Below are 244,925 nucleotides of genomic sequence, written 5' to 3'. Positions count from 1 at the left end.
CCCCCAAATAATAATTCTGGGGGTTGGTGTTTGTGTAGGGTGCTGGGAATTGCAGTTCCCATGATTTCTTTGGCAGGGGAGAACTTTAAATGCATAGTGAGTATGCAGCCTGCATATGACCAAGGTGGGAGGATGGGGATGGGTGAGTGTGAAGGTGCATTATGGAAGTGTAGATTGGGGGCGGGGTATATGGACGTGTGTGAACAGGATGTCCATGGGGCATTGTTGTGTGCAGATGGGGTGTGACCCCCTGGAAGGGAGTGAGTTGGACAAGCAGCAGCTCAGTGCAATTTTTAATATATTCCTATTCAATGATGTTGAGTCTTGATTGGGGCAAAGAGAGATCTGAAATACTCTTGAGAATATTTCCGTGCCTGCCCAGATTTTCTGACTCACCATGAGTTGGTTCGGCTAAAAGCTTTCAGTGCAGTGTGAGTGACAGTCTAGACCAGTCTAGACCTTTTCAGCCGTGGGCCGGTCCATCGTCCCTCAGTGGTGGGCCGGACTATATTTTGGGGGGGAAATGAATGAATTCCAAACAGGACAGGAAAATTGGCTTCCAGGTGGAAAGATCAAAATTAGAAACAGAATTGTTAGAACCCAATACTAAGAATTTGTCAAGAATGTACAACTTGCTGTTGAAATGGAATTTTTATGTATGCTACAACAGCAGCAAGAGTTCTTTTAGCAAAGTATTGGAAGACACAAGAACTACCCACGCTGGAAGAGTGGCAGACGAAGGTGATTGACTATATGGGACTGGCTGAGATGACGGGCAGAATCCGTGACCAAGGAAAAGAGACGGTGGAAGAAGACTGGAAGAAATTCAAACTTTACCTTAAGAACTGTTGTAAAATTAATGAGTGCTAAAATGTCATGGGTAAGGTAAAACAGATTTGCAGTGGTAAATGATTGGGTAAGAGAAAAAGGACTAAAGAAAGTGAATTACAAGTAATTGAGATTAGGGGTTGCTGAAAAAGTTTAAAACAGGGATGCAGAAAAGGGAGGCATGGGGAAGTCGTTGAAATTGGGTTTAAGAAAAAGAGGTTATGAAATTATACGTGTTTATATGTTTGTTTGTCTATGTATTGTAAGTTGTAATGTGTTTAATTCATGTTGGAAAACCAATAAAAATTTATTAAAAAAAAAAAGGAAATGAATGAATTCCTATGCCCCACAAATAATCCAGAGATGCATTTTAAATAAAAGGACACATTCTACTCATGTAAAAACACCAGGCAGGCCCCACAAATAACCCAGAGGTACATTTTAAATAAAAGGACACATTCTACTCATGTCAAAACACGCTGATTCCCAGACCTTCCGTGCGCTGGTTTGAGAAGGCGATTGGGCTGCATCCGGCCCCCGGGACTTAGGTCTAGACCCATAACCCTGCAGCAAAAAGATTAAGTCACTACATGCAAATCTCAGCTTCAAATCAGCCTCAAACCTTTAAAAGTGTTGTGCAAATTAGCACCAAACTAATTGCAGCTGGTTCACATGGCCATTGCAGATAGGGGTACAGCTGAAACAATTTGTGCGGAGAGCATTCTCAAGCAAATTCCTGCATATATACATAAACTGGAGTTGCAACCTGGATATGTGCTCTGCAATGGGCTACTCACATGCAGAATACACACAATGTGTGTATTGTAATGCTAGAAGCCTCTGAGCCATTATGAGCAAGTCTGGGAGCCGGCAGCAGATTCAAGGTGGACCCTCTGGGTGCTATGGAGTGATCAGGTTGAAACTGCACATAGTTGCAGATCCCTCCAGAACAGCACATACATGGTGGGGAAGAGAAATTGTTCCATCTGGTAAACAGAAATTCTTCTGCTGATGGAAAGATCAACTTAGCAAAACATTGAATTCTACTCGCTTTCTTGAGACTCGCATTGGATGTAAACCCATGGTGTTACCATCAGCCAATTTTTTCTCTTGCATCCCCTTGCTTGGTTTACTAACTAGCTGGATGAAGAATTCTGGAGAACTAAAGAAAACCATGTGCTGTTTTATACTGCTGAACTATAGTCTGAGTAGATATACGAAGGGTGCAAGGAAGCAGCAATTCCTGTCCTATCCTGGGTTTATGGCAATCATCACTGTTTCCATTCAGCTACAGTTTGGCTTCTACCAAAACCTATGCTATCCATCTTGCTATCTGCTATGGCTGAAACATACATTGTGACATTATGTAATTAATTCCAGTGCAAGAGAATTGTCTAAAAGTTCTTTTTAAAAGGAATGTCACCTCTGAAGTCACTGGTAGAAAAACGACTAGATTTCTCCTAGCTTTTCTAGAAAACAACAACAGCAAGAGACTAGAGATTTATTGCACATTTCATCTCCTGATAAAGTTTTCAATTTTCTGGGCATATTACAAGCCCATGCTATTTTCCCTAATATAATGTGTTTTTATATGCTTCTTTAAGTTCTTTTCATGAGTGTCTTCATTTTTATGCACACTTACACATTTGTAAACATAGTTTGGAGAACTGAATCACAAAATACAGATAAATGCAAATTTTGAAAGATAGCAGTGTTTGGGTTCTCATATTACTTTGGAAAGTGTGGATTTGATAGATTTGTCTTGAAATGCCTGCCAAGTCACATTTCTCCTCCATCTCCTCCACATGACACACCACTGTGGAGAGGGAACTCTGCATCTTTGGGTATGCCAATATTTCATGTATGTTACACAAAGAATGACTGTTATTAGGCAGCTGCCAAATACAGTAATGAGTCCTGGAGGGTAATGGGCACTGCCAAGGCATGACTCCACTGAGCCTCATACAAACTTGTAACATGGACTCCTCTTTCTCTCTGTATTCTTCTCCTTTTCCTCTTTTGAAAGATTGATTCCATTGCCACCAGTGGAAATGGAGATCTGCTTTCCTGGGTATTCATGCTCTGAATGATCATTTAAACACTTGAATGCAGGAAAGCTATCCATCCTCGACAGAATGTTTTGCTCCACTAGGGGACAGCAGAAGCACAGCCAATGGCCAGAGACTGGTTCTAACCGAACTACCGTCATGAGGCAATGAGGTGCATCAAACCCAGGAATGCACTTATAGGGCTGCCACATTTCAAAAAGTTTTAAGGGAAACCCGGAAGTTGTTGAGCCAAAAATGCCCCCCAAATGTGATTTTTCAATTGACTTGCCTAAGATCCAGGACAAAGCGCGACACCTTTCGGAAATTCCCCCCAGGACGTCAATTCCTCTGAAATCTCGTTAATGTGCAGGAAGATCTGGACGTACGGCAGCCCTAACTTCACATATCTGGTTTGGTTATCTGAATAGCAACTGCAGAGGGGGCTGCTTTGGATTGGGACCATGACACAGGGGGAGGGAGGTGAATGCTTTCCCTTTGTACCTTGGCTCTGACATAGATCACCCCACTGCAAAGGAGGGGGGCATTCTTGAACATCTCTGTGGCCCTCTTGTCCCTTCTGAACCAGCAACACTGCACATTTCTCCATTACCACATTGGTATTGAAAGAAGACTCACAACTGAGCAAGTTGCAAGATGAGCTACACCTCAGTTGCCTCAGTTGAGGCCTGCAGGGGGCAGAAGAACTTCGAGGCAGCACCATAACTGGCAGCAGATTGTGCTCCAAGACCAATCTTGATGCCTAACAGCAATGCCTCTCAAACTGGACAAAGCAGACAGGAGATTGTCAGGCTTTATTCCCACAATAAGACAGATTTAAAGAGGTGCAGGCGGTTTCCCTGCACAGAGTGTCGCATGGAGAAGATCCATAACTGAGAAGATCCACTTGGGGGGCACCAAATTTTGGCCTCACACAGGGCACCATATTACAAAAGATTACCAACATCTACCCCTGATGAAAGGGATGCGTGTGGCGCTGTGGGTTAAACCACAGAGCCTAGGACTTGCCGATCAGAAGGTCGGCGGTTCGAATCCCCGTGATGGGGTGAGCTCCCGTTGCTTGGTCCCTGCTCCTGCCAACCTAGCAGTTCGAAAGCAAGTCAAAGTGCAAGTAGATAAATAGGTACCACTCCAGCGGGAAGGTAAACGGCGTTTCTGTGCGCTGCTCTGGTTCGCCAGAAGCGGCTTAGTCATGCTGGCCACATGACCCAGAAGCTGTACGCCGGCTCCCTCAGCCAATAAAGCGAGATGAGCGCCGCAACCCCAGAGTCGGTCACGACTGGACCTAATGGTCAGGGGTCCCTTTACCTTTACCTTTACCCCTGATGAGCCAGATCTATATTGGGTAAGAAATGTGCAAAACAAAAAGTACACTCACTACTGGTGTTTAACCCAACCGAACCAGAGTAATCTATGAGAAGGTGAGCATGAAATAGTGGCATGATACAAGCAAAAGCCCGTTGGCTGCAGATCAGAGTGGTGCTCTGTTCATTTAGATGAGGGACTGGGAATGTGTGGCTATCCAGTTGTTAGACTCCAACTCCCATCAGCCCGAGGAAGCAAAACCAACAGTCAAGGATGATGGGAGTTCAACAACATCTGGAGAGCCATAGGTCTTCATCCCTAATCAAAAATCTGAAAGGTAACTTAAAAAAAAAAGAACACCTTAATTTAAGTACTGCGTGAATGTACTCCAGACATTGGAGGGAGGTTTCTTGGTGCGAGGACTGAAAGTGTGCATAGAATTGTGCATTGCTGCCTAATTCTAAGATATAAGTTATAACCATCTTTTGTTGAGTAAAACTTCTGCATGCTAGGATTGTGCCCCAATAGGAAATGTGCCATTTTGCCACAAATTACCCTTTTAATATTAATTTTATAATAACACATAATACCAGGTGCTTGTTTATATCTCTTCTTACAATTTTAGGGTTGAAGCTTTCTTTGGAAGTGAGCAAGTTGCAGAAACAGCTTCAAATGAGCAAGGAAAGTAAATGTCTCTCCAAGATCCACTGGGAGCTTTTGGATCTAATTGTCTGGGGGACAGGAACAGAACTAAATTGGGGAGATCTCTTGAGTTTCCACTGCCAGAGGAGGGTGAGGAAAAGACTTAGCTCAGGGGCAGAATGCAGGCATTCTTTTTTAAAAATATTTTTATTACATCTCCAAAAATATTTCAAAACATTTATCATCATATACAAAAAAAAAATCCCCAACAAAAATTTCTTCCCACTCCTCCTTTCCTGATATTTGTTTTTTTAACTTCTTTTTATTAGCTATTTTACAATATATATGATTTTATTATCTAAACTTCACTACCATTAAATCTTTCAATAATCCACTGCTTATATTTCAAAGTAGTTAGTGTACGCTTGTGGACCCAATGTCCGAAGAAGTATCTGGCACGTTTTTAAAATAATTACGTCGATACTTGAGAGAATGCCTTCTTTTGAAAGGCAAAAGCTCCTCAATGAGGAAATCAAGGTCAGCCTTGATTCTGTCTTATCTGCCAATTCATAGCATTTGGGCTTGTGCTGCACAAATCAATTTCTTTGAGAAGATTTCAGGGAGGATGTTTTTCTTTAAACAGATATTTGAATTTGCCTATGGAATGATGAAAATCCAGAGGCTCTCCACCTCTGTGATTCTCAAACATCTTCCCCCACAGACCCCTTGAAAATTGCTGTGGGTCTTGGTGGACCACTTAAGGGGTTTTTTCTGCCTATTGTGGCAATTGTAAAGCACTCTGCTAGAAGCTATATGATTTTACTTGCTTATTTATTGCTCCTTTAATTTCTTATACTGTACTTAATTGTTTTACAATTTGCATAGAATTTGGGTTGTGTTTTTTGCTGGCCTGCCATGGGTCATATATATGAAGCTCAGACCAGCGTTTGGGAACCCCTGGAAGAGACGGCCAACGGCTCGCTGCTGATGCCAACAACATCCAGCTGTTTCACTTACATTCAGGGAGGTGGATACATTTCACAGTAGGTATGTGGTCCATGAGCAAGTATTTTGCACAAAGATTGTGCCATATACAATCTCATTCCCCCCACCCTGCCCACTTTACAACATTTTCTTGATTAATTAACCAGCCGCTCACCCTGGTATCTTTTGTGTCTCAGGCAGAAGACTTAAAGGTACATTACCTGCAGGTTTTGTCCACTAGTGCAAAAAGCACCTTTTGGGGGGAGCACCAATGGGAATGGCTTAAAGTTCCATCCCCAAGTGGTTTCCATCTGAATCAGCTCCCCCCTCACACCCCCAGGCAACTGAAAGAAACAGAGCCACAATCTTCTGTGCATTCAGAAGCCACTAGCAAGCTTGGGCAGGCAACATTTTAATTTGATCAATGGAGTAGCATTACCAATAGCGCAGGGCTGAAGATTTGTTATTGCTTTTTATCATTCTCCATAAACTGGGAAAAGAAATGGCAACAGAAAATTATCATAGGGGAGAGAAGATTTCAGTGAAATTTTCTATCCGTTGAGCACATGGTATTTGTTGCATTTATCTTATTTATTTATAATATTTATATATTTGTTGTTTAGTCGTGTCCAACTCTTCGTGATCCCATGGACCAGAGCACGCCAGACCCTCCTGTCTTCCACTGCCTCCCGCAGTTTGGTCAAACTCATGCTGGTAGCTTTGAGAACACTGTCCAACCATCTCATCCTCTGTCGTCCCCTTCTTCTTGTGCCCTCCATCTTTCCCAACATCAGGGTCTTTTCCAGGGAGTCTTCTCTTCTCATGAGGTGGCCAAAGTATTGGAGCCTCAGCTTCAGGATCCATCCTTCCAGTGAGCACTCAGGGCTGATTTCCTTAAGAATGGAGAGGTTGGATCTTCTTGCAGTCCATGGGACTCTCAAGAGTCTCCTCCAGCACCATAATTCAAAAGCATCAATTCTTTGGTGATCAGAATATCTATATATACTGCTATTCATAAAAAAAGCAGAGTGGTTTTACAACTATTATACATAAAACCATATAAAAAGTTAAATTCAGAAATTAGCTACTTATGGAAAGAGGTATACTGGACTTGGTCTCCTAGGGTAAACTAGCACTAAACTTTGGCATCAGTTTGTGTGATGGGGGATCCGGAATTCCAGGGTCACACATTAAGGAAGCTGTCAACCCATTCCCCTTCCATTCACTGCAGTGTTTCTCTCTTGCAAATCACCCATAATGCCACTTTGCAGCTGTTCAGCCAAGAGGGAGGATCCAGGAGTCTGTGCATGCCACCCACCACTTAGGTCTGGCCTCTGCTACAAGAACATTCAATATATTTGATATGCATCTGTCATGGAAGCTTTAGTTGAGATCCGGCCTTGCAGGGGGTTGGGCTAGTGACCCTCAAGGTCCCTTCCAACGCTCCAGTTCGCTAGTTCTGTGAATAGATGGACACAGTCTTCTTCTGGTTTGGGAGCTACCTTTGCCTCAGTCTTGTGAGAAGAGGCCACATCTGAATCTATAATCTCCTATTGCCCATTTTAGGCAGTTTCCTACACCTTTGTGCTTTGTGTAGCTGAAAACATACTACTTTAAACTTCATGAAACACATATACATAGTACAGCAATAAAGCAGCAGCAGCATGTTCTTTATAGGGTTGTAAAACTCCTCATTGTATGTTACTGGTATTTTCAGTAGCATAAAAAGTGTTTTTTTGACATTACAGATGGAAATGCAAACCTTTGCCTTGACCTTGCCTCCCAGCCTCTCTGCCCTCTCTCTCACATGACTGGTCTCAGGTGCCCTGAGTAGTGAAGCATTGTGATGTCACCCTGTTTGCTACGTGGTCACCCACTATCTGAGACCATCCATGTGTCATGCTTCACTCCTGGTCATGCTAGGGTGGCCCTGTGTGTCCCACTTTACAGAGGACAGCCCTCTACCTTGAAAGGCTGTCAGACAACTGTCGGAAAGAGCTGTCTGCTCAAAGTCAGCTGGAAGGAAAAATAATCCTAGGAAGGGAGAGCAAGAATTTGCCCACCAAAGTTAGCAGCAACTGGACTGTAGACGGAACAGACCCACTAATCACCAGGTGGTGAGATACTTTGTATTTATATTTAAACGACAGTATTTCTTTTAAAAATTGCATTCCCTTTTACACCTGCTTACATTGAATGGCAGCTCTTTGAAATCCTGTTTTTGGTTTTCAACTACCTTGAACTACAGTGGTACCTCGGGTTAAGTACTTAATCCGTTCCAGAGGTCCGTTCTTAACCTGAAACTGTTCTTAACCTGAAGCATCACTTTAGCTAATGGGGCCTCCCGCTGCCACGATTTCTGTTCTCATCCTGAAGCAAAGATCTTAACCCGAGGTACTATTTCCGGGTTAGCGGAGTCTGTAACCTGAAGCGTATGTAACCAGAGGTACCACTGTATTTGGGATCATCAGCAAACTTGGCTCCTTCATTGCTCACCCTTAACTCCAGGGGTTATGTCAGATCAATTGTGAGCTCGGGGGTATGCAAAGAGGCAGGCTGTGTGCACACTATACTTTTAAAGCACATTTGAAGCACATTATTTTACTCATATGGGCACTCTTAGTTTACCCCTCACAGAGTTACAGTTCCCATCAAGGCTTAACAAACTACAGTTCTCAGAATTCTTTAAGGGAAAGAATGTGCTTCAAATGTGCTTTACAATTATGGTGTGAAACATGCTTAACCCAATGTCATGTAGGAATAAATGTTTGGGGTTTTTTAAGTCTTATTTATTATTTAAAAAACCAGTCTTCATCATAGCTATCTCCTTCTAGTCTAGAAAACTGCTGTTTTTCAGCTTGTGTTATTAGTCCTGAATAAAATATTTTTCTCTGGTTATCTGCTGGCATCCTTTCAAGCAAGCATAGAGTTCCAGGTTCATTTCTCTCTTTTCTCCACCAACGTTCTCTCAAAGTAGCCCTGCCATTCATTCTACCCCGTCAATCAAGCACACACGTCAAATGCAGCCCTTTACAAAGGGGCTAATTGAACAGCTTCTATGTTTTTAGTTTTGTATTATGCATGTAATTACTATATTGGTATCAGGCTGCCTGATAATGTTCTCTGAGTGAGATACAAACAGTAAATAGTAAAATTCAACTTCATAAAATAACTTTTAACCTAAACTTTTCCAGCAGAGAGAATAAAACCAGGTGACTTTTTAAAAGGACACAGCACATAAACAGGAAAACTATCATATCGGATTGTCTTACATTAATTGCATTATTTTACAAAAACACAAATACAGGTTTTATTATACAGTCTCAGACCCAGTATCTTAGCTCTTGTAGTTTCATATACAAGTTAGGCTTCAACCCTGGGCACACTCGCCGCCGAGGAAGCGCCAGAAAGCACCGTGGAGCTTGCTTCTCTTTGGGAGGCATATATAAGATTGCCACCCCCACCCCACCCCCGCTTTCTAATGTACCCCCTTCTCTTAATGCCCTCCCAAATACAGTAATTACATAGCTAATGATTTCTAAAAGCAGGGCTTTTTTTCAGCTGGAGCTCACCAGAGCTCAGCTCCGGCACCTCTCAGGTGGGGGCCATTGCCATTCTAACAGAACAAGGGAGAAGTTCGTGGTGAGCTCCAGTACTTCTTTTTCTAGAAAAATAGCACTGGTTACAAGTATAAGAGTCTCCCAAATACTACTTTATAGAGTCCTCAGTTTCATTCAAAACTGATGCAATGGACATGTCTATTTCTAAGCTAAAGACAAAAAATATGTATGATTTCTTTGTTTACACCTTCTGGATACCATGCAGAAAGGCCTAATGGCCTGCTAGGCTCATCTCCCGAGTAGCAATTGCTCATTATTTAGCTTTTCTAATGCTCAAATAGTAAAGTCACAACGTGTGCATGTCTGCTGAGATGTTAGTCCCACCGAGGTTGGACTAAACTCCCAGACAAGCATGTGTCAGATTGCAACTTCAGTACCTTGTGGTGGTATTCCTCCCAAAAACTGCTTTTCTGATGTCTGGAGCTCCTGTCCTTGTTTTTAAATCTTACTCTTATGTTCCCCATTATTGCTTCGAGAGGTCTCCTTATTTCCCCTACATACCAGGGGTCACATGAAATAAACTCCACATGCTGAGTGGCAGGTGGAAAATGCCAGGCAGTGGAGGCCTAGGTGGGTTCACGCAGAACGAAGCTCTTGTATACTCAATGGAGCTTACTCATTTGCAGAAGTGTTTCGGATGGCAGCCTCAATTTTTATCCTGTGCTGGCTACAAGATTAGTAAATATGTCGCTTTGCAGGTTAATTGACAGTAGTACACACAATTCCTACATGAGAATTTGCCCTGGGGAGGAATTACTCCAGTCAATACTTGCTTTTATTTTCTCTGAAAGAAGGAGCATAATGGCCTAATGAAACCCTTCAGGTTCTGAGTTTTCTTTTCTTTTTTAAATTTTTTAATTAAATTTTATTTAACATAATTATTACAAAATACAAGCAAAATACATACAAATACATACATACACATTTTTTCAGATAAGCAGGTTTCTGATAGGCTGCCATGGATGTCTAATCAGAGGGCGAATGCTTACAAAATATGTCATTTTCACAGCACTGGTAACATTATCAAAAGGACAGCTATGTGTTGATCTCCTGAGAACTTTTCATCTGGTCTCTCAGTGCCAATAAATCCTTCTTCCTCTGATCGTCCTTTGCACGGCCCTCACTATAGTTCTTAGGTAGCCACTGAAAGTAAAGTTAACTTTGTCTCAGAATTAAAATCTGAGACGGTGGTACTATCACTATCCCATCCATGGGCGTAGCCAGGGGGCAGGGGGGCCGCTGCCCCCCGTCAATAAAAATCAATAAAAATACATAGCAAACTGAGGTTCTTCCCCCCCCCTCCAACAAAAATCCTGGCTACACCCACGATCCCATCCTAATATGTATCAACTGCCCATATGGTGAATTGTCTATAATCTTATCAGTGGGTTTTCTTTAAGCAGATGTTGTAAATCTCTCGTCTGCACTTTCCTGTATTATATTTAAACAAGTATTCCTGGGGATGAATGGGATGCGCAAGCACATAGGTAGACATTTGAATAATTTTATAGCACTGCAGTTTGACTGATTAATCAGAAATCTTTTGAACAATTAGAAAGATGCCTCTAAACAGGCAGCAGCATTTTATGGTTATTTATTTGTAAAGGAAGTACATAAAAAGAAGAGAATCTGAATGAACAACTTGGGGTGGGGGGGACAGAACACTTTGCCATTTGGTTCTAAGTTAAGACCTGAGAAAATGCTTTAAAAGTAGCACAGCACTGGTATTATTTGCCCAGTCAGTTTAAAAAAAAGTATTTATAATACTTCAATAATTTGTTGGTGGGAGTGTAATTTACTGCAAATGTGGTGGCCTGGCCCATATATTCTCTTTGGGGAATTTCCCCCCAAACTATCAAATCCTGATCCAAAATTGATCTCTTAGTCGTCTCCTGGGGGGGGGGGTAGAGTTAGTCAGGTGTGGAGGAAGGGTGCTTTGCAAAGGGGCTGGCAGGTAGGCAAAGCTGGCAAGCAGAGTGGACCAAAGCTGCAGCCCCTAGTATAAATAAATAAGTAATATTCCCAACTTTGACCTGGGGATGCTTATAATATATTATACAGTCGTGAAAACCAAACAGTTGCAATTCTAAAAAGTGCAAAACCTTCCAACTGGAACAGAACAGAATTGATTCAGTAGAAAGGTGTCTTCCACAAAACAAACACCTTAACTGTCAAGGGTAAAGAGGTGCATCTTGAGCATATATGAAAAAAGATACAATAAATATGTTGGACGCCCCTCTAGGGGGAGGGAGTTCCTTCCTGCCACAGCCTAGAAGTTCCACAATTTTAAGCAGGAGGGAGAGCTATTGTGGTTGCTGTGCACATTGCAGGATAGTTGTGCATGCATGTGGCTTCTTTCCCTACACAGAGATTATTTTAGGAGCAACACATTGTCTCAGGAAGCATCGTCTGCCAAAGTAATGAGTATCTATCTATTTACTACATTCATGCGCCACCTTTCCTCCAAGGCACTCAAATCAGTGTAAACGAATCTCTTCCTCCTCATTTTTATCCTCAGAACAACTTTGTGAGGTAGGTGAGGCTGAGAGGCAGCGACCAGTCCAAGGTCACCCAGCAAGTTCCATAGATGAACGCTGGCCTTCCAAGTGCTAGTCCAATGTTTTCACCACTGCACCACGAAGGAAAGGAAATAACTCTGTGTGCGATCAGGAGGCACAGCTCCAGGTACCAGAATTTCCCACCGTATTGTTTTCCTCCTAGTCATAAAAACAATACCCCCAGCTGTCAGAATATCAAAGCGAGAACAAAACTAGACTAATGGGCATGTGCCTTGTAGGGGGCAAGGGGGCAACCAGCCCCACTCAGCCAGGGGGCTCCCAGAGTGACCTTGGGCCAGGCACTGCATCTCAGCCTAACCTACTTTGCAGGGTTGTTGTGGGGTTAAAGGAGGAGGCAGAGAACCAGGTGCGCCACCTGGAGCTCCTTGGAGAAAAGGCTGGGATACAAATGCAATTAATACAATAAAATAATGGAACAGTCTTTACTTGTTTGAAACGGTCCCCGCTGAGGAGGATGGAAGCCTAGTCCTTAAACTGTGCCTGCTGATTCCAAACACACCGGGCAGCCGTAAAGGGAATATTTATCCCTGCTCTCCAAGGGACTTACTCCTAAGTAAGCGTCCACTGCTCTTCAGCCTGAAGCAGCAAGGGGCGGCTTTGAAGGACTGCCCTCCCTTCCTGATTCCTAGGAATGACAAGTAGCGCGGGGGGGGGCAGGTTCAAGTGGGTGGGGGTCGCCCATACATCCCTCCTGGCGCGCCCCTGGATGTGTCTGGAGTATTCACTTTCATTTCCACCCCCTTGCAAGCTTTAGACAATAGCGGGGGGACCCCCACCCCATCATCTTCCCCCTCCCCCTCCTCCCCCTCCTCCCTCTCCTCCTCTCCTTCGCAGCCGAAGGCAGAGCGGACGAGCAGAGAGGGAAACCAGCGCCGGAACCGGGTAGGTCTCGCGTTTGGCCGAGATCGAGAGCTTCGCGTCCGGGTGGGGGCTCCGAAATACGGAAAGCCGGGGGGGGCAGAAAGAGAGAGGATCTCCCGCGGTTTCGCCTCCAGGCCGTTCCTCGCTTCCCTCCCCCCCCCCCCGCCACTGGAGCGGTTCCTTGGAAATCCTTCCCTAAGAACGGGGCGAGGGTTCGAGTCGCGTCGCCGGCCTGCTCATTTAGAAGAGCGGTGGGGGGGATTGATCTGGCTTCCACCCCTAAACTAAGTCCTCACCCCCCCAGAGTGTGCACAGGCTCTGGGTCTCTCCCCGCCACCTCCCAAGAGGGACCCCTTCAATGATCGACGGGAAGTTTTCTTAAGGCTGGGCAGGGAGCCCTTTAGATTGCACCTTTCGTTGAAAGGGGATCCCGCTGAACCGTGCGCGCCTCCTCTCCTAGCGCAGGATCTCGGGGTGATCCAAAGCGGCTGACTGGCAAGAGGCTCCAGGCAGAGGAGCGCGCGCCGGCAGAGTTCGCTGTGGGACTCACCGCCACAAGGTCCGGCGACAGCCACGCACAAGCTCGGGTGGCTTTTAGAGGACTGATTCGCGGAGTATGAGGCGTCTCGTCGGCTGCTATTCAGCAGGGCTTATAGGCTGTCGCCAGGGTCAGAGGCCGCGCTCACTGAGTTGCAGGCGGGGCAGGGGGAGGCAGCAGCAGGAAGGGGCTTTTGCGCTGGGCTCTTGCCCGCGGTGAGCTGCCCAGAGGCGCCTGGTTGGGCTCTGCGACGCTGCGCTAGACGGACCTTTGGGCCTCTTCTTCTGTGCGGCGGTTATGGAGTTTGGGGCGTCCTATTTGGCAGGGTGGGCGCGGGGAGGCAGGGGAGAGTTGCAGCACAAGCCTAAGCACGCTTCCTCGGAAGGAAACCCTGCACTTTTCAGTGGGACTTTTTCTCGAGGAAGCGCGCCAAGGAACGCAACCTTCCCGACCTGTCCATTTAGCGAATTAGGCTCGCTTAGGCTTGGTTGGGATTTCACATTGTTTGCCTTCCATCCAGGTGAGCATCAATTTCCAAGCAAGGGGCACCATCTACCCCATAGCTTGACGCGTCCCAAGTCCCGTCGGTTTCAAGGGGTCGGGGAGGCGAGCGCTTCAGCCTCTCGTCTGGCAAAGCACGAGGACGTGGGAAATGGCTTCCCTTCGGGTGGATCGTGCCCCTGGTTTGGGCCGGAAAGGGGTCGGCTGGAATGGACTCAGCCTGCTGAGCGTCTGCTAAGCGTCGAGGGTGATTTGTGTGAGAAGCTGCGGGGAAGGAGGACTGAGTACCATCCGCATGAGGTCGAGACTACTTGGGGAATGAAATCGAGAGGGAGAGAGAGAGAGAAAGATGGGACTTGCTTTTCACTGCTTAGAGTCCTAGCGAAGGGCTCTCCTCCTCCTCACTTCCCAGACGCTTCTTGCCAGAGCAAAAACCGCGCTGCCTTGGGGTGGGGGGTCTATATACATACGATATATCATATATGTGACAAAGATCGGTATGTGACCGTCAGAGGAGCAACTGTGCATTGGCAGAAGTCTCTTTCAGTGAGTTTCTGTTTGCAACCGGGACAAATATTATTCCAGGGGCACGAATCGCAGACTTCTATTTATATCGCTGGATGCATTGATTTGTCCTAAAGTCATTCTCGCAAATAACGCAAGCATTTCGATATATAGTATACCGTTTGTTTGTTTGCTTGCTTGCTTGCTTGTTTGTTTGTTGTTGCGTGACTTGCTTGCGTGTCGCTACTGTTCTGACGGACCGGCTACTAAGCTGCCCGTGTCTTTAGGTAAGGAAGGTGAGACTTGGCGCTACGACCCTTCAGTCATCATCCAAAGCGTTCTGCTGGCGCAAGGGTGTGAGAGAGAAATCGGATATATTATAAACGATGAAAAATACCGTATAGCAGCGCGCGCACGTGTGTTTGCATACCTGTGCCCTATTTTCTATGGCAGGGCGCTTCTCCACGTTCCTTCGCTTCCTGGGTTGGTCGATCCCTGGATGCGCATCGGGACAAACAGGGAAGTTGCAGCGCGCCAGGCTCCTTGTCGGACGGGCTCCTGCGATGTCGGTTATAGTTCTTTTAACTTAGATTTGAGGCGCATGTTGAGGACCAGTCTGCATCCTCGTGTACTTAGTTCGGTTTATATCGCGCAGACAAACCCTGAACTCCTCGAGGTTGAGGACGCTGCGTGCGCTTCGACTTACGACTTCCTCGCTGCGTCGCCAAATAGGACCCTAGTAAAGTTATGTACCATGCAAAATACATACTGCTATGCCTTTATGACGCACCTTCTAGAGTGCTGGTAAAAACAAAATCAGGGCACGATCCAGCCAAATTTATGCCTGCTCCTAAGCATACTTGCCTCGGAGTAAGTCCCAGAGAACTCGGCGGTGCTTTTTTCGGCTTATGCACAGCCAGCTGCACGACCCGGAGGCATTTTAAAAATCTAAAAAATCTCCTTGAAATAACTGAGAATGGCCTGGCTATTATGATTTCATATTTGAAGAAGCATAGGCGGGTTCACATATATCACCTATTTTTCACACAGCGTCCGCGTCAACGGGCTTTCATAGCGTCCCAACATGCAAAAAGAAGGGTTCTCCTGCAGCGAGAAGCCTACGCTCGGCGCGCGTAAAAATTGGGTAGCTTCAATATGTGGATAAAAGTTTGCCACGATTTCCTAGTATTCTATAGGGAATGTTATTCCCTATAGCCCCATCGATATTGTCTCTGGAAGATACAGTGATCGAAAAGGAATTTATTTTCAAGAGACATCTCAATTCTAAACACATTGTTTTACTTGTAAGTAAACTCTAGCCAAGTGTGATTTTTAAAAGCCACCCACTCTTTCCGGCCTCCGCCCCTCCCTTGATAAACTTGTAGGCAGATTCCAGAACAATACATTGTGCGAGTCTGCTCTGGGGAGAACAATTCTGAAGACCTGCGCGGCGATCTGATACGTACTTACCTGCGAGTAAACCCCGAACCCAATGGGATTTACATCTGGTAAAACATGCAAATGCTTATCCTGTTAACCGTTTTGTTGTGTGATCTGAGTTCTGGAAGTCTTAAAGTCATCAGGCGGCTATTGAGATAAATGGAATTTACTTGCAACTAAATGTAAATGATCGGCTCGTTAGACTTATTAAAACTTAATAACCTCGGTGTTAGACGCAATTGAAATCCATCAGCCTTGTGCGAAATATATTTCGCATCCAGATGTATAGCAGCTTAAAGCAGTGCCGCCATTGATGCACAGCTGTCAACTTTTCCCTTTTTTTAAGGGAAATTCCCTTATTCCGAATAGGATTCCTCGCAAAAAAAGGGGGGAAAGTTGACAGCTATGCATTGATGCCTTTTGACTCCGCTGGGTTTAAAAATATACAATGGTTTTAGAGTGCATTGGTCAATTAATTTTGGCAAGCCGCTAGGAAAGTCGACAGGTTAAGGTTTTGAATGTGATCTTTGAATGAAAAGCGGTATATAAATTTAATAAACTGTTGTTATTGTTTTTCTTATTATTAATTTATTTGCTTGTTCTTGTATTTTGCATGAAGTTTTAATTTATTGTAATTATCTTTTGCTTGCTGTTGTGTTCTATATAAATGTTTGTAAAGTGAAATTTAGTTATTTGTATCTTACAAGAAACTCAAGGTTCTCCTTCCTCCATTTTATCCTCACGCGATCACATCAATCCTGTGAGATAGTTTAGGCGGAGAGATTGAGACTGTCCCAAAGTCACCCGCTGAGCTCCACGGCCCAATGGAGATTTGAACCCAGATCACACACCCCCGCACCCGCTTCAATGCACCACGCCAACCACTGCACTAAGCTATTTTATTCTTGCTTCCTCCACCTCTGGAGCCTTTGCCGAAAGGCGATTTTATAAATGTGAAAAATATGTATATATACAAAGGGGGGGGTCAGTATTTTCCTTTAGGTTCATTGTGGGCACGGACAGTTTGAAAACAACAACGTGCTTTATGTAGCGTAGACAGACCCACAAATGTATTAGTCTTTTAAGGTGCCACTTTAAGCATTATATTTTTCACAGCATGTCTTAAGTTAAGGTTGTCGAATCCGAACTGTTACTTTAAAAAAATAAACGAGAACCGTCAGCCCTTTCGAGGAAATACATAAAAATGTTGAAATGCCGCATCTCAAAATAATAACCTACAAAGTGTAACCCGCGTCGAAGCACAGGAGTAACTTTAAAAACCCAAAACAAACATCGGATTCAAAAAGTTGGTGCTTAACACAACGTATAAAGCGGGCTGGATAACTAATACAAAATGAAAAGGAACCTAGCGGCAATTTCCCCCTATTCATGACAGAAAATGCCCATCTAATTGAAATGTACGACGCAACCTGTCTAGTGTCAACGTCTACTCAGAAGTAAGACCCACTGTGTTCAGGAGAAGTTACTTTTAAAGTAAACGTGTATATATAAATATGACCTCCGCCTCAGAAAAACTGGAGAGGAGACGAGAGAGGAAACAGAGGAAAGCTTCTCGTTTTCCTAAAGACTCACAAACGCAACAATTAATGTTCAAGATCTCGCATCGCTTCCCTTTGGCCGAAGCGCCTGTTAGCGCAAAAGCCTTGGAACAGAATCCATTCTCTTCTCCAGCCGTCCTTTTGGGGAGCGAATAGAGCACAGAGTTGTTCCAGTTATTGTTGGTTGGGTTTGCTGGGGAGGGTGGAATTTCCCAAGCCCCTTTCCAAATAATATACACTTTAAAAACAGGCGGACCAAAGAGAGAGGGGGAGATTAAATTGCGCCCCAAAGTCGAGCATTGATGAGACCCGGGTAGCAGCGCCTCGGCCGCCGCCAGTCTCGGAATTCGACTCCTGGCCGCCTCGGAGGAGAGACGCTCGTGGAAACGCGGCTTCTCGCCCGGAGCGAGACATCTCTTCTGCTTGGTCCGGGCAGGCGCCGGGCCATCGCGGCGAGTCGGCGGAATGCAAGAGCCTTCCTTGGCCGTCCCACCCCCGCCCGCCTCCCCTTCTGGCTTCCTCCCTCTCGAAATGAAAAAAAGGAGTCAGGATCCGGACAGGTGGGCGGGGGCAGGCGGGGGTCCCACAGGTCGAAGCGGCAGGCGAGCGGCCCTAGATCACAGTTTCTTTCATCACGACAAAGGTACCTGCCTCGGACACCCGCCCCCACCCGCCCCGTTCTCTGTGTCCCAATCCGTTTTCCAACTCCTCCTCTGCCTGTTCCTTGGTCCCCACAGCTCTTGCTTCTTCCTGTCCAAAGCAGAGGAGGAGCAAAGTAGGATACCCTACCAGGTACTGAATGACAGGTAGAAGTAGCTGGTCAACAGAATCTGATGATATAAGTATATTTACTGAGAAGTAAACCCGCAGAGGATTATAGTCTGAGGGCACAATCCTAACCAGCCCTATTTGATAAAAAAGGCGGGAAAGGGTTTTGTTTTGTTTTAACTTGGACTGCAAATGGAGAGAGACCTTTTGTTCTTGTCTCCATGCAGTAGACTTAAAGTCGGGATGGAGAAACAGTGGCTGGCCAGATGTTTCTGGACTCCAGCACCCATCATCGCTGACCTTTGGTCCTGCTGGTGCAACAGCGTCTAAAGGGTCACAGGCTCCTGACCCCTCAGCTATAGGCTCCCATGTTGGCTGCTGCAATTAAGGCAGTCCCTACTTCTAGCATCTCTCTAAATTGGGGTGTTAAGAGCTACTAGTTGCACTCCTGAACTTTTCTCCCATTGGGCCTGCCAGTGATATCTATGCACACGGCTTAATTGCGGCAACATCTGGAGCCCCCACCCTGCCATGTTCCCCATGCCCTGCTCTTAGTCTTAGAGCAGGAATTTGCAGCTTGAGTGCTGGGATTAACTACTCCTGAGAGTAATGAGAATTAAGAACATCAGTGAGGAATAAGCTAATCAAATTAGGAGAAACTCCTGTAAGCAGCTCCACTCACAGAGAAGGCCGCCCCACGGTATCTCTGTCTGATTTACTGTTCAGGCCAGTCTCCTTCCAGTTAGGTTCTGTGGTCCTTTCCCTGCACCAGGTGTCACACAGGAACTTCCAATCATTCCCAGCACAGAGACCCAGGGGGTGTCCCTCATTTCTCAGAAGCTAGAGAACCTGATCTAGGGAAAGGAACCCCCCCCCCCTTTGGAAGGTTTGCCCTATGACCAGATCAGATGGTTGTGCTCTTATTTCCCGTCATCCATTCACATAGTCACAGCCTGGCACTCACAACATAGTGCATCTCCTGCTTCTGATGGAGACACCAGCAATCCTCACCTACAACTGCGGCCTGACGGGGCAGCTTCTCCTACAGCCTGATGGCTCACTTTGGCTTACCTTCATTTGTCATAGACGGAAGCAGTTTTGTCTTAGAGGCTTTGGTGTTGCCATGGGTGTCCAGACCTTAACCCTCAGATAGAATCCACTTTGAATGCCTTAAAACACTGAGCATGTGCTGAGTGTCACCTTCCCCTTACTGCTGATGGCTGACTAAATTCAGCTCCTTCACACGTGGGGTTAGGGGACTGACTTTCAGGCAGGCTGAAATCCCAGCAGCATTCCACTTTTAGAATAGCTTCATATTGTTATGTGCCACCCCAATTAGCATTTATTAATTTCTAGGGTTTAGCACGCCCCCTCCCCCACCTATAACAATATTTTCATTTTGGCAGCCCTTATTCCTGTGCCATTCGCTGTGGCTGACATTTTGAAGAGGCTGTAATGTTAGGAAGGGAAGAACAAGAGCATGGATAAAGAAGATATTGTGTAACGCTAAATTCATTTGCTAGGTCTGTTTTACTTCCTTGGTTTTACCTCAGAAAGCCTGATTTATGCCCTTATCTCTCATTTGCTTTTGCATCCCACTCTCAGTAATTCCCAAGGCTGTAAAGTAGGCCATTATAAGAATTAGGGTTCCCAACTTTTCAACTAGCTCCTGTAGCTATGTTTTTAACAGCAGCTCAGTCTGTGGAAATGAGCAGGTAATATGTTTCTCTTTGCTCTGAAAATCATCTCCAGCTAGTTCCTGCTGATCAAGCTGCTGTTGGCACACCTAAAAAGGTTGTCTGAAAAGTTGACAAATAATCTAATTATAACCTCATATTACCATTTATTGCACCAGACACACACCTTAGGCTAGGAGAAAGTAGCTTGCTTGGTAAAGGTAAAGGGACTATTAGGTCCAGTTGTGACCGACTCTGGGGTTGCGGCGCTCATCTCGCTTTATTGGCCAAGGGAGCCGGCGTACAGCTTCCGGGTCATGTGGCCAGCATGACTAAGCCGCTTCTGGCGAACCAGAGCAGTGCACGGAAATGCCATTTACCTCCCGCCGGAAGGTAAACTTGCACTTTGACGTGCTTTCGAACTGCTAGGTGGGCAGGAGCAGGGACTGAGCAATGGGAGCTCACCCCATCACGGGGATTCAAACCGCCGACCTTCTGATCGGCAAGTCCTAGGCTCTGTGGTTTAACCCACAGCGCCACCCAAGCCCCTAGCTTGCTTAAGACCATCTATTAAAGAAGGAAATTTTTCTGAGTTTGTGCAGAATGCCTTTCTCTTCCTAATGAAGAATCACAGTTAGCATTCACACATCTGGCATGAGCAGGAACCATTTCTAGGTTTGAACCCACAACACGTATTTAAGAAGCTAAAGACTGATATCAGGTCCCACAAGTCATGTAACTAGTCACAGGAAAGTTACAAGGACTATTGACGTATTTTTATTTGTTTGTATATTTCTGACCTTTCTATATTCCCCATCAACTAAGTCCTCTGGGTGGTTTACAAAATATTAAAAATAAGTTTTAAAAATACAGACTAAAAATAAAAAATAAACCAATATCTCTATATTGCCAGCATAAAACTAACACAAGCAGAATATAAACCAATACAGTGGTACCTTGGGTTACATACGCTTCAGGTTACATACGCTTCAGGTTACAGACTCCACTAACCCAGAAATAGTATCTCGGGTTAAGAACTTTGCTTCAGGATGAGAACAGAAATCGTGCAGCGGCGGCAGCAGGATGCCCCATTAGCTAAAGTGGTGCTTCAGGTTAAGAACAGTTTCAGGTTAAGAACGGACCTCCAGAACGAATTAAGTTCTTAACCTGAGGCACCACTGTATAAAACTAGTCTAAAAACCAGCAAGGGAAAAAATACTAACTGGCATATTAAAAGGCACGAGTGGGGGGCGGGGGAGCACCATAACGGAGGCACCAGGTGAGCCTTTCTGGGGAAGGCATTCTATAACTGGGGCACCGCTATGCAGTGGTACATCTGGAGCTGGACCTCTGGGCTGAAATCCAGAGCCCACAGTCCAGAGGGTGGCAAATGGCAGGGGGAGCGGCAGCAAACAGGCACGAAACCAGCATCCAAGCTGTCATGAGCATACCATGGCCCAGTGAGGCTGATTTTGGGGGCCATAGCATCTTTTTTTCTTTTCTTTTTTGTAAGCCAGAGATGGGGGGGGGGCTGACCAGGTATGTACATATATATATTTTTTAGTTTTACATATATTTTTTAGTTTTCCCCCATTAAGGATATCATTTTCTATAATAAAATGATGTATAAAGGTAAAGGTAAAGGTACCCCTGACCATTAGGTTCAGTTGCAGACGACTCTGGGGTTGCTGCGCTCATCTCACTTTACTGGCCGAGGGAGCTGACATACAGCTTCTGGGTCATGTGGCCAACATGACTAAGCCGCTTCTGGCGAACCAGAGCAGCACACAGAAACACCATTTACCTTCCCGCCGGAGCAGTACCTATTTATCTACTTGCACTTGATGTGCTTTGAAACTCCTAGGTGGGCAGGAGCTGGGACCAAACAACGGGAGCTCACCCCGTCATGGGGATTTGAACCGCCGACCTTCTGATCAGCAAGCCCTAGACTCTGTGGTTTAGACCACAGCGCCACCCGTGTCCCTAAAATGATGTATATTCCCAAGTAAATATGCACAACTCTAATTTATTCCTTTAGTCTAAAAGATGGTGCTGTTAAGTGAGTTTAAAATGGGAAACTGCATAAGCTCAGAGAGAATTCATTTTTCATCAGGGTTGGCAAATCATTGGGGAGGGGGTCTAATCATACCAGGAATATAGGAGCAGTTACAAAGCATGGGGTAACTGGGGGAAGGGAAAACAATAAATGTTAATTATGTACTGAAATAATACAAAGGAGGACCCCAGAAGTCCACGAAGCCTAGCATCTAAAACCATCAATTTGTGCATCAGTGCCACCACCCCAAAGGCCCTGTCCCCATGCCCACACACCACCAGGCAGGGGAACCTCAAGGAGGGCCTCTGGTGAAAGTCTTGAGTATGTATATGCAAGAGATAATCCTTCAGGTAACTTGTTTAGGGCTTCGTTTAAACGTTGGAGGGCTCAGAAAAGAACTGGAAGACAATGTAGATGATGAAGCCCGGGTGTGATCATATCTACCAACAGATGGAGTCGGGTGGGGGGCATAGCTGGTCTGCTCTTGTGCTTTTAAGGTGCAGAAGTCAGCAGGTGATGCTTTTCAGAGCACAGTGATTAATACTACCTACGGTTAATATTGATGGCTGATAGCACAGAAGCAGCAGCCACTGAAACAGTTGGCAACCCTATAGTGAGATGGCATACATGGGGAGCTGTAAACACTCTTGTGTGTCATCAGAGGCACAGATGTCCCACTGCCAGAAAAAAATAAAAATAGCAGCCCCACTCCCAAATCCAGAACAGTATCCAAGAAAATACACTGAGAGTACCTAGCCCTTTTTGGAGTTACTTTGTTGGCAAGCACTTGAGAAGGCAGAAGTTGGATTCCCAATTCTCCTTCATCCTGCTTGAGTCCAGCTGCTGCCTGCCAGCCTCCCTTGCCCTTATCTCTCTCTCTTTTTTATGACTAACTAAGTCTCTCCTCCTCCATGGCAGGACCATCCTATGCTTGCCAGACCTGGAGGATGAAGACGGAAGAGGCTCCATCTTGTCTCCAGCAGGCCACGCCCGTCTTGGGCTATGGTGAGTTTCTGATCTAGGGAAGCGTGTGTGCAGCTCCACAGGTGGGGGGCAAATGCCCCACAATCCAGTGGTCTTGGCTGAATGTCTGCAGTGATACTCAGGCTCCAAGTAAGTGCTAGACGGGCCCTAGTATAGCATCAGCTTCAGAAAATCTTTCTTGGTTCTCTAGACTCTGGTTAAGGGAAAAACAACAACCCGGACTAGGATGCCCTTTGCTAATCTAGAAGCAAACCTGCTACTTAATGTGAATTAAAGCTCACTGATGCAAAATGCAGAAAGGTTATTTTTGAAAAGCAACGTCAGGACAGTGAACTTGAGTATATGTAGCATTCTCCTTAGATGTACAGTATTATGCTGACTGTTTTGTGCAAACACACACACACACACACACACACACACACATTGTTTTATCGCACTTTTGAATTGTTTTCATGAAATTATTTTTCATTGCCTTGAGGAATATAGCACCTTATATATAGAGAATCTACTATTATAATTAATACTCAGCAAACACATGACCACAGTAGAAATACAATGCCTATAACAAATTCAAAAAAAGGAATGTCAAGAAATGAAATGTGTAACCTTAATGACGCTTTTAGACCCATAAGGACAATAAAATACCAGTGGTGAATGTAATTATGTTTATAATGGATAACAACACAGGCTGTTTATCACTGACATCCTGATATAACCTGCTCATTAACGTCTAAGTTTACATAAGCCAGGATTTTTTAAAGGCAATAGATGGGTTTTCTTATTTCAAATGGCGTAGTCCTACACAGTTTCCTAAGTTCCTGCTGGCACAACCAACACGTTTCAATGTTTTTCTCAATAATCATGATGGCTAAAAGTATTCTGAGGATGGGGAAACATCAGCATTCTGAAAACCATAGCTTGACTTTTGGAGCACTTCTAATTCCTTTGGAAAACAAAAGTGGTGCATTTACATTGATTTGTTGTTGTTTAGTTGTTTAGTCGTGTCCGACTCTTCGTGACCCCATGGACCAGAGCACAGTGGCGTAGCGTGGGTTGTCAGCACCCGGGGCAAGGCAAGTAATTTGCATCCCCTAACCCGTGGATTTGCGCCCCCTAACCCTAACCCCCAGATGTTGCGCCCGGTGTGGCCGGCCCCCCCTGCACCCCCCACGCTACGCCACTGCCAGAGCACGCCAGGCACTCCTGTCTTCCACTGCCTCCCGCAGTTTGGTCAAACTCATGCTGGTAGTTTCGAGAACACTGTCCAGCCATCTCGTCCTCTGCTGTCCCCTTCTCCTTGTGCCCTCCATCTTTCCCAGCATCAGGGTCTTCTCCAGGGAGTCTTCTCTTCTCATGAGGTGGCCAAAGTATTGGAGCCTCAGCTTCAGGATCTGTCCTTCCAGTGAGCACTCAGGGCTGATTTACTTCATAATGGAGAGGTTTGATCTTCTTGCAGTCCATGGGACTCTCAAGAGTCTCTTCCAGCACCATAATTCAAAAGCATCAATTCTTCGGCGATCAGCCTTCTTTATGGTCCAGCTCTCACTTCCATACATCACTACTGGGAAAACCATGGCTTTAACTATACAGACCTTTGTCGGCAAGGTGATGTCTCTGCTTTTTAAGATGCTGTCTAGGTTTGTCATTGCTTTTCTCCCAAGAAGCAGGCTATCGCCATCTGCAGTGATCATGGAACCCAAAAAAGTAAAATATCTCACTGCCTCCATTTCTTCCCCTTCTATTTGCCAGGAGGTGATGGGACCAGTGGCCATGATCTTAGTTTTTTTTATGTTGAACTGCAGAGCATATTTTGCGCTCTCCTCTTTCACCCTCATTAAGAGGTTATTTAACTCCTCCTCATTTTCTGCCATCAAGGTTGTGTCATCTGCATATCTGAGGTTGTTGATATTTCTTCCTGCAATCTTAATGATGAATTCTGCATAAAAGTCACCTAAATAAGCAGGGAGACAATATACAGCCTTGTCGTACTCCTTCCCCAATTTACATTGATATCAATTTAGACTGATATCTTGTGCTAAATAAGAAGGATCTCCTAGCACCTCTCCTGCCAGATACTGCTTCTGTTCTATATTGGATAACAAGGTCTTTTATAATGTTGAGGAGTTGTGGGGAAAATGCAATTCATGCATCCTTTATTATCCCCCATTCTTAACAGTACAGGAACGCTGACCTTTCCACTCTCATGTGCAAAATATACAGCAGAGGGCAACTACCCCCATGCAGCCTATGCATCTTTACTCTGAAGTGGGGCTTACTCCTGAGTAAGTGTGCACAGGACTCCAGCTCATATTGCAAGCTTGGCTTGCCTATGCAAGCACTGATGAAGTCTGGGGGAAAATATATCCCTCTCAGTAACTTTCATACAAACAAACTGAAGCAAATAATGCATGGAAGGGAGTACAGAGTCCTTTGAAATGGCATCTCTGGGACAATTATGCCAGAGAGTTTCCACTAAAGCAGCAAACCTCGGCATTTTGCTGTTAAATAAACTGGAATAATGCTGCATAAGAGAGGGTTGTTTTCTTGAGCTCAAACCAGCTCCATTTCTTTATGACTTTTAATTTCAGTATGATTATAGGCACGTGCAGGCGGAAGATGTGGGTGTAAAGGCAATGAGAAGAATGAGAACAAAAGTCCTTGCTCCCAGATATTACACTGGCCCCCTACCTGCCCTGATTGTGTGTGTGTGTGTGTTCAGCATGCCAATCCGAGGAAGAGAGATCTGCTGCAAGTGCTGCCCAAGTGAGCCTGCAAGGAATTGTAAAGGCCCTTTTAGTATAACTGGTGGTGATACTTGGCTTGTGGTGGAATCCCAAGCTCTTGATTCACTGCAACTTGAATTGTTTTATGAAATTGATGTGTGTGGAGAAATCAGAAGTCTAGAAATGGAGACGGGGACTGATATAATGCAAAGGAAAACAGTGCTCCCCACACTTTTAAGAGTTGCATAGAAGAGGGAATTTTGAAAGGTGCTCCCACTCGCCGCAATAAGATTATCAAGAGACTGCAATCAAACCAGAAAAAAATTAAGCTGAGCATTGCGATTCAGGACTTTGTCCTTTTGCTCCAAAAATTCATAGGATTATAACAGTCACCAATCTTTGGATAAATCTATCATATGTTCAGAGCAACTTATTTGTCATATTTTATGTATTCTGGTCCTATGTTAACCCTTAAACATCTTTCACAATTTCAGCAAATCACACGATACTGAGTGTGCCCTTCTTAGAAAACATGCACGTCTCAGTGTTTAAGCAGACCAAAACTGCAATCCTACAATCACTTACCTGAGAGTAAGTCCCATTCAGCTCAATGGAGCTAATGTCTGAGTAGACATGTGTAGAATTACATTGTTAAGTTTGCTTTTCTAGATAAAATAACCATGAAGTTTTCATCTGAATTTGAAATCCCCTCTTTTTAACCTGGTAAGGATTTTTTCAAGGCTTAATTTTTATTTTTTTAAAAAGATACATTTAAATTATAGCCTGGAAAAGAGGAGACTGAGAGTAGATGTGATAGCCATCTTCAAATATCTTAAGGGGTGTGACATGGGAGACAGAATATGCTTGTTTTCTCCTGCTCTGGAGGGTAGGACTTGAACTAATGGCTTCAAGCTACAAGAAAGGAGATTAAACATTTGGAAAAACGTCCTGGCAGAAGGAGCTGCTTGACCGAGGAATGGTCTCCCCTGGGAGGTTGTGGTCTCTCCTTCCTTGGAGGTTTTTAAGCAGAGGTTGGGTGGCTACCTGCCATGGATGCTTTAGCTGTGCTTCCTGCATTGCAGGGGGTTGGACCAGATGACCCCCAGGGTCCCTTCCAGCTCTGCAGTTCTATGATTCTATGAAGGGAGGGAGCAGATCCTATGCTGTTGGTGTGTTCTGGTCCCTCCTCACTTCCTCCATAAACTACATCTTATCTCCACCCTAATAACCATCCAGCTAGATTATTGCAACCTTCTGTCCCTTGAAGACAGTCAGGATGCTGCAGCTAGTATCAAACGTGGCTCTGTGGGCCATGTGACACCAACCCTTAGGGAGTTGCCCTGGCTGTCTATATGCTATGGTTTTGATTTTGGTCTACAAAGCCTTATACAGCACAGGACCCAAACACTTGAAAGAGCATCTTTCCCAGTACATCCCGCCTTGGGCCTTGAAAATGAGCCGGGGAGGCTCTGCTAGTAGCGCTGCAGGAGCATTGCCCAGCTGCTGATGACAAGGGACACAGACCTTCCCCACTGTGGTATCCAATTGTGGAACAAGAGACTAGGAATGTAAGGAGGCAGCCATTTCCATCCCGTCCTATGTTCACCACAATCAGCACTGCTTCTGTTCCACTGCAGTTCAGATTCCACTGAAATCTGTTATATGTCTTGCTATCCACTATGGCCAAAACTATCATCATTAATTACTCAATCAGCTTCAATACATTTCAGTGGAAAGGAAACATCAAAGACATCAACATATTGGAGGCTGTTTTCCACTGTCAGTTTATTTTCTTTTAATGTTATTTTTTTGTAACGCTTTAAAGGTTTTTTTGTAATTTTACTGTATCATTTTATATTATGTCATATACTGTGGTCTTCAGATGAACTGCAATTTAGAAGGGAATTAATGATAACAGTAACAACAGCAACTGCAGGTTAGGCAGAGTCTCTCTGGGGTTCCAGGCAGGCTTCTCTCCCAGCCCTCCTCCCAGCAGGTGCCACCTGTGTGCAAAGCCTTACTACAGAGCCATGGCTCCTCTCCAGCACCGAGATGGCAGCACACAGCATCAATCGAGTGCGAACACATGCACTCACACATACAAGCAGGGAAGCCCAAAAGGAAAGGAAGTGCGCCAACAAGACCCAGCAACCTCCGCACTGAAGATGATGACATGCACTTGGCAGCAGCTTAGACTCCCTCACTGCCTCAGCCCCAAGCCACGTCCAACACGCTGGAGAGGGTGTTTATGACCCACCTGCACTTACTTCCTTATCTGTTGCAGTCCATGCTAGGAAGTCTTTGAACGGCTGCCATAGATTGATGCACAGATAATCCTGATCAACTCAAGCAAGACATTTAAAAAGTTATCTCCTATTTGAAGTGAGGTATGTCCTGCTTAAGCCAAAGTATCCGGGGTGGTAGAGAGGGCTGGAAATTGACTGAATGGATGAAGCAGGGTCAAAGATGTGCAGTAGTGACTCTTACACAAGCAAGAGCATTGTAAAGAATGGAGTGTGGGGAATCTGAAAGGAAATTCTCTGAGCTTCAAGAAGCAGAAGGACATTTTTATTTATATTCTTGGGATTGGTTTTTAAAAAAGTTTTCTAAACTATGAAGGGATGTATGTTTTCAGGATAAGGTGAAACTTCTTAAAAATGATATTTGGGATTCAAAAAAATAATCAGATTGATTACTAATATAAGTAAAATTTTATAAATAGTGCAATGAGCTATGAGGGCAATTGGTATTATACCCATTTTACAGAAAGAAGAACTGTAGATGAAAAGCTTTCTTCATGTAGGACTATGGAATATTTCCCATTGTAGTGACAGCAGTATAAAACACATATTATATGGATAAAATATTTTAAATGCTCTGTTACCTGTTGAGTGCTTTTGGGATGAGGCAGGTTAAAAAAATTAATCATTAACGTTCAAATATTGTTTGTTTGCTAAATTTATATTCCTTGCTTCCTCCCAAAGGTGGCAAACATGTAAATAACAGAATACAGTACAATTAAAATGTCTAAAAACAGTTTTAAACAATATTCTAAAAACATATTAAACCTTTTAAAACAACACTTAAAAACTAAACAAAAACTGGGGTTTTTTGTTTTTTAAAACCACCTACTCTCACAGCTAATAATTTAAGAGTTGCCAGGAACAGATCTTTCAGCCTCCAATTGCCTGGGTAAAAATGAATATTTCTAGATTTTTCCTAAGTTAATGATGAGGGAGTTGGACCACCGTCCCTATGAAGGTCACTCCACAGTTGGGTTACCACTATTGAGAAGTATTGAATGTTCGAAACAACGGAATGACTTCAAAGTCACAGAATCCAAGTATGAACCAAACTGCAACATATAAGCTCCAACTATAGTGGGCGGGGGGGGGGGAGTACTATTATACAAGTTGCACCATTTGCATGCAGATTGTGGGTTCTTTTCAGCAATGAGTTCCTGGGACATGAACCACCCGAGTGTTCTGTTGCAAAAGCATCCCCAGGCAGGGTATCCCAGCAGGTCACGCCACAGACCCGCAACACACCAGGCCTCCCTGTTTCTTTGTAAACTGTTCTCATTGATGAGGAGGACCTTTGAGTTTTGCAATTCATTGTTGTTGTTGTTCCCTGCCATCAAGGCTCAGAGTCCAAAATGCGGGAGGTTTGTGCTGGCTGCAACACCCCGATCTCCGACCGCTTCCTCCTGAGGGTGAATGAGCGTTCGTGGCACGAAGGCTGCTTGAAGTGCACCGCTTGCCTGCAGGCTCTCTCCGGCACTTGCTACTGTCGCAACCGGCAGCTGTATTGCAAGCATGACTATGAAAAGTAAGTGCCTGGCACCTTTTGATTTCTACCCCTGTGGCTTGGCAGAGCAGGCTGAGGTGGGGAATGGTCAAGGGAAAGATGGGCCCAAATAACTTTGTTACCTGGGCGGTCATTTCTGTAGTCACTAGTTAGTTAAATATCCACCGTCATAGTGGAACTGGGCAGGCATTGTCGTCCTATTGGCTGCCATGAACATTGCTGTGATGTCACAGGTCAGAATAGTCCAGAGCTGGGCATCTAAGGGGGACGTGAAAGACCTCAGCGCTGGAATTCTAGAGCCAAGTAATATGTTTCATTGAATTGTTGGTGCAAATCAGTTTATTTATTGTGGAGAGCTTTTGTCAGCTATTTTATGGTGTGGTTAAAGTTTGTATCACATGTAGGCTCAGAGACGTAATCTTTTCTTATCCAGTGGCATGATCTTATTGCCATGTGATAGGTGAATTGACTGTGAACAGGTTGCTAAAATCCATTATGAGATCAGGATTAAAGAACAACTGTGTATTCAGCTGCAAAATAAATCTAAATTCTGCAAACAGAAAATAAGTCATACATGTTGAATATAATTGCTTTTTTAAAAACCTTATTTTTGGATAATTTATTCTGCTGCCTTGAACATGGTTTTTAAGGAACAGTTTGGCACACTGGGGAATAATGTGCATGTGGATGGCAGGAGGGCAAGGAGACACCCCCAGGCTTCACTGCCTGCCCAGGAGAGCCAGAAATACCCCCTTTCATTAACAAAAATGAAAAGGATAAAGTAGCATGATTCCATGTCAGACACACAGAGTCTGTGTTTGCACAGCAAACCCCTGGATTCATTAAATATATACAGGGTTGGTGATAGCTAGCTAAGCGGTAGCACTGCATAGGCAGGGTGAATTATTATTGCCAGGACACAATGCTGGAAGATGAGTCAGCACCAGAGTGAGGCCACTGCAACTCGGAGAAAGGCAGCAGCTGCGGTGCAACAGCTTAAGGTGCCCAGACTCCGGGTGGAGCAATCAGCAATCTTCATAGCAGGAGTCCTGGGGTTGTTTGTTTTTGCTTTATGGGAGGGAAGGAAGGCGGAGCACAAGGAGCACAAGGAGTCTATTATTATTATTATTATTATTATTATTATTATTATTATTATTATTAAAAGCTTTGTATATCAACTCTTCCCCTATATATATATTTCTCTCTGTGTGTGTGTTTTCTTTTTGTAAATCTACCAAAGAATAAAATAAAATATAATCAGGATTAAGGGGTTGTCTCAGGGCAGTGGAGGGTTATTGTATTTTTTATATTCTGTTGGGAGCCACCCAGAATGACTGAGGAAACCCAGCCAGATGGGTGGGGTATAAATAATAAATTATTATAATATGATGCTGCTGCTGCTGCTGATGCTGCTGTGTGTGCTGTGTCCTGCTGGTGCCGCGGTGGTGGCCCTTGCCCTTCTTCTGATAGGAAACGCTCTGCAGGAGAAGACCCCAAAAAGGGGGGGTACAGAAGGGCCAGTTGGCGGGGAGTGAGCAATGCCCCTATTTTCATCTGAGGAATGTTGGAGGCTGTACACCTTGTACATTTGAAAAAGGGTGTGAATTTGAGAACAAGCAATACTTGTGCTTCCCTAAACAGTCATACCTCAGGTTGAAGTTGCTTCACGTTGAGCGCTTTCGGGTTGTGCTCCGTGGAACGTGTTACTTCTGGGTTTTGTCGCTCGCACATGCACAGACAGTCAAAAAGACATCACGTGCATGTGCAGAAGTGGCAAATCGCGACCCGCGCACGCGCAGACACGGGTAGCGTTCGCTTCAGGATGCGAATGGGGCTCCGGAACGGATCCCATTTGTATCAAGAGGTACCACTGCATGACATTTCCTCTCAAGAATTACCAGGCCCATAATTCCTTGTGCACAGGCAGCAGGGCAGGAGCAACAAAACACTGTAATAAACAGGACCATTGATCTCAGGTACAGAGGAAGCTAGTGCTACTGGGAGGATGTACAGGCCCAACGTATATATGACTAAAACCCACCTCAAGGGGTCGTTGTGGGGACTGAATGAGGAAGGGGAGGACCCTTTGCCTTCCCTTCCTCTCCCTTTTTACATTGGCCTTCCCTTCTTCTCCCTTTTCTGGCCCCATTCTCACTATACATTTAACGCATATTCAATGCACATTTAAAGTACTTATTCCCCCCCCCCCAAAGCATTGTAGGAATTGTAGTTCACCCCCCACAGGGCTATTGCACCCTTAACAAACTACAGTTCCCAGGACTCTTGGGGAGAAGCCGTGTAGTTTAAATATGCATTGAATGTATGGTGTGAACATGATCTCTTCTCCCACCCTGAGTTTAGATTGAGTGCTGTTTGGAGAAAGGACCTCTCGTTTTCTTCCCCCTTCACATTATCTGTAAAGTGCAATGAGCATTTACAATCATTAAAGATTATTGATATTTCTTTCCCCTATTCCCTGCAGGAAGACCTTTGCCAACCAGTTAATAAAACCAACCCGTTTTGCAAACGGCCTTGCAAAAACTCTGTTTTTATGGATTCCTAATGGAGGACTTTTAGATAGCAACTTCAAAAACTAACAGGAAGCAGGGAGCTCCCCCTGCCCCGTTGCTTTTCCTTCAACACTTTAGCAATAGCGATAAGCTGGGGGAAGCCTGTGGTGATTGCTCACGCTTAGCATTTTTTGGAATGATTAACCAGCCCTCCAGACCCATTACCTTCTGCTGCTGGGCCAAGTGTCAGGCCTGAGCATACAAGGCTGGAGGATTAGAGGGGGAGGATTAGATCTCCCAACAACACCAAGCTTTGATCGCAGCTGCAGAAATCAGAAAGCAACCAAACCAAACAAAGCCTCTTGGTCCACCGAGCTCCACACTCCTGTCCATTACAGAGGAGTATCTCAGAGAGGGTACATACTTTGGGCTTTCTGCTTCAAGAGCTTCTCCAAAGCTTGCTCAGCAAGACCTGCCATGAACTCTCCCACCAAAACCTGAATTTTAGAACACAGGAAGTTGCCTTATACCGAGTCAGACCATCGTTCCATCTCCCTAGTTTACTGGCAACAAATCTCCAGCTCCAGCCGGAAATGTCTAGGGTTGAATCTGGGACGTTTTGTGCACAACCCCTGGTCTCTGCCAATGAGCTTAGGCCCTTCCCTTATTCAGTTACGTTGCTCTGCAGCTGCACCCATGAGAACTGAATGGAACAGGAGAGTAATATTAAGCGTCAGTGAGCTGAAATCATTTATAGACAGCTGCCCATCCAAGGATCCTAAACTCCTGTAGAAAATAAAGTTCCAACACTAAAGTGTTAAAAACAGACCAAATCAAGCAAATAGATACATAAAATCTAAATAAAATCAACAACAAACAATGATATTATCAGGGATGATAATAATAAATAAGGATACCACTGAGCAGCCGTTGCCAAAAGCAGCACAACAGCAAAAGGCACCAAATTAAAACACTGCTTCACTCCAGCCAAAGTGTCAGTGCCTGTCCGTCAATGGAATGAATAAATGGATTTTCCAATCATAGCCGTCGGAGCCGGATATGCTAGTTAGGTTTAGGGGTGCCAGACTCATATGGGTTGAAAGGAACATATTAAATAAAAGCAATGCATCCCAATGGCCGTTCTCTGCCATTTATTTTAATACATCCCTGGGCTGGAGAACTAAACTCCCTACCCAGCCAATGCTTGTTCCTTTCTTCTTCACAGTAAAAGGCCTCTCAGTTGACAGATCTCTCATGCCCGTCCCTGCCATTCCCAACACATGATGGAGGGGGAGGGTGCATAGCCTGTGCACACAGCAACAGATCATTCCACTTCAGCACAAACAAATCGCATGGAGAGTTTCTTGATTAACTGCACATTTACAGGCCATAGTGGGAGAGGAGGCTCATGCGGATAGAGATGCAAGCAGCCATTGGAGAGAGCTGACCTCTTTACCTCTCTATTAAGCACATTGGAAGAATGTTAAGTAGTAGCTTGCATCAAGTGTGACAGGGATGCCGTGATATGCACCGAGGACCCCTAGAAGGCCTGATAAACACTCACACATTGCTGTGCACCCCCTTTATGTTTGTTAGCTTTGTTTGAGGGTCTTTCCAGACTATTATTTTCATTATTTAACAGGAATATTTAACATTATTTAACAGGAAATTGGCAGCCCATCTTTGTCATTTCCCAGATGCAACCACGACCAGGGAGGGAGGGGTGAAACAATGGAGTATCATTGAAACAAATCTGGGAATCCAGTTCTGCCAGGGGTTGGCAGCCACAGCTTCTCCTGGTGATTTATGCCATCCACACTTCTGTTGACGGCTCCTTTGGCTGCTGTGAGAAGGGTGACTTCAGGGAAGCCTCACAATCAGGAGGCAGGGGAGACAGACTAAAAGGAGATGGGGGCAAGACTAATCCAGAGAAGCTGTGGCAGTTTGGTTTCTCTCTTCGATCCATTGATTATGTACAAACTAAAGAGCAAATATTCGAGCTCCAGCAGGTCAACCCTCATGAATCCTCTGCTCAAGGCTGGATGCCTCCTAGGTCTCCTTCCCCTTCTCTCTGCTATCATCCTATAAGGACTGGCTGGAGTATTCTGCAAACTACATGGTGTGGTTGGTATGTTGCTTAATGGGTCTGACAAGACCTCTTGAGCTGATAGGCAAAGTCTCTGGATTTCCATCTGACAGCCCCAAACAGATAACTATCAGTCATAGAGAAAGGGCTACTCACCTGCTTCCGAGGAATGCCTCTTCCATCTTCTCCTGGTGTCCCAGGAACTCATCCAAAGCACAGCAAGTGTGGGAAATTCATCTCCTTTACAGCGTAGAGCAGGGGTGAGGAACCTCTGGCCCGTAAGCCAATGGGAGGCAGTTTCCAAGCCTAGTCACCCTCTCGGGGGAATGTTTTGGAGGGGTGGGGCAGTTGTAGAAGGTGCACACTCTAGCTGAGTGCTATATGCAGGCTACCCAGGCAGATTGCCACCAGTAGACCTGAGAATGTCTCTGACCCTTTCAGCTGTGTTATGATGATGTCAGCACCTGTCCCCATGGCTACTGGTGATGCCACAAATGCGGCGTGGCCACATGGGCCCACAATTCAAGTACAGTGGTACCTCGGGTTACATACGCTTCAGGTTACAGACTCCGCTAACCCAGAAATAGTGCTTCAGGTTAAGAACTTTGCTTCAGGAAGAGAACAGAAATCGTGCTCTGGCAGCGCAGCGGCAACAGGAGGCCCCATTAGCTAAAGTGGTGCTTCAGGTTAAGAACAGTTTCAGGTTAAGAACGGACCTCTGGAATGAATTAAGTACTTAACCCGAGGTACCACTGTATTTAATTAAGCCAGCCCTCCAACATTCCTTAGATGAAAATAGAGACATTTCTCCCCCCACACACAACTGACCCTCCTTGACCTCCCATTTTTTGTCAGTCCCCACCCCCACCTGCAAGCATTTTCACCACCACTTCACCAACAGGACACAGCCGACCTGAAAACCTCTTAATCCCAATTTTATTGGGATTGGACTCCAGTGCTCACCTCCTTAGCCAGCCTGGCCAATGGTCAGGGATGTGGGAGTTGGAGTCCAACATGCCCATCCTGGGAAAAAGAGACGAGTGGGGTGCCACAGGGTTCTGTCCTGGGCCTGTTGTTGTTCAACATGTTTAAAAATGGCTTGGATGAAGGAATTGAGGGGGTCCTCATTGCATTTGCAGATGACACCAAACTGGGAGGGGTAGCTATTGATTGATTGATTGATTGATTGATTGATTGATTTTATGTGCCCTTCATCCAAGGATCATAGGGCAGTTTACAATATAAAAACACAAAAATACATAATATAGTTACAAAGAAAGACCCTCACTCCCCCGCCCCCAGTTTAAAAGGCCATGATTGTTTTATTAGCCAAAGGCCTGACAGAAGAGGAACGTCTTTGCCTGGCATCTAAAGATGTGTAGCAAAGGAGCCATTCCACAAGTGGGGAGCCACAGCACTAAGACCTGCTCTCATCTTGCTGCCTTCTGGACCTCTCACGGAAGAGGCATACAAAGAACAGTCTCATATGGTCAGTTCATATGGGGAGATTCAGTCCTTGAGGTACTGTGGTCCTGACCTGTTTAAGGCTGAAGAAACCAGGGGGTGTCCCCCTCCTGCTGTAACCAGCTCCCCTCCCCCCCAATCTCCCAGAACATGAAGAGGATGGAGCAAAGAGAGACAAGACAGAAAACCTGGGGGTGGAAGAGTTAGGGAACTGTGGGAAGGAGGAGACCTTCAGTCCTCACAATTGCATCATTGGGGCAAGACCTACTGTGGAGAGTTACTGGGCTCAATGGGCCTGAGCTGTTTTGTTTCTTTGAATAAGGAGTTAAATTTGCTGGCACCTTGTGAGTCATTACTTACCTGGCCCTGGCACCTGCCTCTGACAGAACCTCTCTATTCTGCCTTCGTCAGACCACACCTGGAATATTGAGAAGCTGGAATGTGTGCAGAGGATTGAGGTCTGGAAACCAAGCCTTACGAAGAATGGTTGAGGGCGCTGAGTATGTTTAGCCTGGATAAGAGGAGATAGAGAGGAGATATGAGAGCCATCTTCCAATATCTAAAGGGCTATCATGTGGAAGATGGAGCAAGCTTGTTTTCTGTTGCTTCAGAGGGTAGAACCCAAACCAATGGATTCAAGCTACAAGAAAGGAGATTCCAACTAAACATCAGGAATAATTTTCTGATCATAAGAGTGGTTCAACAGTGGAATGGATTCCCTTGGGATGTGGTGGACTCTCCTTCATTGGTGGTGTTTAAGCAGCAGTTGGATGGTCATCTGTCATGGATACTTTAGTTGAGGTTCCTGCATTGCAGGGGGTTAGACTAGATGACCCTTGGGGTACCTTCCAACTCCACAATATTATGAACTTCTGGAAGGCCACAGGCTCCCTACCCCCTGCTCCACAGCCTGTGTTTTGTGCAGTAATGACCTTGGAGTGCCATGAATGGCCGTGGTTTCACATATGAACACTCCATTGCAGGGAAGTTCCAACAAAACCACGGATTCAACCCATAGCATGTGCTCACTGAAGCTGAAAAGTGCAGAAGAGCCTTCTGAAGGGGGCAATAACAGTTGTTTTGAAAGGGGAAGAGCTGAGGTCCTCCTTTGGCAGCAGGCCCTGCTGGGAACGGAAATGTAGACATAGTACACACGAGACTTTGGGGAAGTTTTTGGGAAGACATCATGTAACATTATTCAGGAGAGCTTTCCGAGTCTTGGCAGTCTCCTTGAAAAGTTCCCCCTTAACGGTCCAAATCTTATCTCTTTCTTCTGAAGAGAGAGAAAGAGAGAACAACCTCCTCCCCAGCCACTGACGCAAAGCTTTGTCAGCAGAGCTGGACGGGAGTAATAAAAATACCAGCATTTGCCCATTTCCTAGTGATGCATTGCCAGAGGTCGAGAGAGAGAGAGAGAGAGAGACCTATAAGCAAGCAATGAACAGGGCTTGGGCTGCCTCCCTGTTTAAAGTAGCCTTTGCAGGAAAGGAGTTGGGAGTTGTAATGGGTCATAAATCGAACACAAGTCTGTGATGTTGATGAAAGAAAATGCAGGGGATGTTCTGGGGGTGTTTCATTCAAGCTCCAGACTGACTAGTGTCTTGGGCTGCACACTTTAAGAAAGATGTAGACAGATTGGGTGCGGAAGCAACAAAGGCGATAACAAGGTTTAGGCTGCTAAAGAGAGACTTTTGAAGGAACCTGGACCTGGATTTGCACATTAACTTTGTCTAGTATGGAATTGCCATTGCTGATCCCCCTAGGATTCATAGGTACCAGTAGTCTTTCCCAAGCTAATACGTGATTCTCTTGTCCCCTCCACTGATTCATACAACAACCTTAAAGAAATGTACTGCATTAAATTGAAGTTGGGTTTCTAGGAACATTCAGATTATTGAACTGATATTTCTCAGTGGTACGGCAAGTGACTGTAATGTGGCTCATTGCATTCTTAACAAAAATTGTTAGGGAAAATGTCCAGTGAGGACATGGTTAAGGAAGCAAAGGCAGTGCTGTTTTCTGGGGGGACTCAATGGTATGCTGTACCAGCACCTCCCCCCCCCCAAAAAAATATTACAAATGTGGCACTTACGGTAACAACTTCATGGTGAGTACTGGCACCTTTTTCCCCTCCAAGAAAAGCACTGGGCATAGGTTATGTTACCATATTCAACCAAGCAAATTTGATGTGCCAAAATCTACAGCAAAAGCCAATTTGCCTTGAGCCTTCTATGTTAGAAGGAGTTGTGTGAACTGGCCCTCAAACTGTGGGTTGTATCCTATACTTGTGCAACAGACTTCTGCTTGTGCAACAGAATTTTCCCTTCTTCTCCTCCACCTATGAATGCTGCTCTTTGTTCGTATTAAAGGTTGTGTTCTCTTTAGTGCATTTTGCTGTTAAAGGTAAAGGTACTCCTGACCGTTAGGTCCAGTCGCAAACGACTCTGGGGTTGTGGCGTTTATCTCACTTTACTGACTGAGGGAGCCAGTGTTTGTCCACAGAGAGTTTTTCCGGGTCATGTCGCCAGCATGACTAAGCCGCTTCTGGCAAACCAGAGCATCGCACAGAAATGCCGTTTACCTTCGCAGCAGAATGGTTCCTATTTATCTACTTGCACTTTGGTGTGCTTTCAAACTGCTAGGTTGGCAGTAATTTTGCTGTTAGGTCACCACATTTGGCTCACTTGTAGGTTTGGTTTTTGAAGACTTCCTCAGTTTCCCAGTGCAAATGCATTAGCGTGTGCCTGCAACAGTGTTAGGGGCAGTTTAAATGCTATATCCCTTGCGCTTATAGGTAGGTGGAGATATAGGATTGCAGCCTAAATGTACAATTACTTGCATTGCAAACATTCTACAATAATAGCATTCATTCACAGAAAACAGAAAGTGTTGCTGGGGCTTCAAAGGATTCTGACCGTGGCTGGTGAAGAGGGTCTCTGCCACTCTCACTTTGAGGAAATTGTTGGAATGAAAATTATGAGTGGCTGCTGGGGATGGGGAAGAAATTATATTCAGATCATGTTTAAAGGTGAACCTCCCTAATTCGCACTTTCTGAAACAAGACAAGAACCACAACGCAACAGTCCTTAGAAATTCTCACTTCTCTGAATATTGCAATGCAGTTCTCAAGCAAAGTAATGGGAACAAAAATCCATATGCTGAGGGAACGTGTGCATAGAAATGCAGAAATGCAAAAATAATATGCAGAAAGGCATTATGGGGGGAATTGCTTTGCAAAAATGTGCATTTTAGACAAAATTGCATAAAATTTGTTTATGAGGAGAAAGTTTTACAACTAGCAAAAATAAGAGACCAAAATATGAAATGTTTGTGGAAAAGTGGAGACCTATTTCATAGCCAAATGAAATCGCTTGGTGCTTCCCAGCCGTCTGTGCTTTGCCTTGCCACTGCCACCTTTCTGATGTTGCCTGGGGACCCTTTGGGCTGCAGGGAACCGGGTGCCACCTTCATCGTCCAAGTCTTGCGCAAGCAGATTCCTCTGGGGAGCCCACAACAGGACAGGAGGGCAAGAGCCCTCTTTCCAGAGGGCTCCAATCCTGGCGGGTGGCTGGCGTATCAGCACCATGACTAATAGCCCTCTCTCCTCAGTGAATTCGTCAAATTACCTTTGACACCATCTCTACCTAAACCGGTGGCTGTCACCCAGTAGCAGCCAGTGGGGAGGCACTGGTGTGGTTCTGTTGCTGTCCCACCTTCCCAATTTACCAAGAGGGAGGTTGGAGGTGCTGAGTGTGGTGGCAGAGGCCCTCCAGCTGCTACTGCTGTCATCAGGAGCCAGATATATGGAGAAACGTGACTCAAAGAAGTAGGAGGCCCAGGGTTCGCTCTGATTGTTTAGAAATACGCAATCGCTTTGAGGTCCTTTCCCCTAGCATGGAAGACGAAGAGCAGACTCCATTTGAGGATCTCTCCCTCATTACAGTCGATCAGGTATATGAAGACGAGCAGCAAAGGCAGTCTTCAGGGAATGTGCAGGCGACCTTGGAACGGACAGCTCACGGAAGAACCCCGACCAGACCTAAGAGGAGGCGTGTAGTGGTGATAGGGGATTCCCTACTGAGGGGAACAGAAGCAGTGATCTGTGGGCCTGACAAGATGTCTCGGGAAGTGTGCTGTCTCCCCGGGGCTAAGATCCAAGATGTAACTGAACGACTGCAAGGAATCATAAAACCCACTGACAAATACCCCTTCCTCTTGGTTCATGTGGGAACCAATGACACTGCAAGCAATAGCCTCCAGAAGATCAAAAGAGATTACGAGGCTCTGGGCAGGAAATTGAAGCAATTAAATGCACAAATTGTCATCTCATCTGTCCTCCCAGTTGAACGACGTGGCCCAGGGAGAGAGGGAAAAATAGTGGAAGTGAACAACTGGCTTCGCAAATGGTGTAAACAGGAACGGTTTGGATTCTTAGATCACGGAATGCAGTTTCTTGAAGATGGACTTCTGGCAAGCGATGGGCTGCACCTCACAACGGTTGGTAGGAATGTTTTTGCAAAAATCTCAGAAACCTCATCAGGAGGGCTTTAAACTGACTAATGTGGGGGAGGGAGACAGTGCTCCTGAAGGTAGGAGTCTATCAATTGATGAAGATGATCATCCAAATGTCATAGACCGAATGGAGCAAACAGCACGCAGACCTAGTGGTGGGAGGAAAAAATCCTTAAATAAGAGACACGGGGGAATGATTAATGGACTTCAATGTCTGTACACTAATGCGCAAAGTATGGGAAATAAACAAGATGAGCTTGAGCTCTTGGTACAGCAAACTAAATATGACATAATAGGCATCACTGAAACCTGGTGGGATAAGTCCCACGATTGGAATGTAATAATGGAGGGATACAATCTATTTCAGAGAAACAGACCAGACAAGAAAGGAGGAGGAGTGGCGTTATATGTCAGGGATGTGTATACCTGTGAAGAGATCCAAGATTTAGAACCTCAAAGCCAAAGTGAGAGCATTTGGGTCAAAATTAAGGGAGAGAAGAATAACAGTGACCTCATTGTGGGAGTTTACTATAGATCCCCAAGCCAAACGGAGGACATAGATGATGCCTTCCTGGAACAGATGGCCAAGCATGCAAAAGGAAGGGAGATAGTAGTAATGGGGGACTTCAATTACCCGGATATTTGTTGGATGTCAAACTCAGCCAAGAGCATAAGGTCAAACAGATTCCTCACTGGCCTTGCAGACAACTTCATTGTCCAGAAAGTGGGAGAAGCTACAAGAGGAACAGCCATTTTAGATCTGGTCCTAACCAATGTTGATGACCTGGTTAGTGGGGTAGAAGTGGAAGGATCATTAGGCGCGAGTGATCATGCTCTTCTGAAGTTTACTATACAGCGGAAAGGAGCAGCCAAGCATACTAGGACTCAATTTCTCGACTTTAAGAAAGCCGACTTCATAAAACTTAGGGAAGTGCTGGGTGAGATCCCATGGACAGTAATACTAAAAGGAAAGGGAGTTCATGATGGCTGGGAGTTTGTTAAGAGGGAGATAGTAAAAGCACAACTTCAGGCAATACCAATGAGACGGAAACATGGAAGGTGCCTAAAGAAGCCAGGGTGGCTATCTAAAGAACTTTTAACTGAGTTAAGATTAAAAAAGGATGTGTACAAAAAATGGAAAAGGGGGGAAACCACCAAAGAGGAATTCAAACAAATAGCCAGCACGTGTAGACACAAAGTCAGAAAAGCTAAAGCACAGAATGAACTCAGGCTTGCTAGAGAGGTTAAAAGCAACAAAAAAGGCTTTTATGGGTATGTTCGTAGCAAAAGGAAGAACAAAGAAACAGTGGGGTCACTCAGAGGAGAAGATGGTGAAATGCAAACAGGGGACACAGAAAGGGCTGAACTCCTCAATGCCTTCTTTGCCTCAGTCTTCTCCGATAAAGAAAACAATGCCCGACCTGAAGAATTTGGAGCAAATGATTCAGCAGAGGAAACACAGCCCAGAATAACTAAGGAGATAGTACAAGAATACTTGGCTAGTCTAGATGTATTCAAGTCTCCAGGGCCAGATGAACTGCATCCAAGAGTATTAAAAGAACTGGCAGATGTGATTTCAGAACCACTGGCAGTCATCTTTGAGAATTCCTGGAGAACAGGCGAAGTCCCGGCAGACTGGAGGAGGGCAAATGTTGTCCCTATTTTCAAAAAGGGGAAAAGAGAGGACCCAAATAATTACCGCCCAGTCAGTCTGACATCAATACCAGGGAAGATTCTGGAGCAGATCATTAAGCAAACAGTCTGTGAGCACCTGGAAAGGAATGCTGTGATCACCAATAGTCAGCATGGATTTCTGAAAAATAAGTCATGTCAGAGTAACCTGATCTCGTTTTTTGACAGAATTACAAGCCTGGTAGATGAAGGGAACGCAGTGGATGTAGCCTACCTTGATTTCAGCAAGGCATTTGACAAGGTGCCCCATGATATTCTTGTAAAGAAGCTGGTAAAATGCGGTCTTGACTATGCTACCACTCAGTGGATTTGTAACTGGCTGACTGACCGAACCCAAAGGGTGCTCATCAATGGTTCCTCTTCATCCTGGAGAAGAGTGACTAGTGGGGTGCCACAGGGTTCTGTCTTGGGCCCGGTCTTATTCAACATCTTTATCAACGACTTGGATGATGGACTCAAGGGCATCCTGATCAAATTTGCAGATGACACCAAACTGGGAGGGGTGGCTAACACCCCAGAGGACAGGAACACACTTCAAAACGACCTTGACAGATTAGAGAACTGGGCCAAAACAAACAAGATGAATTTTAACAGGGAGAAATGTAAAGTATTGCACTTGGGCAAAAAAAATGAGAGGCACAAATACAAGATGGGTGACACCTGGCTTGAGAGCAGTACATGTGAAAAGGATCTAGGAGTCTTGGTTGACCACAAACTTGACATGAGCCAACAGTGTGACGCGGCAGCTAAAAAAGCCAATGCAATTCTGGGCTGCATCAATAGGAGTATAGCATCTAGATCAAGGGAAGTAATAGTGCCACTGTATTCTGCTCTGGTCAGACCTCACCTGGAGTACTGTGTCCAGTTCTGGGCACCACAGTTCAAGAAGGACATTGACAAACTGGAACGTGTCCAGAGGAGGGCAACCAAAATGGTCAAAGGCCTGGAAACGATGCCTTATGAGGAACGGCTAAGGGAGCTGGGCATGTTTAGCCTGGAGAAGAGGAGGTTAAGGGGTGATATGATAGCCATGTTCAAATATATAAAAGGATGTCACATAGAGGAGGGAGAAAGGTTGTTTTCTGCTGCTCCAGAGAAGCGGACACGGAGCAATGGATCCAAACTACAAGAAAGAAGATTCCACCTAAACATTAGGAAGAACTTCCTGACAGTAAGAGCTGTTCGACAGTGGAATTTGCTGCCAAGGAGTGTGGTGGAGTCTCCTTCTTTGGAGGTCTTTAAGCAGAGGCTTGACAACCATATGTCAGGAGTGCTCTGATGGTGTTTCCTGCTTGGCAGGGGGTTGGACTCGATGGCCCTTGTGGTCTCTTCCAACTCTATGATTCTATGATTCTATGATTCTATGATTCTATGATTCTATCATCACATCTTGAGGCAGTGCGTTCCATGGTTTAAATATGTCCCCTGTAAAGAAGTGTTTCCCTTTGTCTGTCCTGGGTTTTCTGCCAACCAGCTGCATTGTATGGCTGGTGTTATGAGGGGGAAGAAGTTGCTGTCTGCTTTCCCTATGCTGTGCATAATTGTGCAGACCTCCGTCACATCCTCCCGTGACTTGCCATTTCCCTCAACTTATCATGCTGATCATCTGCTTGGGGGAGAACAAGAGGGATTTGGTGCACCTGCTCCCTCCTTCTGCCCCTGGAAGAGATTCCTAGTGCTCATGCCAATGACCAGAGCTGAGTATGCTATGGGACAAGGCATGTGCAGGATCAGGTACTGGGGCTCCAGTGTCTGTTTCCAGGAGAAAGCTTTTGTGTGCTATGCACTGCTAGATATGTCTCTCATAAAAACTTATTCTAGATATCATACCAATTGGGAGATGCCTATAGATTATTGGGGGGGGGTGGCCTTATGTTGCTTTTCTTGTGGATTGACTTGAATTTGGATACAAATTGTGAAGTGAAGAATATGTTGTGTGCGGTGCTGCTTTACTCCACGGGGGGAAACAATGATTCCATCATGTGGAAAATCCAGTCATTCTATAACTACTTTCTCCCTCTTGCTTGGTAAGTGGAATTGCAGAACTGTGTATGCTTGCATTTGCAAGCTGCTCTCTGGACTTTCAGGCCTAGAGATGTCTTTTTCCTCCATGTGCTCACTGGTCTTTCTAACTAGAGATATGCCTGGGCTCTTCTGCACTCAAAGCATGTGCTCTACCTCTGAGCTATTATAGTCTCTCACAGCTCTTGGCTTGGATACCAGTTTTTGGTGTGGGTGTGTGTGTGCGCGCACACACAAATATATTCATCCACAAGATGTTTCCCTGCGCTGCTCATGCGCTAGCCAGGATGAACCAGGTTCGAGCCAAGTTCACCCTGGATGAGCAAATCATCTCCACATGGGACAGGCGGGAAGGGAGGAGGCTCCTTGGCAGCAGAGGCCGCCATTCAGGTCCTTCCTGACAGCTCCTCAGCTTCCCCCGCCTCTGCCTGCCATGCCATGAAAACAGACTTCAAAGCCAAGCAAGGGCGTCCAGGATGGAGGAGCTGCAATCACTTTATCATGGGGCCAGGCAAGCACATTTCCTCCCCTTCTGAATCAGGATTTACGGAGCAGGTGCCCAGAGGCAGTGGCCAGGATTGTTGTGAGCAGAGCAGGGAGGCCGGGTGGACTTGAAGGCAGGGGGCAGGGCAGGGGGGGAGTCAGAGGCACCCAAAGCTTTGGAAGTGCAGGACTGGAGAACAACATCCATCTTCTTTCTTAACATTTCATCTCTGCAGCAACAGGCTTCTCCTTCCCCCGCAACCAGCTGCAGCTGTCAGCTTATCTCTCCCCCTAAAACATTTCCCTCGCCTTGCAAAGAAAGCCTTTTAAAAACAAATGGTTTGTGGAGCTGCACTCCTTTCATGAAGAGAGGCTGGTTAGGGAAGAGCTGTGGATCCATGACAGAGCACAGGCTTTTCACAGAGGAAGTCCCCAGTTCAGACCCCAGGTAGGGGGGCAAAGACACCTCTCCAAAACCCTGGGGAGCTCTTCCCCACAGTGCCACCGAGATCCAGCGCAAGGAACCTTTGGCCCTGCAGATGTTGCTGAACTACGGCTGCCGTCAGACCCAGCAAGCAGGCCAATGGCCAGGGATGGTGAGATATGTGGTCCAGCAGCATCTGAGAGGCCCAAGGCTCCCCACACCTGATCTAAATGGTCTGACTCAGCACCAGGCAGCTTCCTGTGTCCTTAACCAGGATAATGATAGGCAGAGGAGGACGGGGCCCTTGTCTTGGTGTTCTCATATGGGTGGGAAATACATCAAATTCCGTTTTCAGAAACATTATTACTCTAGCACAATAAGCTACATTGCACACAACTTTCTACTACATATGAAGAATATTGTGGCACCTTTAAGATTGGTGCATTTATTGTGGCAACTTTCTCCAACAGTGAAAGGGAGACTCCAGAGTGAAACAGCTAAACAGATAACACAGTTTGATGATGTTAGTTTTGAGCTTGTATAGGGAGCATGGTCTGGATTCAGCTTTGTAGTTCTATTAGCGGAAGCCAGCACAAGGACTCCTGCGAAGGCAGTGGCTCTTCCTCCGCCCACCTCCTGGTGTGTGCTTGCCTACATTGGGAGAGATCTAGCACAAGAGACTTCAAATCTACCTAACCATGCCAAGTGAGGATAGGACCATCTCCCTAGGCTTTTGTTCTACCTGAAGATGATTGTTTACTAAGCATTGACTCGCACCTGACATTCCTGGAGCCTGGGAACCCCATGGAAGGGGCCGCTGTCATGGCTGCAGGTGCAGGTGTGTGGGTCCACCTGAACAGGTATGTGCATTCCCAGCTGGGGGGGGGGAGAGAGGCAGTTTGAATTCAACCAGAGAAAGAAAAGAATTCTGGATGTTTTGAGCTGCCTGCCAAGCAGCAGCCTTGGAGAGGTTGGGGAAACTGCTGCTGGAGAGGGCAAATCTGTCCACATTGGTTTCTCTCAGTGTCTCATTTTTTCTGGCCATCAGTTCATTTCTCTTCATTTACATATCAGTAATCAGATTTTCTTTTTTTAAAATTCCTTGTAAAAAATCATCAGTATTTTAGAGTAAATTTATCCTAAAGCACACATTTCTGTATGTAATTTTGCCTAATTTAGACATTTTTGCAATGCAATATTATGCATTTTTGTAAATTATTTTCACCAGTGTATGCATTCTTATGCATGCTTTACCCCAGTATATGCATTTTGTACACATGGCCCAGCTGGAAAACCACTGCAAAATTTAGAGAAGTGCAGATTTCCAAAGCCAGCTGTATTTCAGTTCACTTACTGCTTCAGAAATTGTGAATTAAGCAGGTTCACCTTTGGAGGTTAACTGAATTCTCCCCCATCCCTACCTGCTGCCACCTTTGGGGACTATTTGAAGACTGTTTCTCCCTCTCTGGAGGAGCTTCGCTGCCTGCTCAACCTGCAAATAGCGCGCCTGCTCAACTCCCCCCTCCCCTTCCCTCGCCTTTCCTCAAAGGAAGGGAAGGCGCTACACATTCTTCTCCTTCCTATTTCATCCTCACAACAATCCTGTGAGGTAGGTTAGGCTGCAATCCTGGCCCAAGATCACCCAGCAAGCTTCATGGCTGAGTGGGGATTTGAACCCTGGACTCCCAAGTCCGAGTCCTACTCTCTCACCACTGCACCACACTGCCTCTCAGGCATTAGGAACCTTCCGTGACCACAATCCAATTCAGAAAGTTAAGCACACTTAAGCCCACTGAACTATTGGCGTTAATTGCCCTTAACTGCGCTGCATTGGGACCCATACAACTCCTGTACTCACAAAAAGCTGACCACAAAAAGCTGACCACAGACTTTCCTAATGCTTGGCGGGGAATGGAGAAGCATGAAGCGATACACTTTGTTAGCAAACACAAGGCACTGTTTGCCTCTTGGCTCAGTCAAAATGGGAGCAGAGGGGCATTTCGTGGCAACAGCATTCTTTTTAATTGTACTCTGGGCCCATCTGAATATTCTGTTTATTTTCTTTTATTTTTTGCCATGATTATGAAGTTTGTGTTTTAATGTTCTGGGCTGTGTCAGTTTGGGGAATGGTGTGAACAAAGAGAGAGATAAAGCTTGCCTAATTAACATCATTAATCATAAGCTGGGTGGAGGGGTGGGGGAGATGTATTTTCCCCCTCTTGTGTCAATGTGAAAGGAAGACAGTCTGAGACATGAGAAGATCTGGATTATTACTATCTGGTAAAGGGAGTTGGCAATAGGAGCAAATTCACTGGCTCAATGGGTCCCTTGTTAAAGTTAAAAGCAGCAGCAGCCACAACCAAGGAGTCCCCCACCCTGTGAAGCCACTGGTGCCTTGTTGTCAGAGCATCATAACACTTTCCCACTGCTGTCCAGAGCATAGCAAGTTAGTCCCAGCTCAAATCAGCTGTGCATGCATGAGTGGCCATAAGTTCCATGTTCCATGTCAGCTAATAATTGCACATTATAATGCAGCAAAGCAGCAAATGTCTCAAGTTCTCCGGAATCTGTATGGGGCTAAACAGAAGTCGCTCAAAGCCTCAGAAGTCATCACCAAAAGGCAGCCCAGCCCAGCCTCTGTACCCAAAGGTGCTAATTCCATGCATACAGCACTGCGCACATGCACTTGCACAAATCAAGATGTACAACTCGATCCCAGATCTGCACAGTGCAGCATGTCACAATGAGTGGCTCCACTGGTGCCATCATTTCACAGCTGACAATAGGGACACATTTATGTGCTGGTGTAGCACTGCATTTTGGTGAAAGGAGGTCAGGGAGTTACTGAGAAACATATTGTTGTGTAGCAAATGTATTCATGGAAAGGCACTGGCCAAGAAGGGAGGAAAAAACCCCTTTGCTGAGGGGCTGGATTCAGAAGGCTTGGCACACCTTGCTTATGTGTAAAATCAATGCAGTAGCATGTGTGCATCAGGGAAGGCAGAATCCTATTCAGGTATTTACAGACAAACTGGTGGCTGTTTATTCCTTACTGGGACAGAAAATGTACACCTTTTAGGGGGTGGGCCAGGTTCAAATCCTTGCTCATCTGAAAAGTTAACAGGCTGGTCTTGGTTCAGGTATTCTCTATTAGCCTAACCTACTATAGCACAAGGATGTTGTGAGGAAACAGGAGAAGACCGTATGTCCCACATTGAACTGTTGGGAGAAAGGGTGAGATTAAAAACACACACCATTGTTTTATTACAGTGGTACCTCGGGTTACATATGCTTCAGGTTACAGACTCCGCTAACACAGAAATAGTACCTCAGGTTAAGAACTTTGCTTCAGGATGAGAACAGAAATCGTGCTCCAGCGGCGCGGCAGCAGCAGGGGCCCCATTAGCTAAAGTGGTGCTTCAGGTTAAGAACAGCTTCAGTTAAGAACGGACCTCTGGAACGAATTAAGTACTTAACCCGAGGTACCACTGTAATTCACAACATTGCCTAGAGACAACCAGATCAGACCTGCTATGAAGCTGAGGTTCATTTTGCACATGCCCCATGGAGATTTAGAGAATTCAAATAATCTAGGAACTGTGAGACATTTGCAGATCAGACTTTGGGTGGATTGTCCCTACTTGTAGCCATGTCTGGAGCCCAGGAGGGCATCTGGGCCAAAACTTGGGTAGAGAAAACCTCTGGCTGTATCCCACAATTGAGGGCTCCTCCAGATGACTTGTTTATTGAGCATTCATCCTGCTTTGCTTTTACAAAGGTTCAATCACATCCAGTCTTTATTGAATGTTTGTTCTGATTTGTTTGTGGGGCACTTGCACAACAATCCTGATCTGCTTGCAAGATGTTTACAAGTCTTCCAGGTGGCCTTTCCTTCATCCCACACTTTCCCAGGCATCGCCCATCACTTTCCAAACCATAAAAAGTCCAATTCTTTTTCAGAGCTGATTTGTTGCACTGGGGCAACAGAGCCCTATTATTATTATTATTATTATTATTATTATTATTATTATTATTATTATTACCTCACCCATCTGGCTGGGTTTCCCCAGCCACTCTGGGCGGCTCCCAACAGAATATTAAAAACACAATAAAACATCAAACATTAAAAGCTTCCCTAAACAGGGCTGCCTTCAGAGGTCTTCTAAACATCAGATATTTGTTTATTTCCTTGGCATCTGATGGGAGGGCATTCCATAGGGTGGGCGCCACTACCGAGAAGACTCTCTGCCTGGTTCCCTTTAAAATTTCCCTTTAAAATACACAAACCTAAAGTTCTGTTAAGTAGATGAATCCCTCCCACAAAATGATGGCAGTCTGGAGACGCCCTGAGAGACTGAGAATGCAATCCTATATCCATCGACTCATAAATCAGACTTGTTGAGTTCAGTGGGTCTTCCTTCCGGGTTCTGATTTCAAGACTGGGATATACAATCTCTTAACTTCCCAGGTTCAGAAATTCAACTCTGTATAGGATTGCACCTTAAAGTGAGAAGTCATAAGGCAACCCCGTAAATATAACCAGCACTGTTGAACCCAGTTTGCTCCCCAAACTGGTGCTTGTCAAAGATGGGACCCGGGTTGTGCTCAGACCCAAAGGTTTTCCATCAAATGCAAGGTTTCTTCTTTTCTCCTGTCTGCTGCAATGCTGATTGTACTGTTCTGCTTTGGGCAAGGTGGAAGGCACCCCCTATCCATCACTGCCTTGTTGAAGCTGCTCGTTATCTCATTTGCTTGTTTTGCTCTGTGCAGTCACCTCTCATCAGTGTTTTCCCTAGACTGGAGTGGAGGACTTCCAATCTGCAGATCAGGAACTAAAAACTTAACTTTTGCACAATAATGGTAATAATAATCAGGTAGTAGGGTGTTAGGGAGGTGGAGTTTCAGACTGGATTTTTCATACTCTGTCCCTAAAATAAATCAGAAAGATATGCCAAGAGCATTTGCTTATGTATTTATTGTTTTAAAATATTCTACCCTACCTTTCTATTAAAATGCTCATGGCAGCTTACAAAACAAGTATGAAAATGCAAGGAGATATAATCAGTAGCTGGTGAAATACTTTAACATGCCAGGGAGATCAGAAATATATGTTCCAATACTGTGCTCAGAATAAAGCCCAACCATAAAGACTGTACAGTGGAACCTCGGGTTAAGTACTTAATTCATTCCTGAGGTCCGTTCTTAACCTGAATCTGTTCTTAACCTGAAGCACCACTTTAGCTAATGGGGCCTCCTGCTGCCACCACGCCACCGCTGCACAATTTCTGTTCTCATCCTGAAGCAAAGATCTTAACCTGAGGTACTATTTCTGGGTTAGTGGAGTCTGTAACCTGAAGCGTGTGTAACCTGAAGCATATGTAACCCGAGGTACCACTGTATGTGTATATTATGTAGTTTATTTTTGCATGAAGTTGAATAACAGGCCTCTAATTAAGGACTTACATTCAAGGTCCCCATGGGCAGTAGATTCACAGGGCTGAGGGCCCTGTTAACTGAGGGTTAAACTTTGTACGCTTAAGTTTGCAAATGGGGAGGGGGGGAGTATGCAAAATCTGTGGCCCATGTATATCTCAGAAACAAACAAGTGTCTTGTGGCATTTTAAAGACTAACACGTTTATTTATTGTGGTCCTAAGCTTTCATGGAATCAAGCCCACTATGTCAATTGTATGAAAAGAAAACTTACCGGTAGTTGGCAGGTATCGAAAGGAGGAAGGTGTCAGGTGGGAGTTGAAAGGCAACAGGATGCAAAAATTACAGTCAACAATTGTAGAACTTAAATATGTGTTAAATAGGCACACCTTTTACAGTAGCAGATTGGTGATAATTTACTCAGCATTGCTGGGCTAATAGTATTAACACCTGTAGAGAACCATTAACAAGAAACAATTATGCATGGCATAGATATTTGGCATCAGAAATGGCAAAAGCCATAAAACATTGGGAGAACATTTCAGCCATTCGCAACACATTCCTATTCATTCAGGCATTTCACTCTTAATTGATGTTCATTTTTAAGTTGGGTGGGGCAGGATGCATCCTCCTTATGTTATAACAACATGGGCACTTTTAGTTAATAGGGTTTTTTATATATATAAAAAATCTGATGAGCTGTACTGTGCATGTATCATGTCCCAGTCCGTAGACGCCTTGCCATGGTGACTCCAAGGCAAAGCTCTCCCTGCCCACTTGTGGGTCAGTAATAGTCTGCTTCAAGGAGCTTACATTGCCCCACTCTAAGGGGATGCAATTCTGAAGGAGAAGACTTGAAACTGAACTTGGACCTTGAAGTCAGAATCTCATACTACTCATGTGAGGAATTTGAATCTGCTGCTCTGACATGTTGTTCACAACCCAAGGCTTCTTACTCCCACATCAGCTCCTGGGTGAGATGATATGCCAGGAGACTCCCTGGCAATGCCACCTTTCCATGGTGGGTGATGACTCAAGACTTCGCAGGTCATCAGGGGAGAATCATTGCAAAAGACAGGGTTGGGTAACCTGTGACCTTCCAGTTGTTGCATCAGGCCAAGCCAACATGGCCTAAAGTTCAGAAAAGATGGGAGCTGGAGCCCAAGAACTTCTGGGGGGCAACAGGTTCCCCAACTTTGTCCTAAGAGTCCAGTTGGGCTCTGATGAATGTTGAAACAATATCTACTTTCCCTGGGAGCTTGCCAAGGTACTGAAGAGCCTGCCCCTGTCCTGCTATCTAGAACTCACTGCCACTCAAGCTCTGTTCCCTTCCAAGCCTTGTTGAGTACTATCTCATGTGTGCAGAGCTCCCTGCAAGGTACTTGGGATGAGGGCTCTGGTCTCCTCTTGACACCAAAGCAAGTCTAGCTTTGCTGCAGCTGAAATTTATGCATACAAATTTGTGCTGTACCAATGGCTGCACTCCTTTATCTCAGGTCAGGGACAGAGGGTGACGCTAAGGAAGGAGTTGTTGTTGCAGCACTCCTTGGTGTGTGGAGTTCCGCAGGGTGCAATCCTTTCCCCAATGCTTTTCAATATCTTTATGTACCCCCTTGCCCAGATTGTCTGGAGTTTTGGGCTGGGTTGTCATCGATATGCTGATGACACCCAGCTTTATCTGTTGATGCATGGCCATCCTGACTTGGCCCTGAACACACTGACCAGATGCTTGGAAGCTGTGACTGGGTGGCTGTGTGGGAGCCGGTTGAAGTTAAATCATTCAAAGACAGAGGTCCTCTGGCTGGGTCAGGATGACATGGGGTTGGGGGGCCAACTCCCATCTCTTGCAGGAGCTCAATTAGTGCCAGCGCCTTCTGTCAAGAGTTTGGGTGTAACCTTTGATGCCTCCCTTTCTATGGAGGCGCAGGTTGCAGCCACAGCAAAGGTGGCATTTTTCAATCTCTGCTGTATTAAGCAGTTGCTCCCTTACCTCTCTCGCCCTGATCTGGCCACTGTGATCCATGCGAATGTCACCTCCAGACTTGATTATTGTAACTTGCTCTACGCAGGGCTGCCCTTGAAGCTGACCCAGAAACTCCAGCGGGTGCAGAATGCCATGGCGAGGCTCCTTACGGGGTCCTTGCTGCGGGATCACATTCATCCAGTGCTTTACCAGCTGCACTGGCTCCCGGTGGAGTACAGGATCAGGTTTAAGGTGCTGGTTTTGACCTTTAAAGCCCTATGCGGCCTAGGACCCTCGTACCTACGGGACCGCCTCTCCTGGTATGCCCCACGGAGGACCTTAAGGTCCACAAATAACAACACTAAGGTCCTAAGCCTCAAGGAGGTTAGATTGGTTTCAACTAGGGCCAGGGCCTTTTCAGCACTGGCCCCGACATGGTGGAACGCTCTGTCACAAGAGACCAGGGCCCTGCAGGAGTTGACATCTTTCCACAGGGCCTGCAAGACGGAGCTGTTCTGCCTTGCCTCTGGCTTAGACTCACTCTGACCCCTTATATGGGATTTGGCATATCAATTTTTCCTTGGCTTTTTTGCTGGTCCATGTAGGACCAGCATGGATAGCTGGCTCTGCTGAATATCTGATGTTTCCTCCCTTTATGGTCTTGATCTATGGGCTACTACTAAAATGAGGCTGCATTTTAAGCTGTATTTTAATGAATTGTTTGTTTTTGTTGTTTTCTATTATGTTTTATTGTAATTCATATTTGGTGTTAGCCGCCCTGAGCCTGGCCCTGGCCGGGGAGGGCGGGATATAAATAAAAAATTTTTTATTATTATGGCTGAATATGAATTTTAAGCCATCATTGTTTCTAGAGCATCATTATTATTTCTACTACTAAGTATGCAAATTTCTTTGGAGAGTTTGCTTGTTTGTTTGTTGTTTGTTTGTTTGTTTGTATGCTTGCTTGCTTGCTTGCTTCTTTTGATCCTCTAAAGATCAAGGGGGAACTGGAAGCTGAATTTGCCTTAGGCTACCATCAGCCCCATGAGAAATAAGGATTTGAACCCAGAACACCCAATTCCACATTCAACTTTGTATCCAAAGTGGTGACTCTCTGGGGGGGAAACTAGCAGTTTTTCATCATTCAGAAGTCTCTTGGGAAATTTAAGAGCATTGATCAGTTTTGCTTAGTGCTTTTCCAGAAGTACAGACTATGGACACTTCAATGCGCCTTTCCCCAAAGTAGTATATCAAAACTTGTAAATGTTGGGTGATACCAAAAGAAGAGAAAAGGCAGATCCCAATAAAATGCACATGTGGTCTGTGCTCCCAGATGTTCCCCCACCAAATGAAGAAGTCAATGGGGTTAACCTCCAATTTCTGAGAGCTGTGTAAACAAGCACACAACTCCTGTAACATTTGAAATGTCAGGATTAACACACAGCCTGCCATGGATGCTCCTGTAAGGAAAATAAATATGAATGACCTGAGGAGCCATCAGAGATGTATGAATGGGCTATGCCTTTCCAGTCAAGAGAATCTAGTAGGAGTCATCTGCATTCTCTGGAGACCATGTAACTTGCAGAAATTTGTTAATGCCCCAAATACACACACACACATATCATAACTTTGAACAAGTACACAAATGCAAATGCTAGCTCTCTTAACCCTTCAGATTTTCAACTCTTGGATTAAGGTTACCAAATATCTCTTATTATTAGGGGGGAGATGCTCATCTTAAATCAGCCCCAGGCCCTCCCAGTACGTGGTGCAAACTAAGGATTGTCTGCGTCCGGCATTGTTCCAGGTGTATCCCTGCCCTCTTCATGAGAAGACATGCTCAGTGTGACTGCTGTGCAAAATATTGTTGTGGACAAACAATCCAGTAAATAGAGGAAAGGATTAAGAAAGGAATTATTGATAAGGCTACCACACTGCACCCCAGGAAGACTCATCCTCCCTCTTCTGCAGCCATGAGAGATAAGCTCTACAGCTTCTTCAGTTCCATTGCCCACCCTCCTCTTCTGCCTGCTGGGACAGCCCCCATTTGGTGATGGGCAGATAGAAGCCATGGCTGCACCCTTCTTTATTCTGACCCAGTTCATGTCATAACAAGCAGCAGCAGCCAGTGCCCATTGGGACTGGGAGGGTAGAAGGCAGGGAAGCCAGAACCAATGACAGCCTGAACAGACTAATTCTGGTTTTGCCCCCATCCTCTTTCCTGCTGAGTTTGACCGGAACAAAACTGAGATTGAGGAGGAGGAAGCTGGCAGCCAGGACCATCTTATGGGCTGGTTGTAAGTAAGGAGCCTGGGGAGCCGGTGGGTGCAGCTGTGCCCCATTTGCCCTGCATCCAGCTAGCCCAGCGATGGTATTCACTTCCCTGTTTGAAAGCAGGTGCCTCCCCACCTGCAGATGTTTTGGGGTTCCAGTTCCCATCATGGCTGGTCACTGGCCATGCTGGCCAATGGGAGTTGGACTCCAGCCACATCTGGGGATCCACAGGTTTGCCACATCTCTAGTTTTAAAGGATTATATTTTATATTTGAAGATTTATAAACATTCTGTATTTGTAATTAATCTGAGATTGTTCTAGGGAATTCAAAGTAGTCTGTGAATAATTCTAAAAGAAAAGCAAAAGCAAAATAGATAATTTGGTTAAAATAATAACAAAAATAAAAACCAAACAAAATACTGGAAGGCTAACAAAACAAAATAAAAATTAACCAAAAGGCTGCTGAAAAATAAAAGTTTGGCAGCCTTTTCTGAATCCTAACATAAACATAGGTTTTGCTTAAGAAGGAAGACCCAAGGTTTGGGGGATATTGCCAGAAAAGGCCTTGCTCTGCTCCTATACGACATGCAATTTTAAAGCATGCAATTCTATATTTATTAGAAATATAGAGAATTCCAGAAGTGCATCATGGAGAAAAAAAATGAGTACTGATTATTATACATGTATTTTTGGGATGTTGAAAACTAAGAACTTGGCAGAGGCACTCAGTGTCCTGGCAGTGCAATTCTGTACATGTCTATCAGAAGTGAGCCCTGTTGAGTCCAGTAGGACTTGCTGCTTGGTAAGAGGGTATAAGATTGCAGCCTAAGTTTCTTAAAAATTCTAGCCCTGCCCTGAGTCTGCCTTTGGAACCACCATTAATTATCTCCCCTTTGGGTGTTGTTGGACTGCAACTCCCATCGTTCCTGACCACAGCCATGCTATCTTGGGCTGATGGGAGCTGGAGTCCTGCAGGGCAGCATGTTCCCTGTGTGTAGAGACACTGCAAATGAGGCTTCCGTGCAGTGCGCGCTCCTCCAAAGCAAAGAGAAGCAAAGCGAGGACCTTTCCCATAGGAGCTCTGGGGCTCTGCCGCTCCTTCTGCTTCCTTGTTTGCAGGCTGAACATCCCCGGTTCCCTCAGCCTTTCTGCCACTCCAGATTCACCAGCAAAGGAGGACCTGCACAGGCTCCTTGGCAAGCTGGACTCTCCCTAGTTACCTTCTGACACTTTTGCAGCATTTAAAAAGGGGGGGGGGAACACTGTCAAAAAGAGAAGATGAAAAAGAGCATAGAGTTTAATTTAAACCCCTTTTCTCCCACTTGTTCTTTTCTCAATCAATATTGCTTTTTTTTTGCATCATATCTAATCTCTCTCTATTTTCCCCCCTTCTTCTCCCCTTCCAAAGCAAAATTTAATTAAATAATTCTAATGAATGTTTAATGATGTTCTTTTGTCATTATTAAATCTGTAATATAAAAAAGGAGAAGAAGCCGGAGTCTTGCCACCCCTTTCTTTGTATAATCTCCCCCTCTCACGCTGTCCTCTCTCTGACAAGGGCTGGCATTCAGGCCCACAAACAGGAAATGAGAAAAAGAGAAACAGGATATTGAGTTTGAATACTATCTGGATCAGTAATATCACCCCTAGCTACTAGGGGGAAGGAGGCTTTTCCCCATGCCGAGAATATTAATATAGCCCACCGCGGCTTGGCACAAAGCAGCAGAGAAATCAATAGGAATTGATTAGCTGAAACAGAAATTCTCATACCTTGGAGGACAATCCTAGGCTGGCTCTGACGACCCCATAGCCAAGAACTGGCAATTCATACATTTGGGTTGGGGGTTGGGGAGAAAATCAGCCTTGGAGGTTTCACTCAGTGAGATCAATTCTTTTCCCTCCCCCCTGTTGACTGGAGAGGGAAGTCTGATGGACAGCATTGCCTGAGAAGGAACAGATCTTTAAAACCATCATGGTTTGCAAGGAAGGTTACACCTCCAGCGTGGGAGCCAGTATGCTGGAAATCACAAGTGAGGAGAGTGCCGTTGCCTCAGGTCCCTCTTGCAGGCAACCCTCCCCCCGCCGGGTATCTGTTGGCGAGAATAGGATGCTGGACTAGATGGGGCCCCTTTGGCCCGACCCAGCTGCAGGGCTTTCCTTATGTCCTCATATTGCAAACTGGTTTCTCTTTCGATGCACAGCAAGGAAGGAAGGAAGTTGCTTTGTAGTTGGAAAATAATAGACATGTCACCCTAAGCTCCGGGTACAATTATTATTATTAATTAGATCTCTAGTTTGGTCTAAGCTCCAGACAAGCATGTTGATGTTCTTGACCTGGGTTCAAGACCTACCTCAAGGCCTGCTCACACATTATGCTTTTAGATGCACCTCTAACAACGTTGTAAAGAGTAAATGTGACACCAGCAAAACACATGTTTGTCACAGAGGTGCACTGCTCAGCAGCCAGGATTGGCTGAGATGATGGCAGAACACCATGGACTGGCTTCTCTCTCTCATCCATGTCTGTAAAATGGGAACAGTAGCAATCTTCCTCACAAAGTGGGAGGGGGGCAAGAAGATGAAAGCAGCAGAGCACTTTGCAGCTTAATGTTATGTTGAAAAATTCCCAGCCTCAACAGTGATGCTGCCCTTATCCAAGCATCTGATCCCAAAACACTTGCACACAAATACTCCCCCCCTGCTTCTTCCAAACACCTTTTCCCTAGAGTCACTGCCATTTAACAAAACAACAACAGAATCAAGACCCCCCTGAATCCCCTGCAGAATATTCTGACAGCCATTCTGAAATTTGCCTTCAAGGTTTACAGACCACACAAATAGTGGGTCTGCATTCTTCTAGCTGAACCATAGTTCAGCCTTTCCACACCACCTGCACTCTCCTACTTGGCACTAGGGCTCAAAAGGTCAGGCATGGGGGGTGATGCCAAGCCAAGTCCCAGACCAATGACCTCTAATCGATCCTCCCTGCTGCTCCCCCTTGACACTCAGGGGACCAGCAGGGAGGAAGAGTAGGAGCTCTTTCACTGGATTAGCGGGCAGCCTGCCTGGAGGAAGAGTTGCTTTCAGAAAGTTCACTGGACTCTGGGTGAGTGTGGTCTTTCTCTTACTGCTGAACAGTTAGGAAGGTTGGCGGCAATGCCAGTGTCTCTTGCTGTTAAAGTGAGGGGAACCACTGCGGTCTTGAATGCCCCCTACCTGGAGCCCTCTCACCCTGTACATTCTCTCTTTTAATCATTTTGCACCAAACTGTTGACATTCTGAAGGTGCAAAGGGGACCTGAAACAAAATATTACAGTGGAGGTGCTCCTGTTCATAATTCCAGCCAACCAGCCATGTTTTTTCACAGGATGCCCCATTTCCCACCCCACCCCTCAACCTCCAAATGTTCTGCATTCTAAGGCTGCTGCATATGCTCAGTCATCCTTGGGCTATTTGTAGGGGGGGGTCTCTCTTAAATATTTTGCTTCTGCTTCTGCAAACCTTGGAGTCCCGTCCCCCCCCACACACACTCCCAGCCTGCTGATGCCACCCTCCTGCTTCTCCATAGTCCCATTGGGGCAGCTTAGCCATCATGACTTAGCACCTGAGTTCATGATTGTGATACAGGATTTTAACACTTTCCTGCTTACCACCTTTAATCACACAAAGACAGGGTGAGGGGTATGATATGTTAATTGCAAAGTTTAAAGGATGTAAATATTAAAAACATAATGTTAAAGAAGGGACGCGGGTGGCACTGTGGGTAAAACCTCAGCGCCTAGGACTTGCCGATCGCATGGTCGGCGGTTCGAATCCCTGCGGCGGGGTGCGCTCCTGTCGTTCGGTCCCAGCGCCTGCCAACCTAGCAGTTCGAAAGCACCCCCGGGTGCAAGTAGATAAATAGGGACCGCTTACCAGCGGGAAGGTAAACGGCGTTCCGTGTGCTGCACTGGCTCGCCAGATGCAGCTTGTCACGCTGGCCACGTGACCCGGAAGTGTCTGCGGACAGCACTGGCCCCCGGCCTATAGAGTGAGATGAGCGCACAACCCTAGAGTCTGACAAGACTGGCCCGTACGGGCAGGGGTACCTTTACCTTTTACCTTAATGTTAAAGAGGGAATTTCAGCATGTGCAGTCAGGCCCTGGGGTTGCACAGCACAATGAAGAAGCACCTGCTGAAACTCCCTCTTCTACACAATGGTTACAAAGTGGAGTGTGTGTTTTAATGGTTCCCCTGAACCCTTAATCCCAAGAGCTCTTCTGGATCAGACCAAAGACTCATCTAGTCCAAAACACCTGGCAGACAGCAGGGCCCTATCCAGACTGGTGGTTTTCCTCAGGTGTATTCTGCTTTCTTCTCTGTAGCCAAGTAAGATTGTCTTCCATGAAAACTGCCTTAACAGTGAGTCTGTAAGGGGCTGTGGAGGCCAATTCTGGATCCACATGTCCTTCCACAGTGGGGACAGAGGTTTCCAGGTAGGAGTCAATCAAGGTGAGGGTTTGCCAAAAGTGCTTTCCTTTTAGCTCATTTCTCCCTTTTGCCCTGAGTTCATGCTTCTTCAAAGCCCATGAAGTAAAGGCTCACAGGCCAGCGTTTCCCAGTTATCAGTGTTTATGTTACATTCTTTTAGATTTGCCTTGAGAGCATCTTTAAACCTCTTTTGTTGTCCACTGGTATTTTACTTTCCATTCTTGAGTTGGGAATAGAGTAGTTGCTTTGGAAGACAATAATGAGGCATCCAGACAACATGACCAGTTCAGCGAAATTGATGTTGAAGAATCATTGCTTTGAGACTGGTGATCTTTGCTTCTTCCAGTACACTGGAATTTGTTTGCCTGACTTCCCAAGTGATGTGTAACATTTTTCGGAGACACCATTAAAGGAATCTTTTGAGGAGTTGGAGATGGCAGTTATAAGTGGTCTATGTTTCACAAGAATACAGTAAAGTTGATAGTACAATAGCTTTGTAAACAAGCATTTTGGTTTCTCTGCGAATGTCCCAGTCCTCAAACACTCTGCACTTCATTTGGGAGAAAGCTGCACTTGCAGAGCTCAGGCAATGGTGGATTTTGGCATCTATGTCAGCCCTTGTGGAAAGATAACTGCCCAGGTAGGGAAAGTGATTGACCCTTTACAACATTACACCATTAAGTTGGATTTGTGGTGCTGCAGAGAGGATGTTTTGTGATTGTTGGTGCAGCACTTTGGTTTTTTGGATGTTGAGCGAAGTTTTCCATAAGCTTCCGCAAAGATATTTAGAATGGTTTGGAAGTCATCCTCTGAGTGTGCACACACTACATTGTCATCAGCATACTGAAGCTCTACGAAGGAAGTTACAGTGACCTTACTCTTTGCTTTCAGCCTACTCAGATTAAAGGGCTTTCCGTCTGTTCAATAAATGATTTCTACCCCAGTTGGGAGTTTCCCTTCAATGATGTGTGGGATCATGGCAATGAAGATAATAAATAGAGTTGGGCGATAACACATCCCTGTTTAAAATGCCCAATTCTACTGTGAATGGTTCACTTTGAGAGCAATTGTTATCCGCGATTGTTGCCATAATGTTATCATGGAGGAGCCAAAGAATATTCACAAATATATCTGGGCAGCCGATTTTCAGGAGGACAGTCCACAGGGTATTACTATTTACAGTGTTGAAGGCCTTAGTCAGGTCAATAAATGCCATATACAGGAGTTGGTTTTGCTCTCAGCATTTTTCTGGAAGCTGTCAAGCAGTGAAAATCATATCCACTGTCTCCTAAAAGGTCAAAAACTATTTTGGGATTTGGGAAGGGTATCCTCGGATATAGTTAGGAGATGGTTTGCTAAGATCCTTACAATAATTTTGCCGGCCGCAGCTAAAATTTCCCCCAGGTTTATTCTGCAACATGCCATTGAAGCAGTGCATGGTGGATTTATACTGGACCATCCATGCATTGTTCCACTTCATCAGTTCTTCTGCAGTGCTTTCCCAGAGTTTCCCCATGGCTGATCTTTGGAGGGGCCCCTTGTCCTGCGACACAACAGAAGGACAAAAAAAAACCCCACCCCAGAATATTTGTGGTATAAAAAGGTTAGAGAATTTCAGCAGAAAGTTACAGAACATGCACAGATTAGAACTGCCCCCCTAAAAACATCATACATATATACATCACAGAAGGGAGGTGGTCTACAGCAGAAATACATCACAGGAGGCAGTCTACAGCAGAAATCAGATATCTGTTAATGGTCACTGATTGCTTTACCTGAGCAGCCTGACCATTCTTTTGTGATGGTAAATACTTTAATTCCCAAATCCAGGTCACAGGCTCACCCTTAAGACAGGTAAGCAAAAGACAATGGAGAGGCTTTCCCATTTCCTTCCTCCTTGCAGAGAAATATTTGAGGTCAATTTGGGAGAGTCAAAATGGCTTCAGGATTGCTCTCCTGTACTATTTCAGACACGTGGTTTATATACTTATGTGTGTGTTTGCCTTGTACGTTTATGAACATTTATTTTATATTTGGGACCTTAGAATTCTTATAACACATAAATGATACTTTGCACTCATGGGGGTATCAGAGTTGTTGTTGTTTAGTCATTTAGTCGTGTCCGCCTCTTCGTAACCCCCTGGACCACAGCACGCCCGGCACTCCTGTCTTCCACTGCCTCCTGCAGTTTGGTCAAACTCATGTTGGTAGCTTTGAGAACACTGTTCAACCACCTTGTCCTCTGACATCCCGTTCTCCTTGTGCCCCCAATCTTTCCCAACATCAAGGTCTTTTCCAGAGAGTCTTCTCTTCTCATGAGGTGGCCAAAGTATTGGAGCCTCAACTTCAGGATCTGTCTTTCCAGTGAGCACTCAGGGCTGATTTCCTTCAGAATGGATAGGTTTGATCTTCTTGCAGAACATGGGACTCTCAAGAGTCTCCTCCAGCACCAGAATTCAAAAGCATCAATTCTTCGGTCAATCAGCCTTCTTTATGGTCCAGCTCTCACTTCCATACATCACTACTGGGAAAACCATAGCTTTAACTATACGGACCTTTGTCGACAAGGTGGTGTTTCTGCTTTTTAAGATGCTGTCTAGGTTTGTCACCGCTTTTCTCCCAAGAAGCAGGCAGGTATCAGGGTAGTTAGACGCAATCTTGCTTCAGTGCTGTTTGCAGCTGCAGAGGTTCTGGGACAGACATGCCACTTCATTTCCTGGCTATCTGTTGAACTCCAGTCATTTTTCCTACCATAAATGTACCAGAGGGCAGGGGATGTTTGTGTTGTCCTCTTTTTGTCATACCAAAGTACTCGAGTATCCCTCCAAACGTGTAGAAATATTTGGGAAGCCTTGCAGAACAACTAATAAAGTGGAATGATGTTTGGATGGCCCAGTATAAATCCACCACTAATGCAGTACTGTTGTGTCAGGATGCACCCGCCAAAAAAATCCCCAGCCTGTAGGAGTCCTTCCTAGGAAGCAGCAGGGAGCAGATCTGTGAGCTGTGTCAACACTATGCCTTTAAAGCACATTCAAAGCACATTCTTCCCCTCAAAGAATTCTGGGCACTGCCCTTTTGGACATGCACATAAGGTGTGAAAACATCCAACTCTAGCATAATTCTCCACAGTTTGTCACTAGTGGCATGTGGCCCAGAATATTCTGAGCAGCCATTTTTCAGAATGCAGAGCAGATGGGGATGGAGGAGAAAGTTCTTGAGAGGCTCATCAAAACTTCTGTTGTCCTGCCACTTTCCCTGGGATAGGCCACTCTTTGTTGCTGAACTGGAGCAAATGTCAATCAGATTTTCCATGGATTGATGTCTTCTCCAATTCAGCTGTAAAGAGCGAGTTTTCCTGGGGAAAGCCATGGGGCAAACAGGCAACCACTCAGAGCTGTGTTCTCTGGGCCTGAGACAAGCAGATGTGTGGACAAGTCCTAGGTGTGTGACAATTGTGCCTACTCCTTTTAGAATAAACCCGGGCCCTGGACTACAGCTCAAATTCCCAGGCCAAAAACATTCTAATCCAACCCCTCTGCCTTCTTGCAGCCTGGGCAACTTTTCCTGACATGGATCACGTCTCTTGCAAGACCCAGAAAGAGAGGGAGGAAATGCACACCCACTTTCTCCCACCCCTGCTTTCTGTGTTTGATATGACAGGAACCCTATGCATTCTGGGAGATTTTAATAAAGAAGACAGGCCTGTGAAATTTAATAAAAGAGTTCATCAGATTATACTGCGATGGCTCCGTGCCACCGCACCGGCAATAATATCCACGCAGCAGGGGGGCTTTAACCCCTTGAGGGGCGGCATGGCGGCGCTGTATTAAATCTTTCGCCAGCGTTCAGCTCACGGTGCTTTAATATTTATGAATCTCATCAGCTTTGGGAACACAAGACCAGCAGTTTGTTTGTGTGCACGAGGGAAGGGTTCTTCTTGTTTTTCTTCTTCATCTTCTTCTTCCTCTTCACAAGTGTCAATTTTATCTCTGAGATGATGGGAAGACTCAGACCCCAGACACTCACTGGTGGTGTTTGCAAGAACTTGTCTCCTTTTTTGGCGGGGCTTCAGAAGTACTGTGTCTAAACTTTGCCTGAAGCAAGCCATAGTCTTGGAGGCCTTGACCCCTTCCCCACCCTAAATCTCAGATCCCTGGTTCCCGTCTGTGGTGAGCCAAAGGCAGTTTGTTGACTCCTGGTCTTCCAGGTCCTAGTCAGCCGCCATAAAAACCACCACATCACCTTGGCTTCCAGTTCCAATCCTGGTTCTATAGCCTGAGATCAGGTAGACAGGGTGACCTGGGGACCCCCTATTTCACAGGCATGAACTGTCAAAAGTCATGAGGGTGGTTAGGTGACGTAAGCAAAACTACAAGTGAGGCAATGTCCAGAAAAGGGAGTGTAAGTCATTCACATCACTTAGGAATATCTCCATAAGGTTAGTACCTGTTTTGGTTTTTTTTTAACAGTACTAACTCCAGCAAAGGATAACACAGAAGTCAACCACTGCTTGGGACAGGACAAGAGCTTCAGTGCAGACTATGCAAGCTACTAGTAGTATTTCCTGGGAAAGTTTGGGTAAAAATTTTGTTGCTGCAAAAATCATACAACTGGCCAGTCAGAAATCATTACTCTATATTTGCTTCCTCCTCCCTGCCTCTTGCCCTACACATCAAACCTCCTCAGGCTTCATCACACTCTTCCAGTATTGCCTCCTGCTGTATCCCTTGGTCTTAGTGCTATGGGGTAAGGCAAAGCTGACCAATGTGGTGCCCTCCCAGCACCCTCAGTCATTGGCCATGCTGGCTGGGGCTGATGGGAGTTGTTGTCCAACAACTTCTGGAGGGCATCACCTTGGAAGCCATTGCAGATGGTCAGACATGTCACATGACCTGGTCTTTTGCTCTTCTCTCAGTTGTGTTGCAGGCTGGTTTTCTGCTGGACATCTCTGGGGTCTTAGGTTGATGACTTGCTCAGGCTTCCCCTCCTAACCATGCTGAAAGAGAGCTTCACCTTACCAAGACTGAGCACTCTTAGAAAGGAGAGGTCATTGTCCTACTCCATAGTTCAAATTTCACCCAATCATAACTGGGGGGAACTCCTGGTGTTGGACCACGTTAGGTGGTCTCGCAGCAAAAGCCTTTTTCAGCATTGGTGCATTGGATTTACTTCAGCTGGATGCTTTCATCTGAACTACAGAATTGGCCCCACGGTCCAGATCCAGAATGATGGGTGGGTTTTCCCCTTCAGCGAGGTCTGAGGGGGTTGGCTGCTCACTGCTAGAAGTGGAGTCTATTACAAAGTCCAGTTTGGAAATCAGGCAAATCTTGTGGATCACAGGGACAGTGGTTGAGGTGAAAGTCTGAAAAAGCCATTTGCCAAGGGCCAGGGCATTACCTGGATGGGATGTTAACCCTATAAATGCTACTTAGAAGATCATTGGCAGAGCAGCAGGATAATAATAATTATTATGATGGTGATAATAGCAGCAGTAGTAAGACAAGGTCAAGGGGTGATCTGATGGAAACCCCTCTGAAGTTCTGCCCAGGAAGAGCATGTGAAATGTGAGAACATGTAACCAAATCTAGAAATGGGAACTGGTTGCTCACACATAACCCTCAACTGAATTGCCTCACCTACCTACAATTCCATTTTGTTTGCTCTTCCATAAACCTCTGATGGAATAAGGCAGAGTGGACAATCTGAAGCCCCAACATTACAGGGCACAACTCCTTGAAATGTCACTTCGAAGTTGGAACTCAGTCCTTGGCAGTGGAGTTTGGTGAAATTTTTCATAGGGGAACAGTTACGGCCAAAGGCGCCAGCTTACGAGGACAATGGGGGGACGGGGATGTTGTGCATGTTGCAATGTCCTGACGTCACATGTGTGAGCATTGTGCTTCCCTCCCTAAGCCAGGCAGAAGCTTCCCAGGCTTTGGGAAGGACGCACCAGGCTTTAATACTTGTAATACTCTCATTTACAGGGAATATTTAGGAGGCTAGCCTAATCCCCCTCGCCCACTGACCGCACGTCACTGGGTCTTTGGTTAGGCTGAGGGTTCATTCACACTTCCGATTGTCCAATGCCTAGAAAGCATGAGCCCAAGCGGTTTTCCACTTGACCCACACTTTCCAAATGGTTTTTGCCTTGCTCCACTCTTTTCCCAGGGAAAACCTGCTTTTTAGTGCTAAATCGGAGCAAACGTCAATCCAGAGAAACCCCAAATTGCTATTCCCTCCTGCTGAGTGCTCAATAGAGGTTTTCCCCCAGGGGAAAGAAGTGGATCAAGAGGAAGTGTGGATGAGCCCTGAGGTGGGTTTTAGATGTCATTGTAACAACGCCTGCTCTCCTCAGGAGCTCTCCCAGGTCCTGTAGTTTCTGAATGTAACCAGTTTTCTGTCACCATCTCTATTATTTGAGACCAGCCCCTTGCTTCCCTAGCCTGATGGTTGCTGAGGGTCAACTGGTGAAGGACTTCCTTGACTCCAGTGCTAAAAGGTGACAGATTAAGCTCTACTGGGTGCCAGTAGCTGACCTCCAAAAGGATCAATTTACAACAGTAAAAGGCAAAAGGTAGAAAAGGCTCTACTGGTAGATTTCTGGAGGATTTCTGGCTCCAATTGTTTAAACAATAGCAACTCCCCCCTCCCCAGTTTGGCCTCTCCAATGTAACTGTAAACTCAAGTTCTGGTACTGAAAACAAATTGCTGGGCTGGAATGCTATTTTTCTTAATTCTGTATGCACTCCTCTTTCTAAAGTTGCTATTTTGCACTTAGCTCCCACTGAGGACAGGGCATCATAATAATATGGTATAATAACTTATCTATGAGATATGGCATCAAATATTTCTTTATTTCATTTTCTTTTACAGAAGTAGATAGAACAATTAAAACTCCAAGAAGAAAAACGAATAAGAATAGCCAGGAACAATACAGTAAAAGAAAGAACACAGTAGTATAATTACTCAGTATTGTGTATGTCTTTGTCCATGGAGTTTTCTTGGCAGGGATACTGGCGAGGCTTGCTGGTTCCTGCTCCAGGTGGATCACATTTAGTCAAAACTCTCCACTATGACCTGTCTGTCTTGGGTGCCCCTGCACGGCATAGCTCATAGCTTCTCTGAGTTATTCAAGCCCCTTCACCACGACAAGGCATGGACATCCCCAGATGGGCAGCATCGAAATCAGATTGATTATATTCTCTGCAGCCAAAGTTGGAGAAGATCTATACAGTCAGCAAAAACAAGACCTGGAGCTGACTGTGGCTCAGATCATCAGCTTCTGGATACACAGTGGAAGTGAGGAACAGAATTAAGGATTTAGATTTGGTGGACAGAGTGCCTGAAGAACTATGGATGGAGGCTCATAATACAGGAAGCAGCAACAAAAACCATCCCAATGAAAAGGAGAAGAGGAGAAGATGGTGAAATGCAAACAGGGGACACAGAAAGGGCTGAACTCCTCAATGCCTTCTTTGCCTCAGTCTTCTCCGATAAAGAAAACAATGCCCGACCTGAAGAATTTGGAGCAAATGATTCAGCAGAGGAAACACAGCCCAGAATAACTAAGGAGATAGTACAAGAATACTTGGCTAGTCTAGATGTATTCAAGTCTCCAGGGCCAGATGAACTGCATCCAAGAGTATTAAAAGAACTGGCAGATGTGATTTCAGAACCACTGGCAGTCATCTTTGAGAATTCCTGGAGAACAGGCGAAGTCCCGGCAGACTGGAGGAGGGCAAATGTTGTCCCTATTTTCAAAAAGGGGAAAAGAGAGGACCCAAATAATTACCGCCCAGTCAGTCTGACATCAATACCAGGGAAGATTCTGGAGCAGATCATTAAGCAAACAGTCTGTGAGCACCTGGAAAGGAATGCTGTGATCACCAATAGTCAGCATGGATTTCTGAAAAATAAGTCATGTCAGAGTAACCTGATCTCGTTTTTTGACAGAATTACAAGCCTGGTAGATGAAGGGAACGCAGTGGATGTAGCCTACCTTGATTTCAGCAAGGCATTTGACAAGGTGCCCCATGATATTCTTGTAAAGAAGCTGGTAAAATGCGGTCTTGACTATGCTACCACTCAGTGGATTTGTAACTGGCTGACTGACCGAACCCAAAGGGTGCTCATCAATGGTTCCTCTTCATCCTGGAGAAGAGTGACTAGTGGGGTGCCACAGGGTTCTGTCTTGGGCCCGGTCTTATTCAACATCTTTATCAACGACTTGGATGATGGACTCAAGGGCATCCTGATCAAATTTGCAGATGACACCAAACTGGGAGGGGTGGCTAACACCCCAGAGGACAGGAACACACTTCAAAACGACCTTGACAGATTAGAGAACTGGGCCAAAACAAACAAGATGAATTTTAACAGGGAGAAATGTAAAGTATTGCACTTGGGCAAAAAAAATGAGAGGCACAAATACAAGATGGGTGACACCTGGCTTGAGAGCACTACATGTGAAAAGGATCTAGGAGTCTTGGTTGACCACAAACTTGACATGAGCCAACAGTGTGACGCGGCAGCTAAAAAAGCCAATGCAATTCTGGGCTGCATCAATAGGAGTATAGCATCTAGATCAAGGGAAGTAATAGTGCCACTGTATTCTGCTCTGGTCAGACCTCACCTGGAGTACTGTGTCCAGTTCTGGGCACCACAGTTCAAGAAGGACATTGACAAACTGGAACGTGTCCAGAGGAGGGCAACCAAAATGGTCAAAGGCCTGGAAACGATGCCTTATGAGGAACGGCTAAGGGAGCTGGGCATGTTTAGCCTGGAGAAGAGGAGGTTAAGGGGTGATATGATAGCCATGTTCAAATATATAAAAGGATGTCACATAGAGGAGGGAGAAAGGTTGTTTTCTGCTGCTCCAGAGAAGCGGACATGGAGCAATGGATCCAAACTACAAGAAAGAAGATTCCACCTAAACATTAGGAAGAACTTCCTGACAGTAAGAGCTGTTCGACAGTGGAATTTGCTGCCAAGGAGTGTGGTGGAGTCTCCTTCTTTGGAGGTCTTTAAGCAGAGGCTTGACAACCATATGTCAGGAGTGCTCTGATGGTGTTTCCTGCTTGGCAGGGGGTTGGACTCGATGGCCCTTGTGGTCTCTTCCAACTCTATGATTCTATGATTTCTATGATTTCTATGAAAAGGAAATGCAAGAAAACAAAGTGGCTGTCCGACGAGGCCTTACAAATAGTGGGGGAGAGAAGGCAAGCAAAATGCGAGGGAGATAGTGAAAGATACAGGAAATTGAATGCAGATTTCAAAAAAAAATAGCAAGGAGAGACAAGAAGGCCTTCTTAAACGAGCAATGCAAAGAAATAGAGAAAAACAACAGAATGGGAAAAACCAGAGATCTGTTCAAGAAAATTGGAGATATGAAAGGAACATTTTGTACAAAGATTACCATAATAAAGGACAAAAGTGGTAAGGACCTAACAGAAGCAGAAGACATCAAGAAGAGGTGGCAAGAATACACAGAGGAATTATACCAGAAAGATATGGATGGCTCGTACACCCCAGATTGTGTGGTTGCTGACCTTGAGCCAGACATCCTGGAAAGTGAAGTCAAATAGGCCTTAGAAAGCACTGCTAATAACAAGGCCAGTGGAAGTGATGATATTCCAGCTGAACTATTAAAATTTTTAAAAGATGATGCTGTTAAGGTGCTACACTCAGTATGTCAGCAAGTTTGGAAAACTCAGCAGTGGCCAGAGGATTAGAGAAGATCAGTCTACATCCCAATCCCATAGAAGGGCAGTGCCAAAGAATGCTCCAACTACAGCTCAACTGCACTCATTTCACACGCTAGCAAGGTTATGCTTAAAATTCTACAAGGAAGGCTCAAGCAGTATGTGGACCGAGAACTCCCAGAAGTGCAAGCTGGATTTAGAAGAGGCAGAGGAACCAGAGACCAAATTGCAAACATGCGCTGGATTATGAGGAACGGCTAAGGGAGCGGGGCATGTTTAGCCTGGAGAAGAGGAGGTTAAGGGGTGATATGATAGCCATGTTCAAATATGTAAAAGGATGTCACATAGAGGAGGGAGAAAGGTTGTTTTCTGCTGCTCCAGAGAAGCGGACACAGAGCAATGGATCCAAACTACAAGAAAGAAGATTCCACCTAAACATTAGGAAGAACTTCCTGACAGTAAGAGCTGTTCGACAGTGGAATTTGCTGCCAAGGAGTGTGGTGGAGTCTCCTTCTTTGGAGGTCTTTAAGCAGAGGCTTGACAACCATATGTCAGGAGTGCTCTGATGGTGTTTCCTGCTTGGCAGGGGGTTGGACTCGATGGCCCTTGTGGTCTCTTCCAACTCTATGATTCTATGATTCTATGATTATGGAGAAAGCTAGAGAGTTCCAGAAAGACATCTACTTCTCCTTCATTGACTACACAAAAGCCTTACACTGTGTCGACCACAGCAAACTATGGCAAGCTCTTAAAGAAATGGGAGTGCCTGATCACCTCATCTGTCTCCTGAGAAATCTCTATGTGGGACAAGAAGCTACAGTTAGAACTGGATATAGAACAACTGATTGGTTCAAAACTGGGAAAGGAGTACGACAAGGCTGCATATTGTCTCCCTGCTTATTTAACATATGCAGAATTCATCGTGCAAAAGGCTGGACTGGATGAATACCAAGTCGGAATTAAGATTGCTGGAAGAAATATCGTCTACCTCAGATACCTCAGATGACACAACCTTGATGGCAGAAAGTGAGGAGGAATTAAAGAACCTCTTAATGAGGGTGAAAGAGAAGAGCGCAAAATATGGTTTGAAGCTCAACATCAAAAAAACAAAGATCATGGCCACTGGTCCCATCACCTCCTGGCAAATAGAAGGGGAAGAAATGGAAGCAGTGAGAGATTTTTACTTTCTTGGGTTCCATGGTCACTGCAGATAGTGACAGCAGTCATGAAATTAAAGGACGCCTGCTTCTTGGGAGAACAGCAATGACAAACCTAGACAGCATCTTTAAAAGCAGAGACATCACCTTGCCAACAAAGGTCTGTATAGTTAAAGCTATGGTTTTCCAGTAGTGATGTATGGATGTGAAAGCTGGACCATAAAGAAGGCTGATCGCCGAAGAATTGATGCTTTTGAATTCTGGTGCTGGAGGAGACTCTTGAGAGTCCCATGGACTGCAAGAAGATCAAACCTATGCATTCTGAAGGAAATCAGCCCTGAGTGCTCACTGGAAGGATAGATTGTGAAGCGGAGGCTCCAATACTTTGGCCACCTCATGAGAAGAGCAGACTCCCTGGAAAAGACCCTGATGTTGGGAAAGATGGAGGGCACAAGGAGAAGGGGACGACAGAGGACGAGAGGGTTGGACAGTGCTGTAGAAGCTACTAAAATGAGTTTCACTAAACTGCGGGAAGCAGTGGAAGGCAGTGGCAGTGGGAGGCAGTGGAGTGCCTGGCATGCTCTGGTCCATGGGGTCACAAAGAGTCGGACACGATTAAACGACTAAACAACAATTGTGTATGTATACATTATGTATCGGGTACACTTGGCATCCTAGTGGTCATGGTCCCAAACAAAGGGCTCATCCGCACTTACCTTTTGCCTCGCACTTTCTAGGCATAGGTTCAAGCAGGTTTTGTTGGCCCGCCACTTTCCCCAGCAGAATCTGAACAAAAGGCAGTTTGGGTTACCATGGATTGCCATTTGCTCCAATTCAGCAGTAAAGAACGAGTTTTTGCTGGGAAAGTGCCAGGGCAAACAGAAACGTTTCAGAAGAAGAAGAAGAGGAGGAGGAGGAGGAGGAGGAGGAGGAGGAGGAGTTTGGATTTGATATCCTGCTTTATCACTACCCGAAGGAGTCTCAAAGTGGTTAACAATCTCCTTTCCCTTCCTCCCCCACAACAAACACTCTGTGAGGTGAGTGGGACTGAGAGACTTCAGAGAAGTGTCACCAGCCCAAGGTCACCCAGCAGCTGCATGTGGAGGAGCGGAGACGCGAACCCGGTTCACCAGATTATGAGTCCACCCCTCTTAACCACTACACCACACTGGCTCCGGACATGGAACTTTAAAGCATAAATCTGTGCCTAGAAATGCAGCACAAAAGGAGGTCTAGATGATCTCTGAATGCCTCCAAGAGTTGATTTGTGAGACAAGAGGTCAGTGTTTCTTGTCCATCCAACCAATACACACCAGATGAAGCCACCAATTGATTGATCAGTCAGCCTTCGTAAGACCCTTCCACCGGCAAAGTTGATGTGTTGGGCATCCCGTTCAGATGCCCATCTGTTCTGAGAGGCCCAAAGACACCTTGGAGCCCTGCCTTTCACCTCATGCTGAATCAGACCTGGAGCCACGGACGATTCAGACACAGCTTTTTAATCTCTGCTTCTCTGTGGCATTAAGGAAACAAGGCCAAGTTGGAGGAGGGAGGAAAGGCAGAGAGAAGGAGAGATTTCCCTCTTCAAACTTTGCTCATCACACTGCCATTGTTAGTAGGACTCAAATCAAAACTCCTAGTAATGAAAGGGGAGTATTGTTGTATTTCCAGGGTTCCTTCATCCCTTGCTCCTGGCTCTGGCCTGGCAATCTGGAAAGCAGCTTTAAACCTTCCACTTCAATATTTCAGGCAGCTAAGGATGGATTTTGGAGCTCAGCGCTGAGTAAACAGACCCGCTCTTAAGCCAGGGACCGCTTCATTTTGACTAAACCCTAACTAAACACAGCGGCTTCATGAAGCAGGGGACCCAGTCGCCTTTGAGGTGGCCTCAAGTCCTGCTTCATTAACACCTTTTAATCCCACTGGTACAGTTTTATATTCTCCAAATTAGCCTTCCCAGGCTCAGGTCAGGGCTCTCCATGCTGTTACCACAGGACTTCACAAGGCCTCTTACAGGCACTTGAGGAGAGTTTTCTCGTTTAGGCTCCTTGGATCCAGTTTTGATTCAAAATGCAGGGAATGCGGCTCAGCTCTCCTGATTGGATCATATCTGGGTACAGGAACACCCAGAAGTTACTGGATGGGGGGGATGAGAGAATTCAATAGGAAAGGGAGGGTGTTTGCAAACATTTTTGGTTGTCACTATGCATACATTTATTTTATTTTTTTATTTATTACATTTGTATACTGCCCCTCACCCAAAGATCACAGGGTGGTTCACAACATACATGAAGGGGGTTCAGTAATTGGACTGTGTGCCACAAACTCTAGTTTTCTGGCACAAAACATTATATCATTAAAAAAAAATTAAAGGCAACCTTTTGCAAAATTAGTCTGGATCAAGTTTCATGTAGTGATTGACAGAGGCGGAGTCAGGGGAGGGGGGGAATGAAGGCAACAAGCACCCGCATCTCAGAAAGGGGGCTGCCCCTCAACTCCCATATTTCTTGATCCTTGTGCTTTCTTAAAGGAAAGGCCCTTTTATACTGGGCATTAAAATACGGCTGCAATGTTAAGGATGTTCACTTGAACATTATCAAAAAAAGGTTGTCCTTATTTCAGAGGAAGGGTTTTGAGAACAACAGTGTTAATGTGAAATGTACTGTTATTTCTCATTCAGAAATCTAACCTGTGGGAAAAAGCTCTTCTGTGTCCCCAAATGCAGACTGCCCCTTCTGTGCCTTTCCCCCACAGAATTCACCCCATCCAGAGGTCACGATGGACCACTGGCTTGCCTCTTTGCTTTCATTATCAAGGGAAATTGCATCATTGCACCCTTGGACTCTGGCCACCAACACAGCTGGGCGCATAAGCACGGGCGCAAACGGTTCACAGAGCCTGTGCACAGTTCAGCCGTGGCCACCAGAGCCAAGCGGGGCTGCGTTGTGCCCCCGCCTGCCCATGCAGGGAGGAGCCTGGCCAGTAGAGCCAGTAGACTCTGGCAGGCAACTCCACCCCCACCCAAACACTGGCCAGGCAGCCATTCAGTGAGGGGGCCAGGAATGCGGCAGCAAGGCCAGGCTCAGGGACCCAGAGACCCCTGGTAGCAGGCAGGGTGGGATCCCCTGTGTGGGAATGCCTTGCTTGTGCCCCCTAAAAATGGTGCACCCGGGGCTGCCGCCCCTCTGCCCCCGCCACGCTATGCCCCTGCACCTTGCTGAGTTTTCCTTGCTAAGCAAAGCTAAAAAGTTGCTACTTCATGATCCCACCCAAGCTTCCCATTCATCAGCACGCCCTAAGTCTTTGATGGGAGCGGGCTTGGGTGTACTGGTGCACTGCAGCTGAGTGCTTAGAAGTGGAGCAAGCATTCGTTTCTTGCCCAGAGGAGTGAACAGACTAGCTATTGGCAGGGACAAGACAGCAGAGTAAGGAAGGGCAGATCACAAGGGAAGAATAGTTGCAAATGCCTTTACTTTCACATAGGCCTAGTTTCTGTAGGGCTCAGGACGCAGGGGTTGAGGCATGAGGGTGGCTTGAGACCTTTTGCTGTCTGAAATGAAAGACAAGGTGCTCCTCTCCCCTCCCCATTCAATGCAGAAAAGCTCACTGAACCGGGAGTCAAATCTCTCTTGAAAAACACTGGGGTGTGGCAGCACCTCCCCCCCCCCCCAAACTGAGGGCAGCTGGCTCCCTGAGAGGGTGGCAATCTAGTCTTTGGCCCTGTGGAATCTGCCTGTTTAAACACTGGCCTTTTTAAAATTCTGCCCTAGCCATTTCCTCTGGACTTACTGTCCTTTGCTCACTTCCTTCTTAGAGAGCATTCCGATGACAATGGCATTAGCCCTTTCCATTTCAATGTTTTTGGTGGTGTGCCCTCCCTTTCTTTTCTGACGTGATTTGTTGCAGTATTTATTTATTTTTGTAATAGAACATAGTTGCAGCCTTTGAGGCACCTCATGGCTCTTGTGCCTTTAATTAGACATTTCCTGTTTGCAGGTTTGTTTCAGCCTGATGAGTGATGGAGTGTCCCTTGAAAAGTCCTTGTTTTGTTCCAGTATCAGTTTCTGTTTCTATGGGGAAAGAAAAATACAATTGTTGTCTTTAATTACTTTCTTCTATTCCCCCCCCCCACAATTTTATAGAGAAATAGCATTATTTCACTATTACAAATGGAAAGGAGAAAATGATCTGAAATCAGTAGTTAAATCCTCCCCCACCCCCTTGTGGGAACCAAAACCAATATTGGGGGTAATCAGAGTGGCTATTCAAAGGACAAATGATAGGCTATTTATATTTAATCCCCCCACCAATGCTCATCAAGAATCAAAAAAGCAAACTTGAACCCACAAGGAAGAAGCGTTTGAGTAACATTGCTGGAAACCTTTGCTGAGCAGGACTTACTTGTGAGTAAACATTATAAGACCGTGGGGAAGGGGGCTGCTGGATAATATGGCGCTCCATTAAGTGCTTGTGTGGAATCTCTGTTTTAATCCTGCTGCCAGCTAATTGCAGGGAAATAATATCTGAGCTGCGCTGAAGTGCCCCAGTGTGAAAGCAACCCCTTTGTGCTGCCCCAAATTGCAGCTGTCCCATCTTACAGGTATCGCACAGACTCCCCCAGTTACCGTGTCTGTCAATCCGGCACCAATAATAAACTAGTTTTCAATCCACCAGTGGTTAACAGAGCTGCCTTCTGTTCCCATGGCAACCTAAACAATATTACCCAGGCTTAAACGGATTCGGACGATATTAAAAAAGCAGCCTCTTTAGGAATTCCTAGTGCTGAGAATTTTAATTTTGCGTAATGCGAGCTGACACCGTGTTTATGAGGCCTCGCTGCCTGTTTTCTTCAATTAGTGCAGAGAGGCGTGGATTTGTTTTCGGGGCTTAAGGGGGAGGCATTATTGAGTTATGGAGTGAGGAGGGGAGCCGATGAAGGCAGGTCACCCTGGCGTAGCCATCAATCCCCTAAGATGTAAATTCAGGGGGGATTTCTGGTAAATGCTGTGATTTTTAGACCTTGGAAGATAACAGCCTCCTCCTAAGAAGTGAGGACTAGCAATAGGCTGGTCTGTGTCTGTGTGAGCTGCCACGGTGAGCTCAAGGAACGCTTCACAACAGAGAAGGCAGCTCTGCACATGAGGAGAAGACACAGATTGGTGGCAAAACACAACTTGCTTCTCCTGTGTACCTCCCACCATGTCCTGGCCGCTTCTAGCCATCCGTGAGACCCCTAGGCATTATAAAAATTAAAATGGCAACACCTGCAAAACAAACTACGGCACAAAAATTAGAATTTGAATATCCGTGTGCGTGTTTAACAAATGCTTTCCTAGCCTTTTCTAAATGAGAGAATGTGTAACTTTTGCTCCACTCTGCATAAAAACAAGTTGTGAAACTGATCAAATGCCAAAAACTAAACTAGCGTCTAAACTTGAGGCCCCCTTTAATCTTGAGTCCCTGGGCCAAATGACGTTTCTGACACCACCACCACCCTGATCAGCCCAGACTTCCACAGCCTCTCCCTTTGTACTTCCAGACTGTCCCTAGCAGGTGGCAGGTGGTGGGTGGCGTATTCAACCACATACTGGCAAATCCATGCTGTGTAATTAGAGTTGGCTGGGAGATGACTTCCACAACAAACCCACTTCCGCTAAAGAGGAGACTTTTTGCATGAGCACCCCCGCGCCACTTTGTGAGGCTGGGATCGGACTGATTTCAAGCAGGGGCAAGGGCTGGGCTGGTACGACTGCAGCGGCCTCCCTGCCTCTGGTAGAAAAGGGCCAGTGGCATCACTGGCCTTGTGAAGTTTTCCTCCCAGCAGCTGGGCTTGGATACGGGAATCAAGCCCAGCTGGAAGAGAAAGCATCTGGGCAAAGAGGCTACAGGCAGAGGTGGACTTTCTTCTCTCAAATTTCAGTGGTGTCTTGTAGGATGCTAAAATTCAGTGCCCCCCCTGCCTCTCTTGCTCCGTTCTACGCCCATGTTGTGCTGCCCCCCTGTAGTGTGGCACTCAGTGTGGCCAAACCAGTTGCACCACCCTGACACCGCCTCTGCCACAGGAAGGTGAGCCTGGGAGGGGATTCTCACCTGAGCATCCAGTTTGCTCTTCATCTTAAACCCACACCCTCTGCTTTCTCTGTGACTATGGCACATCCATGTTTAAACATGCAGATATTGTCAAATTTTAGGCCTGAGATGGAAAAGTCATACTCTCCAAGTTCCCTAATTTTGCCAGGACAGTTGTGAAATTCCTGAAGCTGTCACGGCTTCTGACTTCATCATGGGACGTTCCAAATTCCCCCATGGAAGCAGCTCCTGGGGCGGCAGCAGCAGCAGCCTTGGAAAGGTGGCATGAGGGCTCCTTCGCAAAGCGCAGTTTGCCCTGTCAGAGCCCTCTCACCTCCTGCCCAAAGCTGTTGTTCTTAGGGTGGCCATATTTCAAAAAGTAAAATTCCTGACACCTGCAAAGTTGTTGAGCTTTCCTCCCCATGTGTGTGTGTATCTTCTCTGGAGAGAAGAGGCAGAGTGGAGATGCTGGAACTCTTCACATGTTGGCTTCGTGTTTCTGGGGACCCACAGGGGCGGTGCACTCTGCTTAGGTGGAAGGAGCTTCTCTCTGTGTGTCTTGGGGGGTGGCTGTGCGGCCAGCTGGGCATTGGGGTTGGCGGCTCCTCTCCTTTGTTTAGATTAGCGGGTTGGTTTTGCGGCGCTTCTCTCCCACCCATCTGCTGTTGAGATGACCAAGTGCAGCAGCCGGTCTGGGGAAGAGGCAGCACCAGAAAGACGAAATGTGAGTGAAATTGTCAGCTCTCCCACCCACCCAGAGGAAAACCTCCCTCCTGTCTGGTCATGGTCGCACCAGGCTGCTGAGCCTCTCCTCTCAGGTTGGTGCCACATGAGGGAGGTCTGTTTGGGTGCCTGGGTAGAAAAGGTGGCATATAAATGATATGGTGTGGGGACATACGGACACAGGCATCATAATACATCTATTTACTTACCTCTGCGTACTGTTTTGTCACTTCAGCTTTTTTACATTTTGTTTTAATCTCTGTGCATTACACACACACACACACACACACACACACACACACACACACCAGGTTTTGCCACACTGCTTGGTTTTTGTTTTTTAAATAATAATATTTCTTAATCAAGTTTCCAGTTTTAAATCACATGTACAACGACAACACAACACACCAACTGCCTACCCTCCAACATTCCTCGGATGCCAATGCCCCTATTTTCATCTGAGGAATTTTGGAGGGTGTGGAATATGGTGGAGTGGACTGCACCACTGCAGGCTGTAGGGGTTGGAGGTCACTTTTAAATGCTTCTCCGTGTAAACAATTCCCTGCAATGGAAAAGAAGAACAGCAGGGATGCAAGTTCCAATCCTGGTTCTTTGCTGTGCCAATACTTGCAGGGTGTTTTTGATGCACGGGAGCATCCCAAAATGTGATACACGCCACCCTTCCATCTTCTCTGGAGAGAAGAGGCAGAGTGGAGATGCTGGAACTCTTCACATGTTGGCTTGGTGTTTCTGGGTGGGGCACCCACTCTGCTTAGGTGGAAGGAGCTTCTCTCTGTGTGCTCTCTGCTCTGTCTGCAGTCTGAAGTGGCACAGTCCATTTCCCGACCTCCTTCTGCAACAACCTGTCTATAGACCAGACCTTAGTTGGGCTCTGGAGTTGGTCCCTTTCTCCTTGCCTCATGGTAGGGCTGTCTTGACAGAAGCAGTATGCCACAAATTCTTAACATCTGGGATTCCAGGCATGTCCTATGGCTGCCTGAGCTCCTGTGTGCCTCTGCTCATTTGCAAGCCATACTCTTCATCTAATCTTCATAAAGACACTGCCACCCTCCATCCCTCACCCGCCAAAGGAAAAGTGCCACCGCAAAGCCTGCTCTGACCATTTCACTCAGGAAAGAGAACAAACACATCCAGGCTTACCTTTTCTAAGCTGTCCATGTATCAGAGGCTTATTAAGGGCAGCAGGCCTGGAAGAGCAGTTGTGCTTGCTACCTAACAAAGCAAAGCACACTCAGGTACTGAATATTGCTGGAGAGAGATGGGACAATGGGAGGCAAGTGATTCTTGCCTGCAACTGCTGACGGAAAAGGAACAATGGGGAAGTGGGCATTGTACAAGGGCTTCTGCACTGACTCATCTCAGGGCAGCAGGAGCAGTCTCTCTGAAGAGTGGCAACTTGGGAATGCAGCAGGCACATCATCATCATCATCATCATCATTATTATTATTATTATTATTATTATTATTATTTATATCCCGGCCATCTGGCTGGGTTTCCCCAGCAACTCTGGGAGGCTTCCAACAAAAGATTAAAAATACATTAAAACATCAGTCATTAAAAACTTCCCTAAACAGGGCTGCCTTCAGATGTCCACAATGTACCTAATGACCCTGATTTGCCTTCCCCAACCCAGCACCTTCTGGAAGTTGTGAGACAGAAACTCCCAGCTGCCACAGCCAGTGATCAGAGATGCGGGCAGTAGGAGCCCAACAATGCCTGGAGTGCACCAGGCTGGAGACAGTGGCCCCTGGACTATTCCAGTCCCTCTTCACTGTGGAATGTCCAAGTTTCATTCTTGTTTTATATGTGTAACTTCTTTACCTGTTCCAATATCCTCAGGGGAAGGGAGGTTTGTACCCAGTACCCAGGAGGACATGGGTGGACCTTGCCTTAGACATAGTAATGGACGACAGATTCTGATCCTGGAAGCTGACTCTAGCTTGGAGGAACTTTGCCTCCCTAGCAGCCAATACGGTTAAGGGCCAGGCAGGACAACATACTTTTGGACAAAATCCAAGTAGGCGCTGGAAGTTCAGTAGGGAGGGGGCCTCTCTGACCTGAGCTAGAGGGGCAAGCCCAAACATTGGGCCCTGCTGGAGATGAGCCATGCATCTGAGCCATGGGGGAGCACTAGCCATGAATCCCCCAAAGACCTCAGTGATCTGGCAGGGATATAAAGAGCCAAGTGGTCCCAGGTATCCTGTACCCCAGTTGTAAATCATGCAAGAACCTTGAGCCTGGCCTGGCAGCAGGTGGGCAGCCATTGCAGGCTGTTGAGCACCAGAGCTATGAGCTGGTGATGGTCTGTCCCCATCAACAGTCCAGCCGCAGCCGCTTGCACCATCTGGAGCCTCTTGTCCAGGCCCAAGGGGAAACCCACACTGAGCACTTTGCAATAATCTACAACTATGTGTCTTTCAGAGTTTAAAGGAATGCCCTCTCAACATCCCAGGTCCCCTCAAAATGAGGGGCCATAGTGATCCAAATATTCTGCAGCAGCCGTCCGTATCTGACCAGCAGCAGTCAACACTTGCCAGCACTTGCAATATTATTTGGTCAAACCTCATTTCACCCATCATCAAAACTGTACAATTCTGATGATACATTTTTAAAATTCTGAATGTTAGGTTTTGAGATCAGTTTTGAAATTCCACCACAGGACTACCTGTCTTTTCCTCCCCGTATATGTGTTGCATCTATATCCTCCCCAGGAACTCACATGGTTCTCTCCCTCTCCCCTCCATTTTATTTGCACAACAACCCTGCCAAGTAGGTTAGGCCAACTGGCTCAAGGCCACCCAGCCTTCAGCTTCTGGCCTGATTGGGGATTTGAACCCAGGTCTCTTAGATTCCAGCCCAACACAATCTTCCCGCTACTCAGTGGCGTAGCGTGGGGGGTGCAGGGGGGGGCCGGCCGCACCGGGCGCAACATCTGGGGGTTAGGGTTAGGGGGCGCAAATCCACGGGTTAGGGGGAGCAAATTACTTGCCTTGCCCCGGGTGCTGACAACCCACGCTACGCCACTGCCGCTACTCCAGGGGTCAGCAAACTTTTTCAGCAGGGGACTGGTCCACTGTCCCTCAGACCTTGTGAGGGACCGGATTATATTTAGGGGGGGGGAGTCAACAAATTCCTATCCCCACAAATACCCCAGAGATGCATTTTAAATAAAAAGACACATTCTACTCATGTAAAAACACGCTGATTCCCGGACCGTCCGCGGGCCAGATTGAGAAGGCGACTGGGCTGGATCCGGCCCCCGGGCCTTAGGTTGCCTACCCATGCGCTTCTCCACCCACCCTGGCTTTCCATACATCCTTGCCTGCATTGTTTCTCTCTGGCGCTCAGGCTCTGCTTCTGTTTGTCTACATCTATATGCCTGCCTCGTTCTCAGCCCACAAGAAAGAAAAACGCGGGCAGGAATCCTGCCCAGCCTTGCCCTGCAATCAGAACAGCCCCAGCCCATTCAAGCAAAAGTGCAAATCCAGGCAGGGCGGCATTCGGAAGGGATGAGTGGCCCTCCCGGGTAAATCCTCTCCATCCCGCGCTCGGCAAGAGTTTGCTGGGAGGATTAACCCACGTCTTGTTCTCAATCCTGGTTTATGAGTTTCCCTGCTGGCTGGGAGGATCGTGTGTGTTTAAACAACAGCCTAATTAATCCTCATTTTATTACTTTCTCTTGTCAAGTGGCTAAAGAGAAGCTGTCAGCCCAGTGAGCCGCCCCACACACGTTTGCGTAGCTCCCAAATTACTTCATCAGAACCATCTGCTGCAAACGCCTTTGCTGGGCTTATTTATTCCTCCCTTCAAACGCCTCTCCTTCCAGGGGCAGAAGATGTTAAAGGAAGTCTGAGGGTCATGAATCCAGCGGCGGGGGGGGGGGGGCGGGGGGAATGAGTCTTCGGTGGAAGGAGTGGCTGTCAAATTGGCAGGTGATGCTACAGGTAGGGAAGAAAATGGGATCTGCAAAAAATTAGAAGAGACAGAGCTGGACAATTCAGGTAGATTTCACTTAAACTGAAGGATTCCTCTGACACAGCAAGGGAAAAATGCAATGGGAGATTTACAGTTTATCTGTGTTGACATCTGGAAAAAGACCTAAGCCCCTACTTCATTTGCAGTATGTAATGCTTGCAAATCGTTGAAACTGTTTTTATTTTATAAATTTCTATTCCACTTTTTCCAAAGCTCACTCTTCCTTAAAGCTGCAACATTTATTCAATCTGTTAGAACAGGTGATAAGGGATCTAGAATTAAGGGTGATACTGAACAACAACAACAAATACATACAGTATGTGAGCCCCAATTGATCAGACAGAAGATTATTATAATTTACGAAGCTGCAGGGGTCTCTTTTCCTGTGTGCAAGAGGTAAAAAAATGCATCTTCTGAGATGATGCTGGTGTGTGTCATTGCAGGCATTATCTCAAACCTAAGGAAGTATTCTTCTTTTTGTCTTTGAAAGTGTTTTTCTCGCATGCAGACTTGTGCAGATTTATTCCACCAGTTAACAGATCAAGTGACCAAAACTGATGGCTTTGGAGGAGTAAATAAACACTGGTTCAAGTTTTTTTGTAAGCCCTTGAGGGTGTTTTTTCTCTGCGTTTCTTCTGCTTGCTGTTTGTGGCCCACTCTGATCAGGATAATATCGCTTGATAGATGGATGATCTTGCCTCACAGCAGAAGGCTGAACAGTGGGGCGGGGGGGTGGAGGCCTTCCTGCCTCAGTCATTCTAAGCATAAGTCATGCCATTGCACTGGTGTTGGCTGGGGGGGGGGCATTTCCCAGTCTCCATTAGCATCCCTTGAAAATCCTGCTGCACTGGAAGGTGAAATGCAAGATTGCATTGTTCACCAATCTTCCATTGAGAATGGCATCCTCTCTGTGGCATTCTTCCTGTGCTGAATCATTTCACTCACCCCTTGACAATATCATTTTGGCTGGTTTATTACATGAATCTCCTGCCATTCCTTCCTCCTGAGCTCAACACAGCATGCTTGGTTCTCCCCTGTCTTCTCACAGCAATCCTGTGAGGTAGGATAAGTTCACCCACTGATCTTCATGACTGAGTGAGGAATTGAACGTGGATTTCATCAGTTTGGAGTGCAGTTCTCTACCCACGACACCTTACTGGCTCTCTCGTGTGTTGTATGTGGTTCTCCAACTCCTGCTTCTTTCTGTTAGAGGCCAGGATGTGGTCTGGCAGGGCAGAAACTTTCAGTATAGCATCATCACATTGCAGGGTACGTGAAACTCTGTGTCACAAATAATATGGCATGGGGGTGCGGTTTTCCATGGTAGCCTCTTGTTCTTTTACAATGTGTTGCTTCATGCTGATTTAACTGTAATAATAATTAGATGTCATTTATTTTAAATAATTTACACCCCACTTAAAAAAACTATTCCCCCCCAAGCAGTTTACAAGGGGGGGGGCATAGACATAACAACAAAACACACATTAAAAATAAATTGGCATTTCAAACCGGCATGGGGAGCTTGCCCCACCCCAGCCATTGCTGAACTACGACTCCCATCACCCTAATACTGATCATGCAGATGGGGGCTGATGGGGGCTGCAGTTTAGCAACACTTGTAGGGCCACAGGCTCCCCATCCCTGACTGAAAAATAATTTGCACATTTAAAATGTTGCTTTCCACACTGTGAAAGTACAAAATACTCAAGGAGTTCCTCTCACTGTTTCAAAGTGAGATCTTAGTGAGATGCTGCACCTAGCTGGAAGGTTAGAAAAAGGCTTCTGACTCTTAGGAGAGGAAATCTGAGCTCTGGTACTTTCCCATTTCTAACCTGTTCCATCAGAATTGGTGTGCCAGCTAGAGAGATCCATTCCTTGCCTTTTGTCCTCCCCACCACCGCATGATGATGCAAGTCATACCTAGGGTTGCCAGCTTTTTCTAAAGGCTCTGCTCCTGTGCCTGTAACAGCAGCCCAACCTCCAAAAATCCAAGAGGCCAACTGTTCCCATCCCTCTATTTGTTTCTCATCCCCTGCTGTTTGGGGTAATCTGCTGTGCCCCATTGCTGCTCTGAGTTTGCTTAGAATTCCTCAACATTCCTCCTTCTCTGCCCAGGGCTTGCCCTCCTGTTGGTCAGGGTGAAATGCCATAATGCCACCATCATTTTACGGAGGGCATTACACTGGTCAACAACAAATTTGTTGTCTGCGGTTTTTTTCAGTTGATTTAGGACGAATCTGATGCACTGAATCCAAAAATCACATTGGTATTGCTCAATCAGGTCAAGTTTTTTTACATTTTTGTTCACATGTACGCTTGTGTGGAACATTTTAGAAGAAGTTGGTGGGGGTAAAATGCCATGCTGAATAATTGTTTTGATTGGAAATGATTATTTTAATGACAAGAAGTATTCAGGTCCGATAGTTCTGGGTGATTATGTCAAAAAGGGATCAATTTGAAGTCATAAAACCTCGAAATCTTCCATAAATTGGTGCAGCTGGGATCAACAGAAAGAACCGGAGCAGCCTCAAGTATCCTGATCTTCATTCAGCACGTCGTCCTGTAACTCATTGTGATGAAATTCCAGTGCCTATCTTCGGAGAACTTCCTGACATTAGTGACAAAGATGCCTCCAGTGTTGAAGGACATGAAGAAGAAGAAGTGGTTCTTGAAGATGATGCTCCACATCCATTTTCCCAAAAGGAGTTGAATGATCTAGTTCGCGACCTCAGCTTGTCAAAGGACTCTGCCGAACTGTTGGCATCCAGATTGAAGGAAAAAGCCTCCTCTCTGACAGTGCTCACATCAGCTTCTTCCACAACAGGCATCAAGAGTACCTCCGTTTTTTCTCGGAAGAGAAGGACTTGGTGTACTGTGCAGATATTGCACAGCTTCTGCTCAAGCTTGGAGTGCCACAGTATGAACCCAAAGATTGGAGACTGTTCATTGACAGCAGCAAGCGATCACTGAAATGTGTTCTGCTACACATCGGCAACCAGTTTGCCTCTATACCCCTGGCTCACTCGAGTACACTGAAGGAGAACTATGAAGCGGTGAAGTATGTGCTGGAGAAAATTGGTTATGATCAGCATAAGTGGTTTATTTGTGTTGACCTGAAGATGGTGAACTTTTTGTTGGGACAACAGTCTGGCTTCACCAAGTACCCATGTTTTCTGTGCATGTGGGATAGTAGGGACCGTGCTCAGCATTACATGAAGAAGGACTGGCCTGTGTGGGAGGAATTGGTGCCTTGCAAAAAAAGGAACGTCATCAACGACCCTCTGGTGGACAGAGACAGAATACTCTTCCCACCGCTGCACATCAAGCTCGGCTTAATCAAGCAGTTCACCAAGGCTCTGGACAAGGATGGTGACGGCTTCACTTACTTGTGCCAGGCTTTTCCAGGATTGACCATGGAGAAGTTGAAAGCTGGCCTCTTTGACGGTCCTCAGATCTGTCAGCTCATCAGAGATCCAGAGTTCGGAAAGTCAATGAACGAAGTGGAACTGGAAGCGTGGAAGGCATTTGTTCTGGTAGTGAAGAACTTTCTTGGCAACAATAAGGCCAGAAACTACGCAGAACTTGTCAACAACATGCTGACTGCTTTCAGAAACCTGGGCTGCAACATGAGCGTCAAGATGCACTACCTATTTTCACATATGGACCGGTTTCCTGAGAACCTGGGTTCAATGAGTGACGAGCAGGGGGAGAGATTCCATCAGGACATGAAAGAGATGGAGACCAGGTATCAGGGTCACTGGGACACAGTCATGATGGCTGACTACTGTTGGACTCCGAAGAGAGACCTCCCTGCTGCTGAGCATTCCAGGAGTTCCAAGAAATGGAAATTCAAGCACTGAAGTTTGAAAAATGGTGAAGCAACATGCAATTTACGTGTACTTACCTTTATCAATGCCCACCATTCAGTTTACAGTAAACCTGACCTGATGGCGAGAAACGGATGCCATTTCCTGATTCAGCAGTGCAAAAATACCCTAAATCAGTTGTAGAAATCTAGACAACATTCAAAAAGTAAAAAATTGTTGCCCAGTGTTACACTTCACTTAAATTGGAGGAGCTAAACCCTTGCAAGGAGTTCCAAGCAGAGAACTTGCCCCATCATTTCCCTCATAATCGTCGATCAGGATTTGTTTTTGTTTATGTTTAGGAACCTCAGTAAGAAAATTATTATGTGTCCAGCAATCTGGATTTGACTAAATCAAAGCAAAAGCCAACAATAAAGAGTTAACTATTTATTATTTCTAAAAAATACAGATAAATCAAAGTAAAATAAAGGGAAAGCCATAGGCCTTGCCACCTTACAGTGAAGTAAAGATGGAACAAGAAGTTGCCTTGGCAAATGTATTTTCCCAAACCTGTGTTTGCTGAGATAACATATGTGAGTATGGATGAAGCATTTGCTCAAGAGAATCAGCTGGCAGGGAAGATGGTCAGCCCATTGCTTTCTTGCTGATTCTCCCCTACAAACCCATGGAAGTGGTACGAAGAGCCCTACGGGATCTAATCCAGCATCTTGTAGTCACAATGGATGAGAGATACTCTGGGGGAAAATATATATAAGCAGCTCTGAGCTTCTTAGACGAAGAGCAGGGCAGGTAAATCCTAGCTTGGGATTTGGATTTCTTTTTCTTTTTGGCTGAGGGCTTGCATAGCCTTGTTGTCCACCTGGGAGAACAGACCTGGCACGTCTGAATGAACCATGAAAACAAAATGGTTGGTATGTTTGCAGGCTCTGGGGGCAAAGCCACCCCAGCAGAGAGTGGTGGTGAAGCAGGAACTAGCTTTGCCTCTTGCCTTCCTGGTAGCTGGCCAGGCTGAGTTGACATCTATCACCCGAGATCCTTCCTTAACAAATGGCCAAGTCTGTCCGTCTGGCCTGAGGTAAGTCAGACTCACTCATGGCTGATCAGATAGGAAAATCTTCATAAATTGGAAAAGAGTTCCAGATTCCAGGCTGCTGATGTGCCACACCTTATTAACACACCCAGGAATGTATGTAGGTTCACCAAGCAAATGTAGCTGCACACAGGTAGGTACACCAAGCCTAGCAAAAATGGGCTAGTAGCTTAGGTGGACTTCTTTGCAAGGGTGGTCTCTTTCCACCATATTTGCTTTGCCTCAATGTCTGGCTCCCCTTTTTTTTCAGGCTCTTCCAGACTAAATGCAGTGGTTGCCTCAAAGCAGTGGCTCCCTCAGAGTTCATCATGCGGGTGCTGGAAAACGTCTATCATGTCCACTGTTTCTCCTGCTGTGAGTGCGAGAGGCGGCTGCAGCGTGGCGATGAGTTTGTCCTCAAAGAAGGGCAGCTGCTTTGCCGCAGTGACTATGAGAAGGAGAGAGACATGCTGAGCGCCATCAGCCCCGCTCCCACTGAGTCAGGTGAGAGGCAAGAGCAGTGAGACCTTCTTTGTAGGGATGGAGGCAAATGGGCAGAGTCACCACTCCAGAGTCCTATCACCAGCTCTCGGGCATCTGAGGCCACATAAGCACAGTCCTATGTAGGAAAATGTATACCATGCCCTCCCACTCTAGTTCCAAATTTGCCACCCACAAAGCCCCCATCTGCAATCCAAATCACACTTCTGTGGGGCGGGGCAGGGGAAACCCAACAAATTCAGGATGAATAGCCAGGCTTAAGAATGCAATGCACAAGTTCCTGTTTCAACCGGGAACAACAAGGCTTTGTGGCATCCTCCTGTGAAGCTGCTGACCTTAGATAAGGGGCTAGAATGAACAGGTGCAACCTTAAAAGACAGAGGGTTGTACCCAAAGCTACTCCTACTTAGAGCAGACCCACTGAAATGAATGAACCTATGTTCTAACATGCTCCTATCCGTGCAGCAGGAGCCTGAGGGGCACCCTCCTCCAATGTGTGCATGCCGTGTCTCCACTCGCACTCGGTCCAGGCCTCCTCCGCTGTGCCATCTCTGCACCCATCTCACTGCTTGCATGCAGCACTGGCTCACAGGAGAGGCAGGGGCCGTGGCATCCTCCCAGCGGAGGCAGTGCTCAGCTCCTCAGAATGGGGCAAGGGGGCTGTCACAGCTTGACCCTCCTATGAGCCAAGGTGAACCGACTGCCTCAGGCAGCAGAAGCCCACCAGGCAGTGTTCCCCCGGCACAAACACACCCGCCAGGGAAGCAGAACCAACAGTGGCAGCGGAGTTTGGTGAGATCTCACAAGAGTTCTCTAAAATCTCATGAGATCTTGTGCAGAGCATGGGATGTCGTGAGATTTTTGTGAGCTCTCACTAGAAGCAGGCACGGCTGTTTTGCAGTTGTTGCCACGCAACCCAGGCAAAGCAGGCTTCAGCGGGGGGGGGGGGCAGTTGCAGAGCTGCAGTGGGGCAGCATGTTCCCCTTTGGCCACAAGTAGCAAAATGCAACGTTGAGCCTCTGGTGGCAGCAGTTGGCTCAATGCCACCTCAGCCTGACATCTTCAGGAGAAGGCTCAGGAGTAAACCTGACACCAATCTAGAGGGGAGTCCCTTCCGGCAACTCCTGCCACCAAGCTGGTGCCAAATGTGTTGCTCTGCTTTCCTTTGGACCACCTCAGCAAGGCCAAGAGGGGGTCTTGTCATCTGGACAGTCCAAGACCTCCATCCACACTGCCCAGGCTTGTGCCCCAAAGAGGCCATGCTTGTTTGTTGCAGCAAAAGCAACAAATCTTGCAGCCCCTTAAAGATGAATCAGTTTTTTAATGCCATAAGCTTTTGCAGCATCTGATGGAATAGACTCTGGTCCACAAAGGCTGGTGGCATTTAAGGTGCCGCCTCAATTCTCATTTGTAAGGCTTCTCATTAAGATGAAAGAAATAGGAGACCTAGCCAGTATACGTGCTAGCAATGCTAATTTACCGGTATATTTTCCCTGGGGGGCTTCCAGATGTTGTTGGACTCCAACTCCCTTCATTCCCACCCAGCTTGGCCAACCGAAGGATAAGGGGAGACATATTTTGGCAACAACTGGGGAGCTGCACGTTCCCCACCCACAGCACAGATCCCTGAGGCAGGGGCTCCCATGGGAGAAGTGACCATGAGGAGCACCTGCGTTTCTTGAAGGGGACAGGGCAGAGAAGCTGTCTCCCACTGGGCACCCAATGGGGCTGGGATCCTGAGTCCGGTGTTTTCCTTTTCCCTTCATAGTGAAGAGCGAGGATGAGGATGGGAGCCACCCGCAGGGCAAAGGCAGCGAGGAAGCCAAGGACCACAAGCGCTCCAAGCGGCCACGGACCATCCTCACCACACAGCAGCGCCGTGCCTTCAAGGCCTCCTTCGAAGTCTCCTCCAAGCCCTGCCGGAAGGTCCAGTATCACGGAAGATCCCTTTGCATGGGGGAGGATAAGAGAGTTTCCCCGCCCTCTCCTCCAGTCCCCCCTCCCCATTGGCTGTTGGGGGTGGGAGAACCCCCAGAACACCCGGGGGGTCAGGGGAGAAGACGGCAGATTGTTGCCTTAGGCAAGCAGTAATGTTTGCACTGGCGGAAAAAGTGGCTTAGCAATATCCTGAATTCTTCCCATAGGATTGGGGAGAGATTAATTTTAGTTCACATTTTGATATCAACCTATCTTTTAATGCAAACCTCATTTTAATGCAAAATATTACATGAACTGGAATGCAGCTATTCATCAAAATTCATTCAGCTCTGATCCAGTTCTCCAACTAATGTGTCCAAAAATGCCTATATATATATAGTATTGTATACCACCCATCTGGCTGGGTTTCCCTAGCCACTCTGGGCAGCTTACAGCATACATAAAACATAGTAAAACATCAAACATTCAAAATGCATTTGTTGTCATCAATTTATTAATTGCCTTCTAAACCTCCATTCAAGGCAATAAGATAATTTTAAAAAGTTTTTTAAACAAAACACTTAAAGCAAGACGCAGGCCACAACAAGCCCACACTCAGTTCACAGAATCCTAGAATCTGAGAGCGGGAGAGACCAGCCAGTGTCATGTCATCCGACCCCCCCAATGCAGGCATCTCAATATGCAACCCCCCCATCCAATTTGAAACCAGACCAGACCCTGCTTAGCTTTGCAAATGTTAGGGAGGAATTGTTTATAAAAGTGTCTGTTAGGAGAAATGTCACTAAACTCTGACAAAATTTCATGGGAACTTTGTGCATTTTTAAACAAATCACAAGCTGGAAATGTGGAGAACTGAATTTAAGACTGGAAGATAAAAATAAAGGGTGAGAGACCAACATTAGTTTTGTCGATCCCTACCCACAGACAATGTTGTACGCCATGGGTAGGCAAACTAAGGATCGGGGGCCTGATCCAGCCCAATCACCTTTTAAATCCAGCCTGTGGACGATCCGGGAATCAGCGTGTTTTTACATGAGTAGAATGTGTGCTTTTACGTATTTAAAATGCATCTCTGGGTTATTTGTGGGGCATAGGAATGCATTCATTTTTCTTCTTCAAAATATAGTCCGGCCCCCCACAAGGTCTGAGGGACAGTGGACCGGCCCCTGCTGAAAAAGTTTGCTGACCCCTGTTGTAGGCTGAACAAGCCCCACTTTCAGCCCTGAGGAGTTGGAGGCGGGTAGATTGCTTTCTTTTAGCAATCAGGTGTGGGGAGAGGAGAACCTGCAAATCCTTTGGCAGCACATAGCATCTCTTAGCCCCAACCTGAGAGGGATGGAACTCTTTTTAACCAGACGCTTTTCCACTCTCCACGCTGGGCAGGTGAGGGAGACGTTGGCAGCTGAAACAGGCTTGACTGTTCGGGTGGTGCAAGTTTGGTTCCAGAATCAAAGGGCCAAGGTGAGTGACGGCCTCAGAGCTTTACATTTGAGTGGCAACCTATCTCTGACTAAACAGGAGGAAGGTGAAGGGGCATCTCTCTCTGCCAGAGTCAGGCAGGGGAAGGGGGTGCAGTGGGGACGGGCCGCCCCAGGTGTCACCACTGAAGGGGGTGACAAAATGTCGGGCGGCACTCACCGCGGGGCCTGCAGCGCACCCAAGCCATGCGTCTCTCCTGGGAGTGACACAGTGGCTTGGGCGCCCGCAGGCTCCACGCTACCCCAAACAGTCTGACGGCGCCTCCCCCACAGCTGTAGGGCGGCCGAGTGGGAGGAGGCAGGCAGACCCCTTGGAGGCCCCGCAGAGCATCCTGACCCAGCTCGCCCTGCCCCCGTGGGCAGCTGGTCCCGCCCCTGGGCACAGGACACGCACGCCTCCCAGGTGCCCAATCGGCTTGCTCCGCCACTGGCCAAAGTTATCCAGGGCTGTGAGGCTGGAACTCTCAGGCCTCTGAGCAACACACAATCCCTGACCATTATTAAGAGGAGGAACAACTTTGGCTGTCAAATTCTGGCTCTTATCCCAAATAGGCCCCTAAACGTTTAGAAAGGTGGGCTATAAATGCTGAAACAAACCAAGAGCGCACACTTTTGGCAATTGCAGCTGTGCTCTCTCCATTCCTAGAGCACAACTGCCTATGCTTTTGCCTTGGCAAGGGCTCCTGTGCCAGGCAGAAATTCACCAGGTCTTCCTCTCAGCATTCCTACTTATTCAAGCTGGGATTCCTGCACTTGTTGAATTTCTGCCTGTCATGAAGCTATTAAGGGCACAGGAACTGTACAAAAACCCAGCAAAAAAGAAGTGGCAACCCTTGCTGAGTCTGGTGTTTTAGAGTTGCTTTTAAATGTGGGTGCAATATGAATCAGTGCCAATTTTATTCACTGGCCCAGCAGCAATGACTTGAGCTGTGGTTTCTGGTCTGCAGGAAGTAGCCAGAGAACAATATTTATCTCCCTGTTGTGGAAAACCACATCTTTTGCTATTATCAAAGATAATTCATTATACTTCAGCCAAAGTTCTCTGAACAACTTTACAGAGCAGCATCATGCCTGCTGACTTCCTCAGCTTAAACCACAGTTAAAACTTAAGGAGTAGTCTATCTTAAGGGGCCGTCTTTCTGCCTTCCTTCCTTCCTTCCTTTTCTTCTTCTCAGCTGGCAACCTTAGTTGGTGCAGCAGTGTCGGGAGGGGAGGAGAGCATCCGATGCAAGGCAGGGGCAGGTGTGTGGCACTGGCCTCGGAAGGGGACAGACCCCCTCGCCCCAATTTAGGAGGGGGATTCTGTCCTCCCTTCCCCCTTTTGTTGCACCCCTGCCCAGGAGCATCCGTCCTCCTCCTTGCAGATGAAGAAGATCGCCCGCAGGCAGCAGCAGCAGCAGCAGCAGGAGCAGGAGCAGCTGGGCAATCCACGCCTGGGCACCGGAAGGGGGACCGGAAGGAGCAGCAGGCAAAGCAATGAAGACAGCGAAGGTGAGAATCTCTGGCGGAAACTCGAGGGCACCTGAGTCCCTTGGTGTCAGGAGCTGGAGTCAGGCGGAGGTCAGCAACAAAACAATAAAGCACCGATGTCAGTGAAGTTAACTCAAAGAAACAAAACATCTCAGGGCTAGTGGTCACAGCAACGCTTCCCAGCAGGTCTTGCCCCAAAGAAGCCATTGCAAGGACTGAAGGTCCCTGCCTTCCCACCACTCTCTGAGGCTCCTTCCCCAGCAGCCAAAGGCTCCGTTAGTAATTACTATAAACGAAAGAGAAATACAGTGCATCTCACCATGAGACCATGAACAGGTGAGTGCCTCTGTGTGCATCTGCTCAGTTACAGAACAGTAACCTTTGTTGCACATTCAGTGGGAGAGCAAACATACCATTTTTGTAACTTGCAGTCTATATTTGGCCCTGGTTTATGCCATCAAAATAGTGTATTGTAATTAAACAGCTCTGGGTCCCGTCCCGTCCCGTCCCGTCTGCCACCCCACCCCCACCCCAGGATTGGGTTACTGTAGAAGAATAGGAGTCTGTGCACAAAATAGAAATGGCTTTAACTCACCAGTTTACATTTGGGATTGTGGGTGTGGCGTTGTGAGGAAACTGGCGCCCCCGGAGAATCTGTGGCCCTTCAGATGTTGGTGGACTGCATCCCTGACTGCATCCCATCATCTTTCTGATGGCCCTGCTGGTGGCCGGTGCTGATGGAAGTTAGAGTCCCACAGCACCAGAGGGTCAGTGGTTCCACCCCCACCCTCTCTAACACTGGGGAGAGCTACAACCCCCAAGATTCCCTGGAGTGAAAGTAAAGTGTGGACAGGCACACAGAGCTCTGAAGTCCTATCAAAAGCTTCATTTGACTTCTGAGGAATCAGCAGTCTCCGCTCACACTCTGCAGCTGTGAGGGACAGAAACTTGCTTTAAAATAAATTAAAATGAAATACTGGTTATCAGGAGATGGCTATACATGGCCTTCCAAGTTGTCTATTCACAACAAAGATATGCCTGGAACAGCAATAATTGATCATAGCAGCAAACCTGCATTCCCCAATGTCTGTCTTTTCCCCAGGCTTGGCTGTTTTAAGTGCTGTTTCAGAGAGGATGTGAGAGCCAAGTATTTAAAAAATAAAACAGCTTTTGAGAGGACAGAGTAGTTTCAGTAACTTAGTTGTTACTTAAACACACACAGAGTGTTATTACTAAATCCAAAGTGTTCGCTGATAGGCTTCCCCCCTTCTTTGCTTCAACAGATGGTGCCAGTGTGCATGGAATCGAGGGTCTGATGGTGCCATACTCCAGGATTGCCCAACAGCAGCTGCTTCCCCTGGATCAGAACAGCTACAGCACAGACTTGTACCGGCAAGGACTCACCCCACCCCAGCTGCCAGGAGACCATCTCCACCCCTATGGTGAGCTTCTCCAGAGGAATCTGATATGAGCATGTGCTGTGCACCAGACCCCTCTGTCACACTTTTCCTACAGAGACATAATGCTCCTGCACAGTTTTTTCTGCCAGTGGGTGCATAGCAGAAGTAAAAATCTCCCTCCATGGATGTTGGTGGTAAGGAAAAGAATAGGCATAAAAGGAGAATTCCCTGGATGCCAAGATCCAAGTCTGGGGCAAGTACTCTTTGATGAGAGAACCTAGGCAGAAATTTAAAATCACAAAATATGCAGCAAAGCATGGGAATATAGACTGTTAGACCTTTAAAATAAGCCCTTAGAAGTTCCAAAGCTTCCTTTCTTCCCCTAGCATAGATTAAAAACCACACATTTGGTAAGTGAAAAATGGTTTACTTACAAACTCTCCAAAGTTTATATTCATGTTCTTTTCCATACAGCATTCAAAAAAAGTTGCACAGGCAGTAAAACTTAGTTTAGTTACAGTGGTAAAAGTTCCTAAATTATTGGGTATAGGAACTCAAGAGAGGCTTGTAAGAGCCATGTGGTCTGAGCTGCAACAACCAGCTCAAACCTCCTCACACACTGAGCTTCTTAGGTAGATGGAAGGGAACAAAGGCTTGACACTTAGTTCCTCCTAAGGTGAGCTAAGCCTGTCAGGACAGCTTACTCTATAGTCCTAACCCTTTCATGCATTAAACATGTTGGTTATATGAGGCTGGTTATCCCACAGGATGTTCATGACACAGGGTGTATGTGACCTGTGAAAGTTAAATAATTATTTTTACAGTGGCCCTCAAAATGAAAGACCGAAGACGGAAATGGCCCTGGCTGTGCCTGTTGCTGTTCCTCATCTTTCTTGCTTCCGAAGGCCACACCAGACATTTAAAACAGTATCATGCCACTTTAAACAGTCATGGCCTTCCCCAGAGAATTCTGGGAACTGTAGTTTGCCAAGAGTTGTTAGGAGACCCCTTTTCCCCTCACAGAGCTACAATTTCCAGAGTTCCCCTGGGAAGAGAGATTGATTTTTCAACCACTCTGAGAACTGTAGCTCTGTGAGGAGAAAAGGGGTCTCCTAACAACTCTTGGCAAACTCCAGTTCCCAGAATTCTTTGGGGAAGGCCATGTCTGTTTAAAGTGGCGTGATACTGCTTTAAAGGTATATTGCAGATGTGGCCTTTGGGGGAATCCATGACGGCTTAAAGTGGCATGGTGCCTCTTTAAAAGTGATGGGGCCAAAGTAAGATTCCCTGAGGGCCAAACTGAGTGTTGGCCTCTTGTTTGTACTTACCATTTTTGTGAGAATGTCGCCATTCACCGAATGATGTCCATGTGGCTTTCAAAATAACCAACACTCATTTTGTTTCAAGTTATATCCTGGTTCATTCCAGTGGTGGCGTTAAATGGGATCGATGGTGATGGTGTAAATGCCACTGTGCTTTGTTTGCCATTGGCGTTTGCCTGTGAAAGGGGAGCTGAGGAATAAATTAGCCAACAGGCAAAGCCATAATGGTTTAAGAGGAGCGAGAAGAGTGTACAGATAATCACAAGGCTTTTGACTGGACCTTTTGCTCATATTGCTTAGAAATGTTTTTAGATGTGCTTGGGTGTTTTGAAATGTTTTAGTTGGTCTTTAAAATATCTTTAAATATATATATTAAATTATATTGCTTTAACTTGCTGATGTTTGTCATCCTGCGCTCCTTTGGGAGGAAATGTGGGGTAGAAATTTAATCCTCCCCTCTCTGTGGGCTCAGTTGGTACCAGCAGGAAGAGGTGGTAGCAGCCCCACGACCATGGCCACTGTCAAAGGGGAGGGGGTCTCCTTCCCCCTTCTTTGCCCATAGATGGCTGGTTCGTTTACCATCTGACCCAGAGGCCCACTGGGGTGCAGGTCCCAAGGACACACCAAAATCCAGAATAGTTCCTGTTTTTGTGGCATCTTTTTCCCCCCAAAGGGAGAGGAGGCTGGCCTTCTGCCGCAAGCCCTCTGCCCGCTTCCTTGTGAAATGCTCGTAAGCAACTTTCCTTCTCTTTCCGCACCCCAGATTCAGAAGGCGTCTTCCATGACATGGACAGTGACACCATTGGCCATTTGGGTGACTGCCTGCTGTCAGCGGCTGAAGCCAACCTCCTGCAGACCCGAGTGGGCAACCCCATTGACCGGCTCTACTCCATGCAAAGCTCCTATTTCACCTCCTGACCGTGGGGACGTTCCTGGCTCTTCCACCTGATCTATGCCACTCTGGGCTTAGAAGTGTGGAACGGCACGGAGGAGCAAGCCCGTTGCATTTGGAAGGACTCTTTGGACCCTGCAAAGTGAAGGAGGCATGCAAGGCTGCCGGGCATTTGAGGGCCAAGCCTTAGGTGCTGAAGTTGAGTCTCAGAGGACTTTGCTGCACTGCCTCTCCCCTTGTCCTTCACCCAGTGTCCTAGAGATGGACAATTTCACATTGTGTAGCTTGTATTTCTAGCAGTGTGTTTTTGTGCTTAAACTGTGTAGGGCATTAAGGCTAATTTGATGCATCACCAGCAGGGACGGGAGACCTGGCTCATGCTGGGAACAAGGTTTCCAGGGCCACTGGGCTGCTTTTCATCCAGCTTGTTGTTCCTTGTTAATACTCTGCAACCTTGGCACAACTAAGAGCTTACTTTTCAGGAACATGAGGAGTCTGAGAGGTGCTTTAGAAACATTAGGTTAGTTTTATACTTTAACTATTATGCCACTCTAAAGAATTATGGGAAATGTAGTTTGCAGAAGGTCCTGAGAGTTCCCCACTAGAGCTACTTAAACCCCCCTCCAGAGAGGGGAAATGAATGTTAAACTAGATATGATTATAGTGAAAACATGCTCTTAGATTCAAATTGTTCCAAGCATCTCAAAGAGAGGGTCTAGAGCAGGGGTGGGGAATCTGTGGCCCTTCAGAGGCTGCCAGGCTGCAATTCTCATCAGCTCTTGCCAGCATGGCCCAATGATCAAGTATGATTGCAGCCAGAATCCAGCAATTGCCGGAGAGCCACTAGTTCCCCATCCTTGCTGCAGATGGAAGGCAATTTTGCTCTCTGTTCATCCTTCGACTCCCTTGCTCTTGAACACCTCCATCTTCTCTTTAAGCTCTGCCCCAAATACTTTCCATTGGCCACTTGATGCTTGCTGGAGATTTCACACAATATATTCCCTGCAGGATGGTTTCATTAGCCAAGGCAGCACAGCAGACCTCAGAACAGTTCCTTCCATCATCATAGCAGCAAAAAAATCTGGATCCTCTTGTCCTGTTTAAAAACCTCCAAAGAAGGAAAGTCTACCACCTCCCAAGGGAGACTGTCCCACTGTTGAACAGTTCTGACTGTCAGAAAGTTCTTCTTGATGTTTAGTAGAAATCTCCTTTCTTGTACCTTGAATCCAGAGCAGGAGAAAACAAGATTGCTCTTCTTCCCTGTGGCAGTCCTTTAGATATTTGAAGATGCCCCGTGTATCTCCTCTGTGATTCACGATGATCCATTGCAGGTTACAAAATCATTATATGGAGGGAAGCCCCTTTTGTTGCAGATGACCTGTGATGTGCCTGGGCAAAGCAAATATCTGGAATGTGCCAGGAGGCAAATGATCTTGTATAGAAATGTCCAGTACAAAACCAGACCTCTCTTCTAGACTGGCCACCAACATCAATGCTGCTTTATAAACAGCTCTATATATATAGTTCATATTTATCTGCAGATCAGTGTTACAACAAAGGTGAAAAGAGCATCATTAGACATGCAGAGGCCATTGAGATGATCTTCTGTCAAAGTCATCTGGTTGTTTTTTTAAGGCAGGTGCCCATTTAAATGCAAGTAATCAGCCCTGGTTTAAATACATTTTGATGAGGGGGGAGGGTTTTGGGAGAAGGAAGGTTCCCCAGTCTGAGTGACCTATGCGTGGGCATGTTGGAAGGGCTTCCACCCCCCCTGCCCACAACAGAAAGTGTGTGGTTGTTATGTGTGGGGTGGGAGGTAGGGGCACAACTTCACTCTCCCAGGCACCCCATGTCCTCTCAGTGAGTGAATCCTGTGCAGGTGTACTCCAGTGTATTACCCATTGAGCTAAATGGGCTTTCCTTCAGGTGTGTCCAGGACAGCAGATCAATCTGTAATGGTTCACTGTAGCCAAGATGTAGGATTGTGCTCCCAATGGACAGTGGGAAAAGCAATTTGGTTGTTGTGAGCTCTGAATATATCTACTTGTTGAACCACCACTTGTCACACATTACTCTAAGTTGAGCTTGAGAGGGAGACTACAGAGGAAGAGGGCTCCTAGCCTGTCCCTGGGCTGCCTGGGGAGCCTGGCTTCGCCACCAAGATGTGCATTTTGGCTCATCAAATGCCAGCTCAGCTGCCTGTTTTGACCATCTCCCAACGCTTCCAGCAGTCTGACCACATTCTTGGTGTTTTGTTTTAATTACTGCATCATGTATTTATACCTTCCATCATCATCTTGTTTGAAAAGTTGCAAAATCTGTTGCAAAAACTGCAAGTGCAAGCGGGGTTGTGAGATCGCACAGCAAGCTTCTGCTGCAAACTTCCAGAACATTTACCCCCAAAGCCTAACTGCAGAAACAACCAGCACATTTAGCATGAATGTGGCGACAGCACTTCCAGATGGGCCCTACTGCGCTCTACATATTCTGTTTTGTCTTTGGGCAGAGAGACCTTGTTCTGACAGTGCTTGAGCAAGGGCCTTTTAAAAACTGGAAGCCAGAGGTTCCTTGGAGTCCCCACCCCCTGCTCAGTTGAGTTCATGCGCTGCTTGATGTGCCCCCACCAACTGTGAGGCCCAGGACAATTAACCCCTCCAGAAAGGCTCTACCTGCAGCTGGGAGCCACAGGAGAGCTTCTCAGAACCTATTGCCTAACTGTGGTTCCAATCTGCAGCCCACAATCTAATTATTTCTGCTTGGACGTGTGCTAAGTTGCAATTTGCATCCTGTTACACACAGTGGTCTCCCTGTCTTCAATGGAAGTTGCAGGGTTGCAGCACACATGGTGTAACCAAAACAGAAAGCTTTCTTTCATGGGTCAGGAAGCTGTGGACCTCCAGGTGGACTACAACTCCCATTATCCCTGTCACCAATGGCCATGCTGGCTGGAGCTGATGAAAGTTGAGAGTCCAGCAACATTTGCAGGGCCACAATCCAGTGGGGCAGGAGGAGAGCCTTGCAAACCCCACCAGAATGAATGGTTGAAGGTCAACACAGAACACCCTGCTGAGTGAGTGGCACCCTCTCTGTAGTGTTCCCCTCCAGCAGAGGCATTTGCTCTAGATTTTGGGTCCAGAATGAGCTTTTGAAAGTTTCTATCCATCCAAAGCACACATTGGCCAGTGTACTCCATATACAAGGCCTGGTTGGGGAGGGATAGGGGAGACCCTTACATTTTCATACCCGTTGTAATCTAGTGTTGTGCTGTGCTGTGCGGGTGTCTTTGCATGTGCATTTGGAAATTAAACAAGAACAAAAACTCAAAGCCAAGCTTGCCTACATAAACTGTCTGCACTTTCAGCTCTTTTGAGATTCAAGCCAATTGGTGAAATCCCAGGGGTGTGTGTGTGTGTAAAAGAACAAATAATTGTGCTCTTCAACGACAGTACTTGTTGCGCTATCTCACTGGCATGGGCCAGCCTACTAAAACACAGAGATGATGCACCATCTAAGCTGGTGCTAGTTAGAAGAGAAACCCTCTTTCCCTCAGATCCCGCCTGCACAACCTGGGTCCCAGAAAGCCGACTGCAGCCCACCAGGCAACAATGGTTGCCCTCCAGGGACCTGCTTTTAAAAAGTGAGGCGGTACCACAGGGGAGTTGACAGGCCCTCAGCCAGCTGCATCATACGGCTGCACTTGCCTTGATGAGGCACAAGTTGTGCAGGATCCTCAGAGGCTAGGTAAGAGTGTGAAGCAGCCCACAACCCCCCGATAAATTTCATCCTCGGGGAACATCTTGAACTCCTGGCTTTGTTTCTTTGCTCTGTCCAGCTCCTCCGCTCTCCTACGCTCACACCCAAGAGCCTTGTCTTGCTTTCGGCTGGACGTCAGCCAGTCAAAACCAACGTGCATGGAATGCCGTTCCCCCAGCGTCCTGAGCCCGTCTCACAGAGAGGCATTCATCTCCCGCAAGGAGCCCGTCGACACCAAAGGCTGTGGTGCTGATTAATGGGCATGCTCAATAGCGAGCGAGAAGCGGGGTGTAAAATGAGGACATTTTTCTGGATGAGGAATTAAAGGCAGAGCTGGCCATGAACTTGCTCTGATCTGGGCTGCGTCCACATGCAAAGTTCCACTCAGGGAAGAGGTGACAACTGACAAAGCCGCTTGGTGCCAGGTTCTCATCCAGTCTGACTCCACAACTTTGGGGCAGAAGGGATGGGGGGCTGAAACTTTGGGGCAGAAGGGAGTGGGATTGACATACATGACTGCATATGCGAGTGCAAGAATCACACCACCGAGTTCTGTTTTTTTAAAAAACAAATTACCTTTCATTTCACTGCTCTGGGGGGAAAAAACTATTATTTATGTCACACAAAGGAGAAAACAGAGGCAAAACAACAACCCAAAGAGCTTTTGTAGCCCTTAGATCATTTCTGTATGGCTTCTTTCCAGAACTTTTGAACACTAAATGAAGCCAGTCCAGAGATGGTTTCTCGTGCCCCGTGGAAATCAACAGAACAGAACAAGCTAGTTATAAGTCAACATGAAGTTGCAATTTGTACAGCTAATTTCCTGTAGACTGAAGCAATTACCTCCAATGCAACCCAAGAGGAAATCATCTTAGACGAGGGTGCTTCAAAATGGAGGTTGGTATATTTTTAGCGTTCAACGTGCTGATGCCTGAAAGCTGCACAGGGACTCTGCTGATCTCAGTTCTTGATCATGGTAGGCTAGAAAGAATCAGGGTAAAAGCACAGTCCGATCAAGGAATTGTGGACCACTTACACACTGGACAAATCTCACCTTTGATGCAAATTGCCCCAATTTAGCACTACAGCACTAAGGTAGTCAGCAGACTATGCTGGTAATTTAAACATGCCAACTCCTATGTCTGTTGCCAGCTCTGGATTTTGGTCATTACATCCTCTTAAACAGAACTCGGAGTGGCCACCTGGAAGAAATGTTGCAAGCAAAATATGACTTAAGCACCTTGCACAATGCAACCACTTATGTGATCAGCAATATTATAGCCAGTCCCAGTTAGAAGTGGGAAAATAATTTGCTCAAAAGAAAATGGAAAAGTCAGCTTCCAGACCCTTAGGAAAGCAGTGTGGTCTTCCTAAAATGCTCAGAGAGCTGGGAGAATATCCTCGAAGCCCCTGCTCCCAGCCCCCTTCCTAGTAGGGGGAGAAGACTTTGGACCCTTCTATTGTTATTCTAAGCTTAGACTCTGATCCATTCCTCTGAAAACAAGTACACTTTCCTTTTATCACTTCCTGCTGCCCTACCCACATTTTGCCAACAAACAAACTTGCAACAGCATCAAGCAATGGCAGCACTCAAAATCTTTTAACCAGCACCCTTTAACCATAACTTAGTTCGTAGGGACACAGTCAACCTTTGTTTCAGCTGAACCACATCAGACTCTAGGCAAGGAAGGGAATGATTTCCCCTGCCACACCAGATTGTTCTGGTCAGGAAGTGCTTTTGTTTGCAATCTCGATGGTACACCCCCAGCACAGGTTTAGTGCCTCCAGGAGAAGCAAGCCATGCAATGCGTTTGACTAAAGAGGGGATTGTTTTCCTCTTGTTCCAGCCTGGTTATAGGTGCAGTGGGGATGCTAATCCATCCAGAAGGTGGTAGTTATTTCACATGAACCAAGATGGTTCTCCTGCTGAGATAGTGCCCTCTACTGGCTCTGGGCAAACACAATGCAAACATCTACCTCCTGTCCCCTGCTCAAGGAGAAATGACAATTTAGGCTGCATGGATTTTGCAGGGAAGATCCACAAGCAGAAAACCAGACTCCTTTCTGTTCCCATCCATGTATTTCCCTGCAAACTCCTGCTGATCACCTTGAAACTGGTTTAGGTTATGTGTAGGTAGACTTCATGCACCAGCTGCTAAACTGGACGATTAGACTGAAAGAACCACAAGAGACTGTTCTGGTCTTTGACTGCAGTTTATTGCACTGTGCCTGGATGAGCTCCAGGCTCAGGAAAGCACACACACTGGGCTCCAAGAGGCAGGGCTGGCTTTGCAGATGGAGCTGAGACTACCATGGTCATGCCTATGTGGTTCCCATGGTTTATTGATCAGAAGCTGCACTTCAATCTGCCACACTGAGATGGCATTGGCAGGCATGGCTGCAGAAATGGGCTTCCAGGACCGGGAAGCAATGCTTGTGACCTAGTAGATCTTGAGGATGACGTTGTTGCCATTCCTGGAACCAGGAACCTTTAATCCAGTCGACACACCAGAGTTAACACAGAGGAGATCACCTTTTTTGGTACTGAAGGAGAAGGAGAGAGGGACAAAGAACAAACACAGCACAAATGAAAGGCCTATCAAAACAGTACATCACAACAGGTGGAATTCAACGTAGTGCAAAATGGGGGATGTGTCCCTGGAAGGAGGTCCATTTGCACAATGAGACTTTTCCTCCCTCTCCTCTCCACCACATGCCCCCTAAACCGTTCTGGAGATCCCTCCAACCCTCCAGAGCAGATTTAATGGGTGTGGAGGAGGCTAACAAATGCATTGTGGAAGTGGAGCAAGTGTAAAAGGTAAAGGTAAAGGTACCCCCGCCCGTACGGGCCAGTCGTGTCCGACTCTAGGGTTGTGCGCCCATCTCACTTAAGAGGCCGGGGGCCAGCGCTGTCCGGAGACACTTCTGGGTCACGTGGCCAGCGTGACAAAGCTGCATCTGGCGAACCAGCGCAGCACACGGAAACGCCGTTTACCTTCCCGTCAGTAAGCGGTCCCTATTTATCTACTTGCACCCAGGGGTGCTTTCGAACTGCTAGGTTGGCAGGCGCTGGGACCGAGCAACGGGAGCGCACCCCACCGCAGGGATTCGAACCGCCGACCTTTCGATCAGCAAGTTCTAGGCACTGAGGCTTTTACCCACAGCGCCACCCGCGTCCCGGAGCAAGTGTAGTCCATCATAAAGTGGTTCATCTTTTACAGTGCCACAAGACTCCTTGGAAATAGAATGGCAGCAAACATCCTGGCTGCCTGTTTTCCAAATATGTGCCTAGAAGAGAAGATGGAGACAGCAGGGGAACAGGAGGCCTCAGGGGACTCTCTATTTTCGAGGCTGATGGAGGCTTGCACACTGTTACCAAGCCTAACTTAGGACAGGAGAGCTGTTTGGCAACCGAGAGGTGAGAAGAAGTCCCTGCCAGTGCAATTTTATCTGGTCCCTGGCAGGCCGACTAAGCAGTAATCAAGTGCTGCTTATAGGAGAGGAAGAACAAAGGCTCAAGTGAGAGATATATTTCCCCCTTTGGAATTGTCTGTAAAGAACAGCTATGTAAGTGTATTTTTGTAGTTCCAGGCTCGAGCATGCATGGCTTAAACAGAGAAGTGTTTACTCTAACAACGGCCACAACTGGATTAGTGGGTTAGCTTGTTTGGCAAAACACACTCCTGGATCACTGCTGGGGAAATAAGAGTGGCCTCCCAAGAATGACACATGCATGCACATGGAGAGCGGGGGCGCGTGCCCTCTTACATATCAGTTTGGGGAACCAACCTTATGTGGCCAGTTTCACCTGGTCAGCACAGAGCAGGAATTTCTGGACATGTTCAGTGCAGTTGACTACAGACGTCTGGTTCAGTTTAAGACACTGTTCGAATGCAGCAAATGGTTCAGCGCAATCGTGGCGGATTTTCTGTACAATTGGGCTGCAATGAAAGCCACACAGGTGGTTGTGTAAAAGGTGAGAAATTGACAGATACTCTTGTTTGAATGGTCAGAGAAAGATCTCACTTTGGCCTGGCACATACATCGCAGTAAGTTCAGCTGTGGCTTACCATTCATGAGCAAGTGTGCTAAAATCATGCCTTCCCCTCCTTCCCAAAGCTGAGAGAAAGCAAAGCACAGAATTAGCATTGGCAATTAGCAAGCAGCACTTGTGGCTTCTGCTCATGATTTGTTCAGAGAGAAGCAAACTATGACCATTGGGTCACACTAAGCCAGTGCTTGAGTTTGTTCCCTTCCAGCTTTGCAAAGAGAGGGACAGGCAGGCACCACTATAGCAGAATGCACCAGTATGCTTGTTCATTCATGGTGCACCTAGACTTAGCGTGTCACTCTGAGTGCTAGTGCATTGTAGTTGCTAAGAGAGTGAGCCAAAACATCTTCAATTCTCACTTGGCCCTGAACTTACTTAGTAGCCTTTGGCAAACCACTTTATCTCAGTCTTTGTCCCCACACCTGCAAAATGGGGATAATATAAATTATTATACTTATGGATTACTGGGATAATGAACACTGAGCACTTTGGACATTGTCATGGACCCAGATCCCCTCCACAAATGCCTCCTATCCATTCTGCCACTAGACATGTCTTCAATAATTTTCCCCAACTCCCATTATGGTTTCCCCTGAACTCATAGAGCTCTCCCAAGTTTCCTACGAGCTCATTTCCACTTATCTTCTTTAGCCCTTTGCCAACACTTTGGCCCCTTCTTGTAACTCAAAAGCACTCTGCCTGACCAGTACAAGTGCAGAAATAGCTCATCCATTCTAGAAGGCTTGCAAACAAAAGGTAGTCCTGAAATGCATGCTCCCTCATGGGGAACCTTCCAGGGGCTGCATGCAAGTAGTGGGCAGGGCCAGAAGCAAAAGTGGGTGGAGCTTACCCTTTCAACAAAGCCATAGGCTACTACATCCTCTGCAATATCACAGTTAAGAACACATTAAATCCAGGCAAAAGCAAATATGGCATAGACCAGGTCCAGTGGAGGGTGAGATCTGGAGGCCTGAGGTTCCCAGTCTCTACATTAGAACCACAGGAGGATTATAGGAGTAATTTAGATATCACTTCCTTTCTCTAGCTGGGGGCAGAGTACAGGATAGACATTCCCCAGACACAGGCCTAATTTATACACAATGCAGACCACAGAGAAATCGTTACCCGTGTAGGCTTCCAACATGCACTGGCCCCCTCACACAGTGGCTTGGAAGCAGTGCTATTTTTCTAGAAAAAGAGGTGCCAGAACTCGCCTCGTTCTCTTACAAAGGCAATGGTGCCCCCCTGGGAGGAGCCAGAACTAGAAAAAGCCCTGCTTAGAAGGCTACTAGTCACATCAGTTTAATGTGTGATTTAAGCACGGCATTCAAAGTCAGGCTTTCCTGGCGGTATGCATCCTGTATAAATCCAGCCATTCAGTCATTGCTTTGAAAGTAGATCCCCAAGCGGGAGGGGGGAAAACATGCACCAGAGGGTTGCCCCCCCCCAACAATGACGCATCAAAGTTTTATCGCACCAAGATGGGCTTGTGCTACGGAATGGTGCCCTGCTTGGAAACTTACTGGGATGACGTGCACTTGGCCATTTCAAGCTTGAGCTGGTGACAGTCCTGCTGCCAGGAGGAAGGGTTGGCAGCCACACACTGGCCATACTGCTCTGCTTCTTTTCGGCAATGCCGGGCGGTCACCTCCAGGGCCGCCTGCCTGTCGGGATGGAGGCACAACAGCATTCATTAGAGTCATCTGATCCAGCATGGATAGGATTCCAGTGCAGGTACATGGAGAGCCCTGTAATTTACAGAGTCTCTGCCCCCTCCTCAAAGATTAGCCATGCTCCCTAATTCCTGACATTTGTGGTTATCACTGGAGGCCCTCTGTGCATTCTCCCATGCACAGACTTTGCCATTATTCCACATGCTCCTGGCAAAATCACACCCAACACGTAGGAAGAACTGCTTTGGAGTGCATTGCTAACATCAGGATGTAAATGTAAAATTTCTAGATTTTTTTTGGAAAATGGGGAAAATGCAATGCTCTTTACAAGTCATTTTGTAACATTAGAAGCATGAAGTGCATAACTTGGTTTACCACAGAATTATAAACAGCTCAGGACCGCAATACCTCAAGGACTGCCCCATATGAGCCTACCTAGACCCTGAGATCATCCTCTGACCATCCTTCTTTGTGAGCCTCCTCTACGTGAGGCCTGGAGGGTGGCAGCAGGAGAACGGGGCCTTCTCTGCGCTGGCCCCCCCCATTGCGAAATGCTCTCCCCAGGGAGACTTGCCTGGCCCCTCCATTACACACCTTTAGGTGCCAGGCGAAAATATTCTTCTTCAACCAGACCTTTGGCTTGTTTAATGTCTTAATTGTGCATCCCGCTCTTTGTCCGTAGTCTCGGGGCATAAAAATGTCACAGCATAAAGATGCAAGATGCCTTTGTGTTGGAGCCCTGGGGGTCTCCCAAGCCAAGCGCCCTAACCATTAGGCCGCGCTCTCCCTCCCTCCCACCGCACTGGGCTTCCGCTCAGACGCCCCACTCACATGTCGCTCCTGCAGCGCCGAGGCCGGATCCCGTCCTCTGGCGCGCATGCTCCCTCCCGAGGGAGTGTCCCCATCTGCGCATGCGTGCCAGGCTCTCTCGGGCAGCCATGACACTGGAGGCCATGGCGGCGCCGGCGCGTAAGACGCGCTAAGGCCACGTTGTATCGCTGCCCCGCCACCGCCGCGGGAGGGGGCTGCGCATGCGCGGGGGCTGCGCGCCTGCCGGGCTCGCGGCGGGGCCGGCTGCCCCGGAAGCGGAAGCGGCGCGCGCGGAGCTGGCCGGTGGCGGCGCGGGGTCCCGGGAGAAGGATGGCGGCGGGTGCGGCGGGGGCCGGTCCGGGCCCCGGGGACGAGCTGGTGCAGGACGTGGTTCCGTACCGGCGCCGCTCTCGGCTGCTGTGGGGGACGGTGCTGCCCTTCTGCGTGCTCTACCCGCTCTGGCTGTGGTTCTGGGGGCGCAGCGCCCGCGACTGGGCCTGGGGCGCCGCCGCCGAGGCGCCCGAAGCCGCGCTGCTCTACCTGGCCGCCATCGGCGCCGCCCACCTGCTCACCGCCCTGGCCGGCCTCTGGAGCGTCCACGTCCACTGCCTGCTCTACTGCTGCGCGGTGAGTCGGGCCTCCTGAGGGCCCGGGAAGCCCTTGCGGAGGGACTGAGGAGACCTCGAGGCGGGAATGAAGGGCTGGCTTCCCGGGGGAGAGGGGCTGTTCATGTGACCAGTTGGAAGTCCTCTTCACGCACGTTTCATTTTACCAGAGCAGAATCTGTGTTTGGAGACTGCTGTAAATGTAAGCTAGGGCTGGCAGCTGTCTAATTTTTAAAGTGGTTGGTTGGTCTAAAAACCTGCCCTTTGTTATACTGCCATACATGGTGGATTGTGCTTATTCCAGGTCATCGTAGGGGTGTCTTGAAAGTAACAATTTCCTACATGAGTATCCCTGTTGCACAGAAAATTTGTAATCAAACCTGTTTTGCAGGAAAAATATTTGTGCTTGCAAAATTGGCTGCATGACAAAATAGACCATTAATTTAATTGGTGTGTGATTATTTGGACAGTCAAGGCCACTTTCAGTTTTTCACCATGACAAAAACTTCATGCATGATGAAATACATGTAACATGGTGATGTACATGTTACCAACATACATCTACCCTGCATGAAAGTTGGATCCACATGTGTTACTGTCACAGTTGAGGTACTCAGACAGCTGGAGCACAGGATGTTCCCTTATTTCAAAACTTGCAGTTTGATATGCAGGCTTTGGAGTGGCGTGTATTTCTCTGTTAATTGTTAAGTCTGGCTGATTTCAAAGGTGGGCAATAGCAAATAAGTAAATGGATAATGATCCACTCTGAATATTTTTGCTGCCCTGAAGTTTTTATGAAGTGGCCAGGCTTTCTCCTTGCAATGGCACACTGGTTTCTGGGCAGTGGTGACACTTCTAGGATTGCCCTGTGTCTGTCACCAGTAGGGCAAGCTGCATCAGGATATTCTGTATCCACTTCCTCAAGAATCAATGTTGGTTGGGACTTGCTTGATTTGAGTACCACAGACTGAGACCAACAACAGCCTCTGTCAGCCATACCAGTATGTCTCAGTTAGGATGCTGGTGACGAAGAAGAAAATCAAAATACTTATCCTTTTTTATTTCATATTTTTAAGCTGGGAGACAAAGCTGTAAATAACTTTTTGCTGCTTGTGGTATTGTTGGGCACAGCGTCAAAACTTTGTTGGAAGGGTGGTAATCTAGTGAACTTTGCTCAGTCGTCTCTTTCCAAGGCCTTGAAAGTGGCAGGCCGTCTGGTTCTCACAGCTACATTTAACCCCTGCTAAGTTTGCTTTCTTTAAACCACTGGGCTTCCTCATTTCTCTAAAATGCAAGAAAATGTTTTAGGGTTGTTGTTTTTTTTTGGTCTTTTTAGATTCCTAAACTTTAATTGCATAAGCTTCATTTCCTTTGCTCCATTTCAAGCAAGTAATAAGCATAGTTCAGGGGGAGCACATGATCTGCATGCAGAAGGTCCCAGGTTCAACTCCCAGTTAAAGGATTGCAGGTAGCAGTGCTAAGTGAGAGCTCTTCTGAAACTGTTGAGGGGTACTACTGCCAGTCAGAGTAGACAGTACTGTGGGCTAGATGGACCAGCGGTCTGACAGCAGTATAAGGAAGTTTCTTACATACAAAAATAATCTTCTCTTCCTGCTACACAAAAGGCAAGTGTATGTAAAATTTAGGGGCTGGACTATAAATCTAAGCTGCTGTCATAACTAAACTTACTGAAAAGTAAATCCCAATGTAGCTGGAGGATCTTTCTTACCTCTGAGCAAATATGGTTAGAACGTGGCAAGCAGTGGCTTGGATCCTAAGGTCAGGTGGGGAAGCTTGGGGAAGAAGAGTTTTCCATACCCTCTGCCCAGTTTTCGGTGATTTCATGCCCCATCTCTCCTGATTCTATGGAGAGACTCCCACAGAGAGAATCCAAGCCATTAGGTGTAGAATTCTTTATGACACTAAGCACAAGCCCTAATGTCAATACGGAAGACACTAGCTTGATTCAAGCTTTCTACTTCTGTGTTTAATCATTGCATGACAGGGAAGGGGGAAGCAAAGGTGTGTGTGTGTGTTTATCTTTGTTTTAGAGCAGCGGTTCTCAACCTGTGGGTCACGACCCCTTTGGGGGGTTGAACGACCCTTTCACAGGGGTCACCTAAGACCAGAGGTCAGCAAGCTTTTGGGGGGTGGGCTCCTCCGCTGATGACAGCCTCTGCATCTCGCAAGGGCAGGCACAGGAGCCGCGCTTAGCAGGGTGGCGGCGGCAGCACGAGCAGCGGCAGCAAACAGCTTGCTCAGATGAGGGACTGCTGGAAATGCGCTCGGCCAGCTCAGCCCAGCCCCCTTCCTCCTCTCAGCCACGCGCAGCCGCCGCTTGCCCATTGGCCAGGGCCTCAAACCTTGGCTGGCGATTTGCTACACTGGGAGGAGGGGGAGGTTCCACCGTGGTGAGGGAGAGGGGGGGGAAATGTCAGCGGGGAAAAGCGTAATAAATTCTGTCAATTTTGTAAAGGCGAGCACTTTAAACAGTCGACTGTTTTCGCAACTGTGCAACGAGTTGGATGTGCTGAACAATGCTCTGCTATTTCACACTGAAGTGAGATGGTTGTCTAGAGGAAAAGTTTTAAAATGTGTTTTTGAGTTTCGTGATGAACTCAAAACCTTTTTTAATCAGAAAGCAAGACCGCAGTTTGAAGCACTTTTCAGCAATAAAAGTGAACTGCAGAAAATAGCTTACTTGGTTGACATCTTTGCCATCTTGAATGGTTAAATTTATCACTGCAAGGGGACGCGGGTGGCGCTGTGGGTAAAACCACAGTGCCTAGGACTTGCCGATCACATGGTCGGCGGTTCGAATCCCTGTGGCGGGGTTAGCTCCCATCTTTCGGTCCCAGCTCCTGCCCACCTAGCAGTTCGAAAGCACCCCTAAGTGCAAGTAGATAAATAGGTACCGCCTTATAGCGGGAAGGTAAACGGCGCTTCCGTGTGCTGCACTGGTGCTGGCTCGCCAGAGCAGCTTCGTCACGCTGGCCACGTGACCCGGAAGTGTCTCCGGACAGCGCTGGCCCCCGGCCTCTTAAGTGAGATGGGTGCACAACCCTAGAGTCAGACATAACTGGCCCGTACGGGCAGGGGTACCTTTACCTTTTATCACTGCAAGGACCAAATGCAACATGCCTTGATTTGTCTGAAAAGATTTGATCATTCCAAATGAAACTTCAGCTTTGGCAAAAAAAATTGGATCAAAATACAGTGGTACCTCGGGTTAAGTACTTAATTCGTTCTGGAGGTCCGTACTTAACCTGAAACTGTTCTTAACCTGAAGCACCACTTTAGCTAATGGGGCCTCCTGCTGCCACCGCGCCGCCGGAACACGATTTCTATTCTCATCCTGAAGCAAAGTTCTTAACCTGAAGCACAATTTCTGGGTTAGCGGAGTCTGTAACCTGAAGCGTATGTAACTTGAAGCGTATGTAACCCGAGGTACCACTGTAAAATTTAGGTGTTGCCTACCTTATGTGCTTTCTTTGAGGAACATGACATTGAACCAGACAAAAGGATTGCGATTATAATTTCTGTGAAAGAACACTTGCACATGCTTGCAGACGAAATTTCATCATACTTTCCAAATCTACCTGACACCCCATATGCACTTGCCAGAAGCCCATTCACAGTCAAAGTTGAAGATGTTCCTGAGACAGCACAAGAGGAGTTCATTGAATTTATTAACAGTGATGCAGCGAGAACTGATTTCTCTACAAGGCCAGTTACAAAATTCTGGATCAAGTGTTTGCACTCATATCCTGTTCTGTCTGAGAATGTGTTGTGCCTTCTTCCATTTCCAACAACATATCTTTGTGAAACAGAGTTTTCCAGCTTGTTGGTTATCAAGTCTACAGAAGTAGACTTGTTGTAGAAGATTATCTTTGTTGTGCTCTTGCAAAGTCTGCCCCAAGAATTTCTGATCTGGTGAGAAAGAAGCAATCTCAACCTTCACACTGACTTTGGCTTTTTACGCATACTGTCGCAAAATAGAGCAATGTAATTTACAGTTGTTATATTAAGACTGTTACCCATGCTACACCATGCTTCATGACAAAATTTCATTTATTTGTAATTAGAAATAAATATTTTGCAATATATAATTACATATTGTTTTTGTGATTAATCACTATGCTTTAATTATGTTCAATTTGTAACAATGAAAATACATCCTGCCTATCAGATATTTACATTACGATTCATAAACAGTAGCAAAATTACAGTTATGAAGTAGCAGCAAAAATAGTTTTATGGTTGGGGGTCACCACAACATGAGGAACTATATTAAAGGGTCGTGGCATTAGGAAGGTTGAGAACCACTGTTTTAGACAATACAGTGGAAGGGCACAGACAATATTTATTTTAAAACTTACTTGTTAAAGCTCTTAATAGTGAATTAGTTTAAGTAACTGATAGTTATTTACCATCAGTTGTTAATGTTTTGCCACCTGTTAATCATACTCAAAATTAGCTGCTTGAGGCAGCCACTGTATTCTGTCTCATAGTAGGGTCAGTCCTGTGCAAAAGGTTCAAAGGAACAGAGGCTAGTTGTGTATCCATCTCAGATACTGACCTGGTTTGTACATAATGCTAAGCAGATGTGAATTTCCAGAGCAAAGATCACAACCGCAAGCCTTGGTTTACTACTCTTGGTTGATTTAGGAAAGACAAACCAAAAGCTCAGATTCAGATGTAATGCTATGCCGGCTCTTTTGATCCTAACTCTAAGACTGTTTTCTTCCCTAATTGTGTGTCTTTCAGGTGCGCAGTCCAAGGAAAGCCACATTGGCTAAAGTTGTGCCAACCCCCAATAACGGTTCTGCAGAATTGGTGCCCATCCATCGAGACCAGGTAAGAAATTCATGGCTGTGGTTCAAAGCAGCTCCCCCATGTGGAACCTTCTGTTATCCCATTTCTGTTTGCCAGCTGGATACAGACTACGCTAGTCATGACTTGACTTGTTGCTTCAGTGGGACTTTTGACTAAGTCTGGATCTGGCCTATTGATTTGGCACCTTGTAAAAAGCCACAGAAAAGCAGACTTGGCAGCCAAATAAAGGGAGGAAGCATGCAGGCAGCGCATGTTTGAGAGGGTGGGTTAAATTGATTTGTGTCTCTTGTCTACTTCAGACATTTTTTTGTATATTATGACTTTCAGCTTTGGAGGTGTCCTTTTATTGTGGTACTTTATTGATGCTTGGGTTTACTTTGCTCAGTTTGGAACACAGGAAGCTGCCTTATTCTGAGTTGGGCTACTGGTTCATTTAGCTCAGTATTGTTGATATTGATTGGCAGCTGCTCTCCGCGGTATCAGACAGGATCCTGTCCCAGCCCTACCTGGAGATGCCAGGGATAGGATCTGGGACCTTCTGCATGCCAAGCAACCGCTTTGCCACTGAGCTTCGGCCCTTCCCTGTTGGGGTGGAAGGGCTGGTGATTGTGCCTACCTTGCAGCAGGGAGTCCTTTTAAACATGACAGTGGAAGTGTCTAAAATCTTACTTGCTAAGCTGGCCTCTTGCATGTGGAAACCTGTTTGCTGTAGCTTTCTTTATTTCTTCTAGGGGGAGGATGGACAGGAGGTCCTTTCCTTCGAATTTCAGAAAATCAAATATTTCTACGAGCTAAATGAGAGGAAAAAATTCCTTCCTGTGCTATTCCCTGTGGAACATCCATTGCAATTTTATCAGAATGCACGTGGCTACCAGGAAGACAAGGAGATCAAAGCAGCAGAGAAGACCTATGGCACCAACAAGTAAGTGGGGCAAACTTGGATCCAGCTGCTTTGGGGTAACATTTATGGTGGGCATTTCCAGGAATTGGAGCACTCAGACTTTTGCCCACAGGATGCCTGAATTAATGACTAATTAACTTACAACTATTAGTTGGCAGTACTTTGAATCCAGCATGTGGGTAACATAGTATGAGTTAAGGGTTCTCTGGGGGATACTCTAGCAAAAAATAACCGCTGACAAAACATAGTGCTTAGTGTGATGCGCTGTGCTCAGTGTGGGTCAAGCCGCCTGTGGGTAGGTAGGTGTTGGCAGCATCCACCTGCCTTGAGAGACAATGGAGTGTGCATCTGGAGGTGAAGTCAAACTGCCGCATTACCAGTGCCGAAGTGGCCTCCCAGGGTGCGAGTCCTGGACTGCCCAGACCACAAGACACACACCTGCCTGCCTCCCTGGTGTGGTCCAAAGGAAAGCAGAGCAATGGATGGGTAGTACTATCAGGTTAATGAGTAACTATAAGAAGAATTTTACAGAAATAGTTTTTCGTTTCTGTGTAACTATTTTTTACAGTTTACTACCTGGTGATTCTGTCCTTCCACAGGCGAGCAATTTTATTCTGATTTGGCTCCTGAGTATGCAGTTGTATGCATCAATGGGGCTTACTTCTAAGTAGATATGGGTAGAGGAAAGCATAAATCTCCAGACCTTTTTGAATAAAAGTAGGGGTTCTTTGGTCATTGTTCTACAACTTTTGTGCCCGTGTTGCCTGCACATTGCTCATTAATGGAAGCTGAAAACTCATAGGGCACATCTAGAATATCCCCTACTAGATCTGTCCTGTGTCCTGGGCTGAGCACTGCAGTCTTTCCACATGCATTTAGGGGTAGGAATAGTAGAGCAAACAGCCCCTCCCTTTTTACAGTCATCACCTGAACTCAAGCCCTGGCCCTAATCTCTCTGGTACCTCTCTTAGCCCTTAACTGAAGGGCCTCCAGGATTGAGCCAGCAAGTGGAGGCAAGGAAGATTAACCTACTCAACACCTTCCTCTCTTCTTCACAGTTGAAATACAACTTCCTAGCTCTAATCCCTTGTTCTGGGTTCCCTTCCCAGAAGGTGCTGTCTGCAACAAGGAACACAATTAAGACTCAACACATGCATCAGATTGCACACATTTTTCATGGCCTCTCCTTTCACTCACATTCTAGCCATCACCTCCCCAGCTCCTATTTATTCTTGGGTAATTATGGTGGGGAGAGAATTCTTTTCTTCTCCCATCGTCCACCCACCTAAGCTTCTCAGTCTTAAACTCTTAGTGTTTTGAGGCAAAGTTATGTAGTCTTCAAAGTGATAGATCAACCACGAAAGATGCAGGCATCTACTGCAATTGTGTCTGAAGGAACAGAATACCCCCTTGAATAATGCAACTTTGTCTTAAAGGCCTGATAAAATTTTAGGGCCTGTAAGATGACAGCAGAACTATCAGGAAAGGTGGGCAACACAATGAAAACTCAAGTCAGTAGCTGCAGCTTCTCTAACAGTATCTGGAAGAACAAGCAAATGATGTAATAATCATGTCAACCAGTAAGAGAGAGTTTTCACTCTTCAGTTTTCAGCCAAATGTTAGAGGTTCACTTTCATAAAAATGGCAATGGCTGCAATGGTAATTCTTGTTTCTCTAGTTATTAAATATACACAGTTGAAGTAACTCTATGAAAGACAATGGAATACAAGATTTTGAAACCTTCCTCATAAGCCCTGTTTTATGAAGAGTTTTGTCTGAGGGATTGCTACCCGTCAACTTCTCAGAACAAGCACTTTTGCAATGTTTCCACTTGGAAACAGAGCCGGATGCTCTAAGACTTTGCAGAAGTGCTTCCAAGTGGAAACAGAGCAAGCAGAAAGATGGTGAGGTGTCTCATGTGGGGTTGGGGGGGGGTGTGTGTGTGTGCAGTGGCGTAGCGTGGGTTGTCAGCACCCGGGGCAAGGCAAGTCATTTGCGCCCCCTAACCCGTGGATTTTAGCACTCAAGTCTCGAGCGCGCGCCCCCCCCCGATGGTGCGGCCGGCCCCCCCTGCACCCCCCACACTACGCCACTATGTGTGTATGTGTGTAATCAAACCTCCAGGGTTTTAGGGGTTGCAAGCAGGACAGAATGTCACAACACAATGCCAAAATAAATCAGGGTTCTGTTTTTCACACAGGGCAGAGATGGTTGTGCCAGAATTCCTTGAACTCTTCAAAGAAAGAGCCACTGCCCCTTTCTTCGTCTTTCAGGTAATCAAAAAGGATATGCAGCATCAGCCTCTTTTTGAGTTTCTGTTCCTTAAACCCAGAATTCCACAGGCAAAATCTCTTACATATATTTAAAAATTGACACCTTCTATTGTACAGTGGTACCTCTGGTTAAGTACTTAATTCGTTCCGGAGGTCCATTCTTAACCTGAAACTGTTCTTAACCTGAAGCACCACTTTAGCTAATGGGGCCTCCTCCTCCTCCTGCTGCTGCTGCTGCTGCTGCTGCAGCTGCTGCGCCGCCGGAGCACAATTTCTGTTCTCATCCTGAAGCAAAGTTCTTAACCTGAGGTACTATTTCTGGGTTAGCGGAGTCTGTAACCTGAAGCGTATGTAACGTGAAGCGTATGTAACCCGAGGTACCACTGTACTTTGAATCACACACTCCTACCATACATATTTACCAGGCTGGTATGGACTTAGATGCTGCTCAGCCATCCTTGGCGCAGAAGCTAGGAACCTCAAAGCCAAAGTGAGAGCATTTGGGTCAAAATTAAGGGAGAGAAGAATAACAGCGACCTCATTCTGGGAGTTTACTATAGATCCCCAAGCCAAACGGAGGACATAGATGATGCCTTCCTGGAACAGATGGCCAAGCATGCAAAAGGAAGGAAGATAGTAGTAATGGGGGACTTCAATTACTCGGATATTTGTTGGATGTCAAACTCAGCCAAGAGCATAAGGTCAAACAGATTCTTCACTGGCCTTGCAGACAACTTCATTGTCCAGAAAGTGGGAGAAGCAACAAGAGGAACAGCCATTTTAGATCTGGTCCTAACCAATGTTGATGACCTGGTTAATAGGGTAGAAGTGGAAGGATCATTAGGCGCGAGTGATCATGCTCTTCTGAAGTTTACTATACAGCGGAAAGGAGCAGCCAAGCATACTAGGACTCAATTTCTTGACTTTAAGAAAGCCGACTTCATAAAACTTAGGGAAGTGCTGGGTGAGATCCCATGGACAGTAATACTAAAAGGAAAGGGAGTTCACGATGGCTGGGAGTTTGTTAAGAGGGAGATGGTAAAAGCACAACTTCAGGCAATACCAATGAGACGGAAACATGGAAGGTGCCTAAAGAAGCCAGGGTGGCTATCTAAAGAACTTTTAACTGAGTTAAGATTAAAAAAGGATGTGTACAAAAAATGGAAAAGGGGGGAAACCACCAAAGAGGAATTCAAACAAATAGCCAGCACGTGTAGACACAAAGTCAGAAAAGGTAAAGCACAGAATGAACTCAGGCTTGCTAGAGAGGTTAAAAGCAACAAAAAAGGCTTTTATGGGTATGTTCGTAGCAAAAGGAAGAACAAAGAAACAGTGGGGTCACTCAGAGGAGAAGATGGTGAAATGCAAACAGGGGACACAGAAAGGGCTGAACTCCTCAATGCCTTCTTTGCCTCAGTCTTCTCCGATAAAGAAAACAATGCCCGGCCTGAAGAATTTGGAGCAAATGATTCAGCAGAGGAAACACAGCCCAGAATAACTAAGGAGATAGTACAAGAATACTTGGCTAGTCTAGATGTATTCAAGTCTCCAGGGCCAGATGAACTGCATCCAAGAGTATTAAAAGAACTGGCAGATGTGATTTCAGAACCACTGGCAGTCATCTTTGAGAATTCCTGGAAAACAGGCGAAGTCCCGGCAGACTGGAGGAGGGCAAATGTTGTCCCTATTTTCAAAAAGGGGAAAAGAGAGGACCCAAATAATTACCGCCCAGTCAGTCTGACATCAATACCAGGGAAGATTCTGGAGCAGATCATTAAGCAAACAGTCTGTGAGCACCTAGAAAGGAATGCTGTGATCACCAATAGTCAGCATGGATTTCTGAAAAATAAGTCATGTCAGACTAACCTGATCTCGTTTTTTGACAGAATTACAAGCCTGGTAGATGAAAGGAACGCAGTGGATGTAGCCTACCTTGATTTCAGCAAGGCATTTGACAAGGTGCCCCATGATATTCTTGTAAAGAAGCTGGTAAAATGCGGTCTTGACTATGCTACCACTCAGTGGATTTGTAACTGGCTGACTGACCAAACCCAAAGGGTGCTCATCAATGGTTCCTCTTCATCCTGGAGAAGAGTGACTAGTGGGGTGCCACAGGGTTCTGTCTTGGGCCCGGTCTTATTCAACATCTTTATCAACGACTTGGATGATGGACTCAAGGGCATCCTGATCAAATTTGCAGATGACACCAAACTGGGAGGGGTGGCTAACACCCCAGAGGACAGGATCACACTTCAAAACGACCTTGACAGATTAGAGAACTGGGCCAAAACAAACAAGATGAATTTTAACAGGGAGAAATGTAAAGTATTGCACTTGGGCAAAAAAAATGAGAGGCACAAATACAAGATGGGTGACACCTGGCTTGAGAGCACTACATGTGAAAAGGATCTAGCCGTGTGACGCGGCAGCTAAAAAAACCAATGCAATTCTGGGCTGCATCAATAGGAGTATAGCATCTAGATCAAGGGAAGTAATAGTGCCACTGTATTCTGCTCTGGTCAGACCTCACCTGGAGTACTGTGTCCAGTTCTGGGCACCACAGTTCAAGAAGGACACTGACAAACTGGAACGTGTCCAGAGGAGGGCAACCAAAATGGTCAAAGGCCTGGAAACGATGCCTTATGAGGAACGGCTAAGGGAGCTGGACATGTTTAGCCTGGAGAAGAGGAGGTTAAGGGGTGATATGATAGCCATGTTCAAATATATAAAAGGATGTCACATAGAGGAGGGAGAAAGGTTGTTTTCTGCTGCTCCAGAGAAGCGGACACGGAGCAATGGATCCAAACTACAAGAAAGAAGATTCCACCTAAACATTAGGAAGAACTTCCTGACAGTAAGAGCTGTTCAACAGTGGAATTTGCTGCCAAGGAGTGTGGTGGAGTCTCCTTCTTTGGAGGTCTTTAAGCAGAGGCTTGACAACCATATGTCAGGAGTGCTCTGATGGTGTTTCCTGCTTGGCAGGGGGTTGGACTCGATGGCTCTTGTGGTCTCTTCCAACTCTATGATTCTATGAAAGGTTGCAGCGTTTGGGAATATTTTAGTTTACAGAAAAGGTGCTAAGAGTCGACATGATAGACATTTGTAAAATTATGCATGACATGGAGAAAGAGAAAAAATTTCCTGCCCTCATAATGCTAGAACTCGTGGACATCCAGTGAAACTGAATATTGGAAGATTCAGGACTTCTTCATGCTGCACATAGGTAAACTCTGGAACTTGCTCCCCTCAGAGGCAGTCACAGCCACCAGCTTAGCTGACTTTAGAAGCAGCTTAGACAAACCTCTTGTCCTCATCATGGAGGATAAGGATATCTGTGGTCGCCTGCTGTGGTTGCTATGCTCTGCCTCCACAGCTGGAAGCAGTTCTCTTCGGATTACCAGCCACTGAAACTGCAGCCAGAAAGAGGGCTTTCCCCCTACAGTCATCTGGCTGGCCACTATGAGAACAGGGCGCTGGACCAGATGGGGCATTGGCCTGATTCAGCTTACTGTTCTTAAGTTAAAATTAATGTTTTCTTAAAAGTTTTCAGTGTGTATAAAATATCATATGTTTATGCGAATAACAAAGTTTATACAGGCCCAGCCTCTACCCTCGTGTCCCACATGGACGTTCTTGGAGGGCCTGATGAGTCTAGTAACAAAAGGTTTGCGTTAGGCTGTTGCAGTTTTTGTCTTCTCTCTTTGGTCATTTAACACATACCCGTTTCAAAATGCTTTCAAACCACACAATAATTTGTGGTTCAAGAAAAACAAATCTAAAGTCCACTTGGGTGCCCAGAATTGGTTTCCATGGTTCTTTGGAGCTTGGCCACTATTTCAGCAACCATTGCAACAATCTTATAAGATGGTCCAGTATTATTTATCCCTCTGTTGCACACCAAGCACCAAGGCTAGAAGCTTGTCCAAGGCTACCTCATGCATTTGAGGCTGAGGTGAAACTTAAATGCTTTTAGCCACTGTGCTAACCAAGTCTTTGTCATAGGCCCAAATGGGATTGTTGCTCTGTACCAGTATTGGGAGTGCTTTGTGTCTGTTTCCTACATGTAGGTCTTCTGCGTGGGGTTGTGGTGCCTGGATGAATACTGGTATTACAGTGTCTTCACCCTTTCCATGCTGGTGGCTTTTGAAGCATCTCTCGTCCAGCAGCAAATGAGGAACATGTCAGAGATTCGAAAAATGGGCAACAAACCCTACATGATCCAGGTGAGCCAAGGCAGGAAGTGGTGAGCAATGCTGTGAGACACTGGTCCTTCCCACTTGGAGACAATCTGATGAGGCGCATGGATTCCGGAACGCTGAATCCCCGTTGCTCAGGGTGACCCTAGAGGGCTGATCACTGTGTAGAATGTAGAATGCAGAAGGGAACAGTAATGGCAGTTGCTGGAAGGAGAGCAGTCAGGAGAATAAAGCCAAGGTTGTTGGGGTGAACTTGGAGGTGCCGCCAGAGCCGCAGGGATTGCGCCAGCCCCAGATGGGAGTTAGGAGAATTATCTTGTCATTCAGCTGCTCCTCACCTGCCTAAAGGGTTTGTTATCAACAATACTCCCAAACCATGGCGATTCTTCTCTTGCACCAATCCCCATGGCTTCCCCATCTCCCCTGTTCATGCAAGGGCATTGGGAAGACAGTTGCCTGTATCATTCTGTCAGGTGGTGCTGTAGTTGATCAAGGGAGTGCAGGAGGCTCTTGACCTGACCAGGCCTGAGTTTCCAAAGTATTAGAACGGGGTTGCTGTTTAATAGATTAACCTGTGATGGATAATTGGTCCAACAGTCTCCATTCAGGAGTCCTTGAGCCCAAGCTGATATGAATTGTAGGTATGACGAGGTGAATTTGGGGAAGTTGGTTTGTGGACAGCTCCAGCTCCTCTTCCTCTAGCATCCTAAATGCCACCCTTCTGTGAACCACCCTGAGATCTGTGGATGAAGATTAAATTAATAAAGAACAATAGTACTAATAATATCTCTTCCTCTTGCAGGTTTACAGAAACAGGAAGTGGCGTCCAATTTCCAGCGATGAGATAATTCCAGGGGACATTGTGTCCATTGGTAAGATCAGTGTTGCGCTGATAAGAGCCCTGCCACCCACAGTCTTAATTAGCTCAACTATGTGTATAAATTAAAGGTAAAGGTAAAGGTACCCCTGCCCGTACGGGCCAGTCTTGCCAGACTCTAGGGTTGTGCGCCCATCTCACTCAAGAGGCCGGGGGCCAGCGCTGTCCGGAGACACTTCCGGGTCACGTGGCCAGCGTGACATCGCTGCTCTGGCGAGCCAGAGCCGCACACAGAAACGCCGTTTACCTTCCCGCTTGTAAGCGGTCCCTATTTATCTACTTGCACCCGGGGGTGCTTTCGAACTGCTAGGTTGGCAGGCGCTGGGACTGAACGACGGGAGCGCACCCCGCCACAGGGATTCGAACCGCCGACCTTTCGATCGGCAAGCCCTAGGCGCTGAGGCTTTTACCCACAGCGCCACCCGCGTCCCTGTGTATAAATTAGCATGTGCATATTTCATGCAACTTTGTGTCATGGGCCTGAAGCCTGAGTCTTTTCAATACCTGACACAGTCCCTCTCTCAAGAGTCCTGAGACCTTATGAGCAAAGGCCCCACCTTCCCCCCAGTCCTTCTGAGCATCCAACTCTCACTTCCAGGCCGCTCCCCCCATGAGAACCTTGTGCCGTGCGATGTGCTGCTGCTGCGGGGAAGGTGCATCGTAGATGAAGCCATGTTGACTGGAGAGTCAGTGCCTCAAATGAAGGTTTGCCTGATGATTTCTGCTAATTTAGTCACAATTTATTTAGTGTTAGCAGGATGCCTGGCAGTTATACAATCTGCAGAAGACAGTGCTGACCCAGGAAAACGGACACAGTGAATGTGAAATGGGGAAACGGGCCATATAGATGCTGCGGGGTGGGGCTGCATGAAAGTCGACATAGTGGAAGGGATCGAAAGGGGACACCTGGGGAGCAAGGAGTGAAAGTGAAGGAGAGAGGAGGTGTAGCTTTGAATAGTAAGGAAGAGAAACATGAAGCTGACAAGGGAAATGGCAGGGATGTGTTCGCTTATGCAGAGGGAGAGATTGCCATGGCAACAAGAGGCAAAGCCAAAATTTTGGAGGAGAGGTTTGGCAATTACTATGAGCGATATGGAACCTCCATGTTCAGAGGTGGCGTATTTTAGAGCCTCGGGTAGTGGGACCATCTCATTCTGCCTGCTTGTTGCCAGTGTCCTAGGAGTGGCCGTTGCTGGACGCAGGAGGCTGGACTAGATCAATATGGCCTGATCTGGCAAGGCAGCTTTTGTTTACTATACATCATCTGTGGGAAGTCATTGGCTTTAGGTAGCAGAGTGAACTCCAGCTGAGTTCAGGATTCACTGGTTTTGGTTAGTTAATGAATCTTAAAAAACAACAACCCCAAAACAAGGGCAGCTTGATGGATCCCTTGCCTTGGTGATGGGTGGTGCTCCCTCCCATGGTCCCCAGTGTGGAGTCCTCTGACTTACTGAACAAGAGAAGAAACAGGAAGTGGCTTGTTTTATGCCGGTGGTGCTTTTGTAGTTCCAAATTCAAATTGCAAATAGCACAATGCTTATATTTATTTAAAAACAAACAAACTGGCAAAGCAATCCAGTTATACAAAGCATCAAAGCGCAACAACACTTAGTTTTGTTTGTTGAATTTATTAGATGCATTTTTCTAAAAGAAGACTCAAGTTGTCTTGGAGCAGTTAAAATATACAAACATTTATATAAAATGAAACAATAGAAACAGTCACCATAAAATAATAAAACTGCACTACCCCAACAGTATAATGAAACATCATGGACGGCCAGTTACCAAAGGCTGATATAAAACTCATCCCATCAAATATCTGGGAGTAGAGGAATGTCAACTTCACACCGAAAAATACTGTTTTTTAGATGCTTTTTATTTTATTTTAAATTATATTAAGAACATAAGAATCACATACCTGATGTGCTCCCTCCAACAGTAGAAGCAGCTGCAGATTTCCAAAGTTGAGGAATGAGGGAGATTCTCAGTCCCTGGATTTTAGAGTCTTTTGTGTTAAAATATCACTACATATAGCTTGCTCCCTTGTGACCAAGAATGCAGGCAGGTGCAGAGCAGGTTGTTGATGTCTGTCTACATTTGTACCTGCCTAATGTAGGCGGAATAGTTGGGCCAGGCATTATTGAACATCTGTTATCAGTTCCCAAATGTGCTTTTTTTCTTCTTCTTTTATTGTAGGAGCCAATCGAAGAGTTAGACCCAGAATATGTCTTGGACATGAAGGCCGATTCCAGATTGCACATAATTTTTGGGGGAACGAAAGTTGTACAGCACATCCCACCGCAAAAAGCAAGCACAGGCCTGAAACGTATGTACATGCTTATCTAGCTTGAATCAATGGCAGGGAAGCTCTTAAAATGTCATTCCCTGAACAGTTTAGTTGCTGCTTGATTGCTGATATAATAAACCCGCTAACTTTAGCACTAAGGGTACCGTATATACTTGAGTATAAGCCGACCCAAATATAAGCCAAGGCACCTAATTTTAGCACAAAAAATGGGAAAACTTAATAATAATAATAATAATAATAATAATAATAATAATAATAATAATATTTATTTATACCCCGCACTCCTCAGCCAAGGCCGGGCTCAGGGTGGCTTACAAGCAATAATAAAAACAAGTTGAATGATTACAACTTAAAAACAAAATTAAAATACAACATTAAAATATTAAAATGTAGCCTCATCGCATTATTGACTCGAGTATAAGCCGGTTCACCACACCACAAACCTGGTGGTGGCGGCAGCGGCGGAGGAAGAACAAGCAGCCCAAAAGGGCTGCTTTTGGGCTGCTCGTTCCTCCTCCGCCGACAGTGGCAAAGGTGGAGGAAGAGGAAGTAGCAGCCCAAAAGGGCTCCTTTCGGGCCGCTCGTCCCTCCGCTGCTCGCAAGAGCAGGCATAGGAGCTGCGGTTGGGAGAGGTGCAGCGCCTCTCCCAACTGCGGCTCCTGTGCCTGCCCTTGCAAGAGGCAGGCGGCGGCGGTGGAACCAGCAGCGAGAAAGGGCTCCTTTTGGATTGCTCGTCCCTCCGCCGCGCTGCCCACCTCACTCAAGTATAAGCCGAAGGGGGCTTTTTCAGCGTAAAAAATGTGGTGAAAAAGTTGGCTTATACACGAGTATATACGGTAATCTCTTAGTAGGAAAGACCCGTGGAAACCTGTGCTTTCCCCTTTCTTCTCTGGCAGAATTTCCCTGGTGCAGAATTTAAAGTCATCACTTTTAGCTGTGAGATGAGGATATATACCTGTTCGGAAACTGAAACTTTGAGATCAAGTAGACATGCAGACATTGGTAGTGAATCAGCTAGTGCTAGAAAAAGCAAAAGGGTCCAGTTTCTCCAACAGAAGCTACCTGAGTGATTCACATGATAGAATTAAACTTGCATTATAAAAAAGTATACAGGCAAAAGAGCCAAGCTTGGATAAATTACACAATTAGGGGTAGCTCAAATACTCCTTAATTACAGAATTGTATATTATTTATTCCTTTTGAATAATATGCATTTCTGACAATAATAGGATTTCATTATAGTATGATGCAGATTGGGAAGGCATTTAAAAATATAGAATAAATAAAAAATTCTTTTAAAAAACACAATTTCAAAGGGAGAGAGAGGGGAAACGTTTGCTGAAAATGCTATAAGTCAGGTAAAGGTAAAGGGACTCCTGACCATTCGGTCCAGTCATGGCCGACTCTGGAGTTGCGGTGCTCATCTCGCTTTGTTGGCCGAGGGAGCCAGCGTACGGCTTCCGGGTCATGTGGCCAGCATGACTAAGCCACTTCTGGCGAACCAGAGCAGTGCACGGAAACGCCGTTTACCTTCCCGTCGGAGCGGTACCTATTTATCTACTTGCACTTGACGTGCTTTCGAACTGCTAGGTTGGCAGGAGCTAGGACCGAGCAACGGGAGCTCACCCCATCGCGGGGATTCGTACCACCAACCTTCTGATCGGCAAGTCCTAGGCTCTGTGGTTTAACCCACAGCGCCACCTGCGTCCCTATAAGTCAGATACAACTCCTTCAAAACATGATCCAAAAGAAACTGCCTGAGCCTGGAAGAGAGGGAGAGGCACTATGATTCACCACAGATCTACCAACACCTTTGCGTCTTCTGCGCTGTGTAAGCTTAGACTGGTTTCTGCATGTTGCAGCTTCCTTCCTTCGCTTTAGCTCTTCTGCATTTCTTGATGGTCTGTCCTGGTGCCATGTAGCAGCTGAAGCCAAAGTGTTCATGTCCGAAGGACTTCTTTGGAAGAACTGTACAACTTGACCTTGAACATCTGCTCATTTTTTCATACCAACGTGTTGCGTAATCCTTTTCCTTTATACCTCTTCACAGCGGTTGATAACGGGTGTGTGGCCTATGTTCTAAGGACAGGCTTCAATACATCTCAGGTAAGAAACGAGAGCCACTGGGCTTCCGCTTGCACAACTGTCACCCAAAATTGGTTTGGGGTTGGTGTCAGGAGAACCCTCAGAACAGCACTTCGAGGGAGGAGGGGACAGACCACTGTACTTAACATGAGATAGTAGAAACCTGTTTTCATGTTTATTTTACCCTTGGGAGAAATCCACCTGACTTGGCATGTAAAGAGACAAAGACTTGTCTGGATATTTAGCTCCACCTTCAGGAGCCCTTGATTATCAAGGGACTTCTGTTTGCCTTCCTGAAGCTTCTGATAACCCTTGAAGCTCTCCTAAGTAAACTGGGGATTGTGATGAGCTGAGGACTTAGGAGAGCTAATCTTGGAAGCAAGCCCTGGGAACCTTTTGCTACTGTTCTAAGAGCGGATGGCGCTTTCAGTCTTGCTACAACTGTTTTACCGTATTTTTTGTCCCATAGGACGCACCTAGTTTTTTTGGGGGGAAATAACCAGGTTGGGGAAACGGAACCAGGTCGAGGAACAGCGGGATGGCGCGCTGCGCCTCCCTGCTGTCCCCCGAGCTTGTGGGGCTGGCCGATGTCTGCCCGGCGTGCTGGGCGCTCTGCTTCAGGGTGCCCCGGGCGGCAGGCTGCTATTCGCAGCGTGGGGAGCCCTGCAGGGAACTCCTGCAGGGCTCCCCACGCTGCGGATGTCTGTCCGGCGCACGAGGCGCTCTGCTTCAGGGCGTCTCTCGCGCCGGGCGGCAGGCTGCTATCCGCAGCTTGGGGAGCCCTGCGGGGAACTCCTGCAGGGCTCCCCACGCTGCGGATGTCTGTCCGGCGCGAGGGGCGCTCTGCTTCAGGGTGTCCCTCGCGCCGGGCGGCAGGCTGCTATCCGCAGCTTGGGGAGCCCTGCGAGGAACTCCTGCAGGGCTCCCCACGCTGCGGATGTCTGTCCGGCGTGCGGGGCGCTCTGCTTCAGGGTGCCCCAGGCAGCAGGCTGCTATCCGCAGCGTGGGGAGCCCTGTGGGGAACTCCTGCAGGGCTCCCCACGCTGCGGATGTCTGCCCGGCGCGAGGGACGCTCTGCTTCAGGGCGCGACTCGCGCCGGGCGGCAGGCTGCTATCCGCAGCCTAGACAGCCCTGCGGGAACTCCCGCAGGGTTGCCTAGGCTGCGGATGTGTTCCCTAAGCGCCGGCGCTGCGGAAAGCAGGCTGCTATCCGCAGCCTAGACAGCTCTGCGGGACCTCCGCAGGGTTGCCTAGGCTGCGGATGCGTTACCAAAGCGCTGGTCGCTCTGCTTTCAGTGCGCCCGGCGCTCCGGGAAGCAGGCTGCTATCCACAGCCTAGACAGCCCTGCGGGAACTCCCGCAGGGCTGCCTAGGCTGCGGATGTCTTCCTGAAGCCTGGAGAGCGAGAGGGGTTGGTGCACACCGACCCCTCTCGCTCTCCAAGCTTCAGCGAAAGCCTGCATTCGCCGCATAGGACGCACCCAGATTTCCCCTTCATTTTTGGAGGGGGAAAAGTGCATCCTATAGGGCGAAAAATACGGTATATATCAGTCCGATTTTTCAGGGAGTAAACTGTTTAGCCAGCAGGGTCCTTCTTACTGAACTGCAGTGGGCAGGTGAATCTCAATAAGAAGTTCTTAAAAGTCTTGTTTTATTGCTCTCTCACTGCCCCTAGTCTCAAGTTAACTAAAAACATTTCCTGCCACTTCTCCTGAGGGAGGTTATTGCTGCCTCCCCCTGACAACTCTTCCTCCCTCCCAGGGGAAGCTTCTGCGTACCATCCTGTTTGGTGTGAAGCGGGTGACAGCCAACAACTTGGAGACCTTCATCTTCATCCTCTTCCTGCTCGTCTTTGCCATTGCAGCGGCAGCGTATGTGTGGGTTGAAGGTGATTTTTTATTTCTGGAACCTAGGTTTCTTACAGATCAGAAAATAGTATCAGTGAGGGCACAGGTTGGGGTTTCATAGAAGGAGCATACATTTGATATGGCTGCCTGAGTGTTGACGGGGATGCAGCCTCACCTAGAATGTGTTTTCCTTGATGGTGGGCTGTCCTGCTATGTATCCATTGCTCCCTAGAACAGTAAATCCTGTACACATGATTTGGCAGCCTTTTCTGTGGGTGGAGATGCTGAGATCACAAGAAACTTAACTCTTTTTTTAAAAAAAAAGAAATCATTTCTCCTGGCACACTAGCAGTTCTTTTTTTTAAAAAGATATTTATTGAGATTTTACAAAAACATAAGTTTACAAAATAGAAAAAAGTCATATAGAAAGAAAGAGATACAAAAAAGAAAACATAGAAAAATACATAAAAAAGAAAAAAGAAGAATAAAAGTACAAAATACAAAAAACAAATAGATAGAAAAGAATTAAAAACAAATCCGTTTTTTGTAACTTTAACCTCATTGGCTTGTTTCCTTGGCCTCCTCACACCTCCCCTTTTTGTATTCCCATTTAAATAATCAAATCAGCAAATCCTTACCCTCTTTCGTTTATCTTAACTCTATATCTTAACATATTATAACTCTGTATTTTCATCCATTATCAATTCATTTTTGCATATTCTTATTAACTTTGTTACTAATGGCACTTATTTTCAATCCAACATCATTTTAACATTCATTAATTTTACAGTGTTTCTGAAGATAGTCTTTAAATTTCTTCCAGTCTTCTTCCACCAACTCTTCTCCCAGGTCTCGGATTCTGCCAGTCATTTCCGCCAATTCCATATAGTCCATCACCTTCATCTGCCACTCTTCCAGGGTGGGTAACTCTTGTGTCTTCCAATACTTTGCAATAAGTATTCTTGCTGCTGTTGTTGCATACATAAAGAAAGTTCTATCCTTCTTTGGCACCAATTGGCCGACTATGCCCAGGAGAAAGGCCTCTGGTTTCTTCAGGAAGGTATATTTAAATACCTTTTTCATTTCATTATATATCATCTCCCAGAAAGCCTTAATCTTTGGGCACGTCCACCAAAGGTGAAAGAATGTACCTTCATTTTCTTTACATTTCCAACATTTATTATCGGGCAAATGATATATTTTTGCAAGCTTGACTGGTGTCATGTACCACCTGTAAATCATTTTCATAATATTCTCTCTTAAGGCATTACATGCCGTAAATTTCATACCGGTGGTCCACAACTGTTCCCAGTCAGCAAACATAATGTTGTGACCAATATCTTGTGCCCATTTGATCATAGCAGATTTAACCATTTCATCCTGCGTATTCCATTTTAACAGCAAGTTATACATTCTTGAAAGTATCTTAGTTTTGGGATCTAACAGTTCTGTTTCCAATTTTGATTTTTCCACCTGGAAGCCAATTTTTTTATCCAAATTATAGGCCTCTCTTATTTGATAATAATGAAGCCAGTCTCGCACTTTATCTTTTAATTTCTCAAAACTCTGCAATTTCAATTTGTCTCCTTCTTGTTCCAATATTTCCCAATATTTCAGCCATTTGGCCTCCATATTGAGCTTTTTCTGAGCCTTCGCTTCCATCGGTGACAACCACCTTGGGGTTTTATTTTCCAGTAAGTCTTTGTATCTTATCCAGACATTGAACAATGCTTTCCTGACAATATGGTTTTTAAATGCTTTATGTGCTTTAACCTTGTCGAACCACAAATATGCATGCCATCCAAAAACGTTGTTAAAACCTTCTAGGTCCAAAATGTCTGTGTTCTCAAGAAGCAGCCAGTCTTTCAACCAGCAGAATGCTGCTGATTCATAGTAAAGTTTAAGGTCTGGCAGGGCAAATCCACCTCTTTCCTTTGCGTCAGTTAATATTTTAAATTTTATTCTAGGCTTCTTGCCCTGCCAGACAAATCTGGAAATGTCTCTCTGCCACTTCTTGAAACAGTCCATCTTGTCCAAAATTTGCAATGATTGAAACAGAAATAACATTTTTGGCAATACATTCATCTTTATAGCTGCAATTCGACCCAACAAGGAAAGCTTCAAATTTGACCATATTTCTAGATCTTTTTTCACTTCTGTCCAACATTTCTCATAGTTATCTTTAAATAAGTTTAAGTTCTTAGCAGTCATATTAACCCCCAAATATTTAACTTTCTTAGCTAATGTTAAACCTGTCTCCTTCTGAAACCTCTCTTTCTCAATTGGTGTAAAATTTTTCTCAAGCACTTTAGTTTTTGACTTGTTCAACTTAAATCCTGCCACATGACCAAATTCTTGAATCAATTCTAATACTCTTTTCGTACTAGATTCTGGCTCCTGTAACGTCAAAACTAGGTCATCCGACCTCACCAACTTTGCCTGATTCTTCCTTCCCAGCAAAGCCCTTCCTGCCTGTTAATGTTACCAAATCATCGATACAATTAACACAGAAGAAGACCTTATCCGCACAAACTAAAATTACCGATTTCCTTATGGGTCCTCGTTCTACCCCCAAGAACCCATTAAACAACTCAAAGTGACAATTACCGGGACAGCACAAGGACCCGACATTATCAATACTTAGCTGGAACATTGCTGGTTGGAGAACCAAAAAATCAGACCCCGAATTCAGGAAGTACATAAATTCATTTAAAATCATTCTATTCCAAGAAACATGGGATGAGGAAGAGATTACCATAGACGGCTTTGATCTTCTAACACTTCCGGCCTCCCCTTCTTTGAAAGGTGGACGCCCCAAAGGGGGTCTTTTGATTGGGATCTCACTCCAACTTCGCGCCAAATTCACTCTGGTACGGGCTTCCCCGCCTTTTGCTCTATCTGGACTGATCACAGAAGGGAAGTCCTCATTACTAATTACTAATGTTTATCTCCCCCCCGAAGGCTCAGCGCCTGATCTTGATTGGAGATGGGAATCATTTGAAAATCACCTACTGTCATGTCATACCAAATGCCCTAACTCGTACTCCTTAATTGGGGGAGACTTTAATGCTCGTATTGCCACAAATTGGGACCTACTAACCAAGTCCAAATGGTGGACTCCCCCTTGTTTGGACAATTTTGACTTGGAACATGCCAGAATTAGAACTTCAAAGGACAACAGAGTAAACAAAGCAGGAGTGACCCTTTACCAAATGGCCATTCGCCTGAATCTAGTATTTTTGAACGGCACCTTCCCCCCCGATATACCGGGGGAGTTCACTCACCTGGGACTAACATCTAACAGTGTTATCGATTACTTCTTGATCTCCGCAAATCTGGCCGTTAATGTACTTTCCTTCCAAGTTGAAAACCAACATTTCAGTGATCACCTCCCAATAGTGACCACTTTGTCATTGTTCCGGTGCCAGAACGACAATAAACACTCAGTCCTTCTGGAAACCTCATCATCGATCAAAATAAGAGGGATCAAATGGTCGGAGGCTGTGGCCCAAAAATACCAGGTTTTTTTCCATAGGGAAATCACTGCCTACTTACCTCAAATAACTACTGATTTACAAGATTCCAATTCGGTTTTGAAACTTTTTAACCTTCTTATAACAAACCTTACCACTTTTTTTACATCACCTCCTCAAAAGGCGAAAGTGGCGTATTGCAGTGCTGGGGCCCCTTGGTTTAACACCTCTTGCAAACAAGCAAGATCCCTTCTTCGTTCCATCTATAATGAATACAAAAACTCTAATGCCCAGGCTCTACCATCCTCCTATTTACAAGCCAAAAGAGCATACAAACAGACTTTAAAGCTGGCCAAACGCGAGTGGCATCAAAAGCGTTGGCGAGCCTTGATTGCGGCCTCGAGATCCTGCAGACCACAGGAATTTTGGGCTCTGATAAACAAAAGAGGAAGGAAGTACCCACTGACGATTATCCCTGCGCCCACATGGGAACAATTCTTGAGTAAATATTTCTCCTTGGCAGAGGAATCCAACTCACCCACGGAATTCCGAGCCGACCATCTACCTTTGTGGCCCTCCACCGACCCAGACCTGATAATGGACTTGATATTAGATCTGAAAACGGGCAAAGCCCCCGGGCCGGATCTAGTCCCTGCTGAGGCTATTGTTGCGCAACCGAGGTGGTGGGCTGAAATTCTGGCCAAAGTCTTTGATGCAATTAATTCTACGGGGCTTATCCCTAGGTCATGGAAGGAGGCCGTGATCGTGCCAGTCCATAAAAAGGGTCCCCCTGCTGACCCGGAGAACTATCGGAACATCAGCCTTTTGTCTATCATCGGGAAAATCTATGCAAAATTTTTGCTGTCTAAGCTGTCCCATTGGGCAAACGACTCAAATTTGATTGGCTATGAGCAAGCGGGCTTTAGGAACAATTATTCGACCTCTGACCATATGGTAATCATGTATCATCTTGCCAGAAAATATTCTGCCCCGAGTCGGGGACGCCTATGTGTCGCTTTTATAGACCTAAAGGCTGCCTTCGACAGTATCCCAAGAAACTGCCTATGGAAGAAATTAGAGAGATGGGGCATAGATAGAAGGCTGTTATGGCTTATAACCCAATTACACCATGGGTCGTCGGCTAGAGTGAGACTCACACCGGCGGGAAACCTATCCAACGAGGTCCCAATAAATAGAGGTGTGCGCCAAGGCTGCATTTTGGCCCCACTCCTCTTCAACTTGTTTATTAGCGATATGAAGCTCTTTCTGAATGAGTCTCAAGCCAACATTCATGCCCCCCGCCTAGCTGATTTTCGCTGCCCTCTGCTCCTATATGCCGATGATGCAGCGATCCTTTCCTACTCTAGAGTTGGTTTATGCAGAGCTCTAAAGATTTTTGCGGCTTATTGCAAACTTAACCATCTGACAATTAATCATGGGAAATCTAAAGTCCTGGTCTTTTCCAGGTCTCGGAAAACTTACAGCTGGAAGTTAGATGGAGTCCAATTAGAACAGGTTTTCAAATTTAAATACCTGGGAGTCTTTTTTCATTACAATCTAAGCTGGAAGCCACAGATACAGTATTTACTAAACAAAGGGAAAACAATACTTTATACTCTACTCCAATTTTTTGCGGCCGACGGAGCCTCTCACATCCCTTCTGCATTGAAGGTATACCACGCAAAAGTGGTCTCCACCCTCTGTTATGCTGCCCCGCTCTGGGCCCCAGAGTCCAATTTAACATCGCTGGGGACATTGCAGAATCAGTTTCTCCGTCGCCTTCTGAAACTCCCCATGTGTGTGAGCAACGCAGCCATACGTCTGGAGTTAAGGATTGCATCATTGGAGACTGTCATCTGGAAGCGAGTCTTTGGCTATTGGCTGTCCAGCTGGCATAGGCTTCCCGACCATTACCTTTTTCAGTGCCTCTGGCGGGACGTCTTTGTCAACCCGTGGGTAGGAAAAATCCATGCCAAACTTCTGAGCATTGGAATTTCCCCAGCGGACTCCTTAAAGATGAACTTACGCTCAGCCAAAAGCCTTATTGAGCAAAGATTAGCGGACATTGAAAATCAACACAACCTCGCCAGGGGTGGGGGTGTCTGCTCCCCCAGGTATCACGGAATAACCCCACCACTTGGCCTTCCATCATACATGTCATCTCTTTCATCAGTACCACACCGACTTGCATTTATTCGGGCAAGGTTCAATGTCCTTCCATCGAACCAGCTGAGCCACAGATTTTCCAAGGGTTTGGTGTCTCCGCTATGCGTGTGTGACGGGGAAACTGTTGAATCTCTTTCACATATAATGTTCAACTGTCCCCTACATAGCATAGCCAGGACTAAATTCCTGGGTCCTGCTTTACTGCGCTTGGTTGGCAGGCCTGTTGAGTCACACGCCGCACTGCTTTTGCAGGATACAGATCCTTCTGTAACTCTGCAGGTGGCGAGATTCCTGAATGCGGTTATCTCACACTCAAAAACCACCAGAAAACAACAACAACATCAAAACTAATCGGACTGTTATGATGAGAGTGCATGTCGGATTTCGTCTTCAGTTTTCCTTTTTCTGTGATCCGTCCCTTGGAGCTCTCCTGGCCCCAAGCTGTCATTTGGCTCTGCTCAATGACCCACCCTTGCATCGTGGTGTTCACCTTCTGTTGTCGGATATATCGGTTTTTATGTCTCTGTGTTTTTATGTTTGTACATATTTTATGGGCTAATAGCCGTAAATAAATTAAAGTTGAAAGTCATCTGCAAAAGCTTTCAATTTATATTGTTTGGCTCTGACCTGAATACCTTTAATCAGACGGTCCCTTCTAATCATATTCAGCAAAACCTCCAGAACCGAAATAAAAAGCAATGGGGAAATTGGGCAGCCTTGTCGTGTCCCTTTCTCTATCTTAAATTCCTCTGTCATCACATTATTAACTATTAACTTAACCTTTTGTTCTGAGTAAATTGCACTTATACCATTTTCAAACCCTTGGCCCACCCCCATTCCCTGAAGATTTTTCTTCATAAAATTCCAAGAAATATTATCAAAAGCTTTTTCCGCATCTATAAAAATTAAAACTGCTTTGGTATTGATGTTCACTTGCAGCTTCTCCAAAATGTTAATTATATTCCTCGTATTGTCAGACAAATGTCTACCTGGGAGAAAGCTGGCTTGATCTTTATGTATCTCTTTTTTAATCTATTAGCCAAGATATCAGCAAAAATTTTGTAATCCACATTAAGCAGGGATATGGGGCGGTAGTTCTTAAGTTGTGTCTTTTCAGACTCTGTTTTCGGTATAAGTGTAATGTAAGCTTCCTTTCATGACTCTGGCGCCTTTTTCCCCTCCAAAATTTCATTACAGACCTCCTTTAGTGGCTGAATAAACCAGTCTTTCAAAGATCTATAGTATTTGGAGGTTAGGCCATCTGGCCCTGGAGATTTACCCAACTGCATGTTCTGAATGGCACCTTCAACCTCCTGTTCTGTAATTTTGTGATTCAACATTATCTTATTTTCTTGAAAGATTTTTTGTAATCCATTTGTTCTTAAAAATTGGTCTAAATCAGTCTCTTTCTGTGGCCCTTGTGTATATAGTTGTTTAAAATATCTCTGGAAGCACTTTCTAATCTCCAATGGATTCTGTATGTTCTTTCCTTCCACATCCAAATTTGTGATGGTGTTTAATTTTTGTCTTTTTTTCATCTGCCAGGCTAGCAGTTTCCCGCATTTATTAGCCGATTCAAATGTCTTTTGTCTCATCTGCTTAATTTTCCATTCTACTTCCTGATTTATCATTTTCATGTATTGTACTTGATATAGCTTTATTTCTCTCAGAATCTCTTGCGACTTTGGTTTCGCTCTTAATTTCTTCTCTCCTTTTATTTTTTCCAAGATTTTATCTTTTTTCTCATTTTGAATTCTCTTCTTTATTGCATTCTGTTGAATCAGAAACCCTCTCATGACCGCTTTGCTTGCGTCCCAGATTACTCTTTTTTCAACCGTGGTATTCAAATTTATCTCGAAATAATCTCTCAAGATTTTTTGGGCCTTCTTGGTAACCTCTTGATCTCTAAATAAGGTGTCATTCATCCTCCATCTGAAGGAACCGATTGGTGTTAGTTTCATCTCCATCTTCACCGCATTATGGTCGGAGCAAGTTTTTGGGCAAATTTCCACTTTTCGAGTCTTAGGTGCCAGTCCTCTAGTTATCCATATTTGGTCAATTCTTGTCCATGTCATTTTGGCTTCAGAGAAGAATGTTCCCTCTCTTCCAAGGGGGTTCTTAGTTCTCCAGATGTCAATCAAGTCCATATTGTCAGTCAGTTCAAAAAAGGTTTTTGGTAGTCTGCCATCTTTAGTTACAACCTGTCTCTGCGACTTATCCATATTTGTAGATACCACTCCATTCATATCTCCTATCATAATAATGTTATAGTCCATGTAGTCAAGCAATGTCTCATGCAATTTCTTGAAGAATTCAGATTTCCCCTCATTTGGTGCATAAACTCCTACAATCAGAAATTTTTCTCACTAGCAGTTCTCTTGTAGCTCATAGGCATTCCGCAGCATGTGGTTTGGGAAACATTGTTCTGATTGTATTGGTGGACTTTGTAAAATGGCATAAATATGTGTCTGCTCCCCTTCCCAAGGCACCAAGGACCCCAGCAGGAACCGTTACAAGCTCTTTCTGGAATGCACTTTAATCCTCACCTCAGTTGTCCCACCTGAACTCCCCATCGAGCTCTCTCTGGCCGTCAACACCTCACTCATTGCTCTCGCCAAATTGTGTAAGTACCAAGCCTCACCAAGAAATGAAGCTGCAGGCTTTGAAATTGCAGGGGGTGAAACTGCTGAGCTGATTGCATTTCTAGGAAGTGTCCCTGTTTTATTTATTTCACAGCTTGTTCTACCCTCAGGTTCTGAGCAGTTTGCTAACTTTATTTTTATTGCAGGATACTGTGTTCTACAATATTTGACTATTATGGCCTTATAAACAAAGCGCAACATAAGAAGTTGCTTATATAATAGTTGGCTAGATGTAGGGGTCTTGTCCAGCACTTATCCCCTCTCAGATTCCCATAGACTTCAGGTCCCATGAACAAGGGGCTTAATCTTTCCCTTCTCTCCCCCCTCCCCACCATAAGGTTTCATCCCCACGTCTTGATTTGGAATGCCTACCATCCTGTCTCGTGGACTTGAGTGTCCTCCTATGAGATGTCTGGGACCATTGGCCTGAGAGCAGAATCCCTGTTGCCATGGTGAAGCAGCCCATAGTTCTTAGAACCACTGGCTTTGTTGCCCTATTCCTCCTAGAAGTATGCATTTGTAAAAACTCATTACTAAAATAAACCCTTTCTCTTCCGTGGCCACTCAGTCCATGCCCAAACAGAACTGTTTCACGTTTACCATCTGAGAGGTGGGTATACCCTTTATCTTGTAATTGCATAGCAAATGAGCACAAGCAAGTTTGTCCTTTTGTTAAACTTACTGGGTAGTAGCCACAAAGACTTATGCTTGTGCAACAGAATTGCCCATCCCTCTCTTCCCCCCCATATGCCCCCCAGAACTGTTTTTGGGGTTTTCCCAAGCCTCCAGAAGAGGGGAAGTTCTGTTGCACTGGGTAATAATAATAATAATAATAATTATTATTATTATTATTTATTATTTGTACCCTGCCCATCTGGCTGGGTTTCCCCAGCCACTCTGGGCGGCTTCCAACAAAGATGAAAAATACACTAAAATGTCACATATTAAAAACTTCCCTGAACAGGGCTGCCTTCAGATGTCTTCTGAATGTCAGGTAGTTGTTTATCGCTTTGACATCTGATGGGAGGGCGTTCCACAGGGTGGGCGCCACCACCGAGAAGGCCCTCTGCCTGGTTCCCTGTAACTTGGCCTTTCGCAGTGAGGGAACCGCCAGAAGGCCCTCGGAGCTGGACCTCAGTGTCCGGGCAGAACGATGGGGGAGGAGACGCTCCTTCAGATATACTGGACCGAGGCCGTTTAGGGCTTTAAAGGTCAGCACCAACACTTTGAATTGTGCTCGGAAACGTACTGGGAGCCAATGTAGGTCTTTCAAGACCAGTGTTATATGGTCTCGGCAGCCGCTCCCAGTCACCAGTCTAGCTGCCGCGTTCTGGATTAGTTGTAGTTTCCAGGTCACCTTCAAAGGTAGCCCCACGTAGAGCGCATTGCAGTAGTCCAAGCGGGAGATAACCAGAGCATGCACCACTCTGGCGAGACAGTCTGCAGGCAGATAGGGTCTCAGCCTACATACCAGATGGAGCTGGTAAACAGCTGCCCTGGATACAGATTTGACCTGTGCCTCCATGGACAGCTGTGAGTCCAAAATGACTCCCAGGCTGCGCACCTGGTCCTTCAGGGGCACAGTTACCCCATTCAGGACCAGGGAATCCTCCACACCTGCCCGCCTCCTGTCCCCCCAAAACAGTACTTCTGTCTTGTCAGGATTCAACCTCAATCTGTTAGCCGCCATCCATCCTCCAACCGCCTCCAGACACTCACACAGGACCTTCACCGCCTTCACTGGTTCTGATTTAAAAGAGAGGTAGAGCTGGGTATCATCCGCATACTGATGAACACCCAGCCCAAACCTCCTGATGATCTCTCCCAGTGGCTGCATGTAAATGTTGAAAAGCATGGGGGAGAGGACAGAACCCTGAGGCACCCCACAAGTGAGAGCCCAGGGGTCTGAACACTCATCCCCCACCACCACTTTCTGAACACGGCCCAGGAGGAAGGAGCGGAACCACTGTATGACAGTGCCCCCAGCTCCCAGCCCCTCAAGACGGTCCAGAAGGATGTTATGGTCGATGGTATCAAACGCCGCTGAGAGATCCAGCAGAACTAGGAAACAGCTCTCACCTTTGTCCCTAGCTCGCCGGAGATCATCAACCAGTGCGACCAAGGCAGTTTCAGTCCCATGATGATGAGGCCTGAATCCCGACTGGAAGGGGGTACAGACCCCTGTGTCATTTCCCTCACTTGATTGTGTATGTGTGTGCAGGCGCGCGCACACATGCCTCCTCCTCCTCCTCTGCTTGGAGAGAGGGCAGTGATGGAGGAGGCCTTCACACAAAAAGGAAGGTATATTTTAAATTTTTGACCACCATGAGTGGGGCCCAGTAGAAAAAAAGGGGGGTAGTGATCGCTGACCTCTCCCTCTCTCTTTGTTTTCTTGAAGATGTTTACTGCACCGAGCCATTCCGCATCCCCTTTGCAGGGAAGGTCCAGATTTGCTGCTTTGATAAAACGGGCACCCTGACCAGTGACAGCCTAGTGGTGAGAGGTGTGGCTGGGCTCAGGTAGGTCCTTGGTGGGGTGAGCCAAAGGAGGCGGTTCAGAGCTATCATGGGCTCTCTTCACTTTTTAAATTATTACTATTATTTTATTTTATTTGTGAGTCACTTTATCTTGCCCAGGGCCACCCAAAGAGACTTACAAACAAACAAAAGCCTCACCTGTGTTCTCAGGCAATAATAGATATATCCAGCCAGGATATCTACCTTCGGCTTCGCTTCCAGGCCCCCTGACCATCGGTCATTCGGGCTTGGGCTGATGGGAGGGCCACAGCTTCCCCATCCCTGGCAGAGAAGATTGTAAAAGTAATGTTTGCATGTAGCCGCTAGCAAATTCTCATTTCCACATTGGTTATTGGAACTGCTATATGTTCACTGTAATAATAATCTGCATCCTTCTCAAGTCCTCTGTCATACTAATGTCAGTAGTTGTCCTTCAGCTGGAGTAATTGATCTCTGTGTAATCTCCACTATTGCAGAGATGGGAAAGAGGTGACCCCTGTGTCTGACATTCCTATTGAAACACATCGAGTCATCGCCACATGCCACTCCCTTATGCAGCTGGATGATGGGACTCTGGTGGGTGACCCTCTGGAGAAAGCCATGCTAACGGCTGTGGAATGGACTCTGACCAAAGGTAGGCTTGCTTCATTTCTGAGCTGCCTGCCTTTTTCCATAGCTCCCTTACCTTTCAATTCTACTAGAGTGAGTGAAGCTTGCTGCAACTTTCTTTCACAATATTTGGAACTAGGTGTGAATCAGCATCTGACTAGCCAGCCGGTCTGACTCTGAGGCTGCTTCAGTGCTTCCAGAAACCCCTTTTATGTTCCGTGACTGTGCGCTGGGGGAGCCAGGGCTTCCTTGTTCTGCTAAGGAATGCATCCTGTGGGCTCAGGGCCGCTTTGTCACTCCCAGGAGCCCAAGGGGAGGATTGCTGCTTGTGGTGCTGTTGAACCCTTTCAGGATTTCCCGATCTCTTTGTTTCCAGATGAGAAAGTTTTCTCCCGAAGTATTAAAACTCAGGGACTGAAAATTCACCAGCGCTTTCATTTTGCCAGTGCCCTGAAAAGAATGTCGGTCTTGGCTTCCTACGAGAAGGTCGGCTCCACTGATCTGTGTTACATTGCAACTGTGAAAGGGGCCCCGGAGACGCTGCACAAAATGGTGAGCAAAGGGAGATGGGTGTGACTTTATCTCTTGGTTTATTGTTATAGCCATGAAATGGGCTGGTGCCAAGGCAGGCAATGCTTAGGAACTGAGCAGGATTGGACACGGAGAAAAGCCTTGTGACTCACAGACTGGAAGACCTTCCCAAAAGAAGTACTTGAATCTTCCACACATTGGCCTAGTGGCAGATGAGCATTTTATGCCCTGGATTGTGGGGAGGCCAGATAACATGCTGAAGATAGGAGGGCGTGGCAGCAAGGCCCATGCAGCTAAGCGGGGTTGGGGGTGGGGAGCCAAATGGCCAGAGCTGAAAACGTGATACCCAGAGTGCCTTTGATTTCGTGAAGTGCTCTATTATCAAAACAATGTTTGGCAGCTTGACACTGCTGTTGTTAAACTTTAGTCGGGTTTTTTTTGCTAGAACATAAGAACCCTTCTGGATCAGACAAAAAGCCCATCTAGTCCAGCATTCTGTCTTCACCTTGGCAAACCAGATGCCTCTGGGAAGATGGCAAGCAGGGCAGGATGAGTGCAGCTGTGCTGTTCCCACTTAGGTTCCCCAGCAACTGATATGCTGAGCCACCATAACTAGCAGCCTTACCTGCATGTAGCTAAGCCTCTGTTGAAGCAATCTAAGTTGGCAGCCTCTACTACAGCTTGTGGGAATGAATGCAATGTACTTCCATTTGTCTCTCCTGGACCTGGTAACCTTCAGCTTCACCCTCCAAGGCTGCCAGAGCCTCTGCTGTTCTGGTGCTTTGTGGCTCACAAGGAGATGTGCTCAGGGCGGGGGGCTTCTTTCCCCTGCCTTCACATTCTTTTGTGACTGTCCCTCTTTGCCCCTCTCTTTTCTCGTGCAGTTCTCTCAGTGCCCCAGTAGCTACAACAGTATCCACACAGAGATCTCACGCGAGGGAGCCAGGGTCCTGGCACTCGGCTACAAGGAATTGGGACACCTCACGCATCAGCAGGTAGGCTTTGGCCTGCACAGGTGACACCTTCCACATGCTCTGTTGGGACCCTATTGCTGTGGGAGGTGCCGCTGTATGTGCCAGATTGTGGCCTCTCTTATGGGTAAAGTTAGTTGTGCTAGAGATAAACTGAAGGATAAAACCAGCCCACACTGGCCCCTTGCTCATGGTTGGCCTTGAACGCCTCTTCCTTCCTTTTGCGGGGTAGAGAGGAGCATTCACAGTTCTGACAAAGCACAAGAGGGTTGCTTTTCACATGGCAAGGTCAATCTGTGCAGCCTGGCTAGAAGTCTGCTTCTGAAGTGTGGCAGCTGCCACACTGTGCTGAGTGCACAAGTGACCTGGCCAAAGGGTTTACAGTCCAAAATAAATGCACAAGGCAGCCTAGAGGGAGAAGTTAGAAACTGACAGATGAGGATGAGTGGAAAGCAATGTCAATGTGGGTTTTTTAGCAAAGACACCCCCCAGCCCAGTAACTGCAATGTGGAAGGGAAAAGCCTTTATGACTTTAGAGGAAGGGGCATAGCTGGCCACCAGGGCAGAAGGCAGAGAGATGGGAGGGAACTCAGGGAGTTGGTGGGCAATGAATGAGTTTCTGTGTGTGGTGGAGAGAGTTGATGTGAGAGAAGATGACGATTGGACTGGAGAGTTTGTGGTCATGCAGAGTGAGAAGGGGTGAGCAAAAAGATTTGGGCGGAGTAAACTGATCAAGCCCAATGGAAAAGGAAGTCTGCTGACAAGTTGGCAAGTTGGTTGGCAAGTTGGTTGGAATGGGCTGCCCAGGGCAGGGGGACTGGATTTTCCATGACGCTCATCTGTGCCAGAGCAGGTGCTATTTAAGTGGGCGAGGATTTCTGACTTGGCACAAGCACGGGGGGAACTTAGTCAATGGTCTCCAGCACACCACCTTCGCAAAGCAGAATTCCAGGTGAGACCTGCATGCTCTTTGACATGTCAGATTGCCATGTGAGGCATGGACTAGGAAGTTTACCAAGCAATCCCAATGTTGTCTGCAGTCTGAGGGTTGCCCCTAGAATCAGGGTGTGAATTTCTATGGGAGATTCTTCATGTGGGGCATCTAAATATTCAGTTGGACAAAGTGCTGATCTTTGTTCTCCCTCTCATCTGAAGGCACGAGAGATGAAACGAGAGTTGCTTGAGTGTGACCTGCGATTCATGGGCTTCATCGTGGTCTCGTGCCCCCTTAAAGTGGACTCCAAGCCCGTCATCCGTGAAATCCTCAATGCCTCGCATCATGTGAGTGAAAAAGCATGCCTGCTGGCTGAGATGTAGTGGAAGACGGAGACATGGGAGTCCTAGGCAAGCTGAGGAACTGGCCTGCACAGTCCCACCTGCTTTCCTATTTCTGTCCCTGCTGCTCCTCCTCCTCCTCCCCCCACTTGTCCAGAGTCTTTGTTTCCCATTTGCTGCTGTTTTGAACAAAAGTCCTCTTGTCTCATTGTGATCAGCCCTTCCCCATGCACAGCAAATCCCAAGGCAAAGATTTGAGCATAATGCCAAGGTGTACAAGAATGGTGTTTCCCTCCTCCACACTCTTTAACAATCCTCTGCTTGGGAGATTGGAGATGTCCTATGCTTGCAGGGAAAAAAACTCTTCACACTCATGTTCACATAAGTTGATAAGCTAGGATGGTGGTCCAGAGAGGCACTGCTGCAGAAAAGATAAGAATCTGAAACATAATAAGAGCCCAGGTGGGTTAGATCAAAAGCCTGACTAGCCCAGCATCCTGTTTCACCTGAGCCTCTTAGATGCCTCTGGCACCCCTCTAGGCTGGCTGAGATGGCAGGAGACACCCCTGCCAGTTGCTCCCCAGCATCTAGTATTCCAAGACATCCTGGAAGGTTTCATTTAGTGCTTGTAGCTAAAGGACCATTCCAGGATGAGAGAGCTCCCCACTGTGTTTCGGGAGGGGGGGTAGGCTAGAGAGGAGAAGAAGCAGACTATCTTTCATGCAAATGAAGTATTCCCCACCCCCATCAGGTGGGAAGGTATACTGCACTTCTGGGAATGGAATAGAGATAATTATTGGGGCCGTGGGGGACAGTGGAGAGGTTTGAAAGATGGAGGGATGTGTCAAATGGCTCTTATTGTAACGGTTGTTGAGCTTGCGATATCGCTGGTGGTGGAAAGTTGGCCAAGACAAGGGAATGTGCTATGATCTTCCCTATTGTACAGAAAGAGGTTTCTTTCCTCCAGCAAAATATTTGTTTCCTCCATATTTTGCTGGAGGTTTCTTTCCTCCAGCAAAAGATGTTTCAGAAACCACACACGCACAGACATTTTAGAAGAGAACATGCTTTGAGGTACAATGTAACACTAATTTTGTGATATACAAAACAGTTTTTAAAAGCTTTTTCCAGCCCCTCTGATCCAGGTCTGTGTGGCACATGTGCATTGCATCTCCAGTCCCTGCTTAGGAAAATGTCCCTTGATGCTGCCATTTACTTCTTCTCAGGTAGTGATGATAACAGGCGACAACCCCTTGACTGCCTGCCATGTGGCCCAAGAGCTGCACTTCACCCAGAAGGAGCAGACGCTCATCCTGCAGCCGCCCTGTGACAAAGGTAGAGAGGCTGAGGGAGGCAGGTGGACGTGGTCAGGGTGGAGCAGATAATCATCCAGAGCCCCACAAGGCAGCAGCACATGGCTAGGATTCTGTGATGCTGCAAAAGCATAGGAATAGTACAGAACATGGTACACAGTGTATAATTCAGCTTTCTGAAGGTGCTGGTGAAAGGTCTTGCCCTGGTTAGCACAGGGGGGTCAGTTTACTACTACGAGCTATGAATGGTGTAGAAATGCGATGGAGACTCTGGAAGCAGCTGCAAATGGTTGATAGGTAGTGGAAGGGACGTGTGCGGGGGGGGGGGGAGGCTTGTTGAGTGTACATGGAGGGGGGAATTTGGGATGGTGGAGCCCAGGATAGCTCTCTTCCCTGGGCTGGTTCTGCAAAGCAGGCAGCTTTGCAGCTCCTCATGCTCCCCCTTAATCAAACCCATGCTTGCCTCCCCCTTAATAATCAAACCCTCTATTCCAGATTGCAGCTGGCAGTGGCAGTCCATCAGCGGCACCGTCACCCTCCCCATCGTCCCAGATTCCCTACAGGAGCTGACCAGGGACCACAACCTGTGTGTCACAGGAGAGGGACTCTCTCAGCTGCAGGCCACAGATGCCCAGCTGCTGCTTCGGCTCATTCCACATGTGCAGGTCTTCGCGCGAGTTGCACCCAAGCAGAAGGTGAGAGGTGCTTCCTCACCGCAACGTTCTTCAGGCCCTTGTGGCCAGCGAGCCCAAGGATCCAGGGGGGGCATGTTTCTCTCATCCACTAGTAGTAAAAGAGCAGCAGGTGTTTGGATTGTCCCTGGCTCAGTGGAACAAATGGACAGCCTACAACCTGGCATATAGCACCATCTTTGAAGAGTTTGCATCCTGTATCTGCCATTGTGCTCTTGGAGTGGCCTGGAGCCCAGTCACTGCCTCTTAGTCAAATCTACCTCAGAGGTGGAATGTTGCAGGAGTAGCAAGTGCCTTGGAGTCAAAATCCTGGGCACAGCTGTACAAATAAAAAATTAAATGGAAATAATATCCTTTTATCAGAGCAACTTCTGCTAGTATAAGAACATGGAGACTTTCACTAGCCTCTTTGGTCTAACTAGAAGTGGGCTGCCTCTTTTACCACAAGCACCAGATGTCCCTGTACTTGTTTTTTATCACTTGACTCTTGCCATCAAATGCATAAGCTTAGTGGAGTCATGGAAAGGATTTTGTCTGCTGCCAAATGGGCTCCCTTACCTTCCCATTGAATGAGGATGCTGACATGTAGTCAACTCACAAGAGTCTACATGTTTGGGTGAAGAGAAGCAATCTCTTTGATGGCATGGATTTGAGCAGAGGGTGGCAGGCCCTCTTCCTCACTCTGTTTTCTCATTGCAGGAGTTTGTTATCACAACACTGAAGGGGCTTGGCTATGTGACGCTGATGTGTGGGGATGGGACCAATGATGTGGGAGCTCTGAAGCATGCTGATGTGGGTGAGTGCCACTGTTCAAAAAGTGCCACTGATTAATTGAATTTCGGATTTTTAAGAATGAATATTTAATGGACAAGCTTACATAAGCCAGGCATGGATGGCAATCTTCAATTTATGAGGCATTTCTCCCACCTCTTACAAAAGAAAATGCCTCTTTAACAAGTTTTTCTGTACTCTGGCTACCTCTTCATCTTACAGCTTCTGTGTGCTTTGAGCAACATATACTCAGCCTATTGATCAATTTTGCAGGTGTCATAGTAAAACTTTTCTTGCTACCCTCTCCTCTAAAAAGCCTCTTTCTTATCCAGTTGGGATGTGGAGCAAGGGAACTGCCTAAACTTTTTTGTTCTGAAAGCAGCTTGCCAGACACCTCCCAATATCTTCTGTGATCTGACTTGTTCTTGCAGGAGTGGCTCTACTGGCCAATGCACCTGAACGAATTCCTGAGCGCAGGAAGAGGCCGCCCCGTGATGGCCCTGCTGACGGGAGACCTGCTTTGCCCCCCTCCCTGGTTGGGAGCAACATGAGGCCCACCTCCCGGGCTGCCAAGCACAGGGTTATGTTGCACAGAGAAGAGCAGCTTGCCATGCAGCGGGTAAGTTGCTGGGTTCTCCTTCCTCCCCCCATATTGGACTCCCTTGTGCTTCAGGACTTTTTCCTTTGTGAAATTCCAAGAGGTTACAGGGAGAGACACACTTGGCTCTGCCCCTGCACCCATTGTATGCTGGAAGAAAAGTCACTAGGGTGAATGGAAGCTGGCCTTGTCCTTAGTCTGACCTAGATTTAAAAAATAATAAAATTCCAATGACCATGAACCAAGCAACTCTGTCCTCTTCGTGTCCTCTTTCCTTTTCCTAGGGACTGGCTTTGTAAGGTTGGCATTTGGAATGTATCTCTGAGGATAGCTTTGCTGTGGATGAAACCGCATGTCTTCTGTCCCCACCCCCCCACCCCTTCTTCCTAACAGGAGAGAATTAGCCAGGTGCTGAAGGATCTGGAGGAGGAGCAAGTCCCCATTGTGAAGTTGGGTGATGCCAGCATTGCGGCTCCTTTCACCTCCAAGCTGTCCTCAATTCAGTGCAGTAAGTAGGGAGGGGAGAGAACTTGTTTTGGGCAAGGCAGTACTTGGACCAACTCTGAGGATGGGGACACCTCCAGGCATGTTTTGCATGTAAATGCAACCATTGAGCCTCTTTTTTTGCACTGTTTGTGTGCATGTGACTAACTTGGAATCTTTAAACTATGCACGTTTTATGTTTGCACTGTAAGAGGTGAAGTGCAATATTAGCCTGGCACTGTGTATGGGAAGGGGCTGGGAAAGCATGAAACAGCTCTTCTGAGTCCTTCCCCACCCAGTTTTTTAATTTGATTTCCAGTTTGTGGCCTCCAGAGCAACCCAAGCCAATCCACTAGAGAAGGTTTCATTGACTGAGTGCCCAGAGCAGGGCTGGAACTGGCCTTCTGCCAGCCTTTCTGGGCTTTTCCTTCACAGATACTCCAGCCGTGTAGATCTAAAGAGGGAAGGGCAACTAGTACATCTCATGCAAGCAAAGTGTTATTTCCTCCTCCAGTTTGCCATGTGATCAAGCAGGGCCGCTGCACTCTGGTCACCACGCTCCAGATGTTCAAGATCTTGGCTCTGAATGCACTAATCTTGGCCTACAGCCAGAGTGTCCTTTACTTGGAAGGGGTCAAGTTCAGTGATTTCCAGGCTACATTGCAGGGCCTGCTGCTGGCTGGCTGCTTCCTTTTCATCTCCCGGTCAAAGGTAAGAAAGGTGATGAGAAGGGAGGCGACCATCACTTCCTCTGCCCAGAAAAGGCCGTTTTACCCTGTTCATCATTTGCACTCTTTCCTTACAGCCCTTCCATGTTTTAAAGCAACTTTCAAAATTGGTCTGCCTTGCCTCATTGACATACTTTTTTCTTTCTTTGAGACCACTTTCCAAAACGGTTGGTGTGTGCAGGGTTCAACATGGACTGCTTCCCAAATATTTGCAAGAGAATGCAGCTGGCTCACAAACCCAGGACAGCTGCTGCTGCTAATAACATTTATTATTCGTACCCCACCCTTCTGATTGGGTTGCCCCAGCCGTTCGGGGCGGCTTGTGGCTGCCTTGTCCTGACCCCTTTTCTTCTTATTTCCAGCCTCTGAAGACCCTCTCCCGGGAGCGTCCACTCCCTAATATCTTCAACCTCTACACAGTTCTTACAGTGCTGCTGCAGTTCATGGTTCACTTTGTCAGCCTGGTTTATCTGTATCGAGGTGCACAGGCCCGCAGTGACCCCAAGTGAGTGCTGCTTGGATTTAAGCTTGGAACTATGAAAATGTGAAAGGATGTTGCTCACAGTGGAATTGGTATCGGCAGGCTGGAATATATGGGCCAGAAGGAATGTTGCTCCCTTAACATGAACACACTTCCCAGGGCAGGTGTGAATGCAAGAGACATCCATGAAACTGGGTTAACACGATCACTGTCCTAGGACAATCAGAGCTGTCCCCTTGCATCCATCCATGGTCCTTCCTCAGAGAAGCCCTGGAAAAGGGTCCTGTAAAGGAGGAGGAGAGATAGCCAAAGGGTTCCATCAGCCCCAGTCCTTCCACCTTGCACAACCGGCCCCTGGGAGAACACGAGGGTTAGGGGAGTGGCCAGATAGTTCTGGGACTTGTAGCATGCTTGTAGGTGTCTTACTACACAAAGCAGGTTTTTGTTTTCCTTGGGTTTTTTTAGGGGGGTGGGGGGTGGGATGCCAACTCATGAGCTTGTTTACCCCTCTGGTCTGAGTGGACAGATGTAGGGCTGAAGTCAACCAAAACTCCTTGATGAAGATAAACCTGGCACCTATCTCTGTGCGCCAGTAAGGATGACTGCGTTGTTGGGTGAACAGCTGTCAGGCTTAGGAACAGCCTTCTAGGTCTGGGCCCAACTGTTGCTCAACTCTTGAGCACTCTCGGAGGTGGGCCACAGCTGCACCCTCTGGCGGCAGGAGGTGCCAGTAAATAGTTCATCCACGATGGAGGTGTGTATTGTTGGCACACAGAAAATGGTTACAGAATAGCCACTCCCTCCCCAGACTTGCCACAAACCTCTCTGTGTATCAAGTGGTGATCAGAGTGGCGCTGTATAGGGACGCTCCCCTTCCCCAAGAGAGTCAGTGCCATAGCCACTGTCAGACAGGACATGTTTTAAAAATGGGGATGTGCTGCATGCCCATGCACCTGTTCTGCTGGGGAATTGGCAAAGGAGACTGCTGAGGAAGGCCTGGGAGCTGGTCTCTCTTTTATTTCTAACAAGTCTTTCCCATGAACAGCATCCAACACACCAGAGAGAGAAAGGACAGAATAGTTCCGTTTGGAGACGAAAACGGAATAGCAAGAAACCCAAGAGCTGACAAAATAAGAATGAAAAGCCAAGGAAATGAGAAGCAGAAGTGTAGAAATTCTGTGTCCCAAGTCAAGACAGGGAAGGAAATGGGAGGTGGAGGCTCAGTAGCCCGCTGGTGCTGCTATTTGGTTACCATGTGACCCTACACTTCCTAGGACAATAACTTGAATTTTAAGGAGTCAAATTGTCAAGAGCCTTTCTCTGTTTCTTTTAAGGAAAGATGATTTTGTAGATCTCTATAAAGAGTTTGAACCCAGTTTGGTGAACAGCACGGTTTACATCATGTCCATGGCCATGCAGATGGCAACATTTGCCATCAACTATAAGGTGAGGTGTGCTCAGTTTTTTTTAGCTCTCTAGGGTGTGCTGTAATTTATTTCCCTGCTTCACTTGGTACCTGTCGTGCTGGAGCCTAATTCTCCATTTGAAGGCCATTCTGCAAGATGCTGGTGGCCAGGGATCTCAAAGGGAGTGTGAAGCCATGTGGAACAAGGAGTGCTAGAAAGTTTTGCCAGGCCAAGTACTGAAACTCTTTGTCTGTGTAGATTAGTTTGAATAGTCTGCATGTTGCAAGCCGATTAGATGATCTGATGCTCTACTTTGAGTTCTTCAGGGTGCCCTACTATGAGAAGTACTAAATATTTTCATTTTATTGGTGGGGGCAGAAGAGAGGTTCAAAGAGAGCCAGACCTTTTTTGGCAATTGCTCATATGGTTGGGATAAGCTTGAGTACAAAGGAAACTACTTAAGCCAAAAATTTGCATTTAAGTCTTGTGAAATCCATTACTTGAGATCGACTGTGTGTTCCAATAAATACCAGCACTGCTTTCTGACATACACATATTTCCTGCAACCCTCTTGTCCCTGGAAATAAAAGTGGATGTACCAGGGGGAGGCAATGAATCCAAAGGATCTGTTGCCTTCCCAGTCTTCCAACATGCCCCTGGACCAAGAAATAAACTCAGCCCAGGAGCTGGCATTATTACCATTCATTTTCCTCCCTGAGAGGGAAATAGTTGTGGTTGCGGTTTTTTTAAAAAAAGAACAGGCGTGCAAGTGCTCTTCTACCCACCATCAGCAGGGCACTGGATTGAGCAGACCATGTCTTTGGTTCCAGTCCCACCACCACCCAGCCTAGGAGAGATTAAAATCAACTTCAACCTCACAAAAATCTTGCTAATGAAATAAATGGCTAGCTAATAGACATTGCTATTCTGGCCTGCAACATGCAACCAGTCTCCAGATGCATGTATGTTGAAGACAAAAAACGACTATTTGGGGTGATAGTATTTGGGTTGGCGATACCTGCAATCTGGTTCTTGACTGCCCTTTCCATCCTTGTCTTTGTTGCTCAAGGGCCATCCATTCATGGAAAGCCTGCGGGAAAACAAGCCTCTGCTGTGGAGCATCATTCTCTCTGGGCTGGCCATTGTAGCCCTTTTGACAGGCTCCTCTCCCGAGTTCAATGAACAGTTTGGACTGGTAGACATCCCAACAGAGGTGAGTAGGCAGGATCCTTCCTAGGTCTTTACTTGGGGAATGTGTTTGGGGGGGGGGGTTCTACTGGGGAGTTTCAGAAATGTGTGTTCAACTGGCAAGTAGCTAGCAGTTGCATCTTAACCAGGGAGAGCCTAGATCATCCTTCTCTGACCTGGTGCCCTCCGGATGTTTTGGCTGCAACTCTCATCATCCCTGAGTGACTCAAGGAAATACATATATCTTAAAATGTGATCTCTGATAACTGTACTCAAAAGGAATAACAACTAGAACTGAACATGTACCTTTTTTGTGCTGCCGCTCCCCCCCCCCCCCCGCAAAATAGTGATGTTGGCAGTGTTGTAGTTCAGCTATTGTGAGCTATTAAGTGGCAAACATGTACTTTGTACTTGGTCTCAATGCAATATTTCCAACCAGTCATGAATATGTTCACAAATCCAGCTTATTTAAGTTGCTTCCTTAGGTTACTGTGATAGTGGCACAATTTCAGTTCAGCTCAAGAAAATTATTTTTGGCGAGTCACCAAAAAGTGTAGTGGAATAAATGTTGCTATTGGGGAACATTCATGGTTTTTTATCCTTCTATTGCAGTTCAAGATGGTGATCACTCAAGTTCTTCTGGTAAACTTTGTCACTGCCCTACTTGTAGACAGAATCCTACAGTTTCTTCTTGGCAGCACAAAGCTCAGAGTGCCTTCTTGAGATGAACAGATCCCTGGCAAAAAAAGGAACAGCCACTGTACAGTTTTGCAAGAAGAATATTTATTCTTTGGACAGCCCTCTCTTACTCCAGTTTGGTACTGGCAGGCGACTTCCCCATTGTGCTGTTTTGGAAACCACAACAAAGGCGATGCCCCGGGGGCTACAGCAAGCTCCACCTGTTTCCCAGACATGACAGCACCTGCTGACTTTTATACTACCCCTACACTCCTCAAAAGGTGGTCATGGGATTTGGTAATTAAATGGCAATCAATGCATTTTGAAATATGGCTGGAGTTTTCTTTGTGGTAAAATCCTTTCCTATTGTGCCCAATTCAACATCCTGGGAGTTTGGGGCTGGAAGTCTTCTCATTTCACTTTCAGTTAAAATTAGTGTTGTATTTCTATGGAAGTCATACTTTCATTATATACGAGGCAGCCTACTCAGAAAGGCCATTAATATTTTTAAAGGTAAAGCTAAAATCTGCTCATAAAAGTAGTGCTTTGCATAGAAAGTAAAACATATACACTGTACAGAAGTTTGATACTTATCAGCAAGAAATACAGTACAGGGGGTAGCATTAGCTGCCATCAGGCAAGATTATATTTACAAACTTGAGCTGCTAAAGTAATGTACCTGCTAGTTATTTCTTTTTAAAGAACACCTATGTGGTGAATGGGCTAGGAGTCCGGATAGCAAAAAGGCACACTGTCAAACAAATTACTGATGCTAGGAGATGCTGGGGGGGAGTCTAGCAGCAGCAGTTCTTTCGACGACAAAGCCATAGTTGTACTGAAAGCAAAACAAAACAGCCTTTATAAATCATATCACATCACACAACTCTATCTAGAGTAGACAACACAGGAATGATAGTCTCAAAATTTCTCTTAAGGACAGCTTAAGTACATTGAAAAGCCTCAACTGCTGCTTACCTCTTTCTCAATATCGGCAAGAGATTTGATATGCAAGCTTTTAAACAGAGAATAGGCCTAGAAAATAAAGAGCAAACAAAGCAATTATTTTTGCCTCACCACATCTTAATTTCCCAAGACCTCACCTCAAAACCAATATTGGCACAACTAAAAACTCTTACCACCATTCCCTCTGGAAAACAAGTTCTGATTACCACCCCCATCTTCCCTTAAAGGCAGATCCTACAGTACTGACAACACACTTGGAATTGAGACTAATTCTTACATTTGTGCCCTTGGAGATGCTGCTCTCAAACTTGGGGTGCAGGGTGAAGGGCACTCCATCCATGGCTAAGAGGGAGAAAAAGAGTTAGGTTATTCATGTGACAGTGTAAAGGACAAGGAAACATTTGCCACCCCTCATCTACAGGACAAAATGCTCCACTCAATCACAATGCTGTTTTGCCATTTTCCTATGAAAGCAAGAGCAGCCCAAGAGTCTGTGCAAGACAGGTTCTGAAAAAGAAGCAATCTCTGCTCCTGAGCAAAGTAGTGAGAGAGCTCTCAAGGAAAAAGCAACTCACACAAAGCAAACTAAGTTTTAGTGCCTCAGCCCATACAATTCTGGATACCTACCTGAGATGCCATAGACGTTTGAAGTGTCATAGATAGATTCATTCCGCTTCAGGGTAGGTTGCCTTTTGGGACCGGGTGGAACCACAGGCTTTTCTGATGGAAGGACTACACTGCAGGATTAGATTAGAAAGTTGTTCACAGCAATCTTATAAAGACTCCTGATGAATTACAAGCCAGACTCTCTCAAGAGTGCCACACAATGGATTTCTCATCTTCTATGCTAGCTTTCTCTGTAGTATTTTTCCAATTTGTTTGGGGTTGCATGTTGTGAACAAATGCAGACAGCAAATAACTTTTTTTTTATTCTGGCAAGATTCACTCACTGAGCCTTGCAGTGACTCAGTATGATAGGATGTGCCCCCATCCACAGCTAATGAGACCATGGGTTGGTTCTTTGTCCTGCTGAGCCTTGGAGATACCTGCAGCTTCTTCAAAGCACAGCATGTCATAATCAAGGCTGCTGCTCACCATCCGGAAACGGGGGGGGGGGTGTCACCAGCTCTGACTGGCTAATACAACAAAAAGCTAAGGGTTGTAGCAAACTAACTTAAAAACTCAGCGTAAACCCAGTGAAATTAATGGATCTGATTTTTTGAGCTGAAGTAGCAATGGATACAACCATATACCTACAGAAGGCTCCAGGGAATGGGAAACAACTTCTTTGCCTTAACTTGGGGGTGCCGATGCAGTCAGCTTCCACCTAGTCATCTCAAATTTTCTGACTGCCATTACTATTGTTCCTTTATAAAAACCATCAATATTTTGAAATATTAAAATACAGTTAAAATGCAATATGGCAATCAGAGGAAATTGTTACACAGTGATAATGCAAACCTGCAAAAAATCAATTTGGAAATGAAACAGAGGGAATTGGTTCTTAGGCTGAGAGGTGTCCCAGAAGAAGGCAAACAGGGTTTAAGAGAATATTTAACTGAGGTGTTAGCAAAATGGCTACAAATTGAACAAGAATTCTTGGATGGTTCAATTGACAGGTGAATTCAAAATTTGCAGATTAAAAAATTGCCAGGAGATTGTCTGGTGACCTTTAACTCAAGATCTATTAAGGATAGAATAATACAAACCAATTATATGAACAGATTGCAAATTGGAGGTAAAAATATTATTATCCTGAAGGAAATTCCTGCATGCCTTCTTTAAAAACACTTTAATTATACATTTCTGACAGATGCCCTGAGAAACCACATAATACTGTATCGATGGAAATTTCCAGAAGGGATTTCCTTCACATACAAAAACAAGAAACGTAGATTCACTGACATAGAGGAGGCCCAGAAATTTTTGAGGACATAGCGAAAGGAGTTAGGAGAGACTAAACCGTTGACAGAACCAGAGGGAGTGGTAGGAGGTGAGGAAGAAAAGCATAGTATAGATAAGCAAGAAGAAAGAAAAGAAAAAACAAGGCGTTAATAATTGACAATTAAAATGGCTGGTAGGAAGATATTTGTTGACAAGAAGAGTCTTGATAAATAAAAGAATTGGAATGGAATTTATAACTTCAGACAAAACTAAGAAGTGAGGAGTGGTTTTATATAGTGATGCCTCTGGTTACGAACTTAATTCGTTCTGGAGGTCCGTTCTTAACCTGAGGTACCACTTTAGCTAATGGGGCCTCCTGCTGCTGCCGCGCTGCCAGCACATGATTTCTGTTCTCATCCTGGGGCAAAGTTCTCAACCCGAGGTACTACTTCCGGGTTAGCAGAGTCTGTAACCTGAAGTGTTTGTAACCAGAGGTGTTTGTAACCCGAGGTACCACTGTATTAAACCAAAATTATATTAAATGCACTATTAAATATCTCTGAGGAAGCCGATGCAATCAAATAAGCAAAGATAGGGAAGTCACCAGGACAGAATGGATTAACATCAAAATATTATATGCCATAAACAATCCTGTAATTTTTTATAATATTTTAATACTTTTGTTGAAAACTTAATAAAAATATTATAAAAAACAAAAACAAAGTAATAGTGCAAAATGAAACGGGGGTATAAATTTATAAGGGCAGAAGCTAAGTGCACCCAACTATTTTTAGTCAATAAGCTAAAGTGGGATGAAAAGCCAATGTTGGGAAACCCAGCCAGATGGGTTACATAAATATTATCACCATCAACATCATCATAGTCCTGCCTCTACCACCATAAATCAGCTCTAATTAAAAAAGGATTACAAAAAGCATTGGTCACTGGTCTGCCCCACTAATTCAGTGGTACCATGTACTTATTGGCAAAGATTCAGGACAGCTGTAATGGTAAGATGGGTAAATTAGGGGTTTCAATTTAGTTTACACACAAAACTAGATTAACAGCTACACCTCTCCTTCCAGAGATTATTTTTTGTTGTTAATAAAAGAAGCCATACATCCAGTTTTAGAAACATTAAGACAGTTGTTATGGTGCTGGTAAAATTTCCATCTGCTGCCCACCCTATGCAAATAAAGGGGACAGAGGTAACAGGCTCTCTGCCACAGTTCATGCTTATCCTCACCAGCAATTTGCCTCCCACAGAAGCCTGGAAGCTGGAACGCATGTGCCGAAAGCTCAAACACCCTGAACCAACAGGTGGCAATCTGGTCTGGCAACTTAGTTGATCTCTTTTTGTGAATGAACGTTAAAACTGAGAAAAGCAGGTGAGAACAATTGGCATTTGGGTGGTTCAAGAATCTGGCCTAGCGTTTTACTTTCTATAGGATAGAGCCTATCCCAGTGAAGATGGGAAATCATGGTGGCTCACATAACATCAAGAATGATGTGCTTGTGACAAAAGTTGGACATAATCTACAGCAAGTCCAAAACTTACCCATCTGGTTCTAATGAAAGGTGCTTCATTTCTAGGCTCACTTTCCGTGGCTTGGGAAGGGGCTTGGGCTTGAGAATGTGCTCCTTTTTACACCAAAGTGCTAATCCACTCATTTCCCTAGATGAGAAGAATATGGTTAGAACAAAAGCATGTCTCCCAAGAGCTACAACATGAGAACAATGACTATAGATTGAGTGCCTCACCCTATCCGCATATAATTTGGGATCACTTTATGTTTGCTACTCAGCAAGATGTCAAACACAGCTGTTTCAGCTGCAGTCAATGGAATCAGCTTGACGCACAGTCTCTTCTTCTTGGAGAGGGAGGTTTCTGCAGCAGGGAAGCAGGAAGAGGAGATTATACCCAAATGACATCAGAATAACACCAACACCTTGCCTTCCTTAGATGGGCTTATGCATCCAAAGGTGGAGGGGAAGGTAAAATAATATGCAAATGACATGTGTCCTTCCCCACACAGAGAGATTCAATTACGACTCAATTTTATTTGAACACTGTTCTTATGTGGAGCAGGTGTTTTTCCATATTTGTTCTCACAGTTAAGACAAGAGCCACAGATTCCAGGATCAGAAAAATCAGGCTCCGTTTGCTTTCTCGCAGAACAGTGCTTGGCTAGTTTTATGATGCATGAAATACCTGCTCACGGGTAAACATGCTGTAGTAATTTAATCTGCTGGAAATCGGTTACTTTCAATAATTACAAAATAAACTTAGAACAGATTCAGTCCTCAAACCTAACTTTTGATATATCTCAATTATGAGATGAACATTCTTCCTCCCTTTTCCTGTGTGTCTTCTTTTAGATTATTTAAAATAAATAAATAAATATGTCTTTATTAGGGTTTATAAAGAAATATACAAAGACTATGATCAAATATCTTTACAGCATCTTCTGCCTCAGCAGAAAGGTCAGCATCTTTAAGGGATACTTCAGGTATAGGAGCCACTTAGCCTAAGGAAACAGTATTCAAATATTGTTAAATAAATAATAGGTTCACAAATGCAGTAGTTTTGAGTTTGGGCAGCTACCGTATTTTTCGCACCATAGTGCGCACCGGACCATAGGGCGCACCTAGTTTTGGGAGGCGGAAAACAAGAAAAAATTATTCTGAACCCCAGAAGCCAGAACAGCAAGAGGGATCTGGCTTCTGGGATACCGTGTGGCTGTTCTGGCTTCTGGGGTAACCGCGCCAAGCCTCTTCAGGGCAGCGGGATGAAGGCTCCCCCTGCCCAAAGAGGCTGCGCAGGGCTAAAGCAGAAGCCAGGACAGACGCGTCGCTGAAGGGGCACTGCGCCTTCTCTCTCTCTGCGCAGCGCCCCTCCTTCACAGGAGAGGCGCTGCGCAGAGAGGGAGAAGGGGCAGCGCCCTTCAGCGAAGCTGGAGAAGGAACAGAAGAAGACCCTTCTGTTCCTCCTCGGGCTTCGCTGGACAGGCGCGTCGCTGCGAAGCAGGAGGAGGAACAGGAGACCCTTCTGTTCCTCCTCCAGCTTCCAGGACAGGCGCGTCGCGGTGAAGCCAAGGAGCCTGCATTCGCTCCATAGGACGCACACACATTTCCCCTTCATTTTTGGAGGGGGAAAAGTGCGTCCTATAGAGCGAAAAATATGGTATATATGAGTCAAAACTAAGCTGAACAAACTTGCACAGTTCTGCCTTGTCCCAGTCACAAGGCCATGTGGAACATGAGAAAATGATTTGGTTCCCATTTACATGTGTAAAGTTCATCTGTGCCCGAGGGCAAAAAAGAAAAATATCCTCAAGAAGTAGTTTATTGTTCCATTATCCATTATCATCATAACTAATTAAAAAATGAGAGGCAGTACAAAGTTCCCCCATGGAGGATCAAGAAAAGAACTAAATGACCAACCAAAGCTGTAACAGGAATGGACTTCCAAGGGAGGAATCATGGTGGATTGAAAGTCTTTCATTGGCTCCTTACCTATGGAGGTAGGTATTGCATGCACATTTGGCTGGCAGCTTTCCCTCCGAAAAGTTGAAATAAAGGGATTACCCTCTTGCTTTGAAAAGTTTTTCCTCTCTGCCAGAGGGTTGTTTTCCTTCCCTGTGGGTCAAGTGACTGGAAGCAGAGGACCATCATCTTGCCCAAACCACACTATAAAGCCACAAAAACGCCTCCCTTTCTTAATTTTCTTCAGAATGGGATAATTTACAACCTAAAAGAGTTTCTGTGTCTGTCAGTGAAAACTGACACCTGGTGAGTTAACTGCTTTTCATAATAAAGGAAAGAAAGCTACTGTTTAAGGCGTTGAGAAAAAATGACAAAAAGCAGGATTTATGGTGTGAAATGAGAAAGTTTTAAACAGACAAGGGGATCCTCTGTGAAGCTTTAAGTGGATTTTCCCCCCTTTGACAAGAATGTGTTTAAGAAATTAAAAGCTACGTTGCTAGCTGACACTGTATCCACAGGAATGGAATTTTGTTATCTTAAAGCTGTAAGCTGCAATACTGCTAAAGTGACCAAAGCTATTAAGAGACAGAAGTCTTAATAGCTTTAAAAAGAGATGTAGAAAAATAGCCTCAACAATCAGAAAGCCACTTAAACATTAAAAGCTTCCCTAAACAGGGCTGCCTTCTAAAAGTTTGGTAGTTGTTTTTCTCTTTGACATCTGGTGGGAGGGCGTTCCACAAGGCAGGTGCCACTACCGAGAAGGCCCTCTGCCTGGTTCCCTGTAACCTGGCTTCTTGCTGCGAAGGAACCGCCAGAAGGCCCTCGGAGCTGGACCTCAGTCTCCGGGCAGAACGATGGAGGTGGAGATGCTCCTTCAGGTATACTGGACCAAGGCCATTTAGGGCTTTAAAGGTCAGCACCAACACTTTGAAATGTGCTCAGAAACGTACTGGGAGCCAATGTAGGTCTTTCAAGACCGGTGTTATATGATCTCGGCAGCCACTCCCAGTCACCAGTCTAGCTGCCACATTCTGGATTAGTTGTAGTTTCTGGGTCACCTTCAAAAGTAGCCCCACATAGAACGCATTGCAGTAGTCCAAGCGGGAGATAACTAGAGCATGCACCACTCTGGCAAGACAGTTAGGGTTTCAGTCTGCGTACCAGATGGAGCTGGAAGACAACTGCCCTGGACACAGAATTGACCTGCGCCTCCGTGGACAGCTGTGAGTCCAGAATGACTCCCAGGCTACGCACCTGGTCCTTCAGGGGCACAGTTACCCCATTCAGGACCAGGGAGTCCTCCACACCAGCCTGCCTCCTGTCCCCGCAAAACAGTACTTCTGTCTTGTCAAGATTTAACCTCAATCTGTTAGCCGCCATCCATCCTCCAACCACCTTCAGGCACTCACACAGGACCTTCACCGCCTTCACTGGTTCCAATTTAAAAGAAAGGTAGAGCTGGGCATCATCCGCATATTGATGAACACCCAGCCCAAACCCCCTGATAATCTCTCCCAGCGGCTGCATGTAGATGCTAAAAAGCATGGGGGAGAGGACGGAACCCTGAGGCACCCCACAAGTGAGAGCCCAGGGGTCTGAACACTCATCCCCCACCACCACTTTCTGAACACGGCCCAGGAAGAAGGAGCGGAATCACTGTATAACAGTGCCCCCAGCACTGTTCTACATGGTCCAGAAGGATGTCATGGTCGATGGTATCAAAGGCCGCTCAGAAAACCAGAAGAACTAGGAAACAGCTTTCACCTTTGTCCCTGGCCTGCCAGAGATCGTCGACCAAGGCGGTTTCAGTCCCATGATGAGGCCTGAATCCGAACTGGAAGGGATCCAAATGGTCCACATCCTGCAGGTGTGCCTGGAGTTGTTCAGCAATCCCCTGCTCAATCACCTTGCCCAAGAATGGAAGATTTGAGACTGGGCAATAGTTGGCCATATTGGCCAGGTCCAAATATGTTGTTTAAAGCAGTTTAAATAACTGCCTTTCAGCAGGTCTGGGAAGGCTCCTTCACAGAGGGAAGCAACAAAGGTTTTGTTCTACACTGTTATAACAGCAACACACACTTATGTAATAAGTCATAGGCAGGCATAGGCAAACTCCAGCTCTCCAGATGTTTGGGACTACAATTCCCATCATCCCTAGCTAGCAGGACCAGTGGTCAGGGATGATGGGAATTGTAATCCCAAACATCTGGAGGGCCTGAGCTTGCCTATGCTGGGTCAAAGGGATACAAGCTAACCCTACAGGATAGCTGTTGTAGCCCAGGACCACAAAGTTTCTTAGATACATACATGGAAATGTAAGCTATTCTTGGTTAGTTTGTGCTGAAGACCTGTTGTTATAAACTGATTTATACCAAAACAGTATCAATGAATAGGCAGACTTACTGGGATCCAAAAATTCCTTAGCGTAAGTGTATCCGTAAGGCAGTGGGGTTTTCTCACTCAGGATTATGACATCATAAAGTACATCTCCTGTGGGGTTCTGAAAAGAAGCAGAATTCATAAAGTCCAGCAGCACTGAGTTACTTGTCAGGGAAGAGTTAGAAGTTTCCAGTTTCCCAGAGGGAGAATGTTTTCCCCAAGGGGGGGAGGAGAGCAGTGAATCTAACAGAAGAGAGCAAGAGGAACAACAGGGAGGGACCGGCTGTTCCCAGGAAAGGCAGGGGTTCAGTTCTAGCCCAGATTCGGAGGAGGGGAGATACAAGCCAGCTCTAGCCAGGAGGGTAGGAAAAAGAGTGGGAAATGAAAGGAAGGGCGCCTTCGCCATTTTGAGAGTGGCTAGTCACCAAGAAGCAGAGCTCAGAAGGTATCTGAAATAAGTGACTGAGGAAGAATAGTTAAAGATAAGGAGCGTTTAAAAGTTTGTTTGTTAATACACAATAAAAAGTTATAAAAGAACAAGAAGCGTTTGTGTGGTGATCGGAAGAGGACGACGACCAGTCCTGACATTACTGGCACCAAGCTTCTCTCCGCAACCCTGGCATCCTCCTTACCTCACTGTTTATAGCTGATGTAGAGCATAGGAAGTAACCAGATTTCTGTGCAAATCCCTTTCCAAAGTTTGCAGGTGCTCCTTCTACAGTGGATGTGATCTAGAGACAGCAGGAGAGATCAAAACATCTATGAAGCGACAGGCAAAAGGACTGTCTTGATCTATTTGCTTGAGAAAGGGTCACAGGGAGAAAATAGATATTGCAAGTTAATATCCACAGAGCCTTATAACAATAATAATAAATCCACAGAGCCTTAAAAAGCCATGTTTTAAAGAAATTGTGCCACAGGAACTCTCCTGCAGAACAGGTGCTGCTTATTAAATAGAACAATGACACAAGCAGGTGTGAAGGATGGACACAGTGGCGTGGGTGGGGCAGAAAGCAAACCAGTCCATGGTTTTGTAACCTTTGGACTACAGCTCAGAACACCAGGAAGCAAGAAGTTACTGGATGAACAAGCCAGGCCACACTGTAGCCAAACCAGTTTAATGTGCGTGGAGTGAAACGTCAACACTGCAACAATGATGAAGGGCGCATACATGTTGCTGACTAACTGAAACCAAGTCAAGAATCTGTTGCCAAACTGTCAGATGACCTTTAATTATCATCTGCTTAGCTTGGTTGACAGATGAGCTATGTTCACCTGGTCTTTGTATTCAGGGCTGCAAGATAGCCAGCAGACATGATGATAATAATAATAATAATAATAATAATAATAATAATGCAGAAGAGAACTATACATATGCTAGAAAGAGGGGCTATAATGTCCGAAAGTGGAGCCTCAGGTTCTTATTCAGTCTAAAATACCAGAGGACCTAGCAATTCATTGGTATAAAATACTATAGCAGCACTGTCACGTCTAAGTACGGCCTCTAGCAGCTGCCCACTCCAAAGCTCCATTCAGCCCTGGGCTCCTCAAGATGCCCCCAGCAGAACAATAATATTTTGAATTCCTGTTCAAAAGCACTTCGTATAGAATTAAATTATAAATGGTCCTCACAACAGCCCTGCAAAGCAGGCCACTATTATCTCTTCACTAAAGACGCAGAGCTTAATCTCTAAAACCAAGAGGGTTTGGGCTGTTCCCCGCCCCCACGCCTGGCTCCCTCGACGCCCAACAGACGGACGGCTCTCAATCTTCTGTAGCTCCTTCTGCATTTCCTCGGGGCGCTCTTCCTTGTCGCTCACCTGGTACTGAAAATTTGGGCGCGTCTCTAGCTAGAATTAACCAACCTCAAGATGGAGGTAAAAATAAAAGGCGCGTTAGGATGGTTTTCTCTCTCTCCCTCCCTCCCTCCTTCTGCTTAGACGTCCTTTCAGGACGCGCCGGGAAGGCGAAGGAAGGGGCCGCGCGACCCGGGGGCCCCTCGGAGGCAGCGACGGAGACGAGCCCCGAGGAAGCGCAGAGGGGGGACGGGGTCACCCGGGGCCGCCCTGGGGGGTCTCGTCCCTCACCGGAGTCCATCCCGCGGGGGCCGCGGCGGCGGCGGAGCTCCACCCCAGGCCGGTGAGCGGAGGGCTCATGGCGCCCGCGGTCTCACTCTTCCGCCCCGGAGGGCGAGACGGCGGCGGCGACCTTCGGTAGAACAGAAGAGAGGCGCGCCAACTCCCGCGCGGGCGTCCGCCGGAGAGAGCGAGCGAGCGCAGGGGCGTCGGTCTGTCCGTCCGTCCCGGGAGGCGCCTCTCGCTCTGCCCCCCCCCCCCCGATTCAAAAGAAAAAGCCGTTGGCTCGTCCGCCTGTTCGCTCACAGCGGGCCTCTTCCGATTGGACGCCTTGGCGCAGCCAATGGAAAGTTCGCTCTCCTCCGGACATTTCGGGAAAGGGGGATGAAGCGCATGCGCCCTGCCTCGTCGTCCTCCGTCCCGGGAGGAGGAGTCACGGCCAGCCAATGAGAGGCAGCTCCGCCCATCCCGGCGCGGATAACTTTTTTGTCAGCCGCTTGGAAGTAAGTTAGTTTGTTACAATCAAGCGGCACCTAAGTTTTATGAAATAACTAAATGAGCAAACTCCCAGAGCCAGAGCTGGGCAGAGGTGGGGAATGTGAGGTTTTCACATGCATGTGACTCGCTTCCATTTTTCAAACTATTAATAGTCACCTCATAGAGTTGGTTACATTTTTAAATAGCCGTACTTTAAAATAGAATATTGTGGTTTTAATGTATTTTTACACAGATAAAGTTACGTCATTCAAACTGTTAAGAATTGTTTTGAAGAGTCCAGGGTACTCCGTTGCAGCCTTGCTCATATATATATATAGTTGTAGGGTGGCCACTTAAACATCAACAATAAAAAGAAAAAACTGCATATGCTAATTGATATGTATAGATGCATTTATAAATTATGGCTGTAATCAGTGCTTTTTTTCAGGGGGTACTCAAAGCATGCAGCACCAGCATTCCACCCCCCACCCCCAAGAAAAGCGCTGGTTAAAATGTGGCAACTTCCTGTTAACAACTTCATGGTGAGTACTTAAACCTCTTTTTCTAGAAGAAAAGCACTGGCTATAATGCGAACAAATAAATGCAGTGGTGGGGGGAAGTTTGACCCATGTGCCTGCTCATTCTTCATGTGCCAAATATGCACAAGCCAGCTCAGGGCCTCTTCTCCCAGTTCTAAATCTGTAAGGTTTATTACTTAGTGTATCTATATCCTCTCAAGCTGGGATTCAAGGCAGCCTACAACATTTTAAAAGCATTTTAAAAGCATCATTCTAAAATACAAAGCAATAAAAACAAACTAGTTAAGAACAACAGCTAAAACACATTTAGAACCAGCAGTAAAATACTGATTGCTCCACATTGTCTTCACACAGTTTTCAAAGGCCTATCTGAATAGGAAGGTCTTAGTGGAAAGAGAAAAAGGAGGAAATTGCACAATATGGGAGCAGCCACCAAGAAAGCTCTCTTTTCTGTCACCACCAACCATGCCTCTGATGTTAAGACTAGGTCTGGGCAGCCCTTTAAACAGAGGACTGTCTTTTGTAAAGTAGGGCACATGGCCATCCTAGATCACTGGCGCATACCCAAGTCAGGCTGTGCGAGTCTATCAATTAAGCCATGGGTCAGTAAACTAAGGCCCGGGGGCTGGATCTGGCCCATGGACAGTCTGGGAATCGCCGTGTGGATCGCCAGTGCGCGTGTTCTTTCCCTCTCCCTCACACAGTGGCGGCAGCAGCGCCTCCTCCCTCTCTCCTGGCTTCTCCCCGCCCTGACTAGAGAAGGAAGGGGGCTGGGCTTGGTCAGTGCCAGCAGCAGCAGCAGCACTTGAGCGATCACCATTTGAAGCAGCCCCTCTCCGGAGCCCTGTTTTCCAATTAAGCAAACAAGGCTGTTTCTAGCACTTTAACAAAGGCCAGGATGCAACCCAGCTGAAAGCTTAACAACATCTGCAGAAAAAGAAAAAGAAAGTTAAATCTTTTTTCTTCTTTGACGATCACTTGTAGCCAAGTAAGATTTGTTTCCATGAACGTGGTCTTAACAGTGAATCCATGAGTGACTGTGGAGGCTAATTCTGGATCCACATATCCTTCCAGTGGGGAAATAGGTTTCTGGGCGGAAATTGATCCTGGTGAGTTTGCCAAGTGTACCTTCCTCTTAACACGTTTCTCTTTTTCGTCCTGTGTTTGAGCGTCTTCAATGTCCATGACACCTTTGGTAAAGGCTATTCTCCAACTGGAGCCCAGTAACATGCCAAAAGCTGCCTCTCAAATGGAGAGTACTCTGTGTTAGGCAGACGCACTCTTTTCCCTGTAGGTCCCTTTTGCTGCAAACTCCAAACAGCCCCTTCCTCATTTGCAGACACTTGTAACTCAAAAGGCTGTTCTTTGATGTAAGGTCCAAAAGGCATAGGTGCAGCTACAACAGATTCAGCCTCAGATAACACTTTTGGTTGCTGCTCCCCCCACCCAAACTGTGTTTTGTTTCTGATAACCTGATAGATTGGTCTCAGGATCTGGGCTAGAATGGGTTATGTGCTGCTTCCAAAAGCCCACTGGCCCCACTAACTGCTGAGCCTCCTCCTTAGAGGTGGGGGCTTGCAGCGTCCCAATTACATTCAACACTCCATGACCCTTCAGATTCATTATCTAGCAAATTCAAAACCTTCTGAACATTCAAAGGAATGGCCAGACTACCAGGAAAGGCAATCAGATAAGGCATTATTAGAAAACCTGGCAGACAGGAAAAACAACAACATTCAAATTTCTGTTGTAGACCGCCTTTTCTGTGTTGTAGGTATGTTTGTGGGGGGTAGTCTTGGGTTACACCCCTTCTGTGATGTATGTATGATGTATGGAGGGGTGGTCTTGAGCTCCAGGGCAGGGAATTAAAAATATCTATATAAAGGCAGGCACCCCTTTGTTCTGGGTCCTCCACCTTTCCTGCGTGTGAGGGGAGCACCCTGTTGCAACAGCTTTAATAAATATCAGACTTACTAGCTGCTTTGCTTCTCAATATTCTCTGGTTGGCCTCGTGTTATTTTCTCCTACCGATAGAGAACCCACTTAAGGACTCTATACAGGCTCTTGGATACCCCATAAGGGAAGTGTCAGGGAAGAGTTAGAAGTTTCCAGTTTCCCAGAGGGAGAATGTTTTCCCCAAGGGGGGAAGGAGAGCAGTGAATCTAACAGAAGAGAGCAACAGGAACAAGAGGGAGGGACCGGCTGTTCCCAGGAAAGGCCAGGGCTCAGTTCTAGCTCAGATTCGGAGGAGGGGAGATACAAGCCAGCTCTAGCCAGGAGGGGAGGAAAAAGAGCGGGAAAGCGAAGGAAAGGGCACCTTCGCCATTTTGAAGGTGGCTGGTCACGGAGAAGCAGAGCTCAGAAGGTATCTGAAATAAGTGACTCTGAGGAAGAATAGTTAAAGATAAGGAGCGTTTAAAAATTTGTTTGTTAATATACAATAAAAAGTTATAAACTAACAATAAGTGTTTGTGTGGTGATCTGAAGAGGACAACGACCAGTCCTGACAGGAAGAAGGGCAGATTTTGTTTACAACTGAAACAGAAGTCACCAGACCTTTATATGTAGTGAGAGGGTGGGGAGGGATATTACTCAGAAGGGTGGTGGGAATGAGTGATTGGCTAATAGGTGTGGTAAACCTGTTGACGACTGTTAACAACTGCAATTGGTCTTACAGGAAAAAAGCAAGGGATGAGATGGAGCTTGCAGGGCAGCAGTTTGATCCATCTTTTAGATTTAGGGGAGCTAGTCTCAAACGTTTGTTGGGGGAAACCTAGGTTTTTTGGGGGGGATTTATTTGTCCTGTCTTCACGCTTTTTATGATGGAGGACCGCTGTAGTCACCCCCAACGACACGTTCTCAAGATGGAGGGTGAGGGAACAGCTGCAGTCGCCTGTGGTTCCTGCGCAATGTTTGCCATCTTGCCAAAGGTTGCAGGCAGCTTTACCTGCAGCAATTGCATGTTAATTGCCCTCTTAAAAGACAAAGTCCAGCAACTGGAGGAACGTGTAGCTACGCTCCAAAGAATTAGAGAGCTGGAGCTCTTCTTGGAAGCAACAGAGCACACCGTCTCCACCAAGGAGGAGACAGGGGAGTCCCGAGAAGGAGGCTAGTTCACCAACACAGGAGCCAGATATATGGAGAAACGTGACTCAAAGAAGTAGGAGGCCCAGGGTTCGCTCTGATTGTTTAGAAATACACAATCGCTTTGAGGTCCTCTCCCCTAGCATGGAAGACGAAGAGCAGACTCCATTTGAGGATCTCTCCCTCATTACAGTCGATCAGGTATATGAAGACGAGCAGCAAAGGCAGTCCTCAGGGAATGTGCAGGCGACTTTGGAACGGACAGCTCACGGAAGAACCCCGACCAGACCTAAGAGGAGGCGTGTAGTGGTGATAGGGGATTCCCTACTGAGGGGAACAGAAGCAGTGATCTGTGGGCCTGACAAGATGTCTCGGGAAGTGTGCTGTCTCCCCGGGGCTAAGATCCAAGATGTAACTGAACGACTGCAAGGAATCATAAAACCCACTGACAAATACCCCTTCCTCTTGGTTCATGTGGGAACCAATGACACTGCAAGCAATAGCCTCCAGAAGATCAAAAGAGATTACGAGGCTCTGGGCAGGAAATTGAAGCAATTAAATGCACAAATTGTCATCTCATCTGTCCTCCCAGTTGAACGACGTGGCCCAGGGAGAGAGGGAAAAATAGTGGAAGTGAACAACTGGCTTCGCAAATGGTGTAAACAGGAACGGTTTGGATTCTTAGATCACGGAATGCAGTTTCTTGAAGATGGACTTCTGGCAAGCGATGGGCTGCACCTCACAACGGTTGGGAGGAATGTTTTTGCAAAAAATCTCAGAAACCTCATCAGGAGGGCTTTAAACTGACTAATGTGGGGGAGGGAGACAGTGCTCCTGAAGGTAGGAGTCTATCAATTGATGAAGATGATCATCCAAATGTCATAGACCGAATGGAGCAAACAGCACGCAGACCTAGTGGTGGGAGGAAAAAATCCTTAAATAAGAGACACGGGGGAATGATTAATGGACTTCAATGTCTGTACACTAATGCGCAAAGCATGGGAAATAAACAAGATGAGCTTGAGCTATTGGTACAGCAAACTAAATATGACATAATAGGAATCACTGAAACCTGGTGGGATAAGTCCCACGATTGGAATGTAATAATGGAGGGATACAATCTATTTCAGAGAAACAGACCAGACAAGAAAGGAGGAGGAGTGGCGTTATATGTCAGGGATGTGTATACCTGTGAAGAGATCCAAGATTTAGAACCTCAAAGCCAAAGTGAGAGCATTTGGGTCAAAATTAAGGGAGAGAAGAATAACAGGTTTACTATAGATCCCCAAGCCAAACGGAGGACATAGATGATGCCTTCCTGGAACAGATGGCCAAGCATGCAAAAGAAAGGGAGATAGTAGTAATGGGGGACTTCAATTACCCGGATATTTGTTGGATGTCAAACTCAGCCAAGAGCATAAGGTCAAACAGATTCCTCACTGGCCTTGCAGACAACTTCATTGTCCAGAAAGTGGGAGAAGCAACAAGAGGAACAGCCATTTTACATCTGGTCCTAACCAATGTTGATGACCTGGTTAGTGGGGTAGAAGTCGAAGGATCATTAGGCGCGAGTGATCATGCTCTTCTGAAGTTTACTATACAGCGGAAAGGAGCAGCCAAGCATACTAGGACTCAATTTCTTGACTTTAAGAAAGCCGACTTCATAAAACTTAGGGAAGTGCTGGGTGAGATCCCATGGACAGTAATACTAAAAGGAAAGGGAGTTCATGATGGCTGGGAGTTTGTTAAGAGGGAGATAGTAAAAGCACAACTTCAGGCAATACCAATGAGACGGAAACATGGAAGGTGCCTAAAGAAGCCAAGGTGGCTATCTAAAGAACTTTTAACTGAGTTAAGATTAAAAAAGGATGTGTACAAAAAATGGAAAAGGGGGGAAACCACCAAAGAGGAATTCAAACAAATAGCCAGCACGTGTAGACACAAAGTCAGAAAAGGTAAAGCACAGAATGAACTCAGGCTTGCTAGAGAGGTTAAAAGCAACAAAAAAGGCTTTTATGGGTATGTTCGTAGCAAAAGGAAGAACAAAGAAACAGTGGGGTCACTCAGAGGAGAAGATGGTGAAATGCGAACAGGGGACACAGAAAGGGCTGAACTCCTCAATGCCTTCTTTGCCTCAGTCTTCTCCAATAAAGAAAACAATGCCCGACCTGAAGAATTTGGAGCAAATGATTCAGCAGAGGAAACACAGCCCAGAATAACTAAGGAGATAGTACAAGAATACTTGGCTAGTCTAGATGTATTCAAGTCTCCAGGGCCAGATGAACTGCATCCAAGAGTATTAAAAGAACTGGCAGATGTGATCTCAGAACCACTGGCAGTCATCTTTGAGAATTCCTGGAGAACAGGCGAAGTCCCAGCAGACTGGAGGAGGGCAAATGTTGTCCCTATTTTCAAAAAGGGGAAAAGAGAGGACCCAAATAATTACCGCCCAGTCAGTCTGACATCAATACCAGGGAAGATTCTGGAGCAGATCATTAAGCAAACAGTCTGTGAGCACCTAGAAAGGAATGCTGTGATCACCAATAGTCAGCATGGATTTCTGAAAAATAAGTCATGTCAGACTAACCTGATCTCGTTTTTTGACAGAATTACAAGCCTGGTAGATGAAAGGAACGCAGTGGATGTAGCCTACCTTGATTTCAGCAAGGCATTTGACAAGGTGCCCCATGATATTCTTGTAAAGAAGCTGGTAAAATGCGGTCTTGACTATGCTACCACTCAGTGGATTTGTAACTGGCTGACTGACCAAACCCAAAGGGTGCTCATCAATGGTTCCTCTTCATCCTGGAGAAGAGTGACTAGTGGGGTGCCACAGGGTTCTGTCTTGGGCCCGGTCTTATTCAACATCTTTATCAACGACTTGGATGATGGACTCAAGGGCATCCAGATCAAATTTGCAGATGACACCAAACTGGGAGGGGTGGCTAACACCCCAGAGGACAGGATCACACTTCAAAACGACCTTGACAGATTAGAGAACTGGGCCAAAACAAACAAGATGAATTTTAACAGGGAGAAATGTAAAGTATTGCACTTGGGCAAAAAAAAATGAGAGGCACAAATACAAGATGGGCGACACCTGGCTTGAGAGCAGTACATGTGTAAAGGATCTAGGAGTCTTGGTTGACCACAAACTTGACATGAGCCAACAGTGTCACGCGGCAGCTAAAAAAGCCAATGCAATTCTGGGCTGCATCAATAGGAGTATAGCATCTAGATCAAGGGAAGTAATAATGCCACTGTATTCTGCTCTGGTCAGACTTCACCTGGAGTACTGTGTCCAGTTCTGGGCACCACAGTTCAAGAAGGACACTGACAAACTGGAACGTGTCCAGAGGAGGGCAACCAAAATGGTCAAAGGCCTGGAAACGATGCCTTATGAGGAACGGCTAAGGGAGCTGGGCATGTTTAGCCTGGAGAAGAGGAGGCTAAGGGGTGATAAGATAGCCATGTTCAAATATATAAAAGGATGTCACATAGAGGAGGGAGAAAGGTTGTTTTCTGCTGCTCCAGAGAAGCGGACACGGAGCAATGGATCCAAACTACAAGAAAGAAGATTCCACCTAAACATTAGGAAGAACTTCCTGACAGTAAGAGCTGTTCGACAGTGGAATTTGCTGCCAAGGAGTGTGGTGGAGTCTCCTTCTTTGGAGGTCTTTAAGCAGAGGCTTGACAACCATATGTCAGGAGTGCTCTGATGGTGTTTCCTGCTTGGCAGGGGGTTGGACTCGATGGCCCTTGTGGTCTCTTCCAACTCTATGATTCTATGATTCTATGGCCAAAAATAGCTTTATCATGTATAATGAAATAAGAATCTAATGTCTCTATTCAGACCAGGTCTCTCCATGGTTTTAAGTTTGGTAATAAGTTGTAATTCAGCAACTTCTTTCCAGTCTATTTCTGAAATTCTTTTGTAATATGACAGCTACTTTGAGGTCTTGTATAGAATGTCCTTGGAGATTGAAGTGTTCTCCTACTGGTTTCTCTATCTAGTGATTCCTGATGTCAGGTTTATGTCCATTTATCCTTGGCGTAGGGTTTGGTCTGTTTGTCTAATATAGAGAGCTGAAGGGCACTGCTGGCATTTGATAGCATACACATTGTTAGAAGATGAGCAATTAAATAGTCCAGAGATGGTATGTTTGATGTTGTTGGGTCCAGTGATGGTGTTTTTACAATGGATAGAGAAAGTAATAAAACATAGATAAGCAGAGCCAGGAAGAGATAGACAGTGATCTGACATGGTCAACTCCTCCTGTCTACTCAAAATTGTTCTGGAATAATTATCCCATACAGGATCATAGGAACATGCAAGCCCACTCACCACGACAAGGTGATGATCCAGTGAGTGAGCATTTTTAAATAGCAGCTAGAACACCAAACAAAATGCTTGAGACGGGGGGGGGGGGGCCGCTAGGGGCGCATTGGAAGGTGACCGACAATACCATCTCTCCAGCTCACACGAGGTAATTAAGAGGCTGATATGGGAGTATGCAGCCCCCCTTGTTACCCCAAGGGAATGGGGAACACTGCCTCGCCTGCGGTTGCCATAAATCACCCCCAAGTTCGAAAGAAGGGGGTGAGGGCACAAGGCGCACAGCACTCGTGTGGGCCGGCTCTCCCGGACGCTGTCTCTGATCGCGCGGCCTGGTTGCAGCTCAAAATAAACAATTAGAGAGAAGCAAATGCACATATTTCGAGTGAAGAACGAGAGTTAAGACTGCTAATTGAAGTGACCTCTGTGAAGTGGAGCGACGGGTTGGATTCAACAGGAAAACAAAGCAAGAAGACGACACATCAAATGGTTGGTGTGCTGGAACGGGTCGGAATGGGGGGGGGGACTTTTCTTTTTTTATCTTATGTGATTACCTAACAATTCCCCCCCCCCCCAGGAAGAATCGTTGCAATTAATAATTATAAGCGGGAGGATTAAGAACTGTGTGGAAATGAATTACTAATCAAAGACTTGGCTTGTGGAATATTTGGAAAGGAATGAAAGGCCTTTGGAATGACGCAGTTACAAAAAGAGACTCGTTAGGAAGCAGGCCTGGTGGCAGGATTTACAATCGAGGGGGAGGAGACCATGGCTTTGTTATTATAGCGGACTGTGAGTTTGACCTGGCAGAACCCCCTAAGAAGATCGAGGAGAGAGTGACAGGCCTGCGAGGATTAATGGGCAGACTTTAAGAATGTTTTGTACGGAAGTGCTGAAATGGCGTCTGAATATGACTCTTGGAGGAATGGAAAATTCACACAGGATATAACGACGTTTGTTTTTAACCCGCTTGTGGAGACTATCAGAGGTCACAAAGAAAGGAATATATGATAACAACAAGAAGATGAGGAAAATAATAAAGAGAAGATTGGACAGAACTATGAATACTATTTGGACAGAACTGTGAATATTAAAGCAGCAGCAAGAGAGATGTTTGGATCCCTTTCTGAGCTCGAAGTATGGGTACCCCCAACAAAAATTTAAAAAAATGGCTTTGTAATTTGGAATTAATATGATTTGATTGGTTTGTTAATAAAAATTATATTTAAAAAAATGCTTGAGACAAAAGAGCAACACTATAAAAGCATAGCTTCTAAGAGCTATGGATAGATCTGCAAAATATTTCATATTATCTTTGCACCAAAGGGTTTTGCTCCATTTTTAATTGTAATTGAGAAAACTGTTTATCAGTTTCATTCCTTTAAAAATAAACAAATAAAAGGAAATCATACTCTGCATGACAAGCCACTGACAATACTAGCAATTCAAGGATATACAGTCAGCCCGTTTACTTAAGTGCTAGAATAACTGGACAAGGCTGTAAAAGACCAGCTACCAGACAACAGCAAATCAATACCTCAAGAGAGTGGAATTAGACAAAGGTGCAAAAATGTTTACAAAGCATGGGAGCCAACTTGAGCCCCAAATGCAGAGAAAAGAAAGGTCCTATTGCCGCTGTGTGTTTGTTCTTCTCTTCTTTCCTATCACCAGTATCCACGGGAAGAGAAATTTTCCTGCAGTCCTCAGCAACTTATGACCTAGGACAAATTTTTAAGTTGGCGCTGGTCATCAGGGCCGTCTTAAGCATATCCGGCGCCATGGTCCCTCCGGCACACACATACACACACACCCGTTTCCCAGAGTTGTCCACCTTCTTTTAGGGAGGACGGCACTGCTGGAGGAGGCGGGCAGCGGCTGGAGGGCGGTTCCTCCAGTGGGGAAGAGGCGGAGGCTGGACACGGCGCCTCCTGGCTCAGCTGGCCGCTTCGTGCTGCGGTGGCTACAGCAGATGGAGGCTCTGGGTGCGGCGCTGCTTTGGCATGGCAGAAGCAGGCGAGGGCGGCGAGCTGATGCTGGGAGGTGCCGCGTCCAGCCTCCACCTCTTCCCTGGCGCCCTTCAGAACTTGGTGCCTTGGGCCCCGCGCCACTAGCCTCTATGGGTAAGACGCCCCTGCTGGTTATGGACTACATACATACTTGCAGCTGTGGATTTAAAAATTTGAATGAAGAGGGAAAGAGCATTGGACGGTTTTATCTGATTTTAGCTCTGTGACTAAAACCTTGGCATCATATTACACACACACACACACACACACACACACACACACACACACACAAAGCTGTGATCTGCAGCCATTACCAAGTGTTTCAAGCTAGACTCCTATTACCTATCAGGTCAAACCTGTGAGTTAGAAAAGAGAAAATAAAAGCCAGTACCATTTTACAGCTGCAGTTAGGATTGTGATTGGAAAATCCATTGTCATCTTCTTTTAAGTTTGTGGAACGATGAGTGTACTGTGCTTCAATGCAATTGGGGGTGGGGAGCATTTTCTTATTTGGTTGGAAAAATGGAAGTATTACTGTCCAGCAAGGATCTGTCCAATAGGATAGAACATTATTTTCATCTGCCCCATCCTTTTGCGCTGCAGGGCAAGAATGCCACCGTCCCTGAAGTGCAGATCAAACCCAAAGCCGGCCATAGTGCTGAGAAGTGGTCAGCTGCGGAGTTGCATCCCAAGCTTGCAAATGAAAGAAGAATGCAGCTCTACCCCTCTGGAGGCTGGATCACAGATGGGGTTGTTGGGGGAAGTCTGAGCAGTTTCCGGGCTGGTGAATTTTCTAAGTTCTGGAAAGTCCCTGATGCTGAAATTGAAACAAGAATCCTTAGTTGCCTCCAGATGCTTCTCATGGTTAGAATACAGCAAAAACAGAGACCATCAGATTGCACATTTATGGCAAATTATTTATTTGCAAGGCTTCATGTTTGTAAGAGGAATAGCTAGCTTTTTGACTAGCCTAAGTTGTGGGAACTGCCACATAGTCTCTGCGGATTAAGTCAAAATTCTCTCTCTCCTCAGCCCAATTATCTGTTTCTGTAAATTGGACAAATAATGTATTCAGTCTCTCCCAAATATAATTTGCCTTCTAGACTTCTATTTATCAGAGTCTGTAAACCACCTAATCATAAAAACCGCTAAAGTCAAAAATTAAAATCCAGCTTATCTAAAAATACAAAATAAAAATAGCAATTAAAATATACATTAAAAAATAATGGTCAAGGAGCATTACACCATTTCATGTGTAAGACAAATAGCTATCAGCTTTGAAAATTAAGGGATGTGTAAGCACATGGAAATTCGCAGTATAGGAAAGAACAGCCCAGGACTCTGCATTAGCACCTTAGGAAAATGAGAGACCTTTATTACATAAATCCAACAATCCTGGCAACTTCAAAAATATTAATTAGAGCAGACCTACAAGCCAGGGATATTTAAAAACCCCCAGTAATAAACAACTACAGGTAGGGCTGAAAAGATCAAATCTGAACTGAATTTGTAAGATGTGAGAACAAATGATCACTTTCAGTTTTCTACTTATCCAGGAATTGAGACAAAGTTCACATAGGATATGCAGTGTCTTCCAAATGCTGCAGATGTAGCAAAATACACCCTTGCACAACTCTCTAATGGAAGGGGGGTGCACCCCCATGCATCAGAAAAATGTCGAGTGAACATGCTCTTAATGGGGAGAAGAGGGGGTTTTTAAGGCACTATTTTACATTCGCTGGTTAAGCAGCCATAATCAATGCATGGCTAAAAATAAATGCTTACCAAGTTGCACTGATAGCTTCTGAAGATACCGTGTAACGTCTTCTATATAACTTTGACAAGCCTTCACCATCTGATGGACTTCATCCAGCTAAGGAAACAAACATTTTAAAGGTCAGAACCCAACAATGGGATCCCAAAAAAGGACAGACTTCCCCTTCAGTTTCATCTGGATATTCCTAGGATTTGCTTTTCAGAAGAACATCCAGATCTATTAAGCAACAGAAATCAGAAGCCACCTTTCCATGGCGAGTGGACCCTGTCACCTTCTGCTCCATTTAAACCTTAATTCTATCTGACTATGTTTTTAGCAGTTTTTACCTTTAAGCTGCCTTGAGCCCCATCAGGAAAAAAGGCGGGGTATAAATAAATATATATAATAAATATTATATATTTACAGCAATTATGGCTAGGAGCCACGGATAGCCTTATCCTCTGTGAATTCTGCTAATCCCCTTTGTGGCCATCACTACAGCTTGTGGTGAAAATTTCCATGATTTAACTGTGAACAAGGTCTTCCTTTTGTTTGCCCTGGATCTTCAAACATGACTCACCACTAGCTCCATGTAGTCAAAGACCTCTCCTTGAGAATCCAGTATTTTCTGGTAGTCTGGCTTGGCTTGAAGTACATGGGCCTGGGATGCCCCAGTATAGCTATAAGGCTCCTCTGGCACTTGCTTCAACTTGTACTCCTGTAGCTGCCTAAAAGTCAAGTTTCAGTGCTTAATAGCTGATGCCATCCAGCATACTAACATCAGGAAGCAAGTTTATAGGCTCATATCTGGGGGCAAGGCAATACAGGCAAGGCAAGACAATACAGCCCAATAGACTGATCTAGCATCCACATTTGTATTAGCACTGTGAGCATGCCAAGAAGTTCACATATATAAGTGTGTAACTGCCTTCTGGCAAACATGATGAGCCTGCTTTCATCATGGTAAGAATAGTCCATGCAATTGCATGATAATCCCTGCCCCTTCGCCGGCTTCACAGCTGAATTGCTTGGTCAGAGTGTTGCTGAGGCACTATAATTGTCCTGTACCTCCCCTGCCTCCCCACCACCTTTTTCTAGCTACAAACTTGGAACTAGGAAATGAAGCAAGGAGGCATAAGGTCAGGAACAACTAGAGAGTCAGGGCCGTGGCAACCACAAATTTTGACCTGGGTACCAAAGTCAGGCATATATTGTGGACCTCTGTCTGTATTTAGTTCTCTTTTTGCACACACACCCTTAAGCTTCTCAAGTTTCTTTTCACTGAGTTAATTTTACAGCCTCTGGGTTACTTGTGCTCTGCTCAAAGTTCAATTTAGTGACCACCTCTAGTTGCCTTGTCAAAGGGAAGATGGTCGCTCTAACCTGGATATATCCTCTGCATTTTTCTGGTAAGACAGAAGCAGTTCCTCCCAGGCTTGATCCTCTGCAGAGAACCTGGAGAATGAAGAGAAAAGACAACAGACTGTTTAATGCCAAGGCCTGAGCACAAGAGCCCTCCCCTCCCCTCCTGTGGTTTCCAGTAACTAATATTCAGAAGCACACTTCTTCCAACTGTGGAGGAAGAACATTGCCTCCAGTTCCTGAAGGCAGAACACAACCTCTTTCATAGATCTAATCCTCTTTCAAAGCCCTCTGAGTGAGTGGCCATCACTGCCTCCAGGGGAAGAGAGCTGCATATTTTAACTATGTGCCGTGTGAAGGACTTTCTTTTATTCAGCCTCTAGTACGCCCTACAAGCAGGGCAGGACTGAGTAGCTTTGCTCTGATGGGACAAGATTGCACATAAATTATACTCCTCCACAAGTTATTGAGAAGTTCCAAGATATATGAATAAAATATTCAAAATAAAATCATAGACCCCACCCTAGATAGGTCTTACCTGACTGTCGTCTCCTTTAAGGCAGCCACCATGGAATTCAGCACTGGATCTGCTAAGCCCCTAAAATAGAAAGACTTAAATGGTTATGAAGTATGGCAGAGGGACTCCTCGTAACTTCAGTGTAATTCTGCGGTGTTGTACTGTGGGCCCACAACTAACGCGAGGGTTACGTTCCGGGGATCGCACCTGAAGTCAAAATCATGTTTAGTCAAAACCATTGGGTTCAATGAAGGGTGGCATTGCCAAAGTCATTTTTCCTGGAAGCCTGCTCCCTTTCTATTTTTGTTGTTGTTTTTAATTACCATGTGCGTATTTTATTCACATGTTTTTATCTTATGCTGGTCTGCAACCTTCATAAGTTTGATGATTACCATGTGTGTAAAGCTGAATGCACACAAATTAAATGTGTGCAAATTGTGGGTTTACTGTATCTCGCTCTCCTGTTTAAAAAAGCAGTTTCTGGTGCTGCTCACAGGCCATTGCCTGAAGCTTAGCTGAGATTTTACTAGCCTGAGTGACAGCTTCATGTGATGAGGTGAAAACCAAGAAGGCAATCAACCCAGGATTGTGTTAAGTGCACGATTGGGATGAAGGGCAAGTAGCCATTACCCCTGGGAGTCCTCAAGGCATTTTTGCAGAGTTCCATCTAGTTTGAGTTTCTTTGTACAGTGGTTCAGATCTTCTGAAAGTAGGTTCACTGAAGGTAGAGATAAAGAGAAATCATAGTAAACAAAAATTCCATGTGAGGGGCCAACTTAATATGGGCTGAAACAGTTGTTTTTCATCTCTGTTCCAGGGAGCAAGTCAGCATTATTCTATGTTCTTTGTTCACATAATGTGACAGCAGGGTCAATAGCTCAATTTGAACCTCTGGCTCTCTCTCCTTGCATGACTACAACTCCTATCAGCCTTATATGGCCCTACTGGCTGAGGCTGACGGGTGTTGTAGTTCAGCAACTTACAGAGTGCTGAAGGCTCCCCACCCCTGGAGTAAACAGTACCAGGCAAACGGAACCATGGTCACCTAGCTTAAGTTCATTTCATATTCCTAGCTAGAGCATTGTGTGAACCAGATATGCACCCTGGAATATACCTCAGAATTCCCTGCAATGAACAGAGGTTCCAAGGCACACAGGAATACAGAAAGTTTCTGACATCTTTCCCCGTTGGGGATTGAGACTTAGACCTCCTGCATGCCAAGCAGGGCCTCTCCCTCGGAGTCAGGGCCTTTCTCTTGAGGCTTTTCTCCACAGACAAGTCAACATGGAAAAGTGTTCACTGAAGGTGAAGAGTAAGATAGCCAGTGCATTCTAAAGACTGACACGGGAGTACAGTAAGCCTGCAACAACATGGGGGTTAGGTTCCAGGGATCACACCTAAAGCCAAAATCATGTATAGTCAAAACTCAATGGGTTCAATGGCAGGTGGGTTGCCAAAGTCATTCTTCCCAGAAGCCTGCCCCCTTTTTTTCTTTTTTTGCCACAGAACTAAAGCTGAATGCACCCAAGCTAAACACACATAAGTTGTGGACTTACTGTATTGCACAGGATTTCCTATGCACCTATGGTAGATCCTTAACAGATGGTCCTAGCTTTCTCAATTACTTCACCAGAATTGAAGCTCAACAATTTAAAGCAATGGGGTTATAGGGAAAGCAAAGGTGTATAACAGCAACAGTGTACTACTGGCCTGCGTCTTTTGCAAAGCTACTTCAGTTCCGAGGCAGTCATGAATAATTTTTAGGCCCTCAATAAAACTGACTTCCATGCATCCTTCAGCTATGCCACACTTCTTCTTTGTTTAAGTCAACTGATGTTAAGACCCACCTTTCTGTTCAAAAGTTTCAGGATCAAAACCTTCAGTCTGCTTTAATGAGCACTCAAGTTTCCGGGCAGAGTACTAGGAGGGAGGGGAAAGAAAAATATTTGTAAGCGGGGGCATTTGCTTCCATAGTGTTCATAGCATTCAGACAGAGAACTACTAGAAGGGAACAAGGCAGATATCAAATAGCACAAGAAAAGAGGAGCCACAAGCAAAAAATCAATGCAGGCTTTTTCAGTATTGTGGCCAAGGCAGCGTCTTTACTCACAAATGCCCTTTTATTCTCTATACCAGGAATGAGCAACCTGTGATTCTCCAGATGGTGTTGCATGCTGATACTGTTGCAAACTGCTTAGAGTGTTTTTTTGTTAAGATAAAACATCAGTTGGGCCATGAGGACCCACATAAAATTGGTTTGGAGGCCCTCAAGCAAGTTAGCCTTCTTAGTCAATGCTAGGTAACAGCTCCTGTGTCTGGCACATCTCTCTCTGGGCTTCTGGCCCTGCCTCTACCTGCTGCTGGATTTCCACCAAGCCTCAGATGAAGACTGCTGGCTGAGGCACCACACTCAGCACATTACTGGGCAATTTTTAAAAAATATGAGACAGCAGACAAAAAGCTTTCAGATGCAAGGAATGCCAAGCTCTAAAGAGTTCACAGTGCCCAGGTTTGGGTGTAGAAACTCAGAAATAGTCAAGTGAAGTTGGGATCTGAGCCAGAGCTCCACAGGCATATGAAGTGACAGGTCAAAGAACTTTAAGAGGGCAGGTGGAGCCTCTAACTGCGGAGACCGAGGTTCTAAAGCTAATTTTAATACATTGCACCTGCCAGTTGGAAGAGGAAATCCACTCCAATGATGAGGGGAAAGCATGACAGAAATGGATAATTAGGACATCATCAGCAGCATACATGGCATTTACAGCAGTGGCAAAAAAGACAGGCACAACACAACAGCTACGTTTGTGTCCCAGGAATCTTACAATCTAAAATTTGGGAGTGGAGACCACAAGGTAGACTGAAAGACATTGAAAGGGGGTGGGGGCAAGGAATGAATAAGACCAGTGATTTTTTAGTTTACTGCTTTTCTTAAGTCATCCCACCAAAAATACAGAGCAGCTTACAACTGCAAACTTAAAATCCCTTATCTGGGAGAAAATCCACTAAATTAAATAGGACTCACTTCTGAGTAGATATGGTAAAAACGACACTGTAAAGCCACAATTAAAGCCTCATACACTAACATAAAAATGAATAAACAGTAATAAAGCCAATTTTATTCTATGCAAGTTGGGTCACCTAATTTTTTCTGTGACAGACAGTAAAACAAGCAAATTTAAAATCATGACTCAGCAAAACTATAAATAACTAAAAGCCAGCAATAGGTCAAATCCATCTGTAAAATAATAATAATAATTTAATTATAATTTATTATTTATACCCCGCCCTCTGGCTGGGTATAGATAGACAAGATGGAAACTAAAACCCAGGCATAAAAGCTGAAGAACTGCCAAACTACTCTTATTTTGCAGAGACAATAATAAAATAGTATCAGCAATGTTACGAGATCTTCACCTGGTGCCAAAAATACAGTAAAGTAGGTGTCAGGTTAGCCTCTCTAGGGAGAGCACTCCAGGTAATGTGTGTCGTAACAGTACGTGTGACTGCAGAATGCAGTTTCACACACGTTAGCTTGGTTTTAAGCTGGGGAAGCTACAGAAACACATTGCAGAATATAATAATGACATTTTTATTATATGTATCCTGCCTATCTAACTATATGAAGCCGCTGGGAGAGATCATCAGGGGGTTTGGGCTGGGTGTTCATCAATATGCGGATGATACCCAGCTCTCCCTCTCTTTTAAATCAGAACCAGTGAAGGCGGTGAATGTCCTGTGTGAGTGCCTGGAGGTGGTTGGAGGATGGATGGCGGCTAACAGATTGAGGATGAATCCTGACAAGACAGAAGTACTGTTTTGCGGGGACAGGGGACAGGCAGGTGTGGAGGACTTCCTGGTTCTGAATGGAGTAACTGTGCCCCTGAAGGACCAGGTGCGCAGCCTACGAGTCATTTTGGACTCAGTTATCCATGGAGGTGTGTGTTCAGGGCTGCTACTAGCTCCATCTGGTACACAGGCTGAGACCCTACCTCCCCGCAGACTGTCTTACCAGAGTGGAACATGCTCTGGTTATCTCCTGCTTGGACTACTGCAAGGTGCTCTACGTGGGGCTACCTCTGAAGGTGACCCAGAAACCACAACTAATCCAGAATGCGGCAGCTAGACTTGTTACTGTGAGTGGCCGCCGAGGCCACATAACACCGGTCCTGAAAGACTTTCATTGGCTCATAGTACGTTTCTGAGCACAATTCAAGTATTGGTACTGACCTTCAAAGCTCTAAACGGCTTCGGCCCAGTATACCTGAAGAAGCGTCTCCACTCCCATCGTTCAGCCCAGTACAGTGCTGAGGGCCTTCTGGCAGTCCCCTCACTACAAAATGTGAGGTTACAGGGAACCAGGCTGCACCCGACCTGTGAGATGCCCTCCCATCAGATGTCAAGGAAATAAACAACTATCTGACTTTCAGAAGACATATGAAGGCAGCCCTGTTTAGGGAAGTTTTTAATTTTTTTTTAATAAATATTTATTGAAATTTTCAAAAAATAAAGAAAAAACAAAAAACAATTAAAAACACATAAAATTTACATTCCTTACTGTCAATAACCAATTTCCTTGACTTCCCCACACCTCCCCTTCTTGTATTCCATTTCCAATTTTTAGCTCAGCAAGTTCTTGTCCCCAAACTTTACCTTATTTTCTTTAATTCATTTTAGTTAACCAATTTTAACTTATAAACCTCAGTCTTTATACATCAGTACTTATTCTTAAAAATCTTTTTCTAAGGTCGACCCCAATTCCCTTCCACGAATTCCCCATTTTTATATTAGTAGCAAAACAAAATTAAAAGAAACAGAGTATAATTGTACACCCTTTGGATTCCCAAAGCCCCACCCCCCCTTTCCCGGTTTCGAAAACCCAGCAAATGTCCATCAGTCTATCTGCTGTCAGCCTGGCGACCTCACGTCCGAGGCTCTTAATTCTCTCTCAATTCCTCTCTGCCGGTTTTTTTGATAGTCCTTTATATTGAACACCAAATCTCGAAGAAGCTCTGTCCCAATAAGGTCCATGTTTCTTCCAGCCAGGCCTCCATATTTAAAAGTGGAGCCAAAATCTTGTTTCTTGCTTCTCTTAAGTCCAAATGTCCCAAAAGCTCCAGTTTCGACTTTAGCCAGGTTTGTAATCCACAGGTCTTCAGATCTCCACATAAGGAGATCTCTCCATTCTCCATTCTTCAATTCAAACCAAATTTTCATCATCCTGATCTTATTTTCCTTTGTATCCATCTTAACCGGCCTCTGGCTCTCCTTAATCATCTGTGGCATTATAGCTCCTCCTTCCTTTTCCTTCAAATCATCATGTATCTCTTTCCTCACATTCTCAAATTTCTCAGATTTCTTTTCTTGTTCAGCTGCAGAGATTTTTAGTTCAGCTGCAAAACCTTTTTGTTCAGCTGCAAAGACTTGAGTCAAGTCCCTTCCAGGCTCAGTAGTTTTATTTACTGTTTCATTCAATATTATAACATTTGTAGCCAAAACATCACTTTGTTCTTGTAACTTTCCCAAGAGAAAAAAAGTCCTCTCCAGTTCAGCCAGTGTTTTTCCACTTACAGCCATTCTTGTAATGTCCTGAACCCCCTCTAGAGGGGTTCTGGTTTCTTAGTATCTTCCAGTTCCAACCCAAAAGTCAAATTAGCCTTTTCTTCTTTATTTTTAACAATTTATTACCAAATTGTAACAAATATAACCAGCAAAGACAACAGAAACAAAGTTCTCCTTTTTCCCCAACTTTGACAGCTAGTTTGACAGCTGTCAAAGTCTTCTATATCTCTTCAGCAGGCTCTCTCACCGATCGCTCCCGGGTCCTGGGGGAGGGGTGACAATTCCGCTCTCAATATTAACTCTTATCCTCCAGCACAATCACTTATATTGCCAAAACGTGGAGTTAATTGCTTTTATCCACAAAAGAGAAAGGTGTTCTCTCAACCTTAGTTATAAAATCCTTGCTTTAAGATGTTTACAAGGCGGGTAGGCGGACTTCCTCTTTGCACCTTACCCGGTCGTGCCTAATTCCCAAGAAAAATTTCCCTTTTTAAGTCCAATTTCCGTATTACTCACGGGTTGTTACTTTTAGTCCAAATGTTCAGAGAAAGAAGTCAGCGCTCTCCGTCCATGGCATGCGGCTTCACTCAGTAGGGGAAGCAGTCGACTCTCAGCACCGCACCGCTCTCCGTCCCCCGTTCCGAAGCCTTTAAAAAGGCTCCTTCGCGGGTCGGGGGGGCGCAAATGGTGCCCGCCGAGTCACCAGGTCCACAGGCTTCAGCGCCTGTGGTTTCTGAGGGTCCCCGCGTCGCCAGGACCCGACCCCTACTAAGTCGATTTCCGCCGGAGCTCGGAGGGAATCCGCCATTAGGCGATGGCGCTAACCCGGAAGTCTGTTTAGGGAAGTTTTTAATGTCTGATGTTTGATCGCTTATTATTATCATTATTATCATTATTATCATTATTATCATTATCATCATCAATTCTGTTGGGCTGGAGAAACCCAGCCAGATGGACGGGGTTTAAATAATAAATTATTATTATTAATACTTCCAACAAATATGAAAGCATAATAAACATTACACATTAAAAGGCTTCCCTATACAGGGCTGCCTTCGGTGTGGGTGCCACTACCGAGAAGGCCCTATGCCTGGTTCTCTGTAACTTCACTTCTCGCAGTGAGGAAACCACCAGAAGGCCCTCGGGAGATGGACCCCGGTGTCCGGGGTGGAGACACTCCTTCAGGTAACACAAGGCTGAGGCTGTTTAGGGCTTTAAAGGTCAGCAGCAAGAACTAATAAAGAGTAGAAAGGAGAGCATTTTTGTGAGACAGACAGCCTTACCCGGAAGCTGGAGTGGAGAAGTTCCACCATTCTGTCTGTCTCTGGCAAGTCCAGGCTGATTGCTTTACTCAGTTCTGAAAGTTAAGCACAATACCACTTAAAGTCCAATAACACTAGCCAAATAATTCAATTGTGCATTTTTAACATCTTTTCGGTACTGTACAGTACATTAAATAGTTGCGTAATCAAAGCATACCTGATTGCTAAGCTGTAACCATCCACCACAATTTTATCAGACGTGGATACAGATTGTTTCTTCACATCAATAACACTACTACAGATATCTCATCTGGCTCCCCATTATGCCCAGCATTTGTGACTGACCTGGCCTGCAATTCTACACACACTTGCCTGGGAGTAAGACCCACTAATCACAGGGATACTTACTTCCAGACACGTATAATAGCATTGCACCATTAAGAGTAACACATATGCCTTTCCTTAACACAAATTAGAGAAAGTGAATCATCTTCTGGACCCATGAGGAGGAGGCCTGAAAGAGATTTCCTACAATGGATTTCATCCGGCCATTAACACAAGTCTCTACTAGTCCATGCAGGAAGTGCACTTTTTGGACATCACAGTGCATCCATAACCACCACCTTATTGAGAAACAAGCCACTTCCAGCTACCATCCAGAACACACTACAAGTGATAACCGATTAATGCCTGTCCAAAAGACTCACAATCACGTGCAGCACTGAACCCGGAAGTGACCGTAAACATCACCAAAAATGTCATTAAAAGGGCGTAATGGGGCAGGGTAAGATGTATGTGTGTTCCACCAACGTGTGAGGTGACAGGGAACAGAATCCTCACGCGAAATGGTCATCAACTGCACACAATCCACTATCTTCAGTCAAAACCTACAAAATATTATTTTTTTCTCCTGTTTTTCGGGGGGGGGGCACACCTCCACAATATCATGGATTTTTAAGGAAAAACTACAATACTCATCTAGGAAGTAAATAAAGATCAACAATGGGCAGTGTGTCCCTATGAGTCACCTACAGTAGAAGCCCAAGTGCACCACTGCAAGCCAGATTTTCCTGAGATCAAATAAAACCATGATTTGAAGTGGTTGTGCCTTCTGGGGACCTGGTTTGTTAGGTATTGTTTGCAATAGCACACATGTAACATAAAACCATTATAAACACAAGGGAGGAGGAAGGGGAATCATTCCACAGAGGTCCGTGCTTCTGAGGTTGATTTCCAAATTGAAAATCATGGTTTGCAGAGAACAAGTGTTACATCTGTACCAGACCTGTGAGATGTCTATATGTACCCTGAGCACATTAATTTTATCCAGAGAACAGAAAGGCCCTTTTTATGGAAGTACTGAGTCCAGTCAATGCAGGGTTGCATCTGTTCAGGGATAATACATTTAGCTGCTGCTGTAAGTAATGAATATTTCTTCTATAGTTCCATAGCGATCACACTGGTTGATGATCTTCAGCGGGCTAGGAACAAAGGTGAAAGCTGTTTCCTAGTTCTGCTGGATCTCTCAGCGGCGGTTAACACCATCGACCATAACATCTTTCAGGACCATCTGGAGCTGGGGGAACTGTTATACAATGGTGTTATAGAATTATAGAATACAGCAGCTAGACTGGTGACTGGGTGCAGCAGCCGAGACCATATAACACCGGTCCTGAAAGACCTACATTGGCTCCCAGTACGTTTCCAAGCACAATTCAAAGCGTTGGTGCTGACCTTTGAAGCTCTAAACAGCCTTGGTCCAGTATACCTGAAGGAGCGTCTCCGCCTCCATCATTCTGCCCGGATGCTGAGGTCCAGCTCCGAGGGCCTTCTAGCGGTTCCCTCACTGTGAGAAGCAAAGCTACAGGGAACCAGGCAGAGGGCATTCTTGGTAATGGCGCCCACCCTGTGTGTCAGGGAACTGCCATCGAAGGAGCAGGAGGTGAAAGGGCTCACAGAGGGTGAGAGAGACCATTCAGCTGAGGAGGGAACCAGCAGGGGGAGAAGTGGAGTTCCAAGGGAAAGTGAGTCGGAGGGAGGGCTCAGAGACACTTCCAGCGAAAATAGTGGGGAGGTTTCAGGACCTCCCATAGGGACACCTACTCCTCGCCGGAAACTGTCACGCCGAGAGTCCAGAAGACGCGTTTCCGTTAAGGAGCTTTTATGCTGGAAGAAGTTCCGTAAACGCCCACTGTCCGATTCTACGAGCGACTGATGGAGCCATGCTTAAGGAGCTCCGTCACAGACAGAGGTTTGTGGACTTAGCCAAACTCTGAGGGACTAGGATTTTACGCACAAGCAGCTCACCATCCCATCACAGCAATCGGACAGTCCCTGAAAGCAGCTTGTGCAGAGAGGCATCATGAGCAACCCAGCCGGAGCCGGGGGAGCAGGAGGAGCTGGAGAGGGTCCAAGCCTGGAAGAAAGGTACAGGGTGTTGGAAGTCCATCTAGCGCTGCAAACGGCGAGGCTAGAGGAAAGGAGGGCGCAGGATGCAGAAAAGGCAAAAGGCGCTACACTAGCAAGAAAGATGCCAGGATTGGTGCAGAAGTTTGGGGGGGACCCCAGGGACTATCAAGCCTTTAGGACAGAGATGCAGTATGCTCTCGAGCTGCAGTTTGACGACTTTCCCGACGAGGCATCGCGAGTGGCGTTTGTGATTGGCCATCTCGAAGGGGGGGGCGAGAGACTGGGTTAGACCCCTGATGGCAGGGAATAGTGAAATGCTGAAGGACACGAGGAAGTTTTTTCGCGCCATGGATTTGATGTTTTCCAGCGAGATTGAACAGGGACTGGTGCGCAGACAATTGATGGCTTGTAAACAGGGTAGCCGATCGGTTCGTGAGTACTGGACTGAGTTTACAATGTTGATACATAAATTGGGGTGGGACCTATCGGCGGAACCCATTCAAATGCTTTTTGAAGAGGGGCTTTCTTCGGCGGTGAAAGACGAACTTTCCCGGGCGCCCAGGGCGGAGTCTATGGACCAGCTGACCAAATCAGCGCTGACCATTGGAGCGCGCCAGGAGGCAAGAGCCTTGGAGAAGCGGGAGGGGAAAGGAGAGCGTTGGAGGGATTTCCGCATTCCAGAGATTCCGGAGCCAAATTTCCCGCCAGGAGAGCCGATGGAAGTGGGAACAGCGCGCGCGCGCGCAGTTTCAAATCCCAGTGAAGGGAGGAAGAAGGAGGGAAAGAGCACCAAGAAATGTTATCTCTGCCAGCAGCCAGGTCACTTTGCCAGAGTCTGCCCGCAAAGAAAGGAATGGCAAGGGATGGCGGGAGCTGTTGGGGGGAAGGAGGAGGGAGTCCAGGAGCCAGTAAAAGCCAACGCCTGGCTGCCACCGTCAGGGCACTGCAGCCAGGCCAAGGAGCAGTAAAAGTGCCCACTCCGGAACCTCCAAGACCAGCCCTGGTAATAGAGGTGTTGCTAGAGCTGGCAAACGGATACCCACTAAAGACAAAGGCGCTGTTGGACTCAGGCAGCTCCTGTAATTTTATGAGTAAGGAGTTTGCAGCTGAACACCAGATACAGATACTCCCTTTAAGCAACCCCCTGCAGGTGACCACGATCGATGGGAGGGAGCTGTTGGGAGGAGAAGTTAGCCTACAGACCGTCCCAATGGTTATGAGGGTGGCCAGGCACACCGAAAGGATAGCGTTCAATGTGGCCACCCTGGGAGGGGCTCCCGTTATTTTGGGAATGAGCTGGCTAGCGTTGCATGATCCGCTAGTGGGCTGGCATCAGAGAGTGGTTTCCTTTGGGTCAGCACATTGCCTGGAACACTGCAGAGAGGGAAAGGTGCCAGAAGGGGCAAAAGCCTTTCTAGCAGGGACGGAAGTGGCGGACAAAGGGAAGGTGCCCAAACAATACGCTGACCTGAGCAAGGTCTTCAGCGAAAGGGAAGCAGATAAACTACCACCGCATAGAGCATTTGACTGCCAAATTAACCTGGTCCCTGGGGCCCAGCTCCCCGTGGGCAAGCTGTACGCCATGTCAGACAGGGAAATGCAGGAGTTAAGGGAGTTTATTGATAAGAACCTGAAGAGGGGCTTCATCAGAGAGTCCAGAGCGGTGGGGGGGAGCCCAGTGTTTTTTGTGGACAAAAAAAACACGGATAAACCCAGGCTTGTAGTGGACTTTAGAGCCTTAAATGCAGTGTCAGAACCAGTGGCTTTCCCCATGCCCAGAATTGATGACATTTTGACCAGGGTGAGGAAGGGAAAGATATTCACGAAACTGGACCTGAGAGGGGCATACAACCTGATACGAATAAGGAAAGGGGATGAATGGAAAACCACCATGTTCACCCCTTTGGGGGCTTTTGAATATTTAGTTATGCCATTCGGATTACAATCAGGCTCCGCATGTTTTCAATCGTTCATGAACCATGTCCTGGGACCTCTGCTCTACAAGAATTGCGTGGCCTTCCTCGATGACGTGCTGATATATTCAGAGAATGAGGAGCAGCATGTAAAGGATGTCAGGGAAGTGCTGAGCCAACTGCAAGCAAACCAGCTGTGGGTGAAATTGGAGAAGTGTCAGTTTCACACCAAGGAGGTGGAATTCCTGGGGTACCGCTTATCAGACAAGGGATTAGCCATGGATCCAGGCAAGGTCCAGGCGGTGCCGGAATGGAAGACACCGAAAACGAAAAAGGATGTGCAAAGGTTCTTAGGGTTTGGGAACTTTTACCGTAAATTCATCAAGAACTTTGCCCACTTAACGGCTCCCATCACGGACTGTCTAAGCAGCAAGAAGAAATTCGTTTGGACGGCGGAGGCGGAGCAAGCGTTTGAGGAATTGAAAAGGGCATTCGCTTCGGAAGAACAGCTCCTGCATGTGGATTTACAAAAACCCATGAGAGTGGAAACTGATGCCTCAGACCGGGCGGTGGGGGCGGTGCTGCTTCAGCCGGGGAGCAATAAGTCGGAATGGAGACCGTGTGCCTTCTTTTCGCGTAAGCTGAACAAATCCGAGAGGAACTACACCGTATATGACCGAGAACTACTCGCCATTCACGAAGCGTTCCGGAGATGGAGACATTTACTAATTGGGGCACAGCATAAGGTGCAAGTGTGTACGGACCACAAGAATTTGGAGTATTGGAGAACGGCACGAGTGCTCAACCAACGACAAGTGAGGTGGGCCCAGGAGTTCTCCAAATTCCATTTTGAAATTTGCTATGTGCCAGGTCCAGAAAACATCAGAGCGGAGGCTCTCTCACGCAAACCTGAATATTTGGAGGGGGAGGGAGCGCCTGAAGAGAGACATATTATCCCAGAGGACCGCTGGGTGTGTGGGGCGGCCTGGGTGGGGCAAAGGGAACTGGTAGAGGGAACGGTAAATGATGAATACGCCCAGAATAAGCTCAGAGGTTTAAGGAGAGAGGGAGAAGACCCCGGAGGTTTTGAAGAAAGAAACGGGGCATTGTATTACAAAGGGGCACTATATATACCCGAAGGGGAATTGAGGGGGAGAGTACTCAAACAGCTGCACGACAACCCCACAGCGGGGCATTTTGGGCAACACAAGACCATGTGGTTGGTGACCAGGGAGTTTTGGTGGCCCAAGGTGAGGGAGGATGTACGGGAGTATGTGAGAGGGTGTGACCAATGCCAGAGAGCCAAAGGAGAAAGGCGGGCGCCAGCGGGGTTATTAGAACCGTTACCCACACCAGAACGACCGTGGGAGGCGGTATCGATAGATTTTATGACTGATCTGCCTAAATCCCAGGGGGAAACCGCCATACTAGTCGTAGTAGACCTGTTAACTAAGATGGGTCACTTTGTAGCTTGCTCACATGCAGTCACGGCGGAAGAGACAGCGAAATTGTTTGTAGAACATATTTTTAGGCTGCATGGCGCCCCCTTGAGGGTGGTCTCCGACAGAGGGAAACAGTTCACGTCCAGATTCTGGAGGAAACTTATGAGCTTGTTGCACGTAGAGGTCAACTTTTCGACTGCCAGGCACCCTGAGACCAATGGGCAGGCGGAGAGGGCAAACGGTATCCTCCAACAATACCTGAGGTGTTATGTCAATGACAGAGAGAACGATTGGGTCGAAAAGTTGGCGCTAGCGGAATTTGCTTACAATAATGCGGAGAATGTGTCCACCGGGATGAGCCCCTTTTTGGCTAATTATGGGTGCCACCCCAGGGCGTTTCCAGGGGGAGGAGGGGAGAGATGGAGTGTCCCGGACGCCGAACATTTTGTAGAAGAAATGGAAGCGATCCATCGTCAACTCCAACTCAACTTAGAAAGGGCCAAAGAAGAATATAAGAGGCAGGCAGACAAGAGCAGAAGGGAAGGTGAAACCATTAGGGTGGGGAGTCAGGTCTGGCTATCAACCCAAGGGTTGCCGTTCAAGGGGGGTTGCAAGAAATTGAGACCCAAAAGATTGGGACCATTTGAGGTCATCCAACAGGTCAACCCAGTGGCTTTCAGACTCCGGTTACCGAACCACATGAAACTGCACCCAGTATTCCACAGGTCATTACTGTCACCATATAGGGGGGAAGGTGAAGGGGTATCCACACGGGGGCCAGTCTTAGAAGAAAGGGAAAGCAGCAACCATGTGGCGGAGATCATCGACTCCAGGTGGAAGGGTAATCAGGTGGAGTATTTGGTCGCGTGGGAAGGGGAACCGGAGTCGGAAAACACCTGGGTGACGGCAGAGGAGGTCCGTGACGAGATCTTGATCGAAACGTTCCACCAAAGGTTCCCCAGGAAACCTCAGCCAGTAGCGAGGTTCCGGAGGGAGTACTTTGGCACCACCGACGATGAGGAGGAACTGGAAGGATTCAGGGAATCGGAGTTGGAAGAAGGAACAGACTCCGATGAGGAGGAGTACTTGGAAACCGGAAACAGCAACAGGTGGAGGGAAGTGTTCGAAACTTCGGAAGATGAGGGAGGTTCTTTCAGGGGTTTTGCTCCCTCGCCTCCCGCAGAGGAGGGGAGGGAAGGGGGTGAAGGGGGCCCTGGAGGGGAGGTGGATGTCAGGGAACTGCCATCGAAGGAGCAGGAGGTGAAAGGGCTCACAGAGGGTGAGAGAGACCATTCAGCTGAGGAGGGAACCAGCAGGGGGAGAAGTGGAGTTCCAAGGGAAAGTGAGTCGGAGGGAGGGCTCAGAGACACTTCCAGCGAAAATAGTGGGGAGGTTTCAGGACCTCCCATAGGGACACCTACTCCTCGCCGGAAACTGTCACGCCGAGAGTCCAGAAGACGCGTTTCCGTTAAGGAGCTTTTATGCTGGAAGAAGTTCCGTAAACGCCCACTGTCCGATTCTACGAGCGACTGATGGAGCCATGCTTAAGGAGCTCCGTCACAGACAGAGGTTTGTGGACTTAGCCAAACTCTGAGGGACTAGGATTTTACGCACAAGCAGCTCACCATCCCATCACACTGTGCAACGCCCTCCCATCAGATGTCAAAGAGATAAACAACTACCTGACATTCAGAAGACATCTGAAGGCAGCCCTGTTTATGAGTGACATTTTAATGTATTTTTAATCTTTGTTGGAAGCCACCCAGAGTGACAGGGTGAGCCCAGCCAGATGGGTGGGGTACAAATAATATATTATTATTATTATTATTATTATTATTATTATTATTATTATTATTATTATTAACCTAGCCCCAGCTTAGTCGTGACATTATGCTGAAAACATACCAGAAACATCCATGTGAAGAGGAGGCAAAGACTTCCGGCGATTAGTGCCCAGCTTCAAACTGTAGCGATTCAAGGAATGACGCATGACTCGTGGGTTAGGGAGATGGCCAAAGGATTGGTTAAATGAAGTAGAAGCCTGTCCTGATCCAGGACCAAGATTCTGCAGAGGTCCTTTCTTAGGGCTGGGGCCGTGGGCATCCCCTTCGTTTGGACTGGGGCTTAGATTGCATTTTCTCTTGCCAATTTCTGCTAACACCTGAGTGTGACTGGCTCCTGGGTCACTCTGGATACCACAGCTGAATCTAATGTTATCTGGCTCAGAAGCACATCCTGCCTCCGTTTTCTCCTGACTGCACACATTTTCTAGAAAGAAGGGAAAAGAGGAAAAACTAAACAAAAAACTTGAAATACTATGAAGTGCAGATCCAAGTATACACAATGGCAACAAAGTATACAACAATGGCAGTTGACATTTAAATTAATGCATGAATTTATTTTGCATAACAAAGGGCTTGAAGGTGCCATAGGAATACACTGTGGATCCACCAGTTTGAATGATCAAGAGGGTGAAGAGGAGAACTTTGGCTACCTGAGAACAGCTTCTAAGCCAATCAGTGCCAAAGTTCATGTTGTAGCACCATGGCATGTAATGTGTAGGCACACTAGTTCTAGTTCCTTCTTCCACAGGCACATCAAATTTATTACTGCAAATATAACATGCCTTTCAACCTACCAGGGGCAGTGAAGGCAGCTCACAAGATAATACAATGCAAAGGCAACCCAATCAAAACTATGTATCAGATTTAAAAAGCCAAAACAACTTTTTCTAAAAATAGAATTGCAGGATCATCAGCAGCAATGGCTATGTAAAATGAACCTACAGTTGTAAATGTCTGGGAGTACAAAAAAGGGTTTGCCAAAGGACTCTATGGAATGGCCAGGTGGGCCTCCTCAGGAAGATGGGAGGTTGGAAAATAAAAATCACTAAATGGTATCCCTGCTTGCTTAATAGTAACCTGTCAGATTACCATCCTGACAGCATTGTTGTCTGGTTTAGTGCTTTTAATTCCAAAGCATCCCAGTTGAGGGAAGAGCCTCAACTGGGAAAGCAATGCTTATGAGCTGAAGCTGTACAAGTTTAAGGCAAACAATTTCAATCATCAATTTATTTGTTTTTATTTACTGATCTCCCCATTACCATCAGTGGAGTTTATTCCTAGGTTGCAGAGGACTGCAACCTAAACTGCAATTCAAGGGCAGTGAGATTCTAAGAAGTCCTGTGGTGTATACAGAGGATACAGATGGGAAGTATGAATTCGCTGCATAGATTCCAGCTTCTTACCTATTAGCAGAGTTTAGTTGGCATACTTTTGAGCTATCAAAATATTACATTTCCCCCTTCAATTGCAATTTTATTTTTTAATAACTGGAAATGAACTGTTCAGTTTCTCCTGCCTCGGCAACAGAGCATCCATGCATACAGTAACCATGTAAAACAATTCAAAAACTATCAATTCCTTTACCTAATGTTGCAACATTTTTTCTATCTTCAAAGCCAGGCTGATTTTCTTTAGAAGAGTTCTAAACAAAAAATGAATATTTCTCATTACACGTTATCAGACATTTTTTTCCTCCTCACAGGATTCTACAGGTTTTGCAATGATGTAATCTTGCAAGATTTATTATTTTCTTCCTAAATTTCAGCCCAACCTTCAATGCTCAATGTAATAACTTGTTAAATCATTTAAAGCCTAATCCTGCACACATTTTACATGGAAGCAGTCCCATCAAATTCAGTGTGTTGTATCCGATGACGTCCCATTAGTGCAAGGGCCTCCCTCCCTCTGAGCAACATGACTTCCTTTCTTTGCATGCCCACAGCTCCAAAATCTCCTCCGGGGCAGGGGCAAAACAGAATGGGAGGGTGGGGAGAGGAGAGAGAGGTAAGTCTCATTGTGTAAAATGAAGTCCTTATGGGACAAATTCACTGGATACAACCCAGTAAAATTTGCACAGGATTAAAGCCTCAGATTATGGTTTACAAATGTGAAGGCAAACCCAAAAGCAACAATGATCCATCCACTGAAAAAAGCAAAAACCAATAACACAAAGAGCAGCTAATAATCCATACCTATGGAAAAAATAACCAATGCCTGGAGATTTAGGCAGCCATTGTGACAAGAAACTAGAAAAGAAACACAGTGTTTCAAACCGTGTTTATATTCCAGTATGGTTATAAATGCATCACATTCCCATTAAACTACATTCCATATGTGATCCACATCTGGAGCAAAAAGTGAGCATTTTAAAATTACCTCAAATAATAGGAAATACCCACTATAAGTTAAAAAAGAAAAGTAAGGCTACCCTTGAAGAAAAGATTATAAATGCCTCCCTGCAACACTGTCCAAAATCAGTCGTGACCTCAAACATGATTAGTGCCCCAATTTCACATAATATACACATGTACCCAATTGCTCTAGAAGGTATTAGGACATGCTTTTTTCAAAAAAGGGAAATGCATAGCCAGACCTGTCACTTGTGTTACAGATATACTTCACACTAAACACTCCACTTTTCTGCTACAAAGAAATGGGCACAGTATTGTCTTTTTGTCATGTACAGATACTTATTTTATTAACTGGCTCTCACACATTGGCCTATTGTTATAGTAGAAATCGGACTGCCACCGTGTATGTTTTTAGCATAGCTTAATGTCTTTTAACAGCTGCAGCAACTGAACAGGTGCAGCATTCTCAAAAATGCTGTGCCTGTTGGGTTTCCAATTTTCTTGCAACTATTTAAACGAAGAATTCATCAGGAAAGCAAGGTAGCAACCCTAAGTATGGATTGCTTGGAATTTGTTATTGCGGCATTAAGTTTTATGCACTTTATAGCTGGTAAAGAACACTTGTGTTACCTGTTGGGTGATGCCCTTTGGAAGACTGTCTTCTGTACTGAAAAGTTCAACAACAACAAAAATTAAGCCTTGGGCTTCTACCCCATTGCTCCAATACCTCATGCACTGCACCTTGCATTTCTCCCACACCACATTCTGCTCCCACAACTAGGATCAATTCACCTTCCACTTAACTTTTGCAAAGCACCTACATGTTACACACCTGTGTTATTAGCATTTCCTGTAGTAAATTTTATTTATTTTTAATTATTCAACCCCATTCTTCCCCGCCAAAAGGATGGTCAACACCTTATAAAGCCAAGGAAACAAAAAACAGCAGCAATGCAACCCCTGAGGTTGGTTGGTCTCCAGGAGGGAGCGACCCTTTCCCGTGGCAAGCCCTGTCCTCTGCAATTCCTTACCAGTAGCAGTTCCGCAGGAATCATCCCCTTGAAAACTTTTTTTTGGTTAGACAGGTTTTTACAATATGGGTGGTTTTTGTTTTTCTTTTTTTAAAAAATCCAATCAGTATTTATTGATGCTTTTATTTTGCTTTTAAGGCTACTGCTGTTTTTATTATTTGTGTTGTAGCCCATCTTGCTATACAATATAGCTATGAAAGTGTAGGTTTTATCTACATTTGTAGATAAAATAACACAAACAGAATTAAATCGCAATCGAGGCCCAAGCAGCAACAGAAACAAACCCTTGCTTAAAATGGAACATTTTCCAAATAAAGAGGGTCATAACCAGCTTCACTCAGAACAGCAGCGGCAAGTACAGAATGGCGCCCCGCCCGTTTCTCTGCTTCGCCTGCCTACTTGTGCGCCTCCCTCTGCATCGCTCGGGGTTGGACTGGATGACCTTCTGGGATCCCCCCCCGCGAAAGGCGCGGCGGGCTTTGCCCTGAGGAGCCACGGCCTTCGCCGCCCGGGGACTGACTCCGTCGAACAGCGCCCCGCCCCCGCAAGACCGGGCGCGGAAGCTGCCCCCGGCCGGGCTCCCTCTCGCTGCCCTCCGTCACCTGCCGGGACGAGGCGCCGCCGCCGCCATTTCAACGTCGCCGCTGCCGCCAGAATCAAACTAGCCCGCCGCCACGCATGCGCGCCGGCGCCCCACCCGCCCTCGGCCCCAGAGCCTTCTGGGAAGGTGCTGTTGGCTTACCCCGACTCACGCGCGTCTTCCTCTTCCCCGCCCGCTCGGGCGCGGTTGGGAGCCGTAGAGCTAGAAAGGCGCGAGAAGCGGCGAGTCGAGAGGGAGGCGGGGCCCCCGCCAGAGAGGCAGCGGGGGGCGGGGCGGGGCGGGGCCTGAGCTCAAGTGGAATCAGTGCTCGAGCCCGGGCCCATCTAGCCCCCGCCCCCGACTGAGCTGCAGAGGAGGGAGAGGAGCCTCCGGGCGCCCCACGGCCACCCGGAGGCCAGGGCTGTGCAGCCCACGAGGCGCAGGTTGGCACGCCGCCTCTGGAAGTGTAGCAAAACACACAGACGCGCCCAGGGCAAAGGAACTTCCGGCAGCCGGGAGCCAGGTTTGCACCCGAAGTTTGACAGGTGGGCAAAGCCGCAGACCTGTCAATCAACTGACAGCAGGATGACTTTGGGTGACCTTTTTTCCCTTCTGCCCCACAAGTCAACACTTTGCCCAACAGAGGAAATAAAGAGCTCCCAACAGAAAATGAGAAATTGAGGGTCTCAGTGTAGTTGTCATGCACGTTGCCCTTCCTCCCCTGTCCCCACCCCCAGAAACAAAACATAGCAACAGACACAGAAGTGGCCAGAATTTAAGGGAAAGACAACAGCCTCGCAGTGCATTCCAACATGAACAGTACAGTGGTACCTCAGGTTACAAACACCTCAGGTTAGAGACTCCGCTAACCCGGAAATAGTACCTCGGGTTAAGAACTTTACCTCAGATGAGAACAGAAATCGTGCGGCGGCGGCACAGTGGCAGCGGGAGGCCCCATTAGCTAAAGTGGTGCCTCAAGTTAAGAACGGTTTCAGGTGAAGAACGGACCTCCAGAACAAATTAAGTTCGTAACCAGAGGTACCACTGTACAGGTTAGAGGAATGGTTGAGGCTCTCATATAAAACACACCTCAGGTTGATCTACTTACGCTTCCCTCTCAGCCTAAATCTGAACCATTCCAGTATTCTTTTATCAACTCCATCACACCCGAGCTCAACCAGAACAGAGCAGAAGGGACAGGGTGTCCATTTCGCCACCCGAGGTGAAAGGATACCACCCCCTCACTTACCTGGGTTGTGCAGCTTCCACTGCACCTTCCAGGTTCAGAGGAGATCTTGAGAGAGCCCTGATAAATCTCCCCAGAAATCTCTGTTCATCCATGGTAGCAGGACCCCCTTGGATTCCGCCACCTGAGGCAGCTGCCTCAGTTTGCCTCCTGGGTCCAGCCTGCCTATTTTGGTGCTATCCAAACCAGCCAAGTTCACCAGCCACACATCACTGGCCAGGACGGATGCAGTGAACCACAAAACCTCCACAAAAACCACATTCCAATACCTGTTCTGGGCCTAAAGGTTTTTCCGGGGGAAATGCCTGGAATGGCAACATCTAAGAAACCCAAACCAGGGTGCTATTCAACTAATGAATTATAACAGTGCAGCTTTCAGCTGCACAATGTAACTTCCCTGCCCTTTCCTCTCCCTGTGCGCCTGGAGGGGGATCCCCCCAACCCTCAGGGGGGACGCAGGGAGAGGGTGCGTAAATCACATTACGCAGGTAAAGGTCATTCAGTAGCATAACTTGTTAGCAGAATATCGCCCCAAATTCAAGTCGCATTGTTCTTTTGGCCAATTTTTCTGGATTCATCCTTTAACTACAATGGATAGCAAGCCTGGATTCTGTGAAAGTTTGGGATCTTACTGCACCAATCCCATCAGCTACAGTGGTACCTTGGTTCTCAGACTTAATCTGTTCCACAAGTCCGTTCCAAAACCAAGGCGTGCTTTCCCATAGAAAGTAATGCAAAATGGATTAACCAGTTCCAGACTTTTAAAAACAACTCCTAAAACAGCAATTTAACATGAATTTTACTATCTAATGAGACCACTGATCCATAAAATGAAAGCAATAATACATTGATTGTGTAATACAGTCACACAATCAATCAATCAGTAGTTGAACTGGGCTCCACAGTGTCACAAAAACAAAAAGAGCCGCAGAAATAAAAATGCAAAATAAATAGCAAAGACAGACAGACCTCAGCGCAACACTCAAAATGGAAGCATGGCACTCAGAAGCGTAACACTCAAACCAGAAGTGTGGCACTCAAAACGGAGCATGATTGGCTTCTGAAAAAAAGTTCGTAAACCAGAACACTTACAGTTTGCAGAGTTTGGGTTCCTCATTGTTTGAGCACCAAGGCGTTTGAGAACCGAGGGACCACTGTATTCTTGTCTGTCTTTGTATCCCACCGTTCCTGCAAGGAGCTCAAGATGGCTTAGAGTGTCCCCTCCCATTTCATCCTTGCAACAACTCTGTGAGGTAGGCGAGGCTAAGAGTGAGTGACCAGCCCAAGGTCACCCAGGGAGCTTCACGGCTGTGATGTCTCAAATGGGTTGGCAGGGTTAGCTCAGAAGTTGGGGTTGCAGCCATAATCAAAAAGTTTATTGTCTGGAATAGGTGCTTGAATGTGGATTCTGTTGAAGTTTTGCGGGATTTGCATCATTCCCATTTGCTCCAACATAAGAGTTAATTTAATGGCTTGTAAATTTGCATTCCAGGTCCCTTTCCTGAAATACACATTTTGCCTGGAAACAGAACATGGTTTCTGTAGATTTTGTGGCTTACTACATCACTCCCTTCTGGTCCAATGTGATTTCAATTGGGTTCATTTTGATAGCTTGGAAGTTAGCTTTCTGGGCCATTTTTCTGTAAATAATATAAATTTCCTGGAACATGGTTTATGTGAGTTATATCATTTAGTGCTTCAATCCAATCTAGTTTTGCATGGCTTGTGAATTTGGATGGTCTGGAAATCTCAGAAGTTGGTACTCCAGGCCATTTTCTGAAAGTGGTATCAGAACATAGACTCTGGACTTTCTACATAAATTTCATCTAGAAACATGTCACCAATATATTTTGTTGATTTGGATAGCTTTGAAGTTGTCCTGTTGTGTCGGGTGGTTTCTGGGTATAAAGGGGTTAATGCAATTATAATATTGGAATACTTTCAGTTCTAAAATATTGCTTGTCTGTCTCTATAAACAATGCCAAACACAGTGTTAAATAATACATCCTGGCTTTTACACAATTGAAAATCCACTTTCAGCTAGCTAAGAACCCCTCCTTGAAATTAAGGTGGCAGTTTCCAAGTATATCAGATCACACAGCTTACACTCATGCTTGATTTTAAAATAATTTCACAACTGCAATATGAGCTGTATTCACAGCTGTTCTTGGGCATCTTTTTAATCAATCATCAGTGCATTCTGTATTTTGAAGGATGTATTAAAAGAGCTCTTTATAATAAGAAACTAAATATGACTCAAAGAAAGAAACAGCTACCCTAAGAGTTTAAACTTATAGGACTCAGGGTCAGAAAACAATTAAGATTTCCTTCATCCAATTTTCATTTTTCTCATTAGCTTCTCATTAGAAGCTTATGCAGCAAAGAAACATTTTCATATCTCCATGTCCCAATAGCTATAGATTGGCATCAGTGACTAGATGCATCTAGTCTATATATCTGGTCCATGGGGCCTGTTGGAGGCTGTGTAGTTGCAACACATTCTATGGATGAAGGAATCTCTGCTGGTCTTAGCCTTGAAAGATGTAAGTCCATGTAATCCTAAAACGTAACCATGACCTGTATGACAACTATCACATACAAAGAAGAAGAAGAAGAAGAAGAAGAAGAAGAAGAAGAAGAAGAAGAAGAAGAAGAAGAAGAAGCAGCAGCAGCAGCAGCAGCAGCAGCAGCGGCGGCGGCTTGGCAGGGGGTTGGACTCGATGGCCCTTGTGGTCTCTTCCAACTCTATGATTCTATGATTCTAAGAAGAAGAAGAGGAGGAGGAGTTTGGATTTGATATCCCGCTTTATCACTACCCGAAGGAGTCTCAAAGCGGCTAACGTTCTCCTTTCCCTTCCTCCCCCACAACAAACACTCTGTGAGGTGAGTGGGGCTGAGAGACTTCAAAGAAGTGTGACTAGCCCAAGGTCACCCAGCAGCTGCAGGTGGAGGAGCAGAGACGCGAACCCAGTTCACCAGATTAGGAGTCTACTGCTCTTAACCACTACACCACACTGGCTGTAGAGGAGATCAAGATGCACAACATCAGAGAGTCCTGTAGAACAAATATGTTTTAACAAGATGAAAACACAGGCTTTCTGCCACACCCAGTTTTCAAGAAAATTTTAAGAGACGAAGATTCTAATTGAGCACGCAAACAAAAAGCCAATCCCTGAAAGAAAACATTTTGTTGCAATTGAAGTACAATCCCAATCAAACTTGTATCTTTTTTGTGCCCCTTAGAGGAAAGCTGAGATGACCCCTGGGTCCCTTGCAACTCTGCAATTCTATGATTCTGTGACCTGAATTCCATCTTGCCTCTGCTCCACCTTAAGCACCTCTGTGATTGACAACTGGTCCAGGTAGTTCAACTTCTGAGGCTGAGGACTATACATTTGCTGAGACTCAGCACCCTCCCATTTGCAGGGAGCTACTTCAGGGGTGGGGCAAGAGACATACGTTAACATCAGCCACTTCCTGATGGGGTTGCACTACCTTGAAAGAAAGATGTTCATGGACTTCCGGGTTAGCGCCATCGCCTAATGGCGGATTCCCTCCGAGCTCCGGAGGGAATCGGCTCAGTAGGGGTCGGGTCCTGCCGCCGCGGCGACGCGGGGACCCTCAGAAACCACAGGCGCTGAAGCCTGTGGACCTGGTGACTCGGCGGGCACCATTTGCGCCCCCCCGACCCGCGAAGGAGCCTTTTTAAAGGCTCCGGAACGGGGGACGGAGAGCAGTGCGGTGCTGTGAGTCGACTGCTTCCCCTGCTGAGTGAAGCCGCATGCCATGGACGGAGAGCGCTGACTTCTTTCTCTGAACATTTGGATTAAAAGTAACAACCCGTGAGTAATACGGAAATTGGACTTAAAAAGGGAAATTTTTCTTGGGAATTAGGCACGACCGGGTAAGGTGCAAAGAGGAAGTCCGCCTACCCGCCTTGTAAACATCTTAAAGCAAGGATTTTATAACTAAGGTTGTGAGAATACCTTTCTTTTTTGTGGATAAAAGCAATTAACTCCACGTTTTGGCAATTTAAGTGATTGTGCTGGAGGATAAGAGCTAACATTGAGAACGGAATTCAGCCCTCCCCCAAGACCCGGGAGCGATCGGTGAGAGAGCCTGCTGAAGAGATATAGAAGACTTTGACAGCTGTCAAACTAGCTGTCAAAGTTGGGAAAAAAGGAGAACTTTGTTTCTGTTGTCTTTGCTGGTTATATTCGTTACAATTGGGAACAAATTGTTAAAAATAAAGAAGAAAAGGCTAACTTGACTTTTGGGTTGGAACTGGAAGATACTAAGAAACTAGAACCCCTCTAGAGGGGGTTTAGGACATTACAAAAATGGCTGTAAGTGGAAAAACACTGGCTGAACTGGAGAGGACTTTTTTTCTCTTGGGAAAGTTGCAGGAACAGAGTGATGTTTTGGCTACAAATGTTACAATACTAAATGGAACAGTAAATAAAGCTACTGAGCCTGGGAGGGACTTGACTCAAGTTTTTGCAGCTGAACAGGAAAGTTTTGCAGTTGACTTAAAAAATTTTGCAGCTGAACAAGAAAAGAAATTTGAGAAATCTGAGAATGTGATGAAAGAGGAACATGATGATTTGAAGGAAAAAGAAGGAGGAGCTATAATGCCACAGATGATTGAGGAGAGCCAGAGGCCGGTTAAGATGGATATAAAGGAAAATAAGATCAGGATGATGAAAATTTGGTTTGAACTGAAGAATGGAGAATGGAGAGATCTCCCTATGTGGAGATCTGAAGACCTATGGAATACAAATTTGGCTAAAGTGGAAACTGGAGCTTTTGGGACATTTGGACTTAAGAGAAGTAAGAAACAAGATTTTGGCTCCATTTTTAAATATGGAGGCCTGGCTGGAAGAAACATGGACCTTATTGGGACAGAGCTTCTTCGAGATTTGGAGTTCAATATAAAGGACTATCAAAAAAACCGGCAGAGAGGAATTGAGAGAGAATTGAGAGCCTCGGACGTGAGGTCGCCAGGCTGACTGCAGATGGACTGATGGACTTTTGTTGGGGTTCGAAACCGGGAAAGGGGGTGGTGGGGCTTTGGGAATCCAAAGGGTGTACAACTATATTCTGTTTCATTTAATTTTGTTTTGCCACTAACATAAAAATGGGGATTTCGGGGAAAGGAATTGGGGCCGACCTTAGAAAAAGATTTTTAAGAATAAGTATTGACGTATAAAGATTGAGGTTTATAAGTTAAAATTGGTTAACTAAAATGAATTAGAGAAAATAAGGTAAAGTTTGGGGACAAGAACTTGCTGAGCTAAAAATTGGAACTGGAATACAAGAAGGGGAGGTGTGGGGAAGTCAAGGAAATTGGTCATTGACAGTAAGAATTGTAAATGTTATGTGTTTTTAATTGTTTTTTTATGTTTTTTCTTTATTTTTTGAAAATTCCAATAAATATTTATAAAAAAAAAAAGATGTTCATGGCTTGGGAGTTCTCCTAAATCCAACGTTGTCAACAAAGATACAGGCAGCTTCACAATGTAGAATGCATCCCACACGCTTCAGCTGGTGGTCCAGTTAGTCTCTTAAGGATAACTGGATTTCAGTGATCACTCTCTAGTAACTTCTACAATGCACCATGTCTGGAGCTGCCTCTGAAGAGTTCAGAAACCACAGCTAGTGCAGAATGCAGGGGCCAAATAGTATGATCATGTTACCCTGGCTCTGGTCCGGCTGCACTAGCTCTGCACGTTTCCAAGCCTAATTCAATGTGCTGATTTTAACTTGGGAGAAACTTGCATGGCTCAGGCCCTCCATGTTTGCTGGAGCACCTCTCCAGATATGATCCTACATGTAGCCTTGCAGTGGTCAGCCAAGAAAGAGCCTCTGAGTGTCCTAAGAGATGCTCACAGGGAGGTGACAAGGGAGAAGAGCTCTTTTGGTGGTGCACTCTATGGAACGCTTGCCATGGTGAGGCTGTCTGGCACCAGAGTTAACAACTTTTGGGTGCAGATACAAGACCTTTCTCTGGTCCCAGGCATTTGACGGAACATGACAGTATCTGTTGGCTTTTATGTGTTATCTTTCTGTTTGGCACTGTTGGCTGGCTGCTGTGCCGAGATATAGGCATTTATGGGATGGATGCTTTTTTACTATTACGTTGTTCCTTGTTTCTGCATTTTAAATTTTGCATTATTTTCTGCAAGCTGCCTTAGCATAAGGTGTTTTAAGAAACGCAATGAACAGTAACAATAAAACATCACATGAAGACATAACAATTTAGTCTCTCCCTGGTAGCATATGCTTCTTTTAAGACTGACTGGTCATAGGGTAAAAATGGGTGTCATATATAGTCTGCAGTCTGGACAATCATATCTCAGCTTAGTAAGTAGAGATATGAACAAGCCTTTTACCTGCAAACTGAGTGAGAGCCTTTGTATGACTCATGATTAAACCAGGAAGTTATCTAATTAACCACGTTTTCCCATTTTGGCCTAACTAGAAAGCCATGATTACTAGTTTTAGGCTCTTAATTTTTTTAATCATCGCAGAGATGTTTATCTAGGCTTTCATCACATTCATAAAACATCTCTTTATAAAGTTACATGCAGGATTCTGCTACAGATATAGGGGAGGCTTCTGGGTGCCAGCTAAACAGCACCATCCAGTGAGCTTTTGCTACAAGCGTTCAGAATCATTTCCCCACAAGCATCCCGAGAGCTCAGTTTCCAAAAGAAAGAGAGGTTTGAAGCAAACGCTCTACTGCTCTACCAAATGTTGCTTCTGTCTTCGCCCATATGTCACAGCACAGGAACAACTTCATCTGTCCAAGCACCTTCATAGGTAACTATATTTGTTTATAGGGCAAAATATTTCCTTCTTTTCTTCATCCACCTGCCAGGAAGCTGTTAGCTGACAAACATGAAGGAAGGCTTCGAAAGAGGCAGAAAGGAAAAAAAGGACTTTGGAAGTTTATTCTTTGATAAAATTTCAACTGAAAGTGGTGGACTTTGCTATTAACATTTTTCTAAATGCACAAAAATCTATTCACAAGGAAGTCTGTGTTTACTCTAAGACATTAAATTAGAACTACATGAGAGTGACACAGAAGATGAAATTTCTATTCGAGAGCAAAGTCCAACAATCATTTTGGTAAAGCAATGGCCTGTTCTGGTTAATGAGTTCAAAGAAAAAGCCTTCCTATACAAAATTACAATACAGAGAACGCATACAATTACAATACAAGAGGGGCTATTTGTTAGTAACTAGCATCTAGAACAGAATTTTTATAATAAAAACACATAGAAATTAAAATCAGTTGCTATTTTTTTAAATTGGAAAAATGGAGACAAATTCCAAAGTTCATTGGAGAAACACTTTCAGACTTGTAAGCATAAAAGTGATATTTCTTTTTAAAAAAGGAATTTGGTTTGGTAAATGAAGCCAGTTCCTTTAAAATCCAAAGGGCAGAAGCCAGAAGACTCAAGCACATCATGCCGAGAGGTAGAGAGGTGTCCATATATAATCACAATCTTCTATTGGTTTTCTTTTTTCTTTTTCTTTTTCTTTTGTCTGAGGTAATTAGCTGTGTGTGTCAAGTTGTAGAATCAAAAGTATTGGCAAAAAAAGAGCAACATTGACAAGTTACACTAACGACCTCTTTCCTCTCCTCAACAGGTCCTAAAAAATTTAATTAGACGCATCTGAATTAATGCTTCCGGGATCTCCGGCAGGTGAAGTGATTGATGAAGGGGTAGTAGCATCCTGCCAGCTGCCATTAGCCTGAAGAGGGAATAAATGCATTTTGTTGTTAAGTCCACAAGGTGTTACTTGCATCCTAAACCATTCTGATTCTGATTTCTCACATCACAGTGGGAGATCACTGTGCCATGTACAAGACACATACTTTGTTCCATAAGACTTAACCTCAGAACAGAAGTCTTGACACTGCAGTTCACTTTCTGGAGCACAGAAGGCAAAGTACTGTGTGAATGCTGCTTCCGCTGCATTTGTTTCACGGCTTTTCCTGTTCCCCAAATGGGATTCCTTTGCTCTTGCTCAACTTCTCCAGCTAACTTACCTAAATGGATAAAATTTTACTGCTTATGACTGTATTATCAAACAGAATTCAGAGCAAAGGTTGGAACATTATGTGCAGTGACAGCCACTCCCACATTTCCGTTCCCAGAAGCAGAAACAATCCATGGCCAAGGGTGGAGTTCACTGTCGCTTGCAGTCTCTTCCTCCAACTGACACCTCTCTCTTCCAATGGGAGGGGACGTGGGTCTTCTAATCCACTGGGCCAATCTGGCCTGGTAGGTAAGCCATCTTCTCTCTCTGACCATCCCCTAACCACTTGGGATCCTGGTCTTCACTGTACCATGAATGACACAGAAAAGGGATAAAATAAAAAAGGGGCAGGTCCCCCCCCCGATCCCCTGAATGACAAGGGCTGGACAAGGGCTGGAAGTAGGCTACCTGTTTCCCCTTCTCTTTGGAGCAGTGCTGCATTGTGGCAGGGTGTTAGCAACACCATGGCTAAGGTTTCAGCAAAGTACAGCATTATTTTAAATACACCTGCAGAGCTGGGCACATTACCCTTCGTTGCCCACTCAGACTTCTGAAGCTTAAGATATTCACTTTCAAAATCAGAAGTTCCTTACATCAATACGCTGCGATGAATATAGAGGGTTCCCCACAATGCTGTCATATCTTCCTGCCTGATGTATGACATGGTGTAAGGAATCCATCTGTAACAATACAACCAATTTGGCAAAAGAGATAAAATAGCTCAAACAGTTATGTAGATACTTCAGTCGCCACCTAAAGCACCACCATCCCAACGCCATTTATGTGGCCTCCAATGGAATGCTTGAAATGTTACCATATCCAGCTGGGGCAATGGCTGCAAGTTAAATCTCTGTTTCTAACTTTATTTGTGTCCACCTTCTGCAGCAGATGTCATCTCTCCAGCACTGTGACACAATCTTGTGCTATGCTCAGAGCACAGAGACTGCTTTCAGACTGGGCAGATAAAAAAAATGATGATGGATGAAACTCTGGGCCCGGGACTCAAGTCCTCCAGTGCCCCTGCTCTAGAAATGTATGACACAGCCTCACAAAGTACCTCATACTTGCATTACATGAGCGCTGCCTTTTAATCTCGAATCTAATTTATTAGGAGCTCTAAACCCAGGGTGTGTATAATTATAGTAATGAACTATCTGGAAGTACTGTTACTCTCCTGCCACACATGCTACCAGTGATGTTACAGAGTACCATCATTTCTTGGCAGTTGTTTGGCTTCACCTCTGTTCAGATACAATAGTCCCAAAGCAGGAATATGCTATATTCAAGTATTTTTCAACTCTGCTGCACAAAAAAAGTTATGCTCAAGTCTTTCTAAGCCTTACATGCAAGTCCTCCTGTACAAATGTGTGTGTGACTAGCCCTACCCTCTCATGCATGACATTCCTACATATACTATTGGCCAATCCCAACCCAACCCCTTCTGCCCCACTATCGGAGCTCATGTTGCCAACTCCATCTTAGAACAGAAGAAGCAAATCTTTCCTTGCCTTAGCAAAGACTGGAAAAAATAGACTTGGACCAAGGAGCAAAAAAATTTTTTATGAAATAATCTTTCTCCTATTAAGTCACTTCTACAGGTGACCATCTTATTGCAAAATTCCCAGGAGATCTTAAAATCCAGTAATTCATAAATGTGGTGCTTTGAGCACTTAGATGTAAGTGTCTGCCTGCTGAAGACCGCAGGGGATTTGTCACACAGTTTTCTCTGCACACCCACCTGTGACTGCACATTGGCTCCCACTGGCGAGTTCTGGTAGGAAGTGAGTGATTGCAGGTTTATAAAGGAATCTCCAGAATTTGTCATTTTAAATGACCCAGAGGAACCTGAAGAGGAAAAGAAGTTACCTAATGGTATGTCTGCACCTGCTCATTTTTGCGCAATTTTATCAAGACATTAGCACAAGGAGCTGCTGTGTTTTGCACCTGATCCCATGATTAACTTTCTGTAGTGCTCCACTTTGGGGGCTTAGTGAAAAGTTTCACAGTCCCATTTCCTTGTCCATCCCCATCCCCTTGTTAACTCTGAAGCAGTGGTTTCAAATGGTGTCCATGGGAATCCTGAGGTTCCTTGGAAGTTTTTCAGGGATTCGTGTGTGTTAAAAAAGATGCCTCCCCATAAGATCTCTCCTTCCAATGCACAGCTGCATGTGTGTGTTCTAGGATACAATCTCTTGTAGTGGTGAGGCTCTACAGGCCTGGCCACTACCTCCCATGAACCAAGCATACACCATGGAATATGCCCCAGCTTATCTCCTTGGTAGCCACTGCTCAAAGCATCCTTCTGTACTCACAATCATAGTAGTTAAAGGTGAGATCCCCAGGGATAGAAAAGGGTGACTGCACACATACAGATGGAAACAGTCCACCAAACACGCAAAACCCTGACTGGCAAAAACAAAGATCTCCCTACACAAACTGTGGTAGAGAACCCTCTCCCCATAAACTAACCTTGTTTGGACAAAGATATAGCAGGCAGCCCAAGCATCCTTTCCATTTCATATTGGAACCACAGAATGAAGGGAGGGAGAGTTCCCCCCGCACTGTTCTCCTAACAAATACCACACACCCACAATATGATTCATATATATGCTTGTGCTACTAACAATTTATGAACTTTACTATTAGATAGAAAATGTGACATGGTCTTGGACTTGGTGAACTGACACTTATATGTTTATGGTGGTTCTGAAGAAATAATTGCTTTCCCATTTAGTTCTTTGAAGGACCACCTAGAAATGTGGCTGTCTCATCCAGCAAGGTAGACTGGCTACAATTCAGGGGCAGGCATGGGAAAGACATGAAAATTAGTACTGGGATGATGAGGGACAAAACTGAAGTGAAATTAAATGTAATACAGAGCAATGTGCAGACAACAACTCAAACAACCCAGTGGGTGTACGAAGATTTCATGAAGCTATTCCAGTTCCCAAGATGCTTCAAACAAGTTGTTCTTCAGTGAGCAAAAATAACTCTAAAAATACATTGACTTGCCCTTTGACAAGCCTTATTGTGTCTAGATGGCAATCAAGCTTGTCAAAGAAGAAACAGAAATGCTTGTTAAGTCTTTTCTCTAGCGCTTTCTATTTGTAGCACAACCTGAAGAACAACTGGATCAAAACATTGGGAACTGGAAATGCTCCAGTCCATCTTGGTTCACTCAGAAGTTTACTGCTATTCAAGAAGTTGCACTTATATATAGCAACCAGAATGGCTCTTGGAAGGCAGGAAAAGGCAAAACTTGTGGGGGGAACAGAAGGATTTAGACATGCACTGCAGTTCTAAGCAACTTTCCAAACAAGGCCAATGAGGTCTATTCACGTTTCTGTAGCTTTTTTTACTTCAGAAAAGCACAGAAGAGGCTCTTCCAACTGCACACATGTTTCCCCAGCAGGTGTCCAGGGAAATCCTGTTCTAGAGGCAGGCTTTCTGCACTTACCAGAATTTGGGGTGGGTGGAGAACTTGTCTGGTTGCCCTGGGCCACCACATTGGTTGCATCCACCGCTGTCTTGGCTGCATAAATGTTAGCCTCCTCCTGGAACTTCCCCATGTTTTTCTTGTACCGGATTCTCTTGTTACCAAACCAGTTTGAGACCTGCAACAATAACTAAGTTAATGTGTGAACAAATTAGTGTATAGGCAGCTATCAACAGAAGAGAGGAGACAAAGATTGTTCCCAGAGTGTGCAAAATAAAGCCATAATTCCAGTCTCTGGGTGCACACACCAGCTGCTGACACTGGTCCATCTGCAGAATTGCAAATACTTTGGGACCAGCACGAATAGTGCTTTATACCAGTGTTTCCCAGCCTTGGATCTACAGCTGTTTTTGGACTACAATTCCCATCATCCCTGAGCACTCATCCTGCTAGCTAGGGATGATGGAAGTTGTAATCCAAAAACAGCTGGAGACCCAAGGTAGAGAAACACTGTTTTATACAATTCCTTTGTGGAATCGGATGCTAAAAGCTGAGGCGGCCAACCTCTTTGGCAAGTTTACTTATTTTATTTGATACATTTATATCTGGCAGGGAAGAGAAGATCTCTCAGGGTGGGAGGGTGGGAGAAGAAAGGAAAGCTCCCAGGTGAGAGCTGTGAGGGCTCACCTTTTTCTGGGTAGAACAACCTAAGAAGGAAGACTTTATATTATTATTTTCCTCTCTTTCTCTTTTGATTCTTTGTTTTTGTTTAGATTAGTTTGTTCTTTTATTGTAAAGTATTCTGAAAAGTCTTAATAAAATCTTTTAAGAAAAACTTTCCTACTAACCGAAATGACAAATGATTGGCATAGGTCACTCTGTAAGCCAACAGATTTTATTTCAATCTGTATAGGCTTCAAAAGTTGTTCTTAACCAAATACAGCTTAATTTTTGTGGCAGAAAATTTCGACCCTGAAACCTGATGGATGTCAAGCAGAGATTGACTCAGTCTGCATGCTGCTACCAAGCTTTGCAAAATAGTGAAACTACAGGATAGCCGGCCAGACCAGCAGAAAATTTCCAAAGGACAGAACGTTGAGTGGCAAAGACTGACTCTATAAAAACATCCTGGTCAGGTTTGCTTTTTGATTAAAGTAAAAAAAGAAAACAGAAAAGGCTTGAAAGAACTGGATTTGGTAATACTGTAAGAACGACTGAGAGGGAATCCAAAGTTTTATTTTGCTCACTAAGAGATTTTAAGGATTTCTTCTGTCAACAGTGAATTGATTTAAATCAATATGATTTAATCAAGAATTAAAGCCTAACACCAAGAGAAAAAACTTACAAAATCAAGCTTCCGGTGTTTACATCAGATATTTCTTTAAATGAAAACAAAAATCAAACTAATTACCTATATTAGGTAATTAAATATATTGCTTTACAAATAGAATTTACACTTCATAGGTACATTCCATGTAGGGTGGAACTCAACATTGTGCCAGCATGACTGTTCCATCTGGCAAGCAGAAATGCTTGCCTGATGGAACAATCTCCCCTTTCCTCCCTAGCACCATGTTCAAGGTTCTCCCAACCCCACCCCCCACCCCTGAGTGGATTTAGGGGTGGGGCGGCAAGAGGAAACGCTTGCACTGGCTTCTGGTAGTGCACTGGGTTACTTGAATCTAGACCATGGTTTCTTACAATTTTTAACTGTTGTTTTAGTCTTTTATACTATGATTAAACGTTTTCAAAAAGAAGAAAACTTGCATGAAATTCTGCAAAATTTTGAAAACCTTTGTTTAACGTCTACAGGATGCAACGGTCAGAAACAAGCATCTGCCTACACAAATGTTTGAAAAACAGACAAGCACATTCACTGGAGATGGACCACCCACCTGTGAGACTGTGATGCCTCCTTTCTTTGCTAGTTCTTCTTTGGCTTCTTCACTGGGGTAAGGGTTACTCAGGTGAGAATAAAAATACTCATTCAAGACTTCTGTTGCCTGCTTGCTGAAGTTCCGCCGCTTACGCCTGGGAACACATTGAAATTATTCATACAGTTGATGTCAGAGCACACTGTGTGCTGGCCCAAGGGCTTAAGGAAGAGCCAAGGAGGCTGCAGGAAAGCACACAGTGGAAAGATTTTATCCAAATGGGAAGACGGAGTGAGCATGGCATGAGCTGTGTGTGTGTGTATATATATCTATATCTGGACTGAAAGGGCACTCAAGATTAAGTAGACTGCTCTAAATACAATTAAAAATACTTACAAAGTGATATGACAGATTAAATCCCTGATTACCCCCCAAATCTAAAGCACACTTTCCTGAAATTCAAGACAGAAAACTTTCAGATAACAGATAATACATTTCAGAGCAGGAAAATACAAAGAACAAGGAACCATATCTCAGTGGCCGAAAACATCCTTTACATACAGAAGTTCCTAGGCTCTGGCCCTTGCAATTCCAGTTTATTTATTTCGATTCTACCCTTGAATAAAACTCCCAGGGTGGCAGTGAAAACAATCAGTTAACTGGTGCTGAGAAATGGCCCCAACGAAGACCGTGGAAATCTGCTACTAAAATAGATAATGCTGGGTTAGATGGGTCAGTCTGGAGAAAGAGGATAACTCTTCCTACTGCAGAAGCATCTGGCAAAAGGTGGCTCTCCATACAGGAGGCAGATCCCAGGAAATCATAAAACTGGGCCTAAACTTGATGTTTCCAATGCAAGGTATATAAATGCAACTTGCATAATTAAAAATAGCAAACACCACAGTTCATAGGTGAATTTGCTGGATTGCACCCCAAACAGGATATTGTTAAACCATAGATGTCCCAGCACCTGCCAACCTAGCAGTTCGAAAGCATGCCAATGCAAGTAGATAAATAGGTGGCAGGAAGGTAAACAGTGTTTCCATGCACTCTGGTTTCTGTCACAGTGTCCCATTGCGCCAGAAGTGGTTTAGCGATGTTGACCACATGACCTGGAAAACTGTGGGTGGACAAACGCCAGCTCCCTCGGCCTGAAGCAAGATAGGCGCCACAGCCCCATAACCTTTGACTCTACCGTCCAGGAGTCCTTTACCTTTTTACCTTTACCTAAACCATAGATGCTAATAGCTGCCAGTGTTTATTGTCTATGCATTGTATCAGGTTCAATATTGTCTTTTCCCATTGTGCCCAGTGTCACACTTTGTACAGCCTTCTATGCCACCAAGACCCTGGACACAAGAAGGGTCTCCCTTGAGGCTTGATCATGTATTACCTTGCATCCAGAAACCGTGAGCGCAGGATCATCACAGCCTCACAAGTGCTCTGTTTCAGCTGCATCTGAATGGTGCTGAACTTTCCATGAATTATATTCACCATGCGCTCAATTTCTTTGGGTGAAATTGGCCTCGTCCTGCTCTGTTCTCGGAGCAGGTTCATTACATGGGTGGTGAACTCACTGCAAGCCTGGAAATAAGAAGCAGAGAGGCATATTGTACTCAAGCAACGGTCACCTTTAATTCAAAACTTATAAATAAATGGGAGTGATAATTACACAACAGACTAGACAAGGGGCAGATAACTTGGCATCACATGCAGTCTAAATATTAATACAAGATTATAATATTTAAAAATATACTTTAGGTGTCTTTGTGAGATTTAATATGTAGAAACAGCATATTCTGTAGTCTAGGCCTGATTTTTTTTAAAAACTGCAGAGAGCCATTACATTTTATTATTAATAGGCAGGTATTCAAATACTTTTTTACACTAATATTGCTGCATACATTATGGCTTGACCCAATTTGTTTTAGAATTATTTTTATTTGCCCATATCTACACAAAAAGGCCAATCAGCTGTACCAATCTCTGCAAAAAGCAGACTGTGCTCTGTTGAAAGTCAGTGAGAAAGTGTGAGAAAAAGGAAGAATTTTGAAGACCTCTGTACAAAATTCCCCTATGAAACACATAAGCTGGTGTTGGCTTCTGGGGAAGAAAGGAAGTGATCTCTGCAAACCACTGGTCTGTGGCAAAGAGGAATGCCCACCCAACGCTATTGACTCAGCCACATTTAATGCAACCAAGAATTAGAAAAGGTCATAATCCTGAATCTACATAAAAGCTCACAAAAGGACACAAGACTGCAGCCTAAATGAATTTATGCCCCCAAACACTTTTACTTCTTCTTCCCCCCCATCTAATATTTTTATTTGTTTTTCCAAGTACAAATTTATAACAAAATTGTTTAAATAACCATACTCTGAGATTCTCTGAATCTCCAGACTTCCCTCCATCCCCTACATGGTTCCTTGTACCAATATTTACAACTACATATCAGTCTATTCTCCATAGTCTACTTTTACTTCAGCCCAGTCAAAAGTTGGGTGTATACTCCCTGCTCTGTGATTGCAAAGGAAAAACAATTGTTTTTAACTGAGAGGATAAAAACTCTTCCATGCAGAAAGATCACCTGTTCATATTTCTCTAGCTCAGAGTGGTATATCTGTCGGATCTGTGACAGCTTGGCCCTGTAGTCAGAGTGCTCAATGCTATTGTCATTTGGACAGCCACCTGAAGTTGCTGCTATGGCCGCAGGTCCTCCTCTTCCCCGCTTCTCCGGCCCGGAGACACCCTCTGCCAGCAACATGTTATCAAGTCTCATTAGCTGAGCATCAGGGGGATCTTCTTCCTGAATACCACGTATACTTAACACTGGATAAATATAAATAGGGAGCAGAGGATTATTTCAGAAGCAGAGAAAACAAAGTAGGAGTTTATTTGCCCCATGATCTCTTTGCACATACAGTTACAACCATGACCTCAGAATGCATAGCACCCAAACAAAAGGCTAACAAAGATTGAATAATTTGTTTCTGCTTCACATGCAATTGCACTCAAAGGAGGGAGCTGAGGCTAGAGAAGAGATGGAACATCTCCAGAAAAACAAAAAAAAAGCAGGAAGACACATATGGTCAATAGCATCCCAAACTATTTGCATTTTCCATACAGAAGCACACATCGAACACATTCAAAGGCCAAGGGAGAGCATAGCCTAATGCAAACTTCAGCATGTGCAACAAATTCTTGACTATTTTATATTGTCATTTGGAACTCCTTCCTAAGCTTCCTTCTTGATCTCTGAAGTCCTCTCTAAAGCCAAGTGTCCCAGAGGTTCACTTTTTAAAATGGAAGTGGTGTAGAGCAGTTTTGTGCCATTTCCTTGGCCAGAAGAAACCTGTAGCAGCCGTTGACTGCTATGTAGTACAAACTGACAGCTTCTTCCATGGGTGGAAAAACCCATATGCCCAGGAGACACTGGAGCCTTTAAAAAAATGAGCCTGGAAAATACCGTATTTTTCGCTCTATAAGATGCACTTTTTTCCTCCTAAAAAGTAAGGGGAAATGTGTGTGCGTCTTATGGAGCGAATGCAGGCTGCGCAGCTATCGCAGAAGCCAGAACAGCAAGAGGGATCGCTGCGCAGCTCTAGCTTCTGGCTTAGCCCCTCAGTCCCTTCCCCCACCTCCCGGAAAAGCCCCCAAGAACCACGCTCCCTTTAAAGAGCCGCGCATGTGTGCAGCTCTTGGGGGCTTTTCCCCGAGGAGGGAGAAGGGCAACCGTCACTGACGGGCTGCCCTTCTCCCTCCTTGGGGACAAACCTGCAATCACTCTAAGCGTGCGCTCTAAGCACACGCTCTAAGCAGCTCGTGAAAGGGAGCGCTGAGCAGAGCCTGGGATGCATGCAGGCTCTGCTCAGCACTCCCTTTAAAGAATATTTTTTTTCTTGCATTCCCCCTCTAAAAACTAGGTATGTCTTATGGCCAGGTGCGTCTTATGGAGCGAAAAATACGGTAGATGCTGAGGAGGGGGAAGGGGTTACATTTTCATTGCCCCTTTCCTCCAAGTAGTATACAAGATTCTCCCTCGTTCCAATTTATCTTCAGTAGTTTAAGGCAGGCATAGGCAAACGCAGCCCTCCAGATGTTTTGGGACTACAACTCCCATCATCCCTAGCTAACAGGACCAGTGGTCAGGGATGATGGGAATTATTGTCTGAAAACATCTGGAGGGCTGAGTTTGCCTATGCCTGGTCTAAGGTGACCCAACAGAGAGTTGTTAATGGAAACAGAGAACCAATTAAAATGGAAATACTTTAATGAAATCTGAGAGAATGTAACAGATTGGTTGCAATATTTTCAGTTAAATGAAATGTTTAACAATGATAAAAAGATAGGATTTGCGTATGAAATCTCAACTTTTCAGAGAGAAATAATAGAAAATGAAATGAAATTAATTTCTAAAATGTGCAATCTGTTGTTGGAATGGGAAACGAAGGATGAAGAGGTTAAGTCAGTCATGATTAAATGGGCACAAGGTGTGGGACATAATATTCAGATGATGGAATGGGAAAAATTATGGAAGAATGATATAAAATTTACAGCATGTGTGGCGGTTAAAGAAAATTACATGAAAATGATGTATAGATGGTATCTAACTCAAGTTCTAACAGAAGCAGAAGACATCAAGAAGAGGTGGCAAGAATACACAGAGGAATTATACCAGAAAGATATGGATGTCTCGTGCACCCCAGGTAGTGTGGTTGCTGACCTTGAGCCAGACATCCTGGAAAGTGAAGTCAAATGGGCCTTAGAAAGCACTGCTACTAACAAGGCCAGTGGAAGTGATGGTATTCCAGCTGAACTATTTAAAATTTTAAAAGATGATGCTGTTAAGGTGCTACACTCAATATGCCAGCAAATTTGGAAAACTCAGCAGTGGCCAGAAGATTGGAGAAGATCAGTCTACATCCCAATCCCAAAGAAGGGCAGTGCCAAAGAATGCTCCAACTACCGCACAATTGCACTCATTTCACACGCTAGCAAGGTTATGCTTAAAATTCTACAAGGAAGGCTCAAGCAGTATGTGGATCGAGAACTCCCAGAAGTGCAAGCTGGATTTAGAAGAGGCAGAGGAACCAGAGACCAAATTGCAAACATGCGCTGGATTATGGAGAAAGCTAGAGAGTTCCAGAAAGACTTCTACTTCTGCTTCATTGACTATGGAAAAGCCTTTGACTGTGTCGACCACAGCAAACTATGGCAAGTTCTTAAAGAAATGGGAGTGCCTGATCACCTCATCTGTCTCCTGAGAAATCTCTATGTGGGACAAGAAGCTACAGTTAGAACTGGATATGGAACAACTGATTGGTTCAAAATTGGGAAAGGAGTACGACAAGGCTGTATTTTATCTCCCTGCTTATTTAATTTATATGCAGAATACATCATGCGAAAGGCTGGGCTGGATGAATCCCAAACCACAATTAAGATTGCCGGAAGAAATATCAACAACCTCGGATATGCAGATGACACAACCTTGATGGCAGAAAGTGAGGAGAAGTTAAAGAACCTTTTAATGAGGGTGAAAGAGGAGAGCGCAAAATATGGTTTGAAGCTCAACATCAAAAAAACGAAGATAATGGCCACTGGTCCCATCACCTCCTGGCAAATAGAAGGGGAAGAAATGGAGGCAGTGAGAGATTTTACTTTCTTGGGCTCCATGATCACTGCAGATGGTGACAGCAGCCATGAAATTAAAAGACGCCTGCTTCTTGGGAGAAGGGCAATGACAGGCCTAGATAGCATCTTGAGAAGTAGAGACGTCACCTTGACAACAAAGGTCCGTATAGTTAAAGCCATGGTTTTCCCAGTAGTGATGTATGGAAGTGAGAGCTGGACCATAAAGAAGGCTGATCGCCGAAGAATTGATGCTTTTGAATTATGGTGCTGGAGAAGACTCTTGAGAGTCCCATGGACTGCAAGAAGATCAAACGCATCCATTCTTAAGGAAATCAGCCCTGAGTGCTCACTGGAAGGACAGATCGTGAAGCTGAGGCTCCAGTACTTTGGCCACCTCATGAGAAGAGAAGACTCCCTGGAGAAGACACTGATGCTGGGAAACATGGAGGGCACAAGGAGAAGGGGGCGACAGAGGACGAGATGGTTGGATAGTGTTTTCGAGGTTACCAGCATGAGTTTGACCAAACTGCGGGAGGTAGTGGAGGACAGAGGTGCCTGGCGTGCTCTGGTCCATGGGGTCACGAAGAGTCGGACACGACTAAACGACTAAACAACAACAACTCAAGTTAAATTAGCAAAAAACGTATAAAACTAAGGAAAGCAAGTGTTAGAAATGTAAAGTAGCAGAGGGGACATTTTTTAATTGCTATATTATAAAGAAATATTGGGAAATGATTTATAATGAAATGAAGAAAATGTTTAGGATAACCTTTATTTAAAAAGCCAGAAGCTTTTTTAATAGTTATAATAGGAGTGGCTCTACCAAGAGCACAAAAGAATCTGTTTACATATGCAACAACGGCCACACAAATTTTACTAGCCCAACATTGGAAAGAAGATGGTGTCCTATCTAAAGAAGACTGGCATGTTAAACTAATGGAATATGCTGAAATGGCAAAAATGAAGATGAAATTAAGAGGAAGAGACGATAATGAATTTAAGGAAAAATGGAAGATGTTTATTGCATATATACAGAAGCAATGTACACAGGTTAATGTTAGCAGGGTTTTAAGAATACTTTTAATATTATCATAAATGGATAATAGATGATTTAAATATGTTAGAAACTTAATAATGGACATGCAGTATTTTGATAAATAATTGAACCAAGGAAGGGGTTAGAGGGAAGTTAATTTGTTTTGTTTTTGTATTGTTACTGTTTTTTATGTTTGTTATTTTTGGAAAATTAATAAAATGTTACTAAAAAAAGAACAGAGGTTTGAAAAAGAGTCATCCCACATTGGTTGCTTTCTTTCATGTGTGTGCAGGCCAAGGTTGCTGCTTCATATTTCTCATTTAGTCCCTATGCCTCTCCTGCAGCCCCACACACTTCCCACCCTTACTCTCTAAGGTAGGTGGAATTGGGCTGCAAGAGAGGCAGGGCCTCAACACACTTTCCGCCTTTTCCACAATCCATCTTTCCTAGCCCAGGCAGAGCAGAGCACAATGGCTGAGCAATGACAGGATCTCAGATAATGCAGATCACCTGGGACTCAGGAATAGCTCTGCCCAGAACATCAACTGGCAGGTTGTAGGAGTCGAATGGCTGTGAGCATTTGCAACGCCACCTGTTGCAGCAAAGCACCCAGTGTGTACACACCTGCATCCTAAATGCTAAATTCATCTCACCAGACCTGAAAGAAGCTCTCAGAAACTCTATTAGTCATAAATAATTTTTATTAAATCCAAAAGATTTAACAGGATTCAAAAATTAGCCACAGGTTATAGTGTGGGCTTTTAATTGCATGGTAACTTAAGTTCCCATGTAAAAGAGCTTCTCTTCATTCAGACAAAGCACTTTATTTTCCAAGGAAAGAATGGATTTGTCTCTGTTAAGTAGCTGAGAGAACTGTTATCTTCATTAAATAGCCTCAAAAAATCACTTGAACCGAATTACTTTAATATTTATCAGTTAATTAATCAATTAAATGAGTAATAGTACAACAATAAATTGACTAAAAGAAACCTTTCCATTGGTTGGCAGCCCTAATTTTTATGAATGCTTTTAATGGACAATTCTCAGCCCCATAAACCCCTGAGAACCTGGGCAGCCACATCCACTAACATGCCATGGTTTGTTCTGATAGCTAATCATTACACTCTCTACATATTCATCAAAATGGAAAATAATTAGACTGAGTCAAGTGAAATTCCCATCATTTCTAATTAGCCCTTAATTAAAACACATCACAACCTAAGGTACTGAGGCCTCACTCAATATGCAAATGCAATCATTGCAATATATTTACATATCATTAATTAACATGCTGCGGTGCTGTAATGAACTGTACGAGAGCACCGGTGCCAAAACAAGAATGATATGCCATTTGTTAGGCTTGTTTTCCAATCCAGATTTTTCTCTTCCATGTAGCAACAGAGCAGCAGGGCTCATTGTCCTCTCTTATGATGGAACATTTGTGCTACTAGAGAGGAAAAACATATCTATCGATTAACTGAAATATTCAAGAAGCAGACACAGGATGATCAAGCTGATTCAGCCAACTGAAGTTAAGCCCCGGCTGAAATGTCCAGTTCTCTTCAGGGACCAAGGAAGATAAGGTTCAACTAGCAAACAGTGGTTAAAGGTTTCACTCAAGAGAAACTGGAAGGAGAGAGGGAGCTCAGTGGTTGAGCTTAAGTGACAATGCTAATATTTAAGTCAGGCTTCCTCAGCCTCGGCCCTCCAGATGTTTTTGGCCTACAACTCCCATGATCCCTAGCTGGCAGGACCAGTGGTATTTGAATGGCAATCCTTAATTTGCTCATGTAGAACAAGTCGAGGCCTCTGCAGGCCTGAGCGCCCAACCCCACTTACTTTGCACCTGGACCGCAACACACCCTCTGATCCCAAGGACCTTATAATCTACCCTCAGATGCAAGATGAAATATTTTGGCCATGCAACTCCATTAAAATCAAGGAGGATGAGAGACAGGGAAGCATCCCTTCTGATTCCTCATCCTTAGTGCTACTGAGCAGCAGCAGCAGCTTTGGCAGAGTCTTCCCTTCCTTATAAACCTCAGCTGCTGCTATTAACACTGAGAAGAAGATAGTTTAATGAGCTAATTTCCATATATATCAGCAGCTCAAGTATTCTGGCTCCATCCAATGACTCAGTTCAGAATATGACCACAGCTAAAGGAGCTGCCAACTAAGATTTTACTGGAATATATTCCTATGCCTACTTGCTTGGGAGTAAGAAAGCGTAGGATCAGGCTGCACATGCAAAAGCAACTAGAAACACTAATATGTGCTGCTGCTCCTCAAAGTGCATGGGCATACGTTCAAAGATACTTTCAGCATTAAAAAAAGAAGAACAGAAAGATGCTCTCAGGTCAAATCTAGAATGCAAACACACAATACAGTTAAAGCACGTGACTTCCCCCAAAGAACCCTGGGAATTTTAGTTAATGGTACTGGGAATTGTAGGTAAAAGGTAAAGGTAAAGGACCCCTGGACGGTTAAGCCCAGTCAAAGGCGACTCTGGGGTTGCGGCGCTCATCTCCCTGTTTGTCCACAGAAATGTCGTTTACCTTCCTGCCGCAGTGGTACCAATTTATCTACTTGCACTGGTGTGCTTTTGAATGGCTAGATTGGAAGGAGCTGGGACAGAGAAACAGGAGTTCACCCCATCGTGGGGATTCAAACTGCTGACATTCTGATCAGCAAGCCCAAGAGGCTCAGAGGTTTAGACCACAACGCAACCAGTGTTGGGAATTGTAGCTGAAAAGTATGATGTTACAAAAGCAACAAGACAGGTATGTCCCCTGTCACCATTATTGTTTATACTGGTTCTTTGAAGTTCTGGTGAACATTATAAGAGCAGAAGAAAGTATAAAAGTATAAAACCAAGTGGCTCGTTTTAAACTCAATAAGGTAAAAACTAAAATGTCGGTGAAAAATATGAATGTACAATTAAAAGAAAAATTACAACAGATCACAGAAATACGTGTGGGAAAGAAAATTGAATATTTAGGGTATGGTTAACTGCCAAAAATATAAATGTATTCAAAGACTATTACATACCTACATGGAAAGAAATTAAGAAGGATTTTGAAGTATGGGGAAGGATGAAATTATCATTTTGGGGTAGAATATCTGCTGCAAAAATGAATGTGAGGGGAGAGACTTCATCAGGCAAGGCCTTCTTCCACCTGCCTTGCCCCCCCCCTCCAGTCTCTGCTTCTCAATTTGTATTGTATTATTTTATGCACTGTGGCTTGCCATTGTTTTATTGATTGCAGTTTAGAAATTATTTAGCCATTTGATAAGAAAGTCAATCTACCAGGTATGGGATAGGTACAAGAATATATTAGAACAAAGAACACCATGGTGGATTTATCCATTGGAAGCAATCTCAGTTTAAAAAGTAAATATGAGAAGCAAGTGGGCCACCTATAAAGACTTGTTAAAAGAGGCAGGAGACCAATTAAAATTGAAAAAAAGAGGATATTAGAGAATTGTTAACAGACTGGATGCAGTATCATTAATTAAATGATGTTTTCAAGGTTGACAAAAAAAGGTTTCGATACAAGATCGAGTTTTGAAATAGATCTGTTGGAAAATAATGTGAAAGTTTTATCAAAAATGTACAAATTAATTTTAGAGTGGAATAAAAAAGACAAAGAAGTTAAGCCAGTGATGATACATTCGGCTAGAGACTTTGGATATAATATCCAACTTTCATCCTGGGAAAAGTTACAGAAAGAGGAAATAAAATTTACTACATGCTGTTCGTTGAAAGAAAGTAATATGAAAACGATATATCGTTGGTATCTAACACCGAGTAAAATTGCTAAAGTGTACAAAACAAGTTCTAAACTTCTCCACGACCCTTCCCCTCTGCAGATTCGGATGGTCGGCCCCGCCACTTAATGGATCCAATTGGCTTCCAGAGAGTGGTAGGGGATGCTTTACCCCAAGTTGACTGTCTCCGCTGGAATGCGGAGTTAACCAGGGCTATTGACTGTCTGGCTCCGAAGCGCCCTCTCCGGTTGGATGGAGCCTGGACAGCCCCATGGTTTCCCTGGAGCTGAGGGTGATGAAACAATCGTTGAGAAGGCTAGAGCACCGGTGGTGGAAAACTCATTCCAAATCAGTCTGGGCACGGGCTAGAACTCAATGTCAAGTCTACCAATTGGCAATGGCGATGGCGAAGAAGACCTTCTTCACCGCCTCCATTGCATCTGCAGAAAACAGCAGGAGGAGACTCTTTCAGGTGGTTCAAAATCTATCGGAACCACCTTCGTCACCAGGGCCTGGTAGGGACCCCAAGATTTCCTGCAATGCTTTTGCAAAGTTTTTTGCAGATATCAAGTCGCTTGGATTCAGAAGGAGGTAGACTCCACCGTGGGAGCAGGGCCAGGGCGGAAGAGTGCTAGAGTCCTGACTAGTCATTTTAAAGGTAAAGGGAACCCTGACCGTAAGGTCCAGTCGTGGCCAACTCTGGGGTTGCGGCGCTCATCTCGCTTTATTGGCCAAGGGAGTCGGTGTACAGCTTCCAGGTCATGTGGTCAGCATGACTAAGCCGCTTCTGGCGAACCAGAGCAGCGCATGGAAATGCTGTTTACCTTCCTGCCAAAGTGGTACCTATTTATCTACTTGTACTTTAACGTGCTTTCAAACTGCTAGGTTGGCAGGAGCAGGGACCGAGCAACAGGAGCTCACCCCGTTGCGGGGATTCGAACCGCCAACCTTCTGATCGGCAAGTCCTAGGCTCTGTGGTTTAACCCACAGCGCCACCCGTGTCCCTTCTAGTCATGTTACATGGGATCAATTCCAATCTGTCACCTCCGAGGATGTGGACAGGCTTGTTTGGACAAGTGAAACCAACCATCTGTCTCCTTGATCCTTGCCCATCCTGGGTAATAAAAGCGAGCTGGGGAGGGCTGGGCAATGGGCTCTGCGGGGTGGTGAATGCTTCCCTCTGCGAGGGAGACTTCCCAGACCCGCTGAAAGAGGCGGTCATTAAACAGCTTCTTAAAAAACATATTTAGACCCGGCCAATATGGCCAACTATCGTCCAGTCTCAAATCTACCATTCTTGGGCAAGGTGACTGAGCGGGTGGTTGCTGAACAACTCCAAGCACGCCTGGAGGATGCGGACCATTTGGATCCCTTCCAATCGGGATTCAGGCCTCACCATGGGACTGAAACTACCTTGGTTGCGCTGGTTGATGATCTCCGGTGGGCTAGGGACAAAGGTGAGAGCTGTTTCCTAGTTCTGCTAGATCTCTCAGCGGCCTTTGACACCATCAACCATAACATCCTTCTAGACTGTCTAGAGGGGCTGGGAGCTGGGGGCACTGTTACACAGTGGTTCCGCTCCTTCCTCCTGGGCTGTGTCCAGAAAGTGGTGTTGGGGGATGAGTGTTCAGACCCCTGGGCTCTCACATGAGGGGTGCCTCAGGGTTCTGTCCTCTCCCCCATGCTTTTTAATATCTATATGAAGCCGCTGGGAGAGATCATCAGGGGGTTTGGGCTGGGTATTCATCAGTATGCAGATGACACCCAGCTCTACCTCTCTTTTAAATCAGAACCAGTGAAGGCGGTGAATGTCCTGTGTGAGTGCCTGGAGGCAGTTGGAGGATGGATGGCGGCTAACAGATTGAGGATGAATCCTGACAAGACAGAAGTACTGTTTTGGGGGGACAGGGGCGGGCAGCTAAAAGCATTGTTACACTGCTTTGACAAATTTTCTGCTAATGCACATTTTATGTCAAGGAAAAACATTACCTACACCACTGCAATTAAAAATGGAACAGAATTTCAAAAGGGGCACACTATTGAACATAGCAATAATTACTGAAAATCCCTGACCCATCTCCGTACCATTAGTTGATTATTTATTGATTATTTATTAACAGTATTATACGCCACCCTTAAGCCAAAAAGGCTCTCAGAGCTCCTAACAAAAATCAGTTCTAAGATGGTCCCTGCCTTCAGGTTCACAAATAAACAAATAAATAAATAAATAAAATATAAGTACAGTGGTACCTCGGTTTACATACGCTTCAGGTTACAGACTCCACTAACCCACAAATAGTACCTCAGGTTAAGAACTTTGCTTTGGGATGAGAACAGAAATTGTCCTCTGGCGGAGCAGCGGCAGCAGGAGGACCCATTATCTAAAGTGGTGCTTCAGGTTAAGAACAGTTTCAGGTTAAGAACGGACCTCCGGAACAAATTAAGCTCTTAACCAGAGGTACCACTGTAAAGAGGAATGTGTGGGAGGAGCAAAATGCAAGTTCAAGCACAAGTTCTTTAATTTATGGTCCATGGTAGTGGCTGTTTGTCTGTCTTGCCAAGGAGAAAGAGCCATCCCTCCTCAGCAGCAGACTCCCCCACCAAGCTCTGATCCAAGATAAGCCCTGGTGACAAAGAATCCTCACTGGAGGGGGCAGGATGGAGTTACCCTCCTTTCTGGGAATATGAGAGGCAGTTCTGGCTCTCTCATCCACTGGGATGTTTGAATTGCTCCTGCAAAATGTGAATTGCACAGGCAAAATGTGAGCATGTGGTAGAAGTATTTCTAGTGGTGATGAGTGACACAACGCTGACTTCCCAGGTTCCCATTTTGAACCTCTTCTCCACTGCATATCCTCCACAGCATTAATAACAACATCTTCCATTATTCTTCCACTGTTGATGCTCTTTGCATATCTTTACAGCGGGGGGGGGGGGGGAGATCTGACCACCAGGATTATCCTGTTCTCCAGAGAGTATTTTGGGGGGCAGACTAATGTTTTGCTGAAACCCCCACAAGTGCCTTCTAGCACTAAGAGCTTCACAATTAGGAGTGACACATGCAGCCTTTGACTGTGTAAACCACAGCAAACTATGGCAAGTTCTTAAAGAAATGGGAGTGCCTGATCACCTCATCTGTCTCCTGAAAAATCTCTACGTGGGACAAGAAGCTACAGTTAGAACTGGATATGGAACAACTGATTGGTTCAAAATTGGGAAAGGAGTACGACAAGGCTGTATATTGTCTCCCTGTTTATATAACTTATATGCAGAATTCATCATGCAAAAGGCTGGGCTGGATGAATCCCAAACCACAATTAAGATTGCCGGAAGAAATATCAACAACCTCGGATATGCAGATGACACAACCTTGATGGCAGAAAGTGAGGAGAAGTTAAAGAACCTTTTAATGAGGGTGAAAGAGGAGAGCGCAAAATATGGTTTGAAGCTCAACATCAAAAAAACGAAGATAATGGCCACTGGTCCCATCACCTCCTGGCAAATAGAAGGGGAAGAAATGGAGGCAGTGAGAGATTTTACCTTCTTGGGCTCCATGATCACTGCAGATGGTGATAGCCTGCTCCTTGGGAGAAAAGCAATGACAAACCTAGACAGCATCTTAAAAAGCAGAGACATCACCTTGCCAACAAAGGTCCGTATAGTTAAAGCTATGGTTTTCCCAGTAGTGATGTATGGAAGTGAGAGCTGGCCCATAAAGAAGGCTGATCGCCGAAGAATTGATGCTTTTGAATTATGGTGCTGAAGGAGACTCTTGAGAGTCCCATGGACTGCAAGAAGATCAAACCTCTCCATTCTGAAGGAAATTAGCCCTGAGTGCTCACTGGAAGGACAGATCCTGAAGCTGAGGCTCCAAAACTTTGGCCATCTCATGAGAAGAGAAGACTCCCTGGAAAAGACCCTGATGTTGGAGGGCAAAAGGAGAAGGGGACGACAGAGGACAAGATGGCTAGATAGTGTTCTCAAAGCTACCAGCATGAGATTGACCAAACTGCGGAAGGCAGTGGAAGGCAGGGGCAGCGGGAGGCAGTGGAGTGCCTGGCATGCTCTGGTCCATTGGGTCACGAAGAGTCGGACATGACTAAACGACTAAACAACTATATATATATCTCAGAGGGTGGAATATCTTGGTGTCTTACAGCTTGAAAACATGTTTCTTTTTTTCTTATGAATCAAACCAATGACAAACATTACCATACAGTACTTGGTTTAAATCCCAGTAGTTCTGGTAAGGTTCATGTTGCCATTTCTGCCTTAGCACCAACTTCTGCAATTATTCCAGAACTCTTCCTCTTCAATAAAGGCAGTGGTCTGAGGGCAATGGGGGATGCCAAGAACCTTTATATTCAAGGATCAGGGCACTCTTAGGACCCCTCCAACAAACGTGAATAATGTCAAGTGCCCTTGTTGATCAGCAGTCTGTCTTAAAATTAGAAAAAGTCAAAACACAAGAGGTGGCCTAGAATATATACTTGACCAAATGCACATAGTGGCAGAGAATCACCACATTTAGTGAGAGAAACACCAATTTTTCTCATAGTTTACCATTGGTTCTTGCAAGCATGCGGGCACTTGACTGAAGAGAAAAGGGAAGAGGAGAGCACAAACAGAAGGCCCAATATTTGAAACTGATTCAGAACTGAGAACAAGCTTGTGACCCTTTATCGTTAAAACAGAGCCTCAACCCTGATGCTACACTATGACCAGGTCTTTGTTTGCTTGAAGCAGTAACATCTGCTCCCCATAATTTAAATAAGGAACAGACAGGCCATCAGACATTCAAAAACCTATGAGACCTAAACAAATCCGACGTAACTATGGGGCTGCAATCCCTTGGTACAAATATGTTCAACTTGAAATGAATTTCAACTTGCACATTTTAAAAGATGCAAACTGCACACCCAGAAAGGCAAATTCCACCAGGAAACACATTTCATTAAGCAGAGTTTGCGAATCCATGCTCTTTCAGCTGCAGAAAGGGAGAGAACAAACCCAATAAAAGATAAAACAGGCAGCATTCTCCTAGTTCTGTAAAGCTATGTTACAATAAAGGCCAATTGCTGTTAAAAGAAAACAGAATATGCTACCCATAGAGCAAGCATGCCCAGGTTGCTCTTTGCAATGTTTCCTAAGCCTTTTCTAGCCCAGGAAATATCACTGTAACAAATAACATATATCTGTAGTTACTAGAGTAAAACCCACGAAGAGCAGCCTCTTCTCTTAGTGTTTCCATTACTTTGAACACGTATAGTTACAGGCCTGGGTTATGCGACATAAAAAAAAAAAAATCTCAAGTTACTGAAAATCTAGCCATTAAAACCTTGAATGAGCAATTGATTTCTGAGCATCAGGGATGTGTTTCTAATTCGTATCATATACAGAAAGCAAATGTAACCAAGGATAGAGACAGACACTAGCTTTCAAATGGGCTGAAGGAGGTACAATTCTTCATTTTCCATTACACTGTTTTCTTTTATCCCCTTGCTGTCTACGGTCAAACTGGCTTTGAAGAACTTAAACAACCTGCAAAACCTGTCAACTGAGAGGACAGAAGGATGAGTGTTCTAACAGAGGGAATAATACAACTAACACATACACTCCAGCCTAAAAGAATAAACTGTCAGCTGAGAAGCTGCTGTGTCCCATCTCACCCCAGCCGGAGTCAACAGGCAAATTACTCTCTCTCACAGCCTCTGTCATACAGGGATAATAATGCTGGCTTACTTTACGTAGCTCGTGTAAGGATTAATGAATTACCGTGTAATGTAGAATGAACACAGTGCTATTATTAATTATTGTTAGGGAAAGACCTCTTTAAATATTATGTCTTTATAATTGTTTTCTCCACTATTATCATGTAAATAGGTGTGGCTTCATCGAACTTTAAGCTGCACTGAAGAAAGGAAAAGCTTCCCCACTTCAACTAAAAAAAGGTGTGTGGACAAAGAAATGGTTAAACTGGGCTGTAAAACTGTCACCATTGAGTGGAGATTACCACAGACTTCTGCGACACAGAGAGCTGACCCACGAGGCACCATCAGTTTGCACCCATGCAAATTACACTGAAATGAACAGTGCCTGGGCAAGAAGAGCTCAGCCATACCCTTTCACCACTCCCCACAAATAAAGGCAGTCGAGTTTCCCGCATTTGGGGAAATCGCAGGGGTCAGCACACCCACAGTGCAGTGGAGCAGCCTCACCCTGGGAAAACCTCCTTCATGATCAAGGAATCTCCCCTGCCAGGTAAGGATACCACTCCTGTTCATCTGAGGGAGGCTTGTGCAGCACTGAAACACAAGGATGTAGTGTCTGTGGGTCCAAGAGACTAAAGAGTCAAAATCAGAAACTATATCCATTATTGGGTGAGCAGGTGCAAAGAAGGACAAAGGCCCTGTACCTTTGGCCGTTGTGCAAAAGTGAGAGTTTCAGAAGGTACAGCTTCTCTCACTCCTGCATTACTAAACGCTCCTGCTAACATCCCCTCTTCTGCACAATTATTTGAAGTAAAGAAGCCCTGGCTACTTTTGCATTTGGTCCATATACCAAGATCACTTGCATGTTAATCCTGTACAGATGGGAGACGATCCCAAGCACAGTCCTAACCCTGCAGGGAGCCACTTGCTTGGGGGCAAACAAAAATTTCTTCTAGGTGAAGAGTTTGCCAGATCTACTGCTCATGCCTCGCTCTGGCATACAGGAATATGGAGACAGGCTGGAAAATATGTTGTACTCATCTGCAAGCATGCATGAATTATTTACTGAAAAGGCAATGAACAGTGTAAGAGAAGTATAGTTCACATGAATTTTAGAAGACTGCCCGCCAGTCCAGGTTGACACTCAACATTATCTGTCATTCACAGATCTTTGTGTCATGACATCTACGATTGCTGTAATGGTTGCATGCCAGACCCAGCATAAAAAGCATCACCTGCCATTACCAAGCTGATTATGTTATTCTGAATATTATGCAAATTACATTCATTATGCAGAAATTAAATTATACAAATTAGCCACAGCTCTCTAGAGCAAGACATTTCCACTGTGGTCTTCCATGTTCAACAAGTTGCCTATCCCATAAAAGAGGTTTGACTACAATCCAAATACAATCAACTCGGAAGAATAAATACAATACGGAGGTCATCAAAGTAGAAAGAAATATTGAGAAATGAATGGTGTTTGTCACCAAATAGCTGATAACACTGGGTGGCTTCAAGCAAAAGCCATTCACTTCTAAAAAGTTAGAATGAAGGGAGGATGATGTTAGCCCTTGATATCTTGGCTAATGAGAAATGTAGCATACATGTAGCATGGGGGGTGTATGTGTTTAGATAGTCAAACAGCCATCCTTCATCTTTATTTAGTACATACACTAGTTCAAACAACATACAAGCATTTTACAAGAATGCCTGGATATTTTCAATTTACTAATTTAGGTCACAAGCCTACACAGAAAGTTTGGCTGCTAAAATCCTAATGAAGTCAATGGGTTTAAACAGCGACTCTCTGAAGAGATGTACCCCAAAGTCTGTTCTGTTATGTTTTCTAAATTGGTCCTATTTCTTTTCTCTTTTCTTCTTATTTGTGTGTCATCTTAACTCTGTGCACTTGTAATTATGTATTTTTTATCTTTCCATAAAGAAAGGACATGTACCCCAAAGTCTCACTGATATCAGCTTGTGGCTGGAAGGCTACAGTGCATTAATGGTAAATTTAGCACTTAAAGACAGTTGCAGCAGCCCATGTGCCAGAAAGATTAGTTTTCAGAAATGAATTTTGTATAAAAATACCAACACACCTGTTTTTTCTTTAATATCGCATAGCACGCTGAAGAGAGCAGGTTTCATTCGGTGGCAATTCAAGGCATGTTTCCTGAAAAGGAGGAGGGGGAAACAGGATGAACGGCAAAGGAATATAACAGATAAGAAAAAGAAAAAGGTATAACAAAGAAACAGGCAAAACATTCCATTCAAAAGCCACAGTCCACATTGCACCAGAAAATTGCTCTGCAAGGTTCATTTACAGTCTGAAATGCCCTATTGCCTATACTAGCTAAGCACCAGGAAAGTTAAACTTGCATAATTATACAGATGCTTGTGTATTTTAAGAGCATATGGGAAGCCTCAAGGCTGTATTCCACATTAGCATTCTTGCACTTCCTTTAACAAGGCAGCCTGCTTCAAAATGAGGAACGCTATGTAAAACCACAAAAGGAATATTTAAGCATCCTGCTGCTTAACTCTGCACCAGCAAAGCCACAGAACTGTCAGAATCCCAATCTATTATTCACTCAGAAAACACAAGAGTGAAAGATCGCTCTACCAGTCTTAAAAACAAACACTACAATTGATATACAGCGGCTAAAGTCTTCACAGACCCTCTAACTCAAGGGTGTCAAATTCAATGGACAGGGGGAACAAATTCCACGTTCAGGGGATGCCCAGGAGGCCTGCTATTAGTTCTTCACAAATAAATGTCACTTCCACCCGAGTCCCCAATTTCACCGATGTTCTTCACCAAAATCAGTAAAATCAGAAGTTGTGTCAGCAGTTTTGGCAACTTACACAGCATTTATAGCCTGAATATGAGAGCACAATGGTGTTCTATTTTGCCATGCTGTGTCCTGGAGACCCCAGGAGCAAATGAATATATGAAACTGTCTTACATGGAGTCAGACCATTGGGCTATGAACAGCCTTCTTACCTGCAAAGTGTTTTCTATTAAACAAGGATGTAAGCACCTATCACCAGGCACAGGCTCTTATGGAGTGGTGGCCTCCTGCACTGTTAGTCTCTGAAGGGCCTGACGATGTCTCTGAGCTGACGCTCATACACAAACTACAAAATAACTCACTCAACCACCACACTGCCCAAAAAACAAAGGTCATGTAGCCCAATGCCCTGCAATGCAGGAATCTTATCTACATCATGCATGACAGATGACCATCCAAGCTCTGCTATAAACCCCCAAGAAAGGAGGGTTCACTACCTCTTGTGGTAGTCTGTTCCACTGTCAAATAGCTCTTACTGTCAGAAAGTTATTCCTGGTGTTTAGTCGGAATCTCCTTTCTTGCAACTTGACTCCATTGGTTTGGGTCCTCCTATCCAGAGCTGAAGAAAACAAGCATTTTCCCGCCTCCATGTGAACAGCCCTTCAGATATTGAAAAATGGCTCTCATATCTCCTCTCAGCCTCCTCTTAACCAGGTTAAACATATCCAGCTCCCTCAACTGCTCCTCATAAGTCATAATCATTTTGTTTGCTCTCCTCTGCACACCTTCCAGCTTGTCAACATCCCTCTTAAATTGTGGTGCCCAGAATTGGACACAGTATTCCAGGTGTGGTCTGACTATGGCAGAAGAGAGTGGGACTATGACTTCTCTTGATCTGGACACTAGACTTCTGTTGATGCAGCCTAGAATAGTGTTTGCTTTTTTTTTGCTGCTGCATCACACAGCTGACTCATGTTAAGCTTGTAGTCCACCAAGACCCCTAGATCCTTTTCACATGTACTGCTAGTAAGCCAAGTGTCCCCCATCCTATATTTGTGCATCTGGTTCTTTCTGCCTAAGTGCAGAACCGTACATTTGTCCCTACTGAAATTCATTTTGTTAGCCTGAGCCCAGTTCTCCAGTCTATTTAGGTCATTTTGAATTCTGATTCTGTTTTCTGCAGCATTAGCCACCCCTCCCAGATTGGTGTCATCTGCAAAGTTGATTAGCATCCCCTCAATTCCTTCATCCAAGTCATTTATAAAGATGTTGAAGAACAACAGGCCCAGGACAGAACCCTATGGTACCCCACTTGTCACTTTTTTCCAGGATGACAAGGAACCATTAATGAGTCCTCTTTGGGTTGGGTCAGCTACAAATTCACCTAACCGTTACCTCTTTCAACCCACATTTTACCAGCATCCTCACAAGAATATCATGGCGGACTTTGTCAAAATCCTTACTGAAATCAAGGTACACTATGTCCACAGCATTCCCCTGATCCACCCAGCTGGTAACACTATTTAAAAAAAGAAAGAAAGAAGAAAGAAGAAAGAATAATAAAGATTTTTTTATTAACAAATTTTAAAAATCTGTTATGCAAAGTAGTGTGCTAGATAAGAACTTACATGTTTGGGGTGGGAAGGGGAGACAAAGCAGCCCGTGGAAGGAAGCAGCCAGCAAACAGCTTCTGTACATGTGAGCGTCTTCTGCTGCTGCATGACTCAGCTGATTCGTGGGGCAGAGCAGCAGCAAAAGAGGCATGTCTTCGGCATCACAGAGTGCCAGCCTGCCAGATGGAGATGTTAGGTGCTACCAGACAACTCCACTTGCTCGCAAAAGGCCGATTGCCGGTCATGAAATTTGACTGGCGCCTGGTTGGTTTTGAACACTGCCACCACCCTTATCTGCCCAACAGAAACGAGGAACCTCTAGCCATTTAAAGGTTGTTGTACTGCAGCTACCACCAGTCCCAGGCAGCTTTAGGTCAATGCTTAGGGATTATGGGAGTTGTGGTCCAGCAGCATGTGGCAACCAGTTTCCCATCACTGTCTTAAGCTACACCCAAATGCAAGTTTTCTTCTGAAGCAAGCATTAATATTTGCTTTCCGCTTCCCTGGACAAAGAATTCAGAAACCAAAACGCACTGTTCTGATGATATCTACCATCACTACAGCTGAGCTCCTGGCTGCGTGAACATTCTCGAGAGCAGGAACTTCTGCATTCATATCAATATACAACATCCTAAGATATAAATGGAGGCTTTTTATATATTAGTCATGGCATATACAGGTACCTCTATTTATATCCATAGGCAAGGTGAGAAGACATGGATTCTAATGAAACCACCACCTGTCTAAGCACAAGCTATGAAAAATTTCTTCAAATACAAAATTAAACTGTACATGGATCATGTTCCTTCAAAACAGAGTATCCAAGAGTTACAAATAGACATGTGAAGACCTAGGGGGGAGGGGGAAATCTAGGAAAAAATGGGGGGGTCTGTTTTTCCCAGGCCTTCACATCTCTAGATCCAAGTTAGCATTGTAATGTTTTCTCCAAAGATTCATTCCCCATGCAAAAGCCACGCAAGCACAAAAGCAGCCAAGAGAACAGACAAGCAATTGATTGGTCTCTGATGGTTACAAAAGCGCTTCCCCCATATTAAAATGCCCTTTCTCATACCCTGTATGTGCCATTTTTTGACAAATGCTTCACAAAGCACCTCACTCCACCTGGTACCTGGCAACTTCAGCATCAGCTCAAAGCAGATCTCTTTTGAGGTCAACTCCACAGACCAGCAAGCAGGAGTTTCATTTCCTTGGAACACCAGAGTCCCCAGAGAAACTGCAGGTGCTCCATTTGCATGGGTGATAAATACAACTTCCTGCCCTGGTCAATGGCCAGGCCTCACAGGCTCCTGGAATCCTGTTATCTATTGGCATGTGGGAAACAGGCAATAGCTTACTGCAGTGTTTTCAAACTTTCAAGAAACAGCTTGTCTGTCAAAGAACTCCACGTTTCTGCCATGGTCTGCCTAACCACTACACTTGCAGAGGATTCTGGGACATTTCCCAGGGCAGACATTGCTTCTGAGATACTGGCCAAATCCATGGGGCCTCATGGTCACCAGCATGGTCACCTTCAGAGCAAGTGCATGCTCTGGAACCGACCCTTAATTACCGGGAAACACTAGCGATGGGCAAACTGTCTTTTCTGTTACTGAACATTTCATTGAGGAACCCCAGATAAGATTCTGGAAAAGAAATCTGAAGGTTGCCCAGAAAACAGTTTGAAAATCACTGGATTATTGGGTACACCAATTTCAGGTCAAACCAACAGCCCACTGCTAAATGTCTTATCTCCAACAGTAAGCCAGCAGAGAGTGCTTTAAAATATAATGCTACAGAACAAACAGGGCAATTTTTATTTTGCTATACAATATTTGTGGACTACTTTTCAATCATGCGGATTCTCAAAGTAGCTCATAATAATAAAATCAGATTTATAGTGGATTATACTGCCATCACAATTTTAGATTTGGAATACCACGAGCACTCAGAGGCACATGTGGCTGTGGCTCTTATGCTGCTTCGCTGTCAGTAATGTCCAGCCCCCGAGAATCCAGTACATTTAGGGCCACCTTCATCATACTGTCTTGTCCACAGACTGTACAGTGGTACCTCGGCTGAAGTACTTAATTTGTTCCAGAGGTATGTTCTTAACCTGAAACTGTTCTTAACCGGAAGCACCACTTTAGCTAATAGGGCCTCCCGCTGCCGCCACAGCATGATTTCTGTTCTCATCCTGAAGCAAAGATCTTAACCTGAGGTACTATTTCCGGGTTAGCAGAGTCTGTAACCTGAAGCGTATGTAACCTGAAGTGTATGTAACCTGAGGTACCACTGTAGCTATTTCTGCTAAGAATCTAACTTAATCTCCAGGCTCTCATGGATGGAATGTGAGGTTTCTCTTCTGTTATCTGTTGCATTCTTTACTTTTGCTTGGTATTTCATGGTTTTTGGTTTTAGATACCGGTACGTTTGTATTCTTATTGCACAACACTCTGGGACTTTTTGTGAAGGACAGGTAGCAAATATTATCTATGATAATTAAATTGCCTAACCTAATTGATGGACATGGGGAGTGGCTGGGGAAACCCAACCAGATGGGCAGGGGAAAATATTATTTTTATTTTTATTTTTATTATTATTATTATTATTATTATTATTATTATTATTATTATTATTACTACTACTACTACTACTACTACTACCACCACCACATTAAAATATTGGGCTTCACCATATTCCATGAATATAATAATGCAACAAACGGCAATACACCACCTTGTTTTTATATTGCTTTTCTATTAAGGCCAAAACTACATATCATGTGCAAATACAATCAGCTGTAGTCTGCTGCCTGGCAGCCCTTTTGTTTTAAGCACCACTTCAGGTGGGCACCATTCATACTGAATAAGCAAGGGGTGTTACCATGTCCCAGTCTAGCTGTTCTGCTCCAAATCTCCTTGCACTTAGAATACATCATACATTTTCAAACCAGGAAGCGGGTTGTCATGGGGTAGAGTGGGAGGATTAATATTTAACTGGCACCACAACCTTCAGGATATGTCAGGTTGTAGCTCTAAGTGCAGCCTTGCGCATCTCATTTTAAAAATTCCCAAGTTGGAGCAGTCACAGCAGATCAGTGACAATGCACCAAAATCAATGCAATTGAAAGCTAGCCTCTCTTTTATGCAGGGTAAGAATTTCAGACTGCACCACATGAGACTGCAGAAGAGCAAGGGAGTGATATTTCTGAAGGTTCTCATGTAGAGTATGTTCTCTGTATGGGAAACTAGCACAGCAGTGAGAATGTTTTAGTGTAGAATTCCTCTCCTTGGTCTAGTAGTTCCCCATTTGCAGGGAGCTTCTTACATAGAAAGTTTGAAGTGGTGGAGTCCAGTTGTACCACCAGTGTTGATATATTTAACAGAATCATATGCTGATACTTTTCATGGGCAGCACTACTTCAGGCTGAAATTTGTGTTTTTCATGTCCCCCTCCCAAGAGCTTCCTATACAAACAAATCTAGCATGCCAGGAGGATGGATTCAGCAAAGCTTTCTCTAGGATTTATTTCAATATGTACAGAAGATGGGGAAAGTGGGGGCATTTAACAGGCACCCCTCCACCAACACTCTGAATATATAAATTGGCCCCAAGACTCTTGGAAGAAGAGACACAACAGTTAGAGCAACTGAGGCTGCAATCTTATACACACTTATCTGGAAGCAAGTCCCACTGAACTGAACTCAATGGGGGCTTCTTCTGAGCAGACATGTATAGAATTTCACTTTGAAAATAGAAAGGAGAAACAGTGGGCCTTCATGCTACATGGTCCATCCCCAAAATCATTTGGCTAAATAAAATTATTACATTAAATGTTGCCTTAGTAAGCAATGACAAATACAAATAAACCATCGCTATCAGATTTCATAAAGTTCAAACTCAGTATAGAGATCCGTCAATGAATAATATTGAGCTCATAAATTAAACTCTCCAGAACTTGCTTAAATACTCAATGGTAGCCAAAGTTCATTACTCATTCTTGGGACAATACTCTTCCAGGACTTCTACATTAATCCCATAGTTCTACAATTTCCAAAGCTGAAAGACTATACAGGAAGCCAGCCCACTTACTCCTGTTGCAAAATTTCTAAATGCACTGCATGCAGGGCTGCTTTCGAAGACCATCTGCAAACTACAGTTAATTCAAAACACAGCTGCAAGACTGTCAACTGGAATTAGGTGGCAGAACATCTCTCATTAGTGATTAAACAGCTGCATTGGCTTCCAACTCAGTTCTAGGCACAATCCATGGTGCCAGTTCTTAGCTTTTAAGGCCTTCATGGTTTAGGACTACAGAAGAATCATCTACAGTGGTACCTCAGGTTAAGAACTTAATTCGTTCTGGAGGTCTGTTCTGAACCTGAAACTGTTCTTAACCTGAGGTACCACTTTAGCTAATGGGGCCTCCCGCTGCCACTGCGCCGCCGCCACACGATTTCTGTTCTCATCCTGAAGCAAAGTTCTTATTTCTGGGTTAGCGGAGTCTGTAACCTGAAGCGTCTGTAACCCGAGGTACCACTGTATCTCCAGCCAAGTCTGCTGATACAGTACAATGACTGATATTTTGGGACCCTTCTGCAGCACTTGCAAGCAGGGACCACCTCACCCAGGGAGGTTTGACTGACACCTACCTTGATATAATTTCTGCACTGAATATCTTTTTATTTTCTTTTTTTTAAAATAAATTTTTATTAAGTTTTCCTTTTGCCAATTCGTCACAACAATGTTTACATATTTTCGATTTTCGTACTTCCACCAGCTCCTCCGACAATCATCCATATACACTGTTTATACACATTTTCTATATTAAATATTGCCAATTGGTCTTATCCTTTGCGAATATCTTTTTATTTTCACAGGTCTTTCAAATGTGAAACTGTACCCCTGATTATTGATTTTATGCTGGTCTTTTTATCTACTGCTTTTAGAGTTTATTGCTTTATTTTTATTGTGGTTTTATCTGCTCTTCTTCTGAAACTTGTCCTACTTTTTTCTTTAAACAGTTGAGTAAGTTAGGCTTCTTAATCAACAGATTTTAAACATTTTAAACAAATGCACGTTACAACGGGGGCAGGGGGGTTCAAACAGCCACCTCAGCTTTAGTTCAATGTCAAATCCATACTTGATTTTTGTGTATAGGGACTTTTGAAATTTAATGATGTTTTAAAAATATTATACACCAGAATACTTAGGTATCTGCCACCCTGGAAGGCAGACTCTTTAAACAAGAAAAAGAAAGAATCTTACATTAGAGTAAATTCATTCAACATTCCACAGCTCACAGCAGTCATCCAGCCCAGTCTAACCTAACAGACTTAACAAAACATGGCACAAATTGCCTGCTTCTATTGACATTCTGTTCCTCGAAGAGGTGGCACCCTGCTGAACACGAAAGGTAGTAGTTTGTGATTGCACAAAAAGTCAAATGCAAAGATCCAAGTACACAACATAACTTTACTTCCTCTGGCAGAGTGCAGGTCTCCAAGGGCAACACAAGCAGTAACATTCTGAATACAAGCAGAGGGTTCACACTGCTACCAAGCAAGGTTCGCTCCAAGACTCAGATTAATAAGACTGGCCTTGACTGCTGTCAAAGAGGCAATAAGGCTGCCAAGTGGAACATAAAGATGCCGCCCCCCCCCCCGTAGGAGAGTTCCTACTGACCAGGAAGTGCAAGAACCAATAACAGTAGATTTCTGGCTTTGTTTTAAGTGCTGAATTTCTTATTGCTAATACAGTGGCACCTCGGGTTACATACGCTTCAGGTTACATACGCTTCAGGTTACAGACTCTGCTAACCCAGAAATAGTGCTTCAGGTTAAGAACTTTGCTTTAGGATAAGAACAGAAATCGTGTTCCGGCGGCGCGGCAGCAGCAGGAGGCCCCATTAGCTAAACTGGTGTTTCAGGTTAAGAACAGTTTCAGGTTAAGAACGGACCTCAGGAATGAATTAAGTACTTAACCCGAGGTACCACTGTACTCACAATACTTCATAGGGAACTGTTTTGAGATGTAGCAGCACTGGAGCGTTCTAGTAAGTAGTGTAGTCAGCCCACATTACATGGAGTGCTTGGATTTTGTTCCATAGGTACCTTTACGCCCAGCATTGCAAACTTCAGGCCAGTACATGGCTCTCCTTTGACCAGCCAGGCTGAAGTTTTCCTTGCACAACTAAGAATAAATGTCAGTATATGCCTGTAAAAATCTTTAAAAGCAATCCTTGAGGACAGGTACCTGTCCGCATGCACCTGCTCATGTAGCTTTTCAAGTTACTGCACTAGTTGAGCATCCTGGTGTATTGCTGCACAAGTGTACACTACGACTCATGGTGCTGCACCTTGCAGTTAATCCTTTCTGCATTTCGCCATGCACAGCAAATCAAAGGAATGTGGAAACTGGCACATGAATGAACTGAGGAGAAAAAGAAGGAACACACCACTGCACGAAGGAGGAGAGAACATCTAAATATGTATCCACAGATAATTTAGAATGTAAACTGGGAAATCGTTTTAGAGAGCAAATATACAGAGTGCTACTTTGTTTTACGGTGCCACAGATGAAGATTCTAAGCTGTCAAGATGAATAAATTAAAATTTAGTGTACCTTAGAGGTTCTCTTTTTCATGAACGGAAATATTAACATAACCCAATACTTATACCTCAAATGTATCTGCTGTACACTGGCATTACCCCAGAGCTACTGCTGCAAATGCATAAAGGCTTCAGTCCTAAGGCCACTTATTAGGCCATAAGGCATACTAAGTTCAATAGCTTACTTCTGAGTAAGCATGGCAGAGGGTTACACCAAAAGAACAAATTACACACAGAGATGTACACACATATATACACCTAGGCATCCTAACCCAGCCTGGGTCCACAGTTGAACGTATGTGTTTTTGTTTATGGGTCCTCCTATCATTGGATGATTCCACCACATCAACAGGATGGGAATTTATTCTTGGGTTCAAGCAACACACTTCCACAGAATTCAATTCATGATGGAGCTGCACACTGCACAGAGCAAATATTTTGCTCCATATGCACTGATGTTTCTTGCAGCAAACTCTCAAATTGGAATTTTGGCACCTGTGCTTAAATAATCAATGTGTTCTATTTTATTATCAATGCAGAAGAATTACTACCAAATCACACGCAGCATCAGGGCAAAGTGAGTAACTGGAATGATGCTAATTCCTTTTGCTGTGCTCTTCCTATATCAAGCTTGTTACCTCCCATAATTAATTTTAGTCCCATGAGAAAAACACAAGAGAGGCCACTGCGCTCCTAAAAAGGATGCATTTCTCAAGCCAGCATCTCATTAAACAGAATCACTTTGGTTTTCCTGTGTTCATAACAATGGCATGAGTAAAGACAATAGGTTCTAAGATACTTTTTCACACAGAATTCTGCCATAAACGCACCCTCTTATTCAGGTCAAGAGGTTTTTGTTTTCTACATCTGCACCTATCAAAGTGGTGGAGGCACAGAATATTGCCTCTGAAAAGCTGTGTTACAGATTGCTATGACTAGTTCATAACCTTACTTTTTAGACTGTTTACAAAATAAATGCTCAAAAATTCAGCATAGATAGTTAGCACCTTTTGTCTCCCAGCAGTAATGCAGTAATCCAGCCCTATATTACTATTTAGAGCAGGGGGCAGCAACCTTTTTCAGCCGTGGGCCGGTCCACCGTCCCTCAGACCATGTGGTGGGCCAAACTATATTTTTTTAGGAGGGAATGAACGAATTCCTATGCCCCACAAATAACCCAGAGATGCATTTTAAATAAAAGCACACATTCTACTCATGTAAAAACACCAGGAGGGAGGGAATGAACGAATTCCTATGCCCCACAAATAACCCAGAGATGCATTTTAAATAAAAGCACACATTCTACTCATGTAAAAACACCAGGAGGGAGGGAATGAACGAATTCCTATGCCCCACAAATAACCCAGAGATGCATTTTAAATAAAAGCACACATTCTACTCATGTAAAAACACCAGGCAGGCCCCACAAATAACCCAGAGAGGCATTTTAAATAAAAGGACACATTCTACTCATGTAAAAACACGCTGATTCCTGGACCGTCCGTGGGCCGGGTTGAGAAGGCGATTGGGCCGCATGCGGCCCACGGGCCTTATGTTGCCTACCACTGACTTAGAGGGATAACAATACTAGACCATTATTGCAGAACATGGCATTCTGTTGAAAATTCAGTGGCATAAATGCTTAGAACCATAGAAGTGGAAGGGATCCCTAAGGGCCATCTAGTCCACAATGCAAGAATCTCAACTAAAGCATCCCTGACAGATAGCCATCCAATCTCTGCTTAAAAACTTCCAAGGAAGGAGTATCCATCACCTCCCGAGGGAGTCCCTTCCACTGTCCAGCAGCTCTTACTGTCAGAAAGCTCTTCCTAAAGTTTAGTTGGAATCTCCTTTCTTGTAACTCGAAGCCATTGGTTCAGGTCCTACCCTCCAGAGCAGGAGAAAACAAGCGGGCTCCCTCTTCTATGGGGCAGCCATTGAGATTTTTATATGTTTCATATCTCTGTTAGCCATTAATGCCTCAATTCAACACAGAATTAGACACACTTACAGCTCCTGCCAACCTAGCAGTTCGAAAGCATATCAAAGTGCAAGTAGATAAATAGGTACCGCTCCGCCGGGAAGGTAAACGGCGTTTCCTTGCGCTGCTCTGGTTCGCCAGAAGCAGCTTAGTCATGCTGACCCAGAAGCTGTACACCGACTCCCTTGGCCAATAAAGCAAGATGAGCGCCGCAACCCCAGAGTCAGCCACGACTGGACCTAATGGTCAGGGGTCCCTTTACCTTTAAGCTCAGTCCTGTGTGTGTTTATTCCAAAGTGTGTTGCCCTCTTCCATTGCGCTCACATCCTAGTAAGTGTTCTTAGGGATTCAGCCTTAAGCTCATCAATCTCAGATAGCTTAAGGGCAACTAATTCTGTGCTGGGTTGTAGCCAGTGACTTTAAGGGTGATGTTCCCGTGAGCAGATAGGTTTAGGTAGTTCTCTAGGAATAACTAAGGAACAAGTGCCTTACTTCTGTATTGCTTATATGATCTTCATATACAGAAGTACACCCTCCACTCCCCCCCCCCGCAAGGGAGATGTTCAGTTTAGTCTTGTTAGAAGATTAATCTGACTCACCAAAGGCTACCAAGGAAGTAGCTACAGCACTTACAAACCAACTCTTGGGTAAAGAGTTTCATCCTGGAACAGCCAGGAGTGGAGGGTAGATGCACACCTATATAAATAGGAGCTTGCAATCCTGCTCCCTGATTTCTTTTAATTTCTCTGTCAACAAAACTAATGCAAGATAAAACTATATTATGAGTTTGTCCTATTGAATGTACATTGCTAAAACTGTCCATAGAATCATAGAATCATAGAGTTGGAAGAGACCACAAGGGCCATCAAGTCCAACCCCCTGCCAAGCAGGAAACACCATCAGAGCACTCCTGACATATGGTTGTCAAGCCTCTGCTTAAAGACCTCCAAAGAAGGAGACTCCACCACACTCCTTGGCAGCAAATTCCACTGTCGAACAGCTCTTACTGTCAGGAAGTTCTTCCTAATGTTTAGGTGGAGTCCAACAAATATGGGCCACCTGAAGGAATTGTGAATTGCTGTTTCAAAGTAAAAAAGTTATGTATAACTTAGCAATATGCTTATTTTAGCCCCCAATGTACAGTATGAAGGAGCACAGCATTTTCTGTGGTGAGTAAACAGGAATTTGGTATTTGTATCAAATTGCAAGGAAACACATGATGGGGCAAAAATGTTCTTTTGAAGCTGTGGGACAATTTATATGAATTGCCACCACAGAGAAGACCAATTCTGACAGACAAAAGTGGATTGCTGACTTTTATATGCACTGAATGAATTGTACATGGTTGCTTCAGCTTACAACTCAACCCACATTTACAATGCCACAACTCAATCCAGGATGGACAAATAGTTGATAGTCAGCAAGTGCCACTTTACAGCACTTGTAAGTAGCCACTTGCCCAGTCACCTACAGCAAGTTAAGAATCAACTCCAGGCTACCAGGATGAGAAGTTGTTTCTTGTTGCCATTTGGCCACAAATGACTCACATAGGCAAGTGCAGACAAGGAAGTTAGTAAACATGTTTTGAGCCTAGTAACTTTTGTAAACTTATTTGCAAGGCAGCTGTATAGTTCTACCCAATTCACATTCTCAATGCACCAAGTTGGCTACATGAAGTGGGTCTTAGCAGAGTGGAGCAATGTTTGTGTTTATGGGCCACAATTTTGCTTGGGGTTACAGATCAAACACTGCACAGAGGAACTAAGCAGGAGTCCAAGAAGATGCAAGGGTTCCTCCCTCTCCTCTTTCAGACCAGTCTATTTGTGTGTCTTTACTAAGCAGAAAAATTATAATTTATGTTTTTAAACTCATTATTACACAGAAATTTCACTTAAATCAATGGAACTGCAAAATAATTTTCTGCAAACTCTTAAGGCAAAGACCATGCAACTTCATGGTCCTGTGCAGCACCCCAGCACATGACCTACATGACCAATGCAGAAATCAAAGTAATGTATTGAAATAAACATAGGTATAAAAAGAAGTCAGCCACTATTCTCCCTACCTTATACTCCCAGCCATTTGCAAAAAAATGCAGGTAATCTGTAAAATGGATGCAAATACAGTATGTTCCTCAACGTCAATGCACCACAGGCATTAACTAAGTAAAAACCATTCTCCTGGGATGACTCTTCAACAAGTTGCTAATTAATAGCTGTTTGGCCACAAATTCTTCACAAATGTGGGGCCACAGATAATCCACCATCTTATTTTGGTTCCTCACTCAACAAAGGCAAAAAGAACAACAAAATAAATGCAACCAGTAGGCTGCATCAAATCCCTGACCAGATTTTTCATTAGCGGATATCTCAAGTAAGAAGCACAATATAAGGATCTGATCCAAAGCTATCAATCTTTTCCTTCTTGAAGATACCATAGGCTTGTTTGCACTTACTTACACAGAGTCCCTGTTCCTTGCAGACCTGCCCAGACTTGCTGCAAGTTCACTATTAGCCTTTGCTGTGATGCCTCATGGCCTGCCCACTGCAGGTACTGACCATGGTACCGTTTAAATAGCAAAACTATCTTCCCCCACCGCAATATATTATGCTAGAATTGCTTCTGCCTTAGTGAGCAATGGAGAAATAGCACCAATCCTCTGTAACTTGGGGTCTGACTCCTCCCTAACTAGACTACACTCTTCCCCGACAAAGAATTATTCTCTCTTTCTTATACCATTTTACCAAGTCCCATTTAGTTCCCATCTTACCTGCGAAACTAATTGACACATTGTTCGGGGCACTGGGACTCTTAGGTCACCTGGTGATCAACCTACCATGGGAGACCATTACAGATTATGGGATCCTTGACCAGATCCCAAGGGAAAGGCCATCTGTCACCAGACCAGGCTAGTCAGCAGCCCAAGACACTACAGAGATCACTGCATCAAGCTTCACACCTGACATTTTCAGGTGTGCACCTACAGATGCAGAGCATGAACGGAACAGGCTCGCGGTTCAGGACGTACCAAAGCAGAGACACAAACTGCCCGAGGAGTTTGGGGGCTTCGGGGCCGCGGTGCCTCTCCTGCTTTCCTCGGAGCTCAGGTGCTCCTGCCATAACCTCCCCCCCCCCGGGAGGGGGGCTTCCCAGCCCTTTTGTCTATGGATTCCCCGCTGGATCTCGGGGGGGACCCTCGCGCAAAGGCAAAGTTTCCGTCTCGCTCCCCCCGCCCGGCCTGGGCCCGCCCCATCTCCCGCGCCCCCCCCCCGGCGCCCGTCCCAAGCCCGGCAGCCCTTCCCTCAGGCCAAGGCGGCGGCGCCCCCCCCTCACCTGGCCTGCGCCTCGTCCAGGCTCTGGTCGGTGATGGCCATGATCTGCTGCAAAATGTCCCCCGTGTCCTGGAGCCCCGGGGGCGCCTGCGGCGGGGGCGGGCCCGGCGGGGCGGGCAGCCGGTGCGGAGGGGGCTCTCCGGCGCCTCCCGGAGGGGGCTGCAGACCCGCCAGGAGCCGCGACGCCTCCTCCATGGCCGGCGGGCGGGCGCGCGGGCGGCGAGCGGAGGCGCCTCAGGCCGGCGGTTGTGCGGCCCGATCCCCCCCCCCGGTGGCGGCGGCGCTGGCTCTGGCGGACGCGCGACTGGCGGCGAGCAGGCCCCGCGACCCTGGCTCCTGGCGCGCGCCCCGCCCCGCCGCGCACGGGCTCCGCCTCCGCCGCCTCCTCGCCCGTCGCCCCGCCAAGCGGCAGCCCCAGCAGCAGCAGCAGCAGCGGCGGCGGCGGCGCGTCTCCTCCCGCTCCCCCTCCCCTCGCGCGCCTGCCCTCCCAGCGTCCCGCCCCCTTCGGGGACAAAGCCAGTCTCTCGGCGGCCGCAGCGCCATCGCCGCCTCCCAGGGAGAAGGGGCGGGGCCGCGCCCAAGACGCCGTCGCTGACTGGCTGCCCGGCCCGCCCGCCGCCCCCCCCATCTTGGCCCTCCGGCGCCTCAGGCGGGGCAGTGGCGGGATCCCTTGGGCGCTTCTCCGCCCGGCGCCGCCCCCCCGCCCCGCCTTCCTGGGTCTCCCGCGGCCCCCCCGGCTGGTCTCCGGGCTTCGTGGAGGCGGCGGGCGGGCGGGCGAGCGAGCGAGGAGGGGAAGCAGCGGCCCCGAAGTCCCGGGGGGGCCCAAGAGAAGCGCCTGGCGGCGGGAGGCCGAGCCAGCCCTCGCTCCGCCTGGACCGAAGGCGCAGATGCAGGCAGGACGCTGCTTCCCTGGCCTCCTCAAGGGCCCGCAGGCCAGCCATGCAGGGCAGAATCGGGACCCGGGTCCATCCCTCACGAGGAACCCTGCAAAATACACTCAGAACTCTGCATAAATGAGAGAACTTCCCGTGCCCAGTGAGGGAAGGCAGGATAACTTTTTGAAAATGAAAACAAATGGGAAATGCTCCTCATAATGGAAGATGTTTGATAGGTATGTGCCACATTCTGGATGATTTGATACTCCCTCTCTATTTGTTATTACTCTGCCTTCCTCACCCTGTGACAGATGGCTCCACAGAAGAAAGCCATCGTGGCCCGTCTTAGCATCTCTTGCAATATCACAGAGATTCATGCAACCACTTCTGCAACCAGGTTGTGACCATCACAATGGAAGTTGTGCTCCCTAAAATAAATAAAGTCATCATTTGTGGGCATGCATATATATTCTGGGAATCCATGCTTTGACCCATGCACCACATTTTTCTCTCTGCCTTTATTCACATAACACATACAGAGTTTCCATCATTCTAAGCTTCAGTTACACTCTTCTCTGCACATGGTATTTTACCTCCCATGCTGGTCACAGAAACATTAAATCTTTGAGTTGGAAGGGATCCCAAGGGTCATCTAGTCCAACCCTCTGCAGTGCAGGAATCTGAGCTAAAGTGACCATCCAACCTCTGCTTAAAAACCTCCAAAGAAGGAGAGTCCACCCCCTCTCGTGGGAATCTGTTCCACTGCTGAATAACTCTTAGAGTCAGAAAGTTTTTTCCAAACGTTTAGTCAGAATCTCCTTGCAACTTGAAGCCATTGGTTCGAATCCTACCTTCCAGAGCAGGAGAAAACAAGCATGCTCCCTCCCCCATGTGAGAGCCCTTAAGATATCTGAAGATGACCATCATATCTCCTCCCAGTCTCCTCTTTTCTGGGCTAAACATACCCAGCTCCTTCAAGGGCTCCTCATAAGACTTAGTTTCCAGACCTTTGATCATCTTGGTTGCCCTATTTACACTTTCCAACCTGTCAACATCCAGATCAAGGGAAGTCATAGAACATAGCAGTTCTATGACTTCCCTTGATCTGGACACTAGACTTCTGTTGATGCAGCCTAGAACAGCATTGGCTTTTTTTTGCTGCTGCATCACACTGTTGACCAGGGGTTTGCAAGGTTTACCTCGCCTGGGCCAATTCACTTCAGCGGAGATCCCTCCGTGGGCCGGATCATGCGCGTGCATGCCCCCGATTTCTGGCAACTGCGTCTGCGCAGACACAATTTCCGGCACTGCGGAAGCAAGTCCCTGTGCCGCGCTGCGCCGGTTTAGCATACCATGTGGGACCTCACCAAGAGGGAGGTTTGGGGGTGGCTTGTGGGCCAGTTAAATGACCCCCGTGGGCCGCTTGTGGTCCATGAGCCTTAGGTTGCCTACCCCTGCTGTTGACTCATGTTAAGCTTGTGGTCCACCAAGACCCCTAGATCCTTTTCACATGTACTACTAGTAAGCCAGGTGTCCCCCATTTTACATTTGCGCAGAACCTGACATTTGTCCCTTCAGAAATGCATTTTGTTAGCCTGAGCCCAGTTCTCCAATCTGTTAAGGTCATTTTGAATTCTGATTCTGTCTTCTGCAGCATTAGCCACCCCAATGGCTCAGGGAGAGGACAGAACCCTGAGGCACCCCACAAGTGAGAGCCCAGGAGTCTGAACACTCATCCCCCAATACCACTTTCTGAACACGGCCCATGAGAAAGGAGCAGAACCACTATATAACAGTGTCCTCAGCCCCTCTAGACAGTCCAGAAGGATGTCATGGTCGATGGTATCAAAAGCTGCTGAGAGATCCAGCAGAACTAGGAAACAGCTTTCATCTTTGTCCCTAGCCCACTAAAGATCATCGACCAGCACAACGAAGGCAGTTTCAGTCCCATGGTGAGGCCTGAATCCCGATTAGAAGGGATCCAAATGGTCCGTATCCTCCAGGTATGAGCAACCACCCGCTCAATCACCTTGCCCAAGAATGGAAGATTTGAGCCGTTAGTTTATTTTGTTCAATTATTTTAGCATATTGTTATGGTTGAAATAAAAATAAAATAATAATAATAAATTGTCCAGTTAGTAGCTCCTTATAGACCAACTACGTTTGTTCTGGTATAAGCTTTTGTGTACATACACACTTCTTCAGATACCTGTTGTAAGTCATTTGAGTGTCATATTTGGGCAGCAGAGGTGGGATAATTTTTTTTCATAAAGAAAATTATACAAATATAGAATTGTAAAGATTTTCTAGTACCATTATTTATTAATGTGCTGCTCTTTGTAGTTCCAATGAAGGCTTGCTTGTTTTCATTGACTCTCAACTTCTGTCTTCTTGTTTCCTCTCTTTCTTCCCTTCCTCCATTTTGCCCAGATAGTCAGTGCAAATTTGAACCATGTTTTACAGCTCTCATGATTTTCAACCTATTAATTCTGTGCTGGATTAAATTTTGTACATTTTGCTGTTCAGTGTGGTTCAGTAACATTTGAATTCAGTCCCCCATCCCCATTTATAAATACACAGAAGCTCGCTCGTTTTCCTATCCATTCATACCAACTCAGACCCAGTTATTATAGTAGAAATGGAAAAAGCTAACTACTACATACATGAAGGTTTGATTGATTGAGAACATTACTTGTGGTTATTGTTTTCCCTGTAGATTTGAAGCTTGAGTCAGTTCAATCAATAAATGCACCAATATTAATAGGAAGGCACAGCGCTCTGCCTGGAAACCAAACATTATCCTCTGCAAGGAAGCCTGGGGAGTGCTGGGAACTCGCTCAACAACTGCATCTGCTGATTCCTTGAAATTTCCACAGATGAATATTCACAGATTTTTAGCTCAAAATGATAAAGGCCACAGCGGCAGTCCTGCACACAGGCTGCTGACATCCCACTGAAAATGGAAGTTAAGCAAGCTGTGTTCATATTTAGACAATGAATGTTACAGTGATTCAGCAAAAGTACTCCATATATAAGATTTATGAGTATCACAAAGAGGAAACATTCTGAGTTAAATTGCTTTTTACATGGGAGTAAGAGAGAGAGCAATAGCCATAATTTCAAACTAAATGTATATATTCAATTGTGCTCACTGGATATAAGCAGAGAACCTGACACTCCTCTGTGCATTACAGCACCTGATATTAAGGCAATTATGAAGTAGCAGCCGCAACACTGCCAAGAGCTACAGGAATCATGAACTAGGCAGGGTGTTTAGCTGTCTGATAGGGGTAATCATAGAATCATAGAATCATAGAGTTGGAAGAGACCACAAGGGCCATCGAGTCCAACCCCCTGCCAAGCAGGAAACACCATCAGAGCACTCCTGACATATGGTTGTCAAGCCTCTGCTTAAAGACCTCCAAAGAAGGAGACTCCACCACACTCCTTGGCAGCAAATTCCACTGTCGAACAGCTCTTACTGTCAGGAAGTTCTTCCTAATGTTTAGGTGGAATCTTCTTTCTTGTAGTTTGGATCCATTGCTCCGTGTCCGCTTCTCTGGAGCAGCAGAAAACAACCTTTCTCCCTCCTCTATGTGACATCCTTTTATATATTTGAACATGGCTATCATATCACCCCTTAACCTCCTCTTCTCCAGGCTAAACATGCCCAGCTCCCTTAGCCGTTCCTCATAAGGCATCGTTTCCAGGCCTTTGACCATTTTGGTTGCCCTCCTCTGGACACGTTCCAGTTTGTCAATGTCCTTCTTGAACTGTGGTGCCCAGAACTGGACACAGTACTCCAGGTGAGGTCTGACCAGAGCAGAATACAGTGGCACTATTACTTCCCTTGATCTAGATGCTATACTCCTATTGATGCAGCCCAGAATTGCATTGGCTTTTTTAGCTGCCGCGTCACACTGTTGGCTCATGTCAAGTTTGTGGTCAACCAAGACTCCTAGATCCTTTTCACATGTAGTGCTCTCAAGCCAGGTGTCACCCATCTTGTATTTGTGCCACTCATTTTTTTTGCCCAAGTGCAATACTTTACATTTCTCCCTGTTAAAATTCATCTTGTTTGTTTTGGCCCAGTTCTCTAATCTGTCAAGGTCGTTTTGAAGTGTGATCCTGTCCTCTGGGGTGTTAGCCACCCCTCCCAGTTTGGTGTCATCTGCAAATTTGATCAGGATGCCCTTGAGTCCATCATCCAAGTCGTTGATAAAGATGTTGAATAAGACCGGGCCCAAGACAGAACCCTGTGGCACCCCACTAGTCACTCTTCTCCAGGATGAAGAGGAACCATTGATGAGCACCCTTTGGGTTCGGTCAGTCAGCCAGTTACAAATCCACTGAGTGGTAGCATAGTCAAGACCGCATTTTACCAGCTTCTTTACAAGAATATCATGGGGCACCTTGTCAAATGCCTTGCTGAAATCAAGGTAGGCTACATCCACTGCGTTCCCTTCATCTACCAGGCTTGTAATTCTGTCAAAAAACGAGATCAGGTTAGTCTGACATGACTTATTTTTCAGAAATCCATGCTGACTATTGGTGATCACAGCATTCCTTTCTAGGTGCTCACAGACTGTTTGCTTAATGATCTGCTCCAGAATCTTCCCTGGTATTGATGTCAGACTGACTGGGCGGTAATTATTTGGGTCCTCTCTTTTCCCCTTTTTGAAAATAGGGACAACATTTGCCCTCCTCCAGTCTGCCGGGACTTCGCCTGTTCTCCAGGAATTCTCAAAGATGACTGCCAGTGGTTCTGAAATCACATCTGCCAGTTCTTTTAATACTCTTGGATGCAGTTCATCTGGCCCTGGAGACTTGAATACATCTAGACTAGCCAAGTATTCTTGTACTATCTCCTTAGTTATTCTGGGCTGTGTTTCCTCTGCTGAATCATTTGCTCCAAATTCTTCAGGTCGGGCATTGTTTTCTTTATCGGAGAAGACTGAGGCAAAGAAGGCATTGAGGAGTTCAGCCCTTTCTGTGTCCCCTGTTTGCATTTCACCATCTTCTCCTCTGAGTGACCCCACTGTTTCTTTGTTCTTCCTTTTGCTACGAACATCAGATGGGTTCTGTCACAGAACAACTCTTAAAAGTATATTCTTCAAAGATGTTTCGTAAGCTTGATGACAGGCTGGACAGTCGATGTTAAAAATACCAAAAGGTTCATTTATATAATACCTATGCTGAAACCATTTCTAGATCAGAAGCTGCTTGCCTGTTGTTTGGGAGAATAATATTCTGCAAGTGAAAATAGGACCTGCTCTCTATATTTTGGATAGCTGAGGATACATAATGCTCACTGGTGATCAGTCCATACCCTGCCTTTCCCAACCTGGTGCCTTCCAGATATTGTTGGACTACAACTCTCATCTGTCCCAGCCAGCATGGCCAATGCGCTGTGTGTGTGTGTGTGTGTGTGAGAGAGAGAGAGAGAGAGAGAGAGAGAGAGAGAGAGAGAGAGAGGTCACCTGGCTGGAGAAGGCTGTGCTAGACCCACGAAGACACCTGCCTGCCTGCAGTACCAGATTTATGGATAAGCTAAACAAGCTATAGCTTAGGGTCCCACTCACTTGGGGGCCCCCAAAAAACTCATAAAACAAAACAAAACTGGATGTACATTTCCAAAATATAAGATAAAAATAAAATAAAACCTATATACAGCAACAGTGTTTTGTGTTGTGTAGGCTCCTGTGATGTAAGTAATGGGCCCCACCTGCTAGCCTGCTCCCTAAAATACCGCTGGTTTGTTGTTGATAAAGGACAGCTGGACATATAAAGGGCCCCATTACCTTCAGTAGCTGAAGCAGGCTTCCTCAACCTCGGCCCTCCAGATGTTTTTGGCCTACAACTCCAATGATCCCTAGCTAGCAGGACCAGTGGTCAGGGATGATGGGAATTGTAGTCTCAAAACATCTGGAGGGCTGAGGTTGAGGAAGCCTGGCTTAGGGCCTCATCAAACCTAAATCCGGCCCTGCCTGCCTGGATGTGTCCATGGAAGAAGAATCTGGCCAGGGAGAGTGAGAGAAAGAACCAGGAGGTTTTGGAGCTAGCTGGCAAGAAGAAGGCTGCTCTACCCTGCCTCTTCTTAACACTTGGGGGAAGTCGCTGGGGTCGGGGGGGTCGGGGGTGGAGCATGAAGCAATACATTTTAGGTTTCAACTAGATTGCTGTGGTTGGGGGAGGTTGCTGACACATTGCCTGAGCACCCGCTGCTGTGCCAGCACAGACATCTGATCCTATGAACTCTGTGTAGATATTTCAGAAACCCATGCAGGCTGTGAGCCCATTCCTACCCTTGGGCTAGGGAGGGAGGGGAAGAAAAAATCCAGGAAGAAACCGAGCTGTTTTCACATCTAACAGAGCAGCACACTCTTAAGCGGAAGATCAAAACTTGATTGCAGCTCTATTAAAATGTATCATAACCTCCTCTAAGGCAAGAAGGTTCAGAGCCCAGGGAGTGATGGTGGGACAATAATGAGTGGCCAGAGGGAAAAGAGGGAGAAGACTGGGAAGACTTTTTCGCTTGGAAAAAGCTCTGGAGAGGAGGGGACTTAGGCAGCTGTGCGGAGGCAGGGACTTTTAGTCTCAGCAACTGATGCATGGAGTAAGACCTACCAGGGATGAGCTGCTATGCTCATTAGGCC

The 244,925-nt window shown here is 45.6% G+C and overlaps 6 protein-coding genes, 2 long non-coding RNA genes and 1 other non-coding gene across 23 annotated transcripts; 3 read left to right on the top strand and 6 right to left on the bottom strand.

Annotated features, from left to right (window-relative positions):
* Nucleotides 1-12,829: 12,829 nt before the first annotated feature.
* On the top strand, nt 12,830-97,646 carry LOC128403947 (LIM/homeobox protein LMX-1.2-like). 5 transcript variants are annotated; one of them, XM_053369176.1, is made up of 9 exons: nt 12,830-12,906; nt 22,846-22,932; nt 29,276-29,462; nt 85,592-85,824; nt 87,590-87,747; nt 89,143-89,220; nt 90,602-90,728; nt 91,991-92,149; nt 94,193-97,646. In XM_053369176.1, the coding sequence occupies exons 2-9, from the start codon at nt 22,875-22,877 to the stop codon at nt 94,345-94,347; spliced, it is 1,155 nt and encodes a 384-aa protein (XP_053225151.1). In that variant the 5' UTR covers nt 12,830-12,906; nt 22,846-22,874; the 3' UTR covers nt 94,348-97,646. The 5 variants fall into 5 exon arrangements, with proteins under 5 accessions (XP_053225151.1, XP_053225141.1, XP_053225159.1 ...); XM_053369166.1 differs by having other exon boundaries at nt 90,578-90,728; XM_053369158.1 differs by lacking the exon at nt 12,830-12,906 and adding an exon at nt 25,511-25,674 and having other exon boundaries at nt 22,854-22,932.
* Nucleotides 32,493-34,452, bottom strand: LOC128404089 (uncharacterized). Its single transcript, XR_008328062.1, has 2 exons — nt 34,194-34,452; nt 32,493-32,654 (listed from the first exon to the last, which is right to left on the bottom strand). It is a non-coding gene; the product is annotated as an uncharacterized LOC128404089 (long non-coding RNA).
* A 2,623-nt stretch (nt 97,647-100,269) lies between the features above and the next one.
* CHCHD5 (coiled-coil-helix-coiled-coil-helix domain containing 5) lies at nt 100,270-105,174 on the bottom strand. 6 transcript variants are annotated; one of them, XM_053369341.1, is made up of 4 exons: nt 105,149-105,174; nt 103,649-103,789; nt 101,864-102,015; nt 100,270-100,618 (listed from the first exon to the last, which is right to left on the bottom strand). In XM_053369341.1, exons 1-3 carry the CDS (start codon nt 105,157-105,159, stop codon nt 101,865-101,867), a joined length of 303 nt encoding a protein of 100 aa, XP_053225316.1. In that variant the 5' UTR covers nt 105,160-105,174; the 3' UTR covers nt 100,270-100,618; nt 101,864. The 6 variants fall into 6 exon arrangements, with proteins under 6 accessions (XP_053225316.1, XP_053225280.1, XP_053225300.1 ...); XM_053369305.1 differs by lacking the exon at nt 105,149-105,174 and adding an exon at nt 104,630-104,927; XM_053369325.1 differs by lacking the exon at nt 105,149-105,174 and adding an exon at nt 104,630-104,927 and having other exon boundaries at nt 103,649-103,785.
* Nucleotides 104,939-147,385, top strand: ATP13A1 (ATPase 13A1). 2 transcript variants are annotated; one of them, XM_053369130.1, is made up of 26 exons: nt 104,939-105,235; nt 109,981-110,070; nt 110,781-110,971; nt 113,151-113,223; nt 117,291-117,446; nt 118,222-118,291; nt 118,895-119,001; nt 120,493-120,622; nt 122,655-122,710; nt 124,451-124,577; nt 132,661-132,798; nt 135,216-135,336; nt 135,810-135,967; nt 136,319-136,494; nt 137,358-137,468; nt 138,600-138,725; nt 139,946-140,054; nt 140,528-140,727; nt 141,424-141,520; nt 141,927-142,114; nt 142,487-142,601; nt 143,091-143,287; nt 143,667-143,809; nt 145,120-145,231; nt 146,261-146,404; nt 146,992-147,385. In XM_053369130.1, exons 1-26 carry the CDS (start codon nt 104,939-104,941, stop codon nt 147,100-147,102), a joined length of 3,543 nt encoding a protein of 1,180 aa, XP_053225105.1. In that variant the 3' UTR covers nt 147,103-147,385. The 2 variants fall into 2 exon arrangements, with proteins under 2 accessions (XP_053225105.1, XP_053225112.1); XM_053369137.1 differs by lacking the exons at nt 143,091-143,287; nt 145,120-145,231; nt 146,261-146,404; nt 146,992-147,385 and having other exon boundaries at nt 143,667-143,810.
* MVB12A (multivesicular body subunit 12A) lies at nt 147,143-158,101 on the bottom strand. The gene is made up of 9 exons (XM_053369225.1): nt 157,857-158,101; nt 156,402-156,500; nt 155,794-155,890; nt 151,666-151,792; nt 151,463-151,579; nt 148,648-148,757; nt 148,298-148,362; nt 148,033-148,089; nt 147,143-147,892 (listed from the first exon to the last, which is right to left on the bottom strand). Exons 1-9 carry the CDS (start codon nt 157,923-157,925, stop codon nt 147,830-147,832), a joined length of 804 nt encoding a protein of 267 aa, XP_053225200.1. The 5' UTR covers nt 157,926-158,101; the 3' UTR covers nt 147,143-147,829.
* Nucleotides 158,102-168,557: 10,456 nt separating this feature from the next.
* DSN1 (DSN1 component of MIS12 kinetochore complex) lies at nt 168,558-190,447 on the bottom strand. Of its 2 annotated transcripts, XM_053369108.1 has the most exons (12): nt 190,335-190,447; nt 189,332-189,368; nt 187,935-187,992; nt 186,412-186,774; nt 178,764-178,837; nt 173,769-173,841; nt 172,552-172,639; nt 171,943-172,002; nt 171,426-171,497; nt 170,623-170,770; nt 170,072-170,159; nt 168,558-169,103 (listed from the first exon to the last, which is right to left on the bottom strand). In XM_053369108.1, the coding sequence occupies exons 1-12, from the start codon at nt 190,361-190,363 to the stop codon at nt 169,006-169,008; spliced, it is 1,188 nt and encodes a 395-aa protein (XP_053225083.1). In that variant the 5' UTR covers nt 190,364-190,447; the 3' UTR covers nt 168,558-169,005. The 2 variants fall into 2 exon arrangements, with proteins under 2 accessions (XP_053225083.1, XP_053225092.1); XM_053369117.1 differs by lacking the exon at nt 171,943-172,002.
* An 8,040-nt stretch (nt 190,448-198,487) lies between these two features.
* PBX4 (PBX homeobox 4) lies at nt 198,488-237,604 on the bottom strand. Of its 4 annotated transcripts, none has more exons than XM_053369060.1 (9): nt 237,396-237,604; nt 223,166-223,239; nt 207,505-207,746; nt 206,311-206,501; nt 204,939-205,074; nt 203,065-203,221; nt 201,346-201,452; nt 200,201-200,287; nt 198,488-199,319 (listed from the first exon to the last, which is right to left on the bottom strand). In XM_053369060.1, exons 1-9 carry the CDS (start codon nt 237,587-237,589, stop codon nt 199,227-199,229), a joined length of 1,281 nt encoding a protein of 426 aa, XP_053225035.1. In that variant the 5' UTR covers nt 237,590-237,604; the 3' UTR covers nt 198,488-199,226. The 4 variants fall into 4 exon arrangements, with proteins under 4 accessions (XP_053225035.1, XP_053225053.1, XP_053225061.1 ...); XM_053369069.1 differs by lacking the exon at nt 198,488-199,319 and adding an exon at nt 199,401-199,617; XM_053369078.1 differs by lacking the exon at nt 201,346-201,452.
* Nucleotides 221,457-221,621, bottom strand: LOC128409699 (U1 spliceosomal RNA). The gene has a single exon (XR_008329310.1). It is a non-coding gene; the product is annotated as a U1 spliceosomal RNA (small nuclear RNA).
* A 574-nt stretch (nt 237,605-238,178) lies between the features above and the next one.
* LOC128403920 (uncharacterized) lies at nt 238,179-241,560 on the top strand. Its single transcript, XR_008328023.1, has 3 exons — nt 238,179-238,505; nt 239,924-240,272; nt 240,986-241,560. It is a non-coding gene; the product is annotated as an uncharacterized LOC128403920 (long non-coding RNA).
* Nucleotides 241,561-244,925: the final 3,365 nt, after the last annotated feature.

This window comes from Podarcis raffonei, chromosome 2 (assembly GCF_027172205.1).
Source record: "Podarcis raffonei isolate rPodRaf1 chromosome 2, rPodRaf1.pri, whole genome shotgun sequence".
Taxonomy (NCBI): Eukaryota; Metazoa; Chordata; class Lepidosauria; order Squamata; family Lacertidae; genus Podarcis; species Podarcis raffonei.
This window is presented reverse-complemented; position numbering and strand designations above follow the sequence as displayed.

What these genes read in the sequence shown, in the direction of transcription:
- LOC128403947 (XM_053369149.1), top strand. Translation starts at nt 25,545, where the DNA reads ATGAGAAGAATGAGAACAAAAGTCCTTGCTCCCAGATATTACACTGGC. An exon ending in CTGCTGCAAGTGCTGCCCAA is followed by an intron (nt 25,675 to 29,275) that starts GTGAGCCTGCAA and finishes CCTGCCATCAAG; the next exon opens with GCTCAGAGTCCAAAATGCGG. An exon ending in TCCAGAATCAAAGGGCCAAG is followed by an intron (nt 89,221 to 90,577) that starts GTGAGTGACGGC and finishes ACCCCTGCCCAG; the next exon opens with GAGCATCCGTCCTCCTCCTT.
- CHCHD5 (XM_053369298.1), bottom strand. Translation starts at nt 104,491, where the DNA reads ATGCCCCGAGACTACGGACAAAGAGCGGGATGCACAATTAAGACATTA. An exon ending in GTAATGGAGGGGCCAGGCAA is followed by an intron (nt 103,786 to 104,368) that starts GTCTCCCTGGGG and finishes CCCGACAGGCAG; the next exon opens with GCGGCCCTGGAGGTGACCGC. An exon ending in GCCAAGTGCACGTCATCCCA is followed by an intron (nt 102,016 to 103,648) that starts GTAAGTTTCCAA and finishes CTTTCATTGCAG; the next exon opens with CCCAATTGTACAGAAAATCC.
- ATP13A1 (XM_053369130.1), top strand. Translation starts at nt 104,939, where the DNA reads ATGGCGGCGGGTGCGGCGGGGGCCGGTCCGGGCCCCGGGGACGAGCTG. An exon ending in AGGGGACATTGTGTCCATTG is followed by an intron (nt 118,292 to 118,894) that starts GTAAGATCAGTG and finishes TCTCACTTCCAG; the next exon opens with GCCGCTCCCCCCATGAGAAC. An exon ending in GAGTTGCACCCAAGCAGAAG is followed by an intron (nt 140,728 to 141,423) that starts GTGAGAGGTGCT and finishes TTCTCATTGCAG; the next exon opens with GAGTTTGTTATCACAACACT.
- MVB12A (XM_053369225.1), bottom strand. Translation starts at nt 157,925, where the DNA reads ATGAGCCCTCCGCTCACCGGCCTGGGGTGGAGCTCCGCCGCCGCCGCG. An exon ending in AAACGTCTATGGCATCTCAG is followed by an intron (nt 148,363 to 148,647) that starts GTAGGTATCCAG and finishes TCTCCCTCTTAG; the next exon opens with CCATGGATGGAGTGCCCTTC. An exon ending in GCATCTCCAAGGGCACAAAT is followed by an intron (nt 148,090 to 148,297) that starts GTAAGAATTAGT and finishes TTTATTTTCTAG; the next exon opens with GCCTATTCTCTGTTTAAAAG.
- DSN1 (XM_053369108.1), bottom strand. Translation starts at nt 190,363, where the DNA reads ATGGCGGCGGCGGCGCCTCGTCCCGGCAG. An exon ending in AAAAAATGTTGCAACATTAG is followed by an intron (nt 186,775 to 187,934) that starts GTAAAGGAATTG and finishes CCTTCTTTCTAG; the next exon opens with AAAATGTGTGCAGTCAGGAG. An exon ending in TTCTCCACTCCAGCTTCCGG is followed by an intron (nt 173,842 to 178,763) that starts GTAAGGCTGTCT and finishes CCTCCCTCCTAG; the next exon opens with TACTCTGCCCGGAAACTTGA.
- PBX4 (XM_053369060.1), bottom strand. Translation starts at nt 237,589, where the DNA reads ATGGAGGAGGCGTCGCGGCTCCTGGCGGGTCTGCAGCCCCCTCCGGGA. An exon ending in CGATATTAAAGAAAAAACAG is followed by an intron (nt 207,747 to 223,165) that starts GTGTGTTGGTAT and finishes ATATTTATCCAG; the next exon opens with TGTTAAGTATACGTGGTATT. An exon ending in GAGGCATCACAGTCTCACAG is followed by an intron (nt 203,222 to 204,938) that starts GTGGGTGGTCCA and finishes TTATTGTTGCAG; the next exon opens with GTCTCAAACTGGTTTGGTAA.